This window comes from Lepus europaeus, chromosome 20 (assembly GCF_033115175.1).
Source record: "Lepus europaeus isolate LE1 chromosome 20, mLepTim1.pri, whole genome shotgun sequence".
NCBI classification, from domain to species: domain Eukaryota; kingdom Metazoa; phylum Chordata; class Mammalia; order Lagomorpha; family Leporidae; genus Lepus; species Lepus europaeus.
This window is the reverse complement of record NC_084846.1, coordinates 33,886,275-34,167,371: the sequence shown is the minus strand read 5'-3', so window position 1 is coordinate 34,167,371 and position 281,097 is coordinate 33,886,275. Positions and strand designations below refer to the sequence as shown.

At 56.6% G+C, this 281,097-nt stretch overlaps 5 protein-coding genes across 7 annotated transcripts; 1 reads left to right on the top strand and 4 right to left on the bottom strand.

The window, feature by feature from the left end:
* Window positions 1-40,302: 40,302 nt before the first annotated feature.
* On the bottom strand, window positions 40,303-50,081 carry GHRHR (growth hormone releasing hormone receptor). The gene is made up of 13 exons (XM_062178887.1): window positions 50,025-50,081; window positions 47,787-47,889; window positions 47,557-47,664; window positions 46,866-46,963; window positions 45,754-45,851; window positions 44,874-45,006; window positions 43,996-44,149; window positions 43,693-43,753; window positions 43,132-43,201; window positions 42,515-42,606; window positions 41,927-42,056; window positions 41,501-41,542; window positions 40,303-40,428 (listed from the first exon to the last, which is right to left on the bottom strand). The coding sequence occupies exons 1-13, from the start codon at window positions 50,079-50,081 to the stop codon at window positions 40,303-40,305; spliced, it is 1,272 nt and encodes a 423-aa protein (XP_062034871.1).
* Window positions 50,082-76,771: 26,690 nt separating this feature from the next.
* On the bottom strand, window positions 76,772-86,809 carry AQP1 (aquaporin 1 (Colton blood group)). The gene is made up of 4 exons (XM_062178955.1): window positions 86,358-86,809; window positions 78,161-78,325; window positions 77,775-77,855; window positions 76,772-77,260 (listed from the first exon to the last, which is right to left on the bottom strand). Exons 1-4 carry the CDS (start codon window positions 86,739-86,741, stop codon window positions 77,081-77,083), a joined length of 810 nt encoding a protein of 269 aa, XP_062034939.1. The 5' UTR covers window positions 86,742-86,809; the 3' UTR covers window positions 76,772-77,080.
* A 15,297-nt stretch (window positions 86,810-102,106) lies between these two features.
* Window positions 102,107-215,125, bottom strand: MINDY4 (MINDY lysine 48 deubiquitinase 4). 3 transcript variants are annotated; one of them, XM_062179148.1, is made up of 18 exons: window positions 214,979-215,125; window positions 210,234-210,353; window positions 206,837-207,072; window positions 204,515-204,761; window positions 196,936-197,360; window positions 153,731-153,789; window positions 149,159-149,265; window positions 146,775-146,891; window positions 145,460-145,548; window positions 136,990-137,091; window positions 135,432-135,495; window positions 134,365-134,430; window positions 130,245-130,312; window positions 120,682-120,745; window positions 117,756-117,917; window positions 111,017-111,197; window positions 110,509-110,581; window positions 102,107-102,534 (listed from the first exon to the last, which is right to left on the bottom strand). In XM_062179148.1, exons 1-18 carry the CDS (start codon window positions 215,039-215,041, stop codon window positions 102,486-102,488), a joined length of 2,292 nt encoding a protein of 763 aa, XP_062035132.1. In that variant the 5' UTR covers window positions 215,042-215,125; the 3' UTR covers window positions 102,107-102,485. The 3 variants fall into 3 exon arrangements, with proteins under 3 accessions (XP_062035132.1, XP_062035133.1, XP_062035134.1); XM_062179149.1 differs by having other exon boundaries at window positions 206,837-207,028; window positions 214,979-215,068; XM_062179150.1 differs by lacking the exons at window positions 130,245-130,312; window positions 134,365-134,430; window positions 135,432-135,495; window positions 136,990-137,091.
* A 14,671-nt stretch (window positions 215,126-229,796) lies between these two features.
* On the bottom strand, window positions 229,797-234,233 carry LOC133749179 (indolethylamine N-methyltransferase). Its single transcript, XM_062178377.1, has 3 exons — window positions 234,040-234,233; window positions 232,538-232,745; window positions 229,797-231,330 (listed from the first exon to the last, which is right to left on the bottom strand). The coding sequence occupies exons 1-3, from the start codon at window positions 234,191-234,193 to the stop codon at window positions 230,901-230,903; spliced, it is 792 nt and encodes a 263-aa protein (XP_062034361.1). The 5' UTR covers window positions 234,194-234,233; the 3' UTR covers window positions 229,797-230,900.
* Window positions 234,234-244,303: 10,070 nt separating this feature from the next.
* LOC133749604 (indolethylamine N-methyltransferase-like) lies at window positions 244,304-246,853 on the top strand. The gene is made up of 3 exons (XM_062178853.1): window positions 244,304-244,466; window positions 245,667-245,874; window positions 246,212-246,853. The coding sequence occupies exons 1-3, from the start codon at window positions 244,310-244,312 to the stop codon at window positions 246,639-246,641; spliced, it is 795 nt and encodes a 264-aa protein (XP_062034837.1). The 5' UTR covers window positions 244,304-244,309; the 3' UTR covers window positions 246,642-246,853.
* The last annotated feature ends 34,244 nt before the right edge of the window (window positions 246,854-281,097 follow it).

Here is a 281,097-nt window from a genome sequence, read left to right as displayed (position 1 = left end):
GCGATTGGTAGAGTGAGAACTAACTCAGAGGGCTGGGAGCGAACCTAGCGCAGGTGCTCAGCCATGATTAGCCAAGTAAACATCCAGTGCAGCCCAGGGCAGAGCCGAGGGGCTACCAGCACCCCAGATGGCAGAGAGTCCGTGCAGCTGTCACGGGTGGCAGGCGCTATGAGCCAGAGCACAGGTGTGCAGCCACCAGGGTGAGGGGTCAGTGGTGCCAGGACAGAGTGCTGAAGGCCAGACACAGGACTAGGGAGAGTTGCCTGGCCCAAGGGAAGGTGTTGGGAGAGCAATGGCCACATATGTGGCTGGGGGAGGTGCCCACTGGGCCAGAGGTCGGTGGGAATGGCAAGGCAAAGCAAAACCTCTTGGAAAATGCCGTGGGGAGAGTGGTGCCTTCTGAACGTGCCCCCACCCCCAGTAATATGCTGAAACCTCACCACCAGTGCAGTGGCAGTAGCGGGCAGGGCTTCAGCGGGGGAGGGGGGGGGGTCACCAGGGTATGCCCCTTATGAATGGAACTGGCAGCTTTCCCAAAGTCGCTGCAGGGTGCACCCCAGACCCTCTGCCCTTCCACCACACGAGGACACCACAGCCAGGCACCCTCCTGGGAGCAGACAGCCTCCAGCAGACCCTGAATCTTCTGGCGCCTTGGTCTTGAACTTCCCAGGCTCTGGCCCCTTGAGAGCTATGTTTCTGTCACACAGAAGTTCACCCTGTCTCAGGTGCTTTGTTACAGCAGCACCAATGGACCAAGAGAGGTGGCAGCAGGTGTACGGATGAATGGACCAAAGCCTGCATCCCCCGTGTGCGGGCTGGGTCTAGAAGGCCTGGAGGGCTTGGAGTATCAGACCCTGAGTCCCTAGCTGGATGCTCACTGGTTCTGCAGCCCCCTCCTCTGCCACTGTTGCTGCCCCCCCTCCTCTCCTCTCTAAGGCCATATGGATAGCATCCAATCCACCCCTGGTTTTGTAGGTAGAGCACCAGAGTGATGGAGGGCAGCACTCACCTGCTGGGTGATATGTGCTGGGTGCTGGGTGCTGGGCGCTGGGCGCTGGGTGCTGGGGACACCCCTCTGGTCCTTTAACACAACGCTCGGCTGCATCTGCTCACTTCTCTGCCGGCAGAATTCTCTCTCACTCAGCAGGCCGGTGAGAAAGCCACGCTGGGTGTTAGCCCCTGACAGTGACCTGAGGACCACATGCAGCCCACAGACCTGGTGGCCTTGCTGGCCGGCCTTCTGGCCCACAGGCACAGCGTGCGGATTGGAGAAGTCTCAAACAGGGATGAACCCCACCCCACCCCCACCAGCCAGCCCCCATGGGTGTAAGCAACGGTCTGAAGACCAGCCACTCAGCACAAGCCGAAGCAATCAAACTGCAGAGATCCGTGAGAAAGAATGGATTTTCCTGCTGTGTGCAGTCTTTAATTTCCTGTGTTTGCCCCCAAAGGGCTTTTTCATCGACAAAGCATTTGGTTCTGCGGGCAGTGCGGTTGAAGAGAAGTAGCTGATGGCCGGATTAGCAATCGGGGACAGACAGAGGCTGGCCAGTAGAGGCGGCAACTTTGATGAGACAGGAGGAGACAAGAACCCAGGATTCTGCACAGGTGTGACTAAGACCAGGAGCTGGGTGGAGCAGCACCCACGGCAGGGGGCAACAAGAAACTGCCAAGACAGTCACACGCGCTCTCGAGAACAGATTCCTGGAGTCAGAGACCTTGCGTGTCAGCTGAGAACAGCAGGGGTCAGGGACGGGGGCCCGCCTGGGAGCTTCTAGAGCCAGAGGCAGAACACAAGAAGCTCAGATCAGGCAGCTGGTGTTGTGGTGCCTCCGCTTCAGCCACCGTTTTGGGTGCTCGCATCCCATATCAGAGCATTGTTGGTTGAAGTCCAGGCTACTCCACTTCCAACCCGGCTCCCTGCTGATGCACCTGGGAAACAGCAGGCAATGGCCCAAGTGCTGGAGTCTCTGTTACAGGTGACCTGTTACATCTGGGAGACCTAGATGGAGTTCCGGGCTCCTGTCTGTCTGGTTCAGCCCCAACTGTTGGCCAAGTGCAGGAGTGACCTGCAGATGAAAGAGCTCTGTTTCTCTGTCTGTCCCTCTCTCTGTCACTTTGCCTTTCAAATAAATAAATAAATTTTCTTGAAAGAAGCTCAGATTAGAGTTTCTACCATCTCTCCCCCACATGTCCTGAGCCCAAAGTCCAGCAGAGCCTGGAGCTGAACCTGGGGGCTATGGCAAGGAGGAGCAACTTCTCCCCCTACTTCCTGCCCCTGGCTGAGGGAGCAGATTGGCTTGACAGTTTGAGAGAGGGTGGAGGAAGCAAAAGTATATTTTCTGTCTTCAGCCTGGGTCACCCTGTCTGTACCTAAGGCCTTTCTCTTGCCTTAGCTGGGGCCACACACATGGCCTGTCCTCTTCTTTCCAGGAGCCAGGGATGCCCAGCTTGGAGACCCAGTGCAAAGCCAGCCCAGCTCTCAACACCCTGCTTGGGCCAATGAGCTCTCCTCTCTCCTGTGTGAACCACCGAGGCCCACAGGCAGGAGCCTGAACACTGGCCACGCCCTCCCCTACTCTTGGGGCCCTGGCCCCCACAACGCATACACCGGCTTGTCTCCCTCTCAGCCCCCGTTCCCACTCGTGCTCAATGTGGGTGAACAGCAGAGCTCCACAGAGCAGCCTCCTCTCCAGTGTCTGCGCTCTCCCCAGGTGATCACGCTGCCCCGTGGCTTTGGTTCCAGCTATATAGTGCCGACCCCCATTCCTCCTCCACCCTGACATCCCCCCGCGCAGCCAGCTGCTGTGTTGACAGCTCCATTGGGAAGGCTGAGGGCATCTCACACCTAGGAGGACCAGCACGGAACTGTGGAGCCACTCTGGATGGAGTCCCGTGCCTTCGCCAGCCTCCTGGCCTCTGTGAATGGCATCACCCTCCACTGAGCCTTCTTGATTCTCTCCTCCCCTTCCATTCCCCAAGCCAACTCCCTTGGCTCACCAAGTCCTCGGGAGCCCCTGTAGACCCTGAGTCACCTCCCTTCTCCGCATCTCTCCATTTCCATCATGGCCAGGCCTCCACCCTCAGGGGAGGTGATTAAGCATCCAGACTCTGGGGCCAGCCTTGTAGCACAGTGCGCTAAGCCATCACTTGCAAAGCTGGCATCATACACAAGAGTGCCACCTGTTCAGGTCCTGGGTGCTCCACTTCCAACCCGGCTTCCTGCTAATGCACCTGGGAAGGCAGCAGATGATGGCCCAAGTGCTTGGGTCACCTGTATGGGATACCAGGATAGAGTTCCAGGCTCCTGGGTCCAGCCTGGACCAGCCCTGGTTGTGGCAGTCATTTGGGGAGTGAACCAACAGAATAGATCTCTCTCTCTCTTTCTCTCCCCACCCCTACACTCACTCTCCACTCTACCTTTCAAAGAAAGAAATCCTTTTTGAAAACATAAAATACCCAGGCTCTGGAGTCAGCTCTGCACTTTCTCCCTGTGTGGCCTTGGGAAAGTCACTCACCCTCTCTGGGCCATAGTCTCCCCACAAATAAAGTGAGGATAATGAGGCTGCTTCGAGGAGTGACTGATATGTGTGAAACAGAGCAGCGTTCGGCCCCAGGGCCCAGCGGACTCGGCCTCAGCCCCATCTGATAGCGCTGTCCAGTGGCAACCCGTGAGCGGGAACCACACATGAATCCTAAGTCTCTCTGCAGCCACATTAAAAGAACAAGGCAAGTGCAACTTATTTGAATGATGCATTTTATTTAACCCACTATATGTAAGAGGTTATCATTTCAAAATGCCGTAAGAACAAGCACGAGCTATTTCACATTTTTCTTATTGCACCAAGGCTTGAAGCCCAGTAGGCATTTGGCACTCCCAGCAGGTCTACTCCACTGGGACTAGCCACAGGTCCGGGGTCCTTGGCCACATGGGGCCCATGTCTCGAGGCCTGTCTTCCTCCTCCACAGCCGTTTGTCAACCTCTAACCCCCACCCTGTGTTTTGGGCAGGTGTAGAGGCAGAATTCAAACCCACGGTCTGTGTAGACAGGGCTAGATTGGGAGCTCAGTGGCCCCCAGAGCCCAGCACTGACAGCACCCTCAGCGCTGTGGTCGCGCTATGATCGCTGCAGGGGGAGGAGGGTTTTCCTATGCACAGCGGGATGCTCACCAGCGGCTCCAGCAGCTGCTCGGTCACTCTGCCTACACTGCCAGATTTCCCGGGGTGGGGATCTTGTAGAGTCTGTCAGCACACACTCTTCCAGGAGCTTCTCACTGCCCTGTGCAGATTCCCCAGATCTGGCCCCCGCCCCCTGAGTGCTTCTCCCTCTCCTCCACCTGCTCCCTCCCTCCCTCCCTGCTCAGTTCCTGAGGGGGCCAAGTTCATTACTGCCGGGGCCCTCGCCCTGCTCCTCGCTCCACTTGCCGCGCTCTGCCTCAACCTGTGCTATACTGATGCCTTCTGCCCACTCAGGTGTCAGCTTAAAGCCCTGGAATTCTTACAGCCCCCTCTCCCCTCCCCGAGATGGAACACCGCCCTCACTCACGCTATCCCCACAGCTGAACTCCCTGTACGACCTCTAGGTTGCTGGGATGTCGCCTCCCTGTAAGACACAAGCCCCCAGGATCATGAGGCGCCCGTGTCTGTCTTGATATCACCCTTCCCAGCATCCGGGAGAATGCCCGGCATGGGATAGGAGTTCTCACTGTTCTTGGAAGGAACTTTCTGTTCTAGCCTCATTCTGGTCTCAGGTTCAAGGTCAAGCAAGTCTGTTCATGCAACCATGCCAGGAATCTCCCTTGATTTTCCAGTATTTGGCCAAAGAGTTACTGCCTCTCTGATTGCTGCTTGGCAGCCGGCTACAGAGCACTGCAGGTTCCACTCTAGGCGCTGACACCCTGCGGAGTGGTGAGTACCAGAAACTCATGCCCTGCAGGGCCCCATGCCCCAGATAGGGCATCCTTTCCTACAGCACACACACAGGGGCCTTGCCTGTGTGCATTCCTGACAGTGCCAGCTGCCCTGTCCCCAGGGAGCGCTTTCCCTACAGCGTGACTCCCTGCTGGCGCCAGCCTGGACCGTGAGTGGCTGGTTCTCTGTCCTGGACATGGAAATCCACTGGAGGTGGGACAGCACCTCCTACCCCTGTCTTTGTCCTGCCCATTTATTCACAGGCAGAAGCAGCAGGGCCTGGGCCTCTCCTCCCTGCACACATCCCCCCTGCCATCCTATGACCAGCTCCAGCTCCTCCTCCCAGCACAGGGCTGGGGGGGGGGGGGAACGTTCTAGAGGCAGCAGCGGCCATGAGGGAGGATAGAGCAGCTCAACCACCAGCACCTGCCATCCGGAAGGCAGCAGAGGGAGAGCCCACAAGAGCAAAGCTCGCGGAGAGAGTCCTCCTCCCCAACAGCACGCGGCAAAAGCAGGGGGTGGCTTCCGGATCTTGGAGCGGACGGTCCTGCAGACGCTGACAAGTGCCCTCGACATAGTCACCCTCCAAAGTCCTGCATGGCCCAGCCGGGCGCTGCCCGAGGGCTGCTAGATATCCAGAGGCTGCCGGAGCCACAGCCTCTGACAGCCTGGCTTTGTCCAGAACACGGGTGATCTGGCCTCTCCCCTTGGACAGCTAGGGAAACTGAGGCCCAGCGCTGAGAAATGCCAAAGAGAGAGAGAGATCTGGAAAGCGGGGGTCACCGGGAGGGCAGTGTTGGCAGGATGAGCTGGGAGAGGGCAGCCGGGGCCTCTGCACTACTTTCCCAGGCCCCACGGCCCCAGCGCCCCACCCCTCCCAGCCCAGTCTTTGTCTGCTCTGCTCCTTGTGACAGCTGGGGAGGCCAGGCCCCCCCCCTTGCTCCTGCCATCGGCCATCTCTGCATGGCACTAAAGATCTGCTCGGGCGCCAGGCCCCGGCAGCAGGCTTGGCAAGCAGCTCGGCGTTGCCAGGGCGACGGGTGGAGGACAGCCGCTCGGCACAGACACTGAGGGCCAGGTGGCCGGTGGCCGCAGCTGCTGGTCCTTAGGGCCAGGCTCTCAGGACACCCCCAGGTGCAGAGGAAAGTGAGGTGCAGGGTTGGAGGGCCTGGTCTGTGGATGCTCTGAGGCTGAGTGGCGGGAAGCTGAAGACAGGGCCATGGCTGGGCTGGGCTGGCCTGGTGACACTGCACCCAAGAGCCCAGGCTCAGAGGAGCAGGGCGGCTCTCAGGCCCTACCCAGCCCCTCTGCAAGGCCTCAGCCTCTCTTCAAGGCCCTGGATAGACCCTCGCTCCCCAGAGTGAGGTAGCTTGGCTCTGGACACACAGGAAGTGAATGAGCGAATGCTGAGGCATGAAAGCAGGGGCCTCTGCTGGGCCCTGACCTTGGAGCCAGAAGAAGGGGGCAGGGGCATAGTGGGTGTGTGAGCAGAGCACCCCGAGACCCTGAGCTGGCTCAGCCCTGGAGCCGGGCACTCCTGCCAGAAATCAAAACGTGTGCGACAAGGGTGCGGGCACAGCCCCCTCTGGAAGGCTGTTTCGGACCTGGTTCCCCCTCTCTGAAGCTGGCGGGGCGGGGGGGGGGGGAAGAAGAGCATCTCTGCAGGTGTCGGGCCCCCACCCAAGCACTCCAGGGACCTGCTTGTGGCAGGGAAGTGTGGGAGCCTCCGCTGGGTGTGGCCACGGCGCTGAGTGCAACCTTAAACAGCCTGCAGAGGCAAACAATCCCACCAAGTGCACACGTACAGATGCTGAGCAGGCCCTGGGTCCCGGCCCTCGGAGCCCCAGTGCTGGAGACAGGGACAGGGCCCTTCCCCCCACACCATGAGCAGTTTGAGGAGCGCAGCCTGGGCCTGCACAAGGGCTGCAGTCTGAGGCCGGGATGCTGGCTGCAGCGGCGCTGGGGAGGCTGGGGAGGAGGATCGGGCAGGGTCAGGAAATCCCCAGAAGCTCCTCGCAGTGGGGCTCTTCCTGTGCCGCAGGGGAGGCCGGCCTGAGGCTCTCTGCAGCTCCTGGTCCAGGCATCAATTACCCGGGGAGGGGAGCGGGCGCACACGGAAATCCCGGCCTGCTGGGCTGTCACCCAGGCAGCCGCGCCCCAGCCCCCGCTGCTGCCTGAGCTGTCAGCCCCACTCGAAAGCAGGCTGATTATCCCCATCTGGGGAAAACATGTCAGCCGCTGGCTGGGAAGAGGCCCGTCCCCTCCCTGAGAAGTCCTCCCAGGAAAGCTCTCAGCTCTGATCCGCCATCGGGAGCCAAGCGCAACCTCAGATTTCCCCGAGTGACTGTCTCCTCCGCCCACATCACCGCCTCCCAGAAGCCTTCTGGGCCTGCGCTGACTGCCGGGCACACTGCCCCCCAGGCCACCGCGGGATTTTCGACAAGGTCCCCTGTGCAGCCCTCAGAACATCAGCCTGACTGCACCCTTGGTCCTGCTTTGCAGGACTTTCGGAAGGGGTGGGGGCTGGAGGACTACATTGGAAAGAATCCTGTCCCTGCCTACATGGGGTGGCCCAGGGCAGCAACAGAGTCCCGGCTCCAGCTTGCCCCTGATTGGGAAGAAAAACATTGCAGCTTTGGCCTTCACCCCTCATGGCTTCCTGCCCCCGTGTGGCCCGTGGATCCCCTGCACCTGGGCCCCCATCCCTTCCTTCTGGCTTGGTTGCTCTTCACACAAACGCAGCCAAACCCAGCTCTCCCAGCTTCCAGGGCCCCCCCCCCCCCCCCGACACACACACACACACACAGATTCTGCCCTCCACCAGTCTGGTGGTGTTCACAGGAGCCAATGTCTCCCCACTCACCCTCCCCAGTCAGGGAGCTGCTGCGGGCAGGGCCTAGGCTAGCCATGTCTGCCCAGAACCCAGCCCAGGGGCCAGACTCAGCTGGTGTTCAGGAAAGACGTGGCGTGAATGAAACTGGCCTCTCTGACTGCTTCCACCTCGGTGTTCTGCCCAGGCTCTAAGGCAGAGCCTTGTCACCACAGTCACCCGGGGCCCTCCTACCTGTGCCTTCGGAGAGACGGGAAGTCAAGTTCCTGAACGCTTCCAGTGGCCAGGCTAAGTGATAAGCATTTCATGCACTTCTCTAATCTAGCTCAGCAATGTGTTTGCTGCAACACTGCCCATCTTACAGATGTAAAAACCGAGGCTCAGAGAAGACACACACCTGTCCAAGGTCCTCGTGGGCAGAGCAAGAACCTGAGGCCCACGTGTCATGTCCTGGGCCAGGGCTCTTTTCTCTACAATGAGTCGCCCCATTCTGAGTGACCAAGCCTCAAAGAGCGGTGTCTGGGTGGACACAGCTCCCGTCCCGGGTGGACACCCAGCGTTAGTATTAGCCCTCCATCCTGGAGCCCGTACGCCATGTGCGGTGCCAGGTGCCAATTGTTTGGCATGAATTGGCTCATATACGAATTTCCCCAAACAATTCAAGATTGGAGCTTACATCAGCTCCACAATGCACACGAGGAAACTGAGGCAGGCGGCTTCGCCAAAGGTCACAGCTGGGACATGGCGCAGTCTATCTTCTCAACAACATTCAGGCTGGGAGGCCCAGGGAATGTGGCTCATCTACTTCTGCCAAGCAGCAAGCCAGAATGTCCCCACCCTGTGTGACACTCGAGGACACAGCTGCCACCAGCCTGCAGCTCTGGAGCGTGGGCCCAGGATCAAGCATCCTCTCTCCCCAGCTTCCCACCTGGACAATGAGATTGTTGCGGCTAGGGACCCCGTTCACCTTTGAACAAAGGAGCATAAGGATTTTGTATGTGCATTTGTGAGTTTTCATCCTGCTGCATCTAAGCAGATGCAAGGGGCTCTAGAATACCCGAACGCATAATGAGGACAATCAGATGATTCTTGCAAACAGAGCTGTTGGGATCTAATCAGCAGGCAGGGCGCTGGAGTTCTCCCGGGTAGCTGGAGGGGAGGAACCAGTGTGTCCATTCCTGGCTGTGCCCCACACAGCCTTGTGCAAGCCACTCCTCCTGGTGTGCCTATCTGCAGAACAGGCAGGCAGGCCATGTAGAGAATGTGCAGAGATGGAAGGAGGGAAGCTAACGGTCACATTCTCAGACAGTGCTGCCCGGAGGCCTGGCGGTTAATCAAGGACATGCCAGTGGCTGATGTGGGTAGACAGGAAGGAAGGTGGTGGCTCCACGGCAATCAGACTGACTGTTCTCGGTTTTAGTCATCGAGTGTGTGAGTAAGACGTCGGTCCTGCTGCTAGCCGCGCTAGAAACAACGCTGGACCAGCCATTCCTGCTAAAGCTCCGGGCCTCTCCAGTTACCAGCTCTCCTGCTCGCAGTTCTGGGAGAGCCCAGAGGCTTTTTGAGCGCGAGGGTGGGATCCAGGTGCTCTTTGGGGAGGGGGGGTAACAGCTCAGGGGCTGGCACTGGGTAGAGGATGCTAACACAGAAGCCAGGGACCCCTTCTTCTCCAGGCAGCAGCCTCCCATGCCCTGGACCCCGCCCTCAGCCCTCCTGGACCCCAGTGCCACAGGCAAGTGCAGTCTGCGGGCGGGAGCCCATCAGACACCAGCAGGCTGGCGTGTGGCTCGGACACGCTCCTGTCCACCAGCGGGCACCCGGTGTTCCAGACCAGAGGCTGGGAGGATGACTCAGCCGCTGCCCAGACCTTGAGGTGCCCCCTGCGCAGACCCAGGAGGCTGTGCCGTCAACTCCCCCACGACAAGGGGAGGCCACAATATGGCTGTGGGCCTGACGGTTCGACAGGTGCCACAGAGCCATCCACACTCCCCGAGCCTGTGGCCCTGTGGCGAGCTTGTTGGTAGACTTGGTCACTTCAAAGGCTGGTCCCTCCCCCCAGCCTGGCCAAATCCTGCATGCGACAGGAGGTCTGAGTTTAGCCTGTGTCTGTGTGGTACCCTTGCACCCCTGGGGCCCTGGGAGAGGGAACTGGAGACACACTCAGGTGGGCTGGTCCTCTGGCTCACAAGGTGGGAGGAGACCAAGGCCCAGGAAAATTGGCCGGGAGAGGAGACCGAGGGCCTCCCTAGGGCTTCGGGGGCCCAGAGCAGAACGCCCCCAAGTGCCTCCGGAGCAGCTTGGAGATTCCAGCGTACTCCATGGGTGCTGCCCATGGCAGGCTGGACTGGGCTTCTGGGACCCGGCTCTTCCAGCTGCAAACCGCATCGTAGGGCTCAGAATCCCAGCCTGCCAGCCTCCCTCCTCACCTCACACCCGCCGCAGCACAGGACCATGAAGAGCAGGCCCCAGCGGCCCCTGAGCCCACCCTGCCTCCTGGGGACTCCTCTCCTCTCCCCTTGGAGCTCTGTTTTCTAAGCAACTCTGTCTGACTCCCGAGAAAGAAGCCCCACCCGGCTGTGCTCTCTCCTGGTTCATCCAAATGACAACCCACACAGTCAACCACCGGAATGATGGCCGAGCCCTTGGCTGACCCTAACCTGCATTGGCTCCCAACTTGGATGCTGGCTCAGAAAACCCCAAAGACGGCAACATCCGGTTTCACTTGACCACAGAAAAGAAGAGAGGAGGGGAGGAGAGAGGAGGGGGGGAGAAAGGAGGGGAGGAGAGAGGAGGAGGAGAAGCAGCACCCTGTGCACTCCTGCCCCTTTGCAGTGTTGTAAGCCCTGCCCCATCAGCACAGGGGCCCACATTGCCGGCAGCATCTGCCCCCTTCTCTCCCACCTCTGCCGACGTCCGGTCAGAGGATGCCAGGCTGCCTGGCCCTGGCACTTAGCCCCTGCTAGGCAGCCGCTCTGCCAGTGCTGGCAACCCGGCATCCTGCGACTCAGACGCCGTCCTCTTCCTGCGGGCCCATTGTGCCGCTCGCCATCTCTTCTCCAGAACCAGAGGCTGAAAGCTCCGGGCCATTTCAGTCCAATTTTCTCCTCAAATAGACAGGTGAGCGCAGCCTTATACCGGGTACCCGCTGTTCAGACTCAGCACCGGAGCAGTAGGTGGGGCAGATAATGAGGGTTGGCAGGAAGGCTCTGCGCTGGGCCCCTGTTCCCAGCCCTCACCCCGCGACACCCCTCCCTCTGCTCCCTTCCCAGAGCCCGAATTAAAAAGAGCCAGCGGAGCACCCGGAGCCCTACTTCCCCAGGTGATAGGATCTCTCATTTGGCCCAGGGCAAACCACGTCTACTGCCCGGCCTCGGTGTCCCCATCTGTACAGTGGGTGTGAATGCCTCCTCAAAGATGACCGGACGCCTAGACATGGTTTTGGAAAGCCAAGGAGGAGCCCAGTCAACTGCAAACACACGTGGGTCCTTTCCCTGTCCTTGGCAGCCTGTCTGAGCCAGGATCGCTCCCTCAGGAGACAGGTGTGAGTGTGGAAGTTCAGCATCTGGGCTCAGCATCTGTTGGGAGAGCCCCAGGTAACAACAGCACGCATTCCTGCAGGGCTTGGGATGCGTGGCCCAGCCTTGGATGCTCTGCTGGGCTTCTCCCAATCAGACCTCTGAGTACCACCATGGGGCGGTTCTGTTACTGTCCCAGTGTACAGATAGGCAAACTGAGGTGGAGACTATTTAAGCCACTGTGCATGCAGTCCTTTAGTGAGCAGCAGGCAGGCGTTTGAGCCCCGGCAAGGTTACCCCCCACACCAAGGGCCACCCAGTCCCTGCTCCCATCCTGTTCTAAGAACGGGACCCTCAGGGTGGCAGCGCAGGGACAGGCACGTGGCCCTTTCCCTGCTGTGGGCAAAGGACCAACCCCAGGCTTGGGCAGAGAGGTCTGTGGGGACCTGGAGGGAAGGGCATCCAGGCGACATCCCGGAGTGGCTCCAGGATCACCTGACCCAACCATCTCTTCTGAAAATGGGAGTGATGACGACTCACCCACTGGTGTGAGTTTCACTGATAAAGACAAGGGTGCTGAGGCTTGGAGGAGGAGCAGGGGCTCCTGGGGTGGGCCCATCCCTGCCCACCCCTCTACTCTGCCCCAGCCTTGGGGATGACCCCCGGGAGGCCTGAGGCCCAGACAGGAAGGGCAGAGCTGGCTCCCAGCTCCTGAAGGGGAAAAGGCATGGACTCCACCCCCCCCCCCCCTTGCCCTCTCCTGGAGCAAAGTCTCTCCCACCCAAGAGCAGCATCGGCGTCCAGCTGGGCCCTCACCCTGCACCTCCGCACCCCTGTCCAGGCACTGACTGGCCCCTCGGGAGCCCTCCCGCCATCCATGGCCATCAGCTGGCCTAGGGCTGGGTGAAAGGATGAGGAGGAGAAAGGCCAGCGCCTCACTTGGGGCCAACTGCTGCCTCCCCCACGTGCCCGGGGGTCCTCTTCCTCCACGGCCAGCCGCTTCCCCGGCAGGCGCTGTGAGGCTTGGGGAGAGGGCAGAACCAGGACTGCTGCCTCTTCATGGCCCCAGGCAAGCAGAGGAGCTGGAGAGGCTCAGGGAGGACATGAACTTGGAGACTCCTGCAGCTCAGAAGTGGCTTTGCTCTTGTGCTTGGGGCCCAGGTGGGAGCCAGAAGAGGCTTCCCCTCTCGCCCCCTCCGCAGCCCTGCCCTCAGACACGCAGCACCTGCTCATTGCCAGCAGGAAGGCCACCTGGGCTGCAGGGCTGGGGCGGGCACTGCTGCCTGTGACAGACAACACCTCCTTCCCCAGGGGTCACTGTGGAGATGGCCCCCCGCTGAGCCTCAGTGGAGGGAGCTGGCTGTCCCCACTGCCAGCCAGAGACGGGAAGCCAGTTCCAGCAACACCCCTCCTCCCCCCTCGGCCCTCCCACCCCTCCCCTCCTTTCTCCTGCCCCATCTGCACCCAGGAGGGACCAGACCCCTCTCCCACCCCACTCCAGACTGGAGCCCAGGCTCCTCCCCGCAGGGCTAAGGGAACAGATGCACCAAGTAGGTCTCAGAGCTTCCAATTCCATCTGCGGCCTGGGACCTAGCAGCACGAGGTGAGCCCTGCCGGGGTTTCCATCCCATAAGGCAGGCCGAGATTTCTCCCATGGTACATTGTGAAGGGACTGCGGATACAAAGCAGACTGGGTTTTCAGTACACTGAGCTGTGTTTTTCTGGCACAAACTTACAATCTTCCCCAGGCCCTCTGGGTCCCACCTGACCCTGATGGGACAGGGAACTCGTCATGCACTCCAGGAGCACACGTGTTCTTGGGTCGGCTTCTGTTTATCCGACCTGAGTACCTCCAGCTGCAGCCCTGACGCTAACCCATTAAGCCCCTTTGGCCCGGCCACTGAGTCTCCTCATCTGCTGCAGGATGTGGCAAACGGGACAATCCCTAAAGGCTTAGCCCATCTTAAGGTGCGTCACGGCAGCGGCAGGGATCCCTGGAAGTCCTGGGTCTAGCCGGGGCCAGGAAACTGCTGAGGACAAGGAGGCAAAAGGCAGAAATCAGGAAGTCGCCTGATCTGGGTTTCCAGCCTCTTCTGAGCAGGTGGACAGTCTGGGGACATTGATCCAGACTGGCTGTGTGGCGACAGTCAGCCGCAGCACCCTCCACCCAGCGGCAAAGCGCATCCCTTGGCCGCAGTCCTCACCCCTCCCCACTGCCTCCCACCCTTGACGCCAGCTGCGAGTCTTCACGGGCCTCGTGCTGTGGTTTTAGAGAAAGCCACTCTCTGCTACTGCACCTCCGTTCAGGTGGGAGGCTGGGCTGCAGGACGAGGACAGACTTTGCCAGAAAAGTGCTCCTGCTGGGGACTTCCTAGCCTGAGGCTGTGTCCTCCAGCCCAGCAGGGAGCTTCCTGCCCCACCTGCAGCCCCAGCCGCTGACCTTTCCCTAAGGACCCTCCCCTGCCCCCCTCCACCTCCTCTAGACCCAGAACCTCACGGAGCAGCAGGGGAGGCTGCCCTCCAAACGTGGGGGTACTCGCAGGGAGAGGGCCAAGGCCTGGCAGGGGACACGTGTGGCACCGAGGGGGCCTTCCTGGGTGAGGGTCTTTCTCAGGCCCCTCGGAGCTCATCCCCTGCAGATCCCCGTCTGGAGAACCAGCTGACAGTGGAGCACCGTCAGCCCCCATAGGCCCTCCCGGGCCTTACCACGGCTGGCATTGCCATGGCAACCAGAGCTCACCCCTGATGACAAAAATTCTGCAAAAACAGCAACAAAAACTCCACCCCCATCCCTACCCCACTTCATGGCCAGGCAACAGGCCACCGCAAGGAGGCCCCACGTCCTGCCCCTTCCCCCCATGTCCCCACCCCAGGGAAGGGCAGCACTGGGGATGTGGGACTCCAACCGGGCTCCCATTCATTTCCATTCCTCGTGCTGCTCGGTGTTGCCGTAGGCTCAGGGTGCACAGCTGTCCTGGCCGTTTCTCTGCCCACCCGTCCAGCCTCTCTCTCTTTAGGGATGGTGGCCAGAGGACGGGATTCTGGAGGTGGGTGCTACCCTGGGATGTAGGCCCAGAACGAGCCCCAGCTGCCTCCTCTGCTTGGCCCAGGCTGTGTGACCTCAGGCCAGGCATTGCCCTCTCTGTGCTCTGAATCCTCCCACTCCATCCCCTACACCCCCTCCCCTGTCACAAAAAGCCACGTGAATGGAGAACTGGGGTCTCACTCACACTGGGGGGCCTCCGAGGGTGGCCTTCCGGGTCTCACAGAGCCAAGCAGGGCCTGGGCGAGGGTTTCTACCCTGAATGAACAGAGCCCAGTGGCACACCTGCCTCATGCTTCACTGCCCGAACTGTCATCCTTGGAGCTCAAGGACGGTCCCCTTGGGGACCAGGTGCTCAGGCAGCAGGGGGCGCCGAGTGTCTGGGAGGGGGCGATGGAAGAGGGTAGGAGATGAGGCTCCGAGAGGTCCCACGTGTGCCCCTGAACAGAGAAGCAGAGGCCTCGCTCTGCCCTCCACTCCTTTTGCTACGTGGTTCCCCCTCCCGGCCTCATGAACCATGAGGGCCCTGGCCAGGTGGTGGGGGAGGGGGTGGTGTGAGTGCTCCGCCTCCAGGCAGGGACCCTGATGGGAGCAAGCAGGCGGGACAAGGAGGGGTGGGGGTGGGGGTGGCCGTGGAGGTGGTAAACAGAGGCAGCAGACCCAGTCCTGAGCCCCGCCGCTCAGTGGGACAGGCCAGAGTGCCCCTGCCTGCGCACCCCAGGCCCTGCTGCCGACCCTGAGCCGGATGCTGGGCAGACAGCAGGAAGTCACTGCGCCCTGTGGGGCTGCCACTTGTCCCTGAAGCCTGAGTGGGCCTCAGTTGCTCACTGACTCACGGGGAGACTCACTGGCAACAGAGAGCCCTGGCCCCTCGCACCACAGGCCACGCTGGAGGGCTCCTCAGGAGGCTGATGGGAGAGGAAGAAGTTTACCTGTGCCGAAGCTGGAGGCGCCTGAGCGGAGACTCCCAGAGGAGCTGCCAACAGAGCCAAGGCCGGCAGGAGGGCTTCGTGGGGCAACACGCAGGGCAGAGGCTGCAGGCAGAGAGCGCAGTGAGCAAAAACCTAGACGTGGGAGCCCCTCGGAGCACAGGAGGTCGGGGAAGTGTGTACATGAGCGATTGCATGTGCACACTTGTAAGTGTGCATACCTGTGTGTCCTGTGTGCACGCAGGCATATTGGTGTGTGTGTGTTCATGCATGTGTGTGTGTGCATATTCTGGTGCTTACATGCATGCATGGATATGGTGTATATATGTGTGTGTGTGTGTGTGTGTTTGAGAAAGGCAGAGAATTGGGCAGCAGCGGGGGCATGCTAGGCTCCAGCTCTCTGCCTAGGTCATCCCGCAGTGCAGAGGACCTGTTGGGAGGGGCCATCTGGGAGGCAGGGAGACTGGCTAGAGGCTGCAGTTGTCCCAGGCAGAGAGGACAGCGCCCCTCCAGCGCCCTCCACACAATTCCAAGCAGCGAGCCTTCTCTGAGCGCCTACCCAGAGGCCATGGGCTCGCTGACTGGTCTAACCCAGGCAATAAGCCAAGAAGCGGGGATTATTTTCATACCCATTTTATAGATGAGAAAACTGAAATGCAGAGTGGGAGGCAACAAGCTCTGGCTCTGCACTCAGGCAGCCGCTCCCAAATTCCTGCTGTTCACAGCTCGTGCTCCTGCCTTGTGCCCACCCCACACAGCCATGGGCCAGGCGTTAGGGACACGGGAGCCTGGCCAGTAGCAGGCAGCGTGGCGGGCACAGTGGTGGGGGTGGGGAGATCCTGGGAGGGGACACTTAAGGAGAGGCTTGTGGATGGGAGAAGTCTGCGGGGAGACATGGCAAGGGCGGCGAAGAGGAAGGGGCTGGGGACTCGGACGGGCCCTCTGCTCCTGCACTGAGGTGGCTCTGCCTCCCTGAGTTCCAAATCCTCTTTGCACCAAAATAAATTTATCTTCTAGCTGTATTTTCCAGGAACTTTTTTCAGCACCCTTGTAGATAAATACAAAAATCTGTAATATGTGATGTGCTTACAACCCTTAAATTAATTGTACTATTAACTTATACTTGTAATGATTCAGTGTCAGCTTTCTGCCAGACACTGGGTCCCAGGCAGGCAGGTGCACACGGCTCAGGCAGGTTCAGGAGTGAGCCTGCTCTCACAGAACATCCCAGTGAGAGGACAGAACAGGTGAACGGGTAAGGACTTTGCAGCAAGACAAAAGGCATGGAGCAGGGACAGCTGCTCCATCTTGGTGCAGTGGGGTGGGGAGGAGAGCCCTGGAAGGCTTCCTGGAGGCAGCGGCGTTGAAGCCGAGCCCTGACAAAGAAGAGAGATCAAGGCAGAGGAGAGGAGGCAGAAGGGGGCAACAGACAGAAGAGACGGGGGAGAGAGCAGGGAGAGGAGACCCAGCAAGGAGCAAACATCATGGGCAACATGTGGGTGGCAGGTGCTGTGGGAAGAAGTACAGATGGGGTTGGAGGGGCGGGGCAGCCAGACTCCTGGGCAAGGGCAGGGAGAAGGTGCTGGACAAGGTAGTGGGTGCTGGGAGCTGAGCAGGGGCGTCTCTCTGAGACGGGCAAGGGCCAGCCCTTAGGAGGCAGCCACCGTCCAGGCAAGACGAAAGCGTGGGGCTGGGAGGAGAGGCTGAGTCCTAGGGCGCTTGGGATGCCCAGGGTGTGGGGCAGCCTGTGCTGGCAGGGCACCCAGGGTCCAGTCCCAGGGCCACTCTGTGTGCCAGGCCCTGCAATGGACAGCAGGTCTGCTGGGAGCGAGGCTGCCGCTGCTGGACTGGGCTGTCTGGGGCCTTCTGAAGTGTGTGCGGGGCACAGCTGAGCACAGGGGCCCAGCCCCAGGAGAGGGCTCGCCCCTCCCTGACCCCACCCCCAGGGGAGCCCACAGGCCCCCGGCCTCAGGGCTGGCGGACAGTGAGATGAGCAAGGCGCTCGCTCGCAGGGCTCTGCAGGTTCAGGGTTAAATGAGGCCTTGATTGAAAAGTTTCACGTTTTGCTCATCAAGGGTGTTGAAAATTCATTTTTAACTTAAATATACGACAAGAATATTGTGAATATCTTTCGCTAAAGCTAGGAAGATACTTATTTCACTTCATAGACACAGAAAACATCTGTACTGATACCTACTGCATGCACTACAGTGATTCTACTGAGAATTTTCACTGACTGGGTTGCCTTTAGAAGTTTCCAGAACTGAGGCGGTGTTACAGCACATCTGATTCAAATCCGGCTGCTCTGCTTGTGAGCCAGCTCCAGGCTAACGTGCCACCTGGGAAGGTAGCAGAAGATGGCCCAAGTGCTTGGGCACCTGTCACCCACACGGAGACCCGGATGGAGCTCCAGGATGCTGGCTTCGGCCTGGCCCAGCCCAGCCCAGGCTGTTATAGGTACTTGGGGGAGTGAACCAGTGGACCAAAAATCCCTCTCTCTCCCTTTCTCTCTCTCTGTCTGTCTGCCTTTAAAATGAATAAAACAAATATTAGAAAAAAGAAGTACCCGGCAGGCGCCGTGGCTCAATAGGCTAATCCTCTGCCTGTGGCACCGGCACACTGGGTTCTAGTCCCAGTCGTGGCACTGAATTCTGTCCCGGTTGCCCCTCTTCCTGTCCGGCTCTCTGCTGTGGCCCGGGAGTGCAGTGGAGGATGGCCCAAGTGCTTGGGCCCTGCACCCGCATGGGAGACCAGGAGAAGCGCCTGGCTCCTGGCTTCGGATCGGCGCAGTGAGCCGGTCACAGCGCACCAGCCGCAGGGGCCATTGGGGGATGAACCAATGGAAAAGGAAGACCTTTCTCTCTGTCTCTCTCGCTCGCTCGCTGTCCACTCTGCCTGTCAAAATCAAAAAGAAAAAGAAAAAAGAAGTACCCATAACTGGGGTGGGTGCCCCCTAAACCAGGCCCTGTCTCCCAAGACCACTCTGACCCTGACACCCAGGTATCTCAGACACCATTTCTCATCCAGCCTAAAACTCCCACGTGGATTCCTGTCCACGGGAAAATAGGACTAAGAGTGCTCTAGAGAAACTCGCTTCTGTTTGATCTGCTGATCTGCTGCTCAGCGACCTCCAGCTTAAGCACCAGCGACAAGCACTTTATTTCACTCTGGCCTTTGGGGGCCGGAAGTCTGAGAAGCATCCAGCTCAGTGGCTTGGCTCTCAGCCACACGGCACCAGCCAGGACAGCACAGGCTGCAGAGTGCCACAGCTGGGACCAAGCCGCCAAAGAGGGCAGTGTGTGGTGATAGTGGCTCTTCCCTTGTGACCAGGAGTGAGGTCAGGATCTGAGGCTATGGCTCCTGGTGCCTCCTGCCATGCCGCTGTCCCACTCCTTCTGTCCCCACCTCCACCCCATGTCTCCTATGCTCTTCCTCCCTGCACTGTCACCAACTCGTCTTTGCGGGGAAGCCCCAAGCCCACCTTGGGGCTGCCGTCACCATCTCTAAAGGGCTCGGCTGTCAGAAGGCTCTGACTTGGGAGCTGGTGCTCAGCCTAGCAGCCGAGGTGCCTGCGTCACCCCTCTGAGTGCCTGGGTTTCAGCCCCAGCTCCACCCCCAAGTCCAGCTTCCTGCAGATGCCACCCTGGGAGGCAGTGCCCATGGCTCAAGCAGTTGGACCCCTGCTACCCACGTGGGAGACCTGGACGGAGTCGGCCCCTGGCTGTGGCTCCAGCCCAGCCCGGGTCATTGTGGGTGATGAAAGCCCCCTCCCTCCCTCCCTCTCTCCCTCTCTCTCTCTCTCTCCCTCAAATCTAATGACAGAGGCTGCGGTCTAGTGATGAGAGCCCACCTGCGGGAACCCTGTGCCCTCACACGCCTTATGGTGGGGGCCCTTTGCTCAGCCTTGGACCATAAGCATTGCCCCTCAGCTGCCCCAGGTAACCCAGGAGAGAGATGGACGAGCTGACCAGACCAGGAAGGCAGGCCCAGCTCCCTCGGCTCTGTGACCTGGCGAGGAGAGCTCCCTGGCCCCTGCCCTGCCTCCCCCTCCCTCCCCTGCTTCCTGTTCCCTCCTTCCCAGAGAGCCTGGGTCCGCAATTACTCAGAGCTGCAGGAGGCCCGCCAGGGAAGGATTGGAGCCACACATCAGCTCTTCTATATTTACCACCTGGCGGCCGAGGAGGATCTATCTTCCCCACAATTAAATGAAAAGAGTTTTAATATCGGCAGGCGAAGGACTTGGGCAACAATGGGGAATTAGGTTAGAGCCGGCAATTGGGTTAGGGCCGAGCTGCAAGTTAAATGAGGACTTGGACATGGAGGGTTATCTTTCTCCTGGTGGCAGGCCCCGCCTCGGAGGGACCCAGGAGTGTCTGGGGTGGAGAGAGCCCGAGACTGGTCCTGAACCAGAGACTGAGAAGGCCAACCTTTCCCAGGATCCTCTGTGGGAGAGGAAGACCTCGGCCAGGTGAGGTGGCTCAGTGCACACGGGCGTCCTCTGCAGGTAGCCAGGAGCCACATCCCCAACGGGGGAGCCCTCACTCACCCTCATCTCCAGCTCAGGCCCTCACCACCTCCCCACCTCACCTCCCACCCCCCCACCCCCAGGGCTGCAGTGGCTGCTGCTCCACCTCCTCCCTCCCTCACCTTCCTGCCTGCAAACACACACCTGCCAGGCTCCTTCCCTGATGGGTGGCAGAAGGGAACAGGGCCACACAGGCTCAGGAGACAGTGGCTGAGGGCACAGCAAAGGTGGCACAGCTATGGAAGGCACAGATAAAGAATTGTCCCTTCCTTTTCTCTGTTTCAGCTTTGCACTGAATTGCTCTCTTTAGATTTGTTAAATGTGAAATGCATGATGCACCTAGCTTTGTTAAGGTTTGTGCAGGGACCAGTGCCACCACTGCCTGGGAGAAATGGTGTCTGTGCGTCAGGCCGTATTGTATCTGGCTGCCATCCGCCTTCCCCAGGCCCCTCTCATAGTTCCTCTATGGTTTGTGCTGCAGGGTGTCCCCTGGAAAACTCGTGCTGAAATTTTTTTTAAAGGTTTATTTATTTTATTTGAAAGTCAGAGTTACACTAAGAGAGGAGAGGCAGAAAGAGAGAGAGGTCTTCCATCTGATGGTTCACTCCCCAATTGGCTGCAACAGCCAGAGTTGTGCCGATCCAAGGTCAGGAGCTAGGAGCTTCTTCTGGGTCTCCCACTCAGGTGCAGGGTCCCAAGGACTTGGGCCATCTTCTACTGCTTTCCCAGGCCATAGCAGAGAACTGAATTGGAAGTGGAGCAGCCGGATCTTGAACCAGCGTCCATATGGGATGCCAGTGCCTCAGGCCAGGGTGCCAACCTGCTGTTCCACAGTGCCGGCCCCTCATGCTGAAATTTGATTCCCAATGCAGTGGTGCTGAGAGGTGGTGAATTAAGAGGGGTGGGCAGTGCTGTAGCACAGCAGGTTAAAGCCCTAGCCTGCAGTGCCAATATCCCATATGGGCACCAGTTCAAGTGCTGGCTTCTCTGCTTCCCATCCAGCTCTCTGCTGTGGCCTGGGAAAGCAGTAGAAGATGACCCAAGCCCTTGGGCCCCTGCACCTGCATGGGAGACCCAGAGGAAGCTCCTGGCTCCTGACTTCCGATCAGCTCAACTCCGGCCCTTGCAGCTATTTGGAGAATGAACCAGCGGATGGAAGGTTCTCTCTGTCTCTCTGTGTGTCTACCTCACTCTGTAACTGTCAAATAAATAAAATAAATCTTGAAAAAAAGAAAGATGTGTGTAGGTTATGAAGAGGGAGCCCTCGGGAAGGGATGAATGCTGCTCCTGGACCTGGGTTCATTCTCACCCTCATGGGCTGGAATTGGTTGTTGTAAACTGGGGCTGCCCCTCCTGTGTCCTCATGGGCCTGCCTGCTTTCCCCCAGACTAGGAGGCCCCACATAGCTTCCAGGAGGTGGCTGCCAGGTTTCCCACCAAAGAGAACCCCAGGAGGCATCCGGTCCAGCCCTGCGTCCAGGAAGCGGGCAAGGCGGGGTCCTGTCTGTGCAGAACCCCAGGAGGGAAGACGCCGCCAGCAGCTGGCTTTCCCCTTTCTCGCTGACAGCAGGTTCCTCCCGCCTCTCGCCTGAGCCTCTGAGACCACGGAACACCGGTCATCTTCCCCAGACTGCTCCTCTGTCAGGTCAGGGGACCAGGAACAACAGCGTAGGGACTGGGCTTCTACCCTCCTCCCTCCTCACAAGCTAACGTGGTAGACTGTTGTTGCATACAAGACTCCTGGGTTGGAGACAAAGGACTTTATTACTTCCAGCGAAAGCAGCATCCAGAGCTTCCTGGTGTTTCCTTGACTCTCCCGTGCTGCCCAGGTCCCACAGAGGCCACGTGAAGTCCCCAGAGCAGGCAGGCCATTCAGGGGGTGGTGTCGCAGCACAGCAGGATTGAACCAGAGAGACTCCCCAGCTTCTACAACAAATGCTAAAACCTGTTTGCTGGACAAATACAGCCCTGAGAACCAGCCCAGCTGAGGAGAATCAGGTCCCTGCCTTCTTAGCAACGCCAGCAACAGTTTTGCTGGGTGCTCATGTTGATTGGCACATTGTCTGTCTCAACAAGAATAGATACAGAGGGGCAGAGCGTGGTTCCTGCCACCACGGCGCTCGAGATAACTGCACTGGACAAGGGGATTCCAAAAAGCTGGTGGGAAGCAGAATCAAAAGTTAAGTTTGTTCTGGTGCAGAAAAAGTTAGAAATCCATGATATGAGACATCTTCAAAAGGCTCATGAGAAATGTGTATTATGAAAAAGCCACGTGTGGACGGTGTGTCATGGACAAGGGCTCAGTTTCTGGGGTCCCACAGCAAAGGAGGCGAGGGTCTACAAAGTGTGGTTGTGGAATGAGGTACCTATGCCTATCTATTAGCTATATCTATATCGATATCTGTATCTGTTTAAATTATCTCTATCTTATCTGTATATATCTATATCTATACCCATACCTATACCATCTATTATCTATAGTCTATATCTATATCTATTATCTATATCCATATCTATCTACCTATATCTGTATGTATCTGTACACCTAAAAGCCAAGGGTAAGATTCCCGTATGTCACCCCATAGTGTCTGCATGGATTCATTCCGGGAGCCCCCTGCAGGCCCTAAAGTCTGCGCATGCTCAAGCTCCTTGTCTAAATGGTGCGGTCTTTTCCTATAACCTGGGCACGTCCCCCCATAGCCTCCCAGTCATCTCTAGACCACTTACCAAACCTACCGCAGTGTAAGTGCTGGACGTACTCGTCATATTGCATGATTTAGGGATAAAGACAAGAAAAAAGGTGTGTACGTGTTCAGTACCAACTACAACTTTTCTCTGTGTAGCTGGCTGAATTCCCCACGGTGGACCCTGAAGACATGGAGCTGACTGCACGCCCAAAGCTTTGGGAGTGCATGGGTCAGGATAAGACAGGGAGGCTGCAGTAACAGAACATGTGCAGGTCTCAGTGGTTGTAAGCACACTGGCGCTCCCTGCCTCCCTGGGTGAGGCGGGGTCTGCAGCAGGCCCAGATGGATGATTCGGTCGACATTCACCAGGGCTGGGGAACAGTTTTTCTGTCATTGAGATATTTACAACATCATCCGCAGGTCTCACAAAGGGATCAACTTAAAAATTAGCTCGCTGCTGCCTGCCTTGTGGCGTAAGGGGTAAAGTTACCACCTGCAGTGCCGGCATCCCATATGGGCATGGGTTCAAGTCCCACCCACTCCACTTCTGATCCAGCTCTCTGCTGTGGCCTGGGAATGCAGCAGAAGATGGCCCAATCCTTGGGCCCCTACATCCACATGGAAAGACCCAGAGGAAGCTCCTGGCTCCTGGCTTCAGATCAGTGCAGCTCCAGCCGTTGCGGCCAACTGGGGAGTGAATCAGTGGATGGAAGGCCTCTCTCTCTCTCCCTCTCTCTGCCTCTGCCTCTGCCTCTCTCTCTCTCAGTAACTCTGCCCTTCAAATGAATAAATTAAATAAATCTTTCTTTAAAAAAATTAGCCTGCTACAGATTTATTGGGTTTGGAGCCCCACTGGGGGTTGCCTTGACAGGGCCAGACCAGATGATTTTCAGGTCTTCACTGGCCCGTGGGTCCTAGTGGAGACCTTTGCCAAGACTCACAGCTGAAGGCATAAAACAGGTGAGGAAGCCCTCGCCAGCTCAGAAGCAAAGCCCTTCGCTCCCATCACAGCACTCGGGCTGTCAGCCATGAACAATTTCCATGGGCCCGGAAGGGCGGCCCAACACTGTACTCAGAAAGAAAGACAGCCAGAGACCTAGACCTGGCCCTCAGGACACCAGCTCTCCCTACTCTATAAAGAAACCAGAACAGGAGGGACTGGTGCTGTGGCATAGCAGGTAAAGCTGCCGCCTGCTGTGCCAGCATCCCATACGAGTGCTGGTTCAAGTCCTGGATGCTCCACTTCCCATCCAGCTCCTCACCTGGGAAAGCAATGGAGGATGACCCAAGTGTTTGGGCCACTGCCCCAGTGTGGGAGACCTGCAAGGAGTTCCTGGCTCCTGGCTTTGTCCCAGCCCAGCTCCAGCCATTGCAACTATTTGGGGAGTGAACCAGCAGATGGAAGATCCTCTCTCTCTCTCTTTCTCTCTCCTCTGCCTTTCAAATAAGTAAATAAGAAAAAAGAAAAAGAAAAGAAATGAAATGAATGAGAACAGGAAACCCAAAGATGCGGCACCAGGCATGTGGTTTCTGGGGGAAGCGTAGACAGAGCTCCAGCCAGCAGACTCAACTCCTTCCAGGAAGAGGCCTTGGCCACGCAGCCAGAGTGCTTAATAGATAATCACATCTTCAAAAGTTCGTCTGAAAGTATTTCCGGTGTCTGCGTGCCACTGTCTATGACGGTCCCCTTTTGCTGTCTTGTCTGGTTATCTCACGACCACTTGTGTCATCTCTTCTCCCTCTGACTAAATGCTCTTACACCTCAAAGGAAAATGGAGTCGTTCTGTACAGAAGGGCGCAGATCCATGTCTTGAAGCCTCTCCGAACAGGGAACCAGGCTCTGGGGGGGGTGGCCCTCATCCAGCCGCCTCCGTGCTCCCTAACCTTGCCCTGGAGGCCTCCTCTTCTAGTCTCTCCCCGGTTGACTCTGTTCTCATCCTTCTTACCAGCTGCGGGACCTAGGCCAAGCCCTCTGATCTCCAAGGGCCTCAGTTTCCCCATATGTACAATGGTGGGAGCGAACAGCCTACCTTGTAGGGGTCTTGGGAGGATTAAGACAACACACGTGACAGACATGCTTAGAACATGCGATCTGTTACTGCCATCTGGGCTGGGAAAAGGCTAGCTGGTTTTAGAGTTACTCCATGGGCAGTCAATCATTCCCCAGGTTAAGAAGCTGCAGCACGGCCCTGAGTCTTCAAGTCTTCCCAGCTGTGCTGCCTCGGGCACTTGCTGGGTATATATTTCTTCTTTACAGACCTTCTGCCAACTCCAGGTGGGATGAAGCCACATCGATCTCTTAAATGAATCCGAGGAACACAGCAGGTGCTGCGTCTGTGCCGGGTCTCCTGCGATGGCTGTGGTATGTCTGGTTTTCCCCCACAGTCTTGAAAGCAAATACACCTCCACAGGAGGATGGATTGCCTCTAATGACCACCCTGTCCGGAGCACACGAAGAACATGGACTTCTCCAGTTGCTCCATTTCTGACCCGGATCCACGGGAAATGATGAGCTAGGACTGTGACCCTAGAGGTGAGTTGGCCTTGCCTGGTTCAGAGCCCAGAAAATGGGGTCTCCCCATGAACAGAGAAAGTGGCCCTGCCTGAGACGGAGGGTGGCGCCCTGACTGAATAGCCTCTCTCCTGGATGAGTGAGCTAAGGCCGCCTTTACAAACATGGCGGAGGGCGGCATAAACAGAGAGCTGCTCCCTTGCAGTTGCAGAGGCTGAAGTCCAAGTTCACCGTTATCTGCAGGGCTGCTTCTCCCTCTCCTCGGCTGAAAGTCCGGTGTTTCAGCCCTGATGTCACCGGGTCTTCTCTCTCCCCAGTCTCCTCTCTTTATACAGACACCACTCCTTCGGGACCAGAGCCTGTCCTGGTGACCTCATTCTAACCTGCTCCCCACTTTATCAAAGGTTCTACGTTCTTCACATTCTGAGGCACACGGGGTTAGGACTACAACGTGCAAATGTGTGAGGGACACAATGAAGCCCATAACAATTCCCAATTTTTAAGATTTATTTATTTACCTGAAAGGCAGAGAGAGAGAGAGAGAGAGAGAGAGAGAGAGAGAGAGGAGTGATTCATCCCCCATCTGCTGGTTCACTCTCCAAAGGCTAGAACAGTAGGGTCCTGGCCGGGCGGAAGCCAGGAGCCTGGAACTTCATGTGGTCTCCGATGTGGGTGGCAGGGGCCCAGGCACTAGGCTGTCTCCTGCTACCTTCCCGGGTGCATGAACAGGGGGGTGGGTGAGAAAACAGAGCAGCCGGGGCTCAGCCCTGTGCTCCAAGCTGGGGTGCCGGCCCTGCAGGTGGCTTGTGGTGCCAAGACACGGCCCCACCCTCCCCAGGCTTCCATTGCAGCAGCAGTAGCTACAGAGGGGAGGGGGAGAGTTTCCATTCATCACAACAAAAGTCTTGTCAACCTAAAACAAAATCACCACGTACTGGGCCTGTGCTGTGGAGCACGGCTAAGCCTCTGCCTGCAGCACTGCATCGCATAAGGGCACTGGTTCGAGTCCCAGCTGCTCCTCTTCTGATCCAGTTCTCTGCTATGGCCTGGGAAAGCAATGGAAGATGGCCCAAGTCCTTGGGCCCCTGTACCCACATGGGAGACCCGGAAGAAGCTCCTGGCTCCTGGCTTTGGATCGGCGCAGCTCTGGCCGCTGCGGCCATTTGGTTCACCAGCACATGAAAGACCTTTCTCTCTGTCTGTAACTTTACCACTCAAATAAATAAATTAAAAATCTTTTTAAAAAAAGAAATTCATGCATAGTTTTTAAAATATAAATAAAGAATAAAAACAATCAGTTGAGACCAAAGTATCTTTCTTTGGACCTAACCAGAACGTCAATCCTGAACACTAGGAATTCAAGCAGGCTGCAGGCCACCACGCTCTGTGGAGCTACCACAGGGGCTGTATCTGGAGCTAGAGTCACAAGGGGTGTGATTACATCGCTTACTTGTGGGAACGTATGATTGGCAGGCAAGGGACTGGGCGCTGCTGGGTAATTCGGGGGGAAACACTGAAGTTTTACAAATGGTTACCAAAAGCCAGCGAACGCCCATTGGCCCAGGGCAAAGGTCGACCTGGACTTGGCATGTGCGGCCAGCTGCCTGGTTGAAAGGCGCTCCCTGAGTCGACTGAAAGGGCCCTGACCAGAGCTGCTCTTCTTGGATTTCTGCTAGGACACACGAACATCCCTACTAGGAAGGGCCCACTCCATCGTCTACCTGCTCCCTTGCACCCCACTCCCATAGCTCCTCCCAGCCCTGCCTCTCAGCAGGAAGTCTCTGAGCCCCAGGCAACATTCTCATTCCCTCCTCTCACCCCCCATGGCCCCATTCTCCACTGCTTCCTCCCCACCACACTCAGCCTGGGCTTCCCGTACTGGCTCCCAGGGCTCTGCAGTGGGTGCACCCAGGGTCCCTCGGAGAGGCTAGGAAGGGCCTGGCTGCTGGCCTCTGGGAGGCCTCCTGCTGGGTCGGCTGGGCCTCCTCGCCCCACCCCTTCCCCAGTGAGCTCTGGCCCAGGCCCCGTGAGTGGGAGAGGACAGCCGACAGATGTGCCAGATGTTCCCAAGCCTCCTCCGCCTCCGTGTCCTGGATGGGGGCAGAGGGCAGCCTTGTGATTTCCTGGGGCAGATTTCCACGGGGGCCGGGGCTTTCGGAAGCCGCCCCGAGCCTGGCCCCGCCTCTCTGCAGCCTTGCCTCCGTGCCTCTGCCTCCTAACAACGGCCTGGATCGGCTGCCCTCCTGGCCAAGGGTCTCCCAGCTGCCTGTCTGCCTGCCTGCCGGAGGCTCCAGGACCAGGGGGAGGGGTCTGAGTGAAGGTCAGTGCAAGGCCAGTCTTCTCGGCTGCTCTTCTGTTTGCATCCGTGCATCCTGGGCCCTGGCACACCGCGGTCCACCGAAGCTGTGCAATACAGGAATGATGCAGAAATGAGTGACGAGGCTGAGCAAGGCTGTGTGGTGCGGGGCTGTGCGGTGTGGGGTAGAGAAGGGAGGCTGGGGTAGGCCAGGGAAAGCCCCCCGGGGGAGGCAAGCGCACTTGACCCCTAAGGCCTAGGTGCTCGGATCAGGAAGGCAGGAACAGAAGAACACCAAGAGAAAGTACAGCCTGGGAGTGAGTGTCCCAGCACTGGAGCTATGCAAGTTAGCGGGACACTGGCAGTCCAGAGGGCTCCCCTCCGGGAACACGCGAGAAGCCCCAGTGCAGCAGAGATGCCCAGGCCTGCTGCTGACGGAGCCCTGGCACCCAGGACCCGGGCGCGCCCTCAGCTGCAGCAGGAAGAGGTAGGACTTGGGTTTCATGGCAGCTGATCCAGAAGCCTTTTCTTGAGCCTCAGGCAGGTCTGTCCCCAGAGGGTGGCTGCGGCCCTGCCCCCCTGCCCCAGGGCTCCACACAGTGAGCAGTGTGTCGGCAGGGGGTGGGGAGGAGCCAGGCTGCACAGGCTGGGGCCCAGGCAGGCTAAGGCTCCAGTGAGAACGGGCTTTGCCCCCGACTCCCACGCCTCCCCCCAGCCCCACAGGCCCCAGGCCTGAGTTCAGTGGCCCCAGGGGTGCTGGTGGAATGGACTAAGGATCAGCAGGGTCAGGGGCCATGTAGCCTCCCAGGGAACCCCGGCTACATCCAGGGACTCCACAGAGCACAGGGCCGGCTGTCCAAGGGCCTGGCCTGGAAGGCTGGAGCCCTGTCTCAGCCCCTGCCCAAACTCCGATTGTCTGCAAGATTCGAGGCACGTCCCTCTCCCTCTCTGAGTCCCATGTTCTGGTTTACAGAGGGCTCTGCAGGAAGGAAGAGACAGGAAAGATAAATATGGCCAAGATAAACTTGGCCACATCTGTAAAATGGGCTTTCTAACCTCGGCCCACCTTCTATCTCTCTGTGAGGAGCGAAAACCAACATGGAAGTGTCACACGTCAGCACGCCGTGCCCTCCGATGGCCCCACAAGCCGGCCTCGACCTGAGGATGCAGGCTATGAGGAGGTGGGGGGCCCTGGGGCTCTCTCCCTCCCTGTGGCCGCCCGGTCACCCTCAGGTCACTTCACTGCAGGCTGCTCCCTTGTAGGCCTCCTCCTGGCCTGAGAGGGCAGGGCGGTGTCCCTCTTCACCATGGCTCTAGGTCCCGCCCGGTCTGACACCCCTGAGGGCTGCAAGCATGCGTGTAGCAGACCTCACTGCACCCCCACTCCCCAAAGAACGACTCAGAGCGAAGCAGAAGCATAAAAAGGGATTCCTTTGGGTGCTGTTGGTTTCCAAGAATTTGCTGTAGAAGCAACAGAGAAATCATGGGAGAAATAAGAATGTTCCACCTCTTTATAGCTATTTTTTAAGATGTATTTTATTTATTTGAAAGGCAGAGTGAGAGAGAGAGAGAGAGAGAGAGAGAGAGAGAGAGAGATCTTCCGTCCACTGGTTCACTCCCCAGTGGCTGCAATGGCTGAGGCTGGGTCAGGCTGAAGTCAGGAGTTTGGAGCTTCTTCCTTCTACTTGGGTGCAGAGGCCCAAGCACCTGGGCCATCTTCTGCTGCTTTCCCAGACAGGGAGCTGGGTTGGAAATGGAGCAGCCAGGACTCAAACTGGCACCCATATGGGATGCTGGCATTGCGAGCAGCAACTTAACCCTCTCCATCACAATGCCAGACTCTTCATAGCTATTTTAATTCACTTTTATTTCCACAAACATTTTCTTCTCTTTTTTAAATAATATTATCAGACTGTCATTTCTTCCAAGTGGTCATGACTAATTGAGCATTTACAATGTCTCAGACATGGCACTAATTAATGAACCCTCATCACAACCAATATATTCGACCCAAAACCTAACGTCCCTTCACAGCTGGGGAACGAATGCCCGGTACGTGTGGTCGGGGCATCCACAGCGTTCTGGAATGCCCACAGGCACTGCTGGACACGCTCAGCACAGACCCACGCTGTGGAGCCTACACTCTGGTGGAGAGAGGTGAACATGGCGGTTGCACAGCATTGTAGCAGAGGGTGGCATGGAGAAAATTCTTAGGAGAGGAAGAGGCATTGGACATGCCGGAGGCAGCAGCAGGGTGGAGAGCCATGTGGCCAGAGTGAGACAGACAGTATCTTGGGAAATGACTGATGCTAAGGCCCTGGGGCAGGAACAGCCAGGAGGCCAGCAAGACTGGCATCAAGTGAGTGGAGGAAAGAAGCAAGGTGCCGAGGCCAGGCAGGCAGCAGCCATGGGCCCTCCTGGTGTAGGCCAGGCCTCCTGCCTGCTGCTCGGTGGAACAGACTGTGGAGGGTCTGCAAGCAGTCGGGTTTGAGCTATAGTTGGGCATTGTTTACTCAGGAAGGGAGGTGCAAGGGGGTCTGGGAGTTGAGGGGCCGCCGTATTTTTCTGTGGCTCCAACCCTGGCTTGAACCCAGGTCCAGTGAAGGCCAAACTCAGGGCCCACTCTGGGACCTGACCCCTCTGAGAAGGGAGAGGCCAGAGCCAAGGGGACCTGGGCAATTTGAAGGCTGCGCCCTGGGCTGGGGCTTCGGAGGGAGGGAGGGAGAGAGGGAGAGGAGGGGGCAGGGAAGGCGGGAGTTGGGGGAGTGGGGCCCTAAGCAGCTTGGGGAAGGAGGGTGGGTGTCCCGTGGCAAATCCACACCCACCCCACCGGGAGCACGGCCTATGGCAGCCAGCTGAGGACGGAGCGAGGCAAGAGAAAGGGGAGAGCAGACTGCTGGGGCTGAGCCCGGCTCAGGCCCTCGGATTGCTCAACAGGCCGCTGGAGCAGCCCAGCTCCCTCCCCTCCGGGTGGCCGCTGCCCACACCCCCAGGTCACAAGAGCAGGAAGCTGCTTCCAATTAGACTCACAAGCATCCCTTGGCCTTGGCCGGAGCTACCACTCAGGGTGTAGGAAAGAGGAGGAGGAGGCGCCCGCACCCTGTCGCTGCCTTCCGGGGTACCCAGGGCTCAGAGGCAGGGCCGCAGACAGGTGGGGAGGGTGACCCGGATCTGGACTTGGGGAGTGGGGGCGGGGCCTTCTGTGCTTAGTGCAGGTGGTGAGCCCAGGACTGCTGTTCAAACATCAGTTTCCCACTCCCCCCTCTCCTGGCCAGGGCCCCCTCCCAAGGACCGGCCTCTGCCCACAGAGCTATCCTCGGGGGCTTAGTGGGGAACACTGCCCTGAACATATTTGGGCGGACACCAGGGGGCCACTGACCAGGCAGTCTATGGGTGTGGCCTGGGAAGGACCTAGGAATTTGGGGACCCATGGGAGGCAACGGAGCAGGGAGGTGAGCACGGAGCCATGCTGCCAGACTGCCCGGGTGCCTGTCCCAGCCCAGGCACACACACACACACACACACACACCCCATACAGCCATGCCCAAGTCAGCAAAGCTCTTTCTGCCGGTCTCCACAGGATTCTGTAAGATGTGCGTGTGTGCGTTTACTAGGAGAGCCCTGGGCATCGTTAGCACTTTAAACATTCATTCACTTATCTTTGTATTTGGAAGGCAGACAGAGAGAGAAAGGAGGAGGGGGAGATCCCATCCACCAATTCGGTCCCCAAATGCCTGGATCTTGAAACTCCAGCCCCTCCCACATGGGTGAGCAGAGACCCAGCTAGTTGGGCCCTCACCTGCTGCCTCCCAGGGTATGCGTTGGCAGGAAGCTGGAGCGAACCTGGGACAGGAACTCTGGCATTGCAATATGGGCTGCTGGCATCCCAAGTGGCAACTCCGCCTGGGCGCCAAATACACATCCCTCACTATCATCTTTAGTGCCCAGCTCCAGGTGCTCACAGCAGGCTGGGTGCCGAGGAATACCACATGGGGCCTGGGGGCGAGCCTTCTCCTTCCACAGCGCCCATGCCCGTGAGCTGGGTTCCCCAGGAGCTGGTGGAGCTGGAAGCAGCACAGACGTGTGGGCTGGTTTTAAGCCCCAGCCATGCCCCAGCCCAGAGCCCCTGCACACCTCTTGCAGCCATTGTGGGCTGACAACCTGCTCACTGATGCCAAGGAGGAGGAGACTGGTCCTCGGGATGACAGCAGGGGGCCTTATGGGGTCTCAGGGTGCTGGGAGGCCCAGGCTAGGCCAAAGTGAAGCTCAGTGCTGCTCTCCCCTGCCCTGGTCCCCCGTGAACCCACGAGAGGCTAGCACCCAGATCACGGGCTGTGCCGGGGAATAGGGTGGTGCAGGAGGGGTGTGTAGGTCCCCACACACTTGTGCTAAGGCCACGTGACAGACGGGCTGCTGATGGATAACTACGGACTCAGAAGCTTCTTTCTGGAGCAACTTACCCCAGATACAACCCCAGAACTGGAGCATCAGGAGCAGGCCCTTGGCTGGTGTCACAGGTGCCGCTCGGGCCGTCTGCATCCAGGATCACAGCACCTGGGTTTGATTGGCGGCTCCAGCTCCCGACTCCAGCTTCCTGCGAGTGCAGACCCTGGGGGCAGCCAGGGTGCCCCAAGTCGTTGGGTGCCTGCTCCCTACGTGGAAGACCTGGATGGAGTTCCAGGCTTCAACCCCTAAGCACCAGCCCTTTGTGGGCATTTGAGGAGTAAACCAGCGCGTGGTGGTTCTCTCTCCCTCTGGCACATACACAGAGATTGGATAAAGGTAGCGATGATAGAGGTGATTGACGGATATAGACACATGAACGTCTTACACAGAGAGACAGTCAAAGCTCTGCAGGACCCCTCCCACTCAGTGCCACAGGGCCCACTGCCCACGCCTTCCCGCTAACCCTGCTGGCAGACGGCCTGCCTTCCACCCCAGCTCTGCAGGTTCTAAGCCTCCGAGGACCCGGGCCTCTCACTGGCCTGGGAAGGCCCCCCACCCCGCCGCTGCCCTACAGGGTTGTTATGAGGATGAAGAAGATGCAGCGTGGAAGTCTGCACAGGTGCTGGGCAGAGAGAGGCTGGGTTCCGCCCCCTCCACGGCCTCCCTGCCCGGCTCCCGGTCCCGTGCTCCAGGCAGAGCCTTCTCCCCGGGCCTCTTCCGGGCGGCTGGCTCTGTAAGCAGGTCTCGTGGCAGCAGCAGCCGCCGCGGCAGCCTTAATTTTAGTTCTGGGCCCGGTAATTTCCCGTGATTACAGGCCCTGTCAGTACAGCGAGCGCTCCAGCTGCTCGGGAGCCAGCAGGCCTCGCCAGAGCACGGCGCGGGCGTGTGCTCGCACACGTGCCTGCACGCTCGGGGACACACGTGGACCGTGCTCTCAGCAGGGGGCCCGGCCCTCAGCCAGGCTCGCTCACGCGGCCCCTGCGCGCCCTCGTTGACCCCATCAACAGCAGCTACCACTTGCCTCCCTCAGCAGGTGACAGGTCTGACCGCCGTAGGGGGAGAGAGGACAGGGACAGGGAAGCTGCAGGACAAGGACACCCACTGCCCCCGCTCTCCTTCCAGAACCTTCTTTGACCATCACCTGTGGCTCCCAAGGGAGAAGCACCAGAAGAGATGCCCCTTCCTTCTGCATTGAGAACCCCTAAGTGCTCTGTGTGCATGTGTGTGTGTGTGTGTGTGAAAGAGGCACGTCGCCCAGCGGACAAGTATTGGTTGGCCGTCTGCCATGGCTCTGTTCAGGCACTGAGGAGACCGCGGTGAATGAGACAAGGGGAGGAGCAGCAGTAAGCGTGCAATGAGACCACAGGATTGCACCTCGGTACCCGCAGACTCCATGTCTGCGAATTCTCCTCGCTGACCCCCCAGGCAGTGACACAGCAGGTGCAGGGCAGTGAAATGGTGGAGTGGCCCCATGCACGCGGGCCCAGCTGGGGTCAAAGTGCCACCCCACCGCCTGGGCCCAGCTGCCACACTGCCAACACGCGTCCCTCTCTCTGTCTCCACACTGAGAACAAGCAGTCTGCTCAGGGCTGTGCTTCCCGCACTATTGTACTCTGGCTTGGTGGGTTCACTGACGTGGCCCCCAGACAAAGTGCGTGGCAGTAACCAAGGGAATGTGAGCAGGGCTGCAGGACGGAGGGGGTCTGGGGACCCCTGCAGGGAAGCAGAGCCCAGGAGGTCTGTGCACCGGTCACCAGGACCCGCCTGCCGTCCCCCAGGGAACAGAAGGTCACAGGACCCCTCACAGCACAGCTGTTGGGACAGCGACCACTTCCTGAGGCAGAGGTGGGGGCTCAGCCAGAGAAAGATGCAGGGACAGAGTGGGCAGGAGACACAGGAGCGCGGTCTGCTCGGGAGAGAGAGGGCGGACTGGCACACACAAAGCCTGGCTCTGTCCTGGAGGCTGCGCCTGTGCCTAAGGGTTCCTGGGCCTGGGCCTCTGGCAGCCCTAAGGTCAGAGGACGAGGCCTCCGCAGGCCACACGAGGGTCCACCGGGCAGGAGGCCAGCTCTGGAACTGTGGTCCTCTCCAGCCCCGGCCTCTCCCCAACCCCTGGCTCGGTCACTGCCCCCTGCCGAGCCGCACCCTGGGGTCCCAGCTTCCTGCTTGCGCCTCCGATGGGTGACCACAATGCCTGTGCCAGACCCAGTGCCCAGCGGCCTGGCACCCCACCCCCTTCTCTCCGGGGACCTCCTTCGCCCCCCCAGCAGTCACACCCCCCCCACACACACACACTGTAATAGGAGCCCTGGCCACTGCTGAGAGCCACAATAGCTTGCAGCCCAGCCCCAGGCCCGCTCCGGGACCTCCTTCTCACTCCCTCTCAATGCCTGCCCCGTGACTGTCCCCATTCCCCAGGGGCTCCCACAGCCTGTGCTGCCCCTCGCCAGCCACCACCTCAGCCCCCGGTCCCTTCTCACTGCCCAGGGAGGGAGGGGTCCCCCCAACATGAGCCTCCTCCATCAGGGCCGGGTCCCGCCCCCTTGCTCAGCACCCTCTGGTCTTGCCACACCTTTGTCAAGCCTGCTCCTGCTGGGGGCTGAGCTGCCGGCCCGTGGCGCACAGGTCCGGCTGGGCTGGAAGGCAGCCGGCCATGCTCAGGCCGCTGGACTCCACGTCGCACCTGCTCTCTCTCCCCTCTCCGGCTGCTCCTCTGCAGCATCCAGGCTCCTGCTCCCTGCGGGGGCTGGGGCATCTTGGAGCCCCTGCAGGCTCAGGTCGGAGCGCCCTCTCCCCTCATCCCTCCCTCTCATCCCTGAGAGGCCTCGTCCGTGTCCCTGGGCCCACCCCTGCCAGGATTCCCACAGCGCAGGGGCCCCACAGCCGAGGAGCCCGGAAACCCCACTGCATGTCCCCCGCAGCGTCCCCACCGGGCCACGCCCTGAAACGAGCCCCTCGCTGCTTCTGCTGGATCTGTGTCCCTTTCCCTCCTCACACATCACTCTGGCTCGAAGTCAGACATCTTCAAAACCCCGCCCTACCCTTCCTACCACCATCAAATCCTGCCTTCGGTCCCTTGCTTCCAGTGGGGGAAGTCCCAAATCCAGTCTTCACACGCCAGCCAGAGGGAGGACTGGGAAACCTTGCCTGGGTGCATCCCACTCGCCCAGTGAGTAGCTCTGGACACAAAACCTCGGTGTGACTCTCCCGGTCCTGCACCATCTGTGTGCTGCCCCCACCATGCCTCGGGCCCCCCTCCCCTTTTCCCAGCTCACGAGTTCCTCCCTGCTACCTCTGGGCCTTTGCATGTGCTGTCACTCTCCTGGGTTTGTCTATGCACCTCTTTACCTGGCCAGTTCACACTCACAGTCTGATCCCAGCCTGAGTGTCACTTCCTATGGGAAGCCTTGTTTATTTTCTTTGTAGACTGCAGACAGTCGACACTCAATCCTGCTGTCGTGCGCTTGTCACCATGATCCCACAGTAGTTTGCGTGACGCGGTTGCCTCCCCGTGTTGCACACCTGTCACGTGTGAGCAGCAGGCAGATTCTGGCTGTTCTTCATGTGTTTCAGGGTCTTCCCACTCTCTGAAGCCCCTCCCTGGGGAGGAGGTCAGACTTGCTGGTCCAGCCCTCACCTGGCTGGCGGGCAGGGTCACAGCCAAGGACGTGCCTGGTGCCGGGGCCTCTGGGACACTTAGGAGCCATAAGAGGAAGCTGGTGCCAGGTGGAGCAGAGCTTTTGGCCAGTGCAGTGGCGAAGGACTGGCTCCTCAAGACAGCCACGTGGCTTTCTGGCATTGGGTTCCCAGCATTCCCGGTCTGAGCAGCTGGGTCTGGGACCAACAGTGGAGCAGCGGGGACTTGGCCACGGTGGTTTCTGGGGTGGGAGACGGCTCTGCCTGAGCCTGAGCTGCCAGCCTTGGCTCTGCTGGGTTCAGCTGAGCCCCGTCATGCTCGCCCGGCCCAGTGCCCAGAGCCCACGTGCTAGCTGCAGAGGCAGACTGCACCTGGAACTTCTGAGGGCCCAGCTGTCTGCACGCCGGACACCCAGGAGGCCGGGGGTGAAGCCAGAGCCCCAGGAGGGCCACGGGCATATCAAGGCCGCAGCTCTGCAGTCAGGCACGGGGAGCTGAAACCCAATGGTCCGCCACTTTTCATTCTACTTAGGCAGCACCGGCCCACGGCACGGAGGGCCCTGGCTTCCAGGAGCGCGCCCACGGACACGGCGGCTGTGGCATTCAGCTGTGCATTACCCGGGCTAAAATGCCCGGGAGAAGCCGTTCACGGAAGCGCATCTCAGCTCCCGGCTGGGAGGTTCCCAGTCCAAGGTCCTGCGGCCCGCGAGCCTGGGGTCTGCGGGAGACCAGCAGTGTGGAGCCTGTGCGGTGGGGGTGGGGGTGGTCTGGGCACAAGGCAGGAAGCGGAGAGCCCAGGGCGCAGGCCCCGCTTCCACCGCCAGCCCTGTGTCTCCAGACAACTACCTTGCACGGGCCATAATCAGATCAGGCCTCCACCCTTCATCCATCAGCCGCTAACCCATTAACCCCTCACGTGCGGCTTCGGGGTTGCCTGGTCTGCATGAGTGCGGGCAGCCAAACGGCTCCCAGAAACACGCGGCATCATCCGCTGAGCTGAAGCAGAACCTCGACCTCCCCCTCCCTGCCCGGACCCAGGCCCTGGTGACAAAGCCTCGCGGAGCTCTTCACAGCTGAATGTCCGAACTCTCTCAGGGTACCTGTCACCAAAGCCGGTACCTAGTGACGAGTGGGTGAATGGAGCGCTGACGCCAATGGGCGTGAGAGTCCCTGGCTCTGAGGCCACCGTCCCCCAATCCTTGATCCCCAAGCTGAGACCAGCCGCTTCCTTTGCTTCCGCCAGCAGACGGCGGAAGCGGCCACCGTGCAGCCTGGCACCGAGGGTTCTAGGTCTACATCCTCTCATCCAGGAAGCCTTCCCTGACTGCTCTGCCCTCCCCACACCCTGTCCTCTGACCTGACCTCGCACATCCCAGAAAATCAGCCCCACACACCTGAGCTTGCCCACATCCAGGTCCCCTGGGGGGTCTTTCCAACACACCTGAGGACCCTCGCTTTCACCTCCCTTCCCTCCCTCGTCCCCCCAGACAGGAGCCCAAGCCCTTCCTTCCCTTTAGGGAGGTCTCCTCCCAGGACCCGACGGGGTCATCTGGAAGCAGGACGCTGGAGTGGACGACGGGAACTCTGCTTTCGCAGGGACACACACTCCTGGTCAGAATCACACAGAGGCTCTGGTGGGCACTGCTTCCTGGCTCTCTGGCTCGCTCGCTTCTTCTCTGCTTCTGAGTCCTCCAGATGGGGAGGCCCCCTCTGCTCTCTGCTCCTGGACCCTCCCGCCCCAATCTGCAGCCTCTCACGGAGCCCAGCGTCTACCACCAGCGTCAGACCTCACCCTGGGCACCTTCAGCCCGGCCAGGGTCTTTGGCCGCTGTTACTCTGCCACCTGGTGGCCACAGGGAATATTGCACTTCTCGACCTCTGTCACCCACCTGCCTGTCCAGCGTGGCTCCTCAAAGCCCCTCAGATGTCCCCTACTGACCAACCCCTCCTGCTGCAGAACTGACAGCATGGCCCCGAGAGAAGACCCACCCTGCAGCCCCCAGTCCTCAGGTCCCTCGTGGAAGAGACCACAGAAGAGGCAAGGACTTGCGGCTCCAGTTAAAACGGGAAGGGACCGAGAGGTAAGCAGGGGCCCAGAGTGAAAACATAGGAGAGGGCTGGACAGCCCACAGGGGAGCCGCCTCTTCCACTGCCAACACCATGAACTAGCAGCTAACATAACGGCTGCTAACTAGCCACAAACACCAACCACCAGCAAAGTCAACAAACACCAACCATGAACTGCAAATATTAGCCTGGAGCATTGACATGAACACACACCACTGAGCGACCACCACTATTAGCACACTGTTGACGCAGGTGAACGCTCAGAGAGGCAAAGATATTTCGATGACAGTCATGGTGCAGGAAAACCATCACACGCTGTTTGCCGCATGGCAGCTCAACCCACCATGCCATAGTACCAGCGTCCACATTCTACTTTCAAGTAGAGTTAGAACTCGCACTGTAAAATTCACCCTTTGCAATGGGAGAATTTCATCGAGTCCCAGAGCTTGCAGTCGTTGCCACTGACTTCAGACACCTTCATCACCCTACAAAGAAACTCTGTGGTCATCAGCAGCCCCTGTCCCAGCCCTGGCGACCTCTGCCCCACCTGCTCACTCCACGGATCACACGTCTGCACATTTCCTATAAATGGGATTGTGACTTACGTGTTTGGGTACAATGTTCGAGTTGAGCGTTTTTTTCATCCGTTCACCAACTGGCGGACACGTGGGCTGTCCTGCGTTTTGACACTCCCATGAGTGAGGATTTCTGACAAGGTGTTGTGTGGAGCAGGGTTTTGTGTACACACCACGGCGGATTTGCTGGGTAACTCAGCGGTGGGTGATTTGAGGCTCTACGGGGGTTTTGGCCAAGGCAGCCAACCCCTGGCCTTGTATGAGGGCTCCGGTGTGCCCACACCCTCTCCTTGTCACTGCTTTCTCCACTCCGTTCACAGCAGGGGTGTGAGTGTGTCATGCGCTTTGGAGTGGCACTAACTCATGACATTGCGTGTTTCCATGTGCTCGTAGGTCACATGTAGGGCTTGTGTGTTGTTCTTGAGCATAAAAACAAGGTGCAAATACAGTGTGGCCTCAAGATGCTTCCAAAATGCGGAGAAGGGACTCCTTCAGGAAGCGCAAAGTTCTCGCTGTGAGTCTTTGGGTAACGAGATGATGGCTCTCTTTTTAAAGATTTGTTTATCTGAGAGGGAGAGAGAGAGAGAGAGAGATCGTCTCTGTTGATTCACTTCCCAAATGGCCGAGGCAGCCAGGGCTGGGCCAGCCTGAAGCCAGGAGAAAGGAACTCCAGCTGGGCGGCAGGAAACCAAGTATTGGGCCACCATGCGCGGCTCCCAGGTGCATTAGCGGGACGCTGGGTCGGAAGCACGGAGTGGCCAGGACTCAAATCCGGCCACTTCGGTCCAGGATGCAAGCTTAGCCTGCTGCACCACAACGCCCACCCCAACTGGCTTTCTCAGTCACCTCCCTATTGCTCAGCGTGAATGCTGCTTATGATGGAGCCTGGATCTTCAGGCTGTGCGTCATGGGCACTGTGTGGCCTTGAGCGTCACCAGGGCCCTCACGACTGTCAGGGGCAGGGGACCCATCGGCCCCCTCTGCCAGGCACACACCTGTGCCCCAGCTCACAGGTGGGATTCTGGGCCATTCTGCTCCTGGCTGAACAGACGCTAGAGCCTGGATACAGAAGAGAGAGACTCTGCTCTGGGAACCACAGAGCTGGGGGAAAGCATCTACGGCCGGCACACAGCAAATGCACCGGGCGATCAGCCCAAGGCCAGAGGCTGGAGGAGGAGGGCTGGAGTCTCAGGGCAATGGGGTTAACAACGGGAAGGCTTCCTGGAGGTGGGGGCATGGAGTGGAGCTCCACGGAACAGGTCTGCTGTGAGTGGACCAAGGAGGGAGATTTCATTCTGCCCCGCATGGGCTCCCTTCCTGCCTGGTCTCTGGCCAAGCCCCTCAGTCAGCAAGCAGCCCGGTGCCTCTCTCCTGGTTCCTGCCAGGGACAAGAGTGGCAGGGGGTAGGGATGTGGCTGTGGCGCATCACGGGGACCATCACTTGGGCAGCAGGCTGGGGCGCAGGAGGGTGTCATGAGGAGGACATAGGAGAAAGTCCTAGAGCTGGGGAGTCTCCAATCTAGAGAAACTTCCAGAACAAACCCCAAAGGCCACCAGACACAAGAGAGCTGCTCACACCCATTCACTGCCAGGGAATGAGAATGACCACGCAATGTCAACGTCACTCACATTGATACTGACACTGAGGAGGGGATCAACCGAGAGCTGGCACCGGGAGCGCGCTGGTGGGAGCGCGCCCAGACAGGTGCAGAGGGAGCAGGAACTGCCTGGGAGAAAGGCCGGCCACCTGGTAAGTCCCTAGGGGGAAGGGGGCAGCGTGGGACCCGTGGGCTGTGAGCTATGACACCAGGTGGCGCTGTGCGCAGTGAGCACACACAGCGACACGGGCCGCACAGACACAGGACGAGACAGACACTGTCCAGCCTGTGAGCCCCAGACTGGGCAAGGCGGGTGGAGAGGCAGTGTTTTCATCCGACACGCTGGCTGGTTTGCTGGCACAAGGAGCGGAAGGGGAGCGGCCTGGGGACCAGAGTGTGGTGCACAGACACAGGGATGAGGATGGTGTGGCCTGAGTGAGCAAGGGAAGCCACCGCTCTGCCGCCCAGGGCAGTCGAGGTGGAGACGCTCCCTGGAGACGCACGCACTCGCTCAGACCTGTCGACCGCCCAGCGACAAGTTTATTGGGTCTTCTGAGCCCCATCCCCTGGGAAGAGGAGCTGAAGAAGTGAGCGGGCTCCAGGGAGGCAGAGCTGGTCCTGTCCAGGGCCGGGCGGCAGCGTGGGCTGGAGGTGAGCCTCGAGGGCTCCCCTGGGGGCCCCATTGTCACTGCCTGAGTTCAGGTGTGGACGCCCGTCGCATCTTGTGTTCGGCTCAGCACAGAGACGTCAGCGCCTTTGCCCCACAGCGGGAAGCCGTGGGACACCTGGCAAGAGTCCTCCGGGCTGGCAGAAGCTCAGGGTCTTGGCCATGCCACTTCCGCAAAATCTCGGTCCTCACCTCCGGAGACAGGGCGGAGGAAGTTAGGGGGGTCCCACTGCCACTTCGCGACTCAGTGCCAATGAGACTGAAGGTGCAGGGGAAACAGAGGGGGTAGGGAAGTCCCGGGAGGCCCTGGAGGACCTCACTTCCTGCTTCCCGGGCGCATCGCTCACCACCCCCTTTAGCACCTCTCTGAGCTCAGGGAGAGTCCTAGGGATGCCGTCTGGAGCTCCTGTCCAAACAACACCTCTGCTCGCTCTCAGCGACCCTGGCCACCCCTGCTCTGGGCTCCAGCTCAGCTGTGCTCTCTGGGAATCTGGGCCATGGCTGAGGGCTGCAGCCGAGGGAACCCAGGGCTGCTGAGGATGGCTGCTGCGTCTTTGCATGTCCAAGGGACCCCTGTCTGTGCTGGAGACAAAGCAGGGACGCCGGTGGCCCTCCCGCAGCCGCCCCACCGTGTGTGCGGGTGGCGAGCTCCCCGTCACAGAGGCAGGCAGCCGTGTGGTCTCCAACACTGCTTCTCTCCCTAACTGTGGAGATGCCTTTGCTGGAGCCCACTATCCTCAGCCAGGGGCCCCCAGTCCTGCATCTGCACGCAGCGCCCCCAAAGGCTGCCCAGGACTCCAAGGGGCTGGGTTAACGCTGAGCACTTGGAAACACACGGCCACCAGGGGGAGCCAGTGACCCCACCCAGGATCCCACCTGCACTGACCCTGCCTCCCGGCTTCCCGCATGCCCCTCTGGCCTTCCTGGCTCCTCTGTCTCCACCCCAGCTGCTGTGCCCCCCGATCAGTTTTGTTCAATTTTAGGAACACAGAATCGGATCATCTCTTTAGACTCCCTACCCCGACCCCTCTCCTGACCCCTATGAGACCTTCCTCCACTTGCTGGTGAGTGCACAGTTTGACCCCGCTCAGAGAAGTGGATGCAAGATGCCTGCAGGGAGCATCTGTCTGTCTGATCCAGGTGCTCAGTACAGAGTCCCACAGAGGATCACAGGAGTCAGGGGGGCTGAGATGGGATTCGCAGGGCCTGGGCAGGAAAGGGGGTGGAGCTTGATGAGTAAGGGGTGGGCAGGAGCACCACGCACCTCCTGGTTGAGGAAGCAGTAGAGGATGGCGACCACGAAGCCCTGCGGGCCAGGGGGAGGAGGAGGGGAAGGGCTCCATCACAACACGGCCCAGGCCTCAGGCACCCTCAGTCCTCTATGCCTGCGTCCCACCCACCCCAGGCTGGGGCTTGGGCTAGGTGTCTGCGCCAAGGGGCTTTGGATGCAGCCATCACTGACTACGTCCCAGGTGACTGTCACAGGCAGCCTGCCGGGGCTCTACTCTCCACCCCGTTTCTCCCTCCCTGTGAATGAACACATGGCCAGGCCCACACCAGGTGCTCAGTGGAAGCAGGAGGGAAGGGTGGAAGATGGACAGACAGGTGGACGACCAATAGCCCCTACCCTGCCGTGCAGTCCCCAAGGCCAGCAGGCCGCGGCACCTGCCTCCTGCCCGGGGCCCCTCACCTGGAAGGAGCCCAGGCCCAGCTCCAGGGGCAGACGGACGCCCAGGCCGGCATGGTCGGGCAGGAAGTTGAAGAGGATGTAGTGAATGCCAAAGAGCGGGATGAGGAGGAGAGTTGACTTGGAGAGACGCCTACGGGAAAGACCAGGCCCAGGCCCTGAGGCTGGGGTGGAGACCCCCCCACACACACACACACCCCACCGTGTGTGCCCTGCTCCCGTCCATTCCCCACGCCCACCCTGGGCTTCCTTCGGGGCCCTGGGTCCTGCTGTGCCCTCTGCCAACTGCTCTCGTCCCCTTTTTCGCCCGTCTTCCCAAAGCAAGCTCAAAGGCCACTTCCTCCGGGCCGGCCCTGCCCAGCTAGGAAGCCTCTCCTTCCCCCAGGACCTGCAGGAACAGACCCCAGCACCCCGGCTTCTGTTGTGGTCTGAGAACACGAGGAGCAGCAGGCGGCCAAGGTCACGAGCGCCCACTGACGACACAGAGCTACGCTGAATCCCCTCCCCGAGGGCCCCCAACACACACGTGTGCACACAGGCACATATGCACACATACATGCACGCCCACACGCACACGCACACACACAGTACCAATACTGAGACCCGGGTTGGAGGCTGCCCTGAGCCGGCTCCAGTTTCCTCAGCAGGATGCGAATGATATTGAGAAAAAGCCCAAAGTTCACCTGGAAACAGAGCAGAGTGGTGGAGGGCACGGCCAAGGGGAGGGGGCCGAGGGTAGGAGCCCTGGGTCCCTGGGCCGCAAGGATGTGCAGTGCGTGGACACACAGACCCTGCAGAGCACCTCGCCTGGGATCAGAGGTTCTATACATGGACCCGGGGGTGGGGGAGGGCTTAGGACCCCTCCCTCTCCAGACCCGGAAGTACGAGTGGGAGGGCCAGGCCGGGCCTCCTGCCTCCAGCCACCTCCCAGGGCCGTGCCTGGCACGAAGCAGGTGTCTCACTGCATGCAGCTGCTAAGCTGAAGCCAAGGCAGGCGCTCTGTCTCCTCGCCTGCCCACCCAGCCGCTTCTCCCTGCAAGGCGGATGCTGGGCCACCAGCGCTCTGGCTACGGGGCCTGAGCACCCGAGGACGCCACCCCTGGCCTTGTCATGGTGTCGGGGCCCAGAGGAGCCTCCATCTCCAACTCCCTGTCTGGAGTCGTGTTTCCTGCTGACAGAATAAAGCAACACTGGCCCCAGGGACTGACCCCAACAGAGAGGACGATGGGCCCCTTGATGATCCACCAGTAGGGGGAGCTGTCGTCGAGGTCCCAGCACCTGCAGGGAGGAGGGGCGAGGGCTGAAGGACAGGGGCGTGGTGGCGGTGGTGTGCGGGTGCCTAGAATGCTGTCCCATCCCTGCTTCTGCCACAGCCCACGCGCTGCCCTCTCTCTGCCTAGGCCCCCACTCCCACTGACTCCACTCCTCTCTCCGGCATTCACAGCTCCCAGCCCACCTCTCCCCACAGTCTTCTCTCCCCATCCAGACTGGGCTCACCCTTCCCCTCCATTGGGAGGGATGGACTGCTGTCAGCCTCCTTGCTGAAGGACCCCTTCCTCCAGGAAGTCCCCCCAGAGAGCCCCCTGCCCCTGCCTCCCCTGATCCTCGCAGCCCTGAGACTCCAGCCCCAGCTCAGCTCACGCCTCCCAGGCCATGCTGGCCACAGGCTGGCCACCTTTGCTCCTTGCCCTTCCCCACGCAGGTGTCCGTCCCTTGCTGCAGCCTATGAGCCCCGGCATGAGTGCGACAAGGCGGCCACTGAGACTCACGCGACGTCTTCGAAGGCCAGCTTGCAGCCCACCCACGTGCCAGTGCACAGCAGCGGCAGCCCTGTGGGGGCACAGGGAAGACCCCAGTGAGGGCCCTGCAGCCCTCGCTCTGAGGTCTCCCAGCTCCCGCCCCCACTGCCCGCCCCACAGGGCACTAACTGAGCCCACAGCAGGGGCCCCCACCCCTCCCCTTCCTGGACCTCAGGGCCTCCTCCAGGGAGATGAAGGGAGCTTTGTTCCAGCAACCCGGACCTCCCCAGCCCTCCCCCTGCCCCCAGAAGCCCACCAGGCCTGCACACTCACCCCAGCCAGCCAGAACCAACCACCAGAAGGCCCTCCTGGAGCCGGGCGAGGGGGAGGCCAGGAGGCAGCTCAGGTAGACCGCTTCTGCCCACAGCCAGCTGAAGTTGGTCATGGTGGCGAAATGGGCGGCGGCCACAGCGACCTTGCACAGAACCTGGGGGCGGGGACCTGGGCCCATCAGTCGCAGCCTCCGCAGACCCGACCCTCCCTGGGCCGCCCTGAGCGGGTGATGTGACTGACGTGAGGGTTCAGAGTGCAGGTTTGGGATCCAGACAACCCCAGTCCGGATGCAGCAGGTGCTAGCTGGAAACGGCTCCCCCGGGACAAGCCCCTAGCCCCTGTCTCAGGCACTAGTCAGACCTGCTCAGGCCACAAGTGCTGCCCTCCCTGCTCTGCCGGACTTTCCCTTAACTCCCCAGGCCCCCGTCTCTGCCGATTATGTCAACCTCTCCCCATCTTCCCATCATGGCTTAGCGCCGAGCTGCCTCCTCCCTGAAGCCCTCTCTGGTTTCCTCCCTACCCTTCCTCCACCTGGCCGGTCCCCTGTGCCGGCCCAGATGGAAGGCCTCAGCTCCACCCGGCCCCTGGTGCACACACACACTCAGCCACGGAGGGAGGTGGTCGAGGGCGGTGGGAAATGAACTGAACGGCTGGGCGCCGGGAGAGCTGGTCTGGCTGGACACGACTTGGAAATGGCGCCCTGGACGCCGTGGTCCCGGAAGGCAGGACAGCGGGGGCGGGGCGGGGCGGGGGGCTTTCCTGCCCTGTGGCTGACTGCGGGCCCTTGAGGCACAGAGGCACAGAGGTGCGGCTCCCGCAGGCCGTCCGGGTCTCCCATGCAGCCTCCCCCGCCCCCACGCCCCCCCAGGAGCTGGTACAGTAGAGAAGCTGCAGTGGTCAGTCCTGTCCCCAGGGAACAGTGTGGCGTCTTTCAGGAACACAGCCCCAGCCTTGAGGATGAAGGTGATGAACAGCTGAGCGTGGATGTAGTTCCGGGGGCAGCGCAGCCTCCTGCGGGGGGGGGGGGGGGGCGGTGAGGCGCCAAGGGCAAGGTGGGCGGGGCCTGAACTTGAAGCTTTGGCTAGCCTTGCCGGCCGGCTCACCACCACTACCCCAGGGCTCAGAGTTGGTGCAGGAATAAAGGGAATGACTAGTGCCTGCTGCAGGGAGCTTGGAGTCTGGGGAAACTGAGGCAGGAAGGCAGGCACTGCCCATGGGCTCCCAGAGGGAGGGGACACACGGCTTAGATAAAGAGCAGTCCTGGGGGGCACCCAAAGTGCTCGGAGGCCCTGCCCTGAGCCAGACAGCATCCCTGTGGCCCCCGGAGGGCATGGCCAGGGCATCCGAGTAGGAGGACCGGAGGGGGGCTCATGCCCGTGAGTCTTGGAACAGCACAGGCCCAGCGGCCGGCTCTGCCTCTGAAGGCGGCAGGGCCTCGGGGCAGGCGATGCTCAGAGGCTTGGAGCCGCCGAGAAGGACTCTGGGGAGGAGCGGGGGTTCCTGGGAGCCAAGGGCTTGGCGTTCCGGCAGACACACACGGAGAACAAAGGGGGCATGGCAGCCGTGGCCTGAGCCCCGCATGGCAGAGGCCAGGAGGCATCCCGTGGGCGGAGGGACGGGTCTGCCCATCCGGGAGAGAAGGAAAAGCTGCCAACCAACAGGATGCCTGGGTCTGGGAACCTCTTGACCGTTCAGACTTGGTGCTGCCGGCGCTAGGGAGCCAGCGAGGGCTGCTGAGCAAGTGAGGAGGGGACCAACCTGAGAGCCAGCAGGATGGTGATGGCCACAGACAGGGCGACACTGGAGAGGCTGTGGCCCACGGTGTAGATGGTCTTCACCGTGGAGAAGTAACTGTGCTGGGGAGAACAGAGACAGAGCAAAAGCTCAGCTGCTGGGCCCTGGGGAGAGGCAGGCCGGCCAAGCAAGCAGGTGCAGCCTCGGACTTCTCCCGGCTCCCGCACCTGTGCAGAGTGGTCTGTGGGTGCCATGGAGCTCCCTGCCTGCACCGCGGCTTCCGCTCTCTGCACCTGTCTCCCACCTGGCCTGCTGGGGAGGGGAGGTGGGGACAGGGACAGGAGCTGCTTAGCTCTCCCGCTGGCTGGGGGCAGGGGACTCATCACTGGGGAATGACAAATGCCCAAGAGGAAATCAGCTTGTTTATTGATATCCAGCTTGCTCACTGGCTTGGGAACACAGTGTTCCTATAGGAAGGGGACAGCCAGGGACAGCCACCGGCAGGGAAAACGCTTCCCAGGCCTAAGTGTCTGGATCCATGAGAGGCCAGCGTGCTTCCCAGAGATGGGGTGCAGGCAAGGGACGGGGGCGGGGCCCGGCACTCACTGCCCCCCTCTGGCTCAATCTGTTCATGTGAGAAATGCCACAGTCCTGCTTCACCTTTCCTGGCTTGGGGGAAGAGAAGTGGGGTGATGGGGGCGGGAGGCTTGCAGAAGCCCCAGCTTCATGCAAAGTGAGCGCCGTGTTGGCCCGGAGTGAGGGCGCCTGCGACATCACTTCCATTGATTGCATGGCCACACACACTGCTGCACAGACCAAGGACAGAAGAAGTGGGAAGCCTGCCTAGGCTGCCCTCAGCCTTGGTTTCCCCTAAAGCTCCCTGCCCTGGAGATGAGGTTCACCAAGGAGATAGGAGAAGCATTATCTCCGGTGCCCCTCCCTCTGAGCCAGGGGCCCTGGGTCCCCCTTGAGTGAACTAGCTCAGACACAGACTCTGGAGACACTACTGCCCTCTGCTGGATAACTTCTGTAATGACCGTTCCAATTCAAGGCTGCCGAGGCAGTGGCCGCCGCTCCACAGTCCACCGTGCACACAAACACCCACGGACATCCTGTGAGACGTAGGAGCCTCTTACCTCCTCAGCCAGCAGCTCCAGAGGCACAGGGCAGGCCACAGGGTAAGGCGGGGAGGGCTCGGACCAGCCGGTGACCGTGCAGTCCCGCTTCACGGCCCCTGGGGTGAAAGCAGCAGTGTGCATGACTACAACCCGGCCAAGCCCCAGGGAGCTGGAAAAGCCATGGGCCATCAGGTGACCTGCCCACCAAAGGCCGGGTCCAGCCTGCCTGGGACACTCCGTGGCCTCAAAGGTGCCATCCATGAGACAGAGAACCCCCTCAAGGGACAGAGCATGGTGATCTGGGCTCTGTGCCCCGAGGGGCTCTCCGCCCCCGACACTGGGCCAGGTGAAGCCGGCACTGGGCACCCGCCCAGCCTCCCCTGTGCTGAGCAGCCAGAAACATGGAAGGAACGAGGCACACCCTGGCCCCTCTGCCATCACAGCCAGACCTCTGCTAACCCCTGGAGAAGCCCCACTCGGTGCCTGCCCCAGCAGTGTCACCCAGCTATGCCCATGCATCCCGCCCACCATGTGGTTAGCACTCATCCTGCCCAACTCACAGGTCGCAGGTGCACGGTGGGAGGTGGCTGCCTCGCCCAAGATCACATTGTAGGAGAGTTAGCCGGTATCCAAACCCAGGTCTGCCTGCCCCCAGAGCGGGCCACATGTCCCCTAGGATCTCCCCTGCCTGGGCCCCAGAGCCCCTCACCTGGCGCTGAGCTGAAGTGAGAGAAGAACTCCGGGCAGGGGAGGGTGACCCACTCGCCGGAGCCTGCTGCAGGCCAGCACAGCAGCCCGTCCCAGGTCCGCGGGCAGCCTAGACCGAGAGACGTGAGCGGGAGACCGAGCCCGGGGCGAGGTGACTCTAATGGTGTGAGCGGTGAGGCTGGAGGAGGCAGAGGGGTCGGAGCAGCCACCACCTCCTCCCCAAGCCCATACCCAGGGTGGCGTTGGGTGTCCCCCGTGCTGCCTGCAGACAGGCGCTCTCGTCTTCTCTCAGCTGGGCGATGAAGTCACACTCGGGGTGCACCTGGCCCAGCACCTGGCGGAAAGGGTTAACAGGGTCTCAGGACAGCGGCAAAGCTGACTCATGGCCAGCCGTGGCGCTGGTGCTAAGCCCGGGCTGAGTCACGCTACTCTGTGAGTGTTTGATGGACACTGGGGGTGTGGACGGATGGAAGAGAGGAAGGAAGCGACAGACAGGGCTCTGGGCTTTCACTGCCAGAGTGGGGACAGCGGACAGTGAGTGACCACGTGGGAGGGACTCAGGGACCTTGCAGCAGGCCGGTGGCCTGGGAGAGAACCAATGGTGGGACCACCCCCACCAGCCCTGTCCCGACAGGGGGCGTCTCTCCAGTCCCCAGCTACTGGCTCCATTCCCCAGATCCTGCCTGGGCTCAGCTCTGATGCCTCTGCCTTGCCCTGGGAGCCTCGGGCTGCAGATGTCACTGCTGCCGAGACCCTGGGCCCCGCGTGCTGAGGGTGCCACACTCAGCTCTCGGCTTTGTCTCCCGCACTCAGGGATCCCAGGACTCAGGGATCTGCCCCGGGGCAAGGCCTTTCCTGCCCCCTGCATCTCCCCACGCGTGCAGGCAGGGAAGAGGGGTGCCGACACATTCTGGGATCCCTCACATGCTGGGACATCCCTCACATTAGTCTCACTCAGCCCCGCAGAGGGCAGAGAGCGGTGGCCCTGCTGTCCCCCCTCCCCGATGGCCCACAAGCCCCATCCCACCTGCTGTGACCCCAGGGCCAGCGGGAGGGGGAAGTGAGGTAGTCACAAGGGGGCTGAAGATGGGGCTGGGAAGATGGACCCTGCCAAGACCAAGTGGACATGCTGCCCCCTTGCCTGCCCACATACAGGGGGCCCAGCTCAGCCCCTCTTCTCCTGGGGTCTGGGTCACCTCTCATGTACTGGGATCCTGGGTCACTCCTCATGTACTGAGGTCCTGGGTCACCCCTCATATACTGGGGTCCTTGGTTACTCCTCATATACTGGGGTCCTGGGTTACCCCTCATATACTGGGGTCTTGGGTCACTCCCTCTTATACTGGATCCCAAGGTCACCCCCTCAAATACTGGGGTCCCAGCTCATCCCCTCACATCCTGGAGCTTGAGGGGCACCCCCACCCCCTCACTCCTCCCCATCACTCCTGAGAGGAAGTGCCACCACCCTGGACAGCCTGGCCTCACCCTCCGTGACCGCTGCTGGAATTGTGTGGGGGTGGAGCCCACAATGATCTAGTCCCAGTCCTGGCCCTGGCACTGGCTGCCCAGTGACCCTCACGGGGCCTGGGGGCCCTTCCCTGGGGTGCACAGAGGCAAGCATGAGGGGCCCCCTCCCCTCAGAACGGGCGGCAGGGGGAGTTACCTACATTGTACCCTCTGCCCAGCTCAACAAATCAGATCCCGCTCAGGTGCAATAACCTGGCGAGCAGGCATTATCCTCGTTGTTTACCAAAGAGACAGGAGGGGGAAGGGAGGCTCAGGAAGAGCGAGGAGCACCCCCAGCCATGGCTTCCCCCCAGGTACCCTGAGACCCCTCCTGTCGATGCTGTCACTCGCAGCGACCTCCTGGAAAACAGGCTGGGGATTTGCAGTCCATACAGGGCGGGCCCTCTGCCCACGCACCAGCGTCTCAGGCCACGGGGCAGTATGTACTGGCCAAGAGTTCCCCCAGCCCCAGTGCCGTTATCAGAGCAGGGGCAGCTGGGTCTCCAGGACAGGTCTCCCACGCTGTCACTGTCAGATTCCAGTGTGTCCCACAGAGATGGGAAGGCCTGGAGAGCTTCTGGGAGGAAGCAACGGAGACGCACAGCTCAGAGAAGGAGCAGGCGTGGGCAGAGCGAAGGAGCTGATCTTGCACCGTCTGGGGGCAGACAGGGTCCCCATGGCCCCCAGAGGGCACAGCCAGGCGCCAGAAAGGATGTTTTAATAATCAGATACGTCTGAGTTGGAGCAGGCTGCCTAGGGAAGGGGAGGGGAAGGGTGGGGAGGGACAACCATGGGAAGCAGGACCTGGCCAAGCCCCGGCCAAGCCCTGATTGCTGGGGAGGCGCTCCACCTGGGAAGGGCCAGCAGGGTCCCCATCAGGCCCCTGCCAGGACCCGAATGCCCTAGGAATCGCAGATCTAGAGCCCAGCGGGAGAGGCAGGGGTGCCTGAGCTGACTACTCACGACTGGTAGAAGGCCCAGCAGGCAGAGGACACAGGCACTCCACGTCCAGCTGTCCATGGTTGGGGCTCTCGGCGGGTCCCTGGGTCAGCCCTGGTGCTCCTGGGCTCTCCTCCCTCCCCTCTGCCCCAGAGTACCCTCGGCCCTCCCTTGCCAAGGGACTGTTTGCATAGGCAGGAGCCAGCGCAGGGGACATAACCGGCTGCATATTCAGCACCAGGACAGCACACAGAGCCCCAGCCAGCCCCGGGGACTGTGTGTTCCCAGCAGGGAGGGGCTGAGCCCATCCCCCACCCCCTGCCACTCTGTCCGTGAGTCTGCTCCTGGGTCTGTCCTGATAGCAAGGACCCAGGGGGTGGCAATCTCAGCCCACCTCCTGCTCTGGGTGCGCAATATTCCCCACCATCGTCGGGGCTCAGAGCTCCGCAGGCCCACGCTGGAGAGAACGCCCCCTTGGAGGACCGGCGGGAGTCCTGTGCCTGCCCACAGGAAGCGCTGGGCTGCTAGCACTCCCAGCCCCATCCCTAGAGCTCAGAGCTGCCGGCTCCCAGGAGGTGGCACAGAGGGTTAGCCGCTGCCTGTGATGCTGGTATTCCCATGGGAGCTCCGGTTCGAGTCCCAGCTGTTCTACTTTGGTTGCAGCTCCCTGCTAACGCACCTGGGAAATTAGCAGAAGATGGCCTGTGTACTTGGGCACTGCCTCCATGTTGGAGATCTGGTTGGAGCTCTGGGCTCCTAGCTCTGACTTGGCCCAGCTCAGCTGTTGCAGATGTTGGCCTCTGTCTCCCCCTCTTCCTGTCTCTCTGCTGTTCAAATACATACATACATACATCTTAAATAAACAAACAACAAAATGCACTGGCTAGCAAGTGTCCTACAGGCGGGGCCTGGCTTCTCAAGCTGACAAGGACACCAGCCCCGATGGCGAGGTGACATCTGCAAATGTCACAGCTCTGGATTTCTTGCAGGGCTGGTCAACGTCTCTCCAAAAATCCTCATGGCAAGAGGGGGAAAGGAGTCTGATGGGGGACGTGGGAAGTGCTCTGGGGATGTGGGCCGCACTGAACCTGCAGCAGCAGCAGCAGCCAGAGGACCTGCACAGCTGTCCAAACCACCGCCTGCCTTCATTGCCTGGCCATCTTTACTACGGCTTTTAAAGGTTCATTTGTTATTTATTTGAAAGGCAGACTGAGAGAGAGAGACAGAGAGACAGAGAGATTAGCCTTCTGCTGGCTTATTCCCCACACTGCCACAATGGCCAACCCAAAGCCAGGAGCCTGGGACTCCAGCCGAGTCTCCCAAGTGGGTGGCAGGGGCCCAAGCACTTGAGCCATCCTCTGCTGCCTTCCCAGGTTTGCTAGTAGGGAGCTGGATTAGAAGCAGGGCAGTCATGACCGAAACCAGTGCTCACATACGGGGATGCCAGCATCGCAGGCAGCGGCTTAACCCACTGCGCCCACAACCCTGGCCCGGAATCTCCATTGCCAAAGCTAGAGACAGTGCTCTAAATTCTGGATCTGCAGGGCATGCTAGAATTTGATAGCAGGTTTTATCTTGGAATGCCCCGGGAGCTGGACGCTGGGCTCACCAGCCACGCCTTCAGCCCGGGGCAGGTCATGAACATGGAAGCCGTCTCGCCCCCACGTCTGGATGGTGGAAGCGTTTGACATCAGCAAGGCAGCGCTTTTCCATTTCGCCTCGCTGACAACAAGATGCTGTGGAAAAATATTTTGCAAAAAACATGAAATGCCCCGAGGCCCCGACCCGCCCTACCTGTGCACGGAGCTCACCGGAGACCTGCATGGCCACGTGCCATGTGAGCTTGGCCCATGTTGGGGGAGAACCGACTGAGTGAGGACTCAGGGGTCGGAAGAGCAGCGGCTGAGAAGATGCGACCTGGGGAGGACACGAGTACGTCCTGTCCTCCAGTGCACAGGAAATGCGGCATCGGTTAATCACGGCCGACCACTAGCATCAGTATCAGCAATAGGGATGCTTAACAACTGACACTGGTCTGACCAGTGATACCAGTTACAGAAAGGGGTAGGGAAATGCAAGCTGTAACCAAGGGGAAAATCAGTCAGTTTAAGATGATGGACCGAGCAGAGGTATTAACACAGTTATAGCAAACAGGCTGCGCTGGCAGCTCAGCGACAGCCCCAGAGATGTCAGCGCAGTTCCTCCATCAAAAGGAAAAGACAGAAACATGGAACTCCCTAAAAAATGAAACTGGGAACAGTGAATAGAAGGTGGAAATGGAAAGCCCTATTTTTCTCATTTTACACTCCTTAGAAGGTAACTGACCCTTATGAATATAAATGCAGAAATTCTCATCAAAATGCTATCCGATCATATTCAACAGCAGATAAGGCCAAGTTTTCTAGCCCACAGTACAAGAGCGGTTCAGTATACTCGGAGAATGAGGAGGTACATAAAACAATGCAAAAGCCATTAGGCCGTGGGGCCGACACAATGACACAACGGGTTAAAGCCCTGGCTTGAGGTGCCGGCATCCCATATGGGTGCCGGTTCTAGTCCTGACTGCTCCTCTTCCGATCCAGCTCTCTGCTATGGCCTGGGAAAGCAGTAGAAGATGGCCCAAGTCCTTGGGCCCCTGCATCCACATGGGAGACCTGGAGGAAGTTCCTGGCTCCTGGCTTTGCATAGGTGCAGCTCCAGCCATTGTAGCCAACTGGGGAGTGAACCAGCAGATGGAAGACTTCTCTGTCTCTACCTCTCTCTGTAACTCTGTCTTAAAAAAAGAAGAAGAAGAAGAAGAAGAAGAAGAAGAAGAAGAAGAAGACGGCATTAGGCCAGGAAAAGAAACAGAAATCAGCCCGATTGGAAAAGGAAAAAAATTAAGTTATCTCTACTTGTAGGTAGCAGGATCTCATATGTGGAAACTCCTAAAGACTTAGCCAAAAAAAAAAAAAAAAAACTTACTAGAGTTGATAAACAAGTTCAGTAAAATTTCAGAATAAAAAATTAACCTGCAAAAATTCAATTCTATTTCTGTAAACTAATAATGAGCAATCTGAAAAAAAAATTAAAAGTTTCATGTATGACGATATTAAAAAAGAATAAAGGGCTTTGGAACCAAGGTAATCAAGGAAGGGCTGACACTGCACACATATCCAAGGGTCTGTGTTCAAGGCCTGACTCCACTCTTGACTTCAGTTCCGGCTGATGTGCACTCTGGGACACAAAGGGTGATGGCTCAAGTGGTTGGGCCCCTGTCACCCTTGGGCAAGACCAGCTTTCAGCTCCTAGTGTTGACTGGGTCACTTGGTCCAGTCCTAGTTATCATGGGGGGTTTGGAGAATGAATCAGCAGATTGAAGATTCTCTCTCTCTCTCTCTCTCTCTCTCTCTCACACACACACACACACACACACATACACACACACACACACTTGCTCTCTCTCCTCCTTTCAAATAAATTAAATAAACACATATTTTTGAAAGTTAATCAAAGAAGTGAAAGAGTTTCACATAGAAAGTACAAATACTACTGAAAGAAAGAAAGAAAGAAGGAAGGTCTAGATACATAATACTTTTTTTAAATTTTTCTCTGAAAATAGGGTAAGAAACATTTCTCAATTTAGCAATGAGGCCAGCATTGCTCTAATGCTAAAACCAAAGACATTCCAAGAAAAGAAAATTACAGGCCAATAGCTCCCAGAAACATGCACTGGGGCCCGCGCTGTGGCACAGCGGGATGAAGCCCTATGCTTATGGGTTAGTGACAATATTGCTAAGGAAGCAGCAATACACATTTCGAATATCACTGTATTAAAACCCCAATGACTTTTTTTCTAGACATGAAACCCTTTACTAAAACTCATAGGAAATTTCAGTCAAAACAATCTTGAATAAAGCCATATTTTGTAGGCCTCACTCAGAACCTGTGCTCACACAAAGATAGACACAGAGACCAGTGGTACAAAACAGAGAGCCCGGACATAAACCCTCGAATGCATGGTCAACCCATGCTTTACAAGGCTGCCAGAGCTATTCAGTGAGGAAAAGATAATCTTTACAACAAACGGCGCTGGAAGAAACCGGATAGCCCAATGACAAAGATACGAATGGGCCCTTATCATACACCCTGTTTGAGAATCAACTCAACATGGATAAAGGCCTAAATTGGAGATACAACTATAACACTCTCAAAAGAAACTATAAGAACAGAAAATCCTGGTGAATTCTCTCAAACACTGAAAGAAGAAATAATACTTTTTTTTTAAATTTTCTCTGAAAATAGAGGAAGGAACATTTCTCAATTCAGCAATGAGATCAGTGTTGCTCTAATGTTAAAACCAAAGACGTTCCAAGAAAAGAAAATTACACCAGCATCCCATATGGGTGCTGATTCTAGTCCCAGCTGTTCTTCTTCCAATCCAGCTCTCTGCTATGGCCTGGGAAAGCAGTTGAAGATGGCCCAAGTCCTTGGACCCCTGCAACCACGTGGGAGACCTGGAGAAAGCTCCTGGCTCCTGGCTTCAGATCAGCAGAGCTCCAGCCGTTGCGGCCATGTGGGGAGTGAACCATCAGATGGAAGACCTCTCTCTGTAACTCTCTTTCAAATAAATAAAATAAATCTTTAAAAAAAAGAAACATGCACCAAAAGGAAAATCTGCAACAATAGGTTAGTGATTCGACTCCAGAAACACATGCAAAGGAACGTGGTGTTCAGCCCAGGAATGCAAGGCTGGTTCAAACTCAGAACCCAATCAGTGTCATGCACTACATTCAACAACTAAAGGAGAAAACCCATATTTATCTGCAGCTGTACCGAACACAGCTTTCAGCAAAATCCAACATCTGTTCAGGAGAAAAATCCTCAACCAGGACAAGAAGGAACGCCCCCCCCCTCCACCTGATAAAGAGCATTTTCACACACCCACGCTGCCTGACTGGGTGGTGAGAGGCTGAAGGACAGCGTTCTCTACTCCTACCACCACCAAAAGGGACGTCAGAAAACAGGACTGGGGGCTTGCACTGTGGTGCAGCAGGTTAAGCCACGCCAGCCTCCCATATGGGAGCTCCAGTTCAAGTGCTGGCTGCTCCACTTCTGATCTAGCACTTGGGAAAGCAGAAGATAGCAGATGGCCAGCAGATGGGCAGCAGATGGCCCATTCATAGCCAACTGGTTGCTTATCCTAGGCTACCCTTCCTCCTCTCCGTTCATACTGGAACCTTCCCGTCTTCAGAGGGAACATCAGGGTGGGCCAGTGCACAGATCCAGATCTGGGCAGCAATGCCCACACAGCAAGCACTTCCCTCTCTGTCCACTGCCATTCAGATGAGGGAAGGTCACCCAGGTGCAGAACCTGTGGACTGTCCCACCAGAGTGACACTGGTGTCCGCCATCGCCTTCCAGATCCAGTGGAGGTCCACCCCCCGCGCCCTGCCCCAGGCCTTCAGGAATTCTAACAGGAGCTTTGAAAACGTGGTCCCAGTTTCTTGTTTAGCAATCATCCTGCCTACCGCACTTGCAGTTCCAGCCCCAGTGTTGTGGCTACTGCAGCAGGTAGGGGAAAAGAACAATTGAGAGGATCTGGAGACGAAAGGAAACCGTATCACGGTTGCACCAGCGGAAAACGAGCCTTTTCCTTTAATCCAGCTTCCGTGAACAAGCTGAAGCCCCTATATTGCTCCCGTGGCAGGGATGGCATGGTCAGCTGACCTCTGTCCCCGTCTTCCCCAGCGCCACAAGGACGAGGGGACTGTCCACTAGGCATGCACAGGCTGGGTGCGAGCGCCTGCCTGGAAAGGCGCGTCCAGCCCCCTGTGCCTGTGTCTCCTCTTGCTGCAGACACAATCGCTCCACCACCTGTTCCCTTTTCCTGTCGAGTTGTTGCTCGGGGAGGACCCCTCTGTGCTTGTTGCAGGATGCTGTGTGCTGCTCGGTGCAGTCCATGCTCTGGGGAAGCAATGCTTTCCTCCAAGAGCATGTGTGGCTTCTGCCCGGGGCTTGACGGCACTCGGAGCGCCGCACCTGCCCCCAGTGGGAGCCCACGTCTGTTCTTGCCGGCACCCATTTGTAGCCCCAAGGGCCTCCTGCAGCCCTCTCGCTTGCCACCTGAGTTCCAGGCCTCCCGACCAGGGATCCGGCCCCGCTGTCTCCACTGTAGCAGACAGGGCAGTTTTTCCTGGCATTGCGTGCAACAGCCTGCAAAGCAGACACCTCGGGGTTTCACCCCATATCCACTCACTCCAGGCACCCAGGTGGCCACCCAGTCAGCACAGGGAAGCCTCTGCTTATTGGGTCCAGTCACCTGCCAGACCTACGACATCACCCACACATCCTACCGTAAGGCCCCCCTCAAGTTTCCACAGGGCTGTGCCCCACACGGCATCCCTCCAATGAGCCAGGCTTCCACTTCTGGCTGACCACGCCACCAGGCATTGGCCTGCGTAAACCCAACCCCCGGGCGCTTCTGCCACTTTACAAGCGATTCAGTCCACCCCGGTGATTTGCTGCTACTTCCGTCAGAGCAGCTTCTTCCCAGATGAGACTCTGCCCTTCTCTTGTAATTGTCTCTCCGCATCTGGAAACGTTCTGGTCCCGACCCCAGATGGTGCCCCTCGGAGGTGCTCCTGGGCTTCTGTTGTCAACTGCGGGCCCCAGGAGAGTGAGAGGCAGACGCCTCCAGAGTCACCCGCGCGTGGGGGCCACACGGACCCCCAGCAGTAGTGAGCACTTCTGCCTTTTCTAACTCAGCTCCGTTTGGGTTCTCGCTCTTTGGGGTAGTCTTAGAGACGGGAGCTGCCAGCGTTCCCGGATGTGGAATGAGTGTTCCCTGCAGTCTGAACAAGCCAGCCAGCTGTTGAGCTTCTTGCTTGGACCCAGGGCTGGGTAACCATGGGAGTTTGGTTTTAGTCACTTTCTGGGATGGCTCGGGTGGCTTCTGCCCAGGCATTCCTAAGAACGTCACCACTTGGCCAGATCCTTGGGCCTTGGTGGGATGTGCTAGCCAGTCTGGATGGGTCATGTGAGTCGCCATCTGTTTCCGGGATGACCCTAACATCACCAAGACAGAGCATTAGCAGCCTGAAGACCCTCATCATTCCAGCTCCGCCCACCCCAGCTGTGACAGTAAGCTTGTGAATTCAGATAACCCCTGGCAGCACAGGAAACATAAACCCTTATGAAAGCAAACTGCAGCTGGCTCTTTTCCCAACCTGAACTGGAAAAGAAAGCATTTGCAAAGAGAATCCCCACGTGCCGGTCTCCTGCAGCCTGGTCTACCTGCTGCACAGAGGAAACCCCTCTGCGATTCTGAGGCTGGGGCCGGCACAACCCGATAGAAGCCAGCGTGGCGACCGTGAGTCTCCACGGGCCTCAGCCTTCTTCACAGGCCGCGGGGCTGTTGTTCAAAGAATTGGCTGGCACTAGCGCCCCGGCTTCTGCCCACCAGGTGCACACTATTGCTGTGAGTGAATTACCCCTGTGGATTTGGTCAGTTCCAATGGCTCCCAGTGAGCATGCCTGAGGCTGGACTTCCCTGACTTCTGTTATACAACGAGGTAGGGGCAGAGGAAACACCCATCCCCATAGAACAATTCAGAAGAGGAGACACAGCTCCTGTGCCGCGACCCTGTTGACATGTTGTGACTGTCACCATCCTGGCCAATTTTAGGTTTCAGTTTTATGCTCCAGTCCTGGGACTTCCCTTTCCCGCCACCAGACCATGTGGCCCACTCTCGTGCAAAAGGCTCCGGGTCCCCAGAAAGGGCCTTTTGTTCATCTTTAGCATGATTAATTTGCCTATTTCTCCAAATAAGGATAAATGCAGCAAACTTGTTTGGAACCCTTTAATGTCTGGGTTCCAAGTGTCTCCCCGGGGCTCCCTAGCCTTGAGGAGTGCTGCTTTAAGACTTTTGTTTTGGGACCAATGCAGTGGGGCAGCGGGTACAGCTGCCTCCTGTAGTGCTGGCATCCTCTATGGGTGCCAGTTTGAGTCCCAGTTGCTTCACTTCCAATCCAGCTCTCTGCTGTGGCCTGGGAAAGCAGTTGAAGATGGCCCAAGTCCTTGGGTCTCTGCATGCATGTGGAGGAAGCAACTGGCTCCTGGCTTCGGATCAGCGCAGCTCCGGCTGTTTTGACTATTTGGGGAGTGAACCAGCGGATGGAAGATCTCTTTCGCTCTCTGCCTCTGCCTCTCTGTAACTCTGCCTTTTGAATAAATAAATACATCTTTAAAAAAGGACCTTTGGGCCTGCGCCGTGCCTTAACAGGCTAATCCTCCGCCTTGCGGCGCCGGCACACCAGGTTCTAGTCCCGGTTGGGGCGCCGGATTCTATCCCAGTTGCCCCTCTTCCAGGCCAGCTCTCTGCTATGGCCCGGGAAGGTAGTGGAGGATGGCCCAAGTGCTTGGGCCCTGCACCCGCATGGGAGACCAGGAGAAGCACCTGGCTCCTGGCTTCGGATCAGCGAGATGCGCCGGCCGCAGCGGCCATTGGAGGGTGAACCAACGGCAAAAAGAAGACCTTTCTCTCTGTCTCTCTCTCTCACTATCCACTCTGCTTGTAAAAAAAAAAAAAAAAAAAAAAAAAAAAAAAAAAAAAAAAAAACAAACAAAAAAAAAAAACAAAAAAAACTTTGTTTTAACTCTCTCCATGTCCATTTTATATACTCCATTTCTCAGTAACCATGTAAATATTTCCACCCTGCTAGGATGAGTCCCATTTTCTCATTTGTCTTTTCTCTCCTTATTCAACGTAGTATATACTGACCATTCTTCCCAGGATGCATCCTTTGGCTCTCCCCTCTGCCTTCCGCCACTGTTGGTTAGTTAAGCTGATGACCGTGTTAGCATCGCTCAGGCCTATGGGAGGAAGCTGAGAGAACAACGTGGCTACGGTGTCTCCGGCTAACTCCACTGGGCAGCAGGATGGCTACACACGGTGCCCATGCCAAAGGGGCTCCTCGACCACAGTATTCAGCAGGACCTGGGTACTGGTGTGTTCAGTGGGTGAACATTCCGCTCACCATGAAGCCAGCCCCACCCGGCTTCCTCGCAAGGTACATCAGCCACTTCCTCTGAGCGGTGCCGCTGACTTCCACAGGTGGGGAAGGGCGGGTCCCTTTGTTTGGGAGAGCAGATCTCCAGAGGTTTCCATCCAGGACACCAGGCCGCTGGGTGTCCTGGGTGACCAGATCCCCATCAGCCGTCTGTGCCTGTTCCACCCTGAGCCCTCGGCCCCACATCAGCCCAGACACGCTCTGCTACTCGGCAGCACTTAAAGCCAGACGCTGCTCCTGAGCGCGCTGCTTTCACAGTCCGCTCGGACAAGGCTCCCCAGGGAGCTGGTGATACCCATCTCCCAGATAAACTGGCCCTCTACACGATGTACTCTGGTTCCCGTCGCTTCTTGGTTTGCCCTTTGCCCACAGTGACTATCTTCTTGGTGATCTAAAGTCTCGGAACTGCCTTCTGTTGCCCTGGCGTATTTTCCTCTTTGCTAGTAACTGTAAAGCTCGTGGCTCAGAGAGAACAGTGTCTGAGCGTGGCCCAGCCTAAGGCCCAACCCAGAACTCTCTTTGACTTTCATCGTAGCTGTAACGGGTAAGAATAACCAAGGGGTTGAAGTTTTTTCTTATTACCTTGCATTTCCTCAAGCACCCACTGAGCCAGCTGCCCAGGAGTTGGCTCCGTCTCTGATTTCCACTGGTAGGTTTTATGTTTAGTAACTATCAGCAAACTTCCTGCTCCCTACCCTGGGTGACAAGGAATTACAGATTATTATCTTTTCCCCCTTTGCCCTTTCTTTTCCCAAACCACATGTTTCCATTACCCAGAGCCAGGCTAGCAAACCCCATTCTGATACCAATTTGGAAAAAAAAAATCAACCATTTTTTTTTTCCTTTGGTCTCACACCACAACAGTCCGTAACAGAAGATTTCTATGGACCGCAAAAGGACTTTATATGCCAATAAAAGGCCTTGGAGGGTCTTACCTGTGCTCCTGACAACCAGCTATAACTTAGAGCCTCCATAACCCCCTCCTTGGGTTTAGTGAATTGGCTTATGCGGCTCCCAGAACTCAGGGGAACACGTGCCTTGACCAGGTTGTCACAAAGGATGTAGGCTCTGCTTCCAATCCAGCTTCCTGCTAATGTGCCAGGAAGTAGAATGTGGCCCAAGTACTTGTGTTCCTGCCATTCAGGTGGGAGACCCAGATCGAGCCCCAGCTGTTGTGCCCATTTAGAGGAATGCACCAGCAGAGGAAATCTCTCTCTCTCTCTCTCTCTCTCTCTCTCTCTCTGCCTTTCAAAAAAATTACTCATAGCAAGAGTTGCAGATTGTATATGAGTTTTTAAATTTAAAAAAATCCTTTATATTTGTATAAATAAAAGCAATTTGAATGTCCGGAGGTTTAAACATCAAAACCATAAAGATAGAGAAGAGTAAAGGGAGAGAGGCTGACAGGAGATGGGACACTGGCTACCTAGAGTCATGAGCCACTCTCACACCGGCCTTTGGGGGTGACCCGGCTCTTCACGGGCCACTGTCACTGCACAGCCTCTGTGCTCTGTGGAGGATTGCAGCTCCATCTGTGACCTATGCAGAGCATCCACGGGGCCATAGTTGACGCTCAGACTCAGGGCCAAGGTCAGGGCTAAGCCTGGGGATGCTATGGTTCCAATGTGTCCTCCAAAGTTCCTGTGTTGAAAACTTCCTTCCCCAGGGCCTGTGAGAGGGGATGTGGAGATACCTGCCCTCTTGCTAGGTTAGTGCTATCATGCAGGACTGGGTGAGCTCTGTGTCTCTCACACGCGCACTCCTTTGCCCTTCTGTCTTCTGCCACGGGTGAGGTAAGGAGAACACCTTTGTGCCCTCACTGGATGGAGGCCCTTTGACCTTGCACTCCTCACCCTCCATCGCTGTAAGGAACAATCTCTGATCCTTATAAATTGCCCAGTCTCGGGTATTGTGTGACAGCACTGTGAAACAGACCAAGACGAGACTCGGGACCAGAAGTGCAGTTGCTGCCATGAGAGAGATGCCTGAGAGTGGGGAAAGCAATGTCGCAGCCAGGAACAGTGGAAGCTGGAAGAAGGTGGAGGTGGTGCCATGCATGGAGCAGGGAGGCGAATTTTGGGGAGGCTCGGGGGGAACCCGAGGCTTCTGGGGAACAATTGGTTGTGATTAGAATGTGTAGAAACATGGACGGCAAAGACCGTTCTCAAAGTCTCAGAAGGCAGTGAGGAGCAGCGTGTTAGAAACTCTAGTACAGGCCACCTGCCTTAAGCAGTTGCAAAGAATTTGCAGAGTTCTCTCCGCTTCCTAGAACTCTGTGGAAGGCAAGAGTTAGGAGAGAGAAACTGGGATATCCAGCAGAAGGACTATCCGAGCCCAAACTGTTTGAGGTGCCGCTTGGCCTCGGGGAACCTCTCACAGTAAAATGACAGAAGAGAGAAATAAACTAAAGGCGGAATTTATAACCGTAAGGGAAACAGAATGGAAAGATTTGGGAAACTCTTAGCCTGGCCACGTAAAGAATAAACAGTGTTTTGGAGGGAATAAAGGGTGTAACCAAGCAACCATGTGCCAAAGAGACGAATATGGGTAGAATTCTGGAAGCCTGCTTCTATTCACCCAGACAAGGAGAGGGTGATCCCAAAGGCGTGACAGAGATCTTCAAGGTGCCCTAGGGCTGCGCAGGCAAGGATTCAAATGAGATGCCGGGGGAACCTCGGCTTGCACTGCCCACTGCCACCTTGAGACTTTGCTCTTTTTGGCCAGGCAGGGCAGAGCACTGCTCAGCTGCCCCAGCCATGGCTCAAGCAGGCCAAGGGTGCAAGCAATAAGCTTTGGCAATGTCCACATGATGCTGTCTCTGTGACTGTGCAGGGTTCTTGAGCTGTGAGGCCACGGCAGCCTCTACTTACGTTTCAAAGGAGGTTGCAGGCAGCCTAGGGCTGTCTCTTTGGAAGTATGGAGCCATGCCAGAGTTCCACTGGAATAGTGGTAGGAGCCAGGACACTGCAGAAAGCTCCTAATGTCTGATGGACCGTGGGAACCAGGCAGCCCCCAGGACCCCAAAACTTTAGGGGCACCAGCATACAAACTCCAGCAAGGGAAAGCTGCAGGCAACAGACCAGCCTGTGAGAGCCGCCAGGTGCCCTGTGCCCAGTGAAGCCACTGGAGTAGGGCTGCCTGAGTCCTTGGGGGCCCTGTCTACATTACGGTGTGCCCAGGATGTAGGACATGGGGGTCCAGAACCCTAGAAGAGTCTCCAGTTTTAGGGCTTCATGTATTCCCTATTGGAATTTGGACTTATGTGGGACCAATTTCCCCTGCCCTCATCTGTAGTTCTCCCTGTGGGAATGGGGCTGCCTCGCACACCTGCCCCAGTGATGCGTTTTGGGACTGAATAACTGGTTTTGATTTCACAGGAGAATCTGCCTCCAGATGAGTCATGTCTTGGGGCTCAGACATATCTGATTCAGATGAGAGCCTGGACTTTGAACTTCCAGGCTGGTGCTGAGCTGAGCTAAGACGTGGGGGATATTGGGATGAAGTGAAAATGTTTTTACATGTGATAAGGAGATGAAATTTGCGGTACAGAATGCTATGGTTTGAATATGTCCCCTGAAGTTCATGCCTAGGAAACTGAATTCCCTATTGCAACAATGTTGCAGTATAGACAGGCAGGATCTTTAAGAGCTGAGGGATCTGAGGGCCTGGCCCTTAGGAATAGATTAATGCCGTTATCTCAGGAGTGGGCAAGTTATCTCGGGCGTGGATTTCTGATTAAAGTACCCTTTTCCCTCTGTCTCTTGCATGCATGCTCCTGCCCTCTGCCCTCTGCCATGGGCTGATCCAGCAAGGGGGCCCTCTCCAGATACGGCCCTGGGCCGAGGACTTCCCAGCCGCCAGCAAATCCCTGCTGTGCATCCATCAGCAGTCTCAGGTATTCTCTGATCGCAGCAAAGTGGACTTAGGCAGGGCTGACTGAGGGCCAGTCGCTGGCCAGTGGCGGGTCCAGGATAAGGCTTAGATTCTTTAGGCTCAGGAGCCTGCATTGGTCTCTGTCGATCTCACAGTTCCCAAGCGAACTTTCCACAGAATGGAACTAAGGGAACTAAAGGAAAGAATTCCTTATTTCTCTATGCAGGGAGAGGCGCTGTCATCCCTTCATGGGCTGCCCTGAGCCCTGCTTTACCAGGGCCGCCCTGACCTCAGCTCAGGGACCATGACGCGTTCCCCAGATGCCTCTCTCCCCTTTGCCAGTGGCTGATTGGGCCCCTCCAGGGAGCCCGGTGGGAGCACCTGTTGGGGGGCGGAGCAGGGCAGGGTATGGGCAGCAGGGGCGCTGAGCAGCGCTGGCCTTTGGCCAGGCAATGTGAGAACAATGCATCACTTTGTTTTCCCCCACCAGGAGAAGGTGCTTTGATTTGTGCATGGATAACTCATCTCGTTATAAACTTTAAGCTGCACTGCAGACTTTGCTCTCCTGCCTCCGGAGCAGGTGCTCCTGGCCAGGCCTGCTTGGAGGGGCGGCCGGCGGAGCGAGGCGGGGGATAGGCAGACTCGGCTGTTCCTTGCTTGTGCCCAGCACTTGGACTTGGCCTCCTTTTGCAGAAGGAGAAACTGAAGTCCCCAGGGTGGCTTGGGAAAGAGCTCTCTGAGCTGGGACTGAGGCCCAGGCACCCAGCCCCCAGCCCCATGCTGACTGCAGCCCCCGCGGAAGGCAGTAATTTACCCTGAAACTTGGGTTGGAAACTTTCATGGACTTACTCTGCTCAGGTGCAGAGGCAGTAGAGGCCCAAGCACTGTGGGAGCATCCTGGGGGTGAAAGTGCTCCCAGGCCCCAGCTGAGGGGTAAGGACCCTGGCTGGCCCCCCCTAAATGTGCCCTGTCCCACCTCGTCCCCACTCTCTGGGTACTCTGCACAGATCAACAAGCACCTGCAGCTCAGGAGGTCCTGGGGCACTGAACACACTGCAAGGAGGGGCTGCTTCGCTCAATTCACGATAGCTAAGACCTGGAATCAACCTGAATGTCCATCAACAGTAGACTGGATGAAGAAATTATGGGATATGTACTCTACAGAATACTATACAGCAGTAAAAAACAATGAAATCCGGTCATTTGCAACAAAATGGAGGAATCTGGAAAACATTATGCTGAGTGAAATAAGTCAGTCCCAAAGGGACAAATATCATATGTTCTCCCTGATCGGTGACAACTAACAGAGCACCAAAAAGGAAACCTGTTGAAGTGAAATGGACACTATGAGAAACAGTGACTTGATCAGCCCTTGCCCTGACTATTGATGAACGACTGAACATTTTATCCCTCCTAGTATTTTTTTTGTTTGTTCTACTTAATACTATTGGTTGAATTCTGTAATTAATACACAGTTATTCTTAAGTGTTGAAACTTAACTGAAAAGTGATCCTTGTTAAATATAAGAGTGGGAATAAGAGAGGGAAGAGATGTACAATTTGGGACATGCTCAAGCTGACTTGCCCCAAACGGTAGAGTTAGAAACATACCAGGGGATTCCAATTCAATCCCATCAAGGTGGCATGTACCAATGCCATCTCATTAGTCCAAGTGATCAATTTCAGTTCACAATTGATCATAATGATAGGACTAAGAGTCAAAGGGATCACATAAACAGGACTAGTGTCTGCAAATACTAACTGATAGAATAAAAAAGGGAGAGAACACTCCAACATGGGAAGTGGGATACACAGCAGACTCACAGAACGGCAGATGTCCTAAACAGCACTCTGGCCTCAGAATCAGCCCTTAAGGCATTTGGATCCATGAGAGTATTTATTTTAGGCATGGAAAGCCAAGACACTCTGTCAAAAAAAAAAAATGACCTAAATGAAAGATCTCCACAAGTGAGATCCCAGCAGAAAGAACAGGTCATCAAAGAAGGAGGTACCTTTCTCTGAAGGGAGGAGAGAACTTCCACTTTGACTATGACCTCGTCTAAATATGATCAGAGTCAGTGAACTCAAAAGGCTTCCATAGCCTTGGCAACTCTTGACAAGAGCCTAGGGTGATTACTGATGCCATAAACAAGAGTGTCAAATTGTTAAATCAACAACAGGAGTCACTGTGCACTTACTCCTCATGTAGGATCTCGGTCCCTAATGTGCTGTACATTGTGATTTAATGCTATAACTAGTACTCAAACAGTATTTTTCGCTTTGTGTTTCTATGTGGGTGCAAACTGTTGAAATCTTTACTTAATATATACTAAACTGATCTTCTGCATATAAAGAGAATTGAAAATGAATCTTGATGTGGATGGAAGGCGAGAGGGAGCAGGAAAGGGGAGGGTTGCAGGTGGGAGGGAAGTTACTGGGGGGGAAGCCATTGTAATCCATAAGCTGTACTTTGGAAATTTATATTCATTAAATAAAAGTTAAAAAAAAATAAAAAAGAAGGGGCTGCTTCACCCACCGTCCTTGCAGGTGGGGAAACTGAGGTGTAGAGCGGGCAGGGAGTGGACAGAGCTGGAACAGCAGGGCTGGGGACTGAGGAGGCAGGTGCCGAGGCAGTGCGGGAGTGAGGGTCTGAGTTCTCCAGGCTGGGCCGGATGAGGTGGTTTGTGCTTCACAAAGCCCTCCCTGGCTGCGGTGTGGCCGTGGTTAGGAGGGGCAGCAATGGCCGGGGAGAAGTCAAGGGCGGTAGATGCCCTATGACGAGGATCTCTGGGCACAGGCAACAGCATGGAGCAGTCTGAGGAGCTTGCTGGGAGGCGACAGCCCAGACGCTGTCCTCAAGGTGCCGCCGTCGTGCAAAGCTCAAGAATAAAGTTGTGTTGTCATCGGAGACACGGACACACATGGCGACAGCGCTTTACCTAGACAACAGGATGACAAACACAGAATTCTGCTGGGACCTTAGAGGAAAGGGAGGAGGCAAACTGTTGGGAAAGTTCTAGGTCCCGGGCTGAGTAGCAGCGTTCGATACAATTCACATCCCTGGGAACTAACGCTTCCATAGGGCTTACTGGTTCCCAGGCCCTGAACAAGCATTTTATGTAGACTGGCTCATTTAATCTGCACAAGAACCTTACAAGGTGGGTCCCCACGTCACAGACAAGGAAGCAGGCACCAGAGGTTTGCTGCTGGTGTCCGACCACAGATCCTAACCCACAGTCAGACTAACCCGTAGCCCAGGGTCTAACCTTCTACCATGCCACATGTATCATTGTAAAAGTAGTGATGATTTCGTTTTGGAATGGAGTGAAACACTTAAAGCGTGCTGAGAGAGACAGCAAAGGAGATGGCCTCGCTGTCCTAGGCTAACGGACCCAGGCTGAGCTGGGCGTAAACTGGGGACAGTGGCGTCTCCCTCACCTTCCCCAGAGTAAATCCCCGCCTCCCTCCCTGCCGCTGCACCTGCCCGAACCCTGCCCCTCTTTCCTTTCTCCCAGGCAGCCTCACTCACATCCACCCCTCCCCGCTCTGAGCACTCAGTGCCTTTGATCCTGTGCTTCCCAATGCAAACTGGGGAGCCTGGTGATATGATGCACTCAGCCTGGAGCACTGCATGGAGGAAGCAGCCCTGGGCCCCTCTGGGAGGAGCTACTGCTGCTGCTGCCTCCTTCAGAGGTGCGGAGGCTGGGCCTGGGCACTGGAGTGCTAGAATGCTGGCAGTCAGCTCTGACCCAGGCGGGGACAGCCCCTGGGCTGGGAGGCGGTGGAGAGGACCAGGAAGCGACGGAGTTCCCCCGGGGCCTTCTTCCAGCTGCCCCCTGTAGTTCAGTGGACCCAGCCAGCCCCTCCCAGCCCCTTATTTATAAACCATCTGTCCGTCTGTCCCTGCCCGCCACTACTGTTTGTCCAAAGCCCCAGCTGCTTCCTCTGATAACCCTGAGGCCAGAGGTCCTGGAGAACTAGGAAGATCCAGGGACACTCTGTGTGTGCTGCCTCTGCTCCGGAACCTTCCGTGGCTCCCACAGACAGGATCTGGTGCATTGCACTTGCTCAAAGATCGGTAGCTGCACCTGCCTAAAAGCTTACCATCTGCCGCTGTGCCCAGGAGTGCTCCCAGCTACTCAGCAAAGACCCAGAGAGAAGTAGTAGCTCCCCCTCAGGCACAAAAAAAAGCAGTCTGAAGCTCACTCTATCCCATAGCACTGCTTTTCTGCCCAACCAATACAGAAAAAAAAAAAAAAATGGGGAGAACTTGGACCCGGACCACAGCAGCCCTATCCCTGAATCGTGGCCCTGCCCTTGTCTTACTGTGCAACCTTTGGCTGCTTGGCTAACCTCTCTGATTCATAGGTTTTTCACTTATAAATGTGTGTAAATGTCATCTGTTTTGTTCAATTGCCGGCACCTAGAGCAGTGCTTGGCCATAGTAGGAGCTTGATAAATGTGAATGTGAAGGAATGAGTTCCCACCTCTGAGCTGGCTTGTATCAGGTTCCTGCTCCATACCACCTACAGGCAGGGGCACTGCAGGTGGGGCCACCCTGGCCCTGTGCTTGCCACCCTGAGTGCTCTAGCTTCTCTCGCTCCTGTTTTTAAAGATGTGTTTATTTATTTGAAAGACAGAGCAATGCCAGGGCTAAGCCAGGAGCCTGGAACTCCATCCCGGTTGCCCGCACGGGTGTCAGGGGCCCAAGCACTTGGGTCATCTTCCGCTGCTTTCCCAGGTGCATCAGCAGAGAGCTGGATAGGAAGCCGAGCAGCCGGGACTTGAACCAGCATCCATATGGGCTGCTGGTGTCACAGGTGGCAGCGTAGGCGGCTGTACCCCTCCAGCTTCTCTCTGACACCACTCTGGGTGGGTAGAGTCACAGGCACAAGAGCTCCAGGTGAAATGGGTCTGCTTGGAGCCCCCCAGGCAGCCCCACCCATACTACCATCCACGACGTGGTACCTGGGGAACCATGCCCCAGGCCCCCCGCAGGGTGCAGCCCACAGGCCTGGGCCCTTTTCCCTCCTCCACCCCCATGACTGCTGTCTTGGGGACTCGCCACGTGGTGGGCGGGCCCGGTGCAGGGGCTGTGCTGGGGGCTGCACAGCCTCCGCAGGGAGGGGAAAGACAGGAAATGGCCAGGGCAAGCGGCCAGCGGAGGTGCTAGGGCAGCAGAAAGGGCGCTAGCCCAGGCTCGGCGACTTAGGGCAAGTCTTCCACTCGGTCCTTGGTTTTCCTGGCTCTGGCATGGACAGTGTAGCTCAGGGGGTTTTGGCCAATGCCCCATCACCTCCAGCTTAGATCCAGCTACCGTCATGCACAGATACCCACAATCCTCTGGTGCAGATATGGCTGTCCCAGGGCGAGCCACTTCTGCTCCCTGTCCCTCCTGCTCCTCTGAGGCCCACACACTGCCCAGCAGGGGAGGTGGGGTCATGAAGCAGGTGTTTGGGAGTGGTCCCCCTGGGAGCACTCAGCCTTGCGAGGGGGCCTCTCTTGCTGTTTCCCTGAGGGCGAGGCTGAGGTTCAGCTCACAGGTGCTGCTTCCACCCCCAGGAGCCCCAGGGTGTGTGAATGACAGCCAGGCCCACTAGGGCAGCTGCCGGCTTCTTCTCCCCCTCCTTCTTCCCGGGGCAGGTGGGCGAGATGGGGCCTTGCTCCCTTAGCCAGAGCAGAGAGGGGCTCTGCCACAGTCGGAGCCCGCAGGGACTCGCCATGGGCCATGGGTCCAGCCCTGAGTTACAGAGGAAGAAGACGAGGCGGGGCTGCCCAGGGTCCCACAGCAAGGCAGAGACAAGAGGACAAGGGACAGCAGCAGGCCCAGCAGGAGCCCCGGGGGAAGCATGGGCTTGCCCCTGTCAGAGGTGACAGACAGCAGGTGCCTCAGCCTACCCCTGGCCAGAACACTGGTGTCCCCCATCCCTTTGTGTGTCCCCAGCAGCAGAGCTGAGCAAGTGCACAGCTCAGTCAAGTCATCAGGGAGGACAGAGCCGCAGGGACAGGACCCCAGGACTGACACAGGGGGTAAGACTTCCGGGTACGGGGATCTGAGAGCTCTGGGGCTGGATCCTCCATCCAGGGAGGTCTTTGGGGTTCTCAGATGCAACGAGGGGGACGCTGAGCCCTGGGGCAGGAGAAGGACTCCCCCAAAGTGCCACAGTGGGTTGGTGGCAGCGGCCGGCTTGGGGCTCTGGGCCCAGCGGCCCAGCCCTGTGTTTGTTTCCTTTCTGCCAGCTGCCACCGGCTTGGGTGGCACAGGAGGCTGGCTGTGTGAAGAGGCTGGCCCAGCTGCGAGGGGTCTGAGTGAGGCTGTGGCTGTGTCACCTTTGCCCACTGCTCCAGGACCTTGGCACTGACAGTGGCCCCAGCTGATTGCAGCTTAAGGCAAGGACAGTCAATGATTCATGAAGGCTCCGTTCCTGGGGGCCTTGTCAGAGGGGCGGTTCCCCCACCTCTCCAGCACCCCCACTCCGATCTCTGCACCTCTCTCGTGACCCCCTTCCCTCCCACCTGACCTCCAAGGAAGTTGTACAACAGTCTTTTACGGGAAACGAGTTCTCACAGACAGGAATCCAAAAGCAAGGCTTGGAGGACAAAGCAGTGCGGACGCCGGCTTCAGACAAGTGAGGGGTTTTTAAACTTTAGGACTTGTTCCAGCCTGTCCGGGACTACCCCAGATGGTGCCTTCTAAACTATCCTCACCACCTGTGAAAACCAGTGCATAGCTCTAGGAGCGGGGGCTGTCACTTGGCGAGGACCAGAGGGGGCAGGTGGCCTCCCCAAGCCCACTCCCCTGGGCCCTGGCCAGGAGTATGGATAGGAAATGCCCCATGACCACCATGCTCCACTCCAAATCTAACAACTCAGGATGTTTCCTTCTAGAAAATCTCCACAAGGTGACCCGCAGAGGCCTGGGGAGGAGGAGGGACAAGGGCTGGGGGCTGGAAGCCTCAGAATTTTCTGGAAGCACAGCTGCAGCCCCGTGGAGGCCTCGCATTCCTGGAGGCAGATGCCGCTGCGCCTCACAGCCCTGGGGGTCACTGACAGTGGAATTCTTGGAGCTCATCTCCCACAGAAGGTGCCACGGGCCCGTGGGCCACAATCCAGGTGCGCCCGTGACTCCCGGAACTTCCCGCACCATTTAACCGCGGCTTGCTCATCTCAGGGCTCAGGAATCCTCCTGCAGGGCGTGCCGCCCAGATGCCTCCAGACAGACACAGGGAAGGGGGGAGGGGCGGTAAACTGAGGCAGGAGGCAGCAGGACCCAGAGGACACAGGGCCCAGGAATGCTGGTGAAGTCTCAGAGGACTGGGGAAGGGGTGGGGGTGCACACGCGGCCCCTGCTTCCTGGTGCCATGGAGGAGCCACCTGTCCCCAGGCGAGGGCCAGTCCCGACCTCTGTCACTGATGTGACCCAGCCATTGTGAACCTCGCGGCTGGGGCTCTGACTTTGTGCGGAGCACCTGCAGTGGAGCCGGGCTCAATGACAAGAGGCGAGCTTTCTTATCACCTGCAGGGTTTATTAGCCACACACACAAGACTGCAAGAAGTTCCCACTAACAAAGCTTTTACAGGGCGTCCTTGTGAGTGATCCAAGGAAGGAGACAGGGCTTGGAGACCAGATCTGGCAAAGATGTTTGGGGGTGCTGGTGCCGGAGACCTGTCCCCCCAGTGAGGAGGATGGAGCCTATCCCCACCAGACTACCAAGGACCGATCCACATGGACCCCCTCCAACCTGCTGTGTGGTCCACTCTTGGGCCTCACTCAGGCTGCACCCAAGAAAGCTTTCCTTGCTGTTCAACCAAGTAGCCAGAAAGTTGTGAGCTGCCCATGTCATCGTCTGGTGGGCAGGGGCCTGGTACAACGCAGAAGACCCTCGCAGGGGCTCACAGATGCACCCCAGGGCATGTAGACACATGCCACATACACACAAACACATGCATACACACAGAAATATAGGCACACATCCACACACATACACATATATGCACATGCATATACAAATACACACGCACACAAACACACATGCAGACATATTCACACGTTTTCTTACTTGGACCTCACTGGACAGATTCCTCTTAAAAAAAAAAGAAAGAAAGAAAAGACACATTTGAAAGGCAGAGCCACAGAGAGAGAGGGAGAGAGAGAGAGGGAGAGAGGCAGAGGTCTTCTACCTGCTGGTTCACTCCCCAGATGCCCGCCACAGGTGGGATGGGGCCAGGTTGAAGCCAGGAGACAGGAGCTTCATCCATGTCTCCCCCATGGGTGAGCACTGTCTATGTTAGCTTCTCAGGTGCATTAGCAGGGAGCCGAATAGGAAGTGGAGTAGCTGGGGCTTGAAGCAGGCCTGGAATCAGCACTCTGCTGTGCGATGCAGGCCTCCCAAACAGCAGCTTAATCTGCTGCATTGTGGTACTCACCCCAGCCCCTTTCTAGCAACCAAGTGCTTCCTCTCAGACTCACAGGTGATGGGCAAAATACGTCACAGCCTGGGCTGCAAGGGCCCAACGCCCCCACCACTACTGCTGGGTACAGTGCTGGAGACCCTCTTGACCCTCAGAAATGCTAGCGTGCAGGGCAATCCAGGGAACACCACCAAAGGACCAAACCAGCCAAGGAGGCCAGGCGGCTGTGAGGACCGGCGGTACCTGGAGGGCCCAGCACAGACGGGGGTATTCAGCTCTATTGAGAACAGGGGAGGATGAACCAGCCCACGTGTCTGAAGAGCCATCGTGCCCTCGCCCCGGCCCTGATCTGTACACTGGGGAGAGCAGAGACAACAAGCAAACTCATCTGTGCTGAGAATGTGGCCCCCCTGCAGTGGATCCGCCTGAGCAGAGTGAGTTCTTGGACCCCGGTCAAGGGCCTCTCCGCACCCCAGGGCCCACAGTCGTGGAGGGGACAAGTGCCTCACGGGCCTTCCCTACCTACAGATCTGCTCGCGTTCCGGGGCCGCGAGGGACTGCACACATCACCACCTTCGGGTCCGCAGCCCCCAGGACCCGCTGCAGCCAGGCCCCCTGCTCAGCAGCAAATTCCACCCTCATTGTATTCTAACCCCAAAGAAAACACGGCGTCCTGCCCAGCAGCTCGCCCATGAAACATTAATCCCCGTGGCCCTCCTTGAGAGTCTTCTGACCGGGGAAGGTATGCCGGACGGGAGCGATGGAAAAACCCTAGCGGGTCAGCACCGGCCCGGCCATGCCACGGGCGGGGACCCTGGCACCAGCTCCTCCGGTGCTTTTCCAACCAGATCCTGGCTTCGGTCCCAGGGATACTGGGGACCAGCCTGGGAGCACCAACAGGGAGAGGACCCTCCCCACTTCCATCAAATCCCCCAAACGTACAGGGAACTTGGGGGCCAAACAGCAAGTGGCCACAGTAAACCAGCCTCACCCTTCTGTCTGGGCCCCCTGTGAGCCCAAGTGCTTTGCGAGGGATGGCGAGACTGGGGTGAGAGCCAGAGCTGGGGATGCTGAGCCCACAGAGGCTGCACTGCACCTGCACTTGACATGACCTTGGTCTAAGGTGCCTTGAAAGAGCAATGCTTCTCCCCATAGACCTCTTGCTAACTCACTAGCTCCTGGAAAGAGAGCTCTCATTGATCCCAGGGGAGAAAGTGAAATGTCGCAGGGAAACTGAGTCTATACGGCCTCCAGGCTCCTGAATGTTTTAGAAACCTAAGACATCGAGTGCAATGGCCGAGTCTGAATGAGAATGGCCTGAGTGGCAGAAATCCAGCCTCAGGCTGAGGCCAATACTCGTCCCCAAATTCTGGCTGATGTTCCCTACCAGATTTGCAAACTCCTCCAATCTGTGCCAGGATTCCCGGGGGCCCCCAAGTGTGTGAAATGACCGCAAGCACAGAGCTTTGCTCCTATGAGTTTAATGGAAAGACAAGTGCTCTAGGATTCAGTGGCTGCTAGATTACATCCTGCTTCCTTGTGGGCCAGGTGCAGAGGGGCCGAGCTTCCGGGCTGGCAGGGCCATGCTCCTGTGCAAGTCCCCGGCCAGAGCCGATGGAGGAAGCGAGGGACTTGGTCAGAGGGAACGACGGGGCCCCCTCTAAGCACTTCACCTGTGCAGTCGCCTGGATGCTCCACAGCCCAGGGACGGAGGGTGAGTTCTGGACGCTTTCAGGAAATGTGTTCTCTCCATTAAAGTGTGATACACAAAGCAGATGAGGGCTCCGGCTGGCCCAGGAGCCCCAGGCCACTGCAGTGACTCCCCCAGAGCTATTCTCTGTGCCAGGCTGGAGAGAACACAGAAAGAGCTTAGCCGGGGATGGCAAGCCTGCAGCCCTGAGTGCGAGGGGTCTGGGGTCGTCTTGGCCCCAACGCTATTGCTCGAAGGGAGCAGAGACCTGTCTGGGTGCATTATGACTCCTCACAGCACAGCACTGCCCTCCCCCTTCTCACACTCCCTGGCAGGTGAGCCACTGTACCAGACACCTTCCTCCCAGAGAGGAGGGTTTCGGATGCCAGAGGCAGTGGGGAGGCTGGGATGGGGCCAGTGCCAGGGGAGCAGGCTCAGTCTGATGCCAGGGTAGCTCCAGCCACACCCCACCCAGCGACCCCAGGATGAGTGGGCTCCCTTGCGTGGCTGGAGGCCTTCTAGGCAGCTGTCTCCTCTCCTCTCCTCTCAGGCAGAGGAGGCCTGGCCGGCCCAGAGCTCAGCTCGGTGGGGTCTTGACAACTGGAGCCAGCACCACAGAGTGGCTAGAGCCTGACTTGGAAACCAAGTAGGACAGGTTCAGCCTCGCAATTCTGCCACCAGCACACTGCGTGGCCCTGGGCTGGTCACCTCCACTTGAGGCATCTGCACCTTGGAAGGGTGTTGGAAAGATGAGAGGGCGCACAGGGAACATCACAGGACAGGCCTCGCTCGGCATTGGCGCTCAAGGAAGACCAGGTCCCTGCCGCTTCGTCAGGTCCTGCTTCCCGGCTCTAGGACTCTAGAAGTCACAGCCTCCCCATGGGAGCGTCTTTCGGAACCATTTCTGGGAAAGTGAACTGAAAAATAAGTGTACTTTTGGTGCAAAATTTTGAAATCCATGCAAAGGGTTTTTTTCTTAAATGCAGATTGATTTATTTACTTGAAAGGCAGAGAGAGAGAGAGAGAGAGAGAGAGAGAGAGAGAGAGAGACTGAGAGGGAGATATCTTCTGTCTGCTGGTTCACTCCCCAAATGGCTGCAAATGCCGGGGCTGAGCCAAGCTGAAACCAGAAGCCTAGAACTCCTTCAGGTCTCCCTTATGAGTGGCAGGGGCCCAAGCACCTGGACCATCTTCTGCTGCTTTCCCAGGTGCATCAGCAGGGAGCCGGGTTGGAAGTGGAGCAGCTGGGCCCCTGATGCTCCTACAGGATGCCATTGTCCCAGGAGGCAGCTTAACCCACTGCACCACATTGCGGCCCTGCACCGTTTTTTATAACATGCATTCTCCATGAGCTTTTGGCAGGCCCCCTGTACAACAAGACTCTGCCATGGAATGGGGGCGGTGGTCAGCAGGGGTGGAGGTGGGGTGGTCAGAGCCAGGGAAGGGACTAGGAAGGTTTTGTGCCCAGTAGGATGGGACAAGAGACAAACCACAAATACTCTGAGTGTTACCCTATGCACACCCCCCAGGTGGGCCTCCCACAAACCTGGCTGTCACTCACCCATCCTCAATCTGGGAGGCACAGGAATGGTTTGCATGGGCAGTGGTAGCTCTGTGCCCCAGCGCAGGTGACCCAGCACCCACCCCCCCATCAGCCACACCCTCCCCAGAGGGAGACAGGAATCAAGTGTCTCTCAGGAGTAGTGCTGGGGCACCGGATCTTCCCACCCACTGTGCCCCTGTGGCCTGGAGAGACCCTGGGAGGTGACGGCCCCCTGAGACTCTGTGGACGGCGTGAGCTTGCCCCAGCCTGTGCCCTGTTCTCAACTCTCAGTTTACCATAGGAGTTGGCCCCATGAGGGGGAAGCAGCCCAAAGTGTGTGCACTGGGGCAGTGTCAGGAACCTAGGTCTGACCCTGAACCTGACACTCATCTCACCGACTCGGAGGACTGAGTGTGTGTCCCCTGAGCCTCAGCCCCCTGGGGCACAGGGGCAGGTGGGGTCACACATGTGAGCTGAGGGCAGAGGGAGAACACTATACAGGGCAGAGGGGATTAGTGGGGCTGCTGGACCTCAGCCCCGCCTTCCCCAGCCCTCCCACACTCCTACCGCCCCGAGCAAACGGCCAGAACCCCTGCGCCACTCAGCTGCCCCCAGACCTCCAGAGTGGTCCACTGAGCCCTGAACACTACCTGCAGGGGTGGGGGTAGGGTGGGCAGGGCAGGACTCTGAGCCCCTGCGGTGGGGTTCTGTGCCGAGGGTCCTGAGAGCAGGTGAGCAGGCAGGAGCTCCCCCACCCTCCCTTGCAGACCCAGAACACCCCTGTAGGGACACAGCACCCCAGGGAGAAGAACCACAGGAGGCCGGCGGACTTTACGTGTCATTTCCTTTATTGACTTAACATACGTGAAATTCCAATTCCAGAGGCAGGTATGCAGAGCAGACAGACGCAGGGTCCTCGGCGCAGCAGCCAGAACCAGCAGGGAGTGGGCCTGCCCCTCTCCCCTCCCACACACCCCACCCCCACCCCCAGGCCCTGGTCAGTGCCCAGGCAGAAACTGGGAAGCTGCAAATGACAGGGGTCAGCCTCAAGCTCCAGGGAGTAGCCAGAGACATGGCCTTCATTGCTAGGCCTGGCCAAACCATCTAGTTGTGGGGGTCTTGGGCCTCAGTTTCCTCATCTGTTACATGGCTGGAAGTTCCTGCTAGGGAATGGAGACATGCGTGTGCACATGCCACGTGTCAATGACTGCTAAGGCCTCCTGGCTGTGCACCTGCATCATTGTGTCTCTGGGTTTTCATTGCCACCCTGGCTATGGACACGCCGGGGAGCTGCTCTGGCCCTGGTGGAATTCAATGGACTCGAGCAGATAGCTGAGCACAAGGACCAGCTCCCCAACTCCCACTGCTGACCTCTGCCCTCCAGGTCAGTGAGGAGGAAAGGATTTGTGGCCTGGGGTCCCAGAGTCAGGAAGCTACCCCGATGCCCCCCACCATGCTCATGAACAAAGCAAGGGGGCTCCTCCCACTTAGGGCCCACGGGGCAGGAGTCTGGCAGTGGCTGTGCCCCCAGGGGCTGCTCAGGGTAGGGGTCTGGCTGTCCCCAGCCTCCGGGCTTCAGGGAACCCAGGGTTCTTTAATGACACACTCACATCAGGGACCTGTGTCCACACCGGCAAGGGAAGTGGAGAACTGAGACATGATGGCCACTGTGCAGCGGGCCGTGGACATGGACGTGGACATGGTGAAGGAACACGAGTGCCTGTCCTCTGCCCTCTAAATGACCTTCAGTCTGCAACAGCCAACCGCAACTTGGGAAGCCACTCCCTGGGCAGTGGGTGGACCTCTTCTCTGAAACCCATCTGCTTGTACACAGGGGTCTACACTATACCTCCTGGAACCCATGACGTGTCTACACTTGCAGAATCCTAGAGAGGACCTCAGGCCCACATGGCTCACCCTGTCCCCGCTACTGTACAGATGGAGTCACTGGGGCCAGCTCCAAGTTCATGCAGCAAGTATAGTGGGAGGGTCCTGTGACCAAGGCAAATGGCAGGGGCGGGGCTTGTCTGCATTTCCCGCCCTCCCCCACCCCACTGCACCTGCTGGGATCTCCTTCCTGGCACTCCTGGGGGCAAGGTGCATGTTAGGAAAGGGGGGCCACGCCCAAAGGCACAAAGCTTTGACAGTAGAACCACAGGCACCCGTGGCAGGTGAGCAGGTGAGCAACTCCGGGTCGAGGGGGACTGCCTGGCACCCCTCCAGGCCAGAAAAGGCTACACTCTGAGGGCCTCTCTTTTACCTCCTCCGTGACATCAGGGGAGTGGGGCAACTGGTAAACCTTGGTCCCCAAGAAGCTCCGAGGCCAAGAAACAGAGACAGAGAAAGAAAGTTATATGGACACCCCTAAATGAGGCCTGACCCCGAAGGCAGGTCCACTCAGGGGAGTGCCTTTGGCCAGCTTGTCAGAGTGTCTGCAATACGGATTTCAGCCCGCCCGCCCTCCACCCCCCCAAACCCGCACCCCCCAGGTCGGTGCCTGGGCCCGGCCCCTCTATTTGGGTTTCATCTCCACCCTGGAGTTGATGTCATCGCCGTCCAGGTCGTACTCCTCCACCTGGCCGCTGGTCCACACCTTCATGCGATCCGTGAGGTCGCTGCTGCGCGGCGCCAGGATGAAGTCGTAGATGAGCACGGCCAGGGCGCCCCCGATGAAGGGCCCCACCCAGAAGATCTAGGAGCAGAGTGGGCGGGCTCAGAGGGCGTCCAGCTCGTCCCAGCCTCCCCCACTGTGAGGGCCCAGCAGGTAAGAGGCTGGCCTGGAACCTGCATAGGGCGCTCCCTGTGAGCTGAGCTCGGCCTGCAGGTGCGCCAGTGAGTGCCTGCCTTCTCCGCCCCGAAGTCCTGCTGGGGGAGGGACCACTGTGAACCCACTTCACAGCTGGGGAAGCCTCTGCACCAGGAGGCAAGCACCTGCCCCAGGCCACGCCGTATCAGGCAGAGCAGGACTCAGACCCGCTCTCAGCCACGCTGCTGGAGTGACTTGTGGGCCGGACAGGGCAGGGTGGGTCTAAGCTGGGAGGGAGAAGCCAGTCCTAGAACTGCCCACTGTGTGACCCCTCATGGTCCTGCTGTCTCCCAGACCTCCGTGTAGCGAAAGCAGGATGTGAGGTGGGCTCGGGCTTGCTGCGGATGCTAGTGCCTCCCACCCACCCCCGCCCCAGGCGGCCCCCACAGGGGTCACTTACCCAGTGGTTGTTGAAGTTGTGGGTGAGCACTGCCGAGCCGAAGGACCGAGCAGGGTTAATGCCACAGCCAGTGTAGTCGATCTGGGGGTTGGGGAGACGACAGGGGGAGAGGAAGAGGAAGAAGAGGGAAGACAGGATCCGGCAAAGGGAGAGGAATGGAGAGACAGGGCAGGGGCAGAAACAGGTGCAGGGGAAGCGACAGGAGATCGAGGTGGGGGAGAATGCAAGTCAGACCCAGAAGCACTGAGAGACACCAGCCCAGAAAGCTGGTCAGGAGGTCCCCTAGTCCCCTGAGGCTGACCTGCTCCATCCACAGCCCCACCCGCAGCCCTGGGCAAGGCTTTCCCTGACTGCCACCCCAACCAGGGAAAGTCCCCCCAGCTCACCGCCAACAGGTGTCCCAGGGCCACAGAAAAGCCGATGGCAAGGGGAGCTGAGCCGCCCAGGTCGCGGCGCCTGCGGTCGGTGGTGGCCAGCACGCACAGCACCAGCTGCAGGGTGCCGATGATCTCGATGCCCAGGCCCTGGCCTGAGTTCACGCCAGGGGCCAGCTGTGGGGACGGGAGCAGAGAGGCCCAGTGAGCACGGCAGGCAGGGACTGGGTCCCAGGCGCCCCTGCCTCCCAGGATCGGGCACCAAGAACCAGACTCAGTGCCTCCAGAGAGAGACGAGCACTGTGCCCTTTGCTGTGCCCAGAGAGGCCCGTCCGGACACACACAGCAGGCGGCCCCAATCGGCCTCATCCTCTCCCACACTACGGCTTGGTCCTAGGGCCAGCCTAGACCTCCCCAGCTCTGCCTGCAGATCTGAGTGGCCTGGGGCACAGCAGCCCTGCAGGCTGGGGTACCTGAAACCATCGGCAAGGGCGGAGCCCCAGGTGTGGGAGGAGAGAGTCGGGGACACTTGTGGAAGAAGAGGAGGAGTGAATGGGAGGGCCCAGCTGGGGGGTGGAGGGGACATGGCCTCCTACCCCCAAAGTCCAGAACATGCCACCCACCCCCTGCTGCATGCCCGAATCCCAAAGCTAGGGAAAGCCCGCTCCACTTAGCCCCGCGACTCCCTCTGTCTCAGTCTCCTTCTTGCCCGGGCCCCCTGCTGCCTCCGCCCTCCGTCTCCGCTGCCCCTCCCGGGTGCGCCTCTCCCGTGGCCCAGTGTCTCGCTCCTGTTTCTTTTGGCGTTCCTGACTCTTCTCTCTGCATTCTCCCTGCCCGCTGGCCTGGCCTGGTCCTCACTCTGGCCACGCAGGCCCCCGCCACCGCCGTCTGGCTGCCACTTGCTCCTGGGCCACTTTTAGAAACATGACTCATGGAAAAAGAAGGGAATGAGAGCTACCATGAAGTCACTGGAGCCCCATCTCCCACAGCCGCACCAGGCGGACCCCTCCCCAGGAAGCCCTGCCCCCTGACGCGCCGTGCACCCGTCCAGGGGCACTGGACCACTTGGTAGAGGCCCAGCACAGAGATGTGGCCACTGAGCCGCCTTCCCCCAAGCAGGACAGCTGCGTCCCAACAAGCCGTAGTCCTGAGGCCATGGGGCGTCTCCGCACCCATGGGACATTTTGCAGATTCCTAGGTGGGGGGCATCCCCCCACCCCTCCAGAGGTTTTCCCAGCCCCACCCTGAGGCCATCTTAATAAGAACAATTCTCTTCCCGCCTTTGTCTACTGCACTCGGCTACAGGGAGTGAGTCACATCCCCTTCTCTGTCTGCGGCCCGGCTCTGGGCCTCTCCTGGCCAGCTCCAGAGCTTCGGGCCCTCGGGCCAGCCAGCTCTCTGGCAATGCCCAGTTCTCTGCTGGCGCTCCAAGGTTGGGCGCCGTGAGCATGGCCTGGTCCTCTCTGGGCCTCAGTCTTGCCATCTGCAAAGTGGATTTAATTGTCCCTGCCCACTGTCCAGAGCAGCCAGGAGGTCCAAAGGCAGCGGGAGCTGTCTGAGGAGTAAGGGAAGGGGTCCGAGGCAGGAGGAGCCAGGGCAGCACTGCTGGCTCTTGTCCTGGTTCTTTCTCGTGGTATCTGCAGGATTCAGGGATGGGCAGAAGGGGAGGGGGGCCTGCCTGCGCAGAGGTGTGAAGATGGTGGATGGAGGCAGGGCTGGCCGGACCCAAAGCTGACAGAAGCCCAGCCTCCACACACCTGTGAGGCCACGCCCCTCAGAGGCTCCTTCTCCCTCGCTCTGCTCCGCTCTCCAGGATCGGCTAATTGCTTGCTGGCGGGCGTCCTGTGACAGATCCTCCTGGCTGATTAATGGAGCTGATGCCCTAAGCGGAGCTCCTGCCTCAGACTCTCCCCACCCAACCCACGGCCCGGGGCCAGCTCAGCTCAGCTCCTCCGCTGGTCAGCAGAGCAGGGAGTCGTGCACGGTTCAGGGCCCAGTGCTCTGGGCCCTCGGGGAGGAGAGAAGCCAGCCACCTGCCCTGGGGACCCCAAAGTGCGCCCCCTCCTGCCAGCTGAGAGCCGCGGGGGCTACAACCTTCCTCTCCCATTGCGTCACCATCTGCTGCCTTCCTCCAACCTCCTAATACCTTACATCACTTAGATCTGGATGAAATTCATCAGGATTGGAGGAGGCCTGGAAGAGCTGTTGAAACTTGATGTCCACGAAAGAGCAGGTAAAAAATTCAGAACTTAGCATTCCTGTGCACAAATCGCTGAGTGTGAAACAAGTGCTGGTAGAGAGCCCATCCCGATTGCAGTCACTTGGTACATGGGGAATAACAATGTTGCTCGCTCCCATGTAGTTGGACCCAGCTGAAGTCTTAGGGGAAACAAGTAACCAACAGTTCTGTGAACGCAAGTATAAGCTGTAGAAAAATCCACAGACCTTGGAAGCATGAGGAAGACACAGCTCTCGCTTTGGGCGCTGAATCCATCTCAGGCCCCTGCTCAAGAAAGCTGCAGACCCTCCCAGCTCTTGCACCTTCCGGCACCCCTTGCTAACTTTGACTTCTGTCCCACCCTGCCCCGCCCACAGGGACCTCCTGCCTCTCTATGGGTGCCTCACCTGCTCGCTCCAGGCTGGGAATTCTCTGCCCAAACCTCTATGGAGAGAGGCCAGCTGAGCGGAGGTGGGCGTGGTGGAGGATGCTAACTGTCTAGAGCTCCTTCCCTCCAGGGGTAGGCCAGCTCTGGGCAGGCTCCCTGCACGCTGGGCCCATTTGTTTACCTGCTAGCTGGAGGTGATGGCCAAATGATAGACTCTGGGGCCCACCCAGGAGGCCTATGCCAGGGCTGGAGGTGATGGCAGATGGGCTGGCCGAAGCTCGGGGAGCAGACAGCCAAGCCAGAACCCTGCCCTGGGGTCAACGCTGCCCCACACTCACAGGCCAATGTACTGGCTACCCTTAGGCCCAGCCAAGGGACCAGGCTGTGCCCCACTTGGACGGGGGTGCTGGCAGAGCTGGCTGCCAGCATGTCCCAGGCTCCAGGGCTGACCTCTCTGGGAAGTGGGCTCTGGCCCTCCCTGCTATCCATGGGCAGGCCAAGCAGGGGAGTTCTCAAGGCCCAGGACCCCCAACTCGGCCTGGACACCCTCGCACCCACCGTTCGGGAGCAGCTGACTCCAGAATCAGGCCTGGCTAAGTCTCTGAGCATCTGCTTTCAAAGAACAGGGTACAGGAGGCATGGGGGCCTGCTGTACCTGCCCAGTGCCTGTGGGACTTGACACTGGGCAGTGGGGAAGCTTAGGGGCCATGTGCACATGGCGTGGCTACACCCACAGCTTTGTGTGTCTCTGCCTCTCTGCCTCTCACAGTGGCCGCGGCGTCTGCGGGTGACCATCTGTGTTCCGGAGTGGCCTTCTCTCTCTCTCTTTTTTCATGAGACCTCAAGAGGTTGATTACATAATTAAATGAAAAACCTGTCCAAGAACTACAAAAATCCTCAACCTGTATGCACCGAATGCTAATGACCCCCAAACTGGCAGAATCACTTGGAGAACTGGATCCACCCACTATCAGGCAGATTTCAACCAAGGGGCCCATGTTGTGGTGCAGTTGGTTAGGTGGCCACCTGAGATGCCGGCGTCCCATGTGGGCGTGCCAGTGCCAGTCTGGCTACTCTGTTTCTGATCCAGTTTCCTGCAAATGCACCTAGGAAGACAACAGAAGATGGCCCTGGTACTCTGGCAGAGGCCACCACATTGGAGACCAGGACAGAGGTCTTGGCTCCTGGCTTCAGCCTGGCGTAGCCCTGCTGAAGATCTCTCTCTCTCTCTCTCTCTCTCTCTCTCTCTCTCTTTCTCTTTCTGCCTTTTAAATAAATGACATAAATATTTCTTTAAAAAGATTCCAGCCTCATAATTCACAAATTTGATTTCAGAAAATGTGAAAAAATGCCACACTCCTAAATTAGAGAATTTGCACACATTTTAAGCCCGCATGGGCCATTCAAAGAAACCCATCAGGCGCTGGCCCTGCTATGGCTGAGGACAGTGGTCACACAGGACACAGGGCACCATCTCTTACTCAGGTGGGCTCTGCAGGTCGGGGTCTCTGCCTGCCCCGAGCCCCTGGATGGCCCGGCCGTGCCACGCCCACACAGATGCCACTGCTGGCTGCAGCACGGTGGGGCAGAGGGAAGGGGCCCCTGGATGAGAACACAGTGGCCCCCAAAGGCCCTTTATTCACTCCCAGAAGGTCTTCCTGCTGAGAAACAATGCACAAAGCAGGGGCTCCCTCCCTCCCTCTCCGCCTCCCTCTGCCTGTTCCTTGCTGCAGGGCAGGGAAAGGAAGGGGCTCGGCTGAGGAGCCCCCACCCCTCCTCTGGGAACAATCGGCTCTTCCATCCGCAGAAAGAGGCCCTGATGGAGTGCGCCCCAGCACCGTGAGAGCCCCAGACGTGATGTTCTGCTCCCACCTGCTGGTCTGAGCACTCTGATCCCAGTCGGTCTGGAGACCCCAGACTCACTGGCACTTCCACACAGTGGTGGTGGGGCCTGCAGGGCCCGCGGAGGCTCTGCCAGCAGGAACCCAGTGCTCCCTTCCCCACCAGGATGGGGCTCCACACAGGGCCTGCCGGAGGGAAAGTGCGCTGGCATGGAGGGGTCCCTGCCAGGCGGGGTATAAAAAGGGAAAGGCAGGAGTGATGGGCCTGCAGGGCCCTGCACCCTCAGGGCGTGGCTCCTCCCGGCCAGGGCCAAGGTGCAGCCCGGGGGTGGATGGGGCTGCCCCAGGGCTCCAACAAGGGAAACAGCCGCTGGATTTTCCGTGGCGAGGGAAAGCTCCGCCGCAAAGCTCCGGCCTCCGTGTTCTCCCCCTCAGCTGGCGCTGGCTGAAAGCAGTAATTATAGGTCCCGGCAGTGGCACCACCAGCCAGCCCCTGGCCCCCTCTCTGGGCAGGGTCAGCGGAAACTCTGGCTTCCCTCTCCCCAGCCCACCCCTGAGCTCTGGAGGAGGCGCCAGGGGCCCTCACCCCGGGGAGACAAAGAGGGGCCTCTCGCCTGGTGATGGGGAAGCAAGGGCCCGGAGGGCGGGGGAGGAGGTAGCTTGGGGCCAAGGTCGGCTCTGCTGCGGCAGGTGGAAGCATTGCTGAAGTACTCAGGCCCTGGACAGCAGGGCTGAGAGGAGACCCCCCCCGCAAGAGGGGGTTTCACACTATGCCCCGGGGACCCGGGGCAGGGGGCTGAGCCCACGGGCTAGAGGCTGAACACTGAGCCCACACCAAGCTCCCACCATGGCCCCCAGTCCGGCCTGGGCCCTCCACTCTCCCTTCTGCTCTCACAGGTTCTCTGCCAGGAGAGTGCTTCCTCCTCTGGGAACGTCTCAGCCAGGCTCACACAGCACCTCCTCCCTGAAGCCCTCCCGACTTTCCTACCTCTAAAGTTCAGAAGTTCCCAGGCCAGCCGGGACACCTCTTATCATACCTGCAGCTGTGCACAGGGCTTATCTTGCAGAGGGCCTGTGGGCTGCCCAGGGCTGGAGCCGGGCTGGCCCCGCCCTGCACTCAGCAGCCAGCAGCCTGTCTTTTTCCTAGGGAGTGGGTAAGTGCAGGCTGGAGAGGGGAACACGCAAACAGCAGCTAACTCCAGGACTGCCGAGGCCCCTGCTTCCCAGAGCCCATCACACCCTTCTCTGTCCCTCGGCCACCCTGGCCAGGGCAGCTATGTGGAGTCCCACACAGGGTGCCAGTGGCTGAGCTAAAGCAGGCCCCCGCCAGAGTGCCCACCCCAGCCCCGGAGCCTCTCCCCTTGGCCACAGTTGGGGCTAGAACCGCGGGGACCCCGCAGGCAGGACGGAGTCCGTGGTCTCTCTAGGGCGTGTGCCGAGCGCTGACTCAATCAGGAGAGAGTTGTCCCTACCCAGTGTTGGGGTGGGGGGACACCCCTTGACTCACCCCAACCACTTCCTGCCACTTCTTTCCCTATTTTCCTGGGAAATCTCCATGCCAACGACTCACCCCACCCAGATTTGGGCCAGGGTGGGGCCCTGAGCCAGAGGGGCTGCGGGAGCCTCCCCTAGGGCTGGAGGAAAGATTGTGTCACCTGCGTGTGGCTCAGGCTGCTCTCTTCCCCTCCCCCGACCCTCCACAACGGAGGCATCTGGTCCACCCAGGGCCCTGCAGATCCCAGGGCCGGGGGCTGACGGAGCCCTTTCTGGGGGCAGCTGCTCTGTTTCTGGGCCCACACTCGTGCCCCAGACCCCCCACCTCTGACCACCTCCACTGCAGCGCCTGAGCCCCCACCAGAATGCTTGGCCCTTGTGGAGACGATAAGCTCCAGCCAGCAACGTGAGCGGGTAGTGTGGGCACAGCCAGGAGATGGCACCAGCCCGGGTACCCCTTGAGCTCCACAGAAACTCCGCGAGTTAGCAGCAGACAGCACTGGACGCCGTGCGCCTGCCCCCAGCCCAGTGTGACTGAAAAGCAGAGACCGGAGAAGGGGCTGGGACACCTAAGCAGGGTGGGGCCAGAGCAGATGGCACAGAGGGAGCACCGTCCTCCCGCCTTTGCCTGAGTGCCACACTGGAGATTGTGGCATTTGCCTGCTCTGCCAGGTGCATAGGCCCACCCCACCCCCCGCCTGCCCCCTGAGATGAAAGGCACAAGAGGGAGCCAGAAGGCCTGGGGGTCTCCACCCCCCTTCTAGGGTGACCCTTCCCCACCCCCTCCTGCCCAGCCAAGCCCTGGTGCAAACTTGACTCTCCCTAGTCACCTAGCTCTGCCCCCTCTGCAGAGATGGAGGCTGGGAGGGACATGGCCCGCTGAGCTCTGTCCCTGACACCCACTGCAGCCAGCCACGTCTTCCCTTGGCTAAAGTCTAAACTCCAGCCGCAGGGCTAATCTTCAATCCTGGGCTCAGCAGAGGTTGGCTCCGAGGAGGGCTGAGCGAGCGAGGTGTCACTGTGACAGAAGAAGTGCTAATCCCCTGGTGGCAGGGCCCGGCCAGCTGCCTTCAGCACCAGCCCCTTCCCAGGACTTGAACTTGAGCTGCAGAGCATGCAGACTCTAATCCCAATCCCCACCCCACCCCCGCCACCCCTGAGGAGCCTCTGCCAGCCACCTTTCTGTCCCGAGCTGCCTGCTCTGCCAGCCTGGTTTCTCTGGATCCCGTGCCTCCTCTCTGCTCCCTGAACCTGCCTGCCTGTCCCTCCGGCCCTCTGAGACATCCTCTAGCCCCTACGCAGCCACTCGTGCCAAATGGCCCCCTGCCGTGGCCCGGGCACTTGGCCGAGGAACTGCAAAAGCCTAGGTCTGTGACCACAGGCAGCTGCCACCAACAGCCACGCAGACATGCTTAGTAAGCCATCAAGGAGCAATCCTCTGGGCAGCTCCCGCTCAGCTGCCAACGTGTGGCTGCCATTACCCACCCTGGCCTAGGATCCCTGGACACAGGTGGGCACACGTGCCCCCAACACAGCAATGCAAATGTGCACAGCGCTTCCACAGGCTCAGAGACCGCACCGGCCAGCAGGTGCACACGCACATGGTCACACACACAAACACACCCCGGATGGTGGCGCCGGCCCCTGCCCCCACCCCATGCTGCCGTCTGGGGCAGCCGCCTTCCAGCAGCCTGGGACAGCGCTTCCACCCCCTTATCTTTGTCCAGGTCCCTGGGCAGAGCCACAGAGGGGCCTGTCTCCTGGGACGGGGGCAGTTGATCTGGGGACCTGTGTGAACACAGGGGGCCACCTGGAGGCTCCCCTGGGGATTCCTGCTCCCACACTCGCAGAACTGGTCACAGATATGCCGCCCTCTGGCTCAGCATGGCTGGGGGCTGCAGGCAGAGCTTGCCCAGGAGCAGGGCTCCAGAGAATGGAGCTGGTTGCACAGGCAGGGCAAAGGAGCGCCAGGAAGCTACGGCCCCGGGGGTACAACTGCTGGCCCAAACAGCCAGCGGCTCCCAGAGCTTGTTCCCGCAGCAGATGCCCTGCAGGGGACATTGGCACAGCCACCAGTCTCTGGAGCTCAGCTTCCCACAGTGCCTGGCAGCAAGCAGGCACAGCTGAGCTCCAGCCCCAGCTCTCCGTGACCTTCAGCAACCTCTGGTCCTCTCGGATCCTCAGCGTCTCCATCTGCACAATGGGCAGAGGATGGGGCTGAGTTCCTCTCTGCTGGACTCCCCGCACGCCTGGGTCCCCGCGACTCACGTCGTTGCGGCCGAGCGAGTTCATGGGCAGGGACGAGGTGACGCCCGAGAGGATGGCGGTGGCGACGATGGCCCCCACGCACTGGGCGATGATGTACAGGACGGCTCGCAGGATGCTGATCTGGCAGCTGAGCAACAGGCCCAGCGTGACGGCCGGGTTGAGGTGGGCGCCGCTGATGTGGCCCACGCTCTGGGCCAGTGTGGCGATGCTCAGGCCGAAGGCCAGCGACACCTTCACGTTGTCCTGCACGGCCGTCTGGTTGCTGCCCACCGGGTACTGGAAGCCCAGGGCAGAACCGATGCTGATGAAGACGAAGAGGGTCATGGCCAGGAACTCGGCCACCACCGCCCTCCAGAAGATCTTCTTCTTGAACTCGCTGGCCATGCTGGCTGGGGGCTCGGCGGGAGGCGGCTCGCTGCCTGGGGCTCCACTGCCTGCAAGCTCAGCCACAGCCTGGCCGGGGCCTATTTATAGGGCGGGGGGTGTGGGGGTGTGGACGGGGGGCGGGGAGCACAAAGGGAGGAAAGGCCTCTCCTTGCCGCTGGCCCGCCCCGCACCGCACAGGCCTCCTCTGGGGCGAGATGCCGCCACGGCTCTGCTGTCCGCCTGCCAACTTTTTTCCTTCCTCCTCTCCCCCTCCCTCCCTCCCTCCCTCCCTCCCTGGCTCCCTCCACCCTCCGCCCTGCCCAGTCCGAGGAGGCAGGCAGGAGGCAGCCGCTGCTCTAATAGGCTTTGGGAAATTCCTCCAAGCTGGCCCCACTCAGGGGGCTGGAGAAAGCCAGGTGGCCCAGACCTATGTGCAGAGCTCAGGGGGTGCCGGGCACGGTCCTCCCTGGAGGCGGCACCATGACCTGGCTTTGCCTGGCATCCCCAATCCCACCCAAGAGCCGTGTCCGGTCTGGAGCCGGCAGCTCCGGGGCCCCAGCACTGCGCGTCACTTCAGGGACGCCCCAGAGCCGCCAGGCCTCCGTGGACAGGGAGGGAGCTTGTCTGGGTGCTGCCCTCCGTGCCGGGTCAAGGGCAGGCATGAGATGGCAGGAAGCCCCACCCAGGGCCCCTCCAAGTCCCGGGGAGCAATGTGTATTGATGCCGTGGGGGCTGTGGGGGTGTCGGGGCCAGTTTGAGACATGGCCACAGGTTAGTGGAGAGACAGAAAGAGCAGAAGCTCAACCCAGAGCTCAAAGTCCCCGAGAGGAGAGAAAAGGGTGGGCGGGGGGAGGCAGGCAGACCGCAAGGGCAGAGAGGCAGGGGAGAAGCATGGCTGTGGGCGCAGGGGAGAGGAATAGAGAGTGCCCCAGCCCGAGACGGGGAGACAGGCCGGCAGGAAACACACCGCCAAGGTGGGAGCCAGCTGGCTCCGCAGCCACAAAGCAGAAAGGTGGGAGTTACAGAGGAGCCGGGAGCCAGGGAGCCGACAGCTGCCGGGGAGAGAAGACCCACGGCCCAGGGGCAGCCAGCAGAGCAGGAATCAGGACCCAGCCAAGAGCAGGCAGGAAGCCCCGGGTGCAGCCCCCTTGCCTGTGCTGGTGCGGGAAGGTGATCCGGGCAGGGCCCCAGCTGGGCGCTCAGCAAGGACCTGGGATGCTCTGGGCAGCTCGCCTTCCACCTGCCCTCCCTGCTGCCCTCCTGCCCCAGCAGTGCTGACTCCTCCCCAGCCAGGGAGGGGAGGGACGCCTCCGAAATCTGCGTGTGCTGGGGGCAGGCGGCCAGCTGGGGTGGGGTCAGGAGCTGCACCAGCCACGTGCACCCCACTGCCTGTAAGCACAGAGTGGCCCCGGGGCAGGTTGTCACCCTGGTGGCTGGCAGCCCTGTCTGTTCAGGAGCCTGGGTGAACTGAGGTAATCGGTGCCTTATTAACCAGCCCAGAGAGGGGGCCAACTGCTGGTCGCTTCCCAGAGCTTCCTGCGCATCCTCCTCTCGGCACAGCCTCAGCACAGCAGCCCGGGCCCCCGCGAGGAGTTCTGTGGTCAGCTCCAGGGTCCTCCAGCCAGAGGTCTGCTCACAGGGCTGGGGTTCCTCACACGGGGGACAGAGGCATGGCTCCTTTCTCTCAGGCCCCAGGCTCCTGGCGTGTCTCCCCTGGGCCACATCCACTGCGGGACCCCCACACCATTGTCACCTGTCCTCCCCCTCCCCCTATTCATCCAGGGCTGAGCTTTGACACTGCTCAGTGCCAAGATCCAGCCAAGAGGCAGTGAGGGAGGCCAGGGTTGGGGCGGGACTGGCCCCAGGCCCCATGGGGCTACTACTGGATGCCCCCTGGCAGAATCAGGGCCACAAGCTTGGTGGACCCATGACTGCAGGCCAGGCCAGAGGCTGCATGACTCGCATGACAGTGACAGCCACCTGGACCTACGAATTTACCCACCAAGGGCTGGCTTAGCCCCTGGCAGATGCCAAACACTGTCCTGGGTGCTGGGGATAGCAAACGCCCAGACAGACTGGCGTCCTGTCCTCACTGGGCTCCGTGTGGCTGCAGGGGCCAGCTGGGACTGTGGAGTGTGTGTGAGTGTGAAGGTGTCCCTCAGCAGGTGCCCTGGCTCTGCAGCAGGAGCTGGAGAGCCACGGGGAACAGTGTGGGGCCCCCACCCCGGTCTCTGGTCCTCAGGGCGAGGCCATACCTTCCCGGCTGGGCGTCTGCTGCCGTGCAGCTGCTGCGGCTCCCGTCCTGTGTAAGAAGGCACCGGCGTCACCAGGAGGCGTCATCAGAATGCAGGGGGCCGGAGAGGCAAATGCAGACTCCGCACTCTCCCGTGGTACAAAACGGTCTCCGTGGCTACCACCCAGCCATTGGATGGGCCAGGGGAGGGTTTGTGGCTGGAGGCTCAGAGACACCCCAGACCCCTCTGCTGCCGCCTCCTCCCTGGTATTCGACCAATCCAGGCTAAGTCCAAGTAGGGCAAAAGGACCAGCGTCCCACTGATGCCCTTCATCCAACTGTGGCCTTCGCCCCGCAGCCCCGGAAGGCTCAGAAGCAACGAAAGTGACTTGCTCAGGAAAGGCAGGGCCAGAAGGAGAGCCCATCACCACCTAATCCCAGGCAGAGGCTCTGGGTCTCCGCCTGCCTGCCAGGAAGGGTCCCTACGGGCTTAATTACTGGACAGAAGCCCTCGTGTTGGCCCAGGACCAAGTATAAGAGCCGGACGCAGCAGGATGGGTGCGGGGTGGGAGTGAGGGCCAGGAGTGAGGGGGTAGCTCCAGCTTCTCTGCGTATTAAGGTGGGGGTGGGTGGGGTGGGGAGGGGAGCACTGGGCTAAGGGTGGGTGGGCAGGCACCCTGAGAAGTCGGGAGAGCAGCCAGAGCCACCCTGTGGCCCCAGCCCGCCCTGAAGCTCTTCCCACAGTGCACCCGCTATCCCTTCACCCTCTGTCGGCTCCGTGTCCCTCCCAGGGACGACGGCATGGGCCCAGCCCTCGGAGCCCAGACGCCTGATGCAGACTGAATCAGAACCCTGGGCAGGGCTTGAGGCTGCTCTGGCCCTGCTGGCAGCAACGGGCTCGGGAAGTGCTTTTCCAGATGTGCCTCCTTCCCACATGTCTGGCGAGACCCGGGAGACCTGCTTTCTGGTCAGAGCTTGCTGTTCCCAGGACGGGCTGGGGCCCGTCTCCCCAGGGAGCCCGGGGAGAGCCTGGGGCTTCATCTGGAGGGGAGTGGGCAGAGGCTAGGAGGTGGGTGAAGGGTCTGGACCTTGGGCTGTGTGGGGAGAAGCCGCCCACGGGTGTGGCCACGGCTCTCACTAACCAGAAGCTTCTATGGAGGGCAGGCAGAGGGACTGGGGAGAGGGGACTAGACCCTCCCTCTGGGTCCAACATGGGTGCCTGCCCCCAGGCAGGGTGACAAGAAACCATGACCTCATCCCTCCAGGTGGGAGGGGGCTTGGACATCATACGGGACCATGGCACCAGCATCCGTTCACCAATGGCTTGGGTGAATTCTCCACTTTCCTGAACTGGGGCAGAGGGTGGGAAGAAGCACAGTGCCCAGGGGCTTGGATATGGGTGGTGGGCGTCAGAGGTCAGCCAGCAGACCAGTGTCGGTGGGGCACCCGCTTCTGCCCCATGCCCGACTCTCACGGCTCCCCTCAGGGGGCCGCGGCCAGACTTGGTGCTGGTCTGGAGTCTTCTTTCCCAGGAGGCGAGGCCAGCTGCCTGGGCAGAAGGGGACGCCCAGGTCCAGAGCAGAGACGCTGAAAGGAGCCAGGCCCTGCGCAGGGTTTCAGAGCTAAGCCCTCAGCCAGGTCCTCATCCCCTCCCCACGCTGCTCCAGGCAGGGGCGCGGGTTCCTGTGCACGGAGCTGCCCGTGACTGCGGTTGGCAGCCTGGGCTGTCCCAGCTCTGCGTGGTAAAGCTGGGCAGAGCTGAGCCCAGGGGTGGGCCCCTGGCCTGTCCCTCTCCTGCTGCCCAGAGGCAGCGCCCACCTCTCAAAGCCTGGCAGTGCCTCCCTGTGCCCCAGGTTCCTCCTCGCGGAGGTGACACACAATCCCTCTCAAATCAAAAGCAGATTCAGGGGCCACCAGGCACTCACCAGGGCTGGGCACTGCGGTCATTTCCGAGGCTGCGGCCTCCCGGCCATCCTCACCCTGGCCCCAGCCCTGCGTGCCTGAGCCAGGGCCAGGCCGACCAGCCTCTCCCCAGCTCAGAGAAGGCCTCCATGGAGGTGCACGGTCATGGTCATCTTTTCCCAGCCTGGCCCTGCCAGTGGGGAGCCCCTGCTCAGAGCACTGTTGGTAGCATTTGGGCTGAGCTGCCTGGCCACGCCCAAGGAGAGGGCAGGGCAGGCCAGGGCTCTGAGTGGAGCAGCCGCTGCCCTCGGGCCCTGAAAGGAAGTGTCGGTATGGAAGTGGTTCTGGAAGACTCCCCACGCCGGATGCAGCCTCTGCCCTGGGCCCTGGCCATCCCTGCAGCTTCCTTTTCTGCTCCCTCTTGCTCTGGGCTCCCTAAGGAATCTGCATTTGCCTCATCAGAGTTTAGAGCATGGAGATTAGGAGACGAAGTCTAGGGCATTGGATCAGAGGCCTTCATTTTGTGCATGGGGAAACTGAGGCTCAAGGGGAGAGGCTTCCGGTGGGTCTGGGTGGAGCCAGTACTTCGGTCTGCGTCTCTTGTCTGCTCCAGGCTTGGTCTGCCAGCCACACCCAGCCTCCTCCTCTTCCTTCGCTGCTTGACGAGAGGCCAACTCCTCCTGGGACTGCAGCAAAGAACCACGAATCGGAAACCTGGCAGCCACAGGTGTCCAAGGGGCACGCCTCGCTCTCTGCAGCCACCCATGCCAACAGGTCCGTGTTAGGGCAGAGCCACATCCACCCCCCACTCAACTGTTGCCTTGGAGACTTGCTGCACCTGCCCCACGGCTGGTAGCTGTCTGCCCTCCTTTGCGGGTTTCGCAGGCTCCCCTGCCCTCTCCCCTGGTCAGCAGTCTTCATGGGGCATCTGCGGGTGCTCAGAGCCAGCCCATCAGGCTGGGACTCCAGGCCCCTGCAACGGCTCCCCCACCTGCCCAGCCCTGCTCCCAGAGGCCCCCAGTCCTTCCCTACCTGTCTCCCCCTCTACCTCAGAGCTGCCACCGCCTCCTCCAGGCCTCACAGTGGCACAGGCTGGGCGCCTCCAGGGGCCGAGGCCTCGCCGGCATCTCCCGAGTCCCAGCAGCTGGAGCAGACACAGCGCCCGGGGCTCCCTGTCCATCTGATGCCAGCGGGCACCAGAGCTCTACAGAAACCCCCGTCACGGTGCTCAGGCTCCTCTCACCATGGTTGATACTTCGTCTTCCTGCCAGGCAGTCGTAAAATCTACTCTTTAAAATCTTTATGGAGGAAGGGGCCCGTGAAGGCAAAAAAAAAAAAAAAAAGTCACCGTGTGACTCTGTCACCACCGGCAGCCAGGAGGGTACAGGTCAGAGACGCTCTCATCCCAGCTGTGCTCCAACTGACTCCTCTGACAAGCTCCTGGCCGTGGCTCCTGTCCCTAACGACCTCTCCTACAGGCTGGGTCCTCAGTTGCTCCTGCCTGCCCTGCCAAGGTACAGCACCTGCCTAGCGGTGCCATAGTACAGGCCGACTTGTCCCCTCCTCTTCCCATGGCCAAGCCTGGGCTGCACACACACACACACAGAGCACACAGGCTTGTACCTGCATGGACACACACCTGTGCACACACACGCATACATGCACAATGCTCATCCATGAGTGTTCCCATCATGTGTGTGTCCTGGTCTCTCTGCTGCTCCAGACGCTGCCTCCAGTCTGAGTGGGGCGGACACCGGGCCTGACCCAGCTCTCTGCTCATAGTCAGCTCAGGACAGTTTCCACAGCTGAAAGGAGCAGCCCCCAAGCCCAGGAGGGTGTGCTGGGCCCCACAGAGCAGGGATGGGGCGGGCTCACCTATGTGGTCACCATCGTCCCCTCGATGTCCTGATGGCATGAGCAGAGCCAGTGGGGATGCATGCTGGGGGTGGGAGGGAGGGTGGACAAGGCTGGCCTTGTCCCATCCCCTGAGACACTTCCCTCTGAGGTCCCTCCGGGGAGTCTAGTCAGTGAGGCCAGCATCCCTGGAGCCCACGGGGCCAGCAGACTCCCCTCGCACAGGCGGTTCGGGGTCTTGCCTATTGAGAAAATGATGACCTGGCCCCTGCCTTGGCCCCGCTCCCCAGGTGAGGCAGCCTGGCTCCTGGCGACACCTGGGACCTTTGAAGAGCCGTGGCTGGAGGCACTGGGGCTGCAGGGCCTGAGCTCAGGCAGCCCCGGTGCCTCTTGTGATCCTGCTCCAGGGCAGGCCCAGGCCCAAGAAAGCCAAGAACCTCCCATCAGGGCAGCAGCTGGGACGGATCCCAGGCCCTCGGTGTCCCAGGGCCGAAGGCCTGCATGTGGCCATTTTTGGAGCCAACCAGAGAGAGGGACCCACCCGGGCTGTGTCACATGCAGGACCTCATCCTTCCTGTGCCCACCCTGAAGAAAGATGGGGAGGAGGGCCCCCAGGTCCTGGGTCTGTAGGCTGTTGGGAGGCCCAGACTCAGGAGCAGGAGGCAGGCAGAGAAAGGCCCAGGCAAGGTGGGAGCTGACGAGGGAGGGGCTGATGGGTGAGGCCAGGAGAAATCAGAGACGCCTTCCTGCAGGAGGCAGGGTTCGAGTCCCAGAATCTCGGGATCTGAAGGGATCACAACGGCTGCTTAGAATCATCGCTATCAGGGCCGGGGGTGGCGCAGCAGCAACACTGGCATCCAGTATCTGAGCACCGGTTCGAGTCCAAGCTGCTCTGCTTCCCATCCGGCTCCCTGCTAATGTGCCTGGGAAAGCAGGGGGCCGCCCAGAGAGGAGACCTGGTGAAGCTCCTGGCTTCAGCCTGACCCAGCACAGGCTGCTACAGCATCTGGGGAGTGGACCAGTGGACAGAAGATTCTCTCTGTAACTCTGCCTTGCAAATAAATAAATAAATCACTTGGAGCGGGGGGGAACACCAGCTCTCAGACCCCGAGTGCCCTGGATGCATCCTTGCCAGAGAGCGCCGGCCCCACCCAGGTACTGTCCCGTGGGGACCCCACTCAGGCATCCCCCCCATCCTCGACGGGAACAGAGTGGCTCCCGGGTGTCACTGGCCAGGAATGCCACCACCTTCCCCAGCGCAGCCTCGCTCAAGCGCACACCCCAGCTCCTGGGAGCAGATGTAGGGACACCTGTCCTGGCCACGGGGACACCACCCTCCCAGGCCGTCCATTCCCGGGTCCCTCAGACACTCCTGGTTCCAGGGTCATCCCGGTGGCTGCGACCACACCACGACAACCCTGCCACCACACAGAGCCCAGCATGGAGACCTTGGTCCCTGAGGGAGTAGCCGGCTGGCCCCTGTAAGGCCCCGGCCCTGGGCACAGATCCCTCCTTTCCTGTAGGACCACACAAAGGGGGCGCCCTGCCCAGCCCTCTCGGTAGCCTGACTGTCGGAGAGGAGAGCTGGGGGTAGGCAAAACCAGAGCCAGGCCCAGGGTCGGGAATCAGGGTGGGACCGGGCGGGGGCGTGCCAGCTCTCACTTCCTGTCCTCTTCATAGGGGATCCCTCTGACTTCCCTGTGGCTACGCCTTCCCTGGGGATCCTTTCAGTTGGTGCAGGGCGGGCTGAGACTGGACGCCCGATCTCTCAGGTGATGTCCACGTGCTGGCCCCAGGACCGGACTTGAATCGGGCAGAGGCTGAGTCACAAGAAAAACTCCTCTCCAGAGTGGGACAAGCTGCTCTGGTACCAGAGGGAGAGCCACTGAGCACCACGTCCCTTGTGAGTTTCCTGGGAGGCACGGCAAGAAAGGAAACAAGTGTCTGTGGTGACAGAGGCAGCTGGCTGACTTCAGCAGTAAGTCTGGTCCTTGATTCTGGCTGCCCAGGGAGCTGACCACGCAGATCTGGCTCTCGGCGGATCTGAAGAGCTGGTTGCTTCAGGAGCATGGCAGGGCTTTTTATGGGAAAGGCTCAGACCGGGCCCCTCAGCAGGATAGATTCCTAATGCAGTCGTGGCTCAGGTACCGCCGGGCCGCTGGTGCCCAGGCTGTGCCAGCACTGGGGCTCACGCCCATGATGACCATCCTTCTACCACTTACTGGGTTAGACACTAGCGGGCTTGGGCACCCCTGCCCACGGAGAGACAGGGCACTGCAATCACGCCACTGTGCAGCCCTGGGCACTGGGGTCAGGGTAGCTGGGACCCAGGCCTGAGCCACAGGAAGGGGTGAGGTGGGTCTGTGGGCAGCGGAAGAGCCCCACCCCTTCCTGGCAATCAGGAAAGGCTTCCAGGAGGAGGGAACATGAACGAAGATTTGTTTATGGAAAGGAAGGGAGGTGGTCCTGGGAGAGGAAGGTCCCAGCTGAAGGGGGGGGGGGCCTTCCACTGTGCCCGCAGTGGCCCTGAGCCCCACGCCAGGCTGGTGGGCGTGGGATGGCATGCTGCCCTCTGCTTCCCAGATGGCCCCCAGACGGGTCCCGTGTGAGACCAACCTCTGCCTGGCCTGCACCTGATTCTCTGCTTCCCCCTGCTGGGCTGGTGCAGCTGGGGAGGCCTGGGCCCCATGCATGGAACACACCCTGGGGTGCCCTTAGCGAGCCCTGCAGCCACCCAGGCCAGTCTTAGCGGGAGGTGGAGGGAGGAGCCGAGGAAGGAGCTGGGGAAATCAGGCCCCTGGAAGCGACTGTGGGTGCAGCCATGGCAGCCTTGGGACAGTGGCTGCCTCCGCCCAGCCTCCTTCTCCTGCAAACAGGTGCACTGCTCCTCCTTGAGGCCCTGGGAATGGGGGGGGGGGGTGGCAAGCGCCGTGGGGTCCCACAGGTCCCACTCACGTCTGCCTGGGGCCACACCCCCCCCCTTTCCAGTCTCCTTTGTGATGGAAGCAATGTGCAAGGCCTGACAACCTTCCAGAAGCGGAAATGGAAAATCCTTGCACAAATAAACCCAAGGTGTGCCTGCCCTGGCCAGGAAGACGGCAGAGCGCTTGGCAGCTCGGGTGATGGCTCGCGAGCCGTGGGAGGCGTGGGGGCTGCTGGCTGGGTCTGCTTCCCCTCCCCACCCCCGCCCCAGGGAGCGGACCAGGCAGGGGCGCCGACGCATCACCCTGGCCCGGTCTGGCCAGACTGCTCACCCTCAGGGAGCAAGCTGAATTGAAGGAAAGGCTGGGCTCCCACACAATCGCTCATGGGGTAGCGACCAGGACACTCGCAGATATTTCCAGAGGTCCCTGGGTCTCGGGAAATAAAGGACGATAGGAGAGGAGGGGCCGCAGGAAGCCCTACCCTCTCACTGTCTCCCAGACTCCCAGCAGGCCCTCCCGAAGGCAGGAGAGCAAGGAGGGAGACGCAGCCTCCGCCGCCTCCCGCGCGGCTCTCTGACACGTTCCTCACCTGTCCCCAGGAAGGCTCGAGCGCCAGGCTTGTGAAGAGCTCCACAGGGTGTCTGCCACGGTCGCCTGCCTGGGGAGTCGCTGCTGCCACTGCATCCCATCACCTCTGCTACACAGAGGGGACTCCGGAGCCCATGGTGGGGAGGGAGGGCCTTAGGGGCCAACCAGCTGGCCCAGGGGCGGGGAGGGACACTGGCCCCAGGGGTCAGTGCACTAGTGCACTGATGAGATGCGCTGGCCTCACGGCGTCACCTCAGCAGGTGCACTGACCCTAGGGCCAATGTCCCTCCACACGCAGCGCTGCTCCTCTCTTATCCAGCTCACAGAGGGTCCAGCCCTATGGGGGACTTGCTGGGCACAGGCCGTGTCTTGAGCACTTCACACTTCTAAAAAAAAATAGGGATGTATTTATTTATTTATTCGTTAGAAAGGCAGACTGACAGCAAGACAGAGAGAGAGAGAGAGAGAGGAAAAGAGAGATTCATCGGCTGGTTCACCGCTGGAACAGCCACAAGCAAAGCCAGGAGCCAGGAGCTCCATCCTGGTCTCCCACACGGCGGGCAGGGGACTAGATACTTGGGCCCTCGTCCACTGCCCTCCCAGGCGCATTATCAGCAAGCTGGATCAGCAGCAGAGCAGCCAGGACTCAAACTGGCACTCGAATATGGGATGCCGGCATTGCAATCGGCTGCTTAACCTACTTAACCACAGTGCCAGCTCTTCCACTTTACACTCAGTCCTCACACCAGTCTTATCATTCCCATTTCACAGACAAAGAAATTGAGGTCAGAGAGCCTATTTGCTTTGTCAATTAACACAGAGTTAAGATCCAAGCCTGGGCAGTCACACACCAGGCACAAGCATCCTGCCCAGGGCCCCTTCTCACGGCGCACACACTGTGGCAGGTTCAGCAAGGATCCCCAAGGCCCAGAGTGACAGCAGCAGTAGGGCCCCTGGACCCCTGGGGAGCACTCAGGGAGGGGGCTGGGTCCAGATCCCAGGACTGGGGCCCTTCCTGCCTGAGAGAGATCCCTGGTCCTCAGAGGGAACACTTTCCACGATGCCCACCGAAACCCCAAGTGGCCAGAGCTGTGCTCCTGGACACTGGGAACAGAGAGGGGACATTGAGTCTCTGCACAGGCAGAGGCCCTGCCCAAGGCCTCCAAGGCACTGAGAACCAATCTGCCGGCCTGGCTCCCTTCCACCGTGGACACGGAGGTGGCCAGGCCCAGGGGAGCCAGGCGGTCTGGTCCAGCTGGCCTGAGGCCAGCCGCAGTGCGGGAAACAATGGGCAGTGGGTCCAGCCATGGCCGGAGCCGGGACAGAGGCCTGGGCACTTCCTCGCATTGAGGCCCCCTCCTTCATGGTTTGCCAAGGCAGGCGGGCAGAGGAAGCCTTTGCCATGAGGCAGGGATGTTTTGCAGACAGTTCTGGGGAGGGCTGCAGCAGCCAGGCCAACAGAGGTGGACAGAGGGAGCAGGCAGCCAGGAAGCAGGAGAGAGAGGGGCCCCGAGTCCCGGCTCCCACCTGCCCTCAGGCATCTCCACCTGCAGCTCAGAAGCTGGCTTCTCCCCACCCTGCAGCAGCCCAGACACACACTGCCCTGCTCTGCAGTCCCCCATGGCTCCCCAGTGCTCACAACTTAAACTCCTTCTGCCTGGGATGTAAAGCCCGTCTCCATCCAGCCCTGCCATCCTTAACCCTCCCACCACACCCAGACTCCCGGGACCCTTTCCCCAGATAGACACACGCCTGCCCATTCCGCCCTCGGTGCCCTCTGCCCCCTCCCCGCCTGCTCTGCTTAAGGGGATGGCTTCGATCTTCCTCCCTCTGCAGAGCCGTCCCCGCCACTCCAGCCCTCGAGGGGAGGCCCCTCCTCCACGCTATGTGTCCCAAATAAAATCCAAGGAGGAGCTGCTCCCAGGACGATCAATAAGAGAACAATCGTGCCTTTGCCTTTGCCCGTCCCCAGCACAGAGGTCTGTTTACACAACTGTCCTGACGGAATTACTGATGCCGCCTCGCTGGGGTCACCTCCGGTGCTGGGGCGGGGAGAGGCGGGGCCCGGGCCAGCAAGGGAGTCCCCACGAGGGGAGTTGGGTGAGCTTGCACTTATCTTGGCCTGTGTAGGGAGTGGTCCTGGCCGAGCTGGCTCTCCGAGGTGTCAACAGCCCATAAGACAGCAAGCTCCGGATAAGCACCCAGGAGCGCCCTTATCAAGGGCCACAGGAAAGGCGCCAGGTTTAATCTCCAAACCACACCCGGAACCAACGGTTCAGCCCTCAGACAGAGCCTCCCTAACCCCACACTCAGGGACGCAGGCTGTCAGCTGGGAGGTGGGGCCAGTGGTGGCAGGTGTGGGTCAGGGAGGGGCTTCCTCAGAGAGGGCAAGACCCTTGGGCTTCCGCCCAGGATGGGGCAGGTTCATGGGGCAGGAGGGAGGGAGGAGCCCCAGGCTATGGGCTAAGAAACAGCGCTGTGTGGAGCTGCGTGTGTGTGTGCATGCATGCATCTGATGTGTGTCCCTGTGTGTGCATGTGTCCATGTATGTGTGCACATGAACACGTATGTCAATGTGCAACCATGTATGTGTGTCCTTGTATGTATTTGCATGCATGTGTGCATGTGTGTGTGTGACAATAGTGGGAACTTGTTGCCCAGCAACTCATACCCATTAACCACTAATCTAGGCTGCTGATAGAGGAGCTAACCAAGTCCTGTGAGCACTCAGAAGGCGGGCAGTCCAGAAGGGCTTCCCAAACAAGGGGCCTTGGAGCTGTGGGACAGATAGGATTTGACAGATGGACGTGGGGAGCTGAGGGAAGGGCCCCAGGTGCCCAGAGAACACGAGGGAAGGCTTCGGCAGCAAGGGGCCCTAGGGGAGCAGCTGCTGTGATCTGGGGCGGGTGGAGCATTGCAGGGCGGGGGCAGGAGGGAGGAAGGAAGAGGACAGGTTGGAGTCACTCCCTGCCTCCTGTCTGAGCCTCAGTTTCCCTATCTGTAGCAGAAGGGAGAGAGCAGGACACGGGACAGGTATTTTGTGGGACTGAGAGCAGGGGTGTGGCATGAAGGCAAGGTGGGGAAGGCCTCTCACAGGCCCCAAGCAGCCCAGAAGGTCTCTGTGGATGCCTAAGAGGGCTGCTGACAGGGCTGCTGGGCGTGCACTGGCTGAGCCCTTCTCTGACCGGAGGCAGCCAGGCTGCCCACCTGCCAGCTACACCACCCCCACCCCATGCTGGAGTTTGCATTAAGCAATCCCCATTATCACAGATGCCTGGCATTTTTGCCTGGCAATGACAGCTCCTGCAGCCCTGTGAGGATTAGGGCATGATTAGCAGTCGGGAGGACTCAGGAGGACGGACAGAAACACCTGCAAATGGACTTGGCCGCCGGACAGGCTCCTGCAAGCTTTAGGATCTCCTAAAGGCTCAGGGGTCCCCTCAGCAGCGTCCCAGGGCCTCTGGCAGCAGAGGCTGTCAGCCGTTTCCCACGGGCATCACTCCTCACCCGTCCACCCACACCGCCCTTCAACGGGCTCCTGGCCACTGCCCCACACGCCATGCCCCTGCCAGGAAAGCGCCCTGGAGCAGGGCTCTGAGCAGTCCCCCTCATTCCCGGGAACAACACCCTGGTCCCGGCCCGTGGCCAAGGCCTCCAGCTCAGCGCCTCTGCCCCCAGGCCCTCGGGGTCTCCAGTGACTCTGGCTGTGGCCCATGGGCAGCATGGACACTCGCTGCTCTCAGTGTCCCTTTCAGCTGGAACCAGCCGCTGCCCAACTCTCCTCCTGTCAAGACTTCTCGGAACTTCAAGGCCCAGCTCCAGGCCACCTCCTCCAAGGAGCCCCCGCAACCTCCTTCAGACCCACTCAGAGCACACATTCCATGTGACCCTGTGCACAGAACTTCACAGTGCACTCGCTCCACCTTCATCGCAACTCACTGAGGCTGCAGTCTTACAGACACATCCACCGAGACCCACAGAGCTAAAGGCACTGCATCCAGCCACACGGGTGCACGCAGAGGACCAGGGCTCACCTCGGACCCTCAGATCCCAAACCAGGCTCTTCCTCACGCACCCAGAGGAGCCCCTCTTGCTGGTCACTCTCCCAGACCTCATTCCCACACCGACTCCCCTGTGAAATCCTGAGTTCTGCAGCAGTGCTTCTCAGGGATGAATTAGATTCACCCAAGGACCCTGCTACGTGCACGTCTGATTCACAGGTCTGGGGGGGTGGCCCGTGTGCTGGCGCTGCTGTGATAGCCCCACCATGCATGTAGGGAGCAGAGACAGAGTAGCCAAGCCCAGCCCTGGCCCCTGAGATGCCAATCAACTCTGGGACACGATTCTCTACCTTCTGGGCGGCAGCAGGGATCTGGTGGTGTTAGTCCAAGTTCAAGGTCACGAGGAAGGCTGTGGACCCTGAATGCATATGTGCATGAACACAAAGACTTCAATGTAATTTGGGGGGCTGGGGCCCCTCCCAAGCCTCCCCATGTTATCCTTGGAAACCCGTGCACCTGATGGAAAAGGCCCATGCGTGACCAGGCCTGGGCCTGGATCTCCCTCCTGCAGGCTTGGGGCCACCAGCGGACTCGCCCTGGTTTCCGGTAGGGGAGAGGGTGGTGCCACTCCAGGGCATGGGAGCCCGCGCACCTGCAGCTTGGCGTCTGGAGACTGCGTTTGGCAAGCGTTGGCCGCCGACTTCTCGAGCGATTCTGGGAAGAGTGTGTTTTCTCTAGCCCAGCCAAAGCGCCCTGGTCAGAAGGTTAAGTGGCTTCATTGAAAAGACACACTTTTCCTTCCCAGGCCGATAAACAAGGCCGCTGCAGGGGCGCCGGCTTCCTGCACCGGTGCTCAGCTGGAGCGGCCCAGGCTCGGCCAAGCAAAACAACGCGTGAACATTTCCGGGATATATAGGAAGCATTTCTGCTGGAAACCTGCTGTGAATGGCCACGGGAGTTTACACAGCAAACCCGCAGGGACCTCAGCACGGCCAGGACAAAGCCGCCCCTGCCCGCCCGCTTCCCTGCTGGCTTCTCCCCAAAGACCAACAGTCAGGCCGCTACCCATGCCTGCACCACAGGAGCACCAGCCGAGCTCTGAGTTGTCACCACCCGACGCCAGTCTGCCCCCTACGTGTCTAGCACTTGAAAAGAAAGGGTCTCCCTTTTAGCCAGTGCTGCAGGGGGACACGGCCCCCAGCTGCCTGTGTCCTGAGCTCCCTGGGGAAGCACACAGATGCTGGGGCCAGACTGAGACAGACATGGTAGCTCCCTAGGCAGGTATGTCCTGGTCCCCACATGGGCCTCTGCACCTGCACAGACAGGGCTAGCCCAGGGACAGTGGCTCCTGGCTTCTCCCATGGACATCATATGACAGAAGAGTCTGGGGCCCTGCCCGGGCTCCTCTACTCCAGTCTGCTCTGGCAGCCACCTACCATTGCATTCCCACATTCTCCAATGTTCCACTGAATGAGGCTCACCTGGCCTGAGGCGTTTTCCCCATCCCTTTCCTGGGCTGGCACGTGGGGGCCTCCACGGCCTCCTCCACAGGCTCCGTGCTGCTCCATTGGGGGACCACGTTCATCCCTGTCCTTTGTCCCTTCCTCCCTAGCCAAGAGGCCCCCTGCCTGGAAGCCTCCCTTCTCACTGTGGCCTTAGCCCACACTGCAGGCCCACCCCTCCCTCATGGGACCTCACGAAGGACCAGGCCTCCCCCAGACACGCCCCCTGGGGGCCTGCACTGCCCCTGCCAAGCGCTGGGCCAGCTGACCTCGCTGGTCCGCAGACGCTGGTTAGGAGACTGCTCCCACCCCCTTCCGGCCACCATCAGGGCAGAGCTCATGTTCCCGTCGCAGCAATAGGACACACAGGTCTCCATGAGTTTGAGTCGTGTTTTATAAAGCGCCAGCCACAAACAGCAATGCCCAGCGTCTCCAGAGCCCACAGCAGGCCCCTTGGTGAGGGGTCTGGCAGGGAGCACAGCGGGGAGGCAGACACAGCGGCAACGTCTTGGGGACCTCCTTCGGGTCCTTGGCAGTCATGGTCAGCTGGGAGGCACCACAGCCGCACGGCACACCGGGCCCCCAGCACGGTCCTGGGCGGGGCCTCCACAGCAGGGTCCGGGAGGCTCTGGATGTGTCTGCAGATGTGCTGGCCCAGGTGGGGGTGACAGTCTTCTCAGAGGCCTCCCCTGAGGTCCAGAGGCTCGGGTTCACCCCAGTCAGGAGCAGCGGAGCCACAGGGCTTACCCATCCAAGGGTCACAGGATGGGGTCGGAGCCATTCCAGTTCACCAGTGCCCCCTTCCACCTAAGGCAGGGCGACAGGAGAGAGAGAGTTGCAGGGGCCCGGGCAGGAGCCCCTCTCTTACCCACAAGACCCTCGGGCTCCATCTGGCCCAGGCGGCTGCTCCACACTCACACAAACCCACGCACAGGGCCTGGTGGAACACACGTCCACACAGGCTGAGGCGGTGGAGCTTCAGTCACTCACTCATGCCGCAGTCACTCTGTGGCTGGCACTGCTGGGCCGGCTGCTGTCAGGCAGACGCCCGCACCTGTGCAGTCAGCGGTGTCCGGCAATAATTTGGTGGTGGCTGTGTAGACCTAGATACGGGGAGACCCTCGACTGCCCGAAGCGCGGGCCGGGCTGCGGCGGCGGGAGGCGGAGAGACGGGAAGCGCTCCAGGCTTTCCCCTGGGAGCCACGGGATGGTAGTGAAGAGTGGGAGAAGGACAGGAAGGTGACAGATTGTCCAAAAATGATTTTAGGACTCCTAACAAGCACTGAGTGGAAATAAACTAATCCAGGGCGAGACACAAGTTAATAACGACTGCAGTTCCAAAATAAAAGCTGTAGGTAAGACCATGAAATTTCCAAATACTTGGCTTTAACACATGGAGCTGATTTTCTAAGGCCCAACGGAACCACGATCTCAGTAGGTGGAGCTGGGCCCATGGCCTGGCGTTGGGCGGAGTCTCCCTCGACAAGCACCCAGCACCCGAAGGCTCCAGGAACCGGGAAGGGCCGCAGCTCACCTCCACGCACGGCAGTCGGACCTGGCGACTGCAAGCGCTCTCCAGCGAGGTGGATAGCCGAAGGAGCAGACGGGCTTTTCAAAGCCTGAAGCTTTCCTCCAGGCCTGCAGTCAACATCCTAACTGCCAGGGCAGGCGTGGGGTGGGGGTGGGAGGAGGGTTTTCTTGCTTAAACTGTAGCCCTGAGAGGGAAACAGCGAGAAGTGGCGAGGGAACAAGTTCTTCCACAGCCGCACTGCCACGTGCCCCAAGGAGCGCTGGGGGACACCCAGAGCCCCAGTTCTCGGCCCCTCCCTGCCCTCCAGCTCCGCATCCAGATTCAACCACCACTGCATTGAAGATATTTTTTAAAAATCCAAGAGTTCTTTTCTTGTCCTGATTCCCTAAAACACACAGCATTCATCTCTTAGGCATCGTGAGTCCCCCAGGGGTGACGAGCAGCACACGGGGGCATGCGCAGTGGTTACACGCGAATACTCTGCCATTTTACACGAGGGACCGAGCACCCACGGGTTTTGGTATCCACGGAGGCCCTGGAACCCGTGCCCGATGGGCACCGCAGACTGACTGCAGTGGCTCTGCAGGCACCCAGGCCTCCCCCCACCCAACCCACAATTTCCTTCTCCTTCCGCCCTCGGGCTCTTGTGCTTCCTCTCTCTTCAAGTCTGCACACTGCTCCAACTGCTGCATCGACGCCTCTGAGGTTTAGGTTGAAGGTGACAGCAGGATTCGCACTCTGACCTTCCCACTTACTTTCCTCCCAGGGACAGGTACCTCTCGGCTTCGAGAACATCTGTGTCTCCCCTGTTGTAGGTTTTGTGTACTTTGTTCCATCTGAATCTGATCTTCCTCTTACAATGCCCAGCATGAGAAGCTGTGGCGAGCGGACGGGCAGCCTGCTCAGCCTTGAGTATGACGCGAATCCTGAGAGACGCTTCCCAACCTACCTCTGCGATCTCATCAGTGTCACTGGGGGACGTCCAGCGATGCCCAAAGATCTCGCCCCAAGTGGAGTGCAGGTGCCTGGGCACCCAATCCTTCCAACCCTGCCAGCAGACCCCTGTCCAAGTCACCACCAGATGTCCTGTGAATGGACGGGGCCGGCACCACTCCTCCCACTGCCGGGCGGGGCGGGGCTGTGGTGTCTGGGTGCCCTAGGCTACCTTCTGTGCTTCCGAGGGTCGGGTGTATCAGAGCAACCTCTCAAGTGCTTTGGGCTGAGCCCCTTGGTGGAATTCATCCGCATCACGGCGTTCATCTTCATGGCTCCCGGAAGAGACACTGGGACTGTGTTCCCACCACCTGACCAGGCTGGCGCAGCGAGACTGCTCCTGGGTGGGGGTGCCCACTACCAATGCTATTTGAGGCTGGAGTCCGATGACGTCCATAGTAGCTGACGTAGGTTCACTTAGCAGGAACAATGGCCACCGCCTGACCGGCACCACTGAGTAGGTGGTAAAGGCGGGAGAGCTGGGAAGGCACAGGGCTCGTCCCAGGTTCCCAACGAGACAGCCACCCTCAGCAGTGCACGCGGGCTTGGCTGAGTCGGCCACGCTGTCTGGGGTTCCAAGTTTCTTTCCCTGCTGGTCACTTGCAGTTTTGAAACATGTCATTAAAAAGCTTTCACTGTTCTATTAAGGTCTGTGGGCAAACATCACAGTCTCAGGCACCAGGAGCACTTCCTGAATCCAGAATCCCAGAAGGTGACAGAAGGGAGGCCAGAGAGAGAGCGAGACGCACCTGCCCTCCTCCTGGTCCCCCAGGTCCCTGTCCCTCTCCTGCCCAGCCTCTCCCTCCCCTCTGCCACTCCCACAGGCAGGCGGAAGCGCCTCCTAGGCGCTCTCAGCCTGCAAATCTTTCATTTCCTGGAAAAATGGGGTTTGGCTTCAGAACTGGGTGAGTCATATTCACCATGACTCCAAAAAGTTCGTGGAAAATGGAATTGAAATACAAATCTATTCTGGTGCAAAGCATTTTGAAATCCACGCATATTTTTTTTCATAACACGTATTTTCCATGAAGACCCTTGTGCATACGGATTCCTAGTTTTTTTCTGCACCAAAAACAAACCAATCTTTTATTTCCATTTTCCATGGCTTTTTGAAGTCCTCACCTGAGTAACCCTCGCCCTCCTGAACAAGAGGTGCACATGTACCCACAGTACCGGAAACACTGGCGAGAGGCAGCTGGCAATGACAATCAAAGCTGGCGCATGACAGCAACTCGATGACAAGGACCAGTGACAAAATGCTCGCCTGTGCCACCAACAACAGGGACAGAGATGGGGAGGGTGAACCACAGCTGCATCTGAGTGTGTCCGCAGCAGAGGCAGCCCCATTCATCACCCAGCCACTGCTGGCTCGCTCATCAGCGCTAACCAAGGAGGGGGCTTCTCCGCCTCACCTCAGCTCCTATGGCACTGGCGGCAGAGAAACTCTGCTGGGGAGGCTGCCCAGTGCATGCTGGGATGCTCAGCAGTTTCTCCCTGGCTGCAACAACCAAAAATGTCAAGAACCCCAGGAGTGCAACATGGCCCTATTGAGGACCACGGGCAAATGCTGTGGTCCTGGAGTTCAAGTGGACAGCACTCTGGGGACCACATCCCGGTCATAAACAGGCCCCCCAGCCCCAGGGGCGCTCATCACAGCAGAGGGGCGAATTTTCAGCACTGATACACAGGGTGCATTTCCTGGGGAACAAGCCTGCTAGAGCCCAGCAAGAGGCAGAGGTGGGCCTGCTGGCAAAGCTCCGGCCTGCTAGGATCACAGTGGGGACCCCGCTTGCTCACTGCCCACCTCCAGACAAGCAGGCCTGTGTGCAAGTCTCCATGTCTGCGCTCTAGCCATTCAGAACCAGGAGCAGCTCGGCCTGTGCTGTGCCCTCCACCTGCAAGGACCCTCCTCCTCCCCCTCCAGGAGAAGATCCGGGATCCCCGCCTGCAGAAGTGCTCCCCATGACCAGGCTCGGGACAGACCACTCCTGCTGTCCCGGGGGCGCTCACCCCCTCCACACTGGCAGCCACTGGCCACTGCACTCCAGGTACCAGCTAGCAACCCGGGTCTTCGTTCACAGTCCGCTCTCCCATCCCATCACCCTCCTCCTGAGCTCCCTCCTTCCCCACAGGTGCGGGGGCGGGGGGGGGGAGGGCACACACCCTAGGCTCTTCTCAGCCTCTCAACAGCTTGGGGGAGGGGCTGTGATGCTCAGTTGGCAGCAGGGGAGACTGAAGCTGGAGCGGAACCAGCACACAAGGTGACAGCCACAGAACCAGCACAGCTGCATGTGGGCAGCTGGTCAGCTGGGTGGACAGTGGGGCAGCAGGAATGCCCAGAGAGCCAGCCCTCCTTCCTGGGTGAGAGACGGCGAACAGGGAGCCCAAGCAGGAAGGGCCTTAGCATGGCAGTTGCAACAGGAGGCTGCTAGGTGGGCGAGGACGCCGCCAAGGCCCTGTCCCCAGCTGCAGTCGCATTTTTGATTTCTTGTCTGAGCCGCCAAACAGAAACATGTGTGGCCCTGCCCCAGGCCCTGGTTAGGAGTTCTTTCCTCTTCCCCCTGGACTGTTGACAACCACCTCATTTGCTCTCGCTCTGGCCAGGCTGGAGGCGTGAGAGGGGTCAGTGTGCACATCGGCTGTGGCGATGACCCTCAGTGCGGCTGTTTTTGCAGAAATGGCTGGAGGACAGCAGGCCCCACATTCCTGACACAGGCAGCAGAAACAGGAGATGCTCTGAGCCCGAGACGTGCGTCACTCCAGGGAGCAGCCGCAGCGCGGGAACCCGGGGATGCTTCCAATTAGTATGCTCCCCTCTAAGGGCAAAACAAGCAGGCGAGGCGTGGGCAATGTTCCTGTGGCAATAAAGACAGGAGGCGGGAAGTCACACTGCCCGCTTGGTGACCTTCTGCTGGGCTGGGACAGTCCCTGCGCTGCCATGGCTCAGAGTGGGGCCGGGGCCCAGGTCTCTGCCCCCCATCTCCCTGTCGGTAAAAGAGGCGCCTACTTGGGGTGGCACCCAAGTCCTTTCTGTGGACTGTAGCAAGTTACCAGGCTGCAGGTGTGTGAGCTGGGCAGCAGAGCTGGGGTTAAAGGTGGGTGATACACCTCTCCCTGGCCTAGAACGAGAACTTGGCCTCTGCTCTCCTTGAGACCAGGAACGAAGTCTCATCCAGCTGTGTCTTCCACGGAGCCAAGCCCAGGCGTTCCATGGAGGTTCATGTGACGGAAGGGAAACCCCTGACACCCCCACCATCAGGTGCTCTACTTGTCACCCAGCCCAGCCAGCGAGGCGACAGGAGGGCCGTGTGCACCCCACTGCATCTCATCAGCAGCTCCGAATCTGACTCCGCCCTTGAGAATGACCTGAGCTGGGGCTGCAGCACCGTGTGCACCCTCTTCCTGATGGGCAGCAGGACTCACCCCCGCCCAGGCGGGCCCCATCTGCAGCAGGTCCTCAGCGTGACCTCGGAAGCCACTTTCCCAAGTCTCCCTCTTTGAGCTGTTTGAGAATCTTCGCCGAAAACAAAACGCAAAGCCTTTGTAATCCAATCCCTTGGAAGAGGATTCGGGAAGCTGGGCCTGCTGGTTCCCATTACAGGGTTATCTGATGGCTGCAGGCGAGCGGGGGCCCTGCTCAGTGTCTCAGGAACAGCGCAGGGAATGTGTCACCATGTGGACTGTCTAGGTGGACCCACCAAGGCGGGGGGTGGGGGGGCAGTGGGGGACGAAGGACAAGCAGGTGGCCAGCCAGCAAAGCCCTAGCAGACAATGGGATGTACACACCTGGGGGAAGGCGCTCAGCCCCGAGTGTCCTGTTGGTGGGGGGACACTGGACAGTCCACATCTCAGCTGCCATCTGACTCACAGGGCAGCAGGGGTGGAGAATGCCAACTCTTGGGCCCCAGCCTGGACCCTGAAGCTTGAAGACCACGTGTTCCCAAGGGGTGGACCTTCCACTGGATGCACTCTCCCAGCCCCGAGGGGGCTGGGTGGAGTCTGGGACCAGCAGAGCACCCGGGCCTGCTGTCCCTAACCCCGTGTCTGTACACACATTTAATGCCCCCCATGCTAGAGTAGCCATTCCAGATCATGCGACAGTGAGCACGGCAGAGGGCGGGGCAGTGGCCCAGCCTGTGCCTCTGTCCTCTGGCTGAGGGTTCACCACCTCACTGTCACCTCTGACACACACATGGTCACAGCAGGGTGGGGCGAGGGGAGGGAGGTCCCTGGAGACGGGGGCAGCCCTAGAAGATCAGGAGGTGCTCCGGGCCCACGTCCACCCCTAATGTCTCTGGATGGCTCTCCGCGCCACACCAGCTCCCAGGGAGGGCTCCTTTGTGACCAGGCCAAGGCCCTGGGTCACCCTCACATCATCACCAATGCTGGCCCACAGGGCAGGCGCCTGGTGGGCGAGCAGTGGAGCAGTTGGCAAAGAGGACTTACTCTAGCGGGGGCTGGGCAGGGGCAGGGGCGGGGGCAGGCGGGCCACTCCTGGAGGGGTACAGAGCCAGAGCCAGACGAAGCCTTTAGAGAGAGGGTCCCGGGAGTCCAGAGGTGGCAGAGGCTGTGCCCAGGGCACCCACCTGCAGGAAGGAAGCCTGTGGCCTCCCACGCTGTCCTGCAGAAGGGGCCAAGGCCAGTGTCACCTCCTTTCCCGCTGCGGCCCTTCTCTCATCACTTTGAATGAGTGGCTTTGTACATGAAAGGAAAGCGACCTACATGTGCCCTTAATCCTCCCGATGAAAGATGTGCCGGCCCACAGCCCCGCAGGAATCTGCAGCCCCGGTCTGGCTGGGAAGAGCGGGGGGTGGAGGCGGGAAGATGATGGACAAGGCAGAGAGGATGTGCCACCATCCCCTCCCAGGTCCTCCTGGTGTTCCCACTGTGCACCCTTGCCTGTGGGTGGGCACAACCCCAGACTCCAGGTACCATCTGGACCTCAGGCAGCCTCAACGGCAGAGCCTGGGCCCTCGACCACCTCCCCTGACCCCAACCCACTTCCAAGGCAGGGGAATGGATACTCCCCCTGAGGCCGACGCAGTCCTGAGTGGCAGAGACCATAGCTGTAAGAGCTGACCTTGGGGAGAGCACAGTACTGTCCTGGGCAATCCTGCCACCCCCATGACCCCCACTTTACAGAGGACAACGCGAGGGACACACGGGAGAAAGCAGCAGAAGGCCGGCGCTGTGGCTCACTTGGCTAATCCTCCACCTGTGGAGCTGGCACCCCGGGTTCTAGTCCCAGTCGGGGCGCTGCATTCTGTCCCGGTTGCCCCTCTTCCAGTCCAGCTCTCTGCTGTGGCCTGGGAGTGCAGTGAAGGATCACCCAAGTGCTTGGGCCCTGCACCTGCATGGGAGACCAGGAGGAACACCTGGTTCCCAGCTTTGGATCAGCGCCGTGCGCCAGCTGTAGCAGCCATTTGGGGGGTGAACCATCAGAAAAAGGAAGACCTTTCTCTCTGTCTCTCTCTCTCTCTCTCTCTCTCTCACTAACTCTGCCTGTCAAAAAAAAAAAAAAAAAAAGAAAGAAAGAAAAGAAAGCAGCAGAGCCAGGGTTCGAGCCCAGCAGCCTGGCTCTAGGCCCCATGTTCACAACATCACAAGCTGTGCAACTGCCCAGGGAGGAGGAGCTGGAATCCAGGGTCCTGTCTCCCAGCTGCTCCACCCTCTGCACTGGGGCCGGCCACTCATTGCCAAAGGCTCACGAAGGCTCCCAGATCTCCTGGTGCCAGTATAGTCCCAGCTGCAGCCCCCTAAGAGGCTAGAGACCCCCTAAGGGAAGTGAGCCCTGACCCCCTCCCCTACCTGCCCCTGAAGCCCCAGGCACTGCTGCCCAGGGTGCAGAGTGGCCATGACTGCTCCTCCCGCCTCCCTTGCTGCAGAGGTTCCCGCCCTGGCAGGGCCAGCTTGTCCCCCCTGCAATCCTGCTCAAGCCTCCTGGCTCCCACCAGCGATACATGCCTGCCCTCCTCCTTTGGGCCTAACAGCACTCACCGCATCTGCTGCCTTGAGACTGGAGGAGCCTCTACTCGCCAGCATGGAGGCAGCCCTGCAGGGCACACAGCACGTAGCCACAAGCCCCAGTACTGTGCCTCGCCGGCCCGTGGGGGTCTCGCCTCAGCACAGCCCTCCAAGTGAGAGCCGTCCAGGAACCCCAGCCTCGTTCCTTCAGGCCCTGCTGCCCCCAACCGCATGCACCCACCCCACCCAGGTTCAAGAATGAGGTTCGAAAGCCAGAGCTGGGCCTGACTCACTTGGTTCTGATGCAGAGCTCCAGGGGTGGGATGAGGTCGTTGTGTGTGTCCTCAGGGACCGTCTGGGTGGTATCTGGGGAGGAGCGAAAGAAGCATGCACAGAGGGATCCATGGGTACTCCCAGGACCCCACCCTTGCATGACCAGCCTGATGAGGACAGCTCAGTGGTCTCCCACCCCAGTCACTATATATATATATATATATATATATATATATATATATATATACACACACACACACACACACATATAGCCGGCTCTATTTCAGCGACCACAGCATTCTTTCTACAAATGCCCGATCTCATCTCTCCCTTGCTTCAAAGCCTCCAATGGCTCCCTACTGCCTGAAGGAGAGATGCAAAGCTGTCGGCTCTTTACCACATGTTCACCTTATGCCCTCAACCCCATCACCTGCCCCAGGCCCGGCCCCGGCCCCGGCGGCAGGGCCCTCCCACACCCACTCCGTGACACTGTTTTCCACTGGTCCCGGGAGGGCAGGGGCAGCGCACCCACGGTCAACCGGATCTGCTCCTGCTGGTTGGCCAGGCCGTCGTAGTAGTAGAGGTCGAAGAGCCGCTCAGCTCTCCAGTCGCACAGGAGCTCGGGCTGCAGGCTGAACAGGACGCTGAAGTGGCTCTCGCTGCACACCACCCAGATGGGGAAGCGAGGGGTCTTCAGGAAGCAGCCGACCTGCGGAAGGGAGGGGCCTGGTCTGACACCCGTCCAATGTGTGACACCAGGTGCCCCCACGCTGCTCACGCCAGAGCCGTCCCCAGAGCCCTCCCTGCCCCGCTGCCACCACAGACACCTGGAGCCCAGCCCCGCCCCCCGCCATGGCTCCCAGTACTGCTCACGCCGCACCCGGAAGCTGCCACCACCAGCCTCTCCTCCTCAGGTCTGCTCCCCCTGCCTCGCCTGACCATGGCCACGACCTCTACCATGGTCTCCTCATGCTCGTCACACCCCCGAGCCTTGGCATCCTCTGTCCAGCGGTCCCAAGCTGGCTGGCCCTCCAACAGTCAGCACCGTGGGAAGTATTCAACCAACCAGGGAGCCAGGTCGCTTCCTCCCACTGGGCAACCACACCCTCAGCCACAGCCAGGGGCACGGGGCCTGCTCCCCAGGGCCCTGCCCGCCTCTGGTCTGCTCGGCGATACATCAGCACCATGCGCGGGACCTAAGGAGACTGAACGAAGGCCCTGGTGAGTGAAGCTGCGCTCGGAGCCCAGGGAGCGGGGGGCAGTGGGAGGAGTGGCTGGGAATGAGTGGCAGAGCAGCTCAGGGCATCACGGGTATCCAGGAAGGGCAGCAGCAGCCGGCGAGGTCAGGGCCATACCAGGACAGGGGAAACCGGAAAAGCCCGGAGCTGGGGAATTTCACGGGGAAGGCAGGTGCCATGGACTGAGCACCAGGGCCCTCAGCAAGTGGCCAGCACCTGCACCCCTACCCGCTCAGACCCCCAGGGCCAGCGTCTGCTTGCTCAGCTATGTACGTGCCCCGGGCCAGGCTGCCTCTGCCCTAATCCCCACAGCCCCGGGGAGATGTTTGCCTGCTCAGGTATTTACAGCCACAGCCTGTGGATTAAGGAAAGAATGGGAATTATTTTTCCAGTGGAGAGAAGGGCTGACTTTCTCTGGGGCCCGACACAGAAGGGTGGGCGGGCAGCTGGGGGTGTCTGGGAAGCAGGGGCTGTGCTCAGGTCTTGAAGCAGGGCCCCAGGGTGGGAGTGGCCCGAGGGCGTCCTCCTACCAAGAGCCGGCAGCAGCCTTTGTGACGAGCTCACCGCTTTCTCACTGTCCAGGTGCCCCGGCCCGCAGAGAGCAGGGACACGGGAATTAGAGGCCTTGAAGGACGTGGCCAGACGTACCAAACCCCGCCATACACTTGGCTCCCCTCCCCTGCTCCAAAGCGGCTCCTCTGCCGAGGGTATCGCCCACGACGGCTCCAGTGCTCATCCACGGCGGGAAAGGCGCACCGAAGCCAGCCGGGAACAGCTGGTGCAGCGGCAGGGCCGAAGAGCAGCTGCCCGTCCAGAGTCCACCGTCAGGACATGAAGGACGAGAGTCTATGTGAGGGCTCATTCCGGAGCCCCTTCCAAGTGGGTGGCATTTCCAGCGAAGCGGTTCGCTTCCTTTGGAGTTAGGTGACCAGAGGCTTGGCGCGGAGGAGGGGCGGGCCCCACACTTCCTCCCGCACAGCCTCAGGCTCTCTCCTGTGGGTGCACCTGCTAGGTTACTTCTAAGTGATGGTTCTTGATCTCCTGAGGAGCTCGGGAACGACCCCAGGCCGCTGTGGGCTGCTGGGTTAGAAGCAGTGATTTAAAAGGATCGATGTTGGACTGCCGGCAGTGAGAGTCTGCGGTCTCCTTCAAAATGATTTGGACATCTGTCCCTGGCACAGTGCACACCACGAAGGCCACAAGAGCACTACCAACAGCATGGTCCTCACAGGATTAACGACAACCGTGGAATCACACAGCCACACAAACGCAGGTGCATGGCACCGCATGCACCTCAGGCGCTGCAGGACTTGCTGTTTTTTTATCCCTCGGGGAAAAAAAAAGGCGTCAGGCACACCGCTGGCTGCAGCAACATGTCCCACGGTCAGAGATGCTCAACTGCAAGTATGCAACAGACGTGTGATCAAGAGTGAAACCAGGGGTCAAGAGGAGGCCCAGGAACTTGGCCGTGGGGAGGGGACCTAGCACAGCAGGGAGGGAAAGACTCCCATTTAGGAAGCCACACTGAAGACCAGACTTGACAGGCAGGTGAAGCTGGACAGGTTGGGGGCATGGCAGGTGCAAAGGCCTGGAGGTGGACAGGAATCCAAGTGGAGGCAAGTGTGGCCGCAGCCTGATGCCCAAGGAACCACATCGGGGAGGGGGTCAGGTGAGAGAGGAAGGCAGGCCCAGGAGTGGCCGTTGCTCCAGCTGCCACAGCAAACATCCCAGACCCAGGGCTCAGAAGACAGACGACAGGCATGGACCTCCCCAGTCTGGAGGCCGCAAGCCTGAGAACAAGGTGCTGGCAGAGCTGTTTCTTTCGAGGCCTCTCTCCCTGGCTTGTAGCTGCTGCCCTCTCCCTGGGTCTCCACAGCGTCCTCCCTGGGCAGGAGTCCGTGTCCTAATCTCTCTTGCAGTGACCCCAGTCATGCGGGCTAGAGCCCAGCCCAGTGACCTCATCCTAACTGAGCCACTCCTGTAAAGACCCTATCTCCAAACACAGACGTTCGGAGGACCTGGGGGCCAGACCGTCTACACAGCAATGTTAAGGGAATTACTCGGCTCATCACAGGCTCAGAGGATTGGAAAAGCACCAAAGGGTGTTGACCCAAACAAGGACATGACCAGATCTCACGCTGGATGCAGAGGGTTGAGTTGCATCCCATTTGGGGAGTGTCTGAGTTTGAGGCCTGCCTCTGCTTCCCAGCCAGCTTCCTGGTAATAAACTTGGGAGGTAACCCCTGTAGAAGACCTGAATGGAGTTCCAAGCTCTTGGCTTTGGCCAGGCCCAAACCTGGTTATTGCAGGCATTTAGGGATGAATAAATAATGAACAAATAAAACTGTAAAAAAAAAAAAAAAAGGTCAAGCTGGCTTCTAGGAAGGGACAGGATTAGAAGGGAGGGTACAGGAGTTGAAGTCAGCTGGGCTGCCACAGGTGTCCAGGCCAGCAATGCTAGCGGCTTGGACCACGATCAAAGTGAGAGACGACCTGGAGACAGAGCACGTGGCGTCCTGCTGGGGTGGGTGCACCCCTGGCTGGAGCAACCGGGCAGGGGGTGTGGCTTTCTGTGTAGGGAGGATGGGCAGGAAAGCCTCCCTACCAAGCTCAACGTTCCTGAGGTCCCCCCACAAAGACAAGAAGGACGGTGCCTCTGGTCAGGGCAGCAGCACCGAGGCCGACTCCCCCTCCCACCCCCGCAGTGTGTCAGCCCCCCATCACCAGCCTGCCATGCAGGCAGTCCTCACTGGTGAGCCTCGCCTGGGCCAGCTCTGCAGTGCGGTGATGTTAGAAGGGCAGGACTAGCCGGCCCTGAGCCTGGTGGGGTCACGGCCAGCCTATGGCTATCCCATAGGACACAGTCACGCTGCGGCAGCGGCCTGGTTACCCAGAGCAGGGGGCACAGCTATGGGTGCCACAGCCCAGGCTGCTCCAAATGCCAGGGCTTCCACATAGCCATGTCTGTGCTGCCCAGTGCAGGGGCACAGGCCAGGCCAGAACAGGGATCCCAGCTCCGAGTCCAAGTCTGGGCCTGGGCATTGAACCTGGGCTCTTTCTACATGCAGTGAGGCTGGTCAGATAGGATCTGAGGGACTTGATGACATGAGGAGCAGCCAGCAGTGTTAAACAAAGGGTCTGGACCAGCAGGCTCTGCCTGAGCCTGCAGTGGAGCCCTGGGAGGAGGAGCAGGAGCAGGAGAGGGGGCCGGGCTCTGGCTTCAGAAGCGTGCAGCTACCAGGCAGAGGGAAGCACCTCCAGCCTGTGGGGGACCTGACTCCTAGTCGGCCAAGCACAGCACTGCAAGGGGCTGGTGTGGACCCAGGAGGCCTGGAGGAAGAGCAGAGGTGGGTGGGGGAGGGGCCTGGAAGTCCTCAGCAGCTGTGCATTCTACGGGAAGCACGGAGGGGGACTGAGCTGCCATCAGTCACCTTCCACAGACCCCAGGACACGGAAAGAAAGCAGGGCTCCTGGGACACCTAGGGGGTCCCTTTACCCAGCAGCAGGATTTCAGGCTGCAGGCTTGCAGAGCCCACCCAGGCTGTGATGCTTGCCAGCTCTGGAGCGCCTTCCCAGCCATGAGGCCACATTCCTGGGCGCCCGCCACACACCAGCGCAGCACCCCCCGCCCAGTCTTTGGAATCCAAGTCTGCCTTCTGTGCACTCGGGATATGCCCAGAGAGGGGCCTGGGGGTGAGGCCGTACCACATGGCCCATCAGCAAGGGATGGCACACCCAAGCACATGGTCACACAGAAAGGGCTTAAAAGCCCTGTCTGCTCCCACTCTGCCAACCCTCAGCCCTGCCCTGGCCAAGTGTCGGTGTCAGATCGGTCTCCGTGTCCTGGTCGTGAGGCACACGATGAATGAGGCCTACCCAAGAATCTTTGCAGGATCAGTCCCATACAGACAGCTGCTGCCACCCCTCGGGACAACCCTTTCCCCATAATCAACCACAGAACAAGGACTCCCTGGAGACTGAGAAGCAAGGCCCAGAGAAGGTTCTGGGGCAACTGGGACTAGAAGGCAGGTCCAGGGCAGCCCTGTCCAGGCCCTCTCAGCCCCTGCCCAGTCCCCGGACGGTCAGCTGCCCTCAGCCTGCCCAGCTTCACCGGAGACCCAGCCCTGTCTCAGACCCTGGCTGCAGTGAGAGAAGCAGAGGGACCACTCCGCAGCAAACAGGCCATGTGAGAACTGTTTCCCCCAAAGACGGGCTGAAACCTGAGCCCCAGTATCTCACAGGGTGGCCTTCGGTGAACACAGGCTACTGCAGATGTCGTCAGTCAGGATGGGGTTTGCTGGAGTGTGGGCCTACTCCGACAGGACTGAGTCCTTACAAGAGAAGAAGACGGGGTCGACGTGTGGCACAACAGTTCAAGCTCCGCTTGAGAGGCCTGTGTTCCTTAGTGGAGTCCCTGGGTTCCAGTCTGTTTCCCTTCCAGATCCAGCTTCCTGCTAATATACACCCCGGGAGGGAGCACACGATGGCCCAAGCACGGATCCCTGCCACTAGGCGTTCACTCATACACTCCTACACACAATCACTGGTGTGCACTCACACACACTCACACCCATACACTCACAGATATACACCCTCACATACACACACACAAATACACGCCTACACACAGTCACTGGTGTGCACTCACACCCATACACTCACAGATACACACCCTCACATACACACACACTCATACACGTTCACTCATACACTCCTACACACAGTCACTGGTGTGCACTCACACACACTCACACCCATACACTCACAGATATACACCCTCACATACACACACATTCATACACGTTCACTCATACATGCCTACACACAATCACGGGTGTGCACTCACACACATACACTCACACTCATACACTCTCATACATACACACCCTCACATAAACACACTCATACACATTCACTCATACACTCCTATACACATTCACTGGTATGCACTCACACACACTCACACGCATACACTCACTCATATACACCTTCACATATACACATGTTCACTCACACTCCTTTACACATTCACTGGTGTGCACTCAAACATATACACACTCACACACACTCACACATATACACCTTCACATATATACACACACGTTCACTCACACACTCCTATACACATTCACTGGTGTGCACTCAAACATATACATACTCACACTCATGTTCACACACACTCTCACACATATACACATTCACATATACACACACACGTTCACTCACACACTCCTATACACATTCACTGGTGTGCACTCACACATATACACACTCACACTCATACTCACACACTCTCACACATATACACCTTCACATATACACACTCATACACGTTCACTCATACACTCCTACACATTCACTCATGTGCACTCACACGCTTACGCTCACACTCATACACTTACACATATACACCTTCACATACACACTCACAACCGTTCACTCATACACGCCTACACACAATCACAGGTGTGCACTCACACTCATACACTCTCACACATATACACCCTCATATACATACACACTCATACATGTTCACTCATACACTCCTACACACATCACTCATGTGCACTCACACACATACATTCATAATCACACACACTCTCACACATACACACCCTCACACCTATACACACACTCACATACATTCACTTGTACACTCTTCCACACATTTACTCATATGCATTCATATACATATACACTCACATACACTTAAATATTCACACACACTTAGACACATTCAGACACACACAGGTTCACATACTCCCACACTCACCTTCACTCAGTGCACACAAACACACTCACATATTCTATAGTCTCACACTCAAGTGCACACTCACAGACACACTTACACACACACACCCTAACTCGGCCACTGCAACCCACAATCTCACCAGGAGCCACTTGCATCCTCTCAGAACCCAGGGTGGGGAAGCTCTGCTTCTTCCCAGGCCCTCTGTGGTCCAGGCTGGAGGCTCTGAGACCTGGAGTGCAGCTTTCCTCCCCACCGGGAGGCCTGGGCGCCGTGGTACCTGGCACACGCTGTAGTGCTCAAAGAGGGACAGGAAGCCGATGTCGCTGCGTTCGGCGATGCCACGCAGGAGCGTAGTGCTGCCCTGCCCGGAATCCAGCTCCACCACGTCGTTGAAGACATTGGACACGGCCTTCCCGGTCAGCAGCAGATTAACAAGCTCCTGTCCAAGCGACAAGGGGGAGGGACGCATCAAGTCCCTGCAGCAGCCACTAAGAGGGTGGGGGGTGGTGCAGGCAAGAGTGTGAAGGAGAGGAAGCCAGGAGGGAGGCAGGAAACCTGAGGTTCTGAGTCAGTTTCCCCACCAGCCCCGAGAGAAAGTGGCCAACTGTTCTCATCAAAGCACTCCAGGAACTCATCCGTTTTGACCGCACACGTACTCACTGAGCGCCACACGCATGGAGGCCCCGTCCCGAGCCCTGGGCCGCCGGGGCCTCCTGGCCTGGGGCACCTGCACCCAGCCTGGGGGGCTGGGATGCCCCTGCACGGCTGACACGAGATGTGGGATGAGCTGGGGCTGTGGAAACAGGTGCAGGGAGCACCCAGGGCCGCAGGCGCCACTGAGGGCGGCTGGGTGGGGAGGTGACATTGGGTGGGTCCCAAAGGACAGCGGTATTTTAGTAACCATTTGTGTTTTGGAACAACTTTAGACTCAATAGAAGTCGTACAAAATAGTGCCGAGTTCCTGTGCGCCCTTCACCCAGCTTCCAGCAGCGGTAACCTCTGCCCGGCGGGCCCCCTCACCGCCGCCAGGAAACCGGCCATGGTGCGGCACCGGCTCCAGGCCTTGTCCACGTCTCCCCAGGGGCGGGGACTCTGATGGGAAAAGGGTGAGCAGAGCAAAATACTTCAGGGGGCAGTGGTGGAGGCCAAAGGCCCCAGTCTAGCTCTGCCCCTACTTGTGTCCCGCTGTGGCCTTTGTTACTCACTGGCCCCATGAACCAACAAGCATGCAACCCCCGACCCCAGAGGTGGCACCGTGTGCACTCCCTGCATCAGCATGGACTATGGTGGCTGGTGGTGGGGGTCTGCCTGATGCAGGGTACCCAGGGCCCCACATCCTGTTAGGAACGGAGAAATGGAGCCTCACGACTAGAAGGGATTTGCCCCAAGATCACAAAGAACTCAGCAGCTGAACTTGCACCCACATCTTCTGGCTCTGCCTGGCTCTCCCCCTGTGCCCGGTCAGAGACCAGACGCAGGCTGGTGACGTTGATAGCCCACTGCCCTGCGAGGAAGGCCCCAAGCCCACCCAGCCCCAGGAGGTGAGCAGCCAGGGCGCGGTGTATCAGCCACCTCTGCAGGGCTGGTGCCGTGGGGAGGGGGGCAAGTAGAGGTATCTCTTGCTGCAGGCATGCATGCAGGCACTGCGGCGACAACCCTGTCCCCAGCACCGTCTCTGGAGGGCAGAGTTTACAGCGGACTTTTCCCCTGGATTGTGGGAACAGCATCCGGAGCTAATAAAGGTCTCCATCCACATCGACACCCCTGGCCCAGTGGCAGTGAGGATGCCCCCCTGCAGGCCACAGAGGGGCCCCTGTGGGGGGAGGCCTGGCTGTGTCCCCACAGAGGAAGCGAGGTGAGGACTGGGAGGAAATGTCTGCTCTGGGCTCCAGCGGGCCGCGGCCGCGCCGACAGCCTTACGGGCGGCGGGCCTTTCCTCTGCGGTTCTCCGGGGCGGAAGGGCCCCTGTTCTCCAATCTGAGCTGTGTCCCAACCCCTCCTCCCAGCAGGAAGCCTTCTTGAGATACGGGAGGAGGGGCAGCAGGCCTCTCCCTGCCCCCAGACTCAAAAACACACAAGGGCAAAGCTTGGTGGTCACAGAGTCCTTGGCTGCTGCAAGTGTGGTCCATGGACCAGCACGTGGCCCTGCCCGGGAGCCTCTCGGCCACAGCCCAGAGCCCCTGCCTCGGGGTCTGCTCTTCATCGAGACCCCCATGGGTTCCTATGCACAGCAAAGTTCAAGCAGCCTGCTCTCGTCCAAAGGCCTCGTCCACAAAGGAAGAGACCGAGGCACAGGGAGGGGAAGAACTGGCCCCAGCTCATTCTGAGAGTGCAACCAGGAGCAGGGCCTGAACCCCGCCCCAATTCTGGCCAGCAGCCTCTGCACCCAGCCTGGCTGCTGACCCCCGGGCAGCCCTACTCTGCCCTGACAAGGGCAGATGCCACTAGGGCAAACCAACGCCTAGCATGCGGGCAGGGAACCCTGAGCGGTCAGAAGTACAGTAGCCCCCGCCCTTCCTCCAGGGACTTCCTCCAGAAGGTGGCTGCAGCCAACCCCACTGTCCCTTTATAGGCACCCTGGGTAGACCAGAGGCCCTGAACTTGCCCCTGCCAGGACCCAGGCAGATCTCCAGGGCTGGATGAGAGTAAGCCACGATCATTGGTCCTCATTTGCCCCTGGGAGACTAGAGCTCTGCCCAGCCCGTCTGTGCTGCACACCCTGGCCCCTAAGCACCACACAGGCTCCAGTCCCGTGCCTGGTGGCACCCAAGTGACTGGGAGGCTCAACAACAAGCAGTGGGCTTGGGTCTCCCCTGCCCTCCTCCAGGCCCTCTGAGGGTGCTCTGGTAGAGATGGGGGTAAAGGCTGTGGTAGAGTCTCTGGTACAGACGCAATGGTGCCACAGCTGTCAGCAGCCACAGCGGCACCCAGGGTCCCTGGGACACCATGGCCTATGTCGCAGGCTCTGGGCTATGCAGCACCTGAGGCTGCCTGCCACCTTGTCTGCATGCCCGAGCTCTGGGCACGCAGGGCAGTGCACAGCCAGCTCTCCAGAAATGAAGGCAGCCCCGGCTCTCTTCGTAGGTCTCTCCGACGGGAAAGCACAGCACCGGTGGGCATGGGCATGCTGCTCTGAGGGTGCTGGTGGGGCACAGGGAGAAGGGAGGGACAGGAAAGCAGCCCCCACCCGCAGCACTGCTGACCTGCGTGCAGTATCCGTGAGCTCCAATCAGGTGACTAGTGGGGACATCGAAGTCCTGGCGGATGCTGGAAAAGACAAGAAGCGGTGTTGGCGTGGCTCTGCCCGGCCTGCGCTGCCCAGGAAAACCTGCTAAGCAACCAGACACGCCTCTCATGACCCAGGCTGAGGCCCAGGGTTCCAGGTCTGGTGGCACCCTAGCAAATCTCTGTTCCGTGCCCTGCTTAGAGGAGGCTGTCATCCAGAAGAGGCCGGGGCTCAAGCCCAGGCTTCCTGGAGTCAAGCTCACTGAGTGCTGGGGACAGCAGCCTGCACTCGGCCTCACCAGGAGGTGAGTGAAGTGGATGCAAAAGGGCTCCTGGGCTGGGAGCACACCCCAACTGTGGCTGCCCACGGTGGGCACCAGGACATCCTCCTCCATCCCTGGACCTCAGTCTGCCAGACTGTTAAATGGGAGCAATGGACTCCAATGTTCCCCGAGTTCTCGAGACAATGACCACCATCACCTGGGCAGATCTCTTGCACACGGCACCACACGTGTAGTATTCCCTAAACCCAGTGAGAAGAACCAAGGCTCAGACAAAGGCTCGACTTGTCCCAAGGGCTCAGCTTGTCGGCAGTGGGGGCTAAGAGGGAGCCGGGGCAGCCAGGCACTGCAGCCTGTGGCCTCTGCCCTGCGGACAGCATTCCTAAAAGGTGAAAACCCCTTTCCCTCAAACCGGGAAAAAACGATCTCCAGGGCTGTGTGGTGCTAGGTGCAGAACACAGGCCTCCTGGGCCGCAGCTGCCCTGTCCCTTGGGAGGGGTGAGAGGAGGAGCACCAGGAGGCCAAGGACCCTTCCTGAGACTCAAAGCCCCCCTTCCCCATGTCAGCACTCTAGGAAGTCCACCATGAGGAGCCTGCTCCTTTCGCTTCCCATGAAGCACATCCCCCTGGGAGAAAGCAGCAGGACGGTGGAGCTGCTAGCTTGTGACAGGACCCCGGGCAAGGCAGCAGTCACCTCTCTATCTTACAGCAGGTGCCTGGGACCATGTGAGGCCAGAGCACCTGGCTCCCCAGCCCAGCCTCTCCTCTGCTGCCCATGGCGGGGAACACATGGCAGCCCCACCACTGTGCCCAGGGCCTGGCTCACTTCCTCCCCCACACCCCAAAGAGGGCACTGAGCAGTGAGCAGGGGTGGGGAGGCTCAGCCATCACAACTGTGATTTTTCCTTTTTAGTGGATGAAATGAGAGACTTGCTCTCCGTTTATGCTTTGAAAGCAAGATCGGCCACCATGCCACAAACCTAAGACAGCCTGGCCCCTGCATGCTTCCCAGACAAGCTGAAACTGAAGCTCCTTGACAGTTGCAGGCAAAGGGCTTTCTTGTGGTTTTTAACGATGGGAAGGGTTACGGTCCGCAGGAGGTGGGCTGGGGTTATGCGGCGGGAGCTGCAGACAGGCAGAGGCAAGGTGGGCAGGGGGCTCCTGGGGAGGGGGTCTCAAGGCTCAGCCACCGTGGACAGCCCCGTGGGCCTGGGTGGGAGCCAGCCGGCGGTGACTCACGGGGGAGCGTGGCCCTTGGCTGGCGCTGGCTCAGGCAGAAGAATTGATGGAAACGTTGTCCGTGGCAAATACAGGCATCTTCTGACGAGAAGAAAATAACCTCAAAGCAGCTCTGGGAGGCGCGATAAGCATCGCTGGCCCCAGGCCACCGCGGCGCTGACAGGCAGCCTGCTCTTCATAAACTCACGGCCGCGTGCTCACCCTGCGGGCCTGGGAGCCTACGTCAGCTGGGAGCACAGGGACAAGCAAGGGAGGACAATGGTGGGAAGTGGTAATTGCATCCTTAGGTGCAAACACGATGGGAAATTCGGACGTGCGCATGGATCTTAAAAGGGAGGAACATCTGTATTTCACATCAGCACGTTTGGGAGACGCCGAGGAGCGGCTTATAGCCTAGGAGATTTATAACATTGGCAGATTCTGAAGCCCAGGCTTCCCGCTAGGGGAATTCCCTGGAGGGCTAAGGGCTGGGAGTCCCGAGCAGGACTGGCAGCCACCAGAGAAGGGACAGGCACTCAGGGCTATCCAGACCCCGCCCTGGTCCCTGCCAGCTGTGCACCCGCAGACCACCCCACACCCCCACCCTGGGCCTCAGTCTCCCCAGCTGTAACGCGAGGGTCTTGGACAAGACGAGAAGGGTTAACAGCTAGTTTGTGTCCCCTCAAAATTCTGTGTTAAAGTCCTAATCCCCACCTCCCAACATGTATCAAGAGTCAGAGGTGTTTAGGGATAAAGTTCAAACGAGCGCATGAGGGTGAGGATCGGTGCTCTTAGCTGAAGAGGAAATAGGGCACTCACAGGGACACCAGGGATGTGCACACCCAGTGAGAAGGCGGCCACCTCGAGTCCAGGAGGAGCCTACCCTGTGGGCGCCTTGTCCTGCCACCGACCTCCTCAGCATTCCGGAAGCAAAGGGCCCAAAGCCTGCACCAAGGGTTTGGAGATGTCCTGGCCATGGAGGTGACAGAGAAAGGAGAACAGAGAGGCTCTGTCCAAGACGCCAGCAGGGACTGATTCTCCCGACTCTATGCCTTCAGGACGTCCCCGAGACACCGCAAGGCACCAGGAACCAGACCAAGGGGACATCAGCACTGGGAGAGCCGGCAGGGCTCTGAGTTTCACAGATGGGAAGATGCCTGGTCCAGAGCTAGCGACAACGCCAGCCCAGCTTCGGGGCCCAGGGCTGCATGTCTCTGCACCTGTGCCTGGCCACACATCCCGGAGCAAGCAGACAGCACCCAGCCTGGAATGTGCACAGCCTCAGATGCATCTTATCTTTCTCTCCAAGACCTTGGGGGCAGGATCACCACCTCCGTCCTACTCCAAGGGACACTGAGGCCCCATGAGGCGGAGACTCTTGTGGTTGTGCGGTCACAATCAGCCAGGACTGCGTCCCCAGCACCTACAGCACATGGGACCTACAGAGGCCTGAACTGTCAGACAGCCTGGCCAGCCAGCTCCAGGACGGGTCTGGAATCCTGAAGCCCACTCGGGGCCCCCCGTCCCTGGCTCTTGTCCCTTCGGCTACAAGCTACTCCATGTGAATCTGCCATCTGGCACAGATGTTTCTGAATAAGGAGGAAAATATGTTCAAGTGGCCTGGAGACACAGCCCAAGTCTATGGTAACAGCCATTCGCCCAAAGCCACAGTCCACAAGGGGGTCAGCGGCCTGCTCAGCAGGCTGAGCCCTCTCTCAGTCTCTGTTCTCGTTTATAAAACCAGAACAGGGGAGGGTGCCTCTGGCTCCTCCTGGGCTATAGACAAGTGTGCCCCGCCCATGACTCTGATCCTAAAACATCAGGCCCATCACTGGCAGTGACCTCCACCTGCCCATGAGGACACTGGGCCCTGGGGAAACCGCACTACACGGGGCAGCTCCCACCAGGCCCTCCCAGAGCCTCACCACACTTCCGGCCACTGCAGAGGGGCGGCCTCTGCTGCCTTTGTGGAATAGCACCAGTAGGGAAAGGGCAGCTGTGGGACATCCAGCACACAGGGAGCCCTGGGTTCAGATCCAAGTATGTCTACTTTCCGGTAATTCCCCACCCCCCGGCCTCAGTTTCCCCAATTACAGTGTGGGTGTGGTGATGTCTCCTTCTGTTATAAACTGTTGTGAGAACTGAATAGGGAGAGCTATATAAAGCACATGGCATTTCCTCTTTCCTACGATAACAACAATAAAAACAAGAAAACAATGACTGCAAGGTCATGATTCCTGCAACCTCAACCATTCGTATCACGGCCAAGAGCCCAGAATAAATCGAGACCTCCAGGCGGTGGACGTGTAGCTCTATCTGAAAATGGTTTGGACAGAGCAAATATCGACTGTTTCCCAGGAAGGCCGAGCAGCCGTGGGTGATGAGTCACATGCGGGTGTCAGGCCCTGCCCGCCGCCGGCTCGGGGTGACCTTTAGTAAATCACTTTCCAGTTCTCAATCTACCATAGTAACCACTTCAAAGTGTTGCTGCAATGAGACCAGGCCACAAAAGGACCCACAAACAGCGGGGCCTGCACAGCTGGAGGGCTTGGGGTCCGGGCAGGGAGAGGAAGGGGCTAGGCTGGGGCCCAGGAGGCAGGGGCCCTTGGCTGCCTCTGCCTTACCCCCCCCCCACCTTCCCTTCTGAGAAGGCCTCGTGCAGTTGGTGCCCCCTAACCTCACCAGTCTGTACTTGCGGCTGCCAAGGCCCTTCCTGCCTGTCCTTATGCCCCTGCTCAGGGTCGCCTCTCCCAGGTTCTCCCCTTCCCAAGGGCACCCGCCAGCTGCTCTTCCTGCACCCATCCTGTCCACAGGCAGCCAGGTTCTGTTCTATCCATCTCTCCCCTGCCCCCGCCCCATGCCCAGAACTGCGCGAGGCCCTACAGGTGCACAGCCAACAGGCCCCCCGTGGTACGTGACCTGCCCATCCGCAGAGGTGTTCCGAGGGAGGAAGGCCCAGGCCCAACAGCTTCGGAAGCTGGGTGGCAGGGGCTCAGCAGAGGCAGATGGACGTGAGCAGCCCACCCACGCAGCTGAGGCTGGCCTAGCACAGAAGAGTACTCCATAAGGCTAATCACCTCGTCCTCCTCCCCCACAACATGCAAAGCTGCACGGGCTGGTCCAGGGCCCTTGCTACCTGCTGCACAGCCCTGTTTGGGATCAGAGGGCAGCCCAAGAGTCAGGGTTCAGGGTGTGTGAGGCTCTGCTCATGCCCCCATAATTCTGGGAGCTTAGGTGGAGTCCTGGGAAAGACAATGAGCATCCCACTGGGGGTGTCTGAGTGAGCACTACCCGCACACGCTGGAACAGAGCTTTGTAACCACTCGTCTCCATTTCTAAGTGCCAAAGCCTACCCCCCAAAACCACCTCTGCTCCCCTGTTCTCATATCGTCCACACTTCTACTTCCTAACTTTAGCCCACACCTCTGCTAGCCAGGGTGTGGACCTCTGTGGGTTCTGACTGCTTCCCCAGGAACCCTCAGAGTTCACATGCCCTGTGATGGGCACAGCCCACACTTGCCCATGACAAAAACATCAGGAATGCGGGCCTGGGGCCTGGCACCTGGCGGGCTGAGAAGCCCACCATGCAGGAAGGCCAACCTGAGAACACAGCTGGGACAGAGGAGAGAATGAAGAGACAGGAGAAACACAAAGTCCCAAACACAGTGCTTGGATCCTGCCACTCCTGAAGCCCACAATTTTGCTACAAATCAACTGGTAGCTTATGCTAGCTAGGAACAGAGCTTCCATCACTTGCCTATCCAACCAACACTCACGGTCAGCCTTCAGGGCTGTTTTCTCAAAGCAGTAGCCGTCATGGTTCTGACTGTGATCAGGAAACAGCAGTCACTGTGCTGTGCACACTCTGTGCCTGGCTTGTGCTGTTCTACAGTGACACCAGCCGATGACAAGGCTCTGCCTCTTGGGGACTTGCAGGCTTGACGTGGGGCAGCTGGAGGTGCCCTGGTGGTACACACTCCTGAGCTGGCTCCTCCAGGGCCCAGACACCAGGCCAGGCCAAGTCAGGAGAGGCCAGCCCACCCGCCTGAGCCAGGCCTGTACTCCCCTCGGGGCATGGGGGCAAGCCTTTGGGCTGTGTGGAGCTGGCCCCAACCCAGGGCCCTGAGCTTCCCTGGGGCTTGTGAGGACCCCCTGGAGAAAGCACAGGCTCTGTGGCTTGCAAAGTAGCAGAGCCAGGAGAGCGTGAAATCCTGCATGAGTTGCCGTAAGCAACTCAAGATCTTAGAAAAGAAAATAAATGGCTTGAAACCCAGTGGAAAAAAATAAAACCTTGCACACAGCCTGGGGTAAACAGATCTCAAAGGCCTGTTTTTCTAGACTGTTCTTGGGGCCTCTGAGGGTGAAGTGGCCAGGCAGCAGTCAGCCTGCACTCAGCTCGGTTTGTATCTCATGGCGCGCCTCCCTGGCTCTGAGCTGGGTTAGGAACGGCCAAGGGCCAGGAGGTGTGGACTCTGATACAATGGCAGCCTCTGGGCCCCAGGAGGGAGCCCTCCAGGGCCCAGGCATGCGTCTGAGAGCTGTTGCCAGGAGGGCGGGCCCACCATGGCCTCCTTGTCCCTCACAATCACACACACACACACAATCATGTTATCCTCTACACGGTGCCAGACACAACCACCAGCTCCCACATCCCCTCACACCCAGTTGCAAGTCACCCGTCCTGCCATCCACGCCACAACACTGCATCATGACACATGCACAGCCTGGAGAGGTCTCCCAGCCACGGCTCAGCCTTGCCCCAGCTCAACAGCACTGGATCTGCTTGACCTTAGAGGTCGCCTTATCTCCCTGGGCTAGCAGGGCGCGTGTCCAGCTGCCCAGAGTAGTCCCAGATTGTCCTGAACTGGGATCAAAGGAGTCTGGGGCGAAGCAGAGCCTGGGCTCTGGAGCAGGAAGGCCCTGGGCGGTCATCTGGTGCCGAGGTTTCGGAGCTGTGTTCGCAGAGCTGGGCTTCTGCAGAGGGCCCTCCAGGGCTGGGGCTGGGGAGCAGGAGCTCCCCCTCCCCATTTCCGTGCTTGCATCTGCTTTACACAGGGGAGCTTTAGAGAGAGGGTCATTTGGGAGCAAAGTCAGATTTCATTTCACTAGAAAAGAATCCTAAAAGCACTAACCCAATCCTCTCCAAATAAGGTCGAAAAGCATGGGCAGGACCGGCCACCGGCCCTGGGGCAGCCGAGCTGAGACGAGCCCCAGGGTCCTGAGGGTGTGCTGGGGTTCACAGGCACATGCTCTCATGCCATGGTCACCCTGTCAGGCTTCCCTGGGTGGCATCTGCACTGCTGTGTCCAAACATCACATAGTGGCCTCTGCCGGTGGCCAGCCTTCGAGGTGGGTGTACCAGTCCCAGGACCACTGCCCCTGTAGGGCAAGGAATCGGCCTGTGAGGGGGCGTGGACCCCCCATGTCTACACTGGAGCTTTGCCGGTGCAAAGGGGCTGGTGGGTCAACACCGGCTGTCCCGGCTGCTCCTGTCCTCAGGGTCATTCCTGTCCTCCCTCCTCAGGAAGCCCCCTGACCACGGGCTGGAGGTGGGGCAGGGGCAGGGAGGCTCCACTGAGAGCTCCTGGCCTAGTCTGTGCTCACCAACCTGAGATCGAGGGCAGGCAAGGGCAGGAAGGGTGCAGAGACGTCTGAGCATGGCTGAAGATGGTTCTGGAGCTGCCACTCACTGTGCTGGGCTCATCCACACCAGGAGCCAAGCTACGCAGGGCTGTGGCCTGCGGGGTGGGAGCTGTCACCCCCACCTTACAGAGGAAGGACCCCCAACTTGGGGAGACGGGCGCAGCCCTGAGACCGACAAACCCAAAGAGCCAGCCTGGGGCCACCAGTTTTATTTGCTGTGCAGCTGTGCAGCACAACACTCATCTCTGAAGCCAGAGCGATCCCAACAGTGCCCACTTAGCTGTGCTGCTGGAGATTCTGTGAGCTCAGAGGTCAAACGCTAAGGCAGAGCACAGGCAGCCGGGGCACTGCTTCTCAGGACAGGGTCAGAAGGCCCCTGAGGCAGCACAGAGCCAACCCTGCCCTGCCAGGCCCCTCATCTCAGCCAGGTCTCTACAGCTCCTCTGCAAGGAAGAGGCCCACCATGCATGTCTGCATGGATCCATGTGTGCCTACGTCTGTGGGCATCTATGCGTGTGTCTGCATGTGTGTCTTTGTCTGTGGGCATCTATGCGTGTGTTTGCATGGATCTGTGTGTGCCTATGTCTGTGGTATCCATGCGTGTGTCTCCATGTGTGTCTACGTCTATGGGTATCCATGTGCATGTCTACGTGGATCCTTATGTGCCTATGTCTGTGGGCATCCATATGTGTGTCTCCGTGTGTGTCTCCATCTGTGGGCATCCATGTGTGTGTCTCCGTGTGTGTCTCCATCTGTGGGCATCCATGTGTGTGTCTCCATGTGTGCCTACGTCTGTGAGTATCCACACATGTCTACGTGGATCCATGTGTGCCTACGTCTGTGAGTATCTATGCATGTGTCTCCATGTGTGTCTACATCTGTGGGTATCCACGCGTGTGTCTGCATGGATCAATGTGTGCTATGTCTGTGGGTTTCTGTGTATGCACTGGCAGGGCCATCAACACGAGGCTGTGCAGGTCCATCAGGCAGCCTTCCCCACATGGATGACACCCCAGGTGCCAGGGCCTGGGCAGGGACCAATGCCTGCCAGCTTGGGTGGGGCAGGGAGCAGACAGAGCAGCCCTAGTCTTCCAGCTCTGTACCTCATGAAGAGCATCCTGGAGGCAGGCCTGCAGCCCCTTCCAGAGGGGAGGCCACATACAAGAACACTACACCAAGCAGTGCCCACTCCCAGCTGCCCTGTAACCGCCAGAGCAGACACAGTGAAACACACATGCCCGCACCCTTAAGGCAGAGGGCCCTGCACACAAGGGGAAGCGGAGGTCAGCATCACCAGCTTCCCCCTCATGAGAGCTGGGGATCCCCACCCCACTGCCCCTGCCAGGGATTAGTAAACCCAGGCCTGGGGAGATGGGGGCGGTGACCAGTCACCGTGCACGTGAGCCCACGCCAGGAATGGAGCATATCATTATGGCAGGATTAGCAGAAAAATGCCACTGGAAAGTGCTGTGCACACACTGCACTTAATGAGGTCAGTAGCAGCACGCAGCAGGCAGGCCGATGCAGGCAGGCCGATGCACGAGGCCATGGAGCCCCACGCCCCTCCCCCCTGCAGCAGAGGCTCAGTGACAGGGACAGGGCCTGCCAGGAGCAGCCGGGGCAGGCCAGCCAATGGCTTCTTCTGCCAGGCCCTCCCCAGGCTGGGCACCACAAGGCTATTCACTCTGCTTCCACTTTCCACTGCTGGGAACTGCTCCCCAATCTTCCCCACCCCTAAAGTAAGAGTGACCCCACAGGTCTCCATGCTATCAGGGGTGGAAGTGAATGGGGGCAGTGGACTGCACTTACTCATCTGCTTATTTACCCTCCTGGTGACACAAGGCACAGGTGACAAGTACAAGCTAGGGAACAAGGGGCCCTGAGGCACTCCCGCCCCGGGGCAGCCTGGCGCCACGTGTGGTCACGCTGCTCAGAGCTGGAGTCAGGGACCCTGGCAGCAGAGCCAAGCAGGAGCCAAGCAGGGAGATTTAGGACAAGCAGCTGGCCCACCTCTCCTGCCACCAAAGCTGCCTGGGCACCTGCCCATTCAACCCCCTCAGAAGCTGGCCCTGGATGCCAGCCTTGGTCTAGTGGCTGCAGGACTGCCTTGACCGACATCGAGCCCAGCCCGCCTTGAGTTCTCGGCATCACCCAGCCCTTGCATGTGTGCCAGGTGTGCACACCCCACAGTGCCTGAAAACTCCTTGGGCTGTCCCCAGCACACAAGGGGAGGCCACGGGGCAGCAGCCCTGGACAGGTATGTATGCAGAATGCAACTGGCTCTCTGCCCACTTTCCCCTCCTCCACTTGGACCATGTTCACCGAGCACTGCCCAGGGCTACAGGGTAGTGAACACTTGCCGCACACACATACCCATAGGTTGGGGGGAAGATACTCACAGTTCCGTGGTCCTGGACAAGATGGCAGAGAGGGTGAGCAGGATGCATCCATAGGGGCCTGCCTCGAACTGGGAGGGAAAGAGGGAAGTGAACACCCATCCAGTCTGCACCCCCTCCTCAGCTCTGGCACCCTGTCCTGGAGGTTTCTGGGGCCTGCAGGGAAGACCCTGTGCAGCTGTTACCAGCCAGCCCCTCTGCAGGATGAGGGGGGCACCCCCTTGAGTGACATGGGGGCAGAGTGCAGGTGACACAGGGGCTGCCACAGAGCACACACCCACAAATGTAGAGTCCTGGGAGCACAGGGGACAGCAGCGGTCACAGCCACCAGCCATGACAGTGGAAGTGACATGCAGGCACTGTCACATCAAAACCGCAATAGACTGGGGGACAAGTAGTCATTACTGCCCTCTACCGTGTAAGGAACTGAGGCTCAGAACCTGAGCGACATGCCCAAGCTCACACAGCTCATAGGCAACTCAGAGGAATTCCAGGGACTCTAAGTCCAGACCCCTTACTGTGAAGAACACGGTGTAGGGGGAGCAGTGGAGAGCAGGTTTGGCATGGTGGGGGTCAAGGAGAGGGCAGTGGGTGGGCTGTGCAAGTGCATGTCTTTTTTTAAAATCTAATATTTGAAAATATCAAAATGTTGGTATCTTATTCCTTATAGATCCCATATCAAAGCAGCAATTCGAGTACTGGCAGCTCAGCTCCCAATCCAGATCCCTGCTACTGTGCTTGGTAAAGCAGTGGATGATGATGGCCCAGGTACTTTGGGCCCTGCCACCCCATTTGGATCACATGTCCTGGGAGCCTGGCTTGGTCCCATCTGCCTATATGATCATGGGGACATTTCTTAACTTCTCTGTCTTCAGTCTTCTCATCCATTAAACATGAATAATAATTGTAACATCTACCATTATCAGGCTGTGGGCAGGAGTAAGTGTGTTAACTCTTACAAGCACTTGGGTCAGGCTCTGGCACCTGTTAGCTGTTAGCATCGTGCTGGTTCTGTACTGCTGGCATGCCCAGGAAGCCCAGCAGGCCATGGTCCCCTGGGATGGGCCATGGCACTTCTGCTCCCTGGAGAATCACCAGCCCTCAGCTGCAAGTCAGTGAGACTGGCTTCGCTCACCTCTCTCGGGATCATGAACTGTGCTTGGAGATGCCACCTGGTATAATAATCAGAGTTTCTATGTGTCATCAACTTTTTTTTGGACTTAAAACTAGAAAAGAATCCTGTCTCACTTGTAACAGTCAATGAGTTATTTAACTCATCATATTTCCATTTTTGTTTTGGCTGCCAGGAATCAGAGCCAAACATGGTATTCTATTGTTGTCATCCAAGAGTCTGATAAAATGATCTTTTCCTCAAACTAAGTCTTTATTCTCACCCAGAAATTCTATTAGTTGGTCACTCAATCATTAAAAAGACAATGACTGGGGCAGATGCTTAGCCTAGTGGTTAACACACACCTAGGCACATCTGATACTGAGCTCTGGCTGCTGACCCCAGGTTCCTGCTGATGCAGAGCCTGGGGGTCAGCAGTGATGGCTCGGGAACTGGCATCCTGTCACCCAGCTGGGGGAACCTAGATGGAGCGCCCAGCTCCCAGCTTCAGCCCTGACCCAGGCCCTATCTTTGTTGGCATTTGGGAACTGAGCCAATAGACAAGAGCTCACCCTCATGCTCGCTCGCTCACCTTCTCTGCCTTCAAATAAAAACCTTTTAACAAAAATAGAAGAATGCTGTTCTAGGCATAGGAAAAGCATATACGAAAGTCCTGGGACAAGATATATATATATATATATATATATATATATATATATATATATATTTTGTTTGTTTGTGTTTTTGTTTTTTGGAAGTGGAAAGGGAATGAACAAATCAACAACCTTAAATCGACCTCATCCTAGCTCTGGGATCTCAGGCCAGCCCCTTCACTTCTGTCATCACATTTCCCCATTAAAAACCTGAGGCTAACGAATTCCAATTTACTACTTCGGAGCGAGGTCCACAGAAGGGCTCTGATCACTGCAAGGAGGGATGCGGCTGGGCCGCACACCGGCACACGGGCGGAGGGATGCGGCTGGCCCGCACACAGGCACACGGGCGGAGGGATGCGGCTGGCCCGCACACGGGCACACGGGCGGAGGGATGCGGCTGCCCCGCCAGCCCCTGCTCACGGCTCCGCTGCAGACTCGCATGCGGTCCCAGGGACGCCGTAACGTTCTCATCTCATCTCAGCTTCCCTTTCTGGAATGGCCAGCACTTCCGCAATGCGCTTCCACATTGTCCCAGGGAAGCCCCGGCACTTCTGCTCTGTGACACCCCGACCAGTGAGGCAGGGGACACGGGTGCCCGCTCTAAGCCCACCCGCCTTCATGAAGTTGGGCCCCAGGAAGTCAGGCTCTGCTGCAGCCTGCAGGGCCCCTGCAGGGAGACCCTGCCCTGAGCCCTCTGCAGGGGGCCGAAGTAAAGCCCCGCTTGGCCCTTCTCGTCCCTGCTGGAACAAAACTGAATGGCACCAATATTCCATTTTGCTTTGAAAAACATGTATGACAATTATCTCATTGACTTCCAGCTGCCAAGCCACGGGAGGCCATGGGGCAATGTGCCTGAGTGGAAAGCCAGCCCCGGCAGGCGGCGGGGCGGGACACACCACTGGGAGCCCGAGAATCGCCCGGGGCCACGGCAAGAAGGGGCCAGTCTTCCAGCCCCACCCTGCGGCCCTGGGGGGGCCCTGGGGCCTGCCAGACACGGCCCCGGGTGGGGGGTGGTCAGGAAAACCCAGTGAGCAGCCTATTTATTTTGGGTGGCAGCGGCCCGGTGTGCATTTCCAGGCCTGGCACGAGGAACTCCTCCTAGGACCAGGCCATGAAAAATGAATTTGGTGAGACGAGTGCTGAGGCAGCGCAACTGCTTCCAGCAAAAATACGGGTTAAACTGTGGGGGCCAAATGCCTCCCAGAGGGAGGAAGGCCCATAGGGAGCCATGGGGCCGGCTGGGCAAAGGAAGGGGACCCGTCTGAAAGGCAGGGCACTCCCACCCTCGAGCAAGCCCCGCCCTCTGAGCCCCTTGCCTGGTCACTGTCTCACCCTGGGCTACATGGGCAGGTACTCTCGGGTAGCCCTTAAGCTGAAGCCTGAGACACCGACACCCCGTGTCAAAGCACCAGTTCATGCCCCAACAGCTCAGCTCCCAATCCCGCTCCCTGCTGATGTGCCTGGGAAGGCAATGGAAAATGGCCAAGTACTTGGGCTCCTGACACCTGCACGGGAGACCCAAATGAAGTTCCAGGCTCCTGGCCTGGTCTCAGCCTGGCCCAGATCCAGCCCCCTTGTGGCCATTTGGGGAGTGAAGCAGTGAATGGGAGATTTTCTCTCTCTCTCTCTCTCTCTCTCTCTCTCTCTGCCTTTCAAATAAATAAATCTTTAAAAAACAAAACAAACAAAACCCTGATTTACACCAACCTAGAGTCAACGCCAGGCTGCCTGGCTCCAGAGGCCATTTCCTTGCCCCTGGAATGTGCAGTCCCCCTGTCCACAAAGGCAGCCCTGCCACAGCCCTCCTTGGAAGACTGGGAGCCCTGGGACGAGCCGCCCCGCCTGCCTGTGGGAGCTGGGCTCTCCTGCGGTGGCCTGCAAGCTGCAGGACCAGCCCTGCCTCCTCGGGGCCCCCAGGAGCCCCAAGCAAGGGCTCTATGAGCACTGCTCAGCCATCACTCAACCCCTCCCGCAAGCCCCTTCCTCTTCATCTGCCCAGCAGCTCTTCAGCCACATTCCACTGACAGGGAGTTCACCACGTCCAGAGGCGCCCTCCACTGACACACAGAAAGCTCTTGGGGCAGCCTCAGAGCTGCTTCCCCTTCCCGCTGACCCCACCCCGCCCCACCCCTGCTTTCTGCAGCCCCAGCGGCAGCAGCTCCCTGGACCTGACAGCTCTGACCTCTCTGCCCCAGCCTAAGCCACCCAGTTGTCCTCTGCCACCACCCAGGGGCTGGCATCGCCCACCCCCGGGATGGGAGCAGGGCGGGGAGGACTCCAGGTCACCAGCATCCTCTGCACAATGAAACAGAAGGCAGGACGAAGCCCATGGTACAAAGTAAACCCCTGTGTGTACCTGACGGACGCTCTGCTGCACGAACAGCAGCAGTTCCTCATAGCAGGTCAAACTGTGCAGCGTGAGCTGGAAGAGACACACACGGTGAGCTGCCCACGCGCCCGTGGACGGTGCCCCAGCCTGACTGAGCTCCTGCAGCGCTGGCCTTGGTCACTCCCAGACCCCACTGGAACCATCCCTGTCAGAGGGCAGGATTCTCCCGCATGTCTGCACGCCTGTGCGACTTCAAGGCTGGCCCAGGGCACATGGCTGCAGGCTCTGAGACTGGCCCAGCCTGGCCCCAATAGGGGGGCCCGGACACCTGATGAGAGGCAGGGGCTGGCGTGAATGCAGCAGGTGTCACATCTCACAACAGCTAGGCTGGGTCCAAGCCCAGCAAGCCGCACCCTGAGTTTAATGGGAAGCAGCAGGCACAAGTCTCCTTTGGAAAAACATGTGCAGGGCCCATACTCAACCAAGTGAGACCCCGGGATCTCAGGATCCCAGGGCACACGTGCCCAAACTGAGGGTAAAGGAAACAAATGAGTTAAGACACATCCTCTGTGAAGAGGTAGCCAAGTGTTGGAAATCTCCACCGTGCCCATAGTTTCAGAAGCACAAAAATGAATGTCCTCCCTTTTCCCGTTACTTTGTCTAAGGTTGGGCTCGGCTGTGACCTACGCTGTCCACACTGTCCCCCTTTCCAGCTTCCTCCCCATTTCTAGCCCCCTACCTCCCAATCTCCCAGAAGAACCCAGAGAGGATGCTACAGAAATATAAAGGGAAGCAGAGGAGGCTGGCACCCGGGGAATGGCACCACGTTCAGACCACTGGAGGAACCAAATTCTCTACCCTCGAGGCCATGGGCAACCAGAGGCCTTTGGGCCACAAAGCCAGCTAGCTCCAGAGCCCATTCCCAAAGCCACCCACCTCTGCTCCCGCCCCAGCCCTGGGACAAGGGTCTGCGGCCTGGGCTGCAGAGAGCGGCAGCCCAGCCCTGGTTGGGGAAGGGAGGATTTACTTATATGAAAGGAGACAGTCCCCACACAAAGCCAAAGGGTGCGTGATAGCTTTCCAGAAAGCCGTACTGTTTCTAAGACTCCATCTGCTTTGTATTTCCCCGTTGGACTGAACTGCTGAGTTCCCGAAGCCCTAAAAAGGAAAAGAAGGTGCGTGAGTCCTCCCCGTGGAGAGAGGATATGCCTCCAGCCAGGGCCAAGCCACATGTGTCATTCAGTGAGGACAGGAGCCAAGGGCTTCTTGCTTCCCCGTGCTTTGAACTCACCCACGGGCTGGGTGCAGAGGCCTCACCAGCAGAGGGAAAACAATAACAAAGGCATGGGGAAAAGAGCAGTGGGGAGAGATTGGAAGCACCAAGCCCAGCCCCAGCAGCGGCAGGTCTGACTCCCAGCCGCCACCGACAAACTTGTTTGTGGACCAGGCAGTGCCCGCTCACCCTATCTCCACCGACATGGGGGAACCTAGCATCTGTCCTCCCGGAGACCTCTCAATGCCAATGCCAGCACCCCTTACACAGCCAACCCAACACAGCAGAACAAAGAGCAGGGGATGGGTTTGGGGCCCTCTGTGCCATTCGCTGCTATGTGGCCTGGGAGCAGTCTCTGTCCCTCTCTGGGCTCCTGAGTTCTTGCTCCACTGGCACACAGGTGGGCCATGCACAGCCCGAGGACTGGGGTCACTAAGTTCATCAGAATGTGGGCACCAAGGCACCAGTAACACTAAGAGTAGCAATAATGGCTGTGGTGAAGATACCTGAGCAACACTTAGGACGCTGAGCACATGCCAGGGTCGTATGCACTTCACAGTATTACCATTTGTCATCCATTTATATTAATAAATGACTTAAACTGATAAGTGATATCTCACTCACTATGTATTATTGATCTGTGCTGACTCATTGAGTTGACACAAGCACCCTCTGAAGTAATCATTTTGTGGATAACAAACAGATGAGGCAGAGAGAGAGCAGGTCACCTGCTCAAGGTCACACAGCCAAAAAGCGCCACCTCGATCAGACGTAAGCCCTACCCCATGTAACTGATGTGTCCCCTGAGAGTGGGCCCTTGGCCCTCAAAGTTGCCTCCATCACTGCAGCTCAGCCTAGCCTGGGACTGGGCGGTGCAGGGTCGGGCTGGGGAGCTAGCTGGCTTGCACCTGTGTGGACTGTGCAGGGAAGAAAAGGGCTGGCAAGGAAGAGGAGCCGCATCCGGGCCAAGGAGCCCAGGGCCTTGGCTCTGCCACAGCTGTCACCTCTCCGAGTCTCTTCCTCCATGGAGCGGGAGCCAAGCAACAGAGCAGATGGGAGCATGCTTTGTGCACTGGGAAGACTGGTACAAACAGGACCTCCAGAAGAGGGGGCTACAGAGGGGAACTGTCTGTGTTTTCTTGGAGGGTTCTCCCAGAAGGCACAACAGATAGGAGAAATCTCCAAAATGAGCACCAGAGCCCAGGAGGGTGGCAGCAGAGCCCCTCTCCCAGGCTCAGGCTGACCCCCATGGCTGGCTCCTGGGAGGACGCACAGACACAGGCCTTCCACCCCCCGGGACAGCGAGGTGCGCTGCTGGCTTGCTGGTGGCTGTGCGGCAGAAGTGGAGCGGCTGCTAGGCCATGCTGGGAACCACTTACAGGGTAACCACGGCTCGCTCCCGGCCGCCAGCCCGCCACAAGATATCCGCGATGGCCAGGGCAAGACAGCGGGTCCTGTGTGCATCTGAAGGCTGCAGCCGCCTGCAGAAGAGAAAGGAAAGGAAAGCAAAGGGCTTATTCTCATGGGGCCACAGGTGGGACTTCCTGCAGATGGTCCCTGCCACCCACGGGCGCCACTTCTAGCCCAGCGACCCCAAGGCAGAGCCCCGGGCAGGGAGGGAGGGCTCTCTGCAGATGAAGGCCAAGGGAGGAGACTTGGGGAGGGGCCTGGGCATGGCTGCAGGGGGTGGCGGAGAGGCTGAGGAAACCACTCACTGTGGCAGCCCAGAAGCCTGTCAGAGCCCAGAGACTCGGAGGCTGAGCCAGGGGTGCTCGGGATCTGCTGCCCCTGTGGACAGTGCGAGCCCCAGCCCTGGCCTGGGAACTCTACAGATGCCGCCTCACGCCAGCAAATGCGCCCCTCTCTGCTGGCCAACCAGAGATGATGAGGCAGCAGGGGCTGAGTGGCGGCTGACTTGCTGGGCTTTGGATACAAGCACGGGAATGAATGGGGGAGTGAGACTGGGTGGGAGCTAGAGGGGGCAGGTGACAGCTGCACCTGCGCCATGCATAGCGGGGGGTGTGCTTGGACCCAGCCCCCACCCCCTCCTCCACCCCCAGACCAGGGACAGCTGCAGGACACCCAGACTGCCCCAGAGAGCAGTCAGGGCTGGGAGGGAGGCTGAGGAAAAGCAAAGTGGCAGCCCCAGGACAGGCGCCTGCAGAGGAAGGGTGGGGCAGGAGGAGGAGAGCTGCCAGGCAGGGCTGGGCAGAGGGGTGTCCACAGGCCGCGGGAGAGGGGCCACCAGCAGCAGGAGGAAGGGCACAGAGCCCCTCACAGTGAGAACAGGGCTGCGAGGTGCTGGGCCTGCGCTACGCGTTTCCAGGGCTCCGCAGAGCTGCATCCCACGCCTTGCCCTGGAGGCCATGGGCTTTCTCTAAATGTGGCCATAAGCTTGCCTTCTGGTCTTTCTATTCCAGCAAACAACAGGTGGTGGTGATGACCCTGCCAGGCTGGAAGGCAGGTGGAGGGGTGGCTCCAGACCATGGGTCACTGAGCTCCAAGCAGAGCCACAGGCACAGCCAGCACTGGGGTTCGCCCTCCCAGCCAGGGTAAGAGAATGAGACCAGGGACCAGGCCAGAGCTCACCATGGTGGCCAGCAGGTGCTCACTGCCCAGTGCCTGGGATAAAGGGACCGCCAACCATATCCAGGCCATTGTGGTCCATCTGCTTTAAAATGAGAGGCCACACAAGGCAGTGACCCGAGTTCCCTGTCTGGAACCTGGCAATGACGGCTGCTCCTCCACTCTAGTGTTGGGAGCCTTAAAAGACATGATGTTAGCAAGGCCCAGGGCCCAGGGCTGCCTGTCCCCTGCAGGCCTTCGAGAAACATCCCGTCTCCACTCGGGAAGGCAGACTCCCAGCATTTGACTTGAGAGCGACACTGGGCCCCTGACACTGGAAGTCCTTCAAGTCCAACAACCCAAGCAACAAGCATTCAAGCCCTTAAGAAAACAAAACAGCAGCCGGCCCCACGCCCCCCGGGCCTCAGGAAGCAGGGCATGCTCCTCGCAGGAAATGTTCCCGTGCGCTCACCGAACCGGACGGCCGGGTGTCGGAGGCCAGCCAGGGCCTCGTTAACTGGGAAAACAACGTGGGGGAACATTGCCCTGGCTTCCAGGAGAGGCCCTGCCAAGGACCAAAGCGGGCCTGCAAGGCAGGGCTCGTCAGACCAAGGAGAAGCATTGGGATCTTTCTCTCTCTGCATTCGGAAGCCACAAATGTGGACTCCGTCACCCCCCATAGCCCCTGTTCCATGCCCTGCCCTCTTCCAGGAGAGAGCAGCGTCCTGGGGATTGCACGCGCTGAGTATCTCATCCCCAGCCTCCTCGCTGCCCGTCCTGGGTCAGCACGCCCTGCTCCTCAGCTCAGCTCTCACAGCCAATGTCCCAGCAGCAGCCCTGCCCCATCTTGCCCCTCTTCAACCCTCTTATGTATGCTCACCACAGGCACCAGGTGAGCGGCAGCTTGTCCTGCAACACATGTGAGACTGAAACCCTTAACCTGGTAGGTGCAAAATTATGCCTGCATTGCACAGTGCACTTTACAAGTTCACATTTCTTTGGGTGCAAAACAGTTTGAAATCCATTTGTAGTTTTTCCCTAACAAACATTTCCATGAACCTTTAGGAGACCCTTCATTAGGCATGAACTTCAAATGAACTTCCCCTTGAGTTTCGTTTCCATGAACTTTTTGAGGTCCCCTCACATGCTCAGCCTTGAATACCTGTGGTGGGCCACAGACACATTTGGAACTCCGGAGGCAAATGCTGCGTTCCTAGGAACCTCATGAGGCAGGTCGCCCTGGTGGGAGTGGGAGTGGGGGTGGGGGTGGGGAGAAAGCTGATTGTCTTTAAAACAACAATGGCCAGCGAGAGGCTACCATGTGCTGGTGCCATGCCAGCACTCCACATGCATTCAATTACCCATCAAGTGCTCAGATAGGAAACCAAGACACAGAAATAAGTGATGGGTTCAAGGTCACACACCTGGAGGGAAGGTGAGCGTGGGGCGGTAGATCCATCTTTGGTACTTGGTTATAGGATCCAACAACCTTTTCCCTCAGCCCTATCTTTGATTTTTATTTTCATTTTACTTGAAAGGCAGAGACCAAAATAGGCAATCTTCCATCTTCACCCCAGATGCCCACAACAGGCCAAAACCAGGATCCAGAAACTCAGGCCAGGTCTCCTGCATGGGTGGTAGGGACCCAAGTACTTGAGCCATCATCTCTCGCCTCCTAGGGGCACATCAGCAAGAATCAGAAGCAGAGGTCAGACTCAGACCCAGGCACTGTGGGCCTCCTTCCAGAACGGAACAACACAATCAAGGCATCTCGTCCCTGGACCCCGCCTGGCTCCCTGGTCTCACAGGCTCTGCTGCCAGCCCTCTAAACCTCCGAGTCTCTAACCCAGAGTTCCTGCTGGCTGCCACACAGTGGCTCCTCCAGTTCCCCACCATCCCCTGGGCCCTCTACACCTTTCTCTGTTGAGACATGTCTTTCTAGAGAACATTCTGGAGTTGGAAAAGTGCAGTGGTCAGGCAGTTAAGAGGCCTGGTTCCTGCCCTGGCTCACAGACTTCAGGGGACCCTGTACCCTTCCTGGCCTTTCCAAGCACAGCCCAGATGCCCTTGACATCACTCCTGTCTTGCATTCTGCCGCCCAAAGAAGCCGGAGCCATGTGTACACGCATGAGTGCCGGGACCCACAGGTAGCAATCACAGGAAGAGTCCCCTGAATCACCCAGGACCGCCCACCCACCCTCACCCCCTTCCCAGGCAGCTCAGCACCTGCCTCTGGCAAAACCTCAGAGACATTCACTGCCCCACATTTCCTGGTCAGCCACACACACATGTGACATACTCCTACCAGGAACCTGGCACCTGGCCAGGCTCTTAGACCAGGACAAGCATCTGTAAGAGTCCAGTTCCGCCCAGGAGAAGTGCAGGATGAAGCCATCTGTCCAGGGACCGGCCCGGCAGCGTGCTCTGGCCTGCCTCACCCAAGGGCTTCAGAGAAAACCAGCACTTCTCCTCTAAGGGTCTCAGAATAGCCTCTGCTGGCCTCTCTGACCTGCCCGCCTCGACAGAGTCCATGGAAAAGCCAGGGGAAACCTGGCCAGCAGCCGGCTGCCTCTTGTCTTTCTGCTCCCTCTGGGGCTCACAATCACAGCAGGAAGGGGAGTGGGAAGACAGAGGGCCTGCGGGGCAACACTCTGCGTCAGGGTCCGAGGGGCCTGGGGCAGGGGCCCCTTGTGCGCTGGGATTCAGACCCCGCGTTCCTAAGGAAGTGAGGGTGAAAGGACAACGTCCCTGGACCCTGCTCCCAGATCGGCACCGACCTCCCCAGGCCTGCAGAGGGAATGAGCCTCGTCCGCTCTCCCCGGCGCCAGGCCGGCCCCGGCCCTCCTCCAGTGGAAAATCACTGAGTCCCGCGCGGGCCGGCTGCTGGCCTGAGGCAGCGCGTCCTGATGAAGCCAGACAGGCCTGCGGCAGACACGGCAGCTGTGCCAAGGAGCCTTTACTTCAGCATGACTTCCCGGGACGGTGCCGCCCACCCGCCGCCTGCCCTCTGCTTCCACACAGAACCCTTTCCCATCGCCTGCCAGTTGGGGGCGAGACGCTGAGGAGGGGCCTCCAGGGCAGGGCCGGCTCAGGAAGGAGAGGGCCGGGGCGCCCAGGGCTCGGAGCTGCATACGGCGCGTGCCAGGGCACAGACCATGGCAGGTCACCGGACAGAACACGGCAGCTTGCCTCCGCCTGCTCTCTCCCTCCTATGAAAGCAACGTCACTTCTGCCATCGCGGAACCTCAGGGCCTAAAGGAAGTGCTGCAGCCCCAGCCCAGCCCACACACAGCCTGTGGGGTGCCCCAGCACCTGATGGATCCACAGAAAGGTAGCAGAAGCGAGCCAAACCCCTGGCTGGGACAGCCCCTGCTAACACGAGACAGGGGGTGCTCGCCTCCTCTCCTGCGGGAAGTTTCTCTACCTTGGGAAAAGAAGCTTGGTCTCTGGGAACCGCGTGGGCGTCCAGCCAACAGATGCCTCCTACTCACAGCCCCCAGGCTCGCTGGCAGCACCCCTACCCTGCCCCGGCCTCTCTGGATCTCGCAGCTCCAGGTCTGTGGTCAATGGTACATGACACACCACTCAGCCACAGCGTGACCTGGAGCAAGCTCCTCTCCCTGTGCGGGCCAAGGACGGCTGAGTTCAGCAGTCCTGCTCGCTCTCACAGCCCCTAAAGATTTTCAAAGGCCCTCGTCTGTATTTTCTCACTGGGTCCAACTTAGCCAAGGCAGAGATTCCGCCCCTAATTCACAGACAACTGTCGCCCGGGGCCTGATGTGGCCCGGTGCTCTCTTCTGCACCCTGCCAGGCAGTCCTGCTCCCAGCCTGGGCAGCACCACCCACAGGCTCTGCCCCGCCCCACGTGGCTAGGACCACTCTGAGCTTTGGAGCTGCGGGGCCTAGCAAAGAAGTGACAGAAACTCTGCCTTCCTTCTCCTCTCCCGCCCCAGGCACCTGCCCCTCACTCCCCTGCACTTCACCCAAGAGCTAACCCGCCCCAGGAGAGCTCTCCAGCACCCGAGGCAGGCCAGGGCTTGGGAGTCCAGAACGAGACTCGGATGGAGGGATGAGAAAGGCAGTCGCCCCTGGGGACAGGGTCCCTGGGACCCCCGCTTGTACCCCTCTGCCATTTCCTCCTGGGTCCCCTCATCCTTCCTCAGAGAGCCCCAGCTCCTGGGCCAAGCTCTCCACTCCCTGGCTGGCTGTGCATTCCGAGGACGCAGGAGCCAGCTGGTGACCCTCCACCAGTGCGGGGAACAGCCGGAAGCGGGGCTACAGGCAGCAGCAGAGCTTCTCAGAGAAGGGGAGGGCCGCTCCTCCACAGCACCAACTCCTCCAGGCTCCGTGGAGGAGGCAGCCCTGACCAGCAGGCTGGCCCTCAGGGCTGCTCAGCACCCCCTCCTCCAACCCAGCCAGGCAGCCTCCCTGTCCGGGAAGGCTCCTCCTTCCCGTTAGGCACAACCCCAGCACAGCACTGCACGCAACTCGAGCCCCAGCAGGTCAGCAGCCCTCTGGCCTCCTCTTCCTCCGCCCCTCCCCAGGCCCTGGCCCAGGAGAGTCCTCTGCAGGCCCCAGCAGGCAGGGAGGGGGCCCTGGGGGCCCCGGCTGCCTCCCCCACTGCTCCCTTCCCTACAGAGCCCTGGGGAGTGGTCCACGGAGCAGGTGCTGAAACAAGCCCCTGTTAACATAAGCTGAGACAGAGCCAGAGCTCAGCAGGTGGCAGACTGCCCAGCCCCGAGGGGTAGAGCAGGACCCCCTGCCTGCAGTCTGGCTGTTCTCTCCTCCCTGGGCTGCCCTTGGGCCCACCCTGGGGAGCTTTGGGCCTGTCAGCCACGGCTCCCCTCTCTGGTATAGAGCGCAGAGCTCTGCCCAAGGATGTTGACTGGAGGGCACAAAAGCCCTCCCATCCTCTAAGCAGGGGAGGGGTGGGTATCCTGGGCAGGCAGGGTCAGCCTTTCCTGGACGCAAATGAAACGCTCCATCCTGACTGTTGGGAAAATGTCCACGACTTCCCCTGGCCGGTCCAAGGCTGACACTGAAATGCAGCCCTGCGGAGGCGTTGGGCTGAAGGGGTTGTGAGACGTTCTCCACGCGCGCCAAGGCCCGGCTCGCCCCAGGCAGCTGGCTGCCCTGCGTGGCTTCTCACCCCGCCTGCAAGCACTGCCCTGGCCACCCGGGGGCTGTGCTCCGCTCGGTTCCCTGCCCTCGGGCCTCTGCACATCTTGTTCTCCTTACTGGCATACCGTTCCACCTCCCCTCCCTGTTTGTCTGCATAGCTCATTCACTTGTCCGTGTGCTCATTCAACAAAAATCCTGAGGGCCCCCACTGTAGGCCAGGCACCGGGCCGGGTGCCAGGGACATGGCTGCGGCCCAGGCAGCCCAGGAAGGTTCCTGCTCTCATGCGGCTTGTGTTCTGCAAGACTTCAATGATGACGAGCAAGGGTGCCAGCTGGGAGTGTGGCCATCAGCGGCACAGCCTGGGTTCTTCTCTGCCAGGGAGGTCAGGGGAGGCCTCCACGAAGATGTGGCCTCTGTTCAGTGAGCGGAGCCAGCAGACCAAGTGCTGTACATGCAGGGCTGGTGGGCCTGGGCAGTGAAAAAGAACTGAGGGGAAACAGAAGAGTGAAGTTCTTCCGAGCTCGCTGAGAGAAACGCTGCTCCCCAGGGAAGCCTGCCTTGACCCCTGCACATCCAGGTGAACGCTGGCCTCCTGCACATCCCCTGTGTTGGCCTGTCCACCCGTCCAGCTCTCGGTTCAGTCTCAGGTCCCATGAGGGCAAGGCCAGCCCTGGAGCCCAGCCCAGCACCTGCTCAGTGTGCTCTGCAGACTTGTTCTGAACGTGAGGCAGAAAGGAAGGAAAGGGGGTGCACAGAGAAGCCCGGCGCCCTTTGAGGGCACCTGGAGGGACACCAGGGTCCCTCACTCAGCAATGTTCCGCCCAGCCCATGGTGTTCCCAGCCAGGGAGGACTGTAGCGTCCTCACCAGGAAGAGAGGCAGTATCTGTGCCCATGACATTGAACTTGAACCACCCAGCACTTTGCCAGACCTGACTTTTGGGGCAGGTGGCTGGAATGAGGTAACCAGGCTGGGAGGCAATGATAAGACCATGGGTCTTGCTGTGAGATGCTGTGTCACTGGCCTTACGGTTCTGCATACTCTGTGCTTAAGGTTAGTGCCTTGTGGCTGGGGAGGAGACACTGCGAGAATGCTTTGGTACAGCTGCTGAGCCAGGCATGAAAAGCTGCCTTCACTCAGCCCCTGTCCGTGCCACTGAAATTGTGTCCTCTGCACCCCAGCCTGCCTAGATGTCTTCCCCGCACCGGCCTGCGCAGTGTTTCCCCAGAGTCTGAATCTGAATAAAAGGGAAAGCCTCACTGGCTGACTCGCTGTCTCCCTGTCTCCATAACACATAGTGGTTTTTTTGTTTGTTTTTTTAACAAAAGGTTTTGACATGCTTATTTCAAAGAACAAGTACCTTTCTACAAAGTTCAGGAACCAGCAAAGGGAAGCCACGGCTTTAGAATAGGTGTGATCCTGGCTTTGAGCAGCAGAACCGGGTGCCCCCTAGGCAGGAGCAGAGGGCTGTGTCCTGGGTGGGTGCCCGTGGCAGTGATGATTCCCGGGCAGAATGCATACCCTTGTGAACCCTTCTGTATGAGGGCTACAGCTCAACCAAAAAGAAAAAGCGCCAGCGCTGGGAATTCCGGAGCTCTGAGGGTGACTCAGGACAAGGCAGGAACCAGGCCTGCGAGGAGGGAGCGTAAGCAGGCCGCCTCCCCAGGGAGCCCTCAGCAATCTTCTCATCCGGGCACCGCCCAGGGTGCAGGTCCAGGGTTCTCCCGGGTGCCTCCATCTTACTCTGCCCCATCTCCCCTGTGTCCGCACAGAGACACCCTGGGTGCTGAGTGACAGAGAACGAGGCACCCATGTGCAAACGCCGAATGTATGCAATGCAGAAAAAACAGCCACCAGGGGCCGGCGGAACATGTGGCTCTGGCTGTTGGCAGAGGGGAGAGAACGTGGGGCAGGGGAGGGCCTGGGCCCAGCGAGGAAGGGTGCCGGCTGGCAGCCGTGGCAGCCGCCCCTCGCCACGAGGGCACGGCTTCCCGGCCCTCCCTGCCCATCCATGAAAGCATGGCCGGCCAGGCCCCGCTCCTTTCTGGACCTCCTGAAGATGGGAGGGGTCGGGGAGCACACAGGCCGCCCTGCTTGCTTCCTCTGCACGCTCCGGGACGCCTGGGGTGAAGGGGATCCCCGCCAGGACACGCGCTGGCTTACCGGGCACAGTCGGCTCCCCTGTCTTCTGCAAACAGCAGCTTCTGCAGGACACAGCTCTGGACGGCGGCCAGAACCCCACAGGGGCCCCCCTGCAAAGACAGCAAGCATTACAGCCAGGAGGACCAGCCCACCCCAGCCGCCTCCACCCACAGGACACAGAGCACAGCTCCCTGGGAAATGGCGCTCTGACATGGTGACTGCCCCAGCAACAGCATGTTGACCCTGAGTCCCAGAGCAGGGCCGACTAGGCCTAGATCACCCCACCCCGCCCCCACCGAGAGGAAAGGGTAAGCCTGCGAGGTGTTGAGAGGAAAGGTGACTGCAGCTGTCGGCTGTGACACCCGGGACATCACCCACAGGTCGAGGCTGTCAGTTGTCCACCCAGCCTTTAAGGCCCATTCTAATTGGCTCCTCCTCCAGGAAGCCTTCTTTGATCATCTCAGCTGGCAGTGAGCCTCTTCTGGTCAGTTTGTGATCTGTCTCGACACCCTACTAGCTGTCTTTGTCCCTTCCCACCCTGTAGTAGGAAGGCTCATTGAGGAGCTCATCCCTGGAGACACCATGCAACTCAGCACAAGGCCTGGCCCACAGCAACCACTGGAACAGCATGGAAGCCATTCAGGTTCAGGGATGGCCAGAGCGGCAGGCTGAGGGCACCCACAAAGAGGAGTATGAGAGGCGAGTGGAGCTTGGCCACCCAAGAGAGGTCCTGGGCTCTCCCCCAGGCAGCGTGGGACAGGAGGAAACAGAGCTGTTGAAGCTGCCGAGTCTTTGGGCCCAGATTTAGTCTCCTCTGGCCTTTAATGTTCAAAGGCTGCCACTGTCCACCTCCGTCCCTGGTACTTTTAGACCCTCTGCTCTTTATGCACCTGCCCCACGCTCTTTCCTGAAGCCTCTGGATTTGAATACACCTCCTCCTCCCCCCATTCACACGCCACCTGCCTGGAGGGCCCTTTCTCCAGCTTGGCCTGCTAAAGCCTGTGCCATTCCCAGTGCTTGGCCTGAGAGCACCCCATCCATGTCCCCAGCCAGCCTGCTCTCTCCGGCGAGGACCCAAGCAGCGTGCACCACTCACAGCAAGTGCTCCTCAAATCTGCCTTCAAGTGGAACGTCTCCAAAGCAGAGGGCCTCATTCCCCAGCTCTCACTTCGCCAGCCACTTGTGTAGTGCTTGACTGAGTGACAGCTCAGCAAGCTTGAGGCTGGCCCCAGATTGGCCAGCTGGTCCACATAGGACTTGCCAGAGCCCGAGGGTGCCCCCTCCCCGAGGTGTGACGCAGGATGGCAGAAGGGTCCCTGGGAGCCGAGGCACCTGCCTTTCTCTGCACGATGCCGTATCTTAATGAGGCTACATCACTGAAGGTAAAACTCTGAAGTTTCCACTCTTCGTTGAAACAGCAGAAGTTGGAACCAAACAGAAGGGTCTTTATCTCCTGTAGAAAGACAGCGTGTTCATGGCTGTTTTAAAAGCAAGCAACAACACAATGTGCGGTGTGCACATTCCCACAGGAGCTGACCTTGACTTCTAGCAGGGCGGTCTGTTTCCTAGCAAGGTTATCTCTTCCCTTAGTATTTCCCTCATGGTTGAGGTGAGAGAAACTTGACCCTGAGGTCTTCCATCTGGAACATCTGTCAGCCAAACCAGCCTGGGCTGACCTGGGCCAACGTCTTTGGTCTCACGGAGACCTTGAAACACGAAATTTTAGTTTTGCAAGGGATCCTGGAGGCCCTCTCGCCTGCCCCAGGAAACACTACAGGTTTTCAAACAGGATGGCACATTAGAATCACCTAGGGAGCTCTTTAAAATAGTCCTAAAATAAAATAGTGCTGACGCTCAGGCCACATGTCAGACCAATCAAATCTGAACCCCTGAGACCAGGATCCCATTAGCTGTAATTTTACAACTACCCCAAGGGGTTTGATGGTGAAGCCAGGCCTGAAAACCCAATGACCTGGTACAGGATTTGCAAACTACCACCCCTGGGCTAATCTGCCCCTCCGCCTGTTACTGCCAATAAGGTTTATTAGTACAATGAAACGTCCATTTGTTCCCATACTATCTATGGCTGCTTTTACTCTGCCATGGCTGAGTTGAGCAGGTACAGCAGAGAACACACGGCCACCCAAGCTGGAAATACACGGGCTAGCTCTTTACAGAAAAAGGTGGCCAACCCTTGTTCTAGTACAACTCTTGACCATGTGTTAGAATCTCGGGAGTGGTTCTCATGAACGCTGCGCACACACCCACCCCCAAACCTGCATTTTCTCCCGGCTCTGTCTCCTCTAGACTTGTGGTTGATATTGAGCTCACTGTGTGTGCCTCCTCTCAACCCAAACACCACCTCCAGAGCCCCAGAGATGGCCAATCCCTCCCCAGCTAAGAGGCCCCCGGACGGGAAGGCCAAGCCCCTCCCTCCAGCTCCCCCATGGTGGGCTCCCCCAACCTCTCTCTCTCTCTCTCTGCCGTGATTTTATACCCCAGAGGTCTCTGGAGCTTGGAGGGAGCCCCTAGACCGATCAGTGGATTCTGTAGTCACCTCACTTCCAATGGACCCTTCTTAGCCAGCCATCTCCCAGGTTACTTCCCACGAGACTGGGTTCTTTTGTCTTGTTATTGGGTATGAGGAAATCCCCGTGATGAAAGCATCATCAGTGTGTGCTGATGGCACACAGTGGACAGGATGGGCACGTGCTCCCCTCAGGAGCTGCATCTCCTCATGCCAACTACAACCACCCACGTGTTGGAACTGACTTCCCAACAGCCTGGACCCCGCAGAGCCTGGCTTTCCTCCATGCTCTTAGTCACAGCATGGCAGCTCCGGCCAGGCACAGTGTGGCCGTCGGAGGCTGGAGACCTCGCTGTGGCTGCGCTGGGCCCCGGGCCCTCCTCCTCTCTCTCTGGGCCGCACACCATGCAGCTGCATCTGGACGGGCCCTTGCTGGGTGGTCTTCACTGGGGCACTCTTTGCAGAGGCACAGCCCTGGGCTACTCTCGGGTGAGGGCCCACTTAAATGTGTCTGGCCTCCTGTGGCTTCAAAGGATGGACAGGAAGGAGGTGGAGGAGAAGAGGAGGAAGGGGAGAGCAGGACGGAGAGGGGACAAAATCTCTGGAAAGATCGTGTGCTTTTTGGTCTGGTGCGAAGTCAGTGCACAGTAAGAGGGAAGGGAAGGTCAGCTGTGTCCCCAGGGCTGCAGCTTTTCTTCCGGGATCCTGGCTGAAAGGCCATGGGAGGACAGCAGGGGTGACATTCTGTCCTGCAGGAGCCTCTGGCAAGGGCGGGGCAAGGCATCCTGGAGACTGAGGCTGCCGGGAAATCCAGGACATGCCTCCCAGGAGGTTGTCAAGCCCAGGAGCCTGCTCCCCGCGGCCTGTGCCCCAGGGTCCCCCCAGGAGGCCGTGGCTGTGAAGGATCATTAACACCCCTCTGTCCATCACTCACTGCAGCCCAGCCAGAGCCCAGCTGGGGAGCCCAGCGCAGGTGCATGGAGTGGAAAGCAGGTGCATGGAGTGGAGTCCTGCAGTTGGGGGGGGGGGGCGGGCACCATGACAAAGGACACAGTTCTCCTGACCCTTTACATCCTCCCCATGACCAAGAGATGACACTGAGACGGACTGGGCCAGAAAGAGCCAAGCCCTCATCAAGTCACACTAGATGTACTCACGTGGGCACCTCCTGGCTTGTCTACAGCAACACCTACCTTTGCTACTGAGAGGTCGATCGGCTCTGATGCTGTCTGCAGCTTGAGCGTTGATGGGGCCGGAGGCAGGATGACTTCCTCCCTTACCAGCTCATCTTCCACGTCCTCTGAAAGAATGGGAGCCCCTCGTTAGGACCCACAGAGAACAGACTCTGACATCACTGACCACCGTGGACATGGGGAAGTCGGGCGAGGCTTTGAGTGAAAGGATGGGTCCTCCTGCCACTACCCCAGCATCTGCTTTGGGGCTCCCAGACCTGCACTGGCAGGGATGAGAGCAGACGGAGAGAGACCGGGCTCCTTCGTCACTGCCCTCCCTGACCAAGCCACAGGATGTGGCGGGTAGACTTCGCCACGGACGCCCTAGAAAGTGTCACACGTGGACATGCAGCGAAACAAGCACCCAGGGCTGAGGCTAGCCCAATTCCTCGGGAACGTCAGGACGGCGTGCCGAGTGGCCCTCCTGAGGACAAACACAAAGACGAAAGAGAGGAGAGGAAACGCGAGCAGCCCCGGTGAAACACCCCACCAGCAAATCATCACGACCGCGGCCAACATTCTCCACCACTCGGACTGTGCCTCCCACCCCGTGTAACGGCCCCGGGGCAGTGATCCTCACTGCCCCAGTCACAGATGGGGAAACCGAGGCTTAGCAGAGCTCAGTCCAGCAGGCGGAAAGCGGCAGAGACGGGACAGAGACCCAGCTGACCCCTGATCACTCGGCCTGTCTGTCTGCCCTGGCCTCCTGCCGCTAGGACCCAGAGCCACGTTGCACACACTCATCTGAACCTGGGCCAACCGAGGCCCACGGAGGGTCCCATCTGAGCCTGGCAGCACTTCCCGGGGGTGCCCAGCCAGCCGAGGCCCCCTCTTGCCAGTCCACCTGCTGCCACCGTGCTTACCAGGACGCCTTCTCTGAGGGGCCCTAGGAGACAATCCCGTGGCAGCTGTGCTGGCAGAGCTGAGCAGAGTGGGCGACCCTGGGAGTGGCTGCGGCCTTAGCTCTGGGACTCTGGCCCTGCCTGTTTGGGTGAGAGACGGTGGCTGACATCCCTCTTACTCTACAGTCGCCTTTCCTCCCCTGGGTGAGGGGTCGGGGGGGGGGGGGGGGGAGAGCACAGCACAAGGCAAACTCCCAGAGCCTCAGCCCACTGACGGAGGAGATACCTCTGAGCTGCAGGGCGCTGGAATTTAAACAGGAAGCAGAATTTCAATGAGGACTCTTCTTAAAGAGTCTCTGGAAAAGCTGCCCTGTGACCTTGGTCTTACAACAAATAACCTGAAATAGAGACCAGATGTGCACTCCGAAACATGCATGGGAATTGAAAAGCAAGTCTGGGGTTGGGAGGGAGCAGCCCGGTCCGAAACTCGCTCTGCCCGGCCCAGGAAGGGAGGTGTAGGGTAGAGGCCGGAGGGGTGGGGGTGGGCAGAGCATGGTGGGAACCAGGCCGGTCCCAGGCAGCCTCCCTCGGCTTCGCAGGGAAGAACTGGCCCAGTGCAGGGAGTTAGTTCAGGACCATGAAGCAGGCCTCGGGCCCAGCTGAGGGAAGACCGCCATGCAAGGGAAAAGCAAAACACGCCAGATGACATGTTGGCCAGGCACACAGGACCGTGTGCAAAGGCCAGCGGTTTGAGAACGCTATTTTAAGGCCCTGGTAACAAGGTCTGGCCGAAAACAAGCAAGAGGCTTTGTTTTCCATACTATTTTACGTGCCCTTTGGAAAAATATATATATATACACACACATATGAGGGAACTTCAAAAAAACCATGGAAAGTGGAATTAAAAGATAGTTTTACTTTAATGCAAAAAAAATCTGAAATTTGTACAAGATTTTTTCATGATAGGAATTTTCCTTGAACTTTCATAAGATCTTGCATAATATAATTGATTTTTTAAAAATATTTATTTTATTATTTGAAAGAGTTACACAGAGAGAGGGAGATCTTCCATATGCTAGTTCACTCCCCAAGTGGCTGCAACAGCTGGGGCTCAGTCAGGCCAAAACCAGAAGCCTGGCACGCCATCCCGTTTCACCCATGGGCAGCAGGGGCCCAAGTACTTGGATCATCCTCCACTGCTTTTCCAGGCCCATAAGCACAGAGGTGGGTCACAAGAGGAGCAGCCGGGACTCAAACCAGCGGCTTAACACTCTGCACCACAATGCCAGCCGCGGTATTGCTGATTTCCCTTCAAGGACTGAAAGGTAAAGGGGGATGATGTGCACTCCACGGCCTCCTTTTCAGGAGCCTGCACAGTGTTTGCCGCTGTCCACAAGATGCATTCTGGAAGCAGCCAGCACCAGACACAGGGCTGATAACAGGCCCCTTGGCTCCGCCAGCCTCCGCCAGAGACCGGCGCATTCCAGCCTCCGGAGCACCCCGCCCACGATGTCTCCCGCCTTGCCCACTCCCACCGCCATCTTCTCGCCACCGCTGCAGGAAGGGGGCTCATTTTCCTATTTGCTCACCCAGGGCTTCACCCAGCACCCACGCTACGTCAGGGATGACACGGAGCACAGGAGGTGCCACCCGTCTTCAGGGAGCACACCTGCCCCAGGGGGACACAGAACCCCAGATAAACGGCAGCGCAGTAAGCACTGCCCCAGGGCCATGATGAGGGCTGGGGAAAGCCCGGGGCCTTCCCTAAGGGGCTGCTCCAAGAGCCCCCCACCAGTCTGCCAAAAGCCAGGATCTTACCCCTAACGTCCATCCTGCACCTAAGTCCAGATACAGGCTCCAAACGCACAGCTCTGAGGGCACACTCTCCAGCACAGAGCCTTCCAGGGCTGCTTTCTGCCTGTGACTTACAATCCGGCCCTTCTCACAGCTCGGAGAAACATCTCTGCCAGCCCAGCCTGTGCTCCTGGGACCCCCAAACCCTCCCCTCGAGGCCAGTCTCCTCCAGCCAATCTCACTCCAGGCCTTTGCCCACCCGGCTCCTTCCATGTCTCTTTGGCAAGGCCTTGTGTATCCTTCGAAGTACAACCTAAATGCTACCTCACCATGGAAACTTCCAGAATCCCCACAGCACAGGGCTGATGTGTCTCTTGAAGCCACTAAGCACTTCTGGTCATCTGTTTCCTGGGTTGCCCCGGAAGGACACCTCTCTTCCTGTGCCCCTCCCAGCTCTGTCCTCCAAGCAGACCCGGCCACCTGTTATCCGGCTGCCTCCAACAGGGCTTGGCTGCCCTGCAGGGACTGCTGCCCAGGGGGAGTGCACCAGGCAGGGACGGGAGCACTGCTCCCCTGGCCCAACCCGACTCCCTGTTGCTGCGCCTCCCCACCCCAAGACCTCTCCTCTCTCGGTGACTGGCTTCCATGGTCTCTCCTCCTGTAGCTCCTTCTCTGCATTGTTGGCTGAGGCCCTGGCGAGGAGGGATCGGCCTCCCCTAGAAAGCACACACACACTTCAAACAACAGACTTCTGAGAACCGCCAACAGCCTTCCTTCCAGCAGGAGCTCCTGGGTTCTAAGGCCAGGAACCCCTTGGTGTTGTGTCCAGACACAAGCGGCTTGCACTGGAAGATCTTCAAGTGCAGGGCTTCACAGACAGGCGTGGGATGAGGGCTTCCTGGCTCTGTGCTCTACTCTGCACGGCCATGGACAGAACCCTGCCCCTTCCTGGGGAGGCCCCAGCACCCCCGCCAGGCGCTCGTCAGGCTAAGAACTCTGCAGTTCTGCTACCCCTCAAGCGGCCTGTGCAGAATAAACAAAGCCTGCCGCCCTCTCCCAGCTCCATCAAAGACGGCCAGCAGCCAGCACGTCTCCCACGGGCACTGCCACAGGGCTGCTGCTCTCCTCCTGCAGTTCAAAGAGGACACTTAAAAGGAACGAGGAAAGTATGTGAACAGCCCTCATCCGCCAAAATGGCCCAACAGGTAAACCGCTGGCTTCCAGAAGAGGAGCAAATGTCAACAGACCCACACCTCGGCCTTTCCCGGTGGTGCTGCGCCCGGCAGCCTCAGCTTCACAGCTGCTTGTGCCAAACCCTGCCAACGCCTCAGCCTTCGGGGTAGAGGATTACAGAGCGAGAGAAGGAGACGGGGGAGATGGCTCCAACACTGAAGAGCAGCGGGGAGTGTTCCCTAGCTTGAGCCCAGACGGTAGTTACACGGATGGGTAAGTATGTGAAGTCCACACAGCTGAGCACGGAAGCTCCGCACTCCATGCACCTCGCTGTTTGCAGTCTACACCCCCGTCAGATGCTCGCAAACTTCTTACAAAGCTGCCACTCCCCAGGCAGAGATACACTGACACTCTGACCCACAACTATCTGCTGGATGCCCCATCGGCACTGAGGGGCCCTCTAAAAGAAACTGCAAATGCAGAAAAGGCTCATGTGGCCCTCCATGTGGATCCAGAAAGATCAGACTTTTTGGGAGGATTTCTCCAGAAGTAAAGTCAGGCATCCACAACCAAGCGCGAAGCCTGCTCTAGTCACTGGGGCGGGCCCTGCTTCCTGCAGTCAGGTGGGAAGAAACGAGCCCCATGCCAGCCAGTAGAGGGACCCCACCATCGGCCCCCCACCCTAGATGGAGGCCCTGATGGGCACAGCAGTAGCCACACCTACCTAGCTGCAGGGCACTCAGCTCCCCATCTGCCTTCTCAGACGCTGGTAACGGATGCTTCCTGGGAAAAAGAAAAGGACAGTGTTCCTGAGAACGACAGAGAAACACCAACAGCAGGGAGGAGTGGAGGGGGTGCAGGAGGCAGGGTCTCCCAAGCACCAGCCCCATCACCCCATGTGTGCCTCGAGCAGGTCACTTCCTCTCCACCAGCCACAGGCTCCTTGGGGAATGGGATCAAATGGCCTGAGGGGACCGTGGCTTCTGTGTTCTCACAAAGGGGCACACGCTCCAGCCACTAGAGCATGACCCCTGGCAAGCAGCGTGGCTCCCCATGGTACTGCTGGCAAACACAGACATAAAGCAAGCACTTGTCACCATCCCCAGAACGTATCCCTCTCTTCGCCGTGGCTTGGGTCAGTTTGTCTGCTCTCTCCCGGTGCTCAGGTAAAGCCATCAGCGCTCATTCATAAGAAACCTCTGAAATGCACCATGGCGTTCAAAGCACACCTGTATCTTTGGGTTATCCGAAACTCTGGCCTGTGATTCAGATTTGTAAACTCATGGATGTCCACGCACACCTGTCTTACCTGGGTTACCTGTATCATAGCTCCCTTGAGATTTTTTCCCCTCTAACGTGCATCCATCTGAACTAAAGTAAAATCATTTGCTAAAAAGAATGCATTAAAAATAACAATATTATGTCACCCTCTGAAAAACCCATTTACCACGTAAGCTATGACAGCCCTTTTGAACGTGGCATTGAAATATCTTTTCCTCCAACATCCTTGCTGGGCAAGATATGACTGGAGTCACAATTGCAGGCCCGCCGCGGTGCGGACTATTGAACTGGCTTCCTCCTGAAGATGTATGGAGGGTGGGACGAGGACCACGGATGGCACGCAGTACCCAGTGTGCGAGCACGCGCTCCTCAGCACGCCGGGTATCTTTGTCCCGCCCTCCCTGGAGGCTCAGCCTCTATGTGACCTTCCCAACTCAGCCACACCACTGTCCCCGATGCAAAGACGCAAAGCCCCTGTACCCCGACACTACCCAGATTCTACAGGTGTCCTTGTGGACTGGAAGGAAGAGACCCTAGAGATGAAGAAGGGCCTTCATCAGAAGCCACTGCCCACCTTACTTCTCCTGTCTGCACCTGCTCCGAGTTCTCCCCTGCCTGCGCCTCCATCACTGCCCCCTCTGGAGACTGAGGCAAGGTGGCTGCCCCTGGCTGTGCCTCAGTAGCCCTGCCTAAAATGCAAGGACTGGGGCACCGGCGCCCGATGGCCTCTCAAATCCCTTCTGAACCATTGCCCTCAGGGAGCGGCAGGAGCAAAGCCATCTCTCCAACATCCGAGCCCACTACCATCTCTCTGGAGCCCGCGTCTGCACTCTGCCCCTCCGTCTCTCACCCAGGTTATTTTAACGGCTTGCTGACTGGTTTCTAGTTTCCCGGCCCCCACTGCGACCCACCTCTCAGCCCACCACATCTGCACATGGCTGTCAAAGCCAGCTGCCCAGGCTACAGGTCTTCAAAGCTTCCACATCACCCCCATTGCCAGCACCAGCAACAACCACATGCATAAACACAACAGCAAGAATAACAGCAACGTCTTTCTGGCTCCTTCGCTCCAGGCACTGTGCCGAGTGCCCTGCAAACCTCAAAAGTTATCTGCTTCTCAGAAGAGCTGGATTACGTGATGACTTCCCAGAGTCTCAAAAAGATGTAGTCATTTTCCCAGAGTTCCCCAGCAGGTGAGTGGCAGTGCAAGGAATTAAACTAAGTGATAACTGCAAAGGTAAAGGCAGTAGCCACCACACAATGGCTCCTTCAGAAAATAAGAACAAGGTCTAGGAGGGTGTCCCACAAGGCTCTCCACGTGCCGGTCACCCACTGCCCATCTCATCTTGTCCTGTGCCACCACACTACACCTGGATTTCTTCCCTCCTGGGAGTCTTAGCCCACTCGGCCACGTCTTCTCATAAGCCACTCACTCATCTCCAGCAACGTCTAGCAAATCATACTAACCCACTGAAGCCCAGCTGAAGTGCACGCATGCCAACTCCAGTGCACTCATTTCTTCACTACCCAGCTCACATGCCGGGGCAGGGCGGGGTCTGGAAGGCCTACCTCCTTGCCTAGAAGGGACTCGGGATGTGGTGTGACAGGGTGAATCACAGCACCCAGAGGTACAACGTGCTAATCCCCAGAACCTGTGCATGTTATCTCATCTGGCGCGGGAGGTGTTCTGCACGGGATTAGGTTATGGCTTTGAGATGAGGAGAGTATCCAGGGTTACCACAGTGGGGCCTGTGTACTCACCAAGGTCCTCACAGGAGAGGAGGAGGCTGGCGTGATGGCATAAGCAGAGTGAAGTTTCAGACTCTGCAGACGGGGGCAAGGGTGGCAAAAGCCAAGAACACAGGAAGACACAGAAGGTGAGAACAGCAAGGAAACACACTCTCCCAGGAGCCTCCAGAGACAGGCGGCCCTGCCGATACCTTGACTTCAGCCCAGTGGGACTGACTTTGAACCTGAGCCCTCCAGAACTCTGATGTAATAAATCCATTCGGGCTAAAGCCACTAAGTGTGTTACTTCCCATTACAGTAGCAATGGGAAACCCACACACAAGGCGAGAGTTGTCAGCAAAGAGGAAGCACGGGCTCTCCTGGTCACTTCTGCCTCACCAGGGCTGCCTAAGTGGCTACCGAAGTGATGCCCACAGAAACCGATGACTTACACGATGCAGCACAACTCGGAAGTGCCACAGCTGGGACTCAAACACAGCCACTGGCTTCAAACACTCTACATTCTCTTTCCTCTGTTTCTACTTTCCTTCCCCTACAGACCATGGGACAATGTCCAAGCCTCCCAACTGAGTCCCCTGGCTCCTGAGCGAGGGCAGGTGGCTACCAGTCATGGTGAGGAGGTGGGGGAGCTGTGCTGCTGGGTGGGGTGCAGCTGGGCCTCTCCCCCCAGTCATGGGACTTCCCCTCGGAAGCCCATCCATCAGCTGCGAGAGCCAGCTCAGACGCCGTGTGCCCATTCCCATAGATCGCTTCACCAGCGGAGACCACGGCTCCGCTCACATGCGGAGAATGTGCTCATTGTTCCTTTCAAGTGTCGCTTTGTAGTACAAGCACTACAAAGTTGAAAAGGTCACTTTAAAAGCATGTTCTTGCCTTTGAGTGAACACTATTATGAACAACAATGGCAAAAGTGATAAATCAAGGCTTTCAAAATACTTATTCTTCCAAGTGTGATTGTGCAGATAACCCGCAGCCATGTGTCAAAGTGTGCATCTAATAAATCCACGGGGCCAGCGGCAGGCATCCAGCTTGCCTGCTGTGTCCCAGGCCTCCACCGCCTACTCCAGCTCCTTTCTGGGCCCTGCAGGGAAGCCAAGGGCCAGGCACTGTGTTCAGGGCTACTTGGGACCAGGACTCAATCCCTGAACCTTTGGCTGGGTAGAAAGAGTCACTCAGAGACCTGGGTTCTTTTTTTTTTTGACAGGCAGAGAGAGACAGAGAGAAAGCTCTTCCTTCCGTTGGTTCACTCCCCTAAATGGCCACTATGGCCGGCGCACTGCGCCAATCCGAAGCCAGGAGCCAGGTGCTTCCTCCTGGTCTCCCATGCGGGTGCAGGGCCCGAGGACTTAGGCCATCCTCCACTGCCTTCCCGGGCCACAGCAGAGAGTTGGACTGGAAGAGGAGCAACCGGGACAGAACCGGCACACCGAAAACCTAGAACCCAGAGTGCCAGCGCCGCAGGCGGAGGATTAGCCTAGTGAGCCGCGGCGCCGGCCGAGACCTGGGTTCTTATCCCTGCTCTCCCCCTACTCTGCGTGACCTCGGGTGATTCACCTACCCTCTGCGGGCAGCAGGTCCCTCACTTGCGCTGGGGTGCAGGAGTCCGAGCATCTCTACTCGCCGTGGGATGTGACCAGGCACGAGGACTGAGCACCTGTTCATGGTCTTCTGGCAGGTACTCTGTGGCTTATGCATCCCAGCCATGTCAGAAAGAGCTTACCAGTGCTGACCACGAAAACAGACATGGGCAGCTGCTCACTCTCCTTTGCTGGTACCAGATACTTGGCTCAAGCTGTTCGGGGTTCCAAGAAAGGTGTCCTGCCGGTAAAGATGCCAGATGGGTGCCCACGTCCCATGTCAAAGAGCCTGGGTTCAAACTCCAGCTCTGCCCCTTATTCTACTCCTACTGCACTAGCGCACACCCTGGGCAGCAGCAGGCGACAGTCCAAGGGACTGGGTTCCTGTCACCGTGTGGCTCTCTGGATGAACTTCCTTCTGGTTCCCTGCTTCAGCCTGGCCCAGTCCAAGCCTTATGGGAATTTGGGGAGTGAACCATCATCTTTCTGTTTCTCTCTGCTTCGTAGATAAAGAAATACACAGTTTTCCCTAGATACTAAAAAGTAAGCACGTGGAAGAAAGGAAAGAAAATGTGTCTGTGATAACAAAGACACCGGTTACTTTCTCATATTTGATGAACTATTAGAACCCAGCATTAGTGAGTTGACCCCTACCCATGTGGCACAAGAATCTAGAATACAAGCAATCAACATGAATATTTCCCAGGTCGGGCCAGTGATATGGCACAGAGGGTTAAGCGGCCACTAGCGACACTAACATCCCACACTGGAGCACTCAACTGGTTTGAGTCCCAGTTGCTTCTATTCCAGTCCAGCTTCCTGTTAATGCACCTAGAAAAGCGGAAGACAGCCCAAGTGCTTGGGCCCCTGCCACCCATGTGGGAGACCCAGATGGAATTCCTGGTTCTTGGCCATCTGGGGAGTGAACCAGCAAATGGAAAATCTTTCTCTCTGTCTCTCCGTATCTCTGCCTTTCAAACAAATAAATAAAAATAAATCTTAAAAAAGTTTCCCAAGTCATGAACCGCTGGCACACCTAACAGAAGCTCTGGAGAACACTTCTGTGAACCAGGTCCCTGCCGAGTCTCCAGAGGAGAGTTTTCTTGGTTGTCTGTTTTTAAACAAAAGTCCCACTAAAAATATGCTCAAAACTAAAAATTAAAACACATGAGAGGCCGGCGCCGTGGCTCACTAGGCTAATCCTCCGCCTAGCGGCGCCGGCACACCGGGTTCTAGTCCCGGTCGGGGCACCGATCCTGTCCCGGTTGCCCCTCTTCCAGGCCAGCTCTCTGCTGTGGCCAGGGAGTGCAGTGGAGGATGGCCCAAGTCCTTGGGCCCTGCACCCCATGGGAGACCAGGAGAAGCACCTGGCTCCTGCCATCGGATCAGCGCAGTGCGCCGGCCGCAGCGCACTACCACGGCAGCCATTGGAGGGTGAACCAACGGCAAAAGGAAGACCTTTCTCTCTGTCCCTCTCTCTCACTGTCCACTCTGCATGTCAAAAAAAAAAAAAAACACACACATGAGAAAATGATGCACCATTATTGAAAACCAGAAGACATGGCAGATAGGACTCCCAAGAATTCATGGTAATAATGTAAAAGAAACTGAAAATTAGAGCGATTAGAAAAACTTTTTTTTAAAAGATTTATTTATTTACTTGAAAGGCAGAGTTACAAACAGAGAGAGAGAGAGAGAGAGAGGCAGATATCTTCCATCTGCTGGTTCACTCCCCAAATGGCCAAATGGCCGCAACGGCCAGAGCTGGGCCGATCTGAAGCCAGGACCCAGAAGCTTTTCCTGGGTCTCCCAAGCAGGTGCAGGGGCCCAAGCACTTGGACCATCTTCCACTGCTTTCCCAGGCCATCAGCAGAGAGTTGGACAGGAAGTGGAGCAGCTTGGACACAACCGGTGCCCATAGGGGATGCTGGTACTGCAGTAGGATGCTTAACCTACTACACCAAGCATTGGCCAGAGAAACTTTTTTTGTTTTAGAGAAATTAGAATCAGAAGAAAAGGACAAAATACAATGAGAAAAGAATGGGCAACTTAGGAAGATAAACACAGTGATTGAAATTTAAAACTTCTGCGTATTTAATGATGGTGATGGATACATTAAATATTGAAAAAAATCCATTGAGTCTACAACTGAGAGGAGGAGGAAAGGAGGAAGAGGGGGAGGGCAGGGAGAGAGGGAATGCCAAGAACACTTTCTAGTAAGTGTAGAAGGGATGACACATTAGAAAATCAACATCTTCCTTACGCAATTTAATATTTATATGGGAAAAGATCACCAACAGATGCTAACACTACTATGTGGAAAATTTTTCATAAACAGAACATTATCAGGCCTAAAAGTCACAGCTTACCTCTTAACCGCAAAAGGGCACATTATCCTGAGAGATCAGTAGCCACCACTGGTTAATGGACTGACCCCACTTAGCACCATCAGTAATGACACAAACTGACATTATGTGCTCCTGACAAGAGGGAATGGGAAATGCACAATAAACCTAGCAGGCTCCTTGCCAAAAAATGCTTAACGTCAACCTAATATTGAAGCAGACAACTCTAGAATGTGGGCGTTCTGTGAGACAGTAACCCACACTCTTCATGAAAACCTTAAAAACGAGAACTGTTTGGGATTAGACCAGACTACACAGGCATGTCAGCCAATACAAGGAGCAGACCGCGAATGAACCCTGATTGAAGAACAAGCCTAAAGGAAATCTGGGGGAAATTTCATCATGGGTTTGATGTCCACTGATGTTACTGATGTTACATGAAACTGCCTGGGTGTGATAGGGGTACTGTGGTTACATAGAAGGTTTTGTCCTTAGGACAAGCTGAAATATTTAGTGGTGAGATGCTACGACGTCTGAATTTTACCTTCAAATGAAGCATCAGAAATGTGTGTATGTTTAAATAAATAATATATGTATATTGGGGAGGAGGAAAGGAGAGAGAGAAAACAGATCCAGCAAACTCTTAGCAACTGCTGGATTTAAGTAAAGCATACACAGGTGCACATACTTCTCTTTCAACTTTTCTGCTGGTTCAAACATTTTTAAAGTTAGAAAAACACTTTCGGTAGCTTAAACAGTAGATTAGATACAGTGAAGAGATAATTAATTATTAACTACAAGGAGCAATCACCTGACATTATCCAGACCACAACTCAGGAAAGAGGAGACACATGGAAGAGTAAACAAGGGACACAGAGGGAAATACTGTAGTGCAGTGCACATCTAAAAGGAATTATGGGAGGAAAGAACACAGAGAATGGTAAATGAAATCACTGATGAGAGATCGGAGCCGAGACGTTGGCTGAGTAGGAGGCTCCAAAGACCACCTCGCTGTGGTCCTGTGGAGACGCCGATGGGAACAGCTGTGCGCACACAGTCACTTCACGGAACTACGGGAGCCAGGTGAGAGACTGCAGTGTCTTGTCCGTTACAAGCAAAAGAAAGGCTGCATCGAGGAAAACAGGAAAAGAAGAGCTGCCCACCTGATCCTCAGCCCACCTTCAAGGAGCATGGTATGCAGGCAGAGAGCAAACTGAAGCCCAGTGCCTGTCTGCTGAGCCCCCTGCCCTGCCTCAGGCCCATCCCAGTGGAGTGGCTGTTCAGAGCTTCCGCAGCCAGGCAACCACTACACCTCTCCCTCATCTGCCAGCAGAACACGAAATTCCAGCCCTGCAGAGAGGCCAGGAGAGGGAACTCAGAGCCCCCGCAAAACATCCCAGCCAGTGCTCGCAGCCTGAGCCTCCAGGCTGGCCTGGTGTCAGGCAGAGACCTGCGCCAGGGGGGAGGCGGTCAGACTCATTTTGGTGTGTGTCACTGCTGACTTCCGGTGGGTTTGGCGGACATTCCTGGACTCTGCAGGGACTGGTGGCTGTGGGACCCAGGTGTGACCATCCTGGGACCAGTACGAGTCACCAGGGCACAGCTTTAGCACTCTCCTCCAACTATGGGCAGATGGCGAGAGGCCACAGGACTGTCTTGGGACTCGGTGATGAACTGGTAAAGCCCGACGTGAGGCAGATCCTAACAGTTTCTATCCCTTGGCAAGTGCCTGTGGACAGAGCCGCTGGACTTGTAGCAGTACCACATAGGGACCTGCGCCCTGGTGAGGCAGACATGTTTCACTGTGCATTGCCACCAGCCTCCTGCAGGCCTGACGTGCACCCCTAGGACTGCACAGGTCGTAGTGACTGTGGGACTCGGCTGTGACCCACCGAGGACATGCCTGAGCAGCTAAGGGGCTGAATTTATCATCCTTCCTACCATCTCAGGCAGATGGCAAATAATCACAAGGCTGTGTTAGGACTCAGTGCCAGGCTAAGAAAGCCGAGCATTGAGCAAGATCCTGACAGTCATTTTCCCCAGGTCAGTACCTGCAGACAGAGCCTCTGGGCCTGCTTCAATGCCCAGAGGTGTTCTGCAGTCTCAGGTGAGCAATCGTACACTACAAACAACATCACCAGTGGCTGACAGGTGCAGCAGCAGGCAATGAGCCCAGCTCAGCAGGAGAAAGACCATAGCAGAAGGCCAGCACCGCAGCTCAATAGGCCAAACCTATTTAGCGGTGTGCGGCGCCAGCACACCGGGTTCTAGTCCCGGTCGGGGCGCCGGATTCTGTCCCAGTTGCTCCTCTTCCTGTCCAGCTCTCTGCTGTGGCCCGGGAGTGCAGTGGAGGATGGCCCAAGTGCTTGGGCCCTGCACCTGCATGGGAGACCAGGAGAAGCATCTGGCTCCTGGCTTCGGATCAGCGCGGTGCGCCAGCTGCAGCGGCCACTGGGGAGGTGAACCAACAGAAAAGGAAGACCTTTCTCTCTCTCTCTCTCTCTCTCTCACTGTCCACTCTGTCTGTCAAAAAAATTTTAAAAATAAAATAAAATAAAAAGACCATAGCAGAGTGAGCCTTGGTCCTGCTCCAGCCTGCACTGGTCTTGGTGGGCTGAGGGCTCCAGATATGACCTGGCATTGTGGCATTCATGGACAAGGAGTCTGAGTCCACCACAGGCCTAGGAAGAGGCTTGCAGGGATGGGTCAGCCTTCGGAGGCACCTCCCCCATTTACACTGAATAATACAGCAACTGCAGATGTGGGATGAATTTGAGTTTGGGGAGTAATAAAAGAATGAATCAGTAAAAATACATCAAAGGTGGAGCTGGGACAAACCACGACTTTGGCTACAATCTATGCTAAAATAGCAGAAGCAGCCATAGGCTCAGAGAAATAAACAGACAGCTTAGAACTCATAGATACACAGCCACCAAGAAAATAAATAAATAAATAAATCCAGATCCCTATAACTAGCCCTTCAAAGTGAAGATGACATTGCACACCAACAAGCACCAGGAACTCCCAGGGTACCACGAGCCCCCTAAAGAGCAAAATGAGGTGCCAGAATACCCAGATGAAGATTTTGAAATAAATAGCTGTTTTAAGGACACTCAATGAAACTCAAGAGAGGGATTCAATATTCAAACAGAAAGATCTGATCAAGAGGAATAATTAAACACAACCAAGCATAAATCCTTCAACTGAAAAGTACACTATGGGAAATTAAAAATGTGCCAAGAGGTATCAATAGCAGAATAGATCAAACAGAAGAAAGAATCAATGAGCTCCAAGACAGCCTCTTTGAAAATACACAATCAAGGGAGAAAAAAGAAGGGAAACAAGCAAGAGGAATGAAGAAAGCTTGCGGGAAACAGGGGACGGCATGAAAAGAGCAAATATTCAAGTGACGGCAGTTTAATAGTGACTTGAGAATGCCCAAGGGGTATAAAGCATATTCAAAGAGATAATGACAGGAAACTTCCCAAACCTAGAGAAAGATACAGCTATCTAGGTCCAGGAAAGTCAAAGATCACCAGGCAGACTCAACCCAACCAAGCCTACTGGAAGATGTATCACAGTCAAACTTTCCAGCGTTATAAAGAGGAATCCAAATCTGTAAAAGAACAGGAGCAAACAGCACGTAATGAGGTCCCAACTCAACTGCTGCAGACTTCGCAGCAAAAATCTTACAGGCCAACAGAAAGTGGAAGTGGGATGAGAGTGGGATGAGTTACAGTACTGAAGGGGAAGAAATGCCAGTCAAGAACACTGTGGCTAGCTAACGCTATCTTACAGATATGAGGAAGAGACAGACATTCCCAAACAAAAGCTGAGCGTATTTACCAATACCACACCTGTGCTACAAGAAATGCTAAGGGGAGCTTTTCAAACGGAAGGAAAGGGATGCCAACAATAAGAAAAGAACAGAGGGCATAAAACTCAGTGGTAAGCGTGCTTATGCAAAAAAACTCAGAATGCTCTAATATTGTAAACATGGTAGATAAACCATTTATATTGTTACTGTGAAGAATAAACAAAATTATAATCACTACATCAAAATGTTAAGAGACAGGCAATATTAAGAGGTCTGGCATAACATCAAATATTCAAAACGTGGAGTGGATCACAAAAGCAGAGCTCTTCATTAGGATTCCTCATCGCTAAACTTTGTCACTTTGCCTGCCTTCAGGACCAAGGTTGTTATCATCTCAAGACGGCTTGTTCTTAGAAAAAGAAGCTTTGTCTAAGCCTCATGGTAACCACAAAACAAGAACCTTAACATACTTACTAGAAACAGTAAGAATCCAAGTATACCAGCAGAGGACGAAGCAAAGAAAGGAACTACAGTAAAAATACAAAACATGTATCAAAATGGCCACAGTAAGACCTTACCTAGAAATAACTACCTTAAATGTCAGTGGACTAAATTTTCCAGTTAAAAGACACAGAGTGACCAAATAGGTTAAAAACACAAGACTCAACTACATAGTGCTCACAAGAAGCTCACTTCACCCGGAAGGACACTCATAAACTGAAACTGGACAGACGGAACAAGATACACATAAATGGAACCCAAAAGAAAGCAGGAGCAGCCATACTTCCATCAGATAAAATATATTTTAAATAAAAATCAGTAGGAAAGTTTTTATATAATGATAAAGGTTTCAATACAGCAAGAGGAAATAACACTCGTAAACATGAACCCAATACTGGAGTACCCAAATACATAAAGCAAATATTAATAGACCTAACGGGAGAAATAGACTCCAATGCAATAATAGTAGTGAACTTTAACACTCCACCTTCAGAAATGGACAGCTCATCTAGACAGCAAATCAACAAAGAAACAGCAAAATGTAATTTCACCCTAAATCAATGAGATCCAACAGACCTCTACAGAACTTTCCAACAGCTATAGAATATACTTTCTTCTCTCTCTGTAAACTGCCTTTCAAGTAAATAAATAAAACCCTTAAAATAAATGAAATAAAATATATTACAAAACTATAATCGTTAAAATAGCAAGGTATTTGCTTAACAACAGATCCATAGGCCAATGGAACAGAATAGAGACCCTAGTGTGATCCCATACATCTACAGCCAATTGATCTTTGACAAAGGTGCTAAGAACATGCAATGGAAAAAGGACAGTGATTTTTAATAAATGCTGCTGGGGAAATTGGATATCTACATGCAGAAGAATGAGACAAGATCTCTCTCATCATGTACAAAAATCAATAATTTTTTTCCTCAGTAAGTTCATTATTGGTGTATAAGAAGTAGGCATTGTGGTACAACAGGTTAAGACACTGTTTAAGATGCCCACATACCATATCAATCAGAGTGCCTGGTTCAAGTCCCAGCTACTCTGCTTCCAATCCAGCTTCCTATTAACACGCCTGGGAGGCAGCAGATGTTGGCTCAACTACTTGAGTCCCTGCCACCCACATGGGAAACCCAGAAGGAGTTCCTGGTTCCTGGCTTGCAGACTGGTCCAGCCTGCAATGTTGCAGGCATTTGGGAAATAAACCAGCAGATGGGAGTACCTCTCTCTCCCTTTCTCTATCACTCTGCCTTTCAAATGCAGAAATATGTATTTTTCAATTCTACTGATTTTCTGTGTGTCCATTTTGTATCCTGCAATTTTACTTAATTTGTCAGTTCTAACAATCTCTTGGTGAATTCTTTATACATAGAATCACGATACCCGCAAACTGGACTAATCGGACTTCTTCCTTTCCCATTTCTATGCCTCTTATTTCTTTCTCTCACCTAATTCCACTGGCTAAGACTTCCAGTACTTTATTTATTAAGAGCAATGAGAGTGAGCAAATGTGTCTGGCTCCAGAACTTTAAAAGAAATGCTTTCAGCTTTTCTCCATTCCAAGGCTCCATTCATATACAGCCTTTACTGTGTTGAGATAGGGTCCTTCCACACCTAGTTTGCTGGACGTTTTTACCATGAATGGGTGTTGAATTTCACTGAATGCTTTCTTGGCATCTATTGAGATGATCATGCAGTTGCTATCCTTCATTCTGTTGACGTGATGTATTTCCCTTACTGGTTCGTGCATCTTGAGCCATCTCTGCATCCCTGGGGAAAATCCCACTTTGTCAGCGTGAGTAATCTTTTTCATGTGTTGTTGAATTTCATTTGCTACTCTTTTGATGAGAATTTTACATCTATATTCACCTGAGATGTTGATCTACAGTTTCCTTGCTTGTGGCGTCCTTGGCTAGGTTTGAAATCAGTATAATGCTACCTCATGCATGGAGTGAGTGTGAAAGGGCTCCTTCCCTTTTAACTTTCTGGAATAAGTCTGAGAACAACTGATGTTAGTTATCACTTAACACCTTGGTAGAACTTGCCGGGTGAAGCCTTCTGATCTGGCTTTTTCTTTGCTAGCAGAGTTTATTTTCTGCTCAGGTTTCCTAGGTCTTCATAGCTCAATTTGGTAAGTTATATGAACCCAGAAATGTATGCTTCTTCTAGGCTTTCTAAGTAGTTGGTACATAGCTGTTCCTAAGAGTCCCTAATGCTCTTCTCTATTCCTGTGGTATCAGCTACAACATCTCCTTTTTAGATCTGATTGTATTTGAATCTTTTCTCTTTTCTTCTTATTATTTCTAAAGATGTATCAATTTTACCTTTCTGTAAAAAACAAGTTTTTAATCCATGAATCTTTGGTGCTGTTTCCCAAGTTTTGATTTTATTTATTTTTGCTCCTTTTTATTTCTTTGCTACTACTGACTTTGGGTTTGATTTGTTCTTGTTCTAGATCATTGAAATACATTGCTGGGTTGTTTATTCGATCTTTCTGGATTTTTTTCTTAATGTAGGCACTTATCGCTACAAACTTCCTGCTCAGCACTGCCTTTGCTGTATCCCATAAGGTTTTTTTAATTAATTTATTTATGTGAAAGGCAGAGAGAGAGAAAGAGAGAGGTCTTCCATCCACTGGTTCACTCCCCAGATGGCCACAATAGCCAGAGCTGGACCAATCCAAAGCCAGGAGCCAGGAGCTTCCTCCAGGTCTGCCATGTGGGTGCAGGGGCCCAAGAACTTGGGTCATCTTCTATTGCTTTCCTTGGCCATAGCAAAGACCTGGATTGGAAGTGGAGCAGTTGGGACTCAAACTGGTGCCGCAGGCGGCAGCTTTACCTGCTACACCACAGCACCAGCCCCCCATAAGTTTTGATATGTTGTGTTTCCATTTCCACTAGTTTCAGGAATTTTTTAATTTCCTTTTTGATTTCTTCAGTAATCCATTTGTCATTTAGGAACATGTTGTTCAGTCTCTGTGTACTTGTATAATTTCTAGAGTTCATTTTCTTGTTGATTTCAAATTTTATTCCATCACACAGAAAAGATACATGAGACAATTTCAGACTTTTGAATTTGTTGAGACTTGTTTTGTGACCTAATAGGTGATCTGTCCTCGAGAATGCTGCATGAATTGAAGAAAAGAATGAACAAGACACCAGAAAAGTAGAAAGACAGCCCATGTCCATGGATTGGAAGATTTAATAATATTAAAATGTCCACACTACCCAAAATGATTTACGGATCTAACATGATCTTCCCCTCCCCATAAAATCGTCAATGACATTCTTCACAAAACTAGGGGGAAAAAAACCCTAAAATACATATAGAAAATCAATAGTCAAACCAATCTTGAACAAATCTTGAACAAAGCTGGACACAACATAATAGCAGATTTCCAGACATACTACTGAGTTATTGTAACCAAACATTATGATACTGGCATTAAAAAAAAAAAGATACGTGGACCAATGGAACAAAATAGAAACACCAGAAATGAACCCACACTTCTGTGTCAACTTATCTTTGACAAAGGTATTGAAAATATTCCCTGGAGAAAAGACAATCTCTTCAATAAATTGTGCTGGTAAAACTGATATCCAAATGCAAAGTACTGAAGCAAGAACCTCCACTCTTACCCTATACAAAAATCAACTCAAAAGGATTAAAGCCCTAATTGTAAGGCCTGAAACTATTAGAAGAGAACAGAGAAGAAACACTTTAATACATTGGCATAGGCAACAATTTTTTGGACAATACCCTAAAAGAATAAGCTAAAAAAGCAAAAACAGACATATGGGATAACAACAAATTAAGAAGCTTCTGCATAGCAAAGGAAACAATCGGCAAAGAGATGAGACAACCAACAGAATGGAAGAAAATATCTGTAAACTATTCAACTGGCAAAGGAATGACATCCAGAACTTATAAGAAACTCAAAAAATTCAACAACAAAATAGCAATCCAGTTTTAAAAGGGATAAAGGATCTGAACATTTCTCAAAAGTATAAATACAAATGGCCAATAAATACGTGAAAAAAATGCTCAACATCACTAGCTATCAAGAAAATGAAAATCAAAACCATAATGAGGTAACATTCACTCCAGACAGAATGGTTGCTATCAAAAATTCAAAAATAACAAATGCTGGCAAGGTTGTAGAGAAAAAGGAACACTAATACACTGTTGGTGGGAATGCAAATTAGTACAGCCATTACAGAGAGCAGTATGGAGATTCTTTAAAAAATTGAAAATAGATCTACCATATGCCCCAAAGGCATATGCCCAAAGGAAATGAAGCCAGCATATGAAAGGTATTTGAACTACCATTTTCACTGCAGCACTGTTTGCAGCACACAAGATATGCAATCAACCTAGCTGTCCGTCAATGAATGAATAGGTGAAGAGAATGTGGGATGGACGCATAACAGAATATTACTTGGACATAAAAAAGAATGAGCTTCTGACATGTGCAGCAAAATGAATGGAACTGAAGATCATTACATTAGATGACACAAGCCAGACACAGAAAGGCAAATGTCTCTCTCACATGTAGAAGTTAAAAATCCTAATAATTACATATAACTACAATATAAATAATAATTAGATATCTAGTTATTACTAGAGGTGGGAAGGGGAGTGGCTGGATAAAAGGTAATGAAATGCAGCGCGGCAGGTATCACTACTGATAAAACATTACATCCTGTACGAAAAGCTGGATCAGAGGAGCTGCAGGCTCCAAGCCCAAAGAAAAGGTGAAATGGAAAGGCTAACTGCCTGCTTTGATCAGGTTTATGCTATGTATATGTGTCGGAATATTACACCCTGTCCCTTAAAAATGTATTATATGTTAATCCAAAATTTAAAAAATAAATTTTAAAAAAGATTAACTTATTTTGGTGCAAGAAAATGTAATACAGGGATAGTTTTTCACAATATGGTATTTTCCATGAACTTTCTGAAGGGTCCTTATTTGCATGGGTCTCAAAAATTTTTGCACCAGAATACACTTCTCTTCTAATTCCATTTTCTATAAGCCTTTGAAGTACCCTCGTCTACTCTTGTTGAGCACACATATCACACTTGCAAAAGTCAATCATGCATCCAGCCACACATATATCTCAAGAAACTCCAAACTGTGTTTTTGATTGTGAAGAAATTTAAAATAATTTAATAGAGAGACACCTGCTCTGTACTCCCAAAAAAAGAACCCACATATTGGTAAATTAAAAAAAAAACAGCAAAAAATTGAAAACATTTCAGAATGCCTAATATTTAAAAAAGACTTAAAAATCTGTGGTAAGTAGTTGAGTACATAGAGGAGATGTACAGCTTAACGGTAGCTATTGCTGTAGAAGCATGAAAGCAAAGAGCTAAGCACTCAATTCCAACAGAGAAGAGAGCAAGAGGGCAAACCAAGAGAGCAGAAAGAAGGAAAGATAGGTGCTAGACCAAAAACTGAATGAAATAAAGAATAATAAACAGATCCAACAACCTTCAAAACTGGTTCTTTGAAAAGGCTAATAAAAACGTAGGCCTTTGCAAAACTGATCAAAAGAGAGTATGAATAAACAATATTAAGAGTGTAAAGGAGGGATACAACTGCACATGATGGATAGACTTTTCAGTAAGGAGAAAACAGTATGAACAAACCCTATACATTTCAAAGCTGATAATCTGGATCATTTTCTAGAAAACTCACAAAATTGAGCCGATAGAGAACAGTAAACCTGAAACTATCTATGATCATTTTTAAAAATAAGTAAATTTAAAATTCACTCCCAGATCCCATTCCCAAATGTAAACAAACAGTTTTACAGATATAAGGAAATCTCCCCAGTTTATGCTCGCAAATACACACTACCCAGACTGGAGCCCAGTGGATCCCAGCACTCCACTAACACCTGGGCAGGAGGCAAGGTTCCAGCTCCTCTGTGCTCCAGGCTCCTCATCTGTAAAGTGGGTCAGTAACAGTCCTGTCTCAAAACACCGAGAATCAAATGACTGAATACACGCAGCACATCCTGAGAACAGCACCCAGCACACAGGAGCTGCCACGGCTTAGCTGAGATGACCAGGCCTGGTGCGACATAGGCGCCAAACCCTGACACTTTAAAGTTAAGTGCAAAGACATGAACTGGAGTAGCAGATAACTTCACGGGCCAGAGGAAAATTAGGACCAAGCAGGAATGCAAAACTATTTTGATGGTAGAAAATAAAATTATGTAATTCACACCAACAGGTTATCAAGAAAAGATGTAAAATAATCTCAATAGATTTAGGAAAAGCATTTAATTAAAAAAAACTCATATATGTTTCTTAATTAAAAAAAAAAAAACTAGTAAGTTCAACGAGAAGAGGGTTCTATTTACCTGAGAAATACATTCAAACCTGCAGAACGTCCTACCCAACACTGAGGCACTGGAGCAGCCCAGTTAGAATCAGCAACAAGGAGAGGCTGTCTGGCATCCCACAGAATTCAACATATTTTTTTATTTTTCCTTCTTTAAAAAAAATTAACTTGCTTTCATTTATTTAAATGTCACAGCAACACAGAGAGAGAAAGAGACACAGAGACAGGCAGATCTTCCATCCATCTGCTGGTTCACTACCCAAATGCCCAAGGCTTGGCCAGGCCAAAGCAAGGAGCCTAGAACCACATCCAAGTTTCCCACGTGGGTGTCAGCCATCTGCGGCCCCCCAGGGTGTACATTAGCAGGAAGCTGGACTGGAAGCCAGGAACGCAGACTAGAAGTAGGCACTCCCATACAGGACACGGGCAGCCCCTGCCCCACGCCCCCGCCCCAGAACTTGGTATTGTACCAGAGATCCACTTAGCACAGTGCTGCAAAACAAGGCAGGGCCAGCGTCCAGGCCACCTGACCACAGGGAATGGACAAACAAGCCTTGGGACTGGCCTGTGCCACGGAGGACTGGCAGCACCTGGCTATGGACCAACTGAACTGCAACCTCCCTCTAGCCTGAGCCTTCTTTGAGGGGCCATGAGGACCTGGCTTCAGCTCTCGGGATCCGCCTCATCCCCACACACCTAACTGGGGCTTGCTGGAGAAGTAAGCCCTTGTGAGTCGGATCCCTGAGAGCAGCTGGTGTGGGAAGACTTTTTAAGAAATAGAAGTTTGGCCGGCGCCGCGGCACACTAGGCTAATCCTCTGCCTTGCGGCGCCGGCACACCAGGTTCTAGTCCCGGTCGGGGTGCCGGATTCTGTCCCGGTTGCCCCTCTTCCAGGCCAGCCCTCTGCTACGGCCCAGGAGTGCAGTGGAGGATGGCCCAAGTGCTTGGGCCCTGCACCCCATGGGAGACCAGGATAAGCACCTGGCTCCTGCCATCGGATCAGCGCAGTGTGCCGGCTGCAGTGCACTGGCCACGGCGGCCATTGGAGGGTGAACCAACAGCAAAGGAAGACCTTTCTCTCTGTCTCTTTCTCTCTCTGTCTACTCTGCCTGTCAAAAAAAAAGAAAGAGAAGAGAAGAGAAGAGAAGAGAAGAGAAGAGAAGAGAAGAGAAGAGAAGAGAAGAGAAGAGAAGAGAAGAGAAGAGAAGAGAAGAGAAGAGAAGAAGTTCTCCATAGAAGAGAAGCAATTTTTTTTTTCTTTTCACTTTCCTGCTCTCCACTTCCTTCTGGCTTCTCAGCCAAGCTGCCCTCGGCAAGGATGAGAGGCAGAATGTGGTTTGACTCGACTCGGACGATGCTCAGGGCTCACCTGGCATGACCTCCAGTGTTGCAGAGCAGGAAGCCAAGTGTCAAAAGTTCCTCCAGTGTCCTCACTCCCGGGAGCTCATTTGGGGGAGGGGGTTCCCAACTAGCGTCTGGAGGGGCTTCCTCCACCTCCCTCAGCCACCGGACTGGCAGGCATCTTTAAAATTAAGCCCTAAAGAACATGGGGTCTCATTCTGGGTTGGGTTCTTGAGAAGTCATCGTGTGCATTTAACTATCCCAATGTATACTGACTTTAACAGACCCAGGTTTTATACCCCACAGTTGCCAGCTCTTGGACTGTTGACCTTCAACATATAAAAGGAACCTCCCTCTCTGTCTCACTCTCTCTCTTTCTCCAAAGGATGTGGAAACTCTGACTGTATTTGCCTGTTCTGACATTTCCTGTGAGAAAGCTCTCTGCTTGGAACACCGTGAAAACAATCTGCCTGAACAATTCAACCCAAATACATGATCTTCCTGAAACTGGTACAAATCCTTAATTGGGAAATGGGCTGCATACCTAAGTCTTTCTCATCCGGGTCCACGATGATGAAGGTCGGACAGATAGGAATCACCCGGTGAGGATAGATGGGGTGGGGGCGTGGATGACCCTGCATCCTCCTGGAAAAACCATCGGCTAGGGTTGTTTGGCTGGACAGAACACACACTGTACTCCATCTCCTGAACCATTGTTCTTAGGAGTGATGATTTCTCAGCTTAACTTTCTTTCCGTATGTGTCCCTCCCAATAGGCCCACACCCTCGACAATAAGTATGCAGGGCCAGAGCAAGATCCAAAATCATGTCCAACATTTCTCCTTCCTGTCTATTCCTTGAATTGGGCTGGCTTCTGGAACATTCCAGGAACAGAGAATTGAAATTCACACCAGACTTATACTCAAAGGGTTCCTTCAAGGTTAAAGCACACAGTTTGCAAAACAAAAATGTACTGGATATGACCCTACTTATAGTTCTCCCATTCTTCCGATTTGGCACCAAGCCTTGGCATACAACTGGTGTTTAATAGATGCTCCCTCTGGAAGCTGAGAAGTGCGTAGAGTTCACCCAACACAGCTCATCCAGTAGGAGGGGCTGGAAGGGCTAACCCAGACCATCCAATCTCATCTGGCAGTCCTGGTAGGTTGGGAGCAAGTGGCAGAGGGTGGCAGTGGGTGGCGGGGCAGAGCTCTTTCCAAGGTCCTCTGAGTAGCAGAAATCTAGGCTCCAAGGAAGGATGCAGAGAGGCTAGATTAGGTGTGCAGTTGGGTTGGGGGAAGAATTTGTAATGTTCTATAGCACAGTAGGGTGCCTGGTTGAAAACTACTAATGAAATGGCTATAATTAAATGGCTAATAGAGAGGATTCAGGATATCCCCAACACAAAGAAATAATGTGTGTTTGACACGATACATATGCCAGTTACCGTGATGTGGTCATGTCACCCTGCATGCATGTATTAACATACCATACCGTGAGACATGCTAGAAACAGGACTCACTAAACTAAGTCCCTCCCCAGCTGACACAAATCCACTTCCTGACATATCCAACTCCAGCTCAAACCACTCAGGAGCAAGGAGCCTCTAGACCCTAACCGTAAAAGACCCCTACTGCCCTGTCCAGGACTTCCCAAACCTGGATGCCTGTCCAGAACAGCCCAAAGTGATCAACCCGACATTCCAGGAATGGCGGTAGTGAGCAACACAGCCAATTCTGAGCAAGGTATAGGCCAGAAAACCAACAGCGCCAGCCAAACACTGAGCTGCGTGCAAACAGAAGCATCGTGTGTTGAGGGGACTCCAGGCCAGGTGCAGAGCAGAGTGCTGTGTGCCCAAGGGAAACCACCCCGGCTCCCCAGCCCCACAGAAACACATGTTCAGCTCCCACCAGGGAGCCAGTTGGCAGAACCTCTTCCCACCATGATGTCTCCCTATGCTGGAGCAGAAGCCTCCAATAAACCTTGTCTGGACTGCACTTTGGCCTCTTGTCAAGTTCAGTTTGCAAGTGAGCCAAAGAACCTGGGGTCAGGTCGGCAACGACTGTACCACATATGCAGGTGCAATTACCAAGTGTCAATTAAAAATACGTACGGAGAACAACATTTTTTGAAAAGAATTTCTGGCAGCCGATTCTTGTCTCGGTTCACTTTCCTCCAGCCTATGCCCGATGTTAGGGAACTGGCTATTTGTCTAAGCCCCACAATGCACTAGCACAGGTTGCTCTTCCCTCGGGGACGCACAGCATGTCCTCCCAATTCCTGTCTCAGGGCTGAAGCTTCCCGGGCGTGACCGAGCTTGGTTCCACACACTGACTGGTGCCAAGAGGCAGCAATAGGGTGCATGGCGATGATGTGACTCCAGGGAAGGAGGCGAATGGGATGTCCATGGAAGATGTCTCTGGAACTTGGCCCAAGTCACTGAGTAACCATTCTTCCGCCTCCCACAGGCAGGACAGTGTCAGAGCCAGTGAGCTGCCTTCCTCTCGGCCTCGCCTCCGCCCCTCCGCCCACCAGTGCGTGGCTGCCAGGCTCGAGCAAGCCCACCCACCACGAGATTCTGGCGAGCCCAGGGAGCAAGGCCACTGCTGGAGATGAAGCCGCGAGGAGGGCCAGGGGCGAGGGGGGCTGCAGACTGCAGGAACCCCAAGGCTGCCTCGGATGGGGCTCTCCTGCAGGCTGGACTCCCACCGCAGTGCATGAGGATCCGGCAGAGGAGGCTCCGCCAGGACGAGGGCTCCGTGGCCCTGCCTCCCCGAGCTGGTGTGAGAGCCCAGGATGGAAAGCCTTGCCTGAACGGGGAGTTCAAAGCCATGGCTACGGTCATAAAAGGGAAGGTTCTGACGGGCCGCCGGTTTCCATGTGGCCTGGGGAGCTGTGTGGAGCTGTTTACTTAGCTGCTAGTGGGAGCCGCTGCGGGACACCTTTGCTGGCCCAATAAAGGCCAACAGACACTTCGAGGGAAGACAGCTGTGCCAGCAGGGCCGGCCCACCTCCCCCGCGCCCGGCTCTGCGCCACCTACCTAGGTTCTGTTGGGTGAAATCTGCCCGAGGGTGGCTCAGCACGGCTTCTGGGATGGAGCTCTTTCCTTCTGAACGCCCATGAGCGTTCTCAAGTGTCTGAGGCAACACCGTCCACCACAGGGGAACCTCTGTACCACTCAGAAGACGGCGAGCTGGGGGCGTTCACTTCCAGAAAGGTGAGGGGGCACGCACTTAGAGAACTCTTATTCTTGAAACTCCTGCCTTTCTCCAAGTGGCCCTGGGTAAATATTCACCCTGCCCAGGCTGGAGTCCTTTTCTGTGAAATTCTAGGGGGTTCTAAGTGTTCTGTAGTTCTGTAAGAATACGCACCTACCTGGACAGCACCCACTACTTTCCCAAGCACTTGCAAAGCACATTTCTAAACTGAATCCCCCCAGAAGTCCCAGGGGTGGGAGGGAGCAACACAGGGACTCCGGGGCCCTGTTTTTTATAAAGGAGCACTCGGAGGCTGAGAAAACGGTCACTTGTCTGCCACAAACCAGTGTGTGACACACGGGCGCGTGTAGACCCCAGAGAAACAAAACGGTGCCGCGAACTGCCCTGTAGAGCTCACAGCGAGCATTTCAGAGGTCCGCCTCGTGTCTTCTCTTAACCAGAAAATAATAATAATAACCCCAACAGTGTGGGGTTTGCCACCAGGTTAGCAGAGCTCACCTGAAATGTGCTCTCATGCTCTTAACATGCTTGGAAGACCTGCGAAAACGACATCATTCATATCCTTTCTTTGAAAGAGGCCACGGGATTGCCACAGTTCTAGGCCCACAACCTGCCTCTGAACCTGAACTTGGTCCTCCAGGATTTTTTTTTTATTAGTTTATTTTACTGCCCCCCACCCCACCATGAGTCCCCAAAGGCCATGCTCACCGCGCCAAGCGGCATGGCCCACGGTGTCCTTGGGCAGGGAAGCCCTAGGTCTAGACAGAAAACAGCCACACCAAAACTGGCTCCAAGAGCTACTCTTCCTTCCACCCAACTCTGCCCATCACGAAAAAGGAACCTCCAGGAAATTGTCACCTACTCCAGAAGCACAGAGGACTGTTTTCTGAGCATTTCTTAGAAGACGGAGAAAGAAACATGTTGCTTTAAACGTAAGTTAGCTTCAAAAACATGGAGCATTCACCACTCACACACATCGCATTAAGCCAGAGAGTGGTGGAATTTCCATGAGGGAGCCAGCCCCAGCTTGGGACAAGCACACCCTGGGCTAAAATTAGATGTGTGACTGAGCCAGCAAGGCTGCCTCCTGTGCCTCTCCTGGCCGCTGCTTCCACTTGAAATGGGACACGAGGGTCCTTGTATTAGACTGTGGGTCCCATTCCCCCCTCTGTGTGCCTCTGGGGTTAGCAGCCTCCTGCCCCTAATGGGGGTCCCAGTACCCAGCGCAGGCAGCTGGAGGGCTGGAAGCGGGGCAAGTAGGGGTACTCACGGAGGAGCTGGGACACGGCTAAGAATCCAGCCACTCACGGGTGGAAAATGTGTGCTGGAACTTTCCATGAACCCCAAAGCAGGAGGGCACAAGGCCCACCTCACACAGAAGTCAGGACATGGGGATTTAGAGTTTTACAACGGGTTAGTTCTGCTTCCAGATCCTTAAGGAGGAACAATATTTCACGTGAATTTGTTAAGAGTGACAATAAAAAAGCAGAGCAGTACAATCAATCTCTCTCTCTCCCCCTCTCCCTCTCTCCCCCTCTCCTCTCTCTCCCCCTCTCCCCCTCTAGAAGCAGAACGAGGCCCTCCAGCAAGGATCTGGTCTCCCTGGTTTCTGAGGACCTGAGCCGAGTGCGTGAGGCTGAAGCCCACCCTTTCACATCCACTTGAGTCCTTGCTTCTCCAGGGGCCCCCTCCTGCTATGTCCCCTCTCCAGGGGGCACCTGTGCAGGGACCTAGACTACAGCCCCTCCAGGATTGTGTGGACAAGAAAAGGCCCAGGCAACACAGCCAACAGGAAGAGCTCTGTAGTTTTTTCCAGAACAAATATAAAAGCCTTCTGGCGAAGCTGGAATCATGACAGGCAGTCTCCGGCCGAAACCGTCGCAGGGAGGGGCCGGCGCTGTGGTGTAGTGGGTGCTCCGGCACCTATATCAGCACCGGCTTGAGTCCCAGCTGTTCCATTTCCGATCCAGCTCCTTGCTAATGTGCCTGGGAAAGCAGTGGAAGATGGCCCAGGTGCTTGGGCCCCTGTACCCACGTGGGCAACCCAGAAGAAGCTCCTGGCTCCAGGCTTCAGATCAGCCCAGCTCCAGCTATTGCAGCCATTTGGGGAGTGAACCAGTGGATGGAAGACCTCTGTCTCTCTGTCTGCCTCTGCTTCTCTGTAACTATCCCTTTCAAATAGATAAATCGTAGAAGGAAAATATCACAGGGAGCTCACGACGTGGGATTATCAAAGGATCCGGGACTTTGAGAAAGCATCCAGAGATTCCAGAGCCAGCAGGTGGACGGCTCTGGTGAGGGAGGTCAGGAGTCAGCTTCCCCAGTGCCCACCCAGCGAGAACCGCAAGAGGTGCCTTCTGTGCAGCTGGAAAGCACGGGCCAGCTCTTGTTGCTGCAGCAGCCCTGGCTCCTTGGAAGCCAAAGAGCCAAGGTGTGCCCACAGACGACAAGGACTGGCCCCACACTCCGCTCATGAGCAGTGTGTCTATGCTGGGGGATGGGGGTGCTTATCACGCTAGCTTTAGGCTTTACATCAGCTCTTCGCCCAGCTTCCAGCACGGAATGACCCACTAAGGGTCTTCAGACACTTCTTTATGACCCCTACCCAGAGATAACAAATAGAGCCGATCACTCGCTCCTATCTGTCCCATGTGTTTTCTATCGTCCTGTTTCATTTTGGAAAATGTTAAACCAACAGGAAAACTGGAAAAAAAAAAAAACAGGTGTACAAGGCACACCAGCAGCATCTTCTCACTGACGGTGATGGTGAACATTTGCCTGACACACACATGCGCACTCACGCGTGCACACACACACACACACGTACACTGCTTGTTTCAAACTATTGGGCAGCAAGCTGCAGACATTGTAACCACCTCCAAATACTTCAGCCTGCATCCCCACGACCAAGGATGCTCTGCTACGTGCCCTGGGTCTGGGTCGTGTTTATCCACCCCACCGCACTTCTTAACACCGAGATCCTTGCCTAAGCATAGCCAGATCTCTGTTTCTGGGATATGTGCCCTTCTTGGAGTTATTTTCTTTACAAGGAAGAAGAAATCAGTTATAATGTTTTCATTAAATATTAAATGGGCCAAAGCTGCTTTTGTTTTCCATCTAAGATGGATACTTTTTTTTTTTTTTTTTTTTTTTTTTTTTTTTTTTTTACTTATTTGACAGGCAGAGTTTGACAGTGAGAAAGAGAGACAGAGAGAAAGGTCTTCCTTCTGTTGGTTCACCCTCCAAATTGCCGCTACGGCTGGCACTGCGCCGATCTGAAGCCGGAGCCAGGTGCTTCCTCCTGGTCTCCCACGTGGGTGCAGGCACCCAATCACCTGGGCCATCCTCCACTGCCTTCCCGGGCCACAGCAGAGAGCTGGACTGGAAGAGGAGCAACCGGGACTAGAACCCAGTGCTCACATGGGATGCCAGCACCGCAGGTGGAGGATTAACCAAGTGAGCCATGGCGCCAGCCCCTAAGATGGATATTTCTAACTTTCTCTGTGTGCTCTTGGGAGTGGGCTGGCTTTTAAAGCTGTGTCACCATCCTTGCGCAGGCTAGAGAGTGACTTGAGATGTGTCTGGGAGCCCAGTAGGGGTTGTGGACGTCTATGGTGTAGATAGATTTCCTTGGCAGCTCCAGGGCTTGACTCCCAGACACCTGTGAAATGCCCTTACAAGGTCATTTGCCTTCCATGGAGCAGCTTCTGGAATGTCAGCACTGCGTGTGCCCCTGTGCCACAGGAGGTGAGTGTGTGATGATGGAGGTGGCTCTCTGCCCGCCGAGGGTGGCACATACTCGCCCTTGGTTTCTGTCGGTACTTTTAGTCTGCTTCATTTCCTGCTTGTATGAAAGAAATTTTATTTGAAGGGTGAACAAAGTGACACTGGGACTAGAGTTTGTTTGTCTTTACCCTGCCGAGAAGCTAATGACGGGCCCAAGGCAGAAACAGTGGGATGGAGGAACACAGCCACACGGGCCCGGGCAAGGGCCACTGTGCAGGCCTGCCCTCCTTGGAGGAACTTCTGGAAGAGGACAGGGCAGAAGGCGTGTCAGTAGCAACCTCCAGAGCTCCCACATGCACCAGGCCTGCCCCTGACCAGCACTGAAAAGGTGAGGAACTGGCTCCTGGAAGATGGACTCACCCAATCCACAAATGCTCCCCGGGGCCTGGCACCTCGGGAGGGGCTTGCCCAGGGTCTCAGCGAAACAGCCAAGTTACAAAGCCTCAGAATAAAAAGCAATGTTTCCAAATAGTAGTTCTCAATTGCCTGACTTAACAAAGCTCTGCCAAATTGGAGTAAATTTCAATTACTCAATAACTCTTGCCCATCAGAATGGACTATTTCATGCTAGAAGCACACAATGCCCTGGGCCCATGATTAGGGCATCAGGGATCATCACGCAGAATGGCAGAAAACGAATCTGGTCATTGTCAGCGCTGCCTGCTCACACACCCTGCTCAGCACACACCCGTGAATACTTTCTTCTCTGCTGCTGGCACCCAGCCTGGGCCTTGCAGACACTGAAGGACCCTCCTCCGTAACCCTCTGCCCTCTTGAGCAGCCCCCTGCCCCATGCTTCCCTTCCAGGTTCTTGGCGTGTGCTCCTGCCTCCTATCTTGCACAGGCCCTGTGGCTGACCGTGCACCCCTAGCACTCTGCTCAAAGCCACCCTAGGATTCCCCCACTCCATACCTAGACCCAGACCCAGACCCAGACCTCCCAACCTCTCCGAAGGATCCAAAGCTCTGCCCCCTCCTGCATCTTCCCCTGCCGTGGGTAGAGCTGGAGTCCTGGTCCTCCCCTGCTCCAACCACTCCCCCCTTGCCTCACACTGAGCACCTGGACCAGCTGAAGCAGGATTCTGCCCTTAGCACCGCTGACAGTCATCTTGGGCAATGTCCACCATCTCCCCACGGGCTTTACCTTTCAGTCTCTTGCCAGCACCACCCAAACACCCCTGCCCCACCTCTCAGTGCACGTTCCCCAGGACCTGCACTTCTGCCCCATTCCTGGCTGTGCGAATGGGGCTCCACTGGACATACCCAGACTCCTCATCTTCTTCCAGCCCCAACCAGGGCCAACCCCTCTGGGTCCCCCATCCCTGCTACCTGCACACCCTGATCCTCCTCGCACGCTGAGTCCTGTCTCTTCTCTGCAGGGCCCTGAGGCCTTGCCCCTCTAGCACAGCCGGGTCACAGCCCACACACCTTTGAGGCCAGGGCCCTACTGCCAGTCACCCTGCTCAGTCCTCCCGTGCTGAAGCACAGCGCTATCTGATTAAACCACCACCATGCAACTAAAACACTGAAGATCTTTCTATTGGCTCTCGACACAGCTGTCCAGCCCTCTGGTCCCCTCACTTGGTGCCCACTCATCCCTTAGGGCACAGCTGCACCATCCTGCCTTCCTCTTTGTCTCTATGCACATCTGAGATTCTTCCACTCCCCGAATTATCAGACTGGCCTCCCAAGTGCTTGCCGGTGCCAGTTCCCCAACTGGGGACACTGGTCAGGATGGTGTCCCCTCAAGCCAGTATGCCTGCATGAACTCAGACAGGTTGATCATTCTGTGCCTCAGTTTCCCTACTTGTGAAGTGGATCCAATGCCATCCCAGCATTGCTGTCAGGAGTAAACAAGGGGGTGGAGCTAAAGTTCTCTGCAACAGAGCCTGTCCAAGGGTGAGTTCTCAGCTGAATTAGCTCTGAAGCAATCCAGACTCTCACTTTCAGGGCACTGTGCCATGCCCCATCGTCACTGTTTTGTTTTTTTTTTTTAACCAATGGTACGTTTCTGTATAGATGTCACAGCCAGGCTCTTGGGGGCAGAAACCTCACCTTCAGCATCTCTCTCCTCAACACCATTTAAACAAGCAAGAGACACAAGCTTTGTTGAACTGAACAAACCAAATACCATGTATTTAGACTGAGATCAAAAACTGTTTACTCTTTCAGGAAAAGGTCTCACTTCTGAGGGACTCGCGGCCATCAAACTGGCCTCAGCAGGAAATGAAAGAAATCCCATGGCTTTAGTAACTTCTTGTGGAATGAACAGAGAAAACAAAGTAGAGTTTTCTGGAATGAGGCACACACACGGAATCCAGCTATACAGGAAGCCGCCCTGGCAGCTCATCTTTGTGATTTGAAGAACTCTGCCTCAAATGCCCAGCAGAACTCAGCATCAGAGGCCATCTTTCCGGCAGTCCCGAGAGCGAGTCCCGGCAGACTTCTGTCCCACGGCCACCACCTGGGGAAACCAGCCAGGGCATCCTGGGGAACAGTGTCCACTCCTGCAGGATGGCGTGCCAGGGGAAGACCTCAGCTCTCTCTAGCCCTGGCCATGGCACCCAGCCTAACAGTCAGACTCAGGGTGGGAACGAGGAAGTCTAATCCTCTGGGGGAGGTGTGAGCCCCCATTCCTGCTCCACCCTCCATGCCTGTCATCTGAAACAACGGAACACGCAGCAGAACCCAGTGGGGCCCTCAGAAGGGGGTTGCAGAAGAACCAGGGAGCTGATTCAGTCTTTAGGAATGAGACCCCAGGGACACCAGCAAAGTTTTCCTAAAGAAATCCCAGGCTTGAAGGAAGCTGGACGAGAGCAGTGTGACCTGTCACTGCCCCCAGCTGTGCCACTCAAACCTCACTTGGCCTTCAAGGCTCAGCTCAGTCCTCCTGATCCAGGACACCCCCTTCCCTTCCTCTACAACCCGGTGGTGGCTCAGTTAACGCCATCCATCCGGCCCTGGAGCAGATACTTCCTGCTATTTCTAAGTGACTTTTCCTGTTTGCTACATCACCAATCCGACTCTTCTATGGTCTCCTTGAATGAGGGAAAAACCTCACACTTCACCCCCCAACCACTCTCAGCAAAGCCAACAAGTCAGCTCCACTGTTACTGGAACAATTTCGAGCAAAATTGAAGAAGGCAGACGACGCAACTCCACATTCAAGCAGCTGACAGTCAGCAGGAGGAACAAGGTGCCTGTCAACTCTCCAGGGTGACAAGATCAGGCACGTGGGCGGGTGGCAAGGTAGGCAGGTTGGTTGACTGGTTGGTTGGCAGGTTGGTCACTCGCCTGCTTGGCTGGCTGGCTGGCTGTTTGGTTGAATGATGACTTGGTTAAATGAATGTACAAACAAACAAAAAAAATGAGTAGTAATTGAATGCCAACAAGCAAACTAAAGATAGAATTTGAACCGTTCCAATTCTATTAAAGGTTATTGGCTTAACTTTCATGATGCTGTCCCAGACAGATCAGCAGTTTCTGCTCCTATTCACTTTGCTAAGTTCATTTGCTCATTTTCTCAACATTTGCTATTGCCAGGTGCAGGGATATAGCTGGAGAAAGAGAGACAAATCAGGCCTCACTCCAGTCCTCAGGGAGTGTACAGAAGTAAAGAGGAGTTATCCACACCTCACTCTGAATTGAGGGGTGTCCATGGTGTTCAGGAAAAAAGGGAGAAGCAGCCAGGTTCTGTTGGCCAGGCCGGGATCAACACAAGGCAAGCAAGGAGGCCACTATAAATGGTGAGGAGGCATTCCCTCTCAGGTTCACGCAGGTGCCTCCCCTGCAGCTCACCAGCTCTGAGAGTCAGCGCCTCCTTTAATCTCACATCCCAGGGCCTCATCTGCCTCAGCCGGGTCCTGGTCCCAGTGACCTCGATGTGAGCCCCTCTTTGGAGTTTTGGTAGCCAGGGCCTGCTGGACGCTTGCTGGCACACCAGGAACACAACCTTGGAGAGAGAAGGAAAGTGTGCAGTCTCCTCAGCACCACCCCTTCTCTCTCACAAACAACTCCCAAATTATGTCCGAGCCCAAACAGCTTCCTTCCGTCTAGCAGCAGCCACTCCCTGGCAAGGGCTACCTTCCTGAGCCGCAGGGCAGGCCTCGGGACCCGGGACCGAGCTGGCAAGAGCCCAGGTGTGGTCACAGGAGGATCTCGGGGCTGCCACACTGCTGTCCCCAGATGAACGACATGAGTTCACTCAACCATCCAGGGAGACGGATGAACATGCTCTCCCCTCTCTAGCTACACTTTCTTGATCTCAAAGGCAATCTGAGTCACGGGAAGTCTTTTTCCTCTGGGAGATGCATTGGATCCAACACTTGGAAACCCTGGCACTGAAGGTTCCTGGAGCTCTAAGAACCACACAGGGCTAGGGGCCAGGGGCCCCATTCCCAGGGAGCTCAGAATGGCCTAGGATGTGCACCGGGGTTGTTTCTCCTTTTTAATCTCCTGTGCCTACTATAGGGAAGCCAACACCCGGAGAAAGAGAAAGGGTGCTCGGCTATAAACTGGGGGCACAGTAGGCTGAGAAGCGGGGAGGAGGTCTGGTTGAGCACGAGGCATTGATGGTGGGTGTGGAGGCCAGCCATACCCGCCAGAGACAACAGGAACTCAGAATAAGTCACGAAGCGACAGGGCCACGGGTGGCCACCTGCTCATGCCGGTGACTGGCACACAAGAAAGCAACTGGGTCTTGGATATGTCTCAACAGTCAGCCAACTCTGAGCCTCAATAGTCTGACACAAAGCCCAGACAATGTGTAGAAAACAAATTAAAACGGAAATCCCGCCCCCACCCCCGCCCCTGCCCCCGCCCCCGCCCAGGCAGTGCAGATACTCTCAGGCTGCTCGGCTATGGGGACAGCAAATAAACCGCAAACGCCACCTCCCCGGCTAAGCCTCCGCCAAGCCCCAGCTGCTGTTACTCACGCCCTCTCAGCACGTCTGCAGCCTCCGCTCTGAGCCCAGGGCCCCCCCCCCGGGACGGACTGCGGCCCCCAGGGGGCTTTGGGCTTCATTCATCCCTGTGCCCCTGCAGTGCATCTGCAGGGCAGTAGGGGCCAGGTGGGCACTGCTGAATGAAATTACCCCAGGGCAGCCAGACAGGCCCTGGGGTTGTGAGGACGGATGGAGATCTGCTGCCACCTACTGCCCATTTTCCTAAAAACTGAAAATTCTCTCCCCCGAGGCGGAGGAGACAAATCCTTAGAGTTGACCCCTGGTTTCAACTCCAAGGTCACAAAGGTGGGGACACGGAGGTTGTACCAAGATTGCAGAGACCACGACAGAACGAGGCAGGTTAGTCTGCCCCGAATCTGTAAACTAAAACCACCGCCATCCCCAGCTCAATGTTACAGGTGTACCAGGTGGTCTTCGGTGTGAAACGCTGCCTCTCCACACTCAGGGCGCTCCTGCCCCCGAAAGGTGCCCTTGACTGCTCCCTGATCTTCTGCTCTCTGTGAATGCCACAACTCGGCACCTATCCCTCGGGGCCTCGCTATGGACAGAGAGGTAGGCTGGTCTCACCCTTCAGCATCTCGTCCAGTGCCTGGCAGTGCTGGGACACCAAGAGCAGTTCAAGGGACACCTCCCTTCTGGCTGACGGAATAGGATGTGGCCCAGCCCCGAAGCCAGTGCTGGGAGAGGCCAGCTGTGAGCTCCAGGTGCCCTGGCGCTGTCTGCACCCTCACCTGTCTGCCTCCCTGGCACGTCTTTCCCAACAGAGGGCACCCTTCCACCAGCACACTTTGCAGCTTGCTGACTGTTCTAGTAACACCAGGGGCTGAGTGAATGCAGAAGGAGCCAACAGAGTAGACACAGAAGCCACCGGTGCCTGCCCAGATGCCCTGGAGTGGGCATACCCATCCCAGCTGCTGTCAGTGTTGGAGGCTGAGGACTCACTGCTACACCATTTCCAGAGAACTGTCCTTTGTCAGACTCACCTAGGAGGCTGCTCACTGCCCACCCCACCCTAGGTGGGCAGCCCATGGCCAATCACTGACACAAAGCAACAAACACCCCACCCTTTGCTTCAAGGTGGGGCCAACTCCAGGTCAATGCAAGCTCCAAATGCACCCCGGGGATCAGCCTGCGACCCCCACACCCTTGCTGAGCCCCCTCGCCTGCCCTGTCCTGCTTTCTCCAGAGCACGCCCCCAGTAGGTTACACACATGTGCATCTCTCTCAGGTGTGGCTTCTGGGGCACTGGCTCCCAAGCCACCTAGGGGGCTGGGTCAGATTTCTGGGCTTGGTCCCCAACAAGCTCCCAAGTGATGCGGAAGCTTCTGGTCCAGGGACCAGTTTGAGAGCTGTTCTTGTTGAGAACCTGAACCTGACCGAGGACAGAAGTCACCCAGCGTGTAATAGGCACAGGAGTTGGCAAGAGCGGCATCTGACCTCGCCCCTGCCAGCCGGAACAGTGGGAAGTCAGGAGGTGATTCCAGGCTGCCTTGTCCCAAACCCTCTCACTACAAATATCCAAAGCTGCTAGGAGACTCTAGAGTTGCAGGGCCCTGGTTTACAGGCTCCCCTCTTGCATAAGATCGCCTCAGAGGCCACTGAATAGATCGACCCCTAGCTGGTGGAAGTCTCAAGTTTAGTGTAGGCATGGCCAAGGGTGGAAGGTGAAGTGGGAGAGTGTAGACGTGGAGGAGCCCCCACAGAGCAGTCGCCCAACCCCGTCACTTACAGACAGGAGCACAGAAGCCTGCAGAACTGATCAAGGCAGACTCACCATGCAAGCACAGGAAAAGTAAGCGCTCAACTGAAAGACAAGATGGGGACGTGCTTTTACTGTCATCAGAGAACGGCCAGTAGCCACCCCACCAACTTGGGCTCTGGCAACAGTCCTGCTGTGAGACAGTCCCTTAACAATGTCACGGAGATCCCAAGGCCAGAAAGAGGACCGCCCTGTCACAAGAGCAGCCACGGGGCCCGAGACCAGGACCACAGGACAGCTCCTGCTCACATCTGTGGCTCCCAACCCACAGGCCACGAGGAGACCAGCCAAAAAGAAAGAAAGCAGTGTGCCGCACCGGAAGTCTGTATGGTAGCCCCACGACCAGAGCCCAAACCTGCTTCTCCTACCCTTCTTCATTTCAGGGAAAGCACCCTGCTTTTGGATCAGACACTGGAGTCATGCCTGCCTCTTCTAACACAGCACATCTAATCCATGGGTACAAACCACTGAGATATAAACACACACACACACACACACACAGCCCTCCTCACCCACAGGATCCACCTGCTACTCAACCAACCTCAGGGAAAAGAGCCGGGGGGTGGGGGGAAACACATCTGTGCTGAACATATACCAATTTTTTTTCTTGTCATTCATCCCTAAACAATACATACACCTACCATTTACATTAGCTATTACAAGCAATCTAGAAAGGATTCTGAGTGTACGGGAGGCTGCTCAGTGGTATATGGGTTCTATGCAAACACCATGCCATTTTATATGAGAGACTTCAGCATCGCAGGATCTGAGTATCTGCAGAGTCCCAGAGCCAATCCCCACGATACGGAGGGACGGCTGTACACGGGAGTACATGACAGATGACCATGCCGTTCTGTCACACACTCCGGCCCATGGGTCACCACCATCACCTCCCTGCCCTGACTCAAGCCTCCTCAGCTCTCTCCTGGACTGCTGAAGGCGACCCCTAGGGGTCTCCCTGCTTCCACACGTGACTGCATGCATCCTTCCTGGACACAGCCACAGGGTTCCAGCAAAGCCACAGCCAGGCCACAGCATAGCACCGCTCCACCCCGGAAGGCTCCTGGCTCACCTAGAGAAACGCCAGTGCTTCCAGCAGCCTCCCAGGCCCTCCACAACCAAGCCCAGGCCTCCTCGCCCCTTCGCTCTCTTCCTCATCCACACTAGCCCCAAGCTAACCCAAGCCCCTCCACGGGGCTGCTCTTTCTTTGCACATATCACCAGGATCAAGGGCGGGTTCCCTGCCTTTTCCGGTCTCTTCTCACGCGTGACCTTCACGGAAAGGTTTCCTTGGGCAGCTCCAGCCCTAGCAACCCCACTCCTCCCTTCATGGCACTCACCAGGTTCCCGCGGGTTGTATGTCTGTGTTGCTGCTATGGGCAGCCTCTCCCTCCTACAAGGGTAGGCTCCTAGAAGGCAGGGACTTGGCCTGCTCTGTTCACACCAATCTCTGGTAGGTAAACTTAGTCTGGCAAGGAGTAGTCCAACGTCACTGGCCATTGGCGACAACTGGCTCTCCAGGGAGGGCGACCCTGATTTGTAAATGACAGGCCAATTTCCCTGGTGAAAGTAAATATTCCCACCATGACCACTTCCAACCGAGTGACGTGATGTAGAGACGGGAAGAGGGGCCAACAGCCAGCATTCGGAGCCAGCACAGCCGACCCTGACACCTGACTGGTGCTCGCTAGATGGCTGTCGAACAAACTGACTGAATGAATAAATGTGCCCATGGATGGACAGGTTCCTTCCCATAGGTGTGTCTCCAGGAACTCGGGGTTCGAAATGAGGGTCACCCAGAGCCAAGGGAGCTACCACCTGGAAAACAGGATGGCACGTGTTGGTAGGGTCCGCTGTGGGGCAGCCCTCGCGTAAATACAGGGAGGGCTGCACATACATAAAGCAAAAGCTTCAGGCACTAGCTGGAAAAGAACACAGGGATTCTGAGAGGGCTTTGCTGTGCCTGCAAGAGATCAAGTGCATTGTTCCCCTCTGCTCTGTGGTCTCTGTTCAAACCCCTGCCAAAGCACTGGGTGGCCAAGGATCTTTCCAGCCCTGACAGTCCAGGACATGAATTTAAATAGACTCCAACAGAGCATCTATTCCACTCTGCTTTTTTGAAAAAAAAAAAAAATTGGGGTGTGTGCTTGGCTTAGCAGTTTAAGATGTCTGTCAAGGGGACAGTGCTGTGGCACAGCGGGTAAAGTGGCTGCCTACAGTGCCGGCATCCCATATGGGCACTGGTTCTAGTACCGGCTATTGCACTTCTGATCCAGCTCTCTGCTATGGCCTGGAAAAGCAGTAGAAGATGGCCCAAGTCCTTGGGCCCCTGCACCCACATGGGAGACTTGCCATTTGGGGAGTGAACCAGCAGATCAAAGGCCTCTGTGTGTGTGTGTGTGTGTGTCTGTCTGTCTGTCTGTCTCTGTGTCTATAACTCTGCCTTCCAAATAAATAAATATTTAAAAAAAAAAAAAACATCTGTCAAGATACCCACATCCCATATCAGAACACCTGGTTTAAAGTCCCAGCTCTGGCTCCCAATTCCAGCTTCCCACCAGTGCAGACCTAGGGAGGCAGTGGGTGACGGCTCAAGTAGTTGGATCTCTGCCTCCCATGTGGGAGACCTGGACTGAGTTCCTGGCTCCTGGCTTCAGTTCTGGCCCTTGACAGCCTTTGGGGAGTAAATCAGCAGATGAGAGTGTACTCGCTTTCTTTCCCTCTTTCTCTGCCTCCTAAATATTTTTTAATTCAAAATTTCTTAAAACAATAATTCACTAAGGGGCCAACATTGTGGCATAGCAGGTAAAGCCGCCAGCTGCAATGTCACCATCCCCTATGAGCGCTGGTTCGTGTCCCGGCTGCTCCACTTCTGATTCAGCTCCCTGCTAATGACCTGAGAAAAGCAGAGGAAGATGGCCCAAGTACTTAGGCCCCTGAAACCCAAGAAGGAGACCAGAAGAAAATTCTGGCTCCTGGCTTCAGCATCACCCAGCCCTGGCTGTTGCAGCCACTCAGGGACTGAACCAGCAGCTGGAAGATACCTCTGCCTCTCCCTCTCTCTCTGTGTAAATCTTTCAAATGAATAAGTAAATCTTTAAAAAAAATTCATGTAAATCAAACTTCAATTCCACAGTTCTACCCTATTTCAAGCTTGTATTCTGGGAAAATTTCCAATTTCCCCAAAGCAAAACTCCATCAACACTCATGAAATCAACAGCCACCCTGAGCTCACTGGACACACCATGGCAGGCCCCACAGCCAGACACCCTCCAGCCGCCTAATCCTGCTGCTCCCGGGAACCACACGGCTGTGGGTTTTCCTGTTTACCTTCCCACACAAGGCTCAGATCAAAAACAGAGCAATAAGATGGTATGACTTCTGGGAAATGTGAAAACAACAGAAACTCATCTGGAAGTGATAAGAAGGGAGTCTGAGAGGCAGATGGTGAACACAAAAACCACAGTGAGGCCAGAACAACACCAAGGTTCGGAATGCTGTCATTAACAGCTGGCCTTTGTGCTAGGCAGAATAATGCCTCCCCCACGTCCATGGCCTAATCCCAGAACCCCTAGACCGACCAGGTCACATGGCAAGGGTAAATTTAAGGTCACACACAGAACTGACAGCTGCCTATCAGCTGACTTTGAAATGGGGAGAATATCCCGGGTCTGAGGGGGGAGAGGGTCCAAAGTAATCCCAGGGGTCCTCACAAGTGGAAGAGGGAGGCAGAGGGGAGGGGTCCGTCAGTGCTGCTGGTGGGAGCATGGAGGAAGGGGCCAAAGGCAAGAGATGCAGGTGGGGAAAAGACCAAGAAATGGATCCCCTCCTAGTACCATCAGCAACCTGCAGGCCTGCCAACACCTGGACTGCAGCCCAGCGGGATCTGTTTCAGACCTCTGAGCTCAAGAACCATGAGACAATCAATCTGTGTGGTTTCCAAGACGCTGAGTGTACAGTGATTTGTAGTACCAGTGAGAGGAAACTAAAACACGCCTATGTTTGCCTGCACCATCTGGGCCCTGATACCCACCAATGGCCTGTGTGACCCTCGGGAGGATGGCACCCTTCTCTGGGCCTCAGCACCCCATCTGCACCACAGTCCTCAGCTCCCGGTGCCCCTGGCCCCCAAGCCCATGGCTCAAGCCACTTGAGGGGGAGCCATCTGCTCAGTAGCCCTGGCACATGGTTGCTGCTTCTGTGACCACTGCTGTGGCTGAATTCCCAAGGGAGGATGACAACACTTCTTAATGTCATGAGCACAGTTACACCCACATTTCTGGAGGAGACTGAGCAAAAAAGCAGTGGCTGGAGCTCATGCAGCCCATGCCCACATGTGGAACACATCACCAGACGCCCCACAAGTGTGTGGAGCTGATTTGCAATGAGCCACAGCAGAGCCCAAGTGGCCACGTGAAGGCTCAGCGACTCCCGCCGAGGGCTCCAGACAACAACTGCACACCCCCAGAGAGGGCGGTGAACAACACAAGTGAGGTCACCTCCTAGCCATCAGCCTTCACACTCAGGGCCACCCAGGGAGCCTGCAGGCGTGCAACACCTCGCTCTGGGCACATGTCCGTAAAGAACTGCTCCTCCCCTGCACCTCGAGTCTTGCTCCTAAGGCTTCTGGGGGTCTACCGGGGGCCAGGTGTATGGTGACAGCAAGATCCAGAAGTGTGTAGAGAAGGCCCCCTGCCAGCAACACAGCAAGAGACAAGGTTAGGGAATCTCCCAGGGCAGGGTCAGAGTCCCCAAGGTACTGAATGATAAGAGGAACCCCGCAAGGGCAACCCGGCCAAGCCAGTGGCAGATGGCAGATGGCTCCCGACAGCTACACCTCCCACGAGGGGAGCCCAGGGCCCACGCTTTCTAAGCATCTTCTGAGATCAAAGGACACAGAAGAGAAATAGCAGTCCAGCTAGCAGAGAGTCGCTTTGGCTCCTGGGCTCAGATCTCCAAAGCTGCAGCTGGAAGGGTGTGACTGCACAGATGTCCCCACAGCCTCCACCTGCTCCCAACCCCAGCCCAGCACGTGCCCCTGCTCTCCCTACCCCAGCCTCGAGGTGTGACTTCCACAGCTGTCCCTGAGACCAACGCTGTGAGGCCCAGAGAAGGCCCACGCAGCCCCCTGTGCTCCAGCCTCCTCGGGGCAGCAGGATGGAGATGTCACCTCACTGTACTTTCTCATGTTCTAGAATTATAGGTGCAAAGTCTGACTCAGCTTGAGGCACTCACAGGGCCTGGGTCACACTAGGACTCAGCCCCGGAGATACCAAATCGAATGACCCATGGAGGGAAGGGCACTGATGGAGGAGGGTTGGGGAAGGTGAGTGGCAGGTGGGATTATCCCACGATGGCTTGGGGGCGCTACACAAAGCACCCAGCTGAGGCAGGGACCTGCCGTGCAGCCCAAGTTCACCACACTGTGAGCCTTGGTTCTGCACCCACCCAGACGGCCCACCCCCTGCTCACTCTCCTCCCATCCCCTCCCCATCCTAACGAGGGGAGCTGACAAGTAAATTTGGTGAAAAATGAGAGAGGCATGTTCTGTTCAGTTCTGTCTTTTTTCCCCTTATGGTGAGATACTCTTCTCTTCCAGGGAGAGCCCCTCCCCACCATGTGGCCCAGCGCTAAGCCCACCAGCCCCCATGCCCTGCTCTGTCTGCCACTTCTCCTCTAACCACAAAGAGGCTTCATCAAGCCCCATTCTGCCTGACACCCTTTGCTGTGTTCACCACAGTGTTCAGAACTCAGCAGCGAGAAAAGAGCACTCACTGTTTAAGGGAAACCCATCCCAGAAAAATAAACCCAACAATAATATCTGCCTCCATGGATTTTTTTTTTTTTGACAGGCAGAGTGGACAGAGAGAGAGAGAGAGAGAGAGAGAGAGAAAGGTCTTCCTTTTTGCAGTTGGTTCACCCTCCCATGGCTGCTGCGGCCAGCACGCTGCAGCCGGCGCAACGCGCTGATCTGAAGCCAGGAGCCAGGTGCTTCTCCTGGTCTCCCATGCGGGTGCAGGGCCAACCACTTGGGCCATCCTCCACTGCACTCCCGGGCCATAGCAGAGAGCTGGCCTGGAAGAGGGGCAACCGAGACAGAATCCGATGCCCCGACCGGGACTAGAACCCGGGGTGCTGGCACCGCAGGCAGAGAATTAGCCTATTGAGCCACAGTGCCAGCCTCCATGGATTCTTATAAAGAGCAAATCAGAAAAATGCAATACCCAAGTGCTTTGCATGGTGCCTAGAAAATAGGAAGTAGAAGGGTTTTTTTAATGATTATTTTTTGAAGCCCACAGAAATGTTTGCTGAGTGACAGAAAGACCAACACGACAAAGCACCCCGGTCATACCCTGCCCAATGCTGGTGGGCGAGGGCCATGAAAGCATCTTCACCTGAGACCGTGCTCCTAGGAGACAACGTGTGTCCCACGCCTCCAGGGCTAACTCACCCGAGCAAGCCCCCAGAGCTGGCCTGCCAGGCCAAGTGGTCAGACTCCAGAGCCCACGTGCCCTGCAAACAGCAGCTACTCCGTAAGTATCTAGCGATTGCCACAGAGGGCACAGGGGAACTCCGAAAGTGAGAATCTCAGACCAGCAAGATGCATGAGCCTGAAGGACGCTTGCAAATCTACCTAGTGGTCCGATCCAAGGTTAGGCCAGACAGGAAATCGCCCAAGCAAGGTCCAGTGAGTGAGGACCAGGAGAGGACTGCAGACCCTCATTCTACCCATATCCTGGTTCTCTCCGGCCTGAGAACACAGCCACCCATTTGGCCGAGGGCCTTTTTCCCCCGCCCCTTTTCTAGTATAAACTTGTTCTGGCACTAGCAAAACGAGGCTCTCAAATCAAACCACAGGCACACAGATTTGAAGTCGGCGTGAGGCAGACTTTTCTAAGGGAGTCATGCAGAAGTGCCGCGAGAAGCAGAGAGCTCCCATCATTGGAGGTATTCAGGCTGAAGCCAATCACCTTCTAAAGGCCGTGGAAAGAATGCGACTCAGGGGGAGAGGGGACACCATTCACCATGTGGTCACTAGACCCTGCATTCAGGTCCCTGCTCTGACTCGTACTGCATGTGCAAACTTGAGCCAACACAGAGCCACCTCGGAGGGAGATCCCTCATCTACAGAATGAGGGCTCTAATGGTAAGCCCCTCACAGAACTCTTGAGGGAACTAAAAGAGGAAGCTTAGCTGAAACATCTAGAATGGTACTTTGTGCCAAGTAAGCCGATACCAACAATTTATTGATTTTCTTGCTGCCATTCTTGTTGCTATTAGTGAAGCAGCAATAGTACTAAAGGAATTTGCATTGAGTGCCTGCTGGGTCCTGGGTAGAATATAAGGTGCAAGGAATACAAAGGCCCCTGCTCCCATGAACTTGGAAGAAACAAGTAAGAGATCAGCAAAGAAATAAAATAATCACAGACAGTGATAGAGGCTGTGAACACAATCCAACAGGATGGAGACGGAGAGCAGAGGGCAGGCTGAGCGCAGAGCACCCAGCTGACAAGGCAGCTATGAGATGACTGGGGAACAAGGCCTTCACAGCGCAGACAGGCAACGAGCTGGATACGCTGGTCAGCAGAGAAACGAAATGGCTCTGCAGGAAGAACACGACCTGCGTGCAGCGAGGCCAGCACTAGGAGAGCAGCAGGGGAGGAGGACGAGGTCACACCAAGGCAGCACAGCAAGGCCACGGTCATCAACGTGTGGTCAGAGGGTTTTAGACAGGTGGATACATAGATAGGCAGACACACAGGTACGCAGACAGAGGCAGGCAGGCAGGTAGACAAAAAGACCAAGGAAATTAACAGAAAGCTCAAAGATGGACCCACGTCCATAAGAGAATGCAGCAAAGAGGAGAGGTGGCTTCAGACATCAACAGGGAGAAAACCACTGTAGACAGGAGGGTGCTGGTAGAACTGTCTGACTTCGCAGAGAAAAGTTAAAGTAGATCCTTTCATCTTCAAAAGACCAAAGATTAAATATATAAACTTAAAGCTATGACTATAAAGAGAAAAAAATGGGCAAATATCATTGCACCCTAAAGGCAAGAAAGGACTTGACACTGGAAAGTGTAAAAATGTGAAGCATATGCCAAGCAAGAAACTGATTGTGACAAAACTGAACACTTCCGTTCAACAAAAAGCATGATGGACAAAGTTATCAGACAAACAACGGAAGGAGAGAAGGTATCTTACAAAGGTGAAAAGTAAAATCTACTAAAAGAAATGTAAATCCTTTCTGGAGGAAGACGGTATTAGCAATTATTTACGAGCAATGTCTGGAATCAATCAAAATGATCAGAAATGCAAAGAAGTAGGACAAAATTATCGAAACTCTTAAGAAAAATAGATGGCAGCAACAAACCTCAAGGTGATCCAGATGGGGACATTAAAATGATGAACATACTCAAGAAAATGAAGGAAAAGGTGGGCTGACACTGTGGCATACTGGGTAAAGCCACGGCCTGAGGTGACAGTGTCCCATATGCAGAGCACTGGTTCAAGTCCCAGTCGCTGCACTTCTGATCCAGCTCCCTGGTAGTGCGCCTGGGAGGGCAGCAGAGGATGGCCCCAGTATCCACATGGGAGACACGGACGAAGCTCCCAATCAGCCCAGCTCCAGCTACTGCAGTCATTTGGTGAGTGAACCAGCAAGTGGAAGATCTCTCTCCCTCTGTGTCTCTCCCTCTCTCTATAACTTCATCTTTCAAGTAAGTAAATCTTTAAAACATATATATATATGAATAAAAGATGGAGAATTTCAAAAAAAGATTGAAATCTACTTTTAAAATAAATAGAAGGAAAAATAAAATAGCTGAAATTAAGAATTTATTAAATAAGTTTAAAAGCATATTAGATATTAGAGAAGAAAAGAAAGACAAACTGAAAAATAGATGACAATAACCAGATGGAAGTATAGAAAGAAAATTGGAAAACACAGATAAAAGTATTAAAAAGCTATAAAACACAAACAAGTGAAAATATATCTTTGTAATTGAAGTCTCTTGAAACATAAAAAGAGCTTGGGATGAAAATAGCTTTAAAAAGATATTGACAACAGTTTTCAAAACTGATGAAGGACATCAATCCACAACTTCAGGAAGCTCTCCATATCACAAGCACAGACTCAAACAAAACCCCACCCTGGCATAGCATAATCAAACCACTGGAAATCAAAGGAAAAATCTTAAAAGAAGCCAGAGGGGATACAGCAGCCAGAGGTTTAAAAACAAACAAAAAGATATTATTATCTTCAAAGGAGCAACTATAAAACTGTCAACTGACTTACCAACAGAGATGACAAAATTTTAAAGCAATGAAATCATCTTTAAAGTCCAAAAAAAAAAAAAATACCAATCTAGACTTCTACACCCATTAAAAATGTCTTCAAAAAATAGTGAACACATTTCTCCTCCTGCCCCCCCCCCCACAAAAAACCACTGGGAAATGAAACTCAGATTCAATATACTAAAGAAATACTATAGAGAGTTCTTCAAGAAGAAGGAAACATAAATGCAATAATTATTCCCACTAAAATAAACAAGTATCAGAGGGAGCAAACTTCCAAATACATGCTATTATAAGAGACAAGCTTCAAATATATACTGGGCCATAGGAGAATACCAACGAATCTGAAAGGACAGAAAGCGTAACGGGCACAATACATACATTAGCAGACCAAAAATAAGCTACAAATCAAAAACAAAAGGACAATCAGAAAAATACCCCCAAGTGTTCTGAATTATTCAGTACATGCCTAAATAACCTGTGGCTCAAAAAAGAAATTTATGATAAGAATTAGAAATTATTTTAGAATATAACACTTGTAGTTTTAAAAGAAGAAGGTTAGGAATTGGTTATTTAAGATCCATATCAAAGAACTAGAAACTAATAGCAAATTAAACTTAAAGGAAGTAAATGGCTGGTGCCACGGCTCACTAGGCTAATCCTCTGCCTGTGGTGCCAGCACCCCGGGTTCTAGTCCCGGTCAGGGCGCTGCATTCTGTCCCGGTTGCTCCTCTTCCAGTCCAGCTCTCTGCTGTGGCCCGGGAAGGCAGTGGAGGATGGCCCAAGTGCTTGGGCCCTGCACCCGCATGGGAGACCAAGAGGAAGCACCTGGCTCCTGGCTTCGGATCGGCGCAGCACGCTGGCCATGGCGGCCATTTGGGGGGCGAATCAACAGAAGGAAGACCTTTCTCTCTCTCTCTCTCTCACTGTCTAACTCTGTCTGTCAAAAAAAAAAAAAAAAGTAAAATGAAAGAAATAATAAAAAGAGCAGAAATCAGTGAAACAGAAAATATATAAAGGCAACATTTGGTTCTTTGAAATGACCATGTAACTGATAAACTTTTAGCAGGATTAGTTGAGCAATAAGACACAAAATTACCAATATCAGGAATGAAACAGACATCACTGCAGGTCTTAACAAACATTAACATGTCAATAACATTTAATCATATAATTTTATAACAAGAAATTTAAACTATAGATAAAATGACCCAATTCCTTGAAACACTAAAGTGTGCCCAAACTGGCAAAATAGAAAGCTTGAACTAAAAAAATATTTGAATACTTAAAAACTTTCAACTCGGTGCTCAGAGTTCTCTTCCTGTAAGTCTTCCAAAGAGTGAAGGAAGAAACACCAGCAACCTTACACGAATTCTCGCAGAAAAAAGAGAAAGAGGGACCCCTTCCGGCAAGGCCTAGATAACGGAGTCTGTGAGGCCGCCGCGAGCTTACACGCAAAAATCCCAAAGTATTTGTAAACCAGAACCAGTGACACACACAAAGATTAACAGCACAACCAAGTGAGGCTTGCTCAGGCCTGGAAGCAGGGAAATCAACCAATGAAGGAATCCTCACGCCCACTGTGAAAGTACAAGTACGAAGGGGCAGGGAGGTGGGGAGTAGAAGACAATGTCAGGAGGAGCCCTGCGGGGGTCGACGCATCCCCAGCAAACACTCACCGGTGTTAGCCAGGCCAGGCGGCTGCCCTGCTGTGTGAGAGCCTCTGCTAAGACCTCGCTGCTGGGAACCAGCGGCAAGGGCCAGGGAGACCTCCCCCACGGCTTCCCGGCTCTTCTTCCCAGGTGGCCAGAATCGACCCTGCCTTACCACGAGAGGCCAAGGAGCCAAACAGGGCGAGTGGGGGCCACTGGAGACTGGACAGCAGGGGAGAGGCGGCGCTGTGGCACAGCCAGCGCCTCCGCAGGGCAAGCTCACCTGAGCAGGGGGGGCTGGCTGCCCTGCCGCCTGAAGGCTCTCTCCTGCCTCTCCTGGCTCATCCTGGAACTCCCGCCTGGCAAGAACTTCGGGCGTGCCTTGTCTGCCTCTGGGCTGCCGTCCATCGCGAGGCTGCCCTCCGAAAGCTCTCTGGACCCGGCTCTCTCCTGCCAGGGCGGCCCCGTGCTGGGCAGGTGGGGCGGACTGCTGGCAGTGCTTTTGCACGTTTCTGTGCTCAGCTCTCTACGCTGACCAAGGGGGTTCCTGATGGCGGAGCCCCTGCCCAAAGCCAGGACGTCCTGTGGCGCTGGGCAGGCTGTGGGGTGGGTGCAGGGCTCAGGCACCTTCCCAGTCTCCTCTTCCTGGGCTGGGGTCACGCTGCCCATGGCTGGGGACCGCCTCAGAGACCGTTTGCGGAGAGAATCCTAAAAGGGACAAAGACAAAAGCCATGGGGATCCCCCTGCAGCGGAGCTGCAAAGAAGACCGATCCACTCGATGCGTTAGCCCATGGTGTCTCGCCACCCCCCACACACACCCACGAAAGTCTTCTTCCATTCCCAGCTCTGTCCCTATCTGCTCTTTAAGGCGCTGTTCAAACGCCACCAGCTCCGTGCTGCGTCATTGACTCACACTCACCTGCACAGACCCTAGAGCACATGCAGCCTCTCTCACACCCCTCAATGCGTGGGGAGTGAGCCAGCAAGCGGAAGATCTCGCTCGCTCTCTCTCTCCCTTAATGAGAGCAGGCTCAAGCAGCAGGGAGAGCTGTTGCTCCTGTTCCTAATTCCTGGGTCACCACCTGCCGGCAAGTTATTTAACTTCTTGGTCCCTCACATCCTCACCTGTAATCTGAGGGCACTTCAAAAGGCTAGTGGAAAGTGGAACTAAAAGAAAAGTTTAATTTGGTGCAAAAATTTTGAAATTTGGGGCCAGTGCTGTGGCATAGTCGGTAAAGCCGCCATGTACAATGCTGGCATTCCATATGGGGGCTCATTCGAGCAGCTCCCTGCTAATGCACCTGGGAAAGCAGCATAAGAGGGCCCAAGTACATGGGTCCCTACACCCATGTGGGAGACCCAGAAGAAGCTCCTGGCTCCTGGCTCTGGCCTGGCCCAGCCCTGGTAATTGCAGCCATTTGGGGAGTGAACCAGCAAATGGAAGATCTCTCTCTCTCTCTGCCTCTTCTCCTCTCTCTGTAATTCTGCCTTTAAAATAAATAAATAAATCTTTTTTTAAAAAGGTTTTAAATCCATGCATATGAGTGGTTTTTAAAAAGTTCACGAGGGGCCCGCGCTGTAGCACAGCAGGTTAATCCTATGGCCTGAAGTGCTGGCATCCCATATGGGCACCAGTTCGAGACCTGGCTGCTCCACTTCCGATCCAGCTCTCTGCTATGGCCTGGGAAACAGTGGAGGATGGCCCAAGTGCTCGGGCCCCTGCACCCACGTGGGAGACCCAGAAAAGCTCCTGGCTCCTACCTCCGGATCAGCGCAGCTATAGCCATTGTGGCCAATTAGGGAGTGAACCAGTGGATGGAAGACCTCTCTCTCTCTCTCTCTCTCTGCATCTCTTCTCTCTGTGTAACTCTTTCAAATAAATAAATCTTTTTTTAAAAGTTCATGAAAAATACATGCAGGGATTTCAAAATACTTTCCTTGAGATAAACTTACCTTTTAGTTTCCTTTTTCATGAACTTTTGAAGTCCCCTCACACAACCAGTCCTTGGTCTACTACCTGCCACTGATAAATTCAAAGCCTCCAAAAATCCAAGCTTCTTTGGGAATACTGCAAAAAATTTGTCATTGTTGTGAGGTTGCTTCCAGACTTTTTTTAAAAAAACACAGAGAGATCGCCCATCTACTCGCTCACTCCCCAAACGCCCACAAAGCTGGAGCAGGGCGAGGCCAAAGCTAGGAGCCTGGAACTCAATCCTAGTCTCCTGTGTGAGTGGCAGGGACCAAACTATTTGAGCCCTCACCTGCTGCCTCCCAGGGAGCACATCAGCAGGAAGCTGGATCTGAAGCAGAGCCAGAGCTCAGACCCATGCCCTCTGATAAGGGATGCAGACGTCCCTGTCAGGGCCGTAACCGCTGCCCAAACATCCGGCCCACTTGCAGTCCTTTTTAGAGTCTGAATACTCATGTGTCTAGCTGCAGACCCTTTCTTCTTTCTTTTTACTTACGGGGTGCTACTGCAAACCTTATCACAGGTGCTACGTGGCAGGAGGTTTATGCACTGTACTTCCTTTCTAAAGTCAAACAACATCCATTCCAAAACCTATCTGGCCCAAAGGTTTGGAATGAGGCATGAGAGTCCTGTAGCACACAATTCTCACAAGGTTGTAGTGAGGATGAAGTGAGACAGGTCTGAGGCACCAGCACAGAGCTGGGACCTCACAGCAGGGAATGAGTGCTGGCTGCTCCGGCACCTGCGTGGCCCAACCCCCTCCGGATGGTAGCTCAGGGAAGGCACAGCCCGTTCATTCATCTCTAGATGCGTAGAGCTGCCAGCTGTGCAGCCTACACACAGTAAGCACTCGGGTTCCGCTCGGCTCTCAAAATGAAGGAAATCCATAGTCAACCGAAACGTCCTCCCTCGCCATCACTGAGGAGATTGAGACTCATGTTGTTCCCAATCAGCGGTGATGGAGTCAGGGCAGAGGGACAAAAATAGATTCACTGGGCTTCCCCTTGGTTTAGACTCTCAGCATTTCCAGAATAATCCAGGGCCCAGTGGAAAGACCTGAGATGGAATAAGCAGAGCTAATTTTGAGTGTTCTGACCTCAAGGAAATTGCCAGACACTATAATCGTGCTCCGAAAGCCACGCAGGGCATCCCCTGTGCAGGGCGGGAGGAAGACGTGAGTCACCGTTCCCATGGAGACCCAGACTTCCAGGCTCGGGTGCCGTGCCTCTTACGTCACAGCTGGTCTAGCAGTAAAAAATGATGGGAGACCCAGAATCCTGGGCTCCTATCACTTGAGCAACCTACAGGCACGGCCAAGGCACAAAACACCTCCCAAAAAATCCACGGAAATGCTAACAGCAACCCCTCCTTCACAGGATTCATGTCCCCCGGGGGAAACCTCACCCCCCACAAACAACTCCCCAAAAGAGAAGCTGACAGCAACGCCCTCGGCAGTTAGGTGGGCGCAAGCCACCTCCCTCAGACCGCAGCGAGTGGGCAGAATGCCGCGGCAGCGCAGGGCCCTGGCGTTCATCCTGGCCGCCGGTCCTCAAGTGCTGCTCGCCTTTCAGGCAACTCGACCCTGGGCTCGTGGTAGCGCCGTGGCACATCTGCCTTTTCTGCCACACTGGCTTTGCGTACAAAGCAACAAAGTGGGAGAAGCTGCTGGCCCTGAGCAGAAGTCAGGGCAGCAGCACCACACCATGGGTGTGGCAGACACGCCTCACGCACTTGCCAAGCCTACTCTACTCACACATAGGAATGCCCGTGCTGACTCACTGAGGTCACTAGCTCACTAGTTTTATTCCATGTGGCCAAGTGAGAGGTGCATCAAGCACTCTCCTGAGTGTAGGGGTGGAGGGGGGTTAGCAACCACCTAAGCACACACGGTTTCATCGTAAACCATGGTGATTCGGACTTGGGTGTTTGGCAGGCGTTTTCTTGAAAATAACTGAGCCTGTCACTTCAAGGAGAACAAGTGGTGTGCTACTGTCCAAGATACAATACAAGATGTCAGGTAAAACCTGGAATTCAAGAAAACTCACATCTGCTACTGTGACCTTGAGGGCTTCACGATTCTTAAAAACTTGAATATTGGGTGCAACATCAACAAATGTTATTTTTAATGGGTATTTTTGGAAAATGAATTGTGTCTGCATTTGGAAGACAACACTTTCCAAAGGACCAATGCACCCTGTTACTAAAACATGCAGAGGTAAAAAGATTCCAGCTGCAAAAGAGACGAGCAGAAATCGATAGTAGCAAAAGTTAATTAATATAGTTGCTGCACAATGGGTTAAGCCATGGCTTGCGGTGCCTGCATCTCATATTGGAGAATGGATCAAGTCTGGCTGCTCCACTTCCCATCCAGCTCCCTGCTAATGTGCCTTTTAAGCCTCTCCAGAGTGGGAGTCCCTTCATATCTGTGCATAGTGCATGGTAGGTGCTTGCCCGCCCTTGTTGGTCTGAGTGATACAGGCCTGCCTGGTAGTGCCAGAAAGCAGAGAAGAACCAGTAGGGGGAGCTGCTATGAGGAGCTCTCAGTTGGTTACAGCTGCCGACATGGGGAAGGCTGTTTTGGAACGGACTAGACTTGTTAAAGGGAAGCCAGGTACCCCTTCTGTTGGGACACTGCAGAACAGGGCCTGGCTGGTGAGAGTTCCAACAACATCAATGGTTCTGAGACACTGTAGTCTCAGGATTTCTTTATACTCTTAAAATTATTAAGGAGTCAGGGGCTGACATTGTGGTATAGCAGGTTAAGCTGCCGCCAGCAATGCCGGCATCCCTTATGGGTGCCAGATTGAGTCCTGGCTGTTCCACTTCCAACCCAGCTCGCTGCTAATGTGCCTTGGGACAGCATTGGAGGATGGCACAAGTGCTTGGGCCCCTGAACCCACATGGGAGACCCAGGGGAAGCTCCTGGCTGCTGGCTTCAGAACAGCCCATCTCTGGCCACTGAGGCCATTTGAGAAGTGATTCATTGGATGGAAGGTATCTCTCTCTCTCTCTTTCTCTCTGTAAACTCTGCCTTTCAAATAAATAAATAAATCTTTAAAAAAATTATTGAGGAGTCCAAAGAGCTTTTATTTATGTGGGCTGTACTGACACTTACTGATTAGAAATTAAAACCGAAATTTTTAAAAATACATTTATGAAATCATTAAAAAATAATAGTAGTTAAAACATTACAGGAGCCAGTGCTGTGGCACAGCAGGTTAAAGCCCTGGCATGAAGTGCTGGCATCCCATATGGATGCCGGTTGTAGTCCTAGCTGTTCCTCTTCCGATCTAGAGCTCTGCTGTGGCCTGGGGAAACGGTGGAAGATGGCCCAAGCCCTTGGGCCCCTACACCTGCGTGGGAGACTCGGAGGAAGCTCCTGGCTCCTGGCTTCGGATCGGTGCAGCTCTGGCCATTGCAGCCTTCTGGGAAGTGAACCAGCAAATGGAAGACCTCTCTTTCTGTCTCTACCTCTCTCTGTAACTCTGTCTTTCAAATAAATAAAATAAAATCTTTAAAAAAAGACATTACATTTGTGCTCGCTTCGGCAGCACATATACTAAAAAAAGACATTACATTTAACATAACATATTCTTTTTTTTATTTTATTTTTTTGACAGGCAGAGTTAGACAGTGAGAGAAAGAGACAGAAAAGTCTTCCTTCCGTTGGTTTACCCCCAAATGGCCACTATGGCCAGCGCGCTGTGCCGATCCGAAGCCAGGAGCCAGGTGCTTCCTCCAGGTCTCCTATGCAGGTGCAGGGCCCAAGGACCTGAATCATCCTCCACTGCCTTCCCGGGCCACAGCAGAGAGCTGGACTGGAAGAGGAGCAACCGGGACAGAATCCGGCACCCCAACCAGGACTAGAACCTGGGGTGCCAGCGCCGCAGGTGGAGGATTAGCCAAGTGAGCCACAGCGCCGGCTCATAACATATTCTTAAAGAAAAAAAGAACTCTCCATCCAAAGCAGAAAATCAATGAGATGAGTAGCACAGTTTGACTTTTTTTTTTTTGCAAATCTCTGCAGTGTTTGGCTTAGAAGAGAGTTCAAGTCTTGTATTTCCTTCTGCTTTTATGCACTGCACTACGGTGTTTTGATAAAGTATATGCAGAAGATATGGCCTCACACAGATATGCAGCTGGAAAATGCAAAATTATTTTATAGCTTTTTCATAGCTTTAATGCTATGCTAAAGCTAGACAAGAGGTAGTTTCTTAATGTGAAATATGTTTTTTAAAGATTTGTTTCTGGCCAGCACCATGGCTCACTAGGCTAATCTCTGCCTGCGGTGCTGGCACCCCGGGTTCTAGTCCCGGTTGGGGTGCCGGATTCCGTCCCAGTTGCTCCTCTTCCAGTCCAGCTCTCTGCTGTGGCCCAGGAAGGCAGTGGAGGATGGCCCAGGTCCTTGGGCCCTGCACCCGCATGGGAGACCTGGAGGAAGCACCTGGCTCCTGGCTTCGGATCAGCGCAGCACGCCAGCCGCAACACGCCAGCCATAGCGGCCACTTGGGGGGTGAACCAACGGAAAAAGGAAAACCTTTCTCTCTGTCTCTCTCTCTTTCACTGTCTAACTCTGCCTGTCAAAAAAAAAAAAAAAAAAAAAAGATTTGTTTCTTTGAAAATCAGAATGAGACAGAGAGAGAGACACACACAAAGAGAGAGGGAGAGAGCTCCATCTCCCATCCACTGGTTCACTCTCCATATATATGGCCACAATAGCTGGGGATGGACCAGGGTAAAGCCAAAGATCCCACAAGATGGAGGCAGAGGCAGGGAGGGGGCCACCTGTCTCTGTCCCAACTCTAGATGACACTGGGAGAACATACCTACAGCCTGCATCTACGGCCACATCTACACACACAGCGGGTGAGTGAGCACGCGGTGACCAGCTGTGCACACAGACGATACATCTACTTGTGGTTTGCTCAGGTGCCCTGAATTGACTGATACTACACTTCGGTATTTGATTTTGCTTTCTCTGTGTGTTTCTGGCTTTTGTATAGTTTATTATTTTCCAAACTCCATTTGCATTTGCTCTCTCTTTCATTTTGGTCTCTCTATCTAATGGGACCCTACCATGGTCCCCCATTGAAGAAGACTACAAAACAATGATGCTATGATTTTTTTTGAAAGAGAAGAAAACAAAAGCATAACAAATGAAACTACAGACTTGAGATTATCTTCCCTTTTAATTATCATATTTTGTTAGCTAATTTGTTTGAGAGACAGAGAGAGAGCTCACGAGAGTGAGAGAGAACTACAGAGAGAGCACAGCAATCTACTGGCTCACTTCCTAAATATCTACAACCTGCAGGAGGCCAAAACCAAAAACTGAGCCTGCAACTCAATCCAGGTCTCCCTCGTGGGCGGCAGGAACCCAATTACCTGAGGCATCACCTGCTGCTTCCCAGGGACTGCATGAGTAAGGAAGCCGAGGTCAGAAGTGGTCGCTACGAATGGAACCAGGCACTCTGACACGGGACATGGACACCTTAACCGGCACCCTAGCCACTAGGGTGAACACTCACCCCACTGCTGTGCTTTTTAAAATTCACATTAAATGAAAGAAAGAAAGACTATTCTAGACTTGACTAGGTCCCCCACTCTTGAGGTTCCAAGACAAAGCCAGGCAGGTGGGATCTCACTCGGCAAGGGAATATGAAACCGTGGTGCCCACCTCATCCACACGAGGGGGAAAGTGAGCTCAGGGAAGGAGATGGGGCTTGTTCAGGGACCCCCAGGGCATTCACGGCACAGCCAGGGAGAAAACAGGGAAGTATTATTCCCATCCCCATAGAGATGCCCCTCTGTGGGCCGCCCTACAGGACCTCCTACACAAGCCCAGGCAGCACTGGAAGCCCCGTCTGACAACACAAAGAACAATGGCCCCACCTGTGGGGAGCTGGCCGTGGGCCCGGCCATCATGCCTCGCACAATGAGGCCCGGCTTTGGCCTGATCTTCTCTCCTGTCCTCTTCACGTCCAGGGTGGGCTCAGAGTGCAGCTTTTCCATCTTCTCCCACGCTGAAGGCAAGGGCGGGCTTTCACCTGCAACCAAGTGCAGGGGCTTACTTTTGTGTGGGGGCCTTTTGGACGACGACATAGAATTACCAAGCACGTCCCCATCAGGGTTGTCATGTCTGCAAAAACAGGGAGAGAGATGCCCCAGAAGGGATCAGTGATAATGAACCCCACCTTCACCACCCACTCATAGCAAATCCATTCACCCCCACACGGTGAGTCCCAAACAGCCAGAGCTGATCATGAAAGGTAAGAAGAGAAAATGCTTCCACACTAAGACAAATTCAACCTCTAAAATAAGATCACTAAGCAGCAAAAAAAAGCAGAGATGACCACCCACACAGGGATCCCTCAGGCCGTACAGCTAACAAAACCTTTCCCCAGAGCCATGGGTTATGTTGAGCCCAGTCTACTGCATGACAGAGAGAGAGAGAGAGCGCGAGAGCGCGCACAAAAGGTGAGACAAAGAGAGCAAAAAGGAGAAAGAACAAAAGTGAGAGAACCCAAGAGACTCAGGGAGCAGGGACCCTTAGCTGGGATCACACGGAAGGCGGCGGGCCTCTGGCACAGGCTCTCCTGTCTTCCACCAGCAGCCTTGGCATAAGTGGGCAGCAAACCTGCTCTGTGCCAAGCTGCTTGCCAGCTCTGGGTCACTCTGGAGAATGGCAATCACATGCACTGTGTTGGGGTATGTCGAGCTGCGGAAGAGATCGGAACAGACCAGGGAAATACAGGAGGGCTTTCAGAGGAGGCAGCCCCGTGTCTGAGACTGGGAAGGCAGGTGGCGCCCAGGAGAGGGCCTCGGTCTGAGCACACAGACCCCGACATTACTGGGAGAGCAGCGGGACTGGGTGTGGATATGGCTTTGCACCCTATCCTAAGGGGGTTGGATTTTCTTGTCTGAAAGCCTTTCAGCAGGGGAGTGCATGGCCAGACTAGATGCACCCTTGGCCCCGATCAAGGATGGATTCTAGGATAAGATCACTGGAGGCCTAGCGACCAGGGAGGGGCCTGGGAGCATAACTCCAGGACAAGAGGACGAGGGTGGGCGTGCAGGCCCTTGTCAATGTGTGGGAAGATGGGAAGAGCTGTCAACTGGAGCAACAGGACTTGAAGACCCAGAAATGACAGGCCAGGCAGTGCCAAGGACGCCCAAGTGTTGGGCTTGGGGGACTGGGTGGGGCTCAGGAACTTCAGCTACTTCACTGCTGCTCTCTCTTATTTAATTTCCTGACCAGGCAGCAAGTGCCCTTAATAACCAGTAGTGGGCCAGGCCGAAGCCAGGAGCTGAGAACTCAATCCAGGTCTCCCATGTGGGCGACAGGGACTCAACTATTAGAGTCACCACTGCTGCCTCCCAGGGAGTGCATTAGCAGGAAGCTGGAGTGCAGACAGAGGCTGGGTCTCAAACCCAGGGACTCTGATATGGGATGTGGGCATCTCAAGCACCGACTTAACTTCCATGCCAAACGCCCAGCCCCAAGTGACCTGTCTAATGTATGCAGCCTTTGGCAGCTGACACCCACCTCTGAGCCTGCCTATCCCCAGGCTGACACCCACTCTGAGCCTGCCTATCCCCAGGCTGACACCCACCTCTGAGCCTGCCTATCCTCAAGAAAGCACATGCCGGCCAGCAGGGCTGGAAGCAGTACTTTCTTGCCAGGGGTTGCCTTCCTCCACTTTCGGATGGGAAACATGTGGTGGGCATCTACAATGAGTTGAGCTCAGGAAAAGCAAGTTCCCCTCAACAATGTGAGTGGACCCAACATTCCCTAAGAAGAAAGACTTCTTCCTCAAGATTGTGACATGGAAATCCTGAGTTTGCAGCCTTCTGTCTGCACTACAGAACAGATTTTATAGACCTGTCCGTTCCCCCACAATCACATGAGGCAACTCCTTAAACAAGCCTTTTTATATATACACGTATGTATTCAAGAGGATTTCAAAAAGTCCATGGAAAATGCACACTAGGAATAAACTATGTATGGATTTCCAAATGTTTTACAACAAAATAAACTTATCTTTTAATTCCATTTTCCCATGAATCTTCTGAAGCAGCCTCATGAACACACAGATATCCCACTGGTCCTGCTTCTCGGGAGAACACAGACTGATACAGTGGCCAAGTTCAAGTTCACAGGAACATGGCCCAGCAGCTACAGGAAACCAGCACAGAGGAAAGGGGAAACAATACCTGACGTGGCTTGCTTCAGACAGCGAGCCCCTCCTGCCCAGGTCCTCTTCTGAAAGGTCGTATATATTGACCAGCATGGTCTCGGAGTGTCTTGGTGACAATTTGTTATTCTTCTTGGAAAGTGAGAGTGCAGGGATTGGAGTCTCCTGAGTTAAACTATTAGCAGTATTTCCAACATAATCCAGAAAGTACCTGGTGATAAGTTCAAGGTTTGTTTTCAGCGGGTTTTCCTTCGCCTATCATTGGGAGGAAGAGCGATCATTAATCGTACATGGAGCTTTGGGGAAAGGGTGGGACATAAGGACAGTCCCGTCGTGCGGCACACAGCTATCATCTTCCCACTCATTCACACTTGCCAGGTGCTATGTTGGGTAAGGACACAGAGTTGAAGACAAAATCTCTACTTTAAAAAAACTAACAACCAATGCATGGGCCAGGCAATCTGTGGACAGTTATAATAAAATGCAACAGGAACTCAAACAGGTGCTGTGGTACAGTGAGTTAAGTGCTGCCTGGGACACCTGAATCCTCCATCAGAGTGCCTGGGCTCCAGTCCCAACTCTGTTTCCAATCCAACCTCCTGCTAACGCACCTGGGAAGGCAGCAGATGAGGGTCCAAGTACTTGGGCTCCTGCCACTCACATGGGAGACCCAGGTGGAGTTCCTGGCTCCTGGCTTCAACCCGGCCAGCCCAGGCTATTGCAGGCATTTGGGGAGTGAACCACCTGATGGAAAATATCTAACTGTGTGTGTGTTTGTATCTGCCCTCCAAATTTAAAAAGAAAAGAAAAACAAAACATTTTTCACAAATTCAATTTTACATAGGCATTTTTATTTATCATATGCCTAATAGGGAAAAACAAGTTATCAGAAATATTAACATTAATTTGCAAGGCTTGCCTAGAATCATCCTAACTTTGTGCTGAGTGAATGTGAAATTTATTATGTAATAGGCAGACTGATAAGTACTTCTTTCTGGAAAACACAGGCTTCAATTCATTGTATAACAGCTAATAACTATAAATCAAATGATCAGGGTACTTAGCAAAATCTAATGAAGTATCTTGAGATCTGAAGATATCAGTTACCTGAGGAGGGCTACATGATGGTGAGGAAATAAAAATAACTTTAACAGGGGCTGGCCCCATGGCATAGTAGGCTAAGCCTCCTCCACCTGTGGTGCCAGCATCCCACATGGACGCCGGTTGGTGTCCTGGTTGCTCCACTTTCAACTCAGCTCCCTACTAATGTGTCTGGAAAGCAGCAGAAGATGGTCCAAGCACTTGGGCCCCTGTACCCACATGGGAAACCCAGAAGCTCCTGACTCCTGAGTTTGGATCGGCTCAGCTCTGGCCATTGCAGCTATGTGGGGGAGTGAAAAAGCAGATGGAAGACCTCTCTCTGTCTCTCCCTCTTTCTATCTGTGGCTCTACCTCTCAAATAAATAAAATCCTTTAAAAAAAAAAAAACTTAAATGGCAAAGAAACTTCTTGGAAATTGAGTGATGTTGTATTTGCATAAAAATACCACTGTACCAGAACGGTCCATTGAATGTTCTGTGTAACAGTCTCACTCTCGGTGCAAAATCTTCCTGAGATCCATAGCCCCCTCTCCTGCATGAGACGCAGGCAGAGGCCTGCTCCTGGAGCACAGTCCTCCCTCTCCGGGCTTCAGCTGAGTGCACACAGCACCGGAGGACCGAGGCCGCCTGCCTGGCCCATTCACTCAGCCTCTGTAATGGCTTCACTGGACTGCCATGCCGTTCTCCTTCTTTATTTTCAATTTTACTAATTTACATTTATTGAAAGGCAAAGAGACGGAGAGAGACCAAGAGATGGAGAGAAATCTTCCCTCTACCAGTTCACTTCTCAAATGGCCACAGAAGCCAGGACTGGGCCATGCCAAAGCCAGGAGCTGGAAACTCAACCTGGATCACCCACGTGGGCGGCAGGGATCCAAGTACTTGAGCCATTACTACAGTCAGCCAGCGTGCACATTAGCAGGAAGCAGAGCCCAGAGTCGAACCCAGGCACTGACAGGGCAAGTGGCATCCTAACCGCCATGCCAAACGCCTGTCCCCGCCAAGACCTTTCTCTCCTCGGAGGGTTGGGCACCAGCTGCTTGCGCTCTGTAGGTTTGGCTAGAACTCCGTGCTTCACTTGCTGGAGGGAAGCCTGGCCTGGGTCTCCCCCTGTGATAGCCATACATTTCAGCCCAGCCTGCTAGGACCAAGGTTAAATAGAGTCACAGTTAAAATAAGCTGGGCCACCGTTACCACAGTAAGAAACATCACTACAGCACCACAAGTGCTCTAAGGTGAGACGTAGACACCTGGTTCCGGCCTCATCCCTCCTGGTAAAGACAGTGAGGCCTGCATTCCACTGGCTCACAGTGCCTCCTGGAGGGGTGGGGAGTCTCACTGATTGGATGGATGACAGCTGCTCTGCCCAAGCCTGAGGGCTGGCCCTCCTCGCGCCCACCTGCAGCAGGACAGCTCCCCGTCTTTGGTTGACACATCAGACTTCTGCAGGAGCTGTCATCCTAAAACTGATAAATGCTGAACCGCATGATGGATCATCGGCTTCCCTCTGACTGCTACTGGGCCCAACCACAAGGCAATGTTTGCTGCAGGGCCCAGGCTCAAATCCTGGGACTGTGTCCTCACGAGAGAAAGGACGGCTAAGTCAGAAGCACAGCTTCACCCATCCATACACTCGCAGAGTCCACAAACAGAGGCTGACTGTCCGCTAGGGCATGAGTCAGCACAAAGACATGCTCTCTGGCCCTCGGCCGAGTCCAGGTCCACGGGGAAGGCAGGTACCAAGTACACAAGCTGGCGAATACTCCATTACAAATGTGCCAAGCACGGAGAAAGGGAAAACTACGGGGGGCCATGCAAGTCCGTCAGGGCACAGAGCCCCCTCCTTACCCAGGCGGTGCAGCTCTGCCGGCTCCCACCCTCCTGGCTCAGGTGAACGCTCAATCCCCACTTCTACATGTCACAGCAGACTTGAGACTAAAGCGTTACTCTGACTGCAGAAGGAAAATATTCAGCAAGCAGGAATGGGAAACTTTAGCATAACTGAATATGATATTCTTAAGTCCAGTCTTATGAAAAATATAGCCTTGGGTGGGGAGGAGGGAGCCCACGGAGTGACTGCAGGAGGCTGAGCACAGCTCCAGGCTCGGGTTCAACAGCAGCACACACAGTATTCCCACAGGCAGCACGCGACACTGGCAGCCGCACACCAGTCACTTGCCCATGGGATTGGTCAGCCCTCCCCCAACTACAGGTGTGGGGGATAGGCAAGGAGTACCCCAGACTGCCCCCACCATCTGCAGGGCCCATGAGTGCTTGGGTTCCAGAGCTGCACACCACACCACAGAGAGCACACACCTTGTTCTCCTTGTAGAGGAACTCGAGATGCAGAACCTTGCGAAGGTCATTCCTGCTGTTGATGCTAAGATCGGAGCGCGGGCGCTCCTGGTCCATGGTCATGCACGTCTTCTTTAAGCCCTGAGGGGAGAACTCTGAGTCAGTACTTTCCACCTTAAATCCAAGCCTTCCTTTCTGTGATGCAGAGCGAGAACAGCAGACGCCTGGAGTTCATTAAAATCATCCCCACACTGCCTTCCTTGCAAGGCTGCTTCGAGGACCAAAAATGACTGCAGAATTCGTTTTTGTGCAACCTTGAGAGCCGACATCACCTTCACAACTATCATTCTGATTTTAATGAAAGCCCTGTGAGTGAAGCTAAAGCAGCTGTTGGCCCATTTTATAGACTGGAGTGAAATCCAGGAACCTACTCACCCCAGGTTAGCTCAGGAGCCCCAGATCTGGCCCTAGATTGAGGGCCACAGAATATGATGCTTTAAAAATAAACAAAAGAAAAGACATAAACAAAAGGCCGCTATCCATTCAATTTGTTGCTGAAACAGGAGATCCAGGAGACAGGGATGATTCATCCGGGGAAACACGGCAGCATCAGGAGCTGGGGACCTGAGCACCCAAGCCGGAGCCTGTGACTCGGCACCCAGGCCTGTGGGAGGTACCTAGTCAACCCTTGCTGAGTCGCCAGTGAGGCTGCCTTCCATCATCGCACCTTTAATTCCCAGAAGACCAAGATCTTTGCCATGGGAATCCAGCGAGGCCCTGCTCCCTCCTCCCCCAGGAACCTGGCTTCTTCGCTGGAAAATAACCCCAGCAGCTGTGGCCCAGCACCTCCAGGCCATCATGACCACGGGAGGGCTGGAGGATGAGAGCTCAGCCTGCAGGAAGGGTTTCCCTTGCTCCTGAAGGCATCTGGGGACTGAGAGTGTGGAGCCTGAAGCCACGCGGGATCCCAGAAGGTGCACCATCGTAAATATGTTAAGTTGGGAGGCTTAGTAGAGACCCAAATGGACAGGCACACGGGCAGCCGGCCAGGGTTTCAAGAGCTCAGGGAGGGTCTCAGTGAGAGGCAGATTCTTGGAACTGTCAGCACACACGTGGCGTTGGACCCCCCAAGACTGGCTGAGATGCCTGAGAACGAATGGAGGCGAGCACAGAAGAGGCCAGAGACAGTCTTTGAGCCCAGCGGGAGGGGGGAGACACAGGTCAGGGAAAGGAGGGGCGCACAGAGGGACAGGACAAAGCCCGGAGCACGTGGGATCCAAGGAGGGAAGAAGGCCACCATCAGCTGTGACAAAACCAGTGTTAGGTCAGAGAGGGTGCGGAGTGAAAAGCAGAGGCTGGTGATGAGCCTGCAAACTGCTCCCAGGGGCTGGCGGGGACAAAAGCCTGAGGGAGCGGGGAGACGAGACAGAGCCTAAGTGCACACAGCTCTTTCACAGAGTTTGGCTACGAAAGGCCGAAGAGAACAGACTGTGGCTGGAAGGGCCCTGGGTCAGGCGGTACCCTGTCGCAGGCCACATGGGAGCTGACAGCGCTGCCCCAGGAGGGAAGGGGCCTCCACATGAGGCCGTGGAGAGCAACGGTGCTAACTGTGCGCTGGCAGGAGCTGCCTGAGCCACAGGCTGGGCGAGGCAGATGAGGGAGGGGCAGCCAGTGGCTCAGGGCAGGGAAGCCCAGTGGTACGGGGCCGGGGGGAAGACTGCTGGGCCTGCTCAACACAACAAGAGGTCTGAGAGGGACAAGGATCTTTGAGGTGTGACGAGACAGAAGACAGGAAACCATCAACCAGCATTCGAGAGGGAATGGGCAGGCGGACACCCTGAGGCATCCCGGGGAGAGTGCCCAGGGGTCATCCACATGGTGGTGCGGCTCCCAGTCCCACCCAGCTCTGCGGGTACAGGCCTGGCATTGGCCGAGTGGAACGTTACCAGTCTGCAGAGCATGACGAAGGCAGGAAGGGCAGTTCTACAGAGAGGGCAATCACAGCGACGGGTAGCTAGGATGTGGGGAGGGTACCAAGGGCGAGGGGCTGTGCAGGCTCGGCGAGAACAATGGCACATGGAGGCCAGGCAAGCTGAACAGACTACACGACACCACGGAGGGGGATGCGCCAGCAAGGAGGGTGAGTGGATGCTGGGAATTCGGCACCGGCCACGGCAAAGGGTGGCGGAGGGAGGCCGAGCCCAGGTCCCTGCAGGACAGGGGCTGGGGAGTCGGGAGGCTACAGTGGGCCCTACATCATCGTGACTACCACGGGGGCAGGCCAGGTTTGGACTTTGAGGGACGCTGATGTGGCTCAAGGGCAGAGGGTAAGAAAGCTACAGGTGAAAATGAGGCCTGAGGGGCAGCCGGGAGCCAGGTCCCTGAGAGCCCCGTGGTCTCAGGACGAGGGGAGGCCAGGGGAGTGCACTGCGGGGGAGGGACACGGCCTGGCCTCCTGGGCTCAGCAGGCTGGCAAGAGAGGGAGCACTATAAGTACACCTGTCTTTCAGGACTGCTGCCAGGATGTAAGGAGACGAACAGCACCTAAATGCAGCTGGCACCACCGTGGGTTATGACTCTGGGTTATGCCCGCTGGCAGCAGAAGGCAATAAGCAAAGCAGCAGCCCTGGGTGCAGCCACAGCTGTCTGTGGCTTCCTGAGTGACAGGGCGCGGCTCCTCTTGACTCGCCAGGCCCCGGTGTGACCAGATAAAACACGGACAGGCGATGAGGCCGGGGGAGCTAGAGGACCGCTGAGGTGCCGCCCGGCTCGGGGGTCAGCTCTGCAGCCCTGCTAGGGGGGTGAGCTGGGCACACGTGCACAGCCAGCGTAACATAAGCACCGATGAACGAACAAATCACAGACAACTCAGTCCCTGCACTGGAGTCGCCTGGGTCTCAGCAAGAAATGGGACCTGGGGCAGACTGGACAGCGCAGGGCAAGGAGCAGGCACCTTGGGGCACCCGTGATTTCACCTGTGCTCAAGACAGAGAGCGCATGAGGAAACCCTAGAGACTCACCCGGTGGCCCAGACACACGAGAAACGATGACGGGGGTCAGCTCCCCAGGGCATGTCGTGGTTACCCCACGCACAACGAGGACTCGGAGGGAAAGCCGATGACGCACCAAAAGAAAGTCAAATGCAGGGAAAAGCTTTCAAACAAATCATTAAAAGCACACGAAGGGGTTGGCACTGTGGCATAGCAGGTAAAGCTGCTGCCTGCAGTGCCAGCATCCCATGTGGGCACTGGTTCGAGTCCCGGCTGCTCCACTCCTGATCCAGCTCTCTGCTAAGGCCTGGGGAAGATGGCCCAAGTCCTTGGGTCCCTGCACCCACGTGGGAGACCTGGAAGAACTGGCTCCTGCCTTCAGATTGGCGCAGCTCCGGGCATTGCAGGCACCTGGGGAGCGAACCAGCAGATGGAAGACTCTCTCTCTGCCTCTGCCTCTGTAACTCTGCCTTTCAAATAAATAAATAAATATTTTTTAAAAAAAAAAAGGCACATGAAGACCCTTTCAAAATACGTGCACAGCAGACACCCATCAGGGTGGGGGTGAGGTACAGGGCCCAAGCCCATATGCACCTTGTATCTGTGCACCAGGTGCCCTGCTTCGGAACTGGCTACATAGTTCTAATAACTCTTATTATACACGGGTGAATGGGGGGGGGGGGGTCTCGTCTTTCCTGTTTCACAGAACACTGAGGCAGTTACAATAGCAGGCTCAAACACTGCAAAGCAGTGGCAAATACGTGAACTCCCTCCACCAGCCTTCAAAGTCCTGCCTCTTTTTTTTTTTTGACAGGTAGAGTGGACAGTGAGAGAGAGAGAGAGACAGAGAGAAAGGTCTTCCTTTGCCGTTGGTTCACCCTCTAATGGCCGCCGCGGTAGCGCGCTGCGGCCGGCGCACCGCGCTGTTCCGATGGCAGGAGCCAGGTGCTTATCCTGGTCTCCCATGGGGTGCAGAGCCCAAACACTTGGGCCATCCTCCACTGCACTCCCTGGCCACAGCAGAGAGCTGGCCTGGAAGAGGGGCAACCAGGACAGGATCGGTGCCCCGACCGGGACTAGAACCCGGTGTGCCGGCGCCGCAAGGCGGAGGATTAGCCTGTTGAGCCACGGCTCCTGCCTTTTCGTCCATTCAAAAACCCACTGCAGCCGAAGGCGACGTGGACTGAAAACCCAGAACCCACTGTGCCCAGGCCTCTGTCCAGCGGTGTGTAAGAAATGAATGGACCCCGCGCACACGCGCGTGTACACACACGCACGCATGCACAGGTGAGCGCTCCCGTGCCCAGAACCCCCAGGGAACACCGTCGGCAACCACGTCCCCACGGCCACGCCACCGTCAGTGCAGGTGGGAGCCGAGGCCCCCACCGACGACGGCCCCTGAGCTCTCGGCCCCCTCCCAGGTCAGGACAGTAAGGCCACAGGCGCGATCCCTCTGCTGAGTAGAAGGGCTGGCGGCTGGACCGTGGAGAACTTCCCGGGCGGGACTCACGGCTTGGAGGCGATCGGGCCCGGCCACGCCGCACCGGGGCCGACGCGCCCAGAGCGCCCACGCCAGGACTGGGGGTAGGGGGTGGGGGTGCCGCCGAGGCGCGGGCGCCAGAAAGCGCTCCAGGGAAGTGCAGTTTCCTCCACGCCAGGGAGGGGGCGCTCCTGCTGGGCAAGGGTCTCTCTCAAAGGGAGACTTCCGGGGAGCCCCCGCGCTGCTCCCCGAAATGACGGCAAACGTGCCCGGCGCTGGAGGGCGACAGCCGTTACCTTTCTGCTGAGGAACTCCCTGACCAGGGAGGCGGCCACCTCCTCCACGAAGAGGTTGTCCATGCTGCCGCCTTGCCCACGAGACCCCCGCCGGCCGGCCCCGGCCCACCCGCGGTCGGTTGGGCCCAGTATGGCCGTGTTGCCGTGGCAACCGTGGCCCCGGAGCGGGCGGGAGCTCCGCCCCTTCCCCGGGAGCCGGCGCGCCTGGGCGGGCGGCAGGGAAGGGGCGGAGCGTCCTCCGCGCGGGCTGGGAGCCGACCGCGGCGCTGTGGCGGAGATGCCCCTCTGGTCCGGGAGCGCGTGTCCCTGGACGTAAAGTCCGGGGAGGATGGCTGCCCCCTCGCTCCAGGCCGCGCCGCAGCCCCGGGCTCCGGCCACCGAGCCGTGGCGGGCGAGGGCAGCGCGCGCGGGGCCTACCCTGAGGTCCCAGCCTTAGTCCTTGCGGCTTCCCATCAGCGTGGCCGCCGTCGGGTGTTGGGATTCCGGCGAGCAGAGTGCGGTCCCGGCGAGCCAGGGCTTTCCCAGCGCGGTTCTCCCCAGACTGCCGGACAAGTCGCCGCGGACGGGCGGCTTGCACAAGGGCTTGCTCCTCCACGCCTCAGCCCCTTGCGTGTAGCTGGCCGGCTTCTCCCCGTGGTCACGTGGCCGTCATCTGTGTGTGTGTCCCAGCCCCTCTTCTCAGGACAGGAGTCACAGGACCAGTGACCCCTGAGAACACGAGTCACACAGGACCAAGGCCCCAGTGACCCCTGAGAACACGAGTCACATAGGACCAGGCCCCCGTGACCCCTGAGGGCTGCATCCCCTCTCTAGGCACACGCTGAGGTTCCAAGCGCAGGACTTCAGCATAGACTTTGGGGAGCCGTTCAGCCTATTACACCTGTGTTACTACGCCTACATTATTTTCTTTAAGCCAGCATGCATCCTTTTAAGTCCATTGCGAGGGCCAGGTATCCGGCACGGCAGTTAAGATGCTGCTTGAGAAGCCGGCGTCCCACATCAGAGGGCCTGGTGTGAGCCCCCGCTCCTCTGCTCTGCTTCGAACTTCCTACTAATGTGCACCCCGGAAAGCAGCAGGTGATGGCTTCAGGTCTTGGGCCCCTGCCATCCATGCCATCCATGCGGGAGACCTGGACTGAGGTCTAGGCCCAGCCGTGGGTACTGCAGGCATCTGGGAAGTGAACCAGCAGATAGAAGATAGATTGCACTCTCTCGTTCTCGCTCTCTCTCAAGTACAATGAAAATAAATAAATAAATGTTTCTTTTTATTTTTAAAAGAAAGTATTCCAGGGCCAGCACTGTGGTGAAGTGGGTATAGCTGCCGCCTATAGTGCTGGCATCCCATATGGATGCCGGTTCAAGTCCCAGCTGCTCCACTTCTGATCCAGCTCTCTGCTATGGTCTGGGAAAGCAGTGGAAGATGGCCCAAGTCCTTGGGTCCCTGCATGCGCGTGGGAAACCAGGAAGAAGCTCCTGGCTCCTGGCTTTGGATCAGTGCAGCTCCAGCCGCTGCAGCCATCTGGGGAGTGAACCATTGTATGGAAGACCTCTCTTTCTCTCTCTCTGCCTCTGCCCTCTCTGTATAACTCTGCCTTTCAAATAAATAAAAGAAAGAAAGAGAGAGAGAGAGAGAGAGAGGGAGGGAGGGAGGGAGGAAGGAAGGAAGGAAGGAAGGAAGGAAGGAAGGAAGGAAGGAAGGAAGGAAGGAAGGAAGAAAAGAAAGTATCCCCAAGCCATAATGTCTAAACACAGTGCCAGAAAGGCATGGGTTCATCTTGGGTCACCTGGCAGCCACCAGCACCCTATGTTCCGTACCTGGGAAGCAATTGCAGCGCCCTCTGCAGACTCCCTGGGAAACTGCTTTAACGCTGCTGATCTCCGCTGTGATCCCCAGGCACTGTCCCCCTTCAGCCCACCAGGGTGCTTGGAGAAGCCTCTTCCCGGCACTTGGTGCTGAGTGCATGGCATGGGGAGTGCAGAGACACAGGGCACAGCAGGATCCTTGGTTCCAGGGGCCCTTGTGTTCCAGCTACAGAGACCCAGAGAATGGATGTGTAACAGCAAGCAGGAGACAGACTTCTGCTCAAGTGAGAGGCGCCTGTCGCAGTTAGCCTGTGGAGCAGGTCGGAGGAGCGAGCCCTCTGCTGGGGCCAAAGAGAACAACTTCCTTCATGCTTAATGTTGGTTGAGCCCTTGGTTGTACCAGGTGTCCAGGGACCAAGGATTTAGCACTGGGAAACACACAAGTTCTCGGAGGGAGCTGCTGGGGGAAATGGGATGGGGAGATTGACCAAAAATAAGGGAAACACGTAGAAAACGCTCACGAGCACAGCAGATGGTGCTTCCGAAGGAGACTCATGAGTTTCAAGAGAAAAGCACACAAAGGCTGGGAGGGCTCTCCATGCGGAGTGAAGGCCATCGAGTAAGATCGCGCAGCACTCTCCCAGCAAAACCCTGCAGGGAGAGAGGATGTGAGCCGTGTGGATCTCAGAGAGGCAGCGCGCCGGCCCCTGCGGCAGCACCTCGAGCGCAGACAGGTACAGAGGCCCCGGGCAGCGCCCCATTGCATGTCTGACGGAGAGAGCAGAGTGCGTGCGCTGGGGACTTAGCTGTCAGGGGAACTGGGAGCCTCTGGAGTTTGGGAGCGACGAGAGGCCATCTAACCGACGTTCGGACAGGGTCCCTCTGGCGCTTTTGAAGTAGGTAGGCATACAGGTTAAAATTGATCAGATTTGTGAACTGGAAGACCAAGCCCCTGTGTGACCTCATACCCCTACCTGATGCCTTTGCCACTCACCTGTGTGGCCTCATGCCCCTACCTGGCCACACCTGGGTGCCCACCAGCCAATCAGGTTAATTAACCACTCCCTTTTGGAAGTAAGTTAAAAGCCGGCCACGGTGTGGTCCAGCCGGCTTTTTTTTCCTGGCCTCTTGCTAGGAGGGGTTTGGCTGTAGCCCTGCGCCTCCAGAGGGCACATGGCCTTCGGGCCATGTGCTCTAGGCTTCCTGGCCTAGATGCTCATCCACGTGGCTGGTTCCTGGTGCTCAGTATGAACCCCCATTCGCTTCTCTCTCCTAAATAAAGCTCTCACTCTTATGCACCTTTCTTACTAAATAAAAGCTTAAAACGTACCATGCTGCCTTGTTTATCTGTGCCGGTATTTAGAATTCTTCTCTAAATATTAGGCAAGAACCCTCTTGGGCTTATTAATATCGGGGATTTAGTAATAAGCCCGTGGTGAAATCATAAGGCACCCCAGATTTCAGTAGTACATGTGGCACCCCAGATAGCATTTCTAGGGAACTTTAAGGGGCCACACTTCAGTGTGAATTTTAGGGGGTCTTCTCCGATTTCACTTTCACTGAGAATGGGCAGTCCAGGAGCAAATAAGGAAGTGGGGAGACAGACTAGGAGATAGCAACCCCAGGGGTCCAGGGGTGTGTGTGTGCTGTGTGGTGCATGTGTGGTGTGAGTGTGTGGTGGGGGTGTGCGTGGTGTGTGTGTGGGTGTGGTGGGGAGCATGTGGTATGTGTAGTGTTTAGTGTGTGGTGTGTGCGTGGTATATGTAGTGTGTGTATGCATGTTGTGGGTCTGTGTGGTGTATATGTGTGGGTATGTGTGTTGTCTGGTATGTGGTGTGTCGTATGTATGTTTGGTGTGTGCATGGTGTGTGTATATGTGTGGTGTGTGAGACGTGTATATGCGATGTGTGTGATGTGTGTATATGTGTGGTTGTGGTATGTGGTGTGAGGTGTGTGTGTGCGATGTGTGTGTGATGTGTGTATATGTGTGGTGTGTGTGATATGTGTGGTATGTGGTGTGTATGTGTGGTGTGTTTGATATGTGTGGTATGTGGTGTGTATGTGTGGTGTGTATGCGATGTATGTATATGTGTGGTGTGTGTGATGTGTATGTATGTGTGGTGTGTATGTGGGAGGGTTGTGTGATGTGTGTGTGGTGAGATAGAGAGAGAGAGAGACCTCATGGGAACTGAATGGTTAAGCAGAAGTGCTCTCTTTTTCCAGAAGCAGAGTGGGCTCCTGGGGCCACGATGACCTTGGGATAACCTCAAGATGTGACATGAAAGGGCCAATCTGGTGGATCTGGGAAGGCCAAAGGCTGTTCTGCCAAAATCCGGGAGACCAGATTGCATCAGACGTCTCATTCTTTCCACAAAGTCCCGCTAGGCACCCTGATTCCCCTGTGGCATGTTCCTGGGAGCCGGAACCTTCCCTCAGAGCGCTGAACGGGAGCCCACTCTCCCGCCTGAGCAGGAGCGAAGTCTCGTAAACAACTCCTTATAGGAAACATCCTGGGGGCGGCGTTTGGTGCAGCGGTTCGGAGGCCCCTGGCGAAGCTGCATCTACATTGCAGGACCTGGATCTCCACTCCCCAGGCAGCTTCCTGTTGATACACACCCCGAGAGACAGCAGGTGATGGCTCAGGTGCTGGGGTCCCTGCCACACACGCGGGACTCCTGGACTGAGTTTCTGACTCCTGGCTTCAACCTGGCCCAGCTCCACTCCAGCCGTCGCAGACATGGAGACAGTGAGCCAGCAGATGGAAAAATCTCTCGCTCTTCTCCCTCCTGTTCTGCTTTCCAAATAAACAAAACTTTTAAAAGAACTTCCTAATTCTTTAAATTAAAAAAAAAAAAAACCTGGAGAAACAAACATCAAAATAAAGACTTGACTGTTACACATACCTATAATCATTTAAAAAGATGTTTTCCCAAGTTCCATAAAACAAGGCTAAGCCCAGCTAAATAAACAAGAACTTTAGAGCATGCTGGCCCGGTAGCCAGAAATATGGTTTCTCCACGTCCTGCATGGACCTAGAGCAGGATTTAGCCAAGAGCATTAGCTTCATTGTTAGCAGTCCCTGTCATTCGCCTGCTCGGAAACCTCATGGATTACACACTGACTCTTACCAATGGTATTGCGAATGGAAAAGATTACACACAGTGTGCTTTCTATGTGTACAGTTAAAACAACTTACACCATGGGCCAGCGCCACAGCTCACTAGGCTAATCCTCCACCTGCGGCGCCGGAACTCTGGGTTCTAGCCCTGGTTAGGGTGCCAGATTCTGTCCCGGTTGCTCCTCTTCCAGTCCAGCATTCTGCTGTGGCCCGGGAAGGCAGTGGAGGATGGCCCAAGTGCTTGGGCCCTGCACCCGCATGGGAGACCAGAAGGAAGCACCTGGCTCCTGGCATCAGATTGGCGCAGCGTGCCCGGCTGTAGCAGCCATTTGGGGGGTGAACCAATGGAAGAAAGACCTTTCTCTCTGTCTCTCTCACTGTCTAACTCTGCCTGTCAAAAAAAAAAAAAAAACTTACACCAAAAATATCATGCAGTGCCAGTATCCCATAAGGGTGCCAGTTCGTGTCCCTGCAGCTCCACTTCCCATCCAGCTCCCTGCTGATGGCCTGGGAAGGGTAACAGAGGGTGGTCCAAGTTCTTGGGCCCCTGACACCCGCATGGGAGACCTGGAAGAAGCTCCTGGCTCCTGGCTCCTGGCTCCTGGTTGTGGCCTGGCTCAGTCCCGGCCATTGCAACCATCTGGGGAGTGAACCAGCAGGTGGAAGACCTCTCTATGTCTATCTTTCTCTCTGTAACTCTGACTTTCAGATAAATAAATATTTTTTAAAAAGCACAAAAATATCATCATTTGTAGGAAAGATAGGTTTGATAAAACTTCATAAAAATAAAAGCAGGGGTCAGCATTGTGGCGCAGCAATGAAGCCACTACCTGTGACTCCAGCATCCCACATCAGAGCACCGGTCTGAGTCCCAGCTGCTCTGCTTCCGATTCAGCTTCATACCAAACGCAGCTGGGAGGCAGCAGAGGATCGCTCAAGGGCTTGGGTCCTTGCCACCCACGTGGGAGAGCCGGATGGAGTGCTCAGCTCCAGGCCTCAGCCTGGCACGGCCCTGACTGTTGTGGGCACTCGGGGAGCAAACCAGAGGCTGGAAGGGAGAACTCTCTCTCTCTCTCTGCCTCTCTGTCTCTCTCTCCCTCTCCCTCTCTTTGTGTCATTTCTGCCTTTCAAATAAATGAGTCCTTTTAAAAAGCTAATAAAAGCAAAGGAATGTGGTGACACAGGACAGCACTCACCTGGGACAAGAGAAGCGGGGAGGGGGGCAGGGTGGGGCAGAACCACATCTGTAGACACAAAATTGGCAGTGCCCGGCTGTCGGGGGGGCATTTGTTTCCTGAGCGTTTGTCATATGATGCCTGTCGCTCCCTTACTTAGCAGAAGATGGACTTGAGGTGATGGATAATGACAGACCGTCAGGAATCACGTGGTATTAGTAGTGTGTTCTGTGTCCCTCAGGTACCGGAGCGCGGAGGGAGGAAAAGGAGGGGAATTCTATAGAGCTTATAGAATTCTATAGAGGTGGCCTTCCCATGACACAGCTTTCACTGGGAAGGAGTGTGTGTGTGTGTGTGTGCATGAGAGAGAGAGAGAGAGAGAGAGATCCTACACCGCCCTGGGCAGCTCTGGCTCTACATGGCTATGAGGCAAGAGACTGCTGTGCCTCTCTGAGTTCTAACCTCAGGAACTGATGGGGCCCTGGATTCAGCCTGGTGTCCCATTTGGTAGTAGCAGCAGAGCACAGCAAGTGTGTGACGGGACTTGGAACAGGGAGGTGCCCCCAGCCCCGGAGGAGTGTCAGGTGTTCAGCGGAAGTGTGAGGGTCATTGCCCTCCCACCGAGGGTGCCAGAGGACAGGGCAGGGCTGGGCACTTAGCTGGGGCAGGGGGCCTCCAGACGGAAGTTACACATAGGTCCCCATACCCCCATGTCTGCCCAGGGACCAGCTGTCTGGGATCAGGAGGTAGGGATGTGCAATCGCCCAGGGGCAGCCTGTGTGGACCAGCTGTGTTGGAAGCAGTTACAAAAGCCCTTCTAACTATGTGGGCCTCTGACGTGCCCAGCTGTCTGGCCGTCACCTTCAGGAGTTAGGACACAGGGGCCCAGGCCAGTGTCCTTGGCAACATGAAGGAACAGCTCATCCACACACTCTCCCGTGTGGCTCCACCTCATCAGCCACCTCCCACTCTCTGCTCCCAAGCTGCATCCACATGGCCACCAACGCGAGACTGGAGATGGAGGAAGGACCCAGGCCCTGCCAGGTTCCAGCAGTGGGATCAGATGGGACGACCACAGTGCTGGAGAGACTCCCAGTGGGTCGGGAGTCACCTGCACGGGTCTGTGCAGAGGGGCCATCTGGGCATAGGTAACGGGAAGCAGAGGCCACCTGTGTCTACTTTAACCAGGAAGTATGCATCGCTCTCCATCCCTCTGACAATGAATTCCAGGTCCACGTGGTTGGGCCACTATATGTAGCTATGTGGCCAAACACCAGTCTAGATGCTGCTGTGAATGCATCTAGACTGGTTCAAGTCCCAGCTGCTCTATTTCCAACCCTGCTCTCTGTTATGGCCTGGGAAAGCTTGGGCCCCTGCACCACGTGGGAGACCCGGAAGAAGCTCCTGGCTCCAGGCTTCGGATCAGCTCAACTCCAGCCATTGTGGCCATTTGGAGAGGGAACCAGCAGATGGAAGACTTCTCTCTCTCTCTCTTTCTATCTCTCTGCCTCTCTGTAACTCTGCCTTTCAAATAAATAGATAAATAAACCTTTTAAAAAAAATAGTACACTTGGAATAAAGCAATAGAGGTGGGCCCCATCTGATCCGTGGAAAGACTTAAGAGAAAAAGACCGAGGTCCCTCATGGATGAGAGCATTCTACTTCCAGACTGCTTTTGGACTTGAGCTACAACATCAGCTCTCCCCCAAGTCTCCAGCTGCTGGCCTGCAGGCTGTAGACTTGCAGCCCCACAGTCATGAGAGCCAATTCCTTAAAATAAATCAAAGACAGGAAGCAGGTAGTTGACCAGAGAAACAGAACTGGTAGATTCTTCCCCTCTCTCTCTCTCTCTCTCTTTCTCTTCCCCTCTTCCTCTCCCTCTCCCTCTTTCTCTGGAGAATGCTAAATACTAAGACAATATACCCAACCCCTCCAGCTATACCCTGTCATCCTGGAATAGTCCTGGGCAAAGCTCCTTAGACGCATCCCGGGTGCCTGCTGCTGCACAGCCTCAAGTGCTGACCCCAGACCCTCAGAAACAGCTGTCAGTGCTTCCTCCTGGAGGTTCCTCTTGAAACAATGTAAGGATGGTCTTTGGAGACTCTCCCATAATATCCTGCAAGAAAACCTCTGTGTGGGTGATCTGGCCTGCAGAAAAGAATTGAAACTGCTCCCCAGGTGGCAGAGCCCCGTGGAATCCATTCTTCCCTGCATGGATGCTGATGAGTTTGGAGCTGGGCAAGCCACGCCCCAGCCTTGCTGCCTTCCCAGCCTCCCTTGCAGCTACATGTGGCTGTGGAGCTGAGTTGTCACCAATGGAATGAGAGTCAGCACCTTGAAGCCAGGTGCCACGTCTTCCATCCCCTTCCCCCTGTAAGACAGAGCACAGACGCAGCCCTCAGCATGTGCTGTGGCCACAAAGACAAAGGAACACCAGAGAGCAAAGATTCTCAGAGGCGAGCCACCAGCCTCCCTTGAGACCTGGCTGGAAAGGCAGAATCTCAGGCTCCCATCAGATCCACTGAATGTGCAACTGCCAGGCGGGGTTGGGGGCAGCACCTGCGCTTCCAAGACCTCTGCTACTTCTGATGCTCCCTCAAGTTGGAGGCCTGGAAGACCGGCAGAAACAGGACAAAGGGGACCTGGTTCCCTAAATGACCACATGGAGCCGAGTTACTCGACAGCCTGGAATCCAGATGGCTCCAAGTAAGGGGAAGAAAACAAAAACCGTCTATCTGGTCTGGGTGTTGTGTTTGATTTATGGTTTATTTAATTCTACTGTTTGAAGGTCAGGGCCTCAGCAGCAAGGTAGGGCAAGGGGTCCTTTGCAAAGGCCCCGAGTCCTTTGCAAAGACAAGGCTGTGTGGAGCAGGTGGCCACCAGCGCCTCCTTACTTCACATCTGGCTTCTGGTTGGCTGCTTCCTAAACCACGTCCTGCCTCTGGCAGGCAGAGTGCTGGCTGGGCCTTTCAGACTGGAGCCAAAGAAGGCAGCCATTGCGCCCGCCCCTTGTCTTTTATATCCCGTGCCTGACTGCACTCACTGCGTTGGGCTCACCTGAGTGTGACAGAGGATGTCACCGCAGAGTTAATCTGTGCATCAAAGAAGTGATGTCAGGGATAGAGGGTAACCCATCCCGTGGAGGAAGCGCCTCCTTAGACTGGAATATCAATGAATACATGCAGAAAGAGTGGTAGAAATGGCAAATCACCATTTGGCAATGATAATAACAGCAATTCATCCAGGCAAAGATCATCAAAACTGGTGGTTGCTAAAGCTAGAGGAATGGTTTGCTTATATCGTCTTGAGGTCTCCCTGGATCTACTTCCGAATTACAAAGGGGAAGATGATCACTTCACAGAGGGGAAGGTTGCCCACGTGACACTAACTGGCGGCCAGAGTGCCCATCACCGGCAAGAGGACGATCACCGGAGGCACACACACACGCTCCTGTGGGAGTCTGCCCAGGCCAGAGCACTGACAAGGAGGACAACGACCACATCAGGGACTTGCCCAGGGTGGCAGTTCCCAGGCATGTGTGACCAGCGCTGCACACACGAGGGTCCCAGGCCCCTCTGTCTTGCTTCTCCACCATGGGTGGCCTGGACCTCCTTGCCCAAGATGCTCCAGTCACAGGGTAGAATCTAGGCAAAGACTAAAAGGCAGGGTGCATGCGTACAGAAGGTTTCTGGAGGTTGGCACAGAATATGGCTGCTGAGCCCCTCTCTTTGGAGTTCCCTGGGGCTCCCCAGCTGCCAAGGAGGCTGGGAGGTGTAGGTTCAGGGCTGAAGCACTCTCGCTGTGCAGGACACCATGGCTGTCACGGGCACGGGGGGCAACCAGCAATCTCTGCAGGCCCCACTTCTCAGGGCCGGCCCTGGGCCTAGCGGGCGAGATGCTGGCCAAGACGCCCATGCCTGGGTTTGACCCCCGGCTCTGGCTCCTGAAGCCAGTTCCCCCCCAGTTTCTCCCCCCTGGGAGGCAAGGAGCTGGGTTCCCTCCACCCCCATGGGAGACCTGGATTGCATTCCCAACTCCCACCTTCAGCTCAGCCTGACCCTGGCCACTGCGGACGTTTGGGGAGTGAACCAGTGAATAGAAACTCCCTCTCCCTCTCTGCCCCTTAGTTAATTAACAAAAATTATAGATTAAAAAGATGACTTAAGTCTACACCCTGGTTCTTTCTATTAGGGGCTCAGATTCTGCCACCACAGACACTCACTGCCTGCATCCCGGCAGACCCCCACCCCACCAAGCCCAGGCCTGTCTCGCCCCACTTGGGTTTCCTGTACCCAGACCTCCGCACGACCCCTCTGCTGCCTCAGCTGATTTGAGCTGAAATGTGATGAGCGGCCAATGTGCGTTTCCTTTCCAGATAGATAAGTGGATTAAGCTGCCTCTGGTAAACAGCCATGTCCCCTGACCTTGGACTTCCTCGGAGGGTTGCAGAAGGAACGAAGTAGGAGTTTCTGAGATGCGCCTGGTGTAGCAAGACGCGCAGCTGCTCCCAGAGACCGGCGAGAGGAACTGGCCAAGGGCGCTTCCAGGCAGGGGTGTGGCCACGGCCAGGCGTGGTCACCGCGCTTCCACCTCCTCCTCCTCACTCCCCTCTAAGGATGTGGTGGGGGCACCACTGTGGCCTGGGGCAGAGATCGGGAACGACCCCCTGAGATCCTGTACAACCTTCATGAAGTGTCTCTGCATGTCCAGCTTGGCCTAGCAGCGACTTGATGCTCAGGACATGCCAGAGGAGGAGGGGTGGGCTGTGGGGGTCCCACACAGGCCGTGAGGTCTCTCGGAGTCTGTGCCCACCAGCCCACATCTCCTGCTTCCTTTCTCACATCACGTGAGTCCCCGGGGACCATGACTGTTAGGTGAGGAGGGGTCCTTGTGTAGCCACAGCACACAGGAATGGTTAGCCCACCCTTCTCCCGTCAGGCACACTCACTCCTAAAACTCAGCCTGGAGGCCTCCTCCAAAAAGTCTTCCTGGACTTGTGCAGACCCAGTTAAAGATTCTCCTGACACTCTGTGAGACAACAGTGGGGGACAGGGTAAGCCCTCCGGCTCTGGGGCGACACAGCATGGGTTCCCAAGCCTGGTGAAGCTGCTTAGTAGCCATGTGGCTCTGAACAAGTGTGTGCCTTGGCTTGCTCGCTGGAAGATGGGGACTACAAATGACACTGACCACCCGAGGCTGCTGTGAGAAGTCAGCGGGCTTTCGGGTTTTCAGCCTGACAGCATCATTACTTACAACAGTCAAAAGATGGAAATGAGCTGTGTGCCCATCAGTGGATGAAGAGATCAACCAAATGTGGCCTATACATAGGACAGGGTAGTAGTCAGTCTTCAAAAAGAGGAGATTCTTTTTTGAAAAAAATGTATTTATTTATTTGAAAGTGAGATTTACAGAAGGAGAAGGAGAGACAGAGAGATTCTCCCATCTGATGGTTCACTCCCCAAATGCCATAGCTTCGATGGCCGGGATTGGGCCAGGCTGAAGCCAGGAGCCAGGAGCTTCATCCAGGTCTCCCACAGGGGTACAGTGACCCAAGCACTTGGGCCATCCTCTGCTGCTTTCTAGGACTATTAGCAGGAAGCTGAATAGGAAGTGGAGCAGCCGGGACTTGAACTGGTGCCCATGTGGGATGCCAGCACTGCATGTGGTGGCTTAACCCACTGCAGCACAGCACCAGCCCCCCCCCCCCAAAAAAAAAGGAAATTCTGACACCTGCTACAGTGTGGATGAACCCTGAGGACTGCATGCTGGGTGACACAAGCCGGACACAAAAGGACACACACTGCGTGATTCCGTTCATAGAGGGCAGCTGGCTTTGCATCAGAGTTGTGGAGGCAGAAAGTAGAATGGTGCTGCCAGAGCCTGGAGGGGGAGGAGGAGGAGGAAGAGGAGGAGGGACTCAGAGCTTCCACTTTGCATAGGACGGATCTGCAGATGGATGGTGCCTACAGGGGCACAGCAGTGTGCGAGCGTCGAAGGCCCCTGGAGTGGTTATTAAGACGGCAAATATGGGCATGGATTGGGTTTTGTTACTTTAACTAAAATGCCTGAGAGAAATCGCTTAGGAAGGAATGAGGTTTATTTCAATCTGTAGTTTGGCAGGTGCTCAGTCCAAGATGGGGTGGTCCCAAGGGTTCAGACATCTGGGAGGCTGGAGGAGGGTGGAGGGAGGATCAGGTGGTGAGCCAGAGTGGAGAGAGACCAGGAACACACTCTTCCTTCACACCCCTGCGTCTTTGTACAGCCACAGATTCCATCAGAGGGACTCCACCCAACAGCCCGTCCAAAGCCCATCACGCTCCAAAGCCCCACCTTCGGGCATCAGGGTCCAATGGCGTTCCTGTCTCAAGCTGTGAGCCTAAAACTCTGGGGATCAAGGATCATATGAGCCTTTGGGGGTGATCAGGGAACCCAGATTATGTCCCACACCACATCACGTATTTCGCTACAGTTTTAGCCATCAAGGGACAGGCACGTGGTAGGTGCTGTGAGGGTGCCGGCTACTAGCTTCAGCACATGGCCTGTGTGTGTGTTAGCTGTCTCCCTCCTTCAGGCCCCAGAGGGGGAGCTCGGCCCTGGCAAAATGAGCACCCCAAAACGAGTGGGGGGAGGGTCCTGCAGGACTCGCGCAGCTGGGGAGAGAAGCAGGGTAGGGGACGGATGAGGCATGGAAGATAGCAAAGGCGACTGCCCCCAAGGAGAGGCGGTAGGGAATGTGAGTCTCCCAGGATGCACCTGGTGAGAAGGCACGGCACAAGGCTGAGCAAGGCCACTGGAAGGGCCAAGGAGAGCGGGGCAGCCACTTCCTCCTTGGAGCTGGGGCACGAGGACCAGCAGCCATCACACCACACACCCTATCTCCCAGTCTGCCAGTGTTTGTGGTCATGAAGCAGCTGTCACACTGGGAACAAAGCAAACTGGAATTGGGGGTGGGGCGATGGAGCCACTGACATCTTTTTTTTTTTTAATATTTATTTATTTATTTATTTGAAGGGCAGAGTTACAGAGAGGCAGAGGCAGAGAGAGAGAGACAGTCTTTGATTCACTGGTTCACTCCCCAAATAGCCACAACAGTGGAGCTGGGCTGATCTGAAACCAGGAGCCAGGAGCTGGGCTGATCTGAAGCCAGGAGCTAGGAGCTTCCTCTGGGTCTCCCACATGGGTGCAGGAGCCCAAGGCCTTGCAAGGCCATATTCTACTGCATTCCCAGGCCATAGCAGAGAGCTGGATCGGAAGAGGGGCAGCCGGGACTAGAACCAGTGCCCCTGTGGGATGCCGGTGCTGCAGGTGGAGGCTTTGCCCAATACACCACAGCGCTGGCCCTGCCACTGACTTCTAAGAACAGATTCTCACCCAGCTCCCAGCAGATCCCACCGAGGAGAACGTGGAAGAGGCCTGACGCAGAACAGATTCCAGGTCCAGCTGAGTCGTGGGCCATGCACAGGTGGGGCTGACTGCTCTTTCTGGAGGCGAAGGTGCTGCCTCCCATCCTGGGGCACTCAGGTTGGAGAGGAAGACACCTGTGGTACGGACCCAGGGGAAGACACCTGTGGGATGGACCCAGGGGAAGACACCTGTGGGATGGACCCAGGGGAAGACACCTGAGGGATGGACCCAGGGGTCTCCTGGTTTCATGCCAAGCCCAAGGCTCTCCTGAAGCTGCCAGAGAGCACGGAATGGAGGAGGCCCAGGGCTCCAGACAAGCAGGCTTGGAGTGAAGAAACAAAGCCTGGCACTGGCTGTGCTGCACCCAAAAGGAACATGGCAGACGCTGACTGCTGGATAACCCATCTTCTCCAATCTGCTTCTTCCCCATCTCTGCTCCAGAGACAGAGTGCACCATACTTATTTCCTAGCCCACCTTGCAGCTGGTGGGGGTCAGAGGACACAGCCGACATCTTCTAGAAGGCTTCCAGAGGGCAGAGATCACTGCTGCCATCATTTTCTCCATTTCCCTGCCTTGAATGTAAGTGTGGTGCCTGGGCCGGCGCCGCGGCTACACTAGGCTAATCCTCCGCCTTGAGGCGCCGGCACACCGGGTTCTAGTCCCGGTCGGGGCACCAGATTCTGTCCCGGTTGCCCCTCTTCCAGGCCAGCTCTCTGCTGTGGCCAGGGAGTGCAGTGGAGGATGGCCCAAGTGCTTGGGCCCTGCACCCCATGGGAGACCAGGAGAAGCACCTGGCTCCTGCCATCGGAACAGCGTGGTGCGCCGGCTGCAGTGCACCAGCCACAGCGGCCACTGGAGGGTGAACCAACGGCAAAGGAAGACCTTTCTCTCTGACTCTCTCTCTCACTGTCCACTCTGCCTGTCAAAAAAAAAAAAAAAAAAAAAAAGTGTGGTGCCTGGAGCTACCACAGCCACTTTGTGGTCAAGAAGAAAAACTAACTGAATCACAGAGGTGCTAGCTTTGTCATCATGGAGTCACCACGTCAACACCCAGCCCTGTTACGTGAGGAGTCACTGGTGAAGCCACCACATGGATTTATATTGCTGCATTCCTGATAAAGCAGGACTCCTACCCCAGCCCCCTCAGTCAGTGAGAGTTCAGTAAATTACTGCACCAAAGTAGACATAACCCACAAGCCCAACCCCTCCCTCCCCCAAGAGGGCTCCTTCTGCAGCCACAGGGGGGTTTCCTTCTGCGAAGGTTGCTTCCCCACTGCCCCACCATCTTGCTGGCATAGTGCAAGGTCTGCCCACTGGTTAGGGTGAAACCAGATGTTTTATTAAAGCATGTGAAGAGTACAGGTGATCTTCATGTGAACAGACAGCAGGTGCGCAGCACGGTCACCCCATCCAGCCTGGCCCATCCTCAGGGCAGCTGTGCCCAGCTCTGCAGGCGCCCCCCACAGCCAGGTGCAGGTCAAGGACTCGGGAGGCCCATGTCGGCTGTGGTCTGCCCAGAAGGCGATCCTTGCAGATGGAACCAGCCCTGAGTGTCCCTCCGTGTGTCCCTCTTGGGAACATCTTGTCCTAACTCTCACAAAGGCATCTCGCCCACTGGGGACAGCTCTCCTGGACACACGGAATTAAAAGATACGTTTATTTTGGAGCAAAAAAAAAATGCTAAATCCAGGCTTTGTTTTTTCACAATTCACATTTTTCATGAAATTTTTGAAGATTGCTTAAATGTATGGATTTCATATTTTTGCACCAAAATAAACATCTCATAATCCAGTTTGTCCATGAACTCCTTGAGGTGCCCTTATCCAGGACTCCCTGTCCGAATTGAATTTCAGATGAACAGCAAATCATGGCGTGGGATGAGTATGCCCCATGCAATTTGGAGGCCACACTTACCCTAAAATCTTGATTATATTGATCTAAAATTCAACTAATTGGGCATTTTTAGACATTTTAGATGGGCATCCAGTGTGGTAAAGCTGAACCCAGTCAGTTTATCAGTCAGTCTCAGAATCGGGTGAATCAGTTGGTAAACCACGGGCAACTTAAAGCCGACCGTGGTCGACCTGCTACAGAAATGGGCAATGGGCACAAACCTGGGCTTGTCTTTTTGTAGAGTTGGTCTTCTGGGGTTTCTAGAGTCTTCCATGTATTTGGCGAAGTGGGTAAAGCCCCAGAGACCACACCACTGGATGAGCCCGAGGCACACAGGCATCAGATAGCATCTAAGCATAGCCATGTTAGCAAATGGAACATTCTACACTTGGGCTCTGAGAACAAGCTACATTGGGAGCTCGGAAGCCCAGTGCAAGCCTCTGAGACTTCCGGAGGGTGGGATGTTACGGTGCAAGCAGGGGCTGCCTGAGGGTCTCGGGCCTCCCGGGCACACAGCCAGGCCGAGGCTCAGGGCCCCGGCTTCTTGCGGGCCACGAGGAAGCACACCCCTCTGTTGGGGGCGGTGCTGGCCGAGTAGCTCTGGGGGCTGTGCAGCAGCTGCTCGATGTCAAAGCCGGCGTCCAGGACGGCCTGCTCCACCTCCTCCTTCTCCAGGGCCACACAGGAGAACTCCCGCTCGCCCACCATGTAGGAGGACAGCTGCAGCGTCACAGTGGTCACCAGGTGGCCACCTGGCTTCAGCAGCGAGGCCAGGTTGCGCAGCGCCGCCCGGTAGGCGTCCAGGCTGCAGCAGGCGCACTCCATGGCCAGCAGGGTGAGCACACAGTCGGCGGGCGGCAGCACCACAGGGGTCAGCGGGTTGCTCAGGTTGGCATCGCACTTGAGCACCCGCTTCACCGTGGCACGCAGCTTCTCCGCCTTCTCCTGCCACCGGCCGCTGCAGAGAGAGCGTGCAGGTCACGGAAGGTGAAGAGAACTCCCAGTCCATTGTGGCCGGCAGAATGGGGCCATCTCCACACCCCCAAAGGACTGCTGGCCCCGAGTCCCTGGACCAGATGGCAGGCTAATCCCCAATCTGAGCCTCAGTTTCCCCAGCAGGGGGAGAATAGGCCAGAACAAGCACAGGGAGCTTCCTCTCTCTGAGTCCTTGTGTGTCCCCTTCTCTTGAACCTTGGGAGAGTCAGAGCCCGAGTGTGGATTAGGCATTCAACACTGTTGGATGGATGGATGGATGGATGTTGGATGAGTGGGTGGAAGGATGGATGAGTGGGTGGGTAGATGATGGATGGAAGTGTGGGTGGATGGATGGATGGGTGGGTTGGATAGATGGGTGATGGATGGATGGGTGGGGGTATGGATGGGTGGGTTGGATGGATGGATGGATGGATGAATGGATAGATGTTGGATGAGTGGGTGGATGGATGGATGAGTGGGTGGGTAGATGATGGATGGAAGTGTGGGTGGGGGTATGGATGGGTGGGTTGGATGGATGGATGAATGGATGACATAGATGCAGGCCACATGTGGATGTTGCTATAGTGTTGAGTGGTGAAAAGCAAAGTCCAGAAGATAACCCAGAGCAAATTACTCTTATAGAACATCCTGAGGTGAATAAAACTAAGGAACAGGCTGCTTAGACATAGAGATGTGATGAGAATTATTTTTAAAATGCTAAGGAATAACAAATAGATAATTCACCTAAGTGATTGCCTCAGTGTGGGAAGGCAAGGGAGAGGGAGAAGCTTAGATAAGTCGGGGCTGGTGGTGGCTGTGTCACGTGTAATGCAGCCCCAATAGGAGTGAGTGGTAGAGGAAGATGAGAAGATGGGAAAGTGGGTAGATGGATGGACGGATGGTTACACAGAGGACAGGAATGTATGTAGGTAGATGATTGGTGGAAGGCAGGTAGGCAGGCTCCCCGCATGTGGCCTTTACTAGGCTGTATCACATTTGAACACACAGTCCCATGGTCCTAGGCTGTGGGGCCCATCTACCCTGCCCCTACCCCTAAGGCATCTGGTCCCATCCGTGAGCTTCCAGCCATCCCGGTGACACCAGGGGCCACCGAGAGGCCCGAGAGTCCTCTGTGAAAGGGGGCTGATGCCCAGCCCATAGGGACCATGCCCCAGTCCCCAAACCACTACCTGTTCCCCTCCAGCTCACAGGCGAACTTCAGCGCCGGTGTCCAGTCATAGGCCCCCTGCTCCTTCTTCAGCCATTTGGCCAGCTCCTCCCGGTTGCGGTCAGTGAAGTCGGAGAGAGTGATGTCTTTGAAGGACTCGCAGGCAGCAAGGACTTGGTAGATGGTGGGGCCCGAGCCGATGTCAATCAGTGTGTCCCCTTGGAGGCCACCTGTGGGGGGAAAAGGGGTCTCAGCGACAGATGAGGAGACCTAAGATGGACAGAAGGTGAGGGGGACACACACCCTGGTCTTGCCGTCCGGGGAAGAGACTCGAGCATGGCACTTACCGTGGCTGCACAGCTTCCTGTAGGCCAAGCCCATGCCTAATGTCTCATTCATTTCCACTTACACCTCAGAACCTCCCTGCAGATCAACCACCGTGGTTATTTCCATTTTACAGATTTGAAAACTGAGGCTGACAAAGGTTACAATGAGCCCAGCATCTTCTAGCCAGCACATGAGCATCATCCTCCCCAGAGACCAGGATCCCCAGGCCCTGCTCTGGGGGAAAACCAGGCTGGAGTGCTCCGAGCAGCCATCCTGGGGAACAGTGGCCCCTTAACATGCAGGCTGATGGGGGCTGAGATACGTCCAGGCCTGAGCGGACAGACTCCTGGAAAGAGGACCAGGACCAGGAAGCGGGAGGCCGAGGGGGCGGCGAGTTGGGAAGACCCAAGGGTGAGTTGAGGGTCGCCTGGCAGCTGGAATGAGGTCCCTCTGCAGCCTGGGCTTGAGCTCCCTGCCAGAGGGTCCACACGCAGCCAGGCTGTGCTCTGGTTCCTGCCTCCCCCACCTGGCTCCAGCAGGCTCAGCCCCTGCTTCCCCTCGGCCAGCAGGAGACTCAGACTCGCTGCTCCCCAGCCCAGCACCCCAAGGGAGGATGCAGCTGTGCATGCTGGGAGGGCAGGACTGAGTCACTGGGCTCCCACGATGAGGGACAATGGTTAGCGCAGGAGGCAGGTAGAGATGGGCCAGTCAAGGCCCCTGGGCCTGCAGGCCAGGCCAGCAGGCTTGCAGCAGGGCAGGGAGCCCACCCAGCATTGCCAACTCCCCAGCCGGGCTTCTCCAGGCCATGGGCAGAGCCAGGTCAAGGCTGCGCGCTGCAGGGCTGGGGCTACCCGCACCCCACCACAATCCCACTGTTTGCTCTTGGTCTCCACAGAGCCTCGGGGGCCTGGCTGTGCAGGGACAATGCTGGACTTGAGCCTTCCCGGTCCCACCCTGAAGATCAGGGACCCATGGAGAACAGCTTGGGGACCGCTAGGTGCTGTGCCCCGCCCACTGTGTGCCCTGATCTGCAGCAGGCAGACAACCAGCAACCCGGCACCCAGAGAGGGAAGTGGCCTGCAGCTCTCCCCACTCCACTGCAGCCTGTAGCCCCTAGAGGGGCGGAGGTGCCCTGGGACACATTCTCGCTGTCCCCCCCCCCCCCCCCGGGCCCTGCAGAGAAGAGGGGAGGCTCACCGGGGCCGAAGGTCTTGTGCAAACACTCCAGGTTAAATTTGAGCATCTCGGCCTCAGGCGAGGGGCCACTCTCGAAGCTGTAGTAGGTGCTCAGGTAGTCCCTGGGCAGGAAGTGCTTCTGGTACTCATCACCCCCCGTGAAGCCGCCCTCCATGGTGGTCCTGGGTACACCCTCTCCTGCCTGTCCTCTTATGAGGGCTCCCGGGCTCCAGACTCCGCCCCCAGAGTCCCAGCCTCATCTCCTGGCTCCTCCTACACCCACTGGTCCTACAGTTTTCCCTTTGCGGGGATGCACGAGGAGACCCAGGGACCCGCAATTCCTCTGAACCCAGAGCCACAGCAGCCGGGGCTGCAGGTGCCCTGGCCCTGCTTCCGTTAGGGATTGACCCACATCATCAGTGAAGCAAGTGAAAGTGGCCAGCCCTGAGTTCCACTCTCACTGCAGGGTGAGCTGGGGCAGGGGTCAGACCCCTAGCGTCCCACCCACGTACCCACAGCACAGGCTGTGAGGACCAGATCAGTCTCCTGGGCGCAGGTGTGGTGGGCCTGGGTAGACAGGGAGATCCCCAGCTGGTCCCCTAGTGGTCAGTGGGGCGCAGCGGGTGTCTGAGCACACCAGCCCTGAAGAGCAGAGCTCAGAAACCCCAGGGGAGTATGGGAAGAGGAGGGACCAGCACACAGAGCAGGACTGCTGACTCAGCAAGGCAGACAGAGTATCCTCCACTGGTGTCCATGAATGAGCACAAGGAGGCCAATCAGAAAGCATAAACAGTAAGGTTATTTGTGGCTGACCCATCATGTGATCCTGGGTAAGTCAATCGCCCAGGCCTCAGTGTTCTTCCCTCTAAAATGGGCACAGGTCGTTAAAAACCTCCCACAAATAGAGAAAAGCCTGGTCTCCTTTTTGGTACCAGGAAATGACTGTGACTTGGCCGCCAACCAGACAGAAATGAATCTGCTGCCCTGGAGGTCCCAGCTGCCGCCCTGGAAGTGGAAAGGACAAGAATATCTTGTTCTGCTTTAAGTAAACAAACAGCCCCACAGCCGCAGCCTGGGCCCTGGGCCGACTGGGCCCCGGTCGCTCACCCCGAGTCCTAGGGTGGAAAACTGCAGTGCTGGCGTTACATAATTGGAGGAGGGTTTGGTCAAAGGACAGCGCTAAACACCAGGTGGGCAGGGCTGCAGGAGGGGAAGCTGCCAGGAGTCTGGAGCAGTCAGAGTCGTCCAAAGAAACAGAACCGGCCGGCACTGTGGCTCAACAGGCTAATCCTCCGCCTAGCAGCGCCAGCACACCAGATTCTAGTCCCAGTCGGGGCGCCGGATTCTGTCCCGGTTGCTCCTCTTCCAGGCCAGTTCTCTGCTATGGCCCGGGAGTGCAGTGGAGGATGGCCCAAGACCTTGGGCCCTGCACCCCATGGGAGACCAGGAGAAGCACCTGGCTCCTGCCTTTGGATCAGCGCGGTGCGCCGGCTGCAGTGCGCCAGCCACGGCGGCTATTGGAGGGTGAACCAACGGCAAAGGAAGACCTTTCTCTCTGTCTCTCTGTCCACTCTGCCTGTCAAAAATTAAAAAAAAAAAAAAAAGAACAGTATGCTGGCCACAGAGAGGCACAGAGAGGGCAAGAGATGGAGGAAGAGGACCTGGATCCCACCGCAATGGGGCTGCAGGCTGGAGTCGTTGCGGCTCTAGTCCAGGAGCTGTCTGCCTGCAGGATCCCCACTATTATGGAGACCATCAGCTTTGGGCTGGCCGGGTGAGGGCGTTTGCATTATGGAAGGGAACCTGTCCTACTTTATGTCCGCTGGTTTCAAAGTTGACCACAGCCCAGGGCTGGCATTTAGCCTAGCAGTTAAGACGCCTGATTAAAGGCCAATACTGTGGCATAGTGAGCAAAGCCATTGCCTGTGATGCCAGCACCTCATGTGGGCACCGGTTCAGGTCCTGGCTGCTCCTCTTCTAATCCAGCTCTCTGCTGTGGTCTGGGAAAGCAGTGGAGGATGGCCCGTGTACTTGGGCCCCTGCACCTGTGTGGAAGACCTGGAGGAAGTTCCTGGCCCCTGGCTTTGGATCAGCTCAGCTCCGGCTGCTGCGGCCATTGGGGGAGTGATCCATCGGATGGAAGACCTTTCTCTCTGTCTCTCTCTCCCTCACTGTCTGTGACTCTGCCTCTCAAATAAATAAAATATTTAAAAAAAAAAAATGCCTGTTGAGACCCCAGCTCCAGCTCTTGACTCCAGCTTCTTGCTAACGTAGACGCTGGGAAGTAGCAGGTGATGGCTCAAGGTAACTGGATTCCTGTAGCCACATGAGCTCTCGTCTCCTGGCCTCAGGCTGCCCGAGTCTGGCCTTTCTGAGCACTTGAGATGGAATCAATGGATGGGAGCTTACTTCCTGGCCTCTAATAACTAAATAAATAAAGTTTGATCTCATCCAAAAATACCTTAAGAGAAACATCCAGAATAATGATTGGCCATGTAGATGGGCACTGCGACCCATACAAAATGAACCTGAATTGTCCCAGTGTCCAGGGGCTGGTGCAAAGGGAGCCATGGTGCCCTCTGGAAAGGAGATAGAGATGTGTGGAGAGGGCCTCGTGCTGCGGCCAGCAGCAGAGGAGAGCACCTCCTCTCCCACCTCCCTCCACATCTGCCCGACCCAGCCAAGCCCCAGGGGGCGTAAGAAAGGCCTCAAAGAAGGCTGGCCAAGGATGGAGGGTGGGCGTGGATGGAGGGTGGCCATGGATAGAGAGTGGACGTGGAGGGAGGATGGCCATGGATAGAGTGTGGGCATGGATGGAGGGTGGGCATGGATGGAGGGTGGGCATGGATGGAGGGCGGCAGTGGATAGAGAGTGGACGTGGATGGAGGGTGGATATGGGTGGAGGGTGGCTGTGGATAGAGAGTGGACATGGATGGGGTGTGGACATGGGTGGAGGGTGGCTGTGGATGGAGGGTGGACATTGATGGGGGTGGCCATGGTTGGAGGGTGAATGTGGATAGAGTGAACATGGATGGAGGGTGGCCGTGGATGGAGGGTGGGCATGGATAGAGGGTGGACATGGATGGAGGGTGGGCATGGATGGAGGATGGACATGGATAGAAAGTGGACGTGAATGGAGGGTGGCCAAGGATGGAGAGTGGACATGGATGGAGGGTGTACGTGGATGGAGGATGGGCATGGATGGAGGGTGTACATGGATGGAGGGTGTACATGGATGGAGGGCGTACGTGGATGGAGGGTGGGCTTGGATGGAGGGCGTACGTGGATGGAGGGTGGCCGTGGATGGAGGGTGTACATGGATGGAGGGTGTACGTGGATGGAGAGTGGACATGGATGGGGTGGCCATGGATGGAGGGTGTACATGGATGGAGGGTGGATGTGGATGGAGGGTGGACGTGGATGGAGGGTGGCCGTGGATGGAGGGTGTACGTGGATGGAGGGTGTACGTGGATGGAGGGTGTACATGGATGGAGGGTGGCCGTGGATGGAGGGTGGCCGTGGATGGAGGGTGTACGTGGATGGAGGGTGTACGTGGATGGAGGGTGGACGTGGATGGAGGGTGGCCGTGGATGGAGGGTGTACATGGATGGAGGGTGGACGTGGATGGAGGGTGGACGTGGATGGAGAGTGGACATGGATGGAGGGTGTACGTGGATGGAGGGTGTACGTGGATGGAGAGTGGCCGTGGATGGAGGGTGTACATGGATGGAGGGTGTACGTGGATGGAGGGTGGCTGTGGATGGAGGGTGTATGTGGATGGAGGGTGGCTGTGGATGGAGGGTGGCTGTGGATGGAGGGTGGCCATGGATGGAGGGTGGACGTGGATGGAGAGTGGACATGAATGGGGTGGCCATGGATGGAGTGAACATGGATGGAGGGTGTACGTGGATGGAGGGTGGACATGGATGGGGTGGCCATGGATGGAGGGTGGACATGAATAGAGTGAACATGGATGGAGGGTGGACATGTATGGAAAGTGGCCGTGGAGAGACACACAGCTGGTCCCCAGGATAGTGTCCATTAGCATGGGCAGAACTAAAGTGTGGACAAGTGGAAAGCCATCCAGATGATGCCCAGAGTTCCTTAAGTACAAGGCAGGGGGGGACATCTAGGGGTCTGCACAGGATGGGGAGACATAATCCAAACCCCCCTTAGCATTCTTCTGGCTTCAGTCTGCTGTCCACAGCATCCCAGCGCACGACGTGACTTTGCCTTGGCCAGTGTCCCTCACAGCACGAAGATAAGCTGCTCAAAGTCAACTCTTTCATGGAACTAATCCAAGAAAGTGTAGCATTGACACTTTGGGCCAGGAAATCCCTTGTTGCAGTGTCAATGCTGCGTTGTGGGTTGAAGGATTTTACACAGCAACCCTGGCTTCCACCCACTGGTGCAGGCAGCCCCCATTCCCACTGTGACCGTCACCGGCGTGCCCCCAGAGGCTGGGAACCGCTGTCAAAGGTTTGCCTTCATCAGGACAGCACCATGTTGTTCATCCCGGAGCGACGTCAGTCCCTTTTAAGAACTGTGTGTTATTTTAGGCATCTTTCCCTACTGCTATCTTTTAAACAGCCTAAAGAGATTTCCACACAAGAGGACTTAACCCTTAATTGTAAGCAAATGAGCAATTTTCAAGGTACCTATTGAGAACAGTAGGCACCTAAAATGTCAGCCAGGAAAAAAAAAAAAAAAAAAAACAGTCCCCTTGCGAGACCTGCACGGAGAGCCGGCGGTTCATTCCTCTCACAGCTCTGTTGTCTCTCTGCCACTCTGCGTGGGAGAACAAGCGCAGAAGAGGGAACCTGCAGGCATGAGTAAGGCTTTTCCCTGGCGAACTGCTAGTCTCACTGCACTCCAAACACCGGAGTGAAGGCTAAATCAAAGGTCTTTTTAAAAGCCAACCGCATGAAGAGGTGATTGGTGCAGGGGTTAAGACACTGCTTGGAACGCCTACATCCCGTACCAGTCCTGGGTTCTTTTCTGGCTCCCACTCCCAATTCTAGCTTCCTGCCTGCTGATGAGCACCCTGGGAGGCAGTGTGATGGCTCAAGTGCTTGGGTTCCTGCCATCCACGGGGGAGACCAGGGCTGAGTTCCCAGCTCCTGGCTTCAGCCCAGCCTAGTTCCAGCTTTTGTAGGGAGTAAACTAAGGAATGGGAGCTGTCTGTCTGTCTCCTTCCTCTCTGTCTGTCTCCTTTCTCTCTCTCTCTCTCTCTCTCTCTCTCTCTCTCTCTCTCTGTATGGGGGGAGATGTATGTCTTGAATAAATACAAATATTCTTAAGATGAAAAACTCACCCACAGAGGCTCTGACCACTGAACACTTATTAAGACTCTGGAATGGGATTTCCAAACATAGATAAAAGAACAGCCAAAAGGAAAAAACAAATTTATCACATTGTCACATTGCATTTTATTCCAGAAAAGTTAAATGAATAGTCATTCTAAAAAATTAAAAAGGAGCTCGTGTTGCAGTGCAGTGGGTTAAGCCTGCAATGCCGGCATCCTACAGGATTGCTGGTTTTGAGTCCCAGCTGCCCCACTTCTGATCCAGCTCCCTGTTAATGCTCCCGGGAAAGTAGTGGAAGATGGCCCAAGTGCCTGAGCCATCACTGCTGTTCCCAGGGTCTGCATCAGTAGGAAGCTGGAGTCGGGACCCAGAGCTGGATATCAAGTGTGGGGGACTCAGATGGAGTTCTAGGCTCCTGGCTTCATCTCAGACCAGCCCTGGCCATTGCAGCCATTTAGGGAGTGAACGAGCAGACGGAAAATCAATCTCTCTCTCTCTCTCTCTCCCTCTACCTCTACCTCTACCTCTCCCTCCTCCTCTATAACTCTGTATTTCAAATAAATAAAATATGTTTAAAAATTAAAAGACAAAAATTTGTCTTCCTGTTAGAAAAATAATTTGGCATTTATTTGCATAAATTATTTTTACTAAAAGTTTTCAAACCTTGACCTAATAACTCCATGTAAAAGAATCCAATCTAGGCTAGCGCCGCAGCTCAATAGGCTAATCCTCTGCCTGCGGCGCCGGCACACCAGGTTCTAGTCCTGGTCGGGGTGCTGGATTCTGTCCCGGTTGCCCCTCTTCCAGGCCAGCTCTCTGCTGTGGCCCAGGAAGGCAGTGGAGGATGGCCCAGGTCCTTGGGCCCTGTACCCACATGGGAGACCAGGGAAAGCACCTGGCTCCTGGCTTTGGATCAGTGCAGTGCGTCGGCCACAGCAGCCATTGGGGGATGAACCAAGGGAAAAGGAAGACCTTTCTCTCTGTCTCTCTCTCTCACTGTCCACTCTGCCTGTCAAAAAAAAAAAAAAAAAGAATCCAATCTAAAGGCTGTCACGGTGTAATAGGTTAAGCTGCAGCCTGCAATGTCAGCATCCCAGATGGGCACTGGTTTGAATCACAGCTGCTCCACTTCCAATCCAGCTCTCTGCTAATGATCCTAGGAAAGCCATAGATGATGGCACAAGTGCTTGGGCCCCTGTACCCATGTAGGAGACCCAGAATAAGCTCCCGGCTTCAGCTTGGCCCTATCCTGGCTGTTGCGGCCTTTGGGGAGTAAACCAGCAGATGGAAGATGTCTCTCTATTTCTATTTCTTTCTATATCTCTATCTCTATCTCTATCTTCTCTCTTTCTTGCTCTCTGCAACTCTGCCTTTCAAATAAATTTTATAAATATTATATTTATTTATTTGACAAGTAGAGTTACAGACAGTAAGAGGGAGAGACAAAGAGAAAGGTCTTCCATCCCCTGGAGCTGAGCCAATCTGAAGCCAGGAACCAAGAGCTTCTTCCAGGTCTTCCATGTGGGTGCAGGGGCCCAAAGACTTGGGCCATCTTCTACTGCTTTTTCAGGCCATAACAGAGAGCTGATCGGAAGAAGAGCAGCGGGGACTAGAACCAGCACCCATATGGGATGCTGGTGCCACGGACGGAGAATTAACCTATTACACCACAGCACCAGCCCCAATAAATCTTTTTTTTTTTTAAAGAATCCAATCTAAATCCAGAATCCAAAAGACAGAAAAAAGAAAAGAAAAGAAAAACTAATGCACATGGGATACTGACCGCAGTATTATTTGGAACGACAAAAAAAAAAAAAAAAAAAAGCTGCAGGATTGCATTTGAACCTGCTGGTTACTGCTGGTTAGGATGCCCACATCCCGCATCAGAGTACCTAGGTTTGAGTCCCAGCTCTGGCTCCTGACTCCAGCTCCCTGCCAAGGTGGATCCTGGGAGGCAGCAGTGGTGGCTCAGGTAGCCGGGTCCCAGCAATCCACCTGGGAGACCTGGATTGAATTCCTACCTCCTGGCTTTGGCCCAACCCAGTTCTGGCTATTATGGGCATTTAGGGAATGAGTCGGTGGATGGGAGCATGCTCTCACTCTGTCTCACAAATAAAGTTTAAATTAAAAAAAAAAAAAAAAAGATAAAAGCTTCAAGTGTGCCTGTGAACCCCTAGAGGGAGCAGTTGAGTCAGCTGTCCATGACCAGGCACCGAGAACCTCTGGGAAAATGCGGTAGGTGCCAGGAGACGCCAGAAGTTCCAGCTGCTCGTGTCCGGAGGCCATCACGGCTTAAGAAGTCCTGGAACACAAATTGTATCCCCAACACCATCCGTCATCAACCCACTTAGAATTCGAGTTAGGGGTTTTCCTATAGGAAATGGAGTTTTGACAAATTGGGCAGAAGTCTAAATTTACTTTCTTCCACCAGGATCCACAGCGGGCTGTCTCCATTTATCATATCGTCGACCCTTTTCTCACTATTTAAATACCATGGAAGACAGAGTCTATGAATTTCAGGAAAGGGGGAAATTATAAGAATGATGATGAGGCCGGCACCACAGCTCACTGGGCTAATCCTCCGCCTGCGGCACCGGCACACCGGGTTCTAGTCCCGGTTGGGGCACCAGATTCTGTCCCGGTTGCCCCTCTTCCAGGCCAGCTCTCTGCTGTGGCCCGGGAGTGCAGTGGAGGATGGCCCAAGTGCTTGGGCCCTGCACCCCATGGGAGACCAGGAGAAGCACCTGGCTCCTGGCTTTGGATCAGCATAGTGCGCCGGCCACGGCAGCCATTGGAGGGTGAACCAATGGCAAAAGGAAGACCTTTCTCTCTGTCTCTCTCTCTCACTGTCCACTCTGCCTGTCAAAAAATAAAAAAAAAAATGATGATGAGAGATGCATTAATATTTATATTCTTTTGCAAAGTTTTCCTTTGAAAATCTGGAAAATTGATGCTGTCTTTGACTCTGGGTGCCTGGACTCGGGGGTCTTCCTGCTCTGGGCAGTGGCCTGGATGGGATCTGCAGTATCTGAGAAAGCAGACCTGGAACCTGCTGCGTTGTGGGTCCCCTGGGGATTCCTGGGGCACGGGCACGGACTGGGCAGGAGGGCGAGGCGGTCTGATGGCAGAGGGTGACGCTTAGGTCTTTGCTTTGGCTTTGGGCACAGGGCTTTGGATTTGAGTCACTTGCTGTGCGGATACCCTGGGTGAGGGACGCCACCTTCAGCTTCCTCGTCCTAGATGGATTTTCCCAGCTGCTGTGAAGGGAGAAGGAGACGCCTGGCATGTAGCAGGTGCTGCACACGCGTTCCAGCGTCTTCCCCCACCCCTGCGGGGGGGGCAGCTCATCACTGGCTAACACCCCAGGGGTGCTCAGGTTGCTGCCTAAGAGCTCTTTGAGGTGAATTTTGGAAAGACCTATGACAGGACATTTATAATGCGCGTTTACACTGTGGATTAATCGGCAGTATTTTATCACCAGCTGCTGTCTCACAATAAGCCACCCAGAGGGGCTTAAAGCATACTTTCAAAAAAAGTTTTTTAATTTGTTTGAAAGGCCGGGGGGTGGGGGGAGAGAATGGGACAGAGATTTTTCCATCCATGGTTCACTTCTGAAATGTCCCCAGGAGCTGGGGCTGGGCCATGCTGAAGTTAGGAGCCAGAACTCCATCCAGGTCCCTTGTGGGTGGCAGGGACCCAAATACTGGAGCCATCACTGTTGCCTCCTGGGGTCTGTCTCAAGGGACTTGGAGTCAAGGACAGAGCAGGGGCTCAAACCCAGGGGGTCCAAGCAGCTGCACCGAGCGCCCACCCCTCTGAAACCTGCTGTTGTGAGAGGATTGTGGACCCACAGGCAGTTTTAAGAATGTGAGAGAGACTCCAGGCACCCTGCAATCGGCTCCCCCATGCAGACCAAAACAGCAGCGCCAGGCATTTGGCCCAGTGGTTAAGATACTGCTTGGGGCATCCGTATCCCACATCGGAGTGCCAGGGTTCAAGTCCCGTTTCCACTCTTGATTCCCGCTCCCTGCGAATGCAGGTGCCCAAGAGGAAAGAGATGATGGCTCAAGTACTTAGGTCCCTGAGTTCCTGGCTTCTAGCTGTGAGCTGGTCCAGCCTCTGCCACTGTGGGCAGTTGGGGAGTGAAACCACAGAGGGGAGCTGCCAGTCTGTCTCTCTGGCAAATAGATGATTTTTAAAACAACAACAACAATAATAATAGTACAAGATCACAAGCAGGATATGACAGTGGTACGACCTACTGATCTTGTTCAGGTGCGCCCATTTCACTCGTACTCGTCCGTGTGTGTGTGTGTGTGTGTGTGTGAGCGAGAGGGAGGGAGGGAGGGGGAGAGAGAGAGAGAGAGAGGTGTTCCCTGCAATTTTAGCGCATGGTCTCTCACATCGGACAACACTTTGTAACATGACAACACTTTGTAAACCTGTTGTCCACACACAGGGGTTCTGGGGGGCCCTGGCTCAGTTTACTTCTCAACTATTCAAGAACAAAAGATCTGCTAAGCCAGTGGGTAAACAGGACTAAAGGCAGGGGAGCCAGTTCACCCAGCGGAGGCCTGGAACGGCTGTACCTGAGGGGACTTTCCACTCCGCCTTGCCTCCCCCGCAGAACCCCAAGGGCGAGGCAGACCCACACTCTCTCTCCGTCTCCGCTTCTGTCTCCATCTGCGTCTTTGCACTCCTGCCCCCAATCCTTGTGGGTCTCTGCCCCTCTGTGCACCTTCGCTCAAAACCCCACCTCTGGGAGCTGAGCACCCCAGGGCCCCCAGGGCACGCACTGTAACCCTGCTGCATTCCCGCCTTCCCAACCTCCTGGGACAAGCCCTAGCCAGCACGTGGAGCTCGCAGCCCCGGGCTCACGAGGGTGAAATCTGAGCTCCTTCCTGGGTGGGAGGGCCCGGGAGAGGCCTGGGGAAGGCAGGGGAGGTGCAGGCTGCGGGCTGGAGGGCGCGGCAGTCCCAGCGGAGATGGCGGACAGGCTGTACGCAGGCGGCGAGGACTACCAGAAGGAGTTCCGCCCTGGGGACTACCTGCGCACCTACTACGCCTTTGACTCCGGGCCTGTGGCCGAGAACGAGATCCTGAAATTTAACCTGGAAAATCTCTTCCAAACTTTCTCCGCAGGTGAGTGGGGGAGGGAAAGGCTCAGGGTGCAGGCAAGGGGTCCCCTCCTTTGGGGCTCTGCCCCCCAAGAATGCAGCAAATGACCCAGCCTTCCAATGCGCAGCAGCTGGGGTGGAGCCACTGACCTGGGAAGCCACTGGACTGGCCTCAGTAGCTTCCCCTGTAAAATGGGCTCACAGGGCCCTGGTGGGGGGAGGAGAGAGACAGGAGCACAAGGCCTGCTGTCACCTCCCATGTGGAGAGGCCTAACGCCAGACTCTGTGGCCTTTGGGATCTTAAATCTCTCAGAAAACTTGATGGAAGTCCATACACACACACACACGCGCGCGCACGCACACACTCATCATGTTTTACCAAAATTGAAATTGGCCCCAAGTTGGGTCCCAAATTGGCCCCAAATTGGTCCCAAAGCCAAACCAGAGCTCAGTTTGCAAATCGTTATCCCCTGAGATCCTTGGTGCATACCAGGGGTGGCTGAGGCTCAGGGGGAGGGGGAAGGGAAAGGGGTGAGCCATCCAGGACACACAGTCAGTAGCAACAACAGAGCTAAAGCTCAGGGATTTGGGGCTGCCAACCACAGTTGGACAGGGTGTGCACCGCACAACTCTAGAGGGTTGCTCAGACACTCAAAGTCCTTACCTGATCCTAGAGTCAGGGCCCAGAAAGGTGTGTCAAACAACAGCACAAGAAGGCAAAGGAGAGGGAGCTTAGTGCTTCCAAAGAAATCTGAGACTTCCGGGAGTGGGCTGGTGGCCTGGGCTGGGCAGGGGGCTGGGCAGGTGGCCAGGCAGGTGTTGGTGGGCGTGGAGGGGAGGCAGTCATCAGAGGGCACTTTTCTAAATGCTCCTTTCCCTGTGAGCCCCCACGCTCGTTCCCAGCCTATCCACAGCTCTGCGGCTGTCACTTCCCCTGCTGTTTTAGACCCAGACACAGAGCCGGCTTCAATCCGCAGGGCTCCTCCCAGCAGGCCCCTGCTGGCTGGCCAGGGGCAGCACGGGGGGAGCCTGGTGTGAGTGCCAGACTGCACCCCACCTGGCCCCCACGCATCCAGAGGCCACTAAGGGCAGGCTCTGCACCACCCTCCGCAGATAGCCAGTCCTGGGAGGGAGGCGGGGAGCGGGCGGTGCTGCCCCACCTGTCACGGCGGGCGTGGTCGGGGCGCCCCCCCCACCCCCGACCGGGCTGCTGCTGTTCCCGCAGGAGGAGTTGGGGGCGACGTCCTGATTGACATCGGCTCGGGCCCCACCGTCTACCAGCTGCTGTCGGCCTGCGAGGCCTTCCGGGAGATCATCGCCACCGACTACTTGGAGCAGAACCTGCAGGAGCTGCAGCGGTGGCTGAGTGGAGAGCCCGGGGCCTATGACTGGTCCCCCGCGGTGCAGTACGTGTGCGAGCTGGAGGGAGACAGGTACTGCCCGCCGCCCCTTCTCAGACAGGCTCCCCGCACGCCCCTGCTGCCCGGGGAGCAAGTACAGATGGGATGACCACTTAGAAAAAGTCAGGACGTAATGAAATTGTTAACTAGGGGGACGCGGGATGGGGTGGGGGGGGGGAGTAAGGAAGTATCCAGTGCACGGTCCCCCACGGCTAAGAGGGCGTGAGTGTATCCAGGCCACGCCTTTCCCATCTGTATGATGGGGACAGTGCTGTCTCCCTCAAAGGTTCAATTAAGGGCCTTGTCCCGGTGGACGCTACAGTCACGGCCGTCCCGGACCCGTTGTGAGGGTCCCCTGCACCCCACCTAGGAGCAGGTGGCAGGAGAAGGAGGCCCGGCTCCGGAAGGCAGTGACGCGCCTGCTGCAGTGCGACGTGACCAAGCCTCATCCGCTGGAGCCGGCGCAGGTGCCGCCGGCAGACTGCGTGCTCACCCTGCTGGCCCTGGAGAGCGCCTGTCCGGACGTGGCCGCCTACCGCGCGGCCGTGCGGGCCCTGGTCGGCCTGCTGAAGCCCGGCGGGCACCTGGTCACCATGGCTGCCCTGCGCTCCCAGCACTACATGGTGGGTGCCAAGAAGTTCTTCGGGCTCTACCTGGAGAAGGAGACGGTGGAGCAGGCTGTGCAGGAAGCGGGCTGCCAGGTGCTCCGGTGCGACCACCGCCGTCTCAGCTACTCTGAGGCCTGCTCCATCAACGAGGGCGTGTGCTTCGTGGTCGCCCGCAAGGGCCCCGCCCCCTGAGGTCAGCCTGGCCAAGCGGGGAAGTCACGGTCCCCAGGGGCACAGTCCTGCTCCCTCACCCCCTAAAGGCCAGAGCTCCGCCCCTTCTCTCCTCTGACCTGCTCCCAAGGTCACAGGTGCAAAGCCAGGGTCCCCTGGCCCCCAGCCTAGGGACCTGTCCCTCATGCCCCTCCTTTGTGACCCTGCACCAAAGGTCATAAAAATAAAGTGGATTCACTGGCCACTGTCTTGGACTGACTTCTCGCCAGAGCAGACCTGGAGACGAGGGTTTGTGTGCAAAGAGCTAGGAGAGGGAGGCAGCTAGAGAGTGTGCTCCCTGCACCACCACCACTGTGGGCACCTGCAGCTCCTCGCCCTGGGGGCTCTTGCCCCTGAGTGACCCCATCTGAAGGGGATGGGGTATTTGTCCACCAGCTCCCACGGTCACGGCTGAGGGCCGCTGAAGGAGGCGTTCATCCCCAGGATGTCAGCCGGCCCGCCATGGGCAGTGTGCAGCCCGTTGAGAATGCCCAGGCTGACTCCTGGGATGCTGGCTCATGGAAGTAGGGCCTGCAAACCAAGGGCCAGGGAAGAGACACCAGACAGGAAACGTCCCATTGGCTACAGAGTGGGGCTGGACCTGGGCAGCCTGGTCCTTCTGCCTGGACCTGGGGTTTGCAAAGTTGAGCAGGTACTGACTTCTGGGTCACATTGCTGTTCTCCCTCCCAGGAGGGGACTGGGTCCTCACAGACGGCTCAGTCAGTGGAGTCAGTGATGGAGCCCACGCTAGGGCTTCCTCCATGGGACCCTTCCCCCACTACAGCCCAGACTCCACCTCCAGGCAGCTTCCAGCAAGGAGTATGGGAGACAGCAGCGACAGGAGAGGGGTGGAGCCAGGGAAGAGTGCAGTATCCACTTGCCAGCCTGCTGCCAAAGCCTGGGGCTTCCCTAGCTGCTTGTGTTGTGTGCCTGGGTGTCCCTGAGCCTCCTGTCAAAGGGCAGTGAGAGGCAAGTCCTCCTCTTTCCAGCATCAAGGACAGCTTGATCCCTGGATCCTGTGTCCTCCCGCAGAGATGGGGCAATAAGAGGCAGCAGTGGCTCCTTCAGACCACCAGAGGGCGGTGCAGGGCAGGAAGCCACCAGCAGAGGCTCCGGAAAACCCTGCTCAAGCCACCACTGAGGTCCTGCCAGGCCTCACCAGGTGCAGAAGCCAAGAGCCAGCCCACCCTGAGGAGCCTGGAAAGCTCTATGAAGCCAGGACCCAGCTGCCTCTGTTTCCAAAGCGGTGCGCCCGTAGATCACTTGGGGGATCCTGCTCATCTGTGAATTCAGAGCCTGTCAGTTGGGCTGAGACTCTGTGTGCCCTGCAGGCTCCCAGGTGGCGCTGATGCCGCTGGTCTGAGGACCAGCCACACCTGGAGTCGCAAGGGGCTAGGAAGTGCATCTTGGAATCTGAATTTCCCCCCTGAAATGCCGGTTCCTGGGTACACACACCCTCCCCAGCTCCTCCCGCTGGGCTCCGCAGGGCAGAACCCCCAGAGCAAGGCCTGGGGCTGTCCCCAAACTCCTCACCTGGGTTGTTCCCACTCTGGCACATGCTTGTTAACCAAGGGCCTCGTGAACTGTACAAAATGGAAAAAGCCGTGGATTCCATGGCTTCAGAACCTTCTTAGTGCCCAGGGTGTAGCCGCAGGGAGCTTATGATAAGCTTCAGGGACTTAACGTATTCTGTAGAGTTCATAGGATAGGCCTCTAATCAGGCAACTCATGGAGAGTTCAGAGAGCGTGCACCAGCGTGGGGGCAATGAACACTCCCTGCCCAGGGGCGCGACGTTGCCACTCCTCGCATCAAGCGGTGCAGCAGTTTCTCTGTACCACATCCTCCCTTCCAGTCTGGCCCCGCGGTTTGTTTGGACACTGGGACAGTAGTGAAAGTGAGGCAAGCAGAGGTTTGAAAACTACTCGCACCTGGGACTCAGTATTTACTCAAAAGTGTGGAAAACTCCCATCCACACCAACACCCGCACGTGTCTGTCTACGGCAGCTGTCTTCACAATTCCCCGAACCTGGGAGCCACCGAGACGCCCTTCAGCAGGTGAATGGGGACCCAAGTGATGTTGCATCCAGACAATGCATCTGGATCCAGTGCTGAGGGGACATGAGCTATCAAGCCACGGAAAGACCCGAAGGAACCTTAAATGCAAGTTGCTAAGAGAAAGACGTGAGCCTGGAACACTGGCATTCCCACAGCAGGGTTCCAACTGTATGACATTCTGGAAAAGCCAACACTAGGGCAAGTGTAGATCAGAGCCCCCAGGGGTGGGGTGGGGGATGGACAGGCAGAGCACAGAGGACTTGGGGGGCAGTGGAAGCTGCACTGCAGGGCACGTGTGGCCATGAGCATCTGTCCTAACCCATGCAGTGTCCAACAGTGTCACCAAGAGTGAGCCTCAGTGCAAGCAGTGGCATTGTGTGGCAGTGATGTGTCAGTGGAGAGTCATCTAGCAAAGGTGCCACTCTCATGGGGACAGCAGGATTTGGCTTCCCCAAACTCAGGCAGGTGTTTCTACGCTGCCAATGGGTTAAAGGTGGAGCCTCAGAGCCAGCTCTGTGGTGTAGTGGGTAAAGCCACCACCTGCAGTGCCGGCATCCCATATGGGTGCCAGTTCGAGTCCCGGCTGCTCCACTTCCAATCCAGCTCTCTGCTATGGCTTGGGAAGGCAGTAGACGATGCCCAAGTCCTTGGGCCCCTGCACCTGCATGGGATACCTGGAAGAAGGTCCTGGCTCCTGGCTTCAGATTGGCACAGCTCTGGCTGTTGCAGCCATCTGGGGAGTGAACAAGCAAATGGAAGACCCCTCTCTCTCTCTCTCTCTGCCTTTGCCTCTCTGTAACTCTGCCTTTCAAACAAATAAATAAATCTTTTAAAAAAAATAAAAGGGTGGCCGGCGCCGTGGCTCAATAGGCTAATCCTCCACCTGTGGCACCGGCACACCGGGTTCTAGTCCCGGTCCGGGTGCCGGATTCTGTCCCGGTTGCCCCTCTTCCAGGCCAGCTCTCTGCTATGGCCCGGGAGTGCAGTGGAGGATGGCCCAAGTACTTGGGCCCTGCACCCCATTGGAGACCAGGAGAAGCACCTGGCTCCTGCCTTCGGATCAGTGCGGTGCGCCAGCCGCAGTGCGCCGGCTGCAGCGGCCATTGGAGGGTGAACCAAGGGAAAAGGAAGACCTTTCTCTCTGTCTCTCTCTCTCACTGTCCACTCTGCCTGTCAAAAAATAAAAATAAAAATAAATAAAATAAAAGGGTGGAGCCTTGGTCTAGCTGTGGTGCCCAGCGGCGGGCCTGCTGGGAGGTCTCTGGGCCCTTGGACAGTGGTTTGAATTTTTGATGTCCAGGTCAGCCGAGGCTGGCTCTGTCCCTGCCTGTCTCACTGTGTGACTCCACCTCGGCACCTGTCAACACAGCCTCATTCAGACGCGGGATCCTGTGGCCTCCAGCCAAAATGGAAGGAAACCTTTCCTTTCCCAGGGATGCTCCTCTAGGTGTTCTGGTTACAGCAGCAAAAGCGACCAATAGCGCCCCCTGCTGGGGATGCTGACGACAGGCCAGCGGCTGAGTGGGGGACGGGCCACCCGGGACCCCTCTTCTTTCCGCTCAGCATTGCTGTGAACCTAAAACTGCTCTCAAAGACAAAGCACTGCCTGCCGGCGCCTGTTCCTTCTGCTGCTCACAGACCTCGTGGCCCCCATGTGCAGAAAAGCCCAGGAGAGGCTGCTGGGCACTGACAGCCACGCCACGAAGTCAGCGACAGGGGCACCCAGGCCTCCAGCGTGGGGTGAGTCCTCACCGTGCCCACGGGGGCGGCTGACGCACCCAGAACGACTTCTCGGTGAAGACGGCAGACTGGACACAGGGAGCTCTGTCCCTCCTGAAACCCCACAGGAGGGGCAGGGAACAGACGGCTGCAAAGGCACAAACCCACAAGGACACCTACAGGAGGGGACAGCAGCGAGCACTCGGGCAGCTGGAGAGCGGGCGGGCAAGGGGGCCGCGCGGCAAGCCCTGGGTGCTGGGGGCACAGGAGCAGCCTGAGCCCGTTCTGGCCGCTTCTGGAAGAAGGGGCGGGCTGGAGGAGGGCTCACAAGGGAGGACCGGCGAACACCCTGTGGGAAGAGGCCGGATTCTCATGCCCTGCCCGTCAACCCCAGGGCGGTGACCAGGGAGCCCGAACCCCTAGTGGGCCGTGCTGTGAAGGCCCCAGCTGCTCCCCAGCCAGCAGGTACCGGGCACTGCCCTCTCCCGCCTGTCACCAGGGTTCTGGATGTCGGGAGGCGGGACACGAGGAAGCACAGCACCCAGTGGTGTCACCATGGCAGGGCCACCTGGGGACACTGGAGAGTGAGCATGAGCAGGTGTGTGAGGGAGTGAGCTCCCCGCCACTCGGTGTGTAAGGAGGGGTCCTGCCACCCAGCCTGCAGGGACGAGTTGGTCTACAGGAAGTGACAGGCAGGCCACAGGGGTCCTCCAAGCTCTCTCAGGGGTCGCGTCCTCAGGCACGCCCTAAGCCCTGCAGCCATGCTGACTTCCCCATTCCCCCAGCTTCAGCACGGGGTCTCCAGGGGGCCTTTAGGTGTGCCCGCTGGCCTTGGCTGTGGCCAGACTTTAGACCCCAGTGGCCCTCAGCGCCCCATGGAGTGCCTCTCCCTGCCCCACCCCTGCTCCCTGAAGGGTCCCTGGAGATCCCATCACCAGCCCTTCCCCTCACCATGATACAGGGCTCAGTAGAGCATCAAGGTCAGAGGCGGCGCTGCCTGGGCAGCGGTTCTGGGCAAGTCATTTAACCGCCCTCTGCCCACGTCAGGTGCTGTGCAACACGAAGGTGACAGTGGAGACTGAAGGAGAGAACCTGCCAGCACCAAGGAGTGAAGCTCTGGGGATTAATGAACTTGGGCTCTGGACGGGAGCGCCCGGTGTTCCTGGAGTTCTCGTCCAGTCTCGGAATCCAGCCTGCAGATCGTGCGGGTCAGCTTCTCAGGACCTTAACTGGAACGCCGGAGCTGAGCTGAGAGGGGCTCTGAGGAAGGAGGGAGGCTTTCTGTGGTTACGTTTGGGGGTTCACAGTCCGAGACTCGGTGGGGCAGAGGCCTCAGGCCAGGAGCGTCGCCCCCGGTTTCTCAGGTGTCGTGAGAGAGCAGGAGCCCAGGGCAGGCGGGGCCGGATGGGCCGCAGGGCTGCAGACATGCGTTTCCCATGGCTATCAGGCCACACACTCCCCGGCACCACACGTGTTCTCTTCGTGATGATAACTCGTGCATCTGAGAAGGCCGCCTTCTGCGGGAGGTCCTGCCATCTTAGACCCCAAAAGGCACAACCACAAGCTGGTCCTGCCGCGCCACAGAGCAACCTTTTCCTCTGTGGGAAAGGCAGGAGGCCACTGGAAACCCGTTAAGACAGCCCGGCTGCTGGGCTTTATGCCGGCCCCATGAGCCCTCGCACCTACATGGCCCAGGGCAGCTCCCAGCCTGCAGAGCTCGGGGCAGCCAGGCCGCCCTAGGGAAGTCGTGGCCAAGCTCCCATTTCTGCATCTGTAGGCGGTGTGGGATCCAGGGCGCCACCTCCCCCCACCCCCAGCACTGAGTGAAGATCATGTGGGAGACTGCGGGGAGCAGGGTGGCCTGGGCCTTGGTGTCCAGAGGTCTCAGAGCGCAGTTCACCCCTGACAGTTCCTAGGTCTGTGCTGGAGAGGAAGGGCTCCTCTTCCTTCTGGGACAGTTCCTCCCACTTCCAGGAACACCCTCTGGTGACCGCCAAGAAACCAGCAGAGGACACTGGGCAGGACAAAGCCCTGATTCCCGGAATGCTCTGTGTATGGTCCCAGCCTTCCCCCACTCCCCAACTCCTGTGCCTCCATATTGAGCACCTGCTGTTTGCAGGCAGTGAACAAAGGAAACAAAACAGATAAAACTGCCTTCTAGGTTGAAAGAACTAACAGACAGAAGGGAACCGAAGCAATGAGTAAAGGTATCTCTCGGAAGGAGATGAGGGAGGAAATAGAGCAGGAAGTGCTGGGCAAAGAGGTGAACCACGGGGCCTTGTGCTCCTTTTAAAATATATGCTTATGGGCCGGCACTGTGGCACAGTGGGTAAAGACGCCGCCTGCAGTGCCAGCATCTGCTATGGGCAATGGTTCAAATCCCAGCTGCTCCACTTCCAGTCCAGCTCTCTGCTATGGCCTGGGAAAGCAGTAGAAGATGGCCCAAGTCCTTGGGCCCCTGTGCTCGCGTGGGAGACCCAGAAGAAGCTCCTGGCTTCAGATCAGTGCAGCTCCAGCCGTTTCGGCCATTTGGGAAGTGAATCAGCAGATGGAAGACTCTCTCTCTGCCTCTACCTCTCTAACTTTGCCTTTCAAATAAATAAATCTTTAAAATAAAGTAAAATATATGCTTATCTGACAAAGAGGGAGAGACAGAGGCTGAAACTCCCACACGGGTAGCCGAGTACTTGAGCCAGTTCCTGCTGCCGCCCAGGGTGTGTATTAGCATGACGCTGGGATCAGAAGCGCTCTTAAACTATTTACTTATTTTTATTTGGAAGTCCAAGAAACAGAGGTCTTCCATTCACTGGTTCATTCCCCAAATGCCTACCCTGGCTAAAGCCAGGAGCCCAGAACTCCATCCAGGTCTCCCATGTGGGTGGTAGAGACCCTGGGACTTGAGCCATCACCTGCTGCCTCCCAGGGTGTGTATTAGCAGGACGCTGAATCAGAAGCAGGAAGCCAGGGGTCCAACCCAGGCCCTCCAAGCCGTGTCTTAACCCCCGCACGAACATCCACCCCAAAGACAACCTGCATTTTTTTTTTGACAGGCAGAGTGGACAGTGAGAGAGAGAGACAGAGAGAAAGGTCTTCCTTTGCCGTTGGTTCACCCTCCAATGGCCGCCGCGGTAGGTGCGCTGCGGCCAGTGCACCGCGCTGATCCGATGGCAGGAGCCAGGTGCTTCTCCTGGTCTCCCATAGGGTGCAGGGCCCAAGGACTTGGGCCATCCTCCGCTGCACTCCCTGGCCACAGCAGAGAGCTGGCCCGGAAGAGGGGCAACCGGGACAGGATCGGTGCCCCGACCGGGACTAGAACCCGGTGTGCTGGCGCCGCAAGGCGGAGGATTAGCCTAGTGAGTCGCGACGCCAGCTGGCAACCTGCATTTTTAATTACTGTGTCCTCCATCCAGGTGTCTAGTAGCAGAGTTTGCCAGGGGTCTGGGCACACAGTGTGTGGAAGGAAGGCTCCCAGGAGAGAGCCAGGGAAGCCAGGCAGAGCAGGGACAGGAGCTCAGCTGATTCCAGCTTCTGCCCGACCCCTTGCACATGGATCGCACAGGCTGGGTCCCCACTCTGAAGTCTTTGCACCCTGTGTCACTGTGTCAGTGGCTGTGGGGTCCCCAGGCTGAGGAAGGGGGAAGGTAGAGGAAACTCCTCAAAAATCAGGTGTAAGAGGGGCCTGGGGTGGTGCCTCTGCCCACAAAGGGAGCTGGGTGGGGCATTCTGTCAGGCTCTGCAGTGTAGCTCCTGAGGGGGTGAGGGAGGGAGCTAAGGGGAGTGGGAAGAGCCGGTGCAAAGGCCCTGAGATCCAAGAGTGCCTGACAAGTTCCAGGGACAGGAGGCTGGTGCGTGGGAGCAGGTGGAAGAGGACGATGATGGCAGGAGTGTATGTGTGTGTGTGCATGTGTGTGTGTGCACACGTGCAGAGTGGGAGCCACTACGGGCACTTGAACAGAGGAGTGACAGGATCTGACCCCTCCTTCGAGTCAGGCTGGAGGGGGCAAGCATGGAAGCTGCTCCCTGGTGGGGGCCCAGTTGCTCTGCGGGTCGCTGACTCGTGGCGCCTGCTCCCAGCCTCGCATGCACCCGGGACCTTGTGTGGCGATGCTCACCAGAGCTGTGTTGGCAGAGGCAGCCCAGCAGCTGCAAAGGGAAGGGGTGTGGGGAGGCAGCTGTGAGGGTGGAGGAGGAGGAGGAGGAGGCCTGGGGCTCAGCGTGGGCCCAGGACGATTTATGGGACGTGTGATTGTGGAAGAGCAGCCGAGGAGGGACTCGCTGGTGAATCAGAATCACTCTTGGTCCCGGCCTCGGCTCCCCGGGCATTGGAAACACTGCCCTGAATAATTAAAAAGAGATTGCGCGCTCTCCCCTCCTCCTGCCTCCGGGGAGGGATACTCATCTGCAAATAAATTAAAGCCAAATGTAGCCTTCGCGTGACGCTCTCAGGCTGCGTGGGCTGCCGTTCCTTGCAGGGGCTGCTGCGTGGTTGTGTGGTTATGCTAACGTTTGGCTCGGAGGCACCCAGGGCGCTGTCCAAGCGGTGAGGCAGGGGGGATTATCCTGACAATCAGGCCCCCCGTCATCACTAAGAGATGTGGTTCTGCTGGAGGTCGCGCCGTCCACAGGGACTACTCACTGGCGTCTCGGACTCTTCTGGGTCACCAGAGGCCTTGTGCAAGCCCCCACCCCCACCCCGGGGAGCCTCAGTTTGAGGAACAGGAAAAAGGCCATGGCTGACCTACACTGCAGGGAGAGGCTGGATGTCTCAAGGCTTCAGAAAGAGAAACAGCTCTGAAGATTCAAGGCAGAATTGCACGAGGAGAAGCAGAATGATCAACACGCACCAGGCTGAGCCCTGCCTCGGGCAAGCAGAGCCGGGCTCCAAGAGAGACTGGGAGAGACCACGGGGTCCCAGCCTCCACTGGCCCAACTGCTGTCCCCCACCCCTCCCCGGCCAGGACACCCTGCACAAGAAGGAGCCCAGGGGGGCGTGTCCTGGTCCCACCTGCAGGCTCTCCTGGTGGGAGACTCTGGGGCCTGTGATCTCCCCTTGCTGAGCACTGTGGCTCAGGGCCATTGAGGAGAAGGATGGACGTCCCCATGCCGGGGCCCTCCACCCCACAGGCTGTGACCGCCCCATCCAGCAGCCAAAAGCGATTCCCTGCCGCAGTCTGTCACCCCTTTGGGAGACAAGGGGCCGGAGCAGAGCTGTGGGCAGTCTCAGGCCTGCCTAGGGGTCTGGGAGCTCTGAGCTAGGAGGCTGCACAGACAGATGTCGCCTCTGCCACATCTGCTTCCGGGGACGGAGCCCTCTAGACATCCAGAGCTGGAGTCTGATCCCACGGAGCGGCCCGAGCAGGGCGATGTGGACACGCTTGGCTTTCCAGTTCTTCATCCAGGGCATGGTGGCCCATAGCAGTCACCGTCGATTACGAAGCACCTGTGCCAGGCGCTCCTTTCCATGAGCTCTGAGTTCCCGCTGGAGCCGGGTGGCCTTGCCCAGAAGGCAATGCGACATTGCTGTCATGGAGACATCCGCTGAAGCTCACCCCCCTGCTGAGCAGCCGGCTCCCCATGCCCAGGCCGCTAGTGGGAACCTCTAGGTTTTCCTCTGGGGCTGCTGGAACAAATGAACACCAGGAAGTCGTTCTCCCACAGGTGCAGGGGCCAGAAGTCCACAGCCAAGGCAGAGTCCCCTGTTCCCTCCTTGGGGCTTCGGTGGCTCCTGGTGCTGGTGGCAGGGTCATTGCAGCCTCTGCCACCGTCTCCCCATGGCTTCCCTCCCCTGCTGCATTGTCTATTCTGTCTCCCATTCCCTTTCTAGAAGATGTATTTATTGATTTGGACAGAGGGAGAGACAGAGGGAGAGAGAGAACCGTGAGCCAAACACACCCCTCTATTTATGAATACCCTGCTCCCCAGGATTTTGTTAAAGCAACAGAACACAGACTGAGACCCAGGAAAAGGGGGCACCTCTATTAAGAGTCTTCTGTGCATGGACACAGTCCAGGAACCCTGAGCAGTGCCTGATTCACAATCAGTGTCCAGCCTATGATGGGTGAATGTGTGAATTAACAGTGACCTCTTCCATGAGGCTTCTTCAATTTCTTAGCCTCCTAGGCGTCAACACTCATCTTTGCTTTTAAAAACTCCTTACTGGGACTGGCATTGTGGCACAGTGGGCTAAGCCACTGTCTGAGACAGCATCCAATATCAGAATGTCTATTTGAGTCCCAGCAACTCCACTTCTGATCCAGCTTCCTGCTAATGTGCCTGGGAAGGCAGCAGAAGATGGCCCAGGTGTTTGGGCTCCGCCACCCAGAGGGAAGACCTGGATGGAGTTCCAGGCTCCTGGCTTCAGCCTGGCCCAACCAGGCTGTTGCAGCCATTTGGGGAGTGAACCAGCAGATAAAAGATCTCTCTCTCTCTCTCTCTCTTTCCCCACTTTCCCTCTCCCTCTCCCTCCCCCTCCCTGTCATTCATTCAAATAAAGAAATATTTTCTAAAAAATACTATATAATTATTTTTTGCATGTGATCATGAGGCAATCAGACAGTTCCAGATGGAGAGAAATCCCACAGAATAACTGACCTGCTCGCTCCGAAAGTGTCAAGGTCATGGAAGAATAGTGGAGGCTGAGGAACTGCCCCAGGTTGAAGGCGAATAAGGAGACAGGACCAGGAAATTCAGTGTGTGACCCTGGAATGGATCCTGGACCGGGAAAAAGCAGCTAAAAAAAGACATTATTGGGGCAATTGGCAAAGTCTGCACATGGGACACACAGGTTAGCTCCTGTGCAGTGTCACTTAAGGAATGTCCTTGTGTTTAGGGAACGTGCATGGAAGCTTTAGGGCACACGCACAAACGCAGATGCGTCCCAACTCTGTCCTGACAGACCCAGCACCAGCTACAAACACTGCAACCCAAGACGCACTGAAGGCATCTCACCTACCAAACACCCTCGCTTAGCCAAGTGACTTCACAGGCACTCCGGAAACATTTACGTTAGCTCAGAGTTGGGCAAGACCGTCTGACACAAGCCCTGTTCACAATCAAGTGCTGGCTGACAGTGAAAAACAGGAGGATTGTGCACTTACACAAGAACTCACAAGTCAAAAAATCTGAAGTTGGATCCTCATATGTCCGGAATCATCTGTAGTTGTATATGCATGTACACGTGTGACATACACACACACACACATACACACACAGTGCATGACCCGCGAATGTGGCAAAACGTTAGCCATTGATAAGCCTCTGCGGGAGCTCTAAGACTCCAGGAGGAAACACCAGCTCAAGCCCAAAACACAGATTGCTTTCGTGACTCCAAAATGTGGGCATTTTCCCCAGCAGCCAGCAAGGTTCTACAGCCACGGCCAGGCCGCCAGCTGGGTGGCAGGTAATTCGGTTCCACGCTGACACTGTCTACACAGATGTCTTGTCCGACCCCATAGTGGGGAGCTCCATCCACAAGACCCCTCCCCACTTCAGTCCTGGTCACAAGCTCAGCTCTCTAAAACCTCTACATCCTGGGCTCCTCCAACTCCCCTCTGCCCTGGTTCAGTTAATGCCCCAGAGCAGCTCACGGAACTCGGGCATGCGCCCTGCCATTCACCCAGTCACTACAAAGCACATTTGGAAAGATGCAAACAAGCATCAAGGTGAGGAGACCCACGGGGTGCTAAGCACAGGGGTTCTCAGTAGGGAGTTGGGTACACCTGCTCCTTGGCCAGACCTGGGCTCTTGTTCCTTGGCCTTCCTGCAGGCCTCCACGTGGTCAGCTGGCCTTTGGGTTTTCCTGGACACTTCCTGGCATAGGCATGATTGTAACAGCCAGGGGAGGACCCCAGCCAGGCCTGTGTGTCTGTCCAGACTCCCCCATGCCACCCCTCCCCCCAGTCGGGGGCAGGACTCTGCGTTGAGAAAGTCCTTGAGTCTCTATGACCTGCCTCTGGAGTCATGAGCCCAGAACCATGGCCAAAACCAAAATCAAGCATCATCGACTTATGGGAACTTGTTGTACTTTCCTTTCAACTCTTCTGTAATTTGAATTTATTTTTAAAATTTAAATAGGCTTGGGGCTGGTGTTGTGGCATAGCTGCTTGAAACACCAGCATCCCACACATTCCACTTCCAGTTCAGCTCCCTGCTGCTGGGAAGGCAGCCGAAAATGGCCCAAGTGCTTGGGCCTCTGCCACCCACACGGGAGGCCCCGGTTGGAGTTTCCAGCTCCTGGTTTCAGCCTGGCCCAGCCCTGACTATCACAGCCTTTTGGGGAGTGAACCAATGGATGGACACTCTCCATCTCTCTGTCACTCTGCCTTTCAAATATGTCTTTCAAATATATGTCCAGGGAGTGTGACTGGCACTTGGTGGCCAAGGCAAGAGCTGCAGGCAGTCCAGGGGTTTGCTCCCCTACCTCCACACCAGGGTCGGCCCAAGACACACAATGACTGCGGAGGTCACGCCAGCTCATGGCGCCATACCTGCAGCTGCGCCCGTGAGCACACCTGCCGAGGGTAGCACCTCCCTGCTGGCCTGGCTTCGCTGCTCCCCACGTGTGCCTGAAGGAGGAGCGTGAGCTTCTCTCCCAGCAGCTGGGCGCCCCCAGCTAAACCTGGCTCTTGGTGGAGGCAGGGGGCTGCCCAGGGACTGGGGCTCAGGGTCTCAACCTGCCTCCCTTTTCCTGGGAGTTTTCATGGGAAGCACATAGCTTTCCCTGTTGGCTTTTTGCTCTGCGCCTTGGTGTGGCCTCCACATGAATAAACCTCGCAGAAAAGCTTTTCAGAGAAAAAGCATGAATCACTCCCTCTTGCTGAGTGGAAAACAAAGAGCTAACCTTTGCGGAGGGCTCCCTGTGTGTCAGCCCTGTCCCTGGGGCTCAGGGCAGGTGTCTCATTTATTCCTCATGGTGCTGGATCGATAGGCTCATGCTCCAGGTTATACACAAGAAAATGGCACAGAGATGTCAAGTCACTTGCCCAAGATCACACAGTCAAAAAACCAGAGAGTGAGGACAGGACTCCCCGTTCTCTGACACCAGATCCCATGCATTTAGGGGCCTCGGGACAGGGCCTCCCTTCTGGGACCTGTGGCCCATGGACCCCCCAGCATGAGCTGAGGCATGGTTGCCTGCTTTGGAGCAGGTGGCATAGGTGGGCTCTTGCTCTCAGGCAGTCTGGGTGCCCAGCTGAGGTCTAAAGAAGACCTCTCAATTCCCTCCCTGCACCCGGCCCACCTCCCAGGTATCCCACCCAAGGGGCCAGGGAGTGGGTGTGGCTATTCACCAGCCGGCCCTAGATTGAAGGCTGCTCCAGGACTATCCCAGTGTCCCGTGATTCACTGGGCACTCTGTCAGAGAAAGTCCTTGAGCAAAGAGAGGCTGACGTTTGCAGCACCCCAGGCAGACGGCCCTGGGAGGCGTGGGCAGCCACCCCAGCCCCTGCTGTAGGAAGGCACAGGGACACTGCCTAGTCTCCCATGCCACCTGCAATCCTCATCTCCCTTTGCCGCTCAACCTCTGGGATTGGGAGGTGGGCGTCTCTGGGGACATGTCTTCTGCCTACCACAGTGGGTGACCTGAGAGATGGCTTTGAGCAGAAAAGAGACACAGAACCCAGACCAGCCTGAGAGGGGTAGACAGGAGGGATGGGCAAAGAATGACAAATAGTGAGGCCCGGTCGAGAGGTGCCAGCCAAGTGCACAGGTGCGCCCTACCTGGGAAGTGTGGATGTGTTCGTGTGCATGTGCGTGCATGCACATGCATGTCTGGATGTGTGTGTGGTCCTGCATGTGCCACGCCTCCTTACCCTTCCAACCATCTCATGTCATCCTTCTCCAAGGGGGTGGATGTGAACAGGGCTCTGAAGGGCAGGGCAGTGCAGGGAGCTGGGCTGTAGGGTCACAGTGGTATCTCTTCCTTGTGCACAAACCCCTCATCTTCTCCCAAGTACAGTAGCAGGACCCTCACTTTGGTAGGAAGCATGAGGTCCCCTCTCTGCCCACATACACCCTGGGCAGGGCTGAGCTTGCTAGCAGGCATGGGTGGGGTGGGAGTGAAGCCCCACCTAACAAGGGCCTGGTTTCTACGCCCTGGGCTCAGTGCCCCTGCTGAGTGCTCACACAGAAAGAAGGTCGCAGGGAACAGGCTCATGACTCCCCCACTCAAGGGGCAGAACGTGGAACTCTTTGCAGTCTACAACAAAAAGCCACCTCCCCCTGGGTTTCCAGAAGGAAGCTGAGCTATACATGCAGATACAGAAAAGGAAGAAAGGAGGGAAGGAGGAAGCAGAGGGAGGAAAGGGGGAAGAAGAGTGAATGGATGGATGGATGGGTGGGATGGGTGGATGGATGGATGGATAGATGGATAGACAGATAGATGGATAGATGGATGGATAGATGGGTACCCATCTAAAAGATTCTGAGTAATGTCAAGGAATGCACTAGTCTTATCTCTGGACTAGACAGACCATCGTTACCATTTTGAAGGATTCCATGATACCTATTCATTAATTCAAGGCAGTGCAAGAGGTGGCCCAGAGAGGCAGGCATTGTAGCTTCTTCCGGGTCTCCCATGTGGGTACAGGGACCTATACAGGGGCATCTTCCACCACTTTCCCAGGCCATCACCAGGGAGCTGGATAGGAAGTGGAGAAGGTGGGACTTGAACCATATGGGATGTCGGCGCCACAGGCAGATGCCAACCTACTATGCCACAGCGTTGGTCCCAACCCCACCAGGTCTTTGCATGGCCTATAGGGAAGCAGCCCTGGAGAGTTTCACACCAGCCAGGTGCCAGGCCTCAGAGAGGTGTCCATGTCCTCCTGTCAGAGCCACCACCAAGTGAGAGATCTACACTCAGGGGGCACCCAAGCGGGCTTCACTTTCGGCCCCTTTCTGCACCAAGCCTCAGAAACTCTGGGGGTTGGCCTCCTCTAGAGCCTGAGTGAAGGTGTCTGCGGGGGTGACCGAGGCCTTTTGCTCGAGGCTTGCACCTCCAGGAGCTATGCCCACACCCACAGAGAACAGAGGAGCCTGCTGATGGGAGGCCGGGCCCCAGCACCCACAAGTCTGGGCTTGCCAGGGGCTGTGGCTGGGCTGGAGACAGCCTTGGCTCTGGAGTCGGGGGCCGGGGGTACCCAGCTTCAGAAGTTGCTATGCTGCTTTGTTGGCCTGGGCAATGCCTCCAACATCACTCATCCTTACCCTCCTCGTCTGGAGGACCAGGGGCCCAGGCGGGGCCTCTCTTCAGTTTGAGTGTGGCACTCAGAGAAACTTGGTATGGCTGAGGGTTTGGAAGCTGTCTCTTTTCTGTTGCTGTAGCAGAATTCTTGACACCAGGAAGTGTGAACAGAAGAGGTTGATTCTGGCTCCTAGACTGGAAGCTGGGAAGTCCCAGGCATACAGCACCATGGTTGCTCAGCTTCTGGTGAGGGCCTCAAGCTGCTGCCACTGAAGAGTGGAAGAGCAATCGAGAGAGCGGAGGGGACAAAAGGGCCGTCGCTTTGTAGCAAGCAGCCCTCAGGTTATGACCAACAGCTCCCATGGGAGCCGTGCTGACCTGTGGCCAGGCTCCTGCTCTCGTGCCCAGCCTCCTCTTACAAGCCCCGCCTCCTCTCAGTCCCCTGACATTGGCATCCAAACCGCAGCAGGGCTGAGGCTTCTGTGCCCTGATGGAGCCAGCTCTTGGAGAAGCCAAGAAAGCCGGGGTGCGGGGACGGATGGAGGGAGCCCCGGGGAGAGAGGGGCACAGCCCTTGCTCAGCTGTGTGTCCTGGCCCAGGTTCTCTGAGTCATTGCTGTACACTAGTGTCTCCTCTACACACTCTGTCTGTGTTGAGAGGATCTCAGCCATGCGCTGGATTGTGGGCTGTGCCTGCGCTGTGCCCCACCCCCCAAGAGTGCAGTCTGCTCCCCCCCTCCCCTGGCCCTGCACTGATGGAACCCATGGAATGGGGCATCCATGACGCTGGCATTCCCCCAGGTGCAGAAGACCTGGAAGCTTCCACATTTGCCATCTGGGCCTGGGAGCCAATTCTCACATAACAAGTGCCATTGTCCCAATACGGCCACTCACAAGGAAGCCAGCACCAAGCCACTTGGAAAGGTCACGCAGCATGGATCCGGACCCCAGCTGGCCCATCCGTGCAGTCCCTGCTGCAGACGTGGGAAAGACGTGGGCTTGTTGAATGGTGCAGCCCAGCAGACACAACCTGGAGCTGTCCGCTGACAGCTGAGCCACCCCGCCCTCCCCAGCTTACTTGAACATGAGCAAGCCAGTCCCTGCTGTTTTTCTCGCTGTGTTTCAGGTGGTTTGTCATGTAGTCACAGACAACCGAAACAAACAGTAGCCACAGAGCTATAAGCCCCACTGCCCAGGTCCCTGAGTTCTGAGAAAGAGAGGAGCAGGAGGCAGCCAGTTAGAAAGAGACGGCATGAGGGAGGGTCCCAGCCTGGGCTCCGACTGGCATTCCTCATTGGCATATGCACCTGGGCTGGGTCCCGTGAGCCTCCTTCCCTCACAGAGCACTGTGCCCAGAGCCACATCACTCTGCACCTCCTCCGTCAGGGTCTTCACCAAGCGCCTACTGCATGCAGTGAGCAGTTCTCTAGAGGCAAATGACTGATGACCGCATGAAGATGTGCTCAGCATCCGGGAAATGCAAATGAGAGCAGAGAGGAGGCTCCTCGCCCTGCTCACCAGATTGCAAGACTAAGACGGGCGGTCTCTGCTGCAGACGGAGCTTGGGCACCTCGGGGTCTCGGGTGCCGAGAAGCGAGCGCTTTGAGGGGGTGGGTTAGCAACGTTTATGGAAACACAAAGTCTGTGTCTCTGCCAATTCTATAATCCCACTTCCAAGGTCACAGCCCAGAGAAATACTGGCACTCGTGCCACAAAGAGGCACGTGCGCAAGTGCTGTCCACAGCACCATCTGTGACTGCGGAAGCCCGGGGCTGCACCACAACTCCACTAACAAGGGCAGTGCACCCTGCCCCGCTTCACATAAACCACGTTCTATGCCCAATTTACGCCATGACAGAGATGGCACGCGTGGCTGATGATGTAAACAACGTGCGACACGAAAGCACTGCCAGAGAAAGGCCTCTCAGTCACACAGTGAAGCAAAAGGAGCCACGGTGCGGTGTGGCACTGGAGTCAACAACCCCTCAAAAGTAGAAATAGAAAAATCCAGGTGCCAGTGCAGAGGTGTGGCGAGGAACTCAGACCACTGAGAACAGACTTTCTGGGAAGACCCAGGGATATGTTTATCTCACTTCATTTAATTATTATTCTTATTATTGTATTACAGATAGACAGTGAGAGAGGGAGACAGAGAGAAAGGTCTTCCTTCCGTTGGTTCACTCCCCACATGGCCGCCACGGCCGGAGCTAAGCCAATCCAAAGCCAGGAGCCGGATGCTTCCTCCTGGTCTCCCAAGCGGGGGCAGGGGCCCAAGCACTTGGGCCATCCTCCACTGCCCTCCTGGGCCACAGCAGAGAGCTGGACTGGAAGAGGAGCAAGCGGGACTAGAACCCAGTGCCCATATGGGATCCTGGTGCCGCAGGCAGAGGATTAACCAAGTGAGCCAGGTTGCCGGCCCTTAATTATTATTTTAAAAGCTTTTTATCTATTTTGCATTTATTTGAAAGGTGGAGAGACAAAAAGGGACATGAACAGGGGACTCTTACTTACTAGTTCATTCCCCCAAATGCCCACAGCTGCTGGGGTGGGGCCAGGCTGCAATCAGGAGTCAGGAACTCCATCTGGGTCTCCCATGTGGGTGACAGGGACGTACCCACTTGAGCCATCACCTGCTGCCTCCCAGGAAGCTGGAATCAAGAGCAGAACCAACATGAAGCCAAGGGCACTGATATGGGATGTGAGCGTCCCAGGCAGCATCTTAACCACTGAGCTTAGCACCTACTGCTATTTTTATTTTTTAATAACGACAATGTGTTTGCACATTTCTTATGTTATTAAAGCTGTTTTTTTTAAAAACAAGTATTAGGAGCTTGCAAGTCGATGGGGACAGCTGAGGACACTCCAGGCTGGGGAGAGAGCAAAGGCTGCAGCCAGCGGGAGGCACAGACTGCAGGGCTGTGCAGGTGCAGGAGCAGGTGGGTCACTGGGGGCCAGGATGGTCAGGGAAGGCAGCCCGGAGGAGGGACCTCCCCTCCAAGGTTGATGGTCCCCGAGCAGCTGATGGAGAGGAGCTGTCCAAGCACAAAGCCGGTGTCCGGCTGCTGGGACCACAAAGAGACCTTCAGGCCCAGACAGGAAGTGGGATTTGGGTAACCTGGCTGCCTCTCCTGGGCTCTGATCACTTGGGGTGCTGAGAGTTCTGCTTGCCCTGCCTGTGAGGCCAGACAGCCAGGACGCAGGACAGCAGAGATGTGAGGCTTGATGTGTCCTCATGGCCCAAGCCTCAGGACCACACACACAAAGAGGACTTCACCCTCATCCTCTTCCCTTTTTGGATCTCAGTTTCCAGATCTAAGACAAAGAATTAGGGTCAGGCAGGTGTTTGACCTGGAAGTTAAGATACCAGTTAAGACACTTGCCTTCCCATGTCAGCAAATCCTCGTGACCCCTGGCTCCTGACTGCAGCTTCCTGCTAATGCAAACCCTGGGAGGCAGAGGATGACAGGTGGAGTAGCTGTGTTCCTGCCACCCACATGGGATTTCTGGATTGAATTCTTAGCTCCTGGCTTCAGCCTGGCCATTGTGGGCACTTGGGGAGTAAACCAAGGGATGAGAGCTCTCTGTCTTCTCTTTCTCTCTTTCAAATAAATAAAAAGTAAAAATAAAATGAAAGGAATGAAACTAACTCTCTAAAGAGAATTGCAATGCCCTGTATTTTGTTATATTGATGTTCCAACTAGCGCTAAACCGTCATCATGAAGCAAGCATCTGTAGAAGATTGATGTCACTTCTGGCCTGGACCAGGAGAGGGGTGGCAGGTGACCGCCATCCCAAACACCTTATCCACACCCTTTCCCACTTAAAGCTCAGCCAAGCAGCAGCTGGCCTGCCATCCAGGGCGGACGATGGACCGGGCACTGACCTCACCGCTGGGCATTGGTGGCCGCAGGAGGTCCTGAGCCCACCGACAAGGAGGATGCAGGTCGCGCCTGACCTCAGTGATGGCCCAGCTTATGGTTTTTCAGCTGTATATGCTGTGAAAGCCATAGGCACTCAGTAGAAACCGTACTTCTAATTTCGAATTTGGCTCTCTTCCCAGCTAGCACTGTTCATTATGATCCCCTCTCTTGAGCTCCCGGGCAGCCCCTCAGTCACGAGGGAAATGTTCTATAGTGTGCTCTGTGGCTGAGCAGTTCTGTTAAGTAGGTTGGATGTGTTCTATGCATTTTCTGTTTCTGATGCTTCCAATTCCTGATGGGCTTATGAGGACACAACCCCTGGGTAAATCAAGGCACACCTGCCCTGTGATAGGTCCTGTTGCTCGCTGCGTTTTACAAAGGGAGTGGTGACCCAGAGAATGGAAGTCGCTCGCCCGAGAATGTGGCAGACAGAATTCTCATCAGGCAGTCTCATCTCAATCCATCCCTATCATGCTCTTACCATTACGTGCATAGAAGATTCTAGTAAAAGGAGCAGTCTTATCTGTGGCGTGATCTATGCCCCAGACACCATCCTTGGCTCTAGACTCTCTGCTACCATTACTGGAAGCCAGGTGACCCTGTGGCCCAACCACAGGTGTCAACTCCACCCCCATCCTAATGGGATTCACTGTTCCTACTTCCCTGCCTGCCTCCGGGGAGGTTTAACAAGACCTGTTCTTTAGTGCTCTCTCTTCCTCTGTCTCACCCTCTCGCCCTCCCCCCAGCCCCAGCCCATCGGGCTTCCCCCACCTGACAATAAATTTCCCTCTAAGTCAGTGTTTGCTGTGTTTTGTGCCGCCCTACAGAAGACACTGCACAGAATCAAGATCTGGGGACACCTGTGCTGATGTTTATGCTGTGTTCAAAAACCGACTCCCCTTCTTCCTAAGAAGCTGGGGGAAGTGCAGGCCAACTTGAACTTCCTTTGTCAGTGGTCTATGCACCTGCCGAGGAGAACGTAGGCAGACCGCGCCAGGCAGTGCAGTTCTCTGCCGTGGTGACATCAATGGCTGCTCCATCAATACCCTCCCTCCTCCAGGAAAGAAAAGGCCAGATTCTTCCGTGCACATCAGCAGGGTGACTGGTCTTCATGATACTGTACAAACTGTGCTGCACGTCGGCACATGACCTATCTGAGATGATCTTAGAAAAAGACAAGACAAAGAAAAGGCTTTGGAAGGAAATTCTAATTATTCCTGCACAAAGAGCTCTGGTAAGAGGCACCAGAGGGGCGAGCGGCTGATTCCCAGGTGGGGTCTGAATTCAGTCCCGGTGAGCAGGGCAAGCTGACGGTCTCCTTCCAAAGCTAGCCCGGGAGGACAGGCCCAGACCTTGGGGAGGGGAGGGCCTTCCTGCACCAGGGTGCCGTGGAGTGCAAGTGACGCCTGAGCACTGCAGGTTACCCCCAAGGGTCACCACTTCTGAGCCCCGTGACCTTGCACCCTGGACCGAATCTCTGTGTCCCAGTTGCTTCATTGCTAAAACACAGACAGCAGCCGGGTTCTCTGAGGCATCCAGGTCCAGGCGGTACCTGCCACGGGATGAGAGCGTGCCTTGCAGGACCAAGGCTGCCCCCGCCCCAGCGGTTCCTGCTGTGATTCAGGGAGCTCACCAAGGCCAGCCTTTGGAGATGCAGAGGTGAAGGGTTTGGTGAGGGGTTGCCTCGCCCGGCAGACACTTTCCTCGTGGAGCTGTCCCTGCGAGGGCCTTCCCAGGGCACAGAGCGACAGCATGACTCTCCTTGCCCTTCTCTCCACCACCCAGTGGCCTCCCCCCCGGCCCGGGGGCCTTCCCTGACTCACTCTGGGGCCCGGCCTGGCCCTCGTGCCTCCCTCCCTGCTCCTCACTCTCATTCTCACAGCCTCCAGCTCACACTCAGCCCAGGCTGCTCCCTGTGGCTTTTCTCTCTGCCTCTCCTCCTTCCCCCATCTCATGCCCTGGGGCCAGGCAGGACATCTCTTCCTGTCTCTCCTGAGCAGCCCTGGGCGCAGAGCTGGGCGCTCAGAGGGAATGGGGAGCGCGGGGCCGAGGTGGCTGGGAGGGCGCGCTGGGGTGAAGTGCTGACCGCAGCTGCCTGGCAGCGCGGCCTCAGAGCCCGGCCTCCCCGGACCTAACAGGGCTGATTTCTTCTCCCTGACACTGCCAGGACTGCAAAAGCCCAGTTCAGGCTCAATTTCCACACTTTGTCCTGATCTGGCAGGTCTCCCACCACCCTTGGGGGCTTGTTGTGGCGGGGAGCCAGGTACCCCAGGCTTCAGACTCTGACCAACCCAGGGACCTGGTTCTGCTGCAGCCATCAGCCTCCAAGTCCCCAGCTGGAGCCCAGGCCTGGGCTCAGGAGGCCTGTGGGCTCCCGCTGGGAGTCCTGCTTATGTGCCCACCTTATCCACCCACCCAGAGGGGCTGAGGGGCACCATTCGCTTCCTGCAGAGCAAGCCACAGTCAACCCCTCCCTGCTGAGGGCCAATTCTGGCACTTTAAAAATAAGTTTTCTGGCTATTAAAAATTATACAATATATCTGTATTAGCTTTTCATTACTAGGACAAAATACCTAAGATGAGCTACTCGAGAAGAAAAGGAGTGGATTTTGGCTCATGGTTTTAGAGAGTCACAGCCCAAGATTTGACGGGCCCTGGTGGTGGTGTCCCTGGCAAGGCCCAAGGATAGCAATGGTCACTTGCACACATAGGGACAACCACCAGGGGGCAGAGAGGGCGGCTGGACCCAGCCCCGCATCCAGCACTGAATCTCTCTTGAGAATTATCTTCCGCAGGTGCACCCTCAATGGCCTAAGGGCCTCCCACTAGGTCCGCCTCCTAAAAACCATAACTGGACTACGTTTCCACCCTCTGAGCAATACCAGTGCATGACTTCGGGGTTAAATATATGCGTGAGCTCAGGAGCCAAATGTTCAAAGCACGGCAGAATGCTGGAAAATACAGAAAACACAAAGAAGAAACGTAAGAAGTCACTGTTGCTGTTTTGATCCGGGGTTAGCCATGTCTAACACTGTCACCGTACACAGACACATGGGCATCAGCTACACTCAGCATTAGGAGCTTGGCACCCCACCCTCCACATCCCTAACCAGTAGCACCGAGTGTTTCCATGCAGCCCACAAGCCTCCCAGGGAAACGTAAACCAAGTGATATTCAAGGTTCAGCCTAGGAGAGAAACTGGCACGGAGCTGTGCCATGGTTGGTGCTGTGCATCAGTGTGTTCAGGTTCTGGTGCCCCTGCTGAGATGGCGTGGCGAGGGCCTTCTGAGAAAAGCACACTGTGCTGAGCCTCACTCAACCATCGGAAGGCCTTCAGGGCAAAGACGAAGGTTTTCCCAAAGGAGAAGGAAGTCAGCCTCAAGACCACCACATGGAAGCCTTGCCCAAGCTTCCAGCCTGCCTGACCTGACCTGCCATGCAAATTTGAGACTCAGACTGCATTGCAGCTCTTACCTGAATTTCCAGCCTGCCAGCTCACCTATGGTCTTGCCGGCCCCTGCGATCAAGCAAGCCAGTTCCTTAAAATCCACCCATCCACACATCTATCATTCATCCACCCACCCAGCCAGCCACCCATCCATCCACACATCTATCATCCATCCATCCACCCACCCAGCCAGCCACACATCCATTCACACATCTATCATCCATCCACCCACCCAGCCAGCCACACATCTATCATCCATCCACCCACCCAGCCAGCCACCCATCCATCCACACATCCATTTATCCATCCTCACTTACATACATGCATACGTATACACATCTGTCTGTCCGTCTGTCCATCCATCCATCCATCCACCTAGATACACGTCCTACTGGCTCTGTTTCTGTGGAGAACCCTGGCAAAAGCAAACCGGCAGGGCTGCTCTGAGACCCTAGAGGGAGAGTCACGGCAGGCCAGGGGGAGAGGAGGAGAGTGGCCTGAACGTGCCGTGGCTGCTATCTGACCCGTCTCGTTCCTGCCTCCCTGGTGGTCTATGAGCACACTTAGCCATTACCAGAGCCATCCCATTAAACAAACCCCGTTGCACTGCCCAAACCAGGGAAGCAGATGGGAGGGGACTGCTCTCGCCTCCCATCTCCCAGCAGGCTGCAGGACCCCGTGGCCTGAACAGTTGTCAGTGTACTGGCCCTGGTTAGTTTCTGTGCCCCCAGGCAGTGGAGTGGCCCTCCACCTGGGTCAGGCAAGGTCAGAGGCAGTGGATCCCGGTGCCACTAGCAAGGAGCAGTAGGCCTTGACCTGGTGAGGCAGAGGTCAAGGAGGAGCTTCCACACAGCAGGAGAGGCCGCCCCCGCACTGCGGTTGGAGGGTCCGGGGTGACTCCACGCGTGGGTCTGCAAGCCGTGGAGAAGAGTCGTGCATTGACTGAGAAGCTGGGCCTCGGGCCGGCAGTGGCCATGAGAACATGAGGGAGCGTCAGCCCTCAGGGAGGCCGCCGAATTCCCCCTGGGAGGCAGGATGGCGTGCTCACAGCGACTGTGGAAAAGTCCCAGAGGATGGCTGTCGCCACCCGGCGACACATACAGACAGCGGGAGAAACAGCCTCACACAGGGGGGCGTGGCCTCCGTCCCCTTTGTGGGCCAAGGCGTGGCCCCCGGAAGTCATGGCATAGCTTGGGCTCAGCGGCCAGTCTTAACCTTTCTTCCAGCTTCCTTTAGCAACGTGATCTCCTCAGCCTGGCTCATTTGTGACCTCAGCACTGTTGGGGGCTTAGGGTGTCTCGGGAAAGTAGGAGGGGTGAGCCCAGAGGCCCAGGCTGCAGCTGTCACAACTTCCAGGTCCCCTAATCTGTGCTTCTCGGGGGCCTTGTCTTATTCAAGAACGGCCAAGGATCAGAGAGAAGAGGCGCTCAGAGAGGAAGGGGGTGGCTTCCAGGCCTCGCCACGGACAGGCTGGCTCAGGCCAAGGGAATGTGGTGGAGCAGAGTGGCCACCTTCAGTGGGCTGTGATGGTGACCATCAGAGTGTCTGTCTGGGAGGCCGCCAGCCCCAAGAGTGGCTAAGCAGAGACAAGAGGCCAGGCCCCAGGGAACTCGGGGAGGCCGGGGGGCGGGGGGAGCCCAGCCATGGCACTGCTGCATGAGACTCGAAGCCCAGAGGGTAAAGCCCTTCACAGCGGCAGCTCACCACTGGTAAGCTGGGCAGCAGGACCGGAATCTTCCCTCCCAGCCTGGGGTTGCAACCAAGTGACTTAGTAGAAAGCAAAGCTCCCCGGCTCTGGCCTCCTTCTCATACTGCCCTACTCCATCCCCATAGCCAGCAGGAGAGCACTCCGAGAAGCTGTGCTATGCACAGAACGCTACAGACTGGACAAGTCACAAATGACAGACGTCCATTTCTCATCCTGGAGGAAGTCCGAGGTGGCAGAGACCACATCGGCACAGGCATTTGTGCTGCGCCACACCCTGCAAAGGGCATCACCAGTCCCGCGCTCTCTACTTGTAAAGTCACCAATGCCATGGTGGGGGGCCACCCTATGATGTCATCCAACCCCAATCACCTTCCACAGACCCCACGTCCAACCCCCAGCAATGCTCAAGTCTGAGGATTCTGTTCCCAGCTCCTGGACTTCGGAGAGACATTCACCCCACAGCACAGTGTCCGGTCCTTCCCTGGGCTCGCTCCTGGGCCCAATGGGACAGCAGTTGTTCTGGACACAGCTGACCCCTCTAGGAAAGGCCACCGCCCCGCGTCACGAATTGCTGGCCTGGGGCCTTATCCCCACATGCAGTCAAGTGTGCCCCAAGCTGCCTAGAGGAGGGCTGAGTCCAGGCCCCCGTGGCTACGCATAGGTTTGTCTTTTATTGACTGGCAGTCTTGGGCTCCGATCCCTGGGCCCTATAAGTCCCCCTGCAGCAGCAGGAGGGCGCTCTGGCCCAGGGAAGGGACAGGAAGGTGTGTCCTTGGCTCATCTCTCCAGGCAAAAAAAAAAAAAAAAGCTTATGGAAAATTGATTTAAAGGATCAGTTCATTTTGATGCAAAAAATGTTTGAAATTCTTGCCTATACATATATACCTATGATTAAGTTTGGTTTATAAAATAGGCACAGTAAGAGAGGAACAGCAGTGATTGATGGTAAATAGGACAGTTACAATATACTAAAATTACCAGCATCGCTCCTCCTGTGAATTGGGGCTATTAATAAGTAAAATCAGAGTTCCTTGAACACAATCTTGGTGCTAGGATGAGGGCCGCCATGTGACACAGGAGCAGGTGGCACATACAGCATGGACACTCTGGACAAAAGGATGTTTCACGACCTGGGCAGAATGAGTGAGATGGCATGTGATGCCATCGCACTACTCAGAATGGGCAACTTAAAACCTGTGGATTGGGGCCGGTGCCGCGGCTCACTAGGCTAATCCTCCGCCTTGTGGCGCTGGCACACCGGGTTCTAGTCCCGGTCGGGGCACCGATCCTGTCCCGGTTGCCCCTCTTCCAGGCCAGCTCTCTGCTGTGGCCAGGGAGTGCAGTGGAGGATGGCCCAAGTGTTTGGGCCCTGCACCCCATGGGAGACCAGGAGAAGCACCTGGCTCCTGCCATCGGAACAGCGTGGTGCGCCGGTCGCAGCGCGCCTACCGCGGCGGCCATTGGAGGGTGAACCAACGGCAAAGGGAAGACCTTTCTCTCTGTCTCTCTCTCTCACTGTCCACTCTGCCTGTAAAAAAAAAACAAACAAACAAAACAAAAAAACAAAAAAAAAAAAAACCTGTGGATTGGGGCTGGCGCTGTGGCATAGTGGGTAAAGCCGCTGCCTGCAGTGTCGACATCCCATATGGGCACTGGTGCAAGTCCCAGCTACTCCACTTCCAATCCAGCTCTCTGCTATGGCCTGAGAAAGCAGTGGAATACGGTCCAAGTCCTTGGGCCCCTGCACCCGCGTGGGAGACCTGGAAGAAGCTCCTGGCTCCTGGCTTCGGATTGCGCAGCTCCAGCCATTGCAGCCAACTGGGGAGTGAACCAGCGGATGGAAGACCTCTCTCTCTGCCTCTCCTTCTCTCTCTGTAACTCTGCCTTTCAAGTAAATAAATAAATCTTTAAAAACAAAACAAAACAAAAAACCCTATGGGTTGCTTACTTCTAGAATTTTCCATGTCCTAGTTCCAGACTGTGGCTTAGCATGGGTCACTGAAACGGTGAAGAGTGAGTCGTGGGCCAGGAGCAGGACTGTAGTGTCATAGTCAAAGCAAATGCTGTCTCTGCCCTACAGCTCAGCGGTCCTGTAGGGTGCCCGGGAAAGACAGAATGAGGACAGCAACCACCATGTGTCCACTGAGTGAGGGGCTCCTCCCCGTCCCCCTTTCCCTGACATTCCTGAGTTCCTCCCTGCTCATCTGGTCACTGGACAAACATTCAGTGCCAACCTACCCTGTTCTAGGTACCTATGCCCATGGCTTGCGTGGAGTCTTGCACATAGGAGGTCTGCAAGTGTCTGTTGACTTTGAACTGGAAGATGCAGAGTAACAATAAGGATGTTCCCACACATGTCTAGGCAGACGCTGTCCACACAGGCTCTCACAGTGACCCTCCATGGGAAGCACATCACAGGTGGGAGAGCCTCGAGGAAGAGCTTGGAGCGAGAAGATGAGCACCATCAGGGTCACAGGGAATCCTGGGCAGGTGCATAGCAGGGACCCCATCAGGAGGGACCCAGAGACCTTGCTCAGGTCACACCCCCCATTCCCAGCAGCCCGCAGTAGCCTGTCCCGCACCGCCCTCAGGTTCCCCTCCGTGAATTTCTGCCCAACTCAGCCCATGGTGCCAACTCCTGGGAGGAGCCTGCACACAGGACAGGGGGCAGCTGTGAAACCGCAGTCACGACAGCTGGAGCCAGGCCCTGGAGCCCAGATCATCCCGGGAAACACAAGCCCCACAGCTGTTCCCAGGCGCTGAGTTCAAGGCTCCTTTGCGAGCAGGTAAGAACTCTGCCAGAGCTGACACAGAGTCTATTTATCACGCATGATGACTCCCTCCTCTTGAGAAATGAATGGCAGCAGGGTTGGATCATAACTCCTGCTTGGACCTGGCTTCCCTGAACTGGGAGTGGGGTAGGGGGAGGCAGAAAGTGAGATCTCAAGGTAAGAGCTCACAAAACCCATGGGAAAAAATGAAATAAAATTGTAAATAAGCAAAATCAACACCTGCTCCTTCAACGGCGCTGTGAAATTGAGTCCTGAAATTGTAGGGTGAAATCAGACTTCAGTCTGTGTCTGAGCTGGGGTGACCACAGCTAAAATCAACAGAGCCTCATCCACCTGCAGTGTGTCCTGACCCCACGCCCCGGGCCTGTGCCTCCAACATCTCACCTGCCGTGGCTCTGGGTTCCAGCAGTCTTAGCCTTGGGTGGGATAGGCTCACATGGGGGTCCCGCAATGTAGGGCAGGATCTCTGGCTGATACCCCCCCTCCTTAGTTCCTGCCTGGGCCACCGTGCCAGTCCAAGCTGCCACCCCAGCACATCCTGCTCAGAGACACAAGCAGTCCAGGTGTCCCTAAGCCGTCCAGCCCTTCCAAGTCGCCCTTTGCTTTCACAGCTGCATCCAATGGCTAGCTTGACAGAAGGTCTAGGTTCAGCCCAACAGTGCTGGTTCCCAGACACCGGATGGGTTTGCTGCATCCTCCTAGTCACCTGCTACTTTGCATTCTTCTGCTCATTTCCTGACCCCTTCTGTGCTGCTCAGCAATGTTTGGGTAACGACCAACCGTGGGCAGCAGCTGGGCAGAGGGGACGTTCATCAAGGCGGAGGCAGGGCTGGGTGCTCTCCTCCCTTCTCCGCTGTGTGGAGCTCTCGCTCTCGGCCGGGTTCCCCACGACAGAACAGACACTCTTTTCTGAGCAAAGCTTGAAAACTCCCAGGGGAGGCTCTGATTGGGTCATTTCAGATCAGGTGTCCATTCTTGTCCCCAGCAACGGTGGGCAGTTGTGGGGGGGCCCTGTAATGTGTCCAGCTTGGTCAACTGCATTGGGCCAATCCAAGTGGCCAGCTGCCAATCAAATCACATGGTTGGAGTAAAACAGGGACCCTGTGGGAGGCAGAACAATCTGAGGCATCCTGGGCCCCCCAAGGAGCCACGCACTTAAGGGATCCAAGGTCTGTCTGTGCTGTTAGGTGTCACAGAGCAAGAGAGGGCAGTTAGGGGAACACACGCACCAGAGGCCCGGACACCAAGTTCTGCTGCTATAATGGAATTCCGCAGCCTGGGTCACCTGCAAAGGACGGGGGTTTACTCAGCTCGTGACTCGGGGCTGCAAAGTCCAAGGGTGTGGTAATGGGAAAAGACAAGAAGTTGTGCAACACAGAGGAGGGAGCCTTTCTCAGAAGGACAGGCCATTCTGGAGCTCCCACTTCCTGCCACTGCTGACTCCACCCCCCAGCCTGCACTTCCAGGGGCCCAGTGCCCCCCCCCAATCCCCTCTACCATCACCGTGGACACGGGAGAGGGCGTGGCTTAGACTCCCTCCACATGGGGCATAGGGAGGGGTAACTACAGCCCCGGGGGCTGTCCCTTGCTGACCACTCACCCCTACAGGGAGGGGGCCAGCCCAGCCCGCCTTGTACCCTACTCCTTCCCTGGCCCTCCCACCGCTCATCCACCCTGGGAAGCCAAGCCAGCCTAGTGCTTGGCCCCTTGCTGGCCATGCTGTTTGTCTTTCACCACCACAAAGGGCCAAAAGTCTCCTGGGGCTCAGTGGCCTCCCTCAGTGCTGCATGATAATCAATGACGGTTTCTTTTGCACTTTTTCACTTTCTCAGATTTGCAGGCAAGGTTTCCTCCCCCGCCTCCAGCAGCCCGGGAAAGTGGAGAAGGGCTGCAGGCAGGAACTCCCAGGGCTCGCGGGTTTGTGTTTGTGGGGCACACATCCACGCACAGGGATCTGCCAGGCTGCCTTAGCCCGGCCCCGGGAGGCGAGGAGGACTCCCGTGCCGTGAGGCATGAAGGAAGCGTGCCCAGGAGAGGCAGCGGGGAGAGGTGGTGAGGCAGGACCCAGTCTGACTGCCCAGGGTCAGTCCCAGAGTTCATCCCGCTCCCTCTGCCTTTGAGGACACAACAGGAAGTCACCATCTACAAACCACGAAGAGGGCCCTCGCCAGCACCCGGCCGTGCTGGCACCCTAAGCTGGGAGAAGGAAGCCCCGGAGGCCAGGGTTGTCTGCTGCAGCCCAAGGCCGCACACTGCGTGCCCGGCCCAGGGAGGAAGCTGGGGTGGGCACCAGAGAGCCCGCGACGCAGGCCTCTTCGAGCCCCAGGGAGCCCCGCACCTCCACCTGTCGCATCTCAGCTGCCTCTGGCCAGATCCCTGACGCTCCATCCTTCCTGCCCACGGCCCGCAGGCTGAGAGCTTGGCCTTGAGCACATGGCCTTTGCTGTCAGCGCCTGTGGAGATGTTCCATGGTATGAGCTCAAGAGGACTACCCAGTCTCGGGCTGTCCATCAGGTCCTTCAGGGCCTGCCCACCCCTGGAACCTCCTACAGGGAGTCCCCTCGGGTCACTCCCATCTCACTGGGTCCAGTGAATCCACACCAGTCCCAGGACCTGGGATGAGGTGTGCACTCAGTCACCTTCAAATGGGGAGATTTTCCCAGAAAGGTCTCTGGGGCTAGCTGTGCAGGGCAGAGAGACTACGAGGATGGAGAGACGGGGCACAGCCACACACATCCTGGCAGGACGAGTGAGAGACGCAGATCTGGGAGATTTCAGAGCAGTCAGGAGGGCTGCCTGGAGGAAGGACAAGGTCCTGAAAGGCAAAAAAGTGTCCCAGGCAGGGAGATCCGCAGGGGTATCAGTTCTCCAAGGAAAAAGCTCAGCACCCCCACTTAATCACATTCCTCAGATGCTTTCCCTCTGCTCACAACCACACTAAGCTTTTTAACCCCTGCGCCAGGGCCTCCAAGCAGAGCAGCTCCCGAGCACGGCTCCCAGCTGGCCTGTCCCCCCCACCCCGGCCAGCGGCACTGCTCAGCTCTGCCTGACACAGGGCCGTCCCGAGTGGCGGCAGCAGGATCTCCGGGTGGGCCCTGGCACCGCTGCACTCGCCGTTATTGTCTTGGGTCATATTTGTTCTAAAACAAATTTAGTTGGGTGCAGTTTTAGTGCACAGAAAAATGGGAAGGCTGATCCAAAGCCCAGCCATGTCCCCTTGACCCCGAGTTAGGCGTGATTTAGCTTTGCTCCCTTGTCCTTGGCGGCTCAGTCTGTGTCTATCTACGTGCATGCATTTCTGAGCCCCTTGAAGATGGCTCAGGGACACGGGCCCCCTGAACCCTAGAAGCGCTGTTTCTATGAACACCGCCATTCCCTCATCCACAGCCAGGGCAGCTTTCTGGCTCCTGTCACCCGGGCCCCACGTCCTTGCTCAGGTCCTCTCCCCCCACCTTGGGGAGCCCAGGCAGCCCTGGCAGCGGATGCAGACCTGAGCCCCTTCCCTGCGGGCTGCAGGGAGAGCCGGTCCCCTTGGCTGTGGGGCCAGAGGCGGCTGCCCAGCACCAGCTATAAATAACCTGGAGGGGAGGCGGGGGCAGGCTGTGGGGCGGTGTCGCCACTGCCCTAGGGAGAACGCCCCTGTGCCCAGGACCTTACCTTGGCCTCCCCACATGAGTGAGGAGGGACAGGGACAGGGCCTGGGAAGGGACCCACTGCCCGGCTTCTGCGGCACCTTCTGGCCCTGGCCCTACTCCCTGGTCACTGCCAGGGCATGGGGGATCCCACGGGGACCCCAGGACTCCTCCTCTTCCTGCTCTGCCTCCTCCCGCTGCTGCTCCAAGTAAGTAGGGGGCGTGGGATCAGTATAGAAGCTCCCTGCTGTCCTGCCTGGGCTTGCAGTTGGGGATCCTGTGACGGGTGATGGGGTGGAGTGTGCATGCCTGCAGGTGGGGGGAGAAAAGTCTGGCGTGGCTGGGATGGGACAGGGAGCTTCTTGGAGACATGCAGAGGGTATCTGAGTGCCACCCTAGGGTGCCTGGCTTGCCCTTCCCACAACTTCCCTGCTGCCTGCCCACTCCCTCCCTGCCCCATGGCCTCCATCCCCTTCCTCTGCAGCCTCATGGCTGCCTTGTCTCCCCCTCCCAGAGAGCCTGGCCTCAGGCAGTGCCCAGGACCAAGTGAGCCATGGGGCAGAGTGGCTACGGAGACCCGAGGCTTCTCCCATGCACCCCATGTCCATGGCGGGCTGGAGTTAGGGTCTGCCCACAGGCTGAGGCAAGGAGACGAGGAGTAGGGAGGCTAGGAGGGCGTGATCCCCAGAAAGAGACCTCTGATCCTCTCCCCATTTTACAGGTGGGAACACCAAGGCTTGGGAAGGAAGGGTGACCTGTCCTAGGCCACACTTCTCATGAAGAAGAGCCACGGCAGGCATGAAGGGGTTCAGAGGGCAAAAAGGGGCACGGAGACCCCACAATTTGGGGGACAGAGGCAGGTGGGGAGTCAGGAGGCCTGTTCCTATTCTGACTCTGCCATGGACCAGCTCCAGGGACCTCAGTGTCCCTGGACACACAGGGAGGGCTGGTCCACTGAGCAGCCATGACACAGACATGTGGTACGCAGCCACACCTATGGCACGGTGCTCTGCTGGCAGAACCCATTCAACTCCCACTCTGCCACTTAACACGTGACCTTGCACCAGGGACTCACATTTTTCCAAGCCTTGGTTTCCTCCTCAGTAAAATGAGGGTGATATTGGAGTTCACTGAATAGGGTTGCCATGAGGATCAGCTAAAGTGATACAGGTTAAGTACACAGCCCTGGGCCTGGGGTAGAGAAAGTGCTCAGTGAATGCCAGGCACCATGGATGAAGCTTGGAGACACCTGCCTTCCCAGAGACCTGGTCAGGACAGTGCTGAGAGGTATGGCCAGTCCCCTTAGATTTCCATGCCCGTTGAACGACATTGCACCCTGCATTTGGGACCCGTGGAGACTGTAGCCTGGGTTCACCTCCACCGCTCTGAGCGCTTTACCGCCTCTTCCCCACTGGTTCTCAGGCTACGTGCCCTTGCCAAGTGAGCAGCAAGCCAGGTCTTGGGGCAACGGCTGCCCTTCAGCCCTTCCCTCTGGGGGCCGTGCTGCCAGCAGCCCAGGCTGGAGAGAGCTTCTGGCTGCTGCCCTAGAGCCTGGCCAGGTCGAGAAGCAGAGACCCGAAGTGACACGAGTGCTCAGCTTCCAAGTCGGCCCAGGCCCCGCCACTGGCCCGCCGGATGCCGCAGCTGAAACAGAGACAAGTCGCTTGCCCAGTGCCTCACTGCCTGTAACAGCTGCAGAATAACAAAAGCTTGGTCTTTCTGACCACACAGCCTTCCTTGCCCTGGCCTCGGCGGTAATCGGATTTGTTTCTGGATCTGTGGCCAGCAACTCGGAGCTTTCTGCTCGCTGGGAGAGGAGACTGAGGCCTGGAGCCCACAGTGCAGAGGGAAGGCAGCCGGGAGGGCCTGGCTCCCACCCTCTCACGTATCTGCCCCTGCAGGGACACAGGGCAGGCAAACCAACTTCTGATTCCTGCCCTGACAGAGTTCACGGCTGAAGCAGGCCTGGCAAGAACGAAGTGCATTTACCCTGGTAATTAGAACTAAAAAAGCATGGCAGGTGTGAGAGCCCCAGCAGGACCATGGGGAGGCGATGGGGGTCCCAGGAGAGGACTAAGCGGGAAGACAGTACAGGGACAAGCCCTGGGTGCCACCCTCGAGAGAAGTCAGTGTGGCGGTCCCAGTGGGACCTGGTGCTCATCCCAAGGGCATGAGGAGCTCTCCCAGCAGGGAACGGCCCTTCACCCCAGCTGACCTGCGATTGATTGTGAAAGCCACACCTCGGGGTGGAGAGCGGAGAGGACACTCTGGCCCGGCCACACCCTGGGGCCTGGAGGAATTAGCCAGGCTTGACCCTGGTGCTGCTGGGGTCCCCTGGGCAGCCCCTGGGGAGCTGCCTGGGCGGCGGCACTGCCACCCTACAGCTGGCCTGTGCCAGGTGCTGGGCTGAGTGCCTCCCTCACACCAAGGGAAATGCGCACGTTTATTGGGAGACCCCTAAAGCTCATGTAAGCAAATGCACTTGGAGCTCCTCTGTGAAGACCCCAGCCATCTGCCTGGCCCTCTTGCCTGGGCCCAGCCCCTCATGCTTTAGGGAAGCAAGAGGTCCCTATGGACCTCTGGACGGCTGTGGCCTCTGGCCTGGGGTCCTGGCTTCCGGTGGGGAGATTTGCCCCTGAGAAGTCTCAGCAGAGAGAAAAGGGAGCACAGAAGAGTCCCTGGTAGCCCCTGCCCTTCCCAGGCAGCCTGGATGCCCCTAAACCAGCCCTTTCCAAAGTCCAAGGCCAGATCCCTGCACATCCCACCTCCCCCCACACACATTTGCTTACACACATTTGCATACACACAGACATGCACGAGTGTAGACACATATACACATGTGTGTAGACATGCATGTTACATGCATGCGCACATGCAAGTGTACACACATCGCCATGTGTGCACACAAGTGCACAAGGACACACGTGCATGTGTGGGTAACAGACTGCATGTACATGAGTGCACACACACTCACGGCAGGGTCTGCTCAGCCAGTCTCAAGGGCCATGTGCCAGAAGCTTTTCCCAAAATCCATCTCCCTTCTGAGTGCTTTCTAAGCTGATTAGCTCATTTGGTCTCTGTTTTTGCCATTTTGTTGGTGTTTAAGTATTTTTTAAGCAAAGAAATTTGTCTGAGGGCACTGCCTATTTAATTTTGGACTCCTCTTAAGCCTCAAATCTGCAGAACCTGATGAATTATGGAACTATTCTGTGTCCTCAGCTGCTGTTTTCTGCCTTATCTAATCTCATTCGTTTTAAGGACTCTTCGGCCAGTTTGGCCACTTCTTCAAAATTCTGATTTCCAAAGATGTCTTTTCAAATCTGCAAGGGAGAAGCGGAGATTATTTGACAAGCTTCTTTTGTTGATTTTACGTAACTGCCACGCGCGGCTTGTCACGCACTGGGCACTGCCTGGACCCTTGGAGGTGAGAGTGCCCTCACCCGTTTCACCGATGAGGAAGTTGAGGTGCACCCACGTGCCCGGGTCTGGTCCATGGCAGAGCCAGGAATCCAACCAGGCAGCTGAACTCCAGATCCAATTCCAGTAGCAAAATTTTAATTTTAATATTGTTTAAAGTTAATGTGAAGCTATTTTCAGGAAATTCAGACAGACGCCAAAACAAATCAGAAGGAGGGTGACTATTAGGCAAACCGGACATGGGATGAGTCAATACTTGAGATAATGTTAGGGCAAGTGAGCTGCTGCAGGGCCTCCGCAGGCCGGCTGCCTCCCCTCTCTCTTCTCTGCGTTCAGGGCCCAGGGCATGGCCCAGGTGAGGGGAGTTGAGAGCCCAGCATTTCAGAGGTTACATCAGAGGGGGTGAACCTGGATGAGGAGAGGCCAGAGGGCAGGATGTCCTAAGAGGAGCCTCTGTCAGAACAGACAGGGTGCAGGGAACCCTTGGAGCTATCAGGGGGTCCTCACTAGAGGTCCCACCTTCTCTGTATTGGAACTGAATCTCAAATCTCCAAAGCCTCCTCC

Excerpts from the sequence above, each read along its gene's own strand:
- GHRHR (XM_062178887.1), bottom strand. The coding sequence starts at position 50,081 with ATGGACAGCTGGACGTGGAGTGCCTGTGTCCTCTGCCTGCTGGGCCTT. Across the intron at positions 44,150-44,873 it reads ACCACTGCAGCTTCTCTACT|GTTCTGTGCAAGGTCGCTGT; the intron begins GTACCAGCTCCT and ends CCCCGCCCCCAG. Across the intron at positions 42,057-42,514 it reads CAACCCGGGTCTCAGTATTG|GCGTCTCTCCAAGTCAACTC; the intron begins GTACTGTGTGTG and ends TCTTTCCCGTAG.
- AQP1 (XM_062178955.1), bottom strand. The coding sequence starts at position 86,741 with ATGGCCAGCGAGTTCAAGAAGAAGATCTTCTGGAGGGCGGTGGTGGCC. Across the intron at positions 78,326-86,357 it reads ACTCGCTCGGCCGCAACGAC|CTGGCCCCTGGCGTGAACTC; the intron begins GTGAGTCGCGGG and ends CCGTCCCCACAG. Across the intron at positions 77,261-77,774 it reads ACAACTTCAACAACCACTGG|ATCTTCTGGGTGGGGCCCTT; the intron begins GTAAGTGACCCC and ends CTCTGCTCCTAG.
- MINDY4 (XM_062179148.1), bottom strand. The coding sequence starts at position 215,041 with ATGGACAACCTCTTCGTGGAGGAGGTGGCCGCCTCCCTGGTCAGGGAG. Across the intron at positions 204,762-206,836 it reads TCTGAAGCAAGCCACGTCAG|ACATGACAACCCTGATGGGG; the intron begins GTATTGTTTCCC and ends CTGTTTTTGCAG. Across the intron at positions 145,549-146,774 it reads ACGGCATCGTGCAGAGAAAG|GGGGGCCCCTGTGGGGTTCT; the intron begins GCAGGTGCCTCG and ends CTGTCTTTGCAG.
- LOC133749179 (XM_062178377.1), bottom strand. The coding sequence starts at position 234,193 with ATGGAGGGCGGCTTCACGGGGGGTGATGAGTACCAGAAGCACTTCCTG. Across the intron at positions 232,746-234,039 it reads GCACAAGACCTTCGGCCCCG|GTGGCCTCCAAGGGGACACA; the intron begins GTGAGCCTCCCC and ends TTCCCCCCACAG. Across the intron at positions 231,331-232,537 it reads TGTGAGCTGGAGGGGAACAG|CGGCCGGTGGCAGGAGAAGG; the intron begins GTAGTGGTTTGG and ends CTCTCTCTGCAG.
- LOC133749604 (XM_062178853.1), top strand. The coding sequence starts at position 244,310 with ATGGCGGACAGGCTGTACGCAGGCGGCGAGGACTACCAGAAGGAGTTC. Across the intron at positions 244,467-245,666 it reads CTTCCAAACTTTCTCCGCAG|GAGGAGTTGGGGGCGACGTC; the intron begins GTGAGTGGGGGA and ends CTGTTCCCGCAG. Across the intron at positions 245,875-246,211 it reads TGCGAGCTGGAGGGAGACAG|GAGCAGGTGGCAGGAGAAGG; the intron begins GTACTGCCCGCC and ends CACCCCACCTAG.